Source organism: Grus americana, chromosome 4 (assembly GCF_028858705.1).
Source record: "Grus americana isolate bGruAme1 chromosome 4, bGruAme1.mat, whole genome shotgun sequence".
In the NCBI taxonomy this organism is placed as follows: Eukaryota; Metazoa; Chordata; class Aves; order Gruiformes; family Gruidae; genus Grus; species Grus americana.
The window spans coordinates 24,749,705-25,023,230 of record NC_072855.1 but is presented as its reverse complement, the minus strand read 5'-3'; the positions used below and the strand labels follow the sequence as shown (position 1 = coordinate 25,023,230).

The 273,526-nt window shown below is 39.3% G+C and overlaps 4 protein-coding genes across 13 annotated transcripts; 1 reads left to right on the top strand and 3 right to left on the bottom strand.

Moving 5' to 3' along the window:
• Positions 1 to 9,773: 9,773 nt before the first annotated feature.
• On the bottom strand, positions 9,774 to 29,897 carry PGM2 (phosphoglucomutase 2). The gene is made up of 14 exons (XM_054823426.1): positions 29,740 to 29,897; positions 24,869 to 25,036; positions 23,884 to 23,990; positions 23,454 to 23,538; positions 22,085 to 22,168; positions 20,468 to 20,661; positions 19,113 to 19,302; positions 18,334 to 18,431; positions 15,671 to 15,851; positions 15,465 to 15,558; positions 14,490 to 14,619; positions 11,706 to 11,895; positions 10,926 to 11,059; positions 9,774 to 10,172 (listed from the first exon to the last, which is right to left on the bottom strand). Exons 1-14 carry the CDS (start codon positions 29,809 to 29,811, stop codon positions 10,070 to 10,072), a joined length of 1,830 nt encoding a protein of 609 aa, XP_054679401.1. The 5' UTR covers positions 29,812 to 29,897; the 3' UTR covers positions 9,774 to 10,069.
• Positions 29,898 to 55,546: 25,649 nt separating this feature from the next.
• RELL1 (RELT like 1) lies at positions 55,547 to 79,851 on the top strand. The gene is made up of 7 exons (XM_054825112.1): positions 55,547 to 55,749; positions 66,769 to 67,011; positions 68,867 to 68,938; positions 70,199 to 70,256; positions 72,811 to 73,050; positions 73,696 to 73,883; positions 77,326 to 79,851. The coding sequence occupies exons 1-6, from the start codon at positions 55,662 to 55,664 to the stop codon at positions 73,874 to 73,876; spliced, it is 882 nt and encodes a 293-aa protein (XP_054681087.1). The 5' UTR covers positions 55,547 to 55,661; the 3' UTR covers positions 73,877 to 73,883; positions 77,326 to 79,851.
• A 9,010-nt stretch (positions 79,852 to 88,861) lies between these two features.
• On the bottom strand, positions 88,862 to 134,044 carry C4H4orf19 (chromosome 4 C4orf19 homolog). 6 transcript variants are annotated; one of them, XM_054825477.1, is made up of 7 exons: positions 133,786 to 134,044; positions 113,171 to 113,220; positions 110,854 to 111,121; positions 110,538 to 110,628; positions 107,521 to 107,575; positions 92,166 to 92,213; positions 88,862 to 91,082 (listed from the first exon to the last, which is right to left on the bottom strand). In XM_054825477.1, the coding sequence occupies exons 6-7, from the start codon at positions 92,195 to 92,197 to the stop codon at positions 90,137 to 90,139; spliced, it is 978 nt and encodes a 325-aa protein (XP_054681452.1). In that variant the 5' UTR covers positions 92,198 to 92,213; positions 107,521 to 107,575; positions 110,538 to 110,628; positions 110,854 to 111,121; positions 113,171 to 113,220; positions 133,786 to 134,044; the 3' UTR covers positions 88,862 to 90,136. The 6 variants fall into 6 exon arrangements, 5 of the variants coding, with proteins under 5 accessions (XP_054681452.1, XP_054681453.1, XP_054681451.1 ...); XM_054825478.1 differs by having other exon boundaries at positions 110,854 to 111,104; XM_054825476.1 differs by lacking the exon at positions 110,854 to 111,121.
• Positions 134,045 to 140,438: 6,394 nt separating this feature from the next.
• On the bottom strand, positions 140,439 to 199,080 carry NWD2 (NACHT and WD repeat domain containing 2). 5 transcript variants are annotated; one of them, XM_054825228.1, is made up of 8 exons: positions 197,946 to 199,080; positions 175,578 to 175,666; positions 170,574 to 170,690; positions 150,518 to 150,721; positions 148,603 to 148,747; positions 147,709 to 148,298; positions 142,270 to 146,106; positions 140,439 to 141,138 (listed from the first exon to the last, which is right to left on the bottom strand). In XM_054825228.1, exons 1-8 carry the CDS (start codon positions 198,094 to 198,096, stop codon positions 141,130 to 141,132), a joined length of 5,142 nt encoding a protein of 1,713 aa, XP_054681203.1. In that variant the 5' UTR covers positions 198,097 to 199,080; the 3' UTR covers positions 140,439 to 141,129. The 5 variants fall into 5 exon arrangements, with proteins under 5 accessions (XP_054681203.1, XP_054681202.1, XP_054681204.1 ...); XM_054825227.1 differs by having other exon boundaries at positions 140,439 to 146,106; XM_054825229.1 differs by lacking the exons at positions 175,578 to 175,666; positions 197,946 to 199,080 and adding an exon at positions 152,280 to 152,640 and having other exon boundaries at positions 140,439 to 146,106; positions 170,574 to 170,617.
• Between the last annotated feature and the right edge of the window lie 74,446 nt (positions 199,081 to 273,526).

Here is a 273,526-nt window from a genome sequence, read left to right as displayed (position 1 = left end):
CTTTGCTGCTGCACATGTTACGCTGTGAGCGAAACAAGTCAAGTAAGCTGTCAAATGCAAGCACAATGTTGCCCCAGATTATGAAAAACAAGTCACATTTTAGCATGTAAGCACATCCCCTACTTGCAAAGTGTAAAGTGGTTGTATCTACATGGTTTTTGCTTGCTAGGTGTACTTTTATAGGATCACTGACATGTGAATCAAAATATGAAAGCAGCAGTTCCCTTGGAGTACTTGTTCCCAATCTGTACTCAGTTCATTGCTGCTTCTCTTTCAGACGTGGGAATAGGTATGAGTGCTTCGGGTTTTCAATGACATCCTTTGCATTCTTTGGGAAAAGGAATGCCATCTCTCTGCAAACCATTATTTACTTGTGTCTGTAAACCATCACTGCTAAGGACAACACTTTTACTCCAGTTATCACCTGCCAACCTCAGTATCTGGGGCAAGTGTGTCCTTTTGCTTGTTTTAAGCCTGCTGCTTGAGCATTGCGTGCCTCTAGTAATCATGTTATGGAAGACAGCGAACTGCTATCCCCACCCAGACACCTCCAGCACTTCAGCCAAGGCTCATGCATTCCCAAATTACCAACCAGTGATTTTAGGAGGACTTTTTTTACGGGTTTACTGTTGCCTTTCAGAAGGTGATAATGAAACAGGTAAGGATCCTACAAGACTGTTTCTTGCTGCTTGGAAAATCCCTGAACAACAGAAGTCAATACTAGAGCATCACAAATACAAACCCTTTCTTCCTTTTCCTCTTTGATAGCTGGGAAAGAAATTGGACTGTGCTTGAACTCATTCCTGGGGCCCTCTATTATTTTTCCTGTTATCTCTGGCTCATATGTTTTAATTCTTTGCCTAGCAGAGTTTTTGTCAAATTATGTTCTGATACAATATTTTATAAACAAAGTGAAATGCCTTGGTTAAGAACTACACCTACATTGGTTTAATAGTTCCATTTGCTCTAATTTTGAAAAAAGTCCCCTTTTTTTTTTTTCATTCAAGTAGACATGAAATATTTCCTTACAGTTAATAGGAGACAAACCAAACCTGAAGTGTTTATAACTTGACTTAAACACCTTGAAAAACTATTCAGGAACAGTCACTCATTATCTGTTTAATCCAGCCAATCTTCTATAATGCTTATTGGTAAGATGTAGTAAAAATATAGTATCTGAGTGCCTAAAAAAAAAAAAAAGAAATTTTAGTATAACATTTGCAACATTTTGTGATTATTTTAGAATATTTTGCTTTTTTATTCAAACTAACTAAAAAATCCAAGTAATAAAAATACAAGATCTGTCAATGGTTTTAGAAGGTATTAGTCTGATGTCTGTCACCAGCTCAACAACAGATGAAAATGTCATAGTGAGAACAACATCTTACTAATTAGAGAGAGAGGAGAAATGCATAGGTCACAGTAAGCATCTGGAGCAAACTCCACCATGTTCAGCTGTGTTCATGAAGAGTGACCATTTCAGTGCTGGTAATACATTCTTAACACACTACTATGACAGAAATCACATTTGCAGACAGGGTTTAGAAATGATGCGCAAGAAAGAGTTTAAAGCTGTATCAGATGAAACAAAGAACATTCAGATATGAACACACTTTGGTGTGACTAGTGATAACAAGGTCAAAAACCAACTCTCATGGGAAAAAAGAGTGCTTCTGAATAGCCATGCGGTAAAGCTGCAACTGTTCTTCCTGCGCTGTCCTTGCAGTAGAAGCTCAAGAGCCGGGTCAGGTGATATGGAAATGTAGAAGACAGGATTGTGCATAAAGTCATGTTCTCTTTGTGGTTTTAGCACCTATCAGGTCTGCAAGATGTGGCCCCTCATTCTCATGATTCAACATCCACACTTTCCTGAAGACAGGTATTTAGGTGCTTTATTTGAAGAACAAAAAGGTCACTCTGTCTTTATGCAGGAAGACTAGGTTTTTTGTTTACTCCATCTGATAGTGTTCAGCCTGCCTCCCATCAAAGTTTCCTAATCATCAGCCTCCAGGCTACATTGGACAGCATTCCTTCTCTCTGCTTCCTGATGAAACTGTTGCTTATGTGTGTGTGTGGGGGGAAGTTTCATTTGTGAAAACAAGAAGAAAACCAGAAAGGGGGTCAAATGTTAAGAGTCCCTGAAAAATAAACACTTCCATACGTTCCAGGGACTGGAATCCCCATGTTAGGTGAAAGCCCTGAGTACCAGACTTCCTAATAATATTTGATTTTCTGAAACAGTAAATCTCTGTTCTTTTTTCCTTCACAGGCTAGTTTTTTCTTTATAGTAGCCTATTAAATAAAACATACTACCATCACATTAACTTCTTTAGACCAAGGAGGAAAATCACCCTGGGCTTTCCACATTCTGCAAACATGATCTAGAAAAGAACAGCGGTTTAACCATCTCTTTGTCCAGCCACACTTTAAAAAAAATGCAAAGAAAACCCCACCACTGCCTTTTGTACAGAACCTGAATATACAGGCTTGTTTGAGGCATGCTATGACTACATGTAGGCAATGAAGCCTCTCTTCTGGGCTAAGGAGGAGAAGCATCTACTCACTTGATCCCGGTTGGGGTAGGATTGTAGATCAGAACAAATTTAGGCTGAATGTGCCTGGCCATGGGTGAGGGCGGAACTTGGGGCTGCTGTGACTGTGGATTTACCCTTTGAAGTACCACAAAGCAAACGGGAAGTTTCCACCCAAGATGCTTTCAGAGTTCAAGTTGCTCCACAGTTGGGCAGCAGTTGAGCAGTAACATTTTGGATTATGAATTTGAACGCGGGCACCTACATTGTGCTTCAGTTGCAGTGTAAGCCTCTCTGCTTTTCCCTCTGGATTACCCATAATGATGAATTTCTGTTATTATCTAAAACAGTCTAAGTCTTTATTTGTGATTTGTTTCATGTAAATCGATTTAGTACCTTATTAATGGCATGATACTAACTATTTTTGCAGTCCTTTGACTTAAGTGAACTCTGGATGAAGTACTACATTCTTATCCAATGACATCGTATCTCCAGATGCTATTTATAGATAGTTCCAGACATTCCATAAACAAAATTTGAATGATAACTGTTATAGCACATTTGCTTATTTCATATGCTGTAGGAATGCATGTCAGTGACATTAGTTAGTGATTATCTTCACAGACAAGAAGCTTTCTGTTACCACTGATCATGATTAAAGACTCAAGAAAGAGGTGAGCAACTGTTACAGATCCTGCCTGCTGCCTCTGTGTTTTTGCGCATTTCAGATGTCATGATTAATCCTCCCTCCCCTTCATTCCCATAAATACATTTGAAAATGATTTACCAGTGACTGTGCAAGCATTTTAAGCTTTTTCTCTTGTTTGGAAGCTGCTGTTGCTATGCCATAATTTATATTACATTTTATTTAGGTGGGTGTTAGGATATGATTGGACAGTTTAATAGGCTCATGCCATTATGCACAGTGTTCTGATGGTGCATGACCTCATTTCAGTTACCTGGCAATTGCTATACAAAAGAGAAATGTTGGCTTCCACTTGGAAATTCAGCAGAAGTACTATCCTTGATGAATCTGTGTGCTTACATAGTGCAAAGAAATATAATGAAGGAAAGCAATTCAGCTCAGTTTAATTACCTTTGATTACTTTTGTACTTATGGGCAGAGAATGGTTTTGTTGGTCATTATTTTTATTTACAATTAATTTTTAGATTTTACTTATGTATGGCATCCAGGTGCCTTCAGCCATGGAATCCTAAAAGTCCCCAATCTTGTAAAGACTTATGCCGGTGCTTAGCTAACAAATGTTAATTTAGTATCATTTTAATGTTGCTCTTCACAGTGACTGTTAAACAAGGATATAAGGTTTGCTTATTGTTGGTATGTCAAAATAAACCCCACAACCACTAGAACTTTGAAAAGCAATAGTAAGCAGGAAACTTCATTTGTAGGTGAATTTATAGAAGCTTTGTAGGGGAATTAGTTTCAGATTTAAACAATATGAAAATAATTGATTATATATTAAATATTATTTTATAGTGAATTCCAGTTATCCTTGTATGATTTGTTATCATAGAGCAGAAGTCTCAAATAAATCCTTCTGCAACCCAAGTACAGTACTTGTATTTTTCATAATATGCTGCGGACTAAGTTCACAGCCTGTAGTGAAGATGAAATATGTATATTTCCTTCCAGCCAAACTGTTTCATAAAGTTTACTGAAAAAAAAAATTAAAAAATTCATGGGTGGATTTAAGTTGTGACTAGTAAACAAACTAATAACCTTAAAGTGAGTCCATCAGTCTAGTCTTAAAGCACTACTATGCTTTTATTTTTTGGCAGAGTTTTTAGTACTATGCTAATTTCTCCTCAGTCTAGAGGCATTTCCCTGCTAGCCCCATAGGCATGATCAAGTGTTTACAACTTTCATTGGAATTACAACTATTCATCTGTTATAAAAAACAGGCTCATTTTACATGGATTTGGTAATTTAGGGATGTGTAGCCAGGGATTCCCTTACACTTGGGTTCAGTCTGGGCTACAAGTATTCTTTATGGCAATTGCCATTTCTGGATAAAATATTAGTGCCTGTGCTCCCAGTTCAAGGCTGGTTACTCACAAATTACATTTGTCTGGTTTTTTTGTTCTGGGACTAATCATCTCTAAATTGGCTTCGTTATCTTACACAACACTGATGGAGGAATCAGACTAGCTGTGAAGAAGCTGTAGCTTAGCACCCATTCCAACTTGCAATACTAACTTCTCTCCAGTTTGCAATACTACTACAGTCTTTGTTTCAGTTCTTTATTTCAGTTCTAGATCCTCTTTCTCTGATGCAAGACAAGGTTAGTAAAGACTCTAGCAACAAGTTTCATCTTGTAATTCTGTAGTTTGTCATAATTTTTCAATCAGCTTAATAAACCAGTGTGGATTTTTTTTGTTCCCCCCACCCAAGGTTGTGAATGTCTCTTTGGAACAGAGCAGGGAATGGAACAAGTAAATTCCTTGTCTGTGGGAAGACAGAATGATAGAGATTTGGCCATCATCTTGACCATATCTGTACTGTTTCTGAGGATGCTCTAAAGCCACCCTAAGGATGTCTCAGTATACGTCAGCTCATTGCTTGCCCCGCTGCCAGACTTCTAAGTCACTTGCAGAGTTCCCCAAGTGCATCCACTCAGTGTACAGCACACAATCTCTCGTAGGCCTTTGTGGGATGGCTATAAAGGCCCTTCTGTCTTGCCTTCCACCATATTCACCTGCTCCATAAGACCTTCAGTATAACCTTAAAAAAAAGGGGTTCTCAGCCTGATGACAATAACTCACAGTCTCGCTGTACTGGTAGAGGTAACCAGTTTAGGGGATCAGTTAGGTGGAAGATGGAAGAAGGATGACAGACAGTCTTTAGACCTTCCCCATGAATTCAGTAAAGCATCCTTTACCACAAAAGAAATGCGAGACCTCCCATGCAACAAATGAAAATAAAAAGAATCATGGAATAGTTTGGGCTGGAAGGGACCTTTTAAAAATCATCTAGTCCAACTCCCCTGCCATGGGCTGGGACATCTTTCACTAGACCCGGTTGCCAAAAGTCCCATCCAACCTGACCTTGAACACTTGCAGGTATGGGGCATCCCACAGCTTCTCTGGGCAACTTGTTCCAGTGTCTCTCCATCCTCATCATAAAAAATTTCATCCTTATATCCAATCTAAATCTACTCTCTTTCAGTTTAAAACTGCTACTCCTTGTTCTGTCACTACAGGCCCTGGTAAAAAGTTTATTTCCATCTTTCTTATAAGCTCCCTTTATATACTGAAAGGTTGCAATGAGGTCACCCTTGAGTCTTCTCTTCTCCAGGCTGAACCACCCCAACTCTCTCAGCCTGTCCTCATGGGAGAGGTGCTCCAGCCCTCTGATCAACTTCATGGCGCTCCTTTGGACTTGCTCCAACAGCTCCACGTCCTTCTTGTACTGGGGCCCCCAGAGCTGGATGCAGTACTGCAGGTGGGGTCTCACAGGGTGGAGCAGAGAGAGAGAATTGCCTCCCTCCAGGGCTGCAGGCTTGTACAGATCCACAAAGCCTGGGTATAGCTCATCAGCACCTGAATTGAAGGTACTGCCCCAGCCTGCTTCCTGTAGAACTGTTCCTCTGTCTCTGCACTCTAGCTTGGGACCCCACAAACCTGGCTGGGGATCTCACCAGCCGAGTAACGCAGCTGGCCCAGCCAGCTGCAGTGCATCCATCCACACTGCAGTTTAAGGTCAAGTACAACTGGTGCCACAGGTGGAGGCTGCACAATCCACCCCGTGTGCCGTAGGTTTGTAGCACCACTTGTTCTCTGCCTACGTAAGCTGCTGAGGGAGTGTTTTATATTAATCGTATATGTACTGCAGCTCTTGCTTCAGCATGTTTCTTTCAAGCTTTTGTCTTCAGCATGCTGGAAGATGATGCACACCTCAGCATGGTGTGCCCCCTACTGCTCAATCTTCTGGCAAAGGTGCTGCTGCTGCGTTGCCTGTCTTAATCTTGACCCTCAGTCCACAGTGATCACATGGAGGCTGGATACCACAAACAAGTCAGTCTTGGAATCACTGACCAATGTCATCTAACCAGGCAGTGAGCAGTCTGGGTTGGGAACTTGTGAAAAGCCCTTTGCTTTGAAGCTCAGGCTGCAGTGTGGTGCAGGAAACCACATTTTGCAAGGGTGGCCTGTGGTTAAGTCACAAGCCACGTGTTCAATTCTTCCAAGAGTGAAATTCAGGTATAGGCCCAATGTTCACCCTTCCACTTCTCATGTAGCCAGTACCTTGAAATAAAGCCCCTTACTCTGTTCTAGGGACTATGTGCCTGTGTCTCTCCCTCCTGCCCCCAACCTGACATTGGGCTAGAGACAGGCACGGACATTCAGTAGTGTTTGTGTCAGGCCCATAGTGACAGACTAGTACCAGGTTGCAGTAGATGACTACCCAGAAGCCAAAAAGCCCAATGCCACCAGATAAGAAGTGTTACTCCTTGAAAAACCAATCACATCTGCATGCAGGGTGAAACAAATCACAGCTGAATACGAATGGCACATGCATCCCTCTCACCATGATGATGAGAAATTTCTTGAGCTTTCCAAGAGGTTCCTTCCCCATACCCAGCTGCACTAGTGGTGCAATCTTCAAGTGGTATTGAAAATACCAAGGATAGAGAACTTGACTTCTGGAACGATAATAAAGCTTTAAAGTTTTTTATTTATAAAAAGTATGTAGCTATGGTTATGAATGTATGTAAGTTGTAATTTACATTTACCAAATCAGATTCCATTTGCCACGCAAGCTTCATCTGAAAGCTGTTCTGCCAGAACTGATGGTGCAGCTGAACATAACACCCAACATCAACCCTTAACCCACACACCCAAAAGACAGCACTCCTTCAAAGGAGGATGTACCAGGAATGGCAGAGCAAACAAATTAAGGGTAAGTTAAGTTAGGAGAATCGGGTGTCTCAGTCTTCCATTCTGCTTCTCATCCTCCTGCTCTTTTCTTTCAGTCAATGTGTAAAAGACAGAATAATAGCACATGGGAGCTATTTCGGCTTTGTTTTCCTACTTGAGTACAGCAATACACAATCTCCACATGCTATCTCAATTTAATGTTCCCCCTTACCTTTCCTTCACATCTCCCTATTGCCTTTCATCAATGAAGGAAAGCAGGACCTCCTGTGCTGAAGGGCATGGAAAGAACCTTTGCAATAGCAGGGTTAGGGAGCAGTGAGTAAGGTTCCTGCTTAATTTCTCTTCTCAGCTCTTGCCACATTGAAACTTATCACAGAATCCTCAGAGACCCGAGTGCGTGTTTTTTTCCTGTGATGTGTCAGCTGGTGCTGACATACTCTGGTCTCACAAACTTGTATCACACATCTCTAGGTCTCCAGCAGCTGGGGACCCAGCATCACAGGTATTGAGGATGCAGAAGAAATGAAACAAGGGAACATCTACTATTATGAAATACTTCAGATTTGGACTATGTCAAAAGCTAAAGTTGTTATTGTCATTTTAATTCCTTAATAACAGATCCTTGTTTCCATCCTCCCCTCTTATAGATGGTCTTGAAATCTCTCCCCATCTCAGTTCTAGATGTAAGGCATGAGTTGGACTTGGAACTCAACATACTTCCAGGGACAAAAATAAGATGACAAAACCCAAAATGTTAAAAAACTAGTAATGTTGCCTTCAGATTTCAGGAACAAAGAGTTTCTTTAATCAGAAAAAAACAGATTAATAGACTTTTCTGCCACAAGGTCAGGTGGAAATGGATTGGTGAACAATTCATCTATCAATGAGTGTCAGTGTCTTAAGAAGTTCTACTTTCCTTTTGAGAATCAGTTCAGATTGCCAAATGCACTGTTTTAGCACACTTAACACGCATGGAAAAAGTCTAAAATACTATATATTTATTTTAAACCTTTAATTTGTCCTTAGCTTTTATTTTCAGAAGGAAAGGACAGTGGGAGTTGGTATGTGCAGAAGTTTCATGCAATGTCACAAAGCTGATTGCACTGAAGTCAATATTGAGATTCTCTTTACAGTTATTACTACATTCAGTAGCCCCCAGGGTCCTATTTAGGAGTGTGGACTGCATTATTCAAGGCACCAAATAAACATGTATCAATAAAAACTTGTCTCTTCTTTGGCTTAGTATCAGAGAAATGGAAACAGAAAAGTAGAAGGTGTAAACAAGCACTTTCTGGACAAACTAATAACCTATCTTTTTAGCTTTCTACTCTAAAAGGACTAGGATTTGATTAACAGCATACTGTTTCCTCAGTACCCTTCTTACTACTTTATTTTAAAGTTAATTTTCTGCGCCACACAGGTGGACCTCAGGATGAATGATTCAGATGCTGCCTTTGACTCTGCACAGCCAAGAAAAAACGACATGACAGCCACAGAATGCAGGGACTATTCCTTTCCTTCTGTCCTCTGATGGTAACTCTAAAGTCTGTAAGGTAAAAGCAGGCATCCAGTGCTCTTTGCTTACCATCTTGTCTAACCAGGTAAGCTAGTATTTACTGGGGATGGAATGGCAAGTTTGTTCCTTTATGAATAATTTGGTAAATTTGATCTATGCTTGGTCTGGCAACTAGTCAACTTCCATGGGACACCAGAAGTAATTCTGGGAAAGGGGTGTCTTTACTGAAAAAGTACTGGGGCTGTTAAAGCTACACCGATATCCAAACCAAGCAGTGAAAATGCATAAAACCCTTATATTAAAGTCAACTGGAAACCTCCAAATAACCCTCTCAGGCTCTGCATGTGCAGACAACAGCATGCAATAAAATGGAAACTTCTGCTCTAAATTAGACATGCAGAAGTATGCATCAGGTCATGGTAGCATGCTGTATGACAGACTCTGAGACTGGGGTATGCGTTGAACTAACTATGTGCAGTTCAATGAGGCAACAGAAAGGTGCTGTATGTAGATATATTATCATAATATGTTCATGGTATTAAAAGGCAGTTTAGTACACTTAGTATCTCTAATCTGGAATATGATATATAGTCCCACAGCAAATAGCTCTCTGGCAAATTCACTGTGACTTTCTTGCTTATTTGGGCAAAATGCCCAAGAAAGATCACTATTTCTGAAACATTGGCCCCAAGTTTGTCAAAGTCTCACCACAGGCTTTCAGTGTTTCTTGTTAACGGAAGGACTCGCTTTGCAAATCTAAACCTAGATTAAGTTGCATAGTATTACCAGATTACACACACACAAAAGAAATAAAAGTACCCACAAAACAGGGTATTACTTATAATATTTAATTAAAACAAGGTTTGATTGAAATACATTTGCAGTCAACTTGTAGTTCATAAAGCTTTTAATTCAACTGATTGGAATTTTTGGTCCTCTAAGGGTAAAGATACTTTCCTTCTAAAGTAAGATACTAGATCCAAGAGTACCCAGAATAACTCTTAAATAAAAGCAGAAGTCTTTTTAGTCTGAGTTCTCAGATGTTTGGTCCTAAAAATGCTTACTTGTTAAATAATGCACTTCTAATGCTGCAAAAACCAATTAAGGTAGTAATTTTGCTATTTTACTCAGTCTTTCGTTGAAGATTATTTTTTTCTGGTTGAAAGAAGTATTTTTCAAGAGCGCTGACCAATTCATCTAGTTCCTTCTTCAGTTGTTCAATGTCACTGAGAAACAAAATCCACACAAACACAGAAAACAGCGTCACAGTGGAGAAGCTAAAAAGCACAGTATTTTTAAGTCTGTTGCATTGTTTTAGACAAACATTTTCTATTAAGGCTAAAAGTATATACACTTGATTTCTATGGTAATGCACTGATGTTCACTTCCAACTGATGTGCATGAAGGCACTTATATGGAGAAACATAAGCCCACAATATACTCTAAAATAGAACAGCTAGTTTGAGTTCAGAAGATCTTCTATTACTAAATGTATGTAATTAGAAATGTAACTTTTATACTTGTAATTTCAGATGAAGTTTCATCTGCGAGTACGCATTATTTTTGTTACATAAGTTCATAATTGCTTATCTTTAAGACTATATGATTTCCAAGGCTATTAGTCAAGGATATAATTACTAAACATTAAACTGTTCTAATGTATTTTAAACCCTTTTCATACAGTTATATAAGGTTAAAGCAACTATGTATGTAAAAAGAGAGTGAATATACCCACTATTATTTAAGGCAAAATGTTTTTCTTTATATTGTTTTTACTGAATGTGAAACCAAGTTCAAAGGAACTTCAGTAACAAGAATGCATCAACAAGCTTTGCAGAATTGAAGGTTTATGCAAATTTTGCTAAAATGATGACTGTAGTAATATTATTTGATCATGGAGAGCCCCTTCCCCACCAAAACAATACCAAAAAGCCACACACTCCCTATCACACAGAATTTACTACTGTCGGTGACAATACCTGTTTCCAGGAGGTGCACAGAGTTCAGAATAGTATTTGATCTTTGGTTCCGTCCCGCTGGTTCTCATTGTGGCTACTCCTCCATTAGCAAAAGTGAACGTTATCATTTGGCTACTTTTACTAGTGGGAAGTATCTAGAAATAGTAAGAATAATTTTTTAGAAACTTGGAAAGTGACTATATATAATGAATTCCAGACAAAACCATGACTTGACGTCATACAATATAACTAAAGGATCAGTTAAAATTAAGCTTTTTTCTGTTTTCTTCATCACTGTGGCCTTGAGACCACAACAGACAAATGACAGTCTTACCCTCAACCTAGAACCCAGAAGCAGTACATTGCTGCTAGGTAGCTCATTTCAAGGCTAGTCAACATTTTTAGTGCAAATAGAAATTGCTCTGTGATGGCATTTCCCAGGAGGAAGAGAAACGTGGGTTGCAGAAGACTAAAGAACCCAAAGCCACATTTCAGTAGACAGTTTAACTTACAACAAGATAATGCAAGATTGCTGTAGCAACACAGCAAGATCCTCCTACTTCCCTTTACAGACTGTCATCTTGGAGAGAAAAAACACCACAAAACCAAACAAAAGCCCCAACCCTCCCCGCCTCCCAGCCTTCATTTCCTCCCACCAAGGCAAAACAATCATCTCCAATGCAACTTAGTTTAAAACTCAGGATGTAATATAACGTTTAGAGCATTTCTCTGGAGAATTTTTTTATATATGTGTATATACATACTTAAATGATCTACATATAATTTCAAAAATATACTTACAGCCTTTTGATCTGGCTGGCTGCTGTCATATCCAGTAGTTAGATCCCTTATTCCAGAAACTTTAAATCTACCACAAGATTTTGGGTATGTGTTTTTTCCATCAAAATTTCTAAGGTTGTCAAAAAGCTGTTGAATAACTTTAGGATCATGGCAGATGAAATATGAAGCTTTGGTAATATGGAAGCCATATCTGTGAAGACACAGCATTAATGAATTGAAGAAGCAATGCTCTTCTTAGAGTTGTACACCGTACACATTATACAACCTCCTATAAAGCATGAATCTATACTCATGGTCAGCCAACTGTACCATCAGTTCAACCCCTTAAAATTTTAAAAAGGCCTCAACAGCTTAATTGTCCTATTTTACATACTTCAAAGAAACTTCTGTGCAGACATATTTTCCTTTTAATGATTAAAAATGAGAAAGTTTACTGCTAAACCAGAAGGAAAAAAGATGTCAATATTGCCTTGAAGAGATCTAACCACCATAGGAAGAGAACAGACTACATCTAAATAGCTTCCTTGACTGGGTTCCAGCTGACCTTTTCCAAGTAAAACAAATTCCAGAGTGTTTTTTCCAATCACATTGCAGAAGCTGTTCTCCTATTAAATTGCTTCTACTAAACCAAACTGTTCTGAACAGCGTCTCTTTACCTTATCTGTTCGCTGCCAGGTAATATGATGCAGAATCTGTATCAAAGACGAATGACCTGCTAAGACTGACTTTTTCAAAACAGCATGTTGTTGAAAAGCATACAAGCCCGGACTGGTTGTTTAAGTGAGCTCTTACTACAGATCCATACTTCAAGAGTGTCCTTGATGCCAGGGAAAATCTGAAGGGCAGAACCTTTCATTAGTACTGGGATGTTCATGCTAGAAACCTGAAAGGTTCCTTAAATAGGGTCATGTTTATACCAAAATGGACATCTTGAAGGTCAATAGTTGTTAAATCAGTTTTGAGAATCCAGCAAGGGAATTTACAAAACCTATCCTATATTTGAAAGAAGTGATGAGCCTGCTAGGAGTGTGTCCTTTTCCTGATCTGCACTGACTTCTTTGAGAACAGATTACTGTTCTATACCTCCAAAATGCAGAGTAGAGTTTCTTCTGCTTGAACAGCAACTCACAAGACAAATCTAACGAAGAATAAAGTAGTAAGGAGTAGAAAACTGCAACTCTATACTAGCCACAAGCAAACAAAAACCAAACACACACAGAACAACCCCCCAAAACAGAACAAGAACCCCCTCCAGTTATCAGGCATCCATTTAATAAGGCAGATTTTCTATCCTTCCCTGTATCTGTAGCTTTTCCACAAACAGTGACTATGTGCAGTGACATCTTACTTTGAGGTGCAGCTACAGACTGCTTTTATGCTAAATAAGCTCTGACTTCCAGAATCCTCTTCAGTGGCTACATACACAGTAGCAATGTGGCATAGCTGAGTTCCACTGTTAACAATTCTGTTTCTGAGGGCAACCTGAAGCAGGTGTTTACTGAATGAGTGTTAAAAAAATAAACAGTGCGAGCCAGAGTAGGGTAATTCTTTGAATATACACTTCCAGCTATTAGTAATTAAGGGACTTCTCATGTCAGATGCTATATTTGCAGCTCTGGGCATGAATTCCTCTTCCACGCTTCTTCTTACTGTTTACTTCTGCCCGATACAATGGCTGATAAATTCCACAATTTATTTACGCAGTGTGTTAGCAAGTCTTTGCCACTTGATTCCTTCTTAAACAGTGGATGAAACAAGCATGGCTAGTGCTGAATGCAAATGAGAGATCTGAGAACTGGAAAACAAGAAGCACAAAGGCTGGAGTTTTCCATGAGTCTCTTTGCAGGTTCCACCACTCCTTTGTTAGTGTCTATGAGACATGAAATGTGGAGAGTATCTGCCTGCCTGCACCGTTCCCTTCTTTAAAGCAAATAACCCAACCCTCCCCCCAAAAAAAAACCACTCTCTGGCCCATGAAATCTAACAGCCATCTTTGCTATTCATTTCTGTAGGTCTTTGAACACGTTAAACAAGAACAACAGAAAAATAGTGCCTCACATTGGAAGCTCTCAGAGGGATACCCAGCTGTATATAGCCAATAGTCATGACCAAACAGTCACAGCCCTTCTGCATAATCAGCTCAAATCTCAGTATTCGGGAGTCAAAAGGACAACCAACATACACTATCCATGAAAAAAAGACAGAGTAATATAACAAGCCTAGCTTTAGAGCCAACTAGAATTAATTTAATCACAGGTAGCCCTGCAAGCAGGACAGAAGCAAGCTGGCTTCTATGAGTAGCATAAATACGCCAGAGCTACTCAGACCCATTCTGCCATCAGCGTTTTTGTGTGTCTGGCACATTTAAACAGCAAGAGGCACTACAATCTCTACAACACAGCAATACTGCTGGCCAAAAGACAGGCCAATCTTCTGTACAAGGACTGAAGAGCAGGACTTCACAAAAGGGAGAAACCTTTCAGACAAACAAAAATCTCATTAACTAATAGCAAATTAGTAAGGTAATATTATTATTTTTAAAATACCTTAAAATGACACAAAACAAAGTCATAAGTGTATCACTGCCCTTGAGGCAGGAGCGCTTTCTAGAAGACTGCTATTAACACAGAATTATGTTATATAATGTTATATATGTTATGTTATATATGTTATAGAACCCAATTTTTATTTCTTCATCTACTATACGTTGCTATTGAGTCCCTATTAACCCCGGTATATGGAATGGAGAAAATCTGAAAATTAAACAATTATAATCAAACTCACTCATCATAGACAGCTTTCAGCTGCTGAGACAAAGACAAATTCCTGGTTGCCAAAAAGCTAGCCATCTCTGCAGTTATAACAGCAGCACTGACACCATCTTTGTCCAGAACAGCAGGACAGCACATATACCCTAAACAAAGAAAATTATATACATTTGATATATTTTTATGAGGAAGTAAGATAAAATGGGAGAGTGTGTGTGTTAATCAAACCAACATCTTTTAAAGGAGACATGCACATTACCATAGTACAGACATTTTAGAGTTAAACCAAAAATGGAAAAATTTTATCTTCTAATCAGTGTTAATTTTGATAAACAGGGTATTTAATGGAATTTCAAGACACAGGGAGATTTGTATCGTATCAGTGCCAGATGCTCCCGAGTACTTCTGGAGCTCTCATGAAAGAGAAATGCCACACTGCAGGAACAATGCAAGTATAGCACTTTGTCTCAAATGTGATTACCCTTACATGGTGGCATATGGTAACACTGATAATTATCCGTGAAATTAGTTACATTTTCTCTGGTTTTCAGGTACTGAGATACTTGAGAAATAGCATTATAGCTTTACAATTTCCTTCTTACAAATTTATAGCTTTTAATCATGGCTTTCCAGTTTATACAAGTATAATTTAAGGGGAGTTTTTACTTTATTCACATTTAAACTTAGCTTAAAACTGTCAGCTAAATACTCAACTTGAAGTTTGAAAAACATGTTTGTTTAGTTTTTTTAAATAGTTTGTGCAGAATTTGCAGTCCAAGTCTACATAGCCATGCTACTGAAATCGTCATACTCTGTGCTAAGTGGAGATACAAAGGATTACAACTAGTGATATCAAGCATCCAAATGGATGATATCAGTTACTCACTGGAAATACACCTGTTGTGTTGAGGGCAACTTTACATTGTCATTTTTTGCAATAGTCCTACTTCCACTATTTTACAGGACTAGAACTTAATATTCTGGTTTTTACCTATAGCTTCCTCAAATGCAAAAAGAACAGCTTTTCCCTGGTCCATGAGCTGTTTGGCACGGTTGCCCATCCACTTAAAACCTGTCAGTGTTTCCTACAGCAGTGAGGAGAAAAAAGGCATTAAAAATAAAAGCAATGTTTTACAAAGATATGCCACTGTGTAGGTAAGCAAATAAAAGAACGTGGAATAACATGTAACAGCTTACCTCAAAGTGAAAACCTTCCTTTAGTGCAATCGCTCTCAGGATTTTGGAAGAAACAGTACTGGATAACATGTAGACATCTTTAATGGCACAAGTATCGCTATTATGATTTTTCCAGCAAGTGAAGATCCACCAGCCTAAAAGAGCTCCCAGCTCATTTCCAGAAAACACTTTCCATTCACCACTGGATGGAAAAAGAAAATAAATAGAAAGTATATAAATTCAAAGGATAATACTGGAAAAAGAAATAATCTACTGGTTCTTCCATATGTGAATACTAGCAAATAAAACCACGGCATGTTTGAGTTCCAAGTAACAGTAACAAGCTAATATGTGTTCATTATGAAAAAACAAAAAAATTCCTCCCCCAAAGAATTCTGAAGTGGTTACCTTCTTCCTCCATCATACGTACCAGCTTTTGAGTCTATCCAAAGATGAAACAGTGATATTTCCAGCATATTTTAAGTAAAACAAAAATATTCAGCAGACAAATTATAAAATCAATGATTAAGACAAGCACAAAGACACGAAAGTACAATTCTCAAGTGATCAGTATTTTTAGTTGACTCAGTGACAAGTACCTTTTATTTAATCACAAATACACCAATTAGTCATTGAGGAAGATTGGAAAATATCTCAAACAGGTAAAAAAAGATTAACATTGACGTGTTGCTAGAACAAGAAAAAATTAAGGAAAAAGAGAAAGGTAGATGTCAAAATTGCCCAAAAATTCCCAGTCACAAAAGGGGACAAAGACACTGCCAAACTGACAAAAATCAAGACCTACAGAAACAGTACCTGTTGTGAAAGAGAAGCAGACTCAGTCTCCTGCATTTTTTGATGCCAACAGGCACAAAGCAATGCACAGCGACAACTTAGTGTAAGAGCGCTGAGAGAGTGTGCTCTAGCAGGAGTTTCTGTCAAAGAAGAAGTACAGATACTGTAGAAGCCTATTATTAATATTCGATTAGTGTATGAACAGCTACAGCAGAGGCCTGAGAGGAGGACGCAGGACCAGAAGTTAGGAGACAACTAAGACTGGCTAAACAATTAGCAAAGAGGTAGCAGAATGAGAGCACCATGCTCTCAGTGGAGATAAATACAATAAACTAACACCCCCCTTCAAGTCTCTGATAGCTGTGAGTTTTTAGACAAAAAGCTATGAGTGGTTTTTGTATTCTTGTTTTAACCCATCATAACCAGCACAAACTAACCCTTTTTATGCTTTTCCCTCAACGCTGAATTGCCAACTGAGGCTGGCACAGGCCAAATCCATTAAAGTAAGAATATTCCAGCTAATGCTGCCAAAGATACAGCAGAGAGAGCCAATTAGCCCATTCTTCTAAAGGCAGAGAAGCCTCCTTAGTTCATACTGTGAGGATAACAAGTTAAAAAACCCCAACAAAACAACAAAAACCCACATAAAATACTGCCACCTTTGAAGCTGCTACAAGACCAAAAGAGGTCGTCTGGTAAGCAAAATGGGTATTTGCACTGCCTCCTTTTACTGGGTTTTTGGAATTTGCATAACTGATTCAGGTCCAAACGCTTGCATCATCCACAATCAGTGAGGACATCTAGCAGGTGCCCATCTCATCCCTTGGGTACCAAGGACTGCTGCCGTCATTTTATATCCCTCCTCTGGTTCTCATGCATTGGGAATTGATTTACAGTATTGCTGCTCCTGGCCCAGCAGCAGATTTTTGTTCTGTTCCTCTCTGAGCTGAAAACTTTGAAGTTTACTTTTATTAAAGATTTATGGTTTCTAACTGCTCAGATTAGTTTCTGCTTTATCAAGGTAGATAAAAGAGAAACATGATATGAAACTAAGTGCAGTACTTCAGCTTATTTTCATTCATCAAATATAACCACAATACAGAAATGCAAACAATTGCAGAAGCACAGAATATCAGGGGGCATGAAATAAGGGGATGGCAATATTGAGTCAGAACTATAGGTTACACATTCCATACATATGAAAAATTTATGAGAAGCCCCTGTTTGAGCAAGTTTACGTTTTGTGATCCCATTCTTTGACAGGATATACATAGATAAATAATGCATGTATAGCTGGTCCTTAAAGGAGAGAGTACAAATGACTACACTGAGAAGTACCAAACACTGACAAAGCTTAAGGGTGAAACACAGGTACGTAACATTATGCATAGCAGTGGGGAACTGAGCGAGAGAGGCCCCAATCATCTTACAGTATTTGAGAAAGAAGGAACTCGTATTAAAGAACAGGGATGGTCCCTATTCCTGAGATTATCAGGGAACTATAAAGGTTCTCCTGAATATTCAAATTATTATTTAATAAACATTGTACGAAAGAATGTTTATCAGTATTTTGTGAAAAATTTCTAACTGAAAAGCTACCTTTAAAAAGGTCTAGCACAATCACAATTCACATGTTTCTGTACATGCCTCAAGTACAGCAAGTGTCAAGTAGGCTTATGTACAGTGTCTAATATTAATCATTATTTCATTTACCATCCCCACTGTGGTTTGCTTCATACAGTCCTCTCACAGTTCTATGTGCTTTCAGCCCAAAAATGACTACTATAACTATTCTATCTTCCTCTGCAACACAGGTTGCAAGAACCCCCCAAATGAGCCTAGCCTTTAGGTAAAAAACGTAAATGGTTTGCATTTCTTTATTACCATACCTCTCTTGTTTCTCTGCCACTGCAAGTCGATCAGCATCAGGATCATTTGCTAAAATGATTTTTGCCCCATCTTTTTCAGCCAAAGCAAAAGACAATGTCTGGAAAAGTGGTAAGCAAGACCAGATGAGTGTTAATTCTCCCAAATAATATTTTCACTTTCTTTATAGGTTTCAAATAATTTTCCCAATTTATTTAATCTCAAACACCCAAAATCATGTTTCTCTACAAAAAAAATAAACTTCAAACCTGGCCACAGCAGAGCGCAGGATATTTAACTTCACCTACATCATTCCACTTCTGCAGCCTGAATCAAAACCTACTTAGATTCAACAGGATCCTTCAATAACAAAGCGTAGCAGAAATACTTGCAGCAAAAATTCTGACCATCTGTCAGAACTTCCTCTGCCCCCTCCTGGTGTCGTATCAGAACAATTTAGTCCTATTTCAGATGTAAATTGTAGAAACTTTCCAAAACCAACTGTGAAGATTTTTTCATTATTAATTTGTTAAAAGGAACTGTATCGCTTTGTTCTATGTGCAGATGCTGCCCATTCTGTTAGAGTGCAGAACAGAGTAGTTCAAAGTTATAGCTGATTATTACCTGACTGGTTCAAAAAGAGTTATAAATTTCAATGAAAGGATACAAGCTAACTCTTCACTAAATGCAAGGCTATGAAAACAGAAACAAAATAGACCTTCAACCAATATTTATAGCCATGACTACTGGCAGAAAGGAAACACTGAAAATCACTGCAACTATTTAAAAAATACCTATTTACCAGAACACCTTTGCCTTCTTCAGGATTTGGATATTTCACTGTGGGGAATTCTGGATCAGGATCCTTCTGCTCCGGAACGGCAAAAGGAGGGCTAAGGTCAAATGCCTTGAAGGCCAACTGCACAAATTTATGACCTACGCCATGCACAGAAGTATGAACAAATTTCAGGCTTGTTTCCTTGTTTATATTCCTGAAATAAAACAGATTAACAGTAAACTCGGATATGGAAAAATATTGTGCACAAAACTGACTACATTTGGAAACAGATATGACTCAGTATTCTATATTACTGTTAAAATTATGAATTAAAGAAGGTCAGATTTTAAAGGTAATGGCTTGAAAATTGGCTTAGCCTCATTTTTCAGTAATATTGAGTCACTCTTGATATCTTACGTCCTGGTATGTGCAAATCACTGGAATAAGAAAGCTAGAACACTCTGAACCCCAAAGGAGGCAAGTGGAGAACAAATACCACTGACTAATAATACTCTTCATCCCCAACTCTGTCATTGAAACCAGCTCCAATGACTGTGAACCCAGTGAACCGACAGCACCGTGCCTCATTTGAGCACACTCATTTTTATGAAGTACGTTACTGAAAGTGTAGAACATACCTAAGGGCACGCAAACTCCTAAAGAGACATTTAACTCCTGTTCTGAAAAGGCAGCATAGTATCTCACATAGCCCCAACTTTCTAGTAATTCTGACTTTGTTCTTAGCGAGAGTAAGAACATGGTTACTGGTGGTTAAAATTTTGATGTAAATAAGCAGATCTAACAGGTTGCTGGTCATCTAACCCATAAACCGATTCTACTTGTTAATTGCAAAGAGAAACATCCACTTGATTTTGTTGAGTAAAGTTTTTACAGAGCAAGTGAGAGGAACAGGCTCATGCAAGGCACCCAAGGCCACCAGGAGCACACACAAGGCTAGAATGACAGAGCAAGACCTCCTTCTTCCAGAACTGGCGTAACAGCCTGGTGCACCTTCTCTCTTAGAAGTCTATTTTAATGCTGTTGCACCGTCAGTGTCAGCTCACCCCTCAGCTGCACAAGACAGCCCCAGTCTCACTGTGGCATTTGGTTGATGCGTGGTCATGCAACTACAGGGAGATGATATAATCAGAAACTAATTGCTCACTTTGCTGGGTTAGACTTCTGCCAGACCTGCTTTATGAACTGGCTTCCTACATCACCACACAGCTGCCAGTGCTACCACAAAAGATGACAAGAAGGCACAGACAGAACTGGGTCATGGCAGGATCACAGCTGTCCCGATTTCCATCAATCTAAACTACCCCACTGATGTACTAGATGGAAAATCCCTTATTCTTAACAGAGTTAACACCAGTTACCTGTGAAAGCACTGTTTTTGTATGTCTTTGAAATACTCCTTATTAACCGTGGCATATGGATCATGAAGTAGCAGGCTGCTGTCAATCAGTTTGTCATCCCAAGCCTGAGGCCACGGCTCTTGGTTCTCCTCAATAGCCTGAGAAATTCCTTTGTCATGAGGGGAAATGATCTGAGCACCATTTTCCCAGTAAACCTAAATAATAAATAGGGTAACTGAGTATTTGGTCATTAATATTGTAGGATAGCTTTATTATTTTTTTGTTGGCTAAGGTGCACTACAATCAGTAGAGTATTACAGTAAATTAGGCTTAAGTATACCCAGAATATTCCCCTGTTCATATTCTCAGTGTTTCCTCTCACATCCCATTTTTGTTCTGTAAAAAAACCTGTTTAATTTTATCAGAAGATATCAAAATCCATAATGAAACACAAAACAAGACCCAGCTCATTTATTGAGAAGTATCAGCCTGTCTGCCAGCCTTGGGACTGATAACTTGCCCATGCTATTTCATGTACTTTCTTCTAGATTTTTAGGTATAATCATTATATATAGAAGAGTTCTTAAGAGGAAAAAAGTATGCAAATGTGAAACACATGTACCACAAAAACAAATTAAGGAAAAAGGCACAAAAACTTTGCAGCTGCCTACAGCCGCAGTGTTGTCACAACAGCGATCACAAATTCAATTAAGTTTCAAGGTGTTCGTTACTTGTAGTCTTCTCCTTTTTTGCTGACTGTTTACAACCCAGGAAGAGGTGTACTTATTATGTTTTCCTTTTTGAAAGTTGTTTGCACACTTCCTTCTACTGATGGTTCACAGACCACAAGTTTAAGGAAAAATACCTAAAAGCATCTGGGCCATGCACATATGTAGCCCAAATAACAAAACATTAAGAAAAAATGAAGTTGATTTAGAAAGTAATTGATAAAACATCCAAACAAGCTTATCAAGATCAACACATGAAATATTAAAAAAAAGCAATTTTAAACAGACATGAAGTTCTGGAGGGAGAGTCAGGAAGGAATCATCCCTGCCAGTGCTTTGTTTTTCTATTAAGACAACAAAAAAGATCTCCCAACTTCCATTTTTCTATTATGGAAACAGCCTGTATATGACTGGCAGACAGGCAGCTGAGCCATGTTTTTTTCAGTGGAAAGCAGATTTCTGTCATAGAAAAAAGTCACACTGATAACTCTGTCACTTAGCAAAAGAAAGATATACTGCAAGAAATTAATGGAATTTATTCAAAACATTTTTTACAAGCAACTCATTAGGTTTCACATATTTTTAATTCTCTGAGTTTGTAAAACTACAGAGATCTTTTTAAATCATGAATTGGAGAAATGATTAATGTTTTTGAAAAGAGGTCAGTTAATATTTTAAAGTGTTCCAAAATATGCAATGGTATTACTTATCTTCCTGCTTTTTAGAGCTAAGATTTTAATTACCTTATTAGTATAACATACTACTAGCTTTAAATACATACATCTAGAAGAGCTCAAACTATCAATTAATTTGGTCTATAACATGATAGGAACTATACACAATAGTATTAGGGTCTCTACATGGAAAAAAATGTTTGAAAAAAGCTGGAAAATAAATCGTACAGGAATACCTTGTAACCATTATCTTGTTTTGGATTATGGGAAGCCGTAACCATAATTCCAGCACAAAGCTTCAGATGAGTTACTGTGTATGGCTGTAACAAGAGAAAGTTATCTGAAGTGGAATGTGCAAAATGTTCTATATTATTTATTCTCATGCATATGCAATACTTCCATAATGCTGAACGAAAAGAAAGCCAGGATGTGATTCCTACAGACTGACTCTAAAGCAGAAGCCAAGTAGTACTTGCTCCACTAGACCCCACCACCCTGCACAACTTTAGCCCTTGCTTTTTCTTGTTCATTTTGCCATTTATATGTTCTTAGTGTTGTTTCAGATGCTTTGTGGATCTCTAGAGTAGTGTTTTTATAGAATGAAAACAAATGCACGTGTTGCCTACTGTAGAATGACTTGAGATACCTGGGGTCTTTACGGGTGCAGAGTCTGTTGGGGTCATGACAGAAGTCTGCATCAGGTAGAGAATTACAACTGGAGCAGTCTTGTCCATACTATCTTCTGAGAGCAGCCTGTGGAGCAACTACTCCATCGTGGTTCAGAAGAGAATTGTTTTGGAGGGAGCTCTTATAAATTAGTCCAAAACAGATGGAGTGAATTAAAAATACAGCATTATTTGTGACCACAGGTTCAGTTCGAGTTTACTCCTGGCTCTTTATTTAATAGAGAATGCAATCAACTGCAGTTCTTGCAACACTGCTTTAAGGTCCACGATGAAGAATTTGACCCTAAATCTACAAAAATTTGTATCAGTACAAGAATGCTACATTCAGAGTCTTCATCCCGCTGCATTGTGCTGGGAGCACTCACTGGAGCAACCAGTATGTGGAGAAATTGTTGCTTTTACTGCAAAGGTAGGGAGGGCTTTTCTTCATTGCTCTAGAGCACTGACACCTAGTGATCCGACGGTGAAAACGCGGACATATTCAACAACCCTCCCAGCATAACATTGCCACGCTCCAACAACACACGATTTGAAAAGGCTGCTTTGGATTTAATACCCTAAAAAGAAAACAAAAAAATAAAAAACCCCACCGAACCAACCAACCCAAACTCACAAAACTAGAGGTGTGTGTATGTTTCAGGCTCCACAGCAATCTAGGAACGATGAGACGTCCTCTACAAGAAATCTGGCTGAAAGCAGGAATGAACAGAAACACATCCTGCTGGCACTGATATTCCACTAAGCTTCTTCCTTCTCTTGCTGTGGATGTAGTAAACTAAATGCAGCTAAATGACCATAAGACTAAATGCAGGTAGAGCTTAAAAAGTTATAAGTGGCTTATCTAGTTTTCCTTAATGTAAGAAATGCAAGATATCCAACAGCACTTTTATGAATATAAAAAGATAAAAGAGAAACCTACCACAAAAGGAGTTGGTGTTATATCAGAGAACAGATAAACTGGAACTCCTTGACTGATGAAGGTGTTAGCAGCAAGTCTTGCAAACCTAAACAGGAAGAAAAGATGCCTAGGAAATATATTCATTTTCTCACCAATTGGTTTCCTAGAATTCAGAGCTTCCCACACACACACACTCCAATTTAAAATAAAAAACAAACAAACCCCCACATCAATAAACCCCAAATTACTATATAGACCCAATTTAAATACCACTATTCCCAAGAGACAAAGCACAACTCTAAGAACTGCTTTGGCACTAACAAAATATAAAAATACTATAAATCCCTCACCTTAATTCACTCTACAGAAAAAGAAAATACTGTTGAAGCAGATATAAAACCATAATGGATCACACAAGACATCTACAAAATACTTAAAACCTAAAAAGTACCTTTTGCTACTACCTCCGCTGGAAAGATGGGCACGAGCATCAAAACCAATCACAACTCCTCTCTTTTTCAGGTCACTGAAATTCTTCTCAAGGTATCTGCAAAATCCCTGAGGACAACAACAAACCCATCTCACTAACCCAATCTAAATATTTAATTTATCATTGCATTAGGATGATTGCTAAGATGTTGACATCTTAGAAAAATGAGTGCACATCACATCTCACTGAACTGGACTGGGATCCAGTTTGTCTAGGACCAGTAAACACCAAGAAATATCAGAAACCTTCAAAGCAATACAATGAAGCTGGACAGCATTTGAGTACTTTTCCAAAAATCCAAACCAACTCCAGAAAGAAACAGTTAACACGATTAGTCTGAATCACAGGTTTTGAGAAATGATGTAGCTGTGTTCGGTCTCAGATGAGGAAGACAACAACTGGCCAATATTTCAGGTTTTTAACCAAAATCTCTCCATTTTTTAATTGAATCTCACCCTTAGTAATGACACCTGTTTAGGACATGGTACATCACCACTCCAGGCTGCAGTAATTGAAGGTTTGGGGTTTTTTTAAGCTCTCCCCAAGTAGATCTACTTTAGGACCTATATGCGTATATATAGCTTTAGTGTATTTATGTAAATTTATGTCCAACATACACAGAGCTTTGCCAAATGCTGGCTACATTTGGGGTTTTTTGTAGTTGCATCAGGACTAATTGATCCACTTCAGCTTAACTGTAGCTGTGTAGAAATTCAATTGCAAATTAAATATGGAAAATAACTTATTTTAATGGCTTGATAGCTTCTCTCTGCTTGTTTTCAGAGATCAGCACTCAGCTAATAATTATCATTTAAATGACTTCTGAAAACTGGAGGAATGGTAAAAACCTCATACTTCCATAGAATACTTGTTTGCTTGTCATAAATGAGGCTCTTCCATTCATATACACAGCCAGTTAAGTGAGATAAAGCACGAACCACAGTACCTGGGTTGTCTGGATAATGGTCAAATCATTCATGTGGGAAATCCCTGCTCCCATGGCAGCCCTGAGCCCCGCCGTGCCAAACTCCATCCGCGAGCCAAAGTACTTCTGCAGTTCTCCAGCATTTCCTTCGGCAACCAATTGCTTCACAATTGCAGAAGTTTTTGGATTCTGTAGATTCAAAATTCAGATATTCTAGGAAATAGTTTATTTTTGTTTGGTTTTAATATTCTTAAGCTTCTTATCTGAACTTTCTTTCCCACTCTCTGTACTGAGTTATTTCAGTATCAAAACATCACACACCACTTCAAGAACACCAGAACTCCTGCTACATCTTACTAATTTTAAGTCAGTATAATCTCAAGTATTACTTATTTTAGATGTATCTCCTTAGGTGAACATGCTGCCTTGACAGCAGTGTATGTATCACATTTTGGGAAATGAAAATATTCCCAAGATGTCTATTTTAATATTTTCTTGTTTTAAAAACAAAAACAAACAAAAAAGCACCTTTACAGTTCAGAGAATTTTTGTTATCACAAGAACTACTCTAAACATATAAAGAAAGTTAAGCTGATGATTAAGAAATATTTGTTACTTCTATAACACTATAAATAGACTTGAAAAAAAAATAAAATCATAACCTTTTCCCAAGACTGGCTAACATTGGAGGCAGCAGCAAAACTAAGCAGACTGGTCAGAAGATAAAGATGACAATTTGCAATATATTTGCAGGTAATGCTTGTAAAAATAAGCACAACCCTCAGGATGAAAGCTTAGCAACGACAGCTGCATTCTTAACTGACTGTGCAGAGTGGTGACGGAAAGGCTGCGTCGGACCGCTTGCCAACAGCGAGGGGTTTCTAAGTCTCACTGCTTTTCCTGGTGTATTACTCATATTGACTCTTTATTGTTATTAATTCTGTTTGTTTCCAAACTTCGGAACTAGCAAAGTTCCTGTATGCCCCAACATCTCAATCTTAGTAACACGGGATTTGTGAAGTTTAATATTTGATTTCTTGAAAACCGATGAGCCAAGAGGACAGATGGCACACTCCAGCCACCAGGCAACAGGGTTATGTGGAGAGGCTGCATACTCTGCAGGTTAGTCACCGCATGGTTACACACACTTTACGCTGCAGTACAAAGATTATAATTTCCAAGTGGACATAAGCTTTGATTTCTGGTCAACTGAATGACCTCGTAAAAGTCACAGACGTCACTATTTCTTGGATGACCTGGGTACACTTACAGCTAGGGAAGGCATATCATCCTAGGCAAAAAAACCCCAGGTATTTTCTGCAGCTCCAGAAAATGCCACAGAACATGCACAGTAGTAGGCACATGAGTGAGCCTGCATACAAAGGTGGAAACCAAACTGCAACCAGGGTCTGGATGCTCTAATCATTGATCTGTGCATCTGCTACTGCAGGACAAACACCATTAAATAAACACTCAAAAAGCTAAACCTTTGGTGCTAATGAGCAAACTACATAATGCAGAATAAGCTGGACTCATTAAAGAAAAATACCAGATTTCCTGGGTGCAGTAAGCAATTAGGTACCCCTGAATTAATCATTTCCAGTTTAAGAATTACCAATTTACCAGTTCAAGAATGTTGTAACTGATACCGCCTTGTAGGAGGCTCAACATAATTCTGTATGATTATAGAATAATTATATTCTATAATTACAAGAATAAATATAGTTCTATGTTATTATAGAATAATATAGGCCAGCATAACTATTCTGAGTTTAGGCTGTTTAAAAATTAGGCCTGATACTGCAGCAAAAAGTTCAAGTCATGTCTGGTAGGAAAAGCCTGAATGCCACCTTTTGCATCAGGATTTGTACAGTGCCCAGTCACCTTCCCCCCCCCCCCCCGAGCTTTGCGCACAGGAGTTGTCTCTTACCATCACAATGAGCATCTCTTTAGGTAGGCGCTGCACACGTTTGTACAGATGTTGGACAGACTAGAAACTGTGACGCCAATACAGAAGGGCAGCTTGACGCTAGGATCAGAGCGTAGCTCTCACAACCAAAGAGATTTTTGTTTGGTTTTGTTGTGAGAGGAATTTCCCAGCTTTGGTATCTACCGTGAAACTACAGGGATTCTCCAGCTTTTCGGGTCTGGTTAAAGGATTGTACTTATCCACGTGGCTGCCTGAGTCTCAGAGTTTCAGTCCACGTCATTTGCTAGAGAAAACTTGACTGTGTGAATTTAGTTGTTTGGGTTGTTCCCTCCTGACACACACACACTTTCTCTAAAAAGTAATGTTAAAAGCCAGGCCCTAGTCTGTTCAATACAGCAGAAGGATTTTTGCAGAATTACTGTTGTAACTGTTTATGGCTATATTCTCCTAAGAATCCACCTTTTTTTTTTTTTTTTTTTAATTGTACAGATGACTGTTCCCATTTTGTTTCAATTTTGGGAATGTTATGACAGCTAAGGAATAAACCTTAACTTTTTCTAAGCAGAAGAAAAAGCCAAACCCAAATCCTCACAGCATCTCTACTAAAGATGGACCCGATGGTATCCAAACGATGAAGTGCCATTTTTTTCCTTCCTCATTGATTCTCTCAGGTTATGCTTTTTCTACTCTCAAATAAAAATGGATGTAAATATGAGAATACTGGTTTCTGTGAATACAGCGGCAGAGGTTTTAATACAGATTTAATATCCAGTAGTGCAATTTGCTTAAACATCACCTGGTAACCCTTGAGTTATTTACCTTCATCGACACTACAGGAAGGCCCCCAAGAGGCTTCATCAGTGCAGGAATTCCCACAAGGCTTTAGAGTGGACAGACAGCTACTGGCTAAATAGGTTTTATTTTTAACAAAACCAGGAGCTACCTACCATAATTTTATGATTGAAAATAGAAAGAATGAAAAATATTATACTAGTGTAATTAATATAGCGATGAAAATAGCCTGGTAACGAGCTCAGTAATTGTCATCTAGGTAAAAACTTCCTGTTAAGTCAGCAAGACCGTCTTCAGGCATACAGGCTTGCTCTTGCAAGCTATTATTTTGCAAGAAACATGCAGCTTATCATCATTAAACATTAACCTATCTCTACACATCAAAAAGGACCCTTTTTTTTTTTTAATATCAGAGTAAATGGACAAGGGTTATATCGGATTCTTGTTACTCAATACAAACATGTAAGAGCTCCCTGAGAAATGAAAATACCACATCGTTTTTGAGCAACCAGCAATGGATATTGCACACCAGTCAATTATTGCTGAGTCAAAGATGCAACTGTTAACAAAGAGCTAACCTTTCAAAAATAAAGATAGTATAAGAGATGTTGCCTTGGATTTCCAGAGAGTTTCACAAAATAATTGGAATAACCAGTTGAAAATGAAATGATTACACAGAAGACAGGAACATAACTAACATTAGTCAAGGAAGTGACGGAAATAGGAGGCCCTTTAAAACCAGACTGTTTTCTCAAAATCAATTAAACAGGAAAAAAAAAAAAGATGCAAAAGGTTGTTGTCATTTGATGTGATACACTAGCGTTTCTGAACGAAGGGCTGGTTTGGCACTGCATTATCATTAATAAGAACAGAGCTGGGTAATGCATCAGTTAACCAGTTGAATGATCTTTACTGAAGAATCACAACAAACTTGAGGTACTTCTAATGATATCCTTTAGAACCTAGAAATTATACTAAAAAAACAAAAAAGAATTATTCTGTTTTCTTTGATAATCTTGAAATAAGCAGAGACTCCTTACCAAAAAAATATGTGGACTACACAAAACCTAGAGGACATTGTATGACAGTGAGCCCAGCGCAGTCATTAAAGTGACCGAAGGGGCCAACGGCCAGCGTGTTCCAATGCAGCCAAACGAACAAATTTCATGTATAGGGACACACAAACAATGCAAACCACGTATACCAAACACAGGCCTGCATCAACTGCAGCAGCAACTACACAAGCATTTCCAGAACACCACTGTGGCAAGACATTTCTTTAGACAGGTGGAATACAGAAATACACAGATTTTTTTTTAATGCATGCTAAAGTTTTCCTACGCAATAGCAGAAAAAGGGAGGAAAAACCATGAAACCAGACAATATTGAAGACTGAGGAGTTATTTTATTAATAGTGAGGGGCAAGAAGCACTGGGCGATGCTGTCAGGAAGCAGGACAGATTCTGCATTTCCTAGGTTTTTTGAAGCATGCCCACGTCTTTTGGAAACAATATTTTAGTAAAGAAAAAATATGGAGGTGCCTGGAGGTTTTTAACACTGAGACACAGACAACACAGCAATGGATTCTTGCCTTTGATAATTCAAGTCTATCAACTGCCCCTACAACAGAAGAGGCTAGGAACAATACAGGCCCTTTTAAAACAGAAATTCAATACCGCTGAGAGCCAGCTGCAGTGACGATACGTACAGACCACCTAGATGGGTCTCTAAATTAACGAGGGGGCCGCTACATGGCATGACATGACATCAGTGCCGAGGTGACAGGCCGGGGACAGACAGCGCCGGGAGGGGGGCGGCAGCGGCGCCCGGAACCGCAGCCCCACCCGCGCCAGCGCTGCCGCGCCCGCTCCCCGCGGGATGGGATGGGGAGACGGGGGGAGAGCACCCCCCCGCCAGAGCGTTTTGAGAGCGGCAGGGAAGGACCCAACGAGTGCCTCTACCGCTCCAAGCACCGACACGATTTAAAAGCCAAGACTCGCCCCCCGCCGTCTGGTCATTTCACAAGCCTGCGCTCCCATCGCTTCCCCCCCCAGCACCTGCGTGACCAGGGGGCCCCTTCCGCCCCGGCACCCGCAGCCCCTGAGGGGAAGGGGGAACCGGCGGAGCCCCGGAGGGCTCCCGCTGACCGTCGCCCCCCGCCGTCCCTCACCTTATCCCAGAGCAACCACTGCTCGGCCGCACGGCGGAGCGCCGCATCCCCGGCGGAGCTCCGCGCTGCCATACCGCCACTGCCGCCGTCCCGCTCCTTCCCTCTTCCGTAGCACGTCCGCTCCGCTCCGCCCGCCGGGGCCGCGCCGAGCCGTCCCAACTCCGCCCCGCCCGCCTGCCTGGGCCCGGGCCCAAGCCGGGGTCAGGGCCAGGGCGAGGGCTAGGGCCCTGCCGGGGCCGCCCTACCTCCGCCCCACCCGCCTGTGCCGCGGCCAGGGAGCCGGAGCTGGCCTGGGGGGCTCGGGAAGAGTGGGGGGTTTAATGATTTTCTCCGATGAGCCGCGTCCCTGCATTTCACCGGGGAGCTGAACGTTATCCTTTCCCAAGCCCTGCGCGCCCGGGACGCGGCGAGGGGCTGCCCCGACGCCGACAGGGCCGCCGGGGATCGCCCTGGTGGTGCAGCAGCCTGGCTTCCCCTCGCAGCCCCGCACAGAGGTTACCCTGCGGAATCCCGGATGATTCCTATGTAGTGCTGTGAGAAGTTGGCTAACTCCATTCCTGCTATCGGGGGCTGAAAATACCGTTCACGAAAAGATCTCGTTCAGTATTGTGAATATATTGTTCATGTTAAACAATGGGTTTATTTGCGAATAAATTTGCTATATATTGCACCCTTTCAAGTTGGGGCTGCTCCTTGTTATCAGATGTAACATTTTGTTTCTGCATGTTATTGTGGATACACTAGATCACGTATTAATGGCATGTATGACTGGTTAGAATAATGAGTACTACTTGGGTAAATTTTCATAGAAATAATGAGTTGTACAAGCATTTGGAAACCTTTCAAAGTTCATTCATATGTTACCACAATGTATATGAACAACAGAAATGCTATACATCACTTGCAAAGATGAATATCCTTCTGCACTACTGATCAGCAAAAATAACAGTTAAGGTACTATTTTGGAAAACTCTGATATCAAAGATCAGTGGAACCAAAGAGTGAGGAAAGCAAACAAAAATACATTGTTTGGCCACTTTTGGAATCATCTGTCCTCTCAAGGTAACTGAATTTCACTCAGCAAAATGGATTGTGTTCCCCCTCCCAGAATTAAAGACTAGTTAATACTACATTGATTAAATAATTATTATAGTTTACAGCACAGTGTCTTCAAGAGAAGCCTGAGTTGCCAAGCTGTTGTTCTGTCTAAACGGTTCCTGTAACTCAGTTGAGTTTTGGCTGGAATCCCCTGAAGATGCTACGATAAGCCCCTTCAGCCAGTTTGATTTCTTCCAATTTTTTGTGCAGAAGTGTAGTCCAGAGAACATTGAACTCTCTTTCTTGCATAACAACACACCTGGCATCAGCCTCCCGAAGTACAAAGGGAAAGAGCAATCAGACTGCTCCGGAGTTTCAGGTGCTGGCTGTTCAGGAGCTTTTCCCTATGTTTTGTCAGCCCCTGAATCTGAGCTAGCCCAGGTGCCGCGTAGCTGCAGAGAGCTAGGAGCAATCAAGATTTCCCTGCGTCTGGCTCAACTCTGCGCTACAGGCCAAGGTAGGGGGAAAATCCCTGGGCATGGACGCAGAGTATGTATCGCAGGCGCACTGAGGCTGCTGAGCAACGCAAGGGCACTGCGAAGGTGACGTACAGGAGGAGGAGCCGACACCCTGGAGCCGGGATGGTGACTTGTCAGTGCTGCTAAGTCCTGAACCTGAACTCCTGCAAGGGACAGAGCTGTCTGGGCATTTTCCAACTGTTTCAGTGGGAACAATCTGAGCATCCCCTTTGTCCCATGGTTAAAGAATGAGGCAAATGAGGAAGGGGCCGCCCTTGTGGAAATGTCACTGAATTTCTGCCATGCTTCTCAAAGGCAGGAGAGAAGTAACCACAGAAAACACCCAGCATTTGCCTAAGCGAAGAACAATGTAGCCACGAAGATGGTGACTTTGCAAAGCACTCTAACAAAGTATCACCATTGACTCAACCGAAGGAGCAGTGGCAGGCAGGAACAGGTCTATGGAGCATCTCATTCTCCTCTTTCTCTCAGGTTTGCTATAAATCAAGCAGATGGAGGAAAATGGCCATCAGGATCCATCGCATAGCGTAGGCTTAGCTGTGTCGCTGAAAATCCCTTTGAAAGTCTTCTCCTAATACCTTCAGGGACTGCTCTGAACAGAGCGGCCAGAACCACGCAACTTGCCAAGTGCCACAGTCCTAAAAACTTCATGATCCAACAGGACTAAAAGGGGTTGAAAAAGGAAGAACAGCAGGCAACCGTTGCCTGCAGTTCCTCCTGTGATTAACATCATTTGCATGCAATCAACACAATGTAAGTAATTTCAAAATACCAGATAATCTAACAATTAGATTCTTCTTAGTGGCTCTTCCAGAAAGCAAATTTCCAAGTAAGAATTAGAAAACTGACAGTATTTCATAAGAAGGCTGAGATATTGGGATAATGGAGAAAAGTTACACTTGTTTGACCACACATCAAAACCCAGATAAAACTGATTCATAAAGGATGGTGTCTTTTTCCTTTCTTTTCTCCAGCTGTTACCTACACCAACTCAAGTTAGCAAAATGAAAAAAAAAAACCACCCCAACCAATAAAACAAGTCAATTTGCTGACAATGCTCTTTCTGGGAACTTCAAATACTGTAGCTAATTTTACTTAAATCTTCTTCAAAACATGCAGACCCATACCTAAATTCAAATTAATGCTAGAATTTCAGAATGGAGTACTTTGTGGGGTACTTAAAGGATCCCTCTTCACTTACACTTACTGAAGCCAAAAGCTTCAGATGAATAATGAAAGTTGTAACTCAGTACAGTTGTAGCTGCACAGGCTTTTCACACCACGTATGAAACTAAATGGTATTTGCTTGTTAACTGTGTTATTTCTTTAGCCGTAACACCACAGTGGTAAACTGCTTTATTTAACTTGTAGATAGGAAGAAAAATGAGTAAGATGATCACAATGATGCTCATCAATATTTTATGGCAAGTTTTGAATTTTATGTTATGGGGTTTTTTTTAAGGGCTTTGTCCAACTTTAAGAGAACCAATCTGTGCGTGTGGTGGTTAAAGAAAGTATCATTTCTTCTCAAAGCATGGCAGTCCGTGAACACACCTGCTCTCTGAAATGTTAAAAAAAAACCAAACAAAAAACCACAAAATGACTATAAAGCTCCAAAATCCCTCATGGCTGCAAGTCAGCCACAACATAGGATGTCTCTGGACCATGTCATACTGTTCAAATTGCATTTCATGGAGCAACTGTTGGGTTGGGTACAGTGTTTGCTCCTTTAGCAGGCTGTAGAGATAGTCTTGTCAGTCAGAAGACTAGGAATCGGTTTGCAATCTTTTGGAGGTCTTCTGCTGGTGCAGCAGATGTTACTACTGCAGATTGCTCTCTAAGAGCAATGTAACTACAACAAAAGAGCAATCCTGAAAGGAATTTAAAGAATTTCAACTCAGTCTAAGGTCACAAACAAGATCATTCCCAAGCCAAAACAGCATGTGATTACTGTAATTGTCAATAAACATGGCATTTTAATAAATTATATATTAAACAGGTTTATCTAATATATCTGTTACATACTTTTTTGGTTGTCATTTGGCTCAGCTGCAAGGAAGGCTATTTCTTGCATTTTGTAAGGTACTTCTGTGTCCCGGCTTTCACACTAAAGAATGTCATCACTGGAGGGAAATCCAAGGAAGAAAATATAAGGAAGAAAAGAGAAACAAGCATGGGATACTGTTTTGTCTTTTTCTGGTGGGTGCTTAACAAGGTGTGAGCAAGGCTTTGCACTTGCTGTCACGTGCAGCCAGCCATAGGAATAAGGGTACTGCAAACACAAGAGATGAGATAAGCAGTCAATGGTTCGACATAGATATATTTTCTCCCTTTTTGTCAGCGCCCACATACCAATTTGTCAGATTCAGTGTTTCAGTTAACGCCTGAAATACAGATAGCAACGGCAAGTTAGAAGTGCCAGCAATGTCTTGCATTTTCAATGCATCCCAGGTTTAGCACTACTTGTGAGCACACATAATTAAGTATTACTTGTGGTTCTTCAGTAACAGATGAGGTTGCTGTGTGACAAAATAAAAGGCACATTTATTAATGAAGCTGGTGTTAGCTGATCAGATCTGCCAAAGAGCTAACAAAAATCTGAAGCTGTTTAAGTCATAGGCTACCTGGCCTTAACTATGTTATCTTAGAAATTTCATAGGCATCGTTAGAAGACATTTCCTAGGGAACCTTTCGATATGGCATACTATTTCGCACATGCTGAAACAACATGAGGGATTACCAGTTGACTGTTATCAATAAGGATTTTTAAAAAATCCAGTTATCTACAACTATAGGTTGTACAGGGGGATTTTATCAATGTGTACAAATACCTGAAAGGAGGATGCAAAGGGGATGGAGCCAAGCTTTTTGCAGTGGTGCCCAGTGACAGGACCAGAGGTGATGGACAGAAACTGAAACACGGGAGGTTCCAAGTGAACATCAGGAAATACCTTTTCACTGTGAAGGTGACTAAGCACCAGCGCAGGTTGCTCAGGGAGGTTGTGAAGTCTCCATCCCTGGACATATGCAAAAGCCATCTGGACACGGGCCTGGGCAAGTGGCTCTTGGTAGCCCTGCTTGAGCAGGGGAGTTGGACCAAATGACCTCCAGAGGTCTCCTCTAACCTCAGCCATTCTGTGGTTCTGTGATAGGTGAGATGCCATATGTTCTAGCAAGGAACCTAAATTTTTCATTGCTGACTTCTGCATTCCTGTGATACAGCTGTACAGAAAATTTGTGAAATGCTAACAGAAAGTGAATATCACAATCAGTGCTATTTTCCTGTTATATATACGGATATTACATTTAAACTCTTCTACCCAGTTCCCCCATTTTCAGTAGGCTTTTAGTGCATAAGCATTCTCCATTTACTGCCAACTGGGCCACAGCAATTGATATTTGTGGTACCTACAGAAATAAAGAAAAGGACTAAGGGTTATAGGATATTACTGCTAACAAGTTAAAGTTAGCTGTAGGTTCTCAGAGCTTGAAGTGCATACATGTCTTAGCTCTACTACTTTGTGCAGTTTGAAAATTTCAAGGTATTTTATTAGTTTCCAGTTTCATCACTAGCTTGAAATACCAGCGGGAGGCAGGAGAGAACAAAGCTTTGATTCTATAGCACAGATTGACTGGCAGACTGTGGTGCACGCTGCACATTTCCAAAAGCACATATAGCCCTCAGAAGAGGATGTTGTCTAAAATAAAGCACTGTTCTTGTAACCCGATGAGAGGGGAGGGGGAAGCAGGGGAAGAGAAGGAAGGATGTAGAGGATATTGTATTCCTGGCTTGAATTTTAGTATTTGTTCTCTACTTCTGTCATCTACCAGCTAACCCAAGGATGTGTCAGGTTATTTTACATTTCCTCTCGGAAATTTTTTCTCCATTGTTTATTGTGAGTCTCTGTTCACGACTGAAAGTCTTTTCTAATTTCCACTGTTTGGCGTAAACTCCTGACCTCTGGCAGGCAGGCAGATCTTGGATCCTGTGGCAGCTGAACTACTAAAACGTGCTTTTTCTGTCTTGTTCTAGACAGCACCCAGTTTTCAGGATCAAGGATGAATTAACTTACGTTTGTTCAACGTTAGGACAAAGTTAGAGTTAATGCCAGTTTTTTTCAAGTCTATTTTGGACTGCTGCCATTCTCTTAGATGTAGCTTCACTTTTAAAGCCCAAAAATGCAAGTTTAAGTGAAAGACAAAATTAGTTTGACTAATAAATACATGATCTTGAACTCACCACTTATGCAAATGATTCAAATTATACTGTGATGAAAATGAAGTATTTAATGTTTTGATTTCACAGAATTAAAGAGTAATATGCACAGATTATTTTGGCCCAATTCCATTATGAAAGAAGTGAGCGGGGTACACTATTTTTATATATGTTCTTCAGTTCTGTTGTAACTGTAATTAAACTTTCTTCCCTCGTTAGGTAAATTTCTAGGTAGACTTACTAAGTTTACAACTTGGTTTGAACAACACAGTGCCATCTGTTACAGAAATGGGGTTGAGAATGATTCTGACAGTTCTCTCGCCCTAAGTTACAGAAAGGTTTCCTTAACCAGTATTAGTTATCCAGAGTAAAAGTAAAAAAATCCAAAATGGTCGCAGCATAAATATACTGGATAGATATTTGCCTTAACAACAGTAAATTGTGAGGATTATATACAAGTTTCTCCAAAACATTAAGATTCTTAATCCAACTTTAGATTTCTAAGTAAGCTGTTTCTCAAAAGCGCTGAACCTGCAGCAGTTCCCATTGAATGCTCAGGCTCATAAATGCGTGACTGAGAGGTACGATGGCAATATGAAAGAAGAACGACTGTTGCTTTAACTGGCTCAGTATGCTTTTACAATATACAGCTATGCTCCACAGTTAACACCACCAAAGTTGAAATATTTGTTTTACAGTCAACAAAACTGAGCTCACATGCAAAAGAGTTATCTGATGTCCCACTGATGGAGGAAACACTATCTAAAATATGGAAAGTGAGCAGCTTCACATGTGTGCTAGAAAGCTGCTCTAAGAAGGTGGTAACACTAAATGCCCTACATTGTTTTTCCTAAATAAATATCAGCAATTAAGGAACTGATTCAAAAGAGGTAGACTCTTACTAATGCAGATTATTTACTCTTGGTAGAGGAGGTAAAGCATATCCTACTGAAACCATACAAACACTAAATGAAAGGCTACTGAGAAATTTGCATAGCAGGTCTTAAAATGGCCTCAAACAACTTGGAGATTGAACTACTGGCTGCTTTTTAAACAGCTGCATTTTTAAACTTCAAAAAGCTTTAGTTAAAATGTAACAGAATAGTAAAAAAAAAAAAAAAAGAACCAGGTTCTTCTAAAGCTTGTATTATTTCAGTATTCATGTCATGATTTAATAGGAAAAGGATGCCCTCTCTCGGTCATACCAGAAATAATTACAGAGATAATCTATTGTCAGAACAGTTGGGATAGAACTGCATTCCCAGTGTCCTGCCTTGTAAAAAATCCCCACGTTTCTGCAAGATAGCAATTGTTTGATAATTTAGTGCTAGTCTTCCTGTAATTTGGGGGCAGGAGTTTCCTCTGCTCGTCTTTAGAATTATGCAATAGAAAACAAATTTCAATGAATAAAAAAATATCTGCACTGTTCCTCACGCTGCTACAATATTCCTGTTTCCATGATGTTCCATTATCAAGGAATGAAAAGAAATACTGAGAGCATAAGAGGAGCTCCATGCATTTGGAAAACTACCATCTTTCCCAAATCTCATTTTGCATAAAACTTTAAGTTGAAGTTGTATTCAACTAAATTTTACTTTCTGAAGTCCTATTGTTAATATATAGAAAACTTGAGTAAATTATCATAGTAATATGCTTTAGTGAAGACTCTGAAACTTCACTGTGAGTCTAGGGGTTTTGTTTTGCTTTCTACCTTCCATGACCAAATTGCTGAAAGGAATTAATGTTGCTGCCTCTGAAAACAATTTGCTTCTATAACCATTCTTCTACGAATAGATTTTTCTGGTGTCATGTGCTTGCTTGGTAAATGCAAATATCTCACTAGGTACTTGACTCAATGCCTTCACTGCTTTAGAAATTGTCTGGAGGTTGGCTTTCTGATTAGCATAATTATGCTCATTTTTATTCTTAGTATACTTGCCAAATACTCAGACTCAAAGCTACTTCCTGCTTGTTCCTATTTTGTACGTGATAGGCTAGTCATAGGATGCTTGTTTTTCACGGCAAGATTGCAATCATACATGATCAAAAGAAGTAGTATTATTATGTCTTGCAATTCTACCCCATGTCCTAGAATGGGAATGCACTGAAAAAGTTCGAACATGTTTGATTAAACTAGTTTCTTATATAACAGCAGCTTCACAACATCACAAACAGTAATTAACTCTTTGCAAATATGCTATAAGCAATTCATAATATTTGTCCCCTCCAGCACAATTATCTGATACCAGTAAGAGACATTTCTGCCTTGTCCAGGGATGTATGACCACCATATAATTAGATGTATATTAGGAACTGATAGTTCATAGTGCAGTGCTTCGGATCATATGGTAACCAAACCTTAAGAAAAAGGGAAAAAAAAAAAAAAAGTTTACAAAAGCTTTGCTCTTGAGGAGGAAAAGCACTCTGCATGCAAAAAATGTGTTAGCAGATAGAGATGAGTAACAGGAAAAGAAGAAGCCTGAGTCAAATTCTTGGAAAGCTTGAAGTTTGTTTGAAACTTCTTAGGAAAATACAATGATGTGGTACAAAACCAGCATTACAGAAACCCTTCAGTACAAGCTTTGCAAAGGGGGTGTTATTATCGATTCTGAAGGACTATCTTTCCATTCCTAGTTCTGTTAAAATCAGATTTATCCTTAGATATCTGCCTGGGTCTGAAGCAGCATTAGCTTTCCATTTAGCATATGTATCACTCTGAAAAAAGGGAAAAATTTGATTAAAGTGAGAAGGCTTTTAGTAGGGAAGAGAAAAAATCACAGTATTAAGTAACATATAAAAACAAGTTAAGTAATATATAGTTTACACTTATGGGCACAAATTTAAAGTTTCCATTTGTCCACAAACAAGCCCCAGATAACCCAAGACAGCTCTACTTGAGGAGGCATTTATTGCCATGCCTGTGGTCAGCAAAGATGCCAGGCTGGCTTGGAAGCTCTGCAGCATGTTCGCTCTGTCAGCATGGAAGAGCCCAAATCTGGTGACCATGCGGACAGGCTACAACTGCCATTCAAGCCCTCTTTGGTGAATGAACTATAGGTATTCTGCACCGGTGACAAAGAGAGAGAACAAAGTTTCTGTAGGTGTCAGCCGATGAAAGGACTATACTGAACGATGAAGTTTTAACACTACATTCTGGAACCTGTTCTTTATTACAGCACTGTACCATTACTTTCTTGTATATACTGCTGGTATATTGTAATACAATATTGTTGTAGAGGAAACCGTACAATTTCCTCTGTAGATGTAAATATTTGCTGGAACAAAGTCTTCCTGACAAAAACACCATTAAAGAATTCTCAAGCAATTCAGTGTCAATAGGATGAGATAACAATTTTCTATTTAAAGACTTGCAGCAATAATCTGTCTTAGAAAAGATTAGTAAGTATGAAGCAAACTGGAAAAATAAGCCCCATATATAGCAAATACATACCTACTCCTATCATCAGTGTGGGCAAGAATGCCATGCAGGCACAGACAATCATTCACATCTTTCTTCTTTTCGTGAAGCAGCCTGTGGGCTCAGTCACATACCAGATAAACTGTCAGCAGGAAGACTTCCTGAATACACTATTCTAAATTCTTACTTGAAATGATTAAACACAGCATTCAGCTCATGCTCTAAAAACAAAGCAGAAAAAAAAATCACACACAGAGACACAAGTCACTCAGTTCCCCATGCTATAAATTTTCACTCATGCAGGTGCTGCAGTTTTCTTAGCACGTCCCAAAATGTGTGGCACAAATTTTGGGTGTTTTCTTTTTAAACATATATCCTCTTATATTCTCCTCCTCCCTGTATTGTGTGAGAAACTTCTACTACTGTTAGCATACATTGCAGCACAATTAAACATTGCTAAAAGTTTTATACAAAGCAATCTAACAGTAAAAAGTTTGGGTATTTCAGTATCTTTTAAAACTAGGTTTGCAATCTTTCAAGCAAGAGATGTGTCTGTCTTCAAAGTATTTTCTCAGCTTTCTTGGTAAATATTGCAGTTTTATGAATCATAGGTTTTTTTCTGATTCTGATAAGTATTCAAAAAAAGGAGTCGGCTTTGGTACTGACAGGTAATTTGATAAATTTTTGTGGCAAGAAATTTGGTACTGACAGGAAATTTGATAAATTTTGGAAATTTGATAAATATTTGTGGCAAAAGTGGGAAATAAAAACTGCAAGGAAATAAAATACTTTTCTTTCTGTGCTTCTAGAAGATGGATATTCTCTGTCTGGGTAAGAGGGTGCTCCCAAGCCCAGGGGTGCTCGTGGGTACACCCTGCTCTGCCTGGTGTCTGACCCCCTCTGCAAGCTGCCCAGGAAGCCAGCAGGATGTAGGGCCACCAGATGCAGATCTGAAGGTTTCCACCCATCCTATGAGCTGACCTAGTGGTCTGATGGGCTGAGAAAGCACCAGAAGACCTCATGAGGAAGAAGGCTTTTTATTAAAAAATCCCCAACTTTTAGACGGACTTCACTGCTTGGCAAGCAGGAGAGGAGGAGACCTTGGAAGCGAGGGAGAAGCTTCTTCCTGTCCCTGCTCCTGATGCTGCCATCTCCCACCCTGAGATCTTGTGCACAGAATCCCAGTCCTCCTCCACCATGCTCTTTTCCAGTGCAAGAGCTAGGACGTGTTCAATAAAAGTAGACAATGAAGGTTCTTCATGGGAGATGTAAAGTTGTGGAATTCCCTGCTGAGGATGCTAGAAATCTGTATGGTTCACAGGGCAATTAGAAGCTTAAGGAACAGAAATTCAGCAAGGGCTATTGAATATGTAGGTATCATGTCTAACCATGTGTGCAAGGGTGCAGATTGTTTGAGGCTGTGCAGACAGTCAGCTGGAGCAGCCTTGTCCCATAGTCTGTTCGGTCTGGCTAAACACCTACGGGCCTCAGCTGTGAAAAATCTCATAGAAATATATTTAAGGGAAAACCTTGTTTATTCATATAGAATCAAAGTTTTCCCCCTCAAAAAAGTAACAGTTACATACTGGATAGCAGCAGCTGTTCTAACTACAGCATGGCTAACCCTTTGCTTTTCTTGCCAACCACTTCTTCCTTCCTTAGAGATCTGCATCCTCTAGTTTATTTTGCTGCCTGTTATCTTTTAAAGTCAATACATTTAAAAAATAGTTACTGCATGAAATATAACACTTCAAAGCAGATCCTGATTCTGAGGTAAAGCTCTCCCTCATACAGCTCATATTCATCCAGGAATCTAAATATTAGGAGATCTGATGTACATATTTCTGTTTATTGTGTCTCAGGATGCTTTTCACTGAGATCTTTCTCTGTTCTACTCAGCCAGAAGCAGATGTTGACACTTGCACATTCTTCAGGGCACAGTTTTAGCAAAAACATCTTGTAATTACTAGCATTATTACTTCCTCACTTCTTTCAATTTTTTGATGTTATTTTATTTAAAAAAGCAGACTGCACCCTGCCTCTCCCTTCTCCCAAAAAAACCATTTTGGTATAGTGGTAATATTAAGGCACTATCTTGTTACCAACAATAAAGATAATGCACCATGAGACTGTAGACAACACAGTACTGAAGAGGTAATAAATAATCGTGTAACCTACTGTTGAGTACAAAGGTGTACTGCTTTTTCATAAGGTGCTGTAGAACAGGGCAGACAAGGAGCATAAAGCAGCATAGTAAGTTTGCAGTGCAGCTAACGTTTTGTAATAACCTAGATAGATAAAGTGTCATCACTACATACAAGTTTCATCTACATTACTCCAGGCTGTAATTAGAGTTTTGACTTCCAGGACTTCTGAGCACTTTTAAACTTTAGTATAATATTGCAGGTTATCATATTTCTCATTTCATAAAACGTGTATCCTCATAGCTATTATAAAATTCTTTCATAACCAGTCTTAATATCAGTAACATCACTGAAAAAATATAAATAGGACAAGCAGCAATTTTCTGTGGGAGCAAATATTTAGGGAAAAATTGCAGAAGTTACCAAAGCTTTTTTTTTTAAAAAGGTAAAGCCCCCACCAGGTATTTCAGAAAATACGTTCACCTAATTCTGAGCATTTCGTTATGGGAGTGCTACACTATCATGGAGTGACTTAAGAGAGTTCCTTCAATTACTACCCATTTAATGAAAAAATAGCATTTATTTAATCTTATAGCTGTAGAGAATAGGCTAGCAACCACTGACAATTAAAACAATTTAAAACCAACACAGTTAATGAGATTTACTTTCTATGCCACTGCAAAATAATTGGCACTTTCCATTCTCAAAAGCAAAAAACATCTTATGTAAAAATAATGGAAAAATGTGAAGAATATCAATTGTCCCACTTCTCACATTAACACTTTTCTGTACTGAAAAAAAAAGGACCAGTGTTACATTTTTGGATCACATTTTTCTGACATACTGGTGGAGATTTTTCTTAATTGGTCCCTTTTCTAGGAAAGGCAACAATTTACGTTCAAGACAAAATCCAATCTTAGGTTAGCTGACAGCCACCATACTTCTGAAGATACCTGAAATATCTTCATTTTGTTGTCTACTCACTACAGTAAAGTTTTAATTGGAGCTCTAGACAAGCTAATTTAACATGGCACCCCTGATTCTTTTGGCTTAGAAGCTTATTCTGATGTGAACCTAATGCCAATTTTGAAGATAGCAAAGCATGTGTATTTGAAGTGCTGTGAGAATTACAATGACAATTAACTAAGCTTGTAGGGTGGCAGTGGATAAAAGAGAGACTTTCAAAAATCACTCAGAAGTAACTTGTTAGAGATTAAATTTTGTCTTATGTTGCCTACACTTCCAGGATCTAAAGTTTACCAGCTCAGTTCTAATGGAGTGACTTATGTTTAGCTCACAGAAGCTCTTCAGAGAAACAATGAGCCATGATTTCCATTTCACATTTACTGTAAGACTTATGAGCTCTTTAGGATCCTTCCGGGTTGCTGTTGATGGCTTAGAGGTTCCCGGCAGGTCAGCCAGCACTGAGGCACCAAATACAATGTCCACATCACTGTTAAACACATGGAGAAATTTTAATTGGCAAAGAAAGGAAGATGCATTGACCATAGCACAAACAAGCAAACAAACAAAAAAACCCCCTCTCTGTCATTATTTGGGATATTCAGAGGTATAGCCATTTGACTAGACAAATATAAATCTACAAAAATCAGAAAATAGAAAAAAGGGTTGGAAGAAAGAGAGGACTGAGAGAGACAAAATCCCAGGTGTCAATAGGGCAGTTCTCCACAGAATTATTTACTATGGATCGGTTTTCTCTTAATCGTCCACTGGAAGTATTACAGCCCTTTGAACACAGAAAGAGTCAGCAATATAGCTTTACTTATCAGTACAACAGGAGGGAAAAAACACCATGAATGCACAAAGGAGCAAAAGTAATCCCTTTCCCCACCGTATTCACCACCGTAATTTAACCTGAAAACATTATTATCCCCTACTTGAAAAGGCTTGTAAGCAGCTATCTGCACGACAGGCAAGGATCTCATGCAAATGTTTCCTCAGCTGATTGAACCACAAGCTCTTGGCATGACTATATGGAAGCTGGTAACCTTTTCGGCTGCTAAAATAGATCCGTGTTCCTATTTTAAGGCACAGAGCTCCTTGTTCTGCAATGCTTAGCTGAACGGATCTTGACACCTACCCTTATTTGTGTGCCACCTACCTTAGGAAGCAGATGAGGATTTTGTGACTGGAAAGTGCATCAGTCATATGTCCTCTGCAAGAGTCAGAACTTTGTCAGGCTCTTTCGAAAGTCAGAACCTAAACCGGTTAGTGATTTCATGAAGAGATAAACATGCAGTCAGCATCTCCCCTCCTTTGCTGAAGCAGAACGTCTTGCTTCAGAAAACCCCTGAGTTCACTCAATCGCTCCCAAGTTTTGTTCTCATCCATTCTCATGGGTTCCCTCAAACACAGTAATGCTGTGTTTCCACGTCAGCTTTAGCAGTGATGACCACTGACAGTGTGCCGATTAATCAGCTCTGCCTCTCTTTCCTGTTACTCTAATCACATCTCTTTTTTTTTTTTTCCCCAGCTCCGATACTATCAGTGGCCCCACAAGAAACAGCAAAACTTATCTGTATAATTTGTCTCCTAACAGCAAAATGTAATTCACAGCTATTGCTTACTCTTCTGCTAGATTTCATCTGCTTTTCAACTATAAATTGCATGAAAGGCAGAGTAAAAAGCTGTGTTGCTTTTAACCACAAATGCGAATTTATAGCAAACACCAACTCCACAAGCATCTCTTAGACTCTAGCTGATACTCCAGTTACTCTGAGCTGCCCAAGGGACAGTCTTCCTCCTGCATCTGAGCCCTCCCGCAACCCATGGCAACCAGCTTGGCAAAAAGGCAGGAGGAGCAGCTGAGCGGGAAGTAGCATAAAGCACGAACACTAGGTTTACAGAGTGTTACTGCCTGACAGTAGTTTCTCTTAACAGAACCTAACCCACTATTGGAGTTTGATTTTTCTTTTGAAAAAGGGTATTTCATATTTTAAAGTGAAAAAAACCCCAATCATCTTGTCAGTGGAGAATGAAGTGAAGGATCTCACCTTATACAGCAGCACTGTTTTGATTTGGCTTGCACCGTGTTGTTACTGTGGTGTATGGACAAACACCATTGGACAAAAATGCCCTTGCCTTTTTTCAGTCAAAATATTTTGAACTGAAAGAATGTGAAAATATTCAGCAGGACCTTCTTGCTTTTACCACAGTACCTCAGTAGCTGAGACAAGATTACATTTTATAAACATCAGGTGGAAATCCTGATTATGGCATCTATTTGTAGTCTGCTATCACCAGAAGCAAATATTTGGAGATACAAGGCCTTTTGTTGACTTAACACTCTTGAGGGATTCTATGGAATAATTTGGGTGTTTGCTTTAGGAGGCTGGATAAAGGTCAAATGAATCCTTAGAAAAAAAATCTCTAGTACCATATACTACTTCTATGTTCCCTGTGAAGTGATTTAAGAACCTAGGATTTTTACCTAACATAATTCTAGGTGATAATATTTTTCTATAATATATTATACATTATACATATGATAGACAGATATATATCATACAGATAGTATAGAGAGTTATATTACATCTATCTAGGTACTGATATAATTCTAGACAATGACTTACCTGTGGAAGGCTGGTTAAAGCCAACCATGTCCTGGGCTGCATCAAAAGAGGCGTGACCAGCAGGTCAAGGGAGGTGATCCTGCCCATCTACTCCACTCTTGTGAGACCCCACCTGGAGTACTGCATCCAGCTCTGGGGGCCCCAGTACAGGAGAGACATGGAGCTGTTGGAGCGAGTCCAGAGGAGGGCCACGAAGCTGATCAGAGGGATGGAGCACCTCTCCTATGAGGACAGGCTGAGAGAGTTGGGGTTGTTCAGCCTGGAGAAGAGAAGGCTCCAGGGAGATCTAATTGTGGCCTTCCAGTACCTGAAGGGGCCTACAGGAAAGATGGTGAGGGACTGTTTATGAGGGAGTGTAGTGACAGGACAAGGGGTAATGGGTTTAAGCTGAAGGAGGGTCGATTTAGATTAGATGTTAGAAAGAAATTCTTTACTGTGAGGGTGGTGAGGCACTGGAACAGGTTGCCCAGAGAGGTTGTGGATGCCCCCTCCCTGGAAGTATTGAAGGCCAGGTTGGATGGGGCTTTGGGCAATGTGGTCTAGTGGAGGGTGTCCGTGCCCGCAGCAGGGGGGTTGGAACTAGATGATCTTTGAGGTCCCTTCCAACCCAAACCATTCTATGATTCTATGATTCTATGATTCTAAATATTATTCCCTTAATAATGACAATTAAGGATATGATTATTGCAGATTAGTGTTTGGTGTACATAGTGATTCATACAAAAAATATCCTTTATAAGTCTGTCCTCCTCTTAACGTATTAATATTATTTGCACTATTCTGAGATAATGCTTTGCAAGTCTAGGCTGCTTATAAAGCAAATTTGCTTGTATGTTTTCCCTCCCATCCCCATCTCCATTAGGAAATACTCTGGCAAGAAGAAACTGATTTGCTTTATATCAAAGCTGGGGTTTTCCTGAAAATAAAAACCAAAACCACCTTATCAGAAACATTTGACTTGACATAAAGTTAAATATTTCTTTGAAGCTATTACTCAGGAAGAATGAATGCCAAGCTATGGAGAAGTTTCTTTTCTTCTTTCCCACTAGTCCAGCATTTGCTATATTCTCTCAGAATACTGAAACTACATATTCTGGCAGTGTGTTAAATCATCAAACTATGCAATGTTTTGAGACTTAGACACTGGTTTAAGTATACAAAACTTTTAAAGAATAATTGAGGTTGCTGGAAAGAAAGACAATTACTCTATATCCTTATGATTAGGACACAAGATACTGCTGTCTAGTTTCTGCTGCTCTGAAGATTTGGCTAGTTGTATGAAGCAGAACAGCATCCACAATTAAGAAAAAGAGCAGCCAACCTCAGCTTTCACCACCCTTTCATTAAGGCTCTGATTAGCAAAGCAGGACCTATGGATTTAAGTCATTTCAGATCCAGAAGGAAATCAAACAACTTGTCCACATCCAGAAGGATGGCTTTTTGAATAAATGTCTCCTCCCTCTACAAACATGTGAACCTGAGCCCATCTTTTGTAGTATGTTTTCTCTGTCATCATACTTCAGCAAGTTTGACTGCATTTAATAAACAGTTTGGGAATATCTGAAATCATGTATTTTAAGGAATTTACTATTTACTCCTTCCCTCCTGCCATCACCCTAGCCAAAAGAAACTAACATGCAAAGACTTGATATGTATGGGCATGTCCTAACCAAAACCCCAATTCAACTACAAGATGGTTTTCATATTAATTTAATTATCACACACGTATTAAAATCCTGTAAAAGACATTTATCTCAAATCCTGTGGCAAAGGTAGGTGATACAGCAGAGTAACCAGAACAATTAACAAGACCATGTGCTCCCCACAAAGCACAGAAGACGAGCAGCTCCTTTATCTACTACTGTTTGAGAACACAATCTACTTGTTTCTTTTACAAAAAAAGCACACTGCCTTCTGGTAACAAAATTATTGTTTAAACGGAATTTGTATCAAAGTTAACTACTACAGTTTTTGAAAGTATGACACCAAAGATAGGTCTTAATTTAACCAGGGCAGGCCCAGGTTTGTGACATTCGGTGAAAGGCACCAGAATATTTCTTAATGCCACAAGATCCTCTTCAAAAAACATAGCACCAGAGTCCATTTTGCTTACTGAGCCTTCTCCTTTTTCCCAAGTGACTCTCAGCACTCCTGCTGGCCTTTGGCACTAGTTGTTTTCTGATTACACTTTTTTCTGTCCTCAGTGAAAATTCTAATTAATTTAAAGCAAACAAAATAGAAGATTAGTCTAAAGATAATACCTTTTTTTGGGAAAAAAAATTGACTTCTCAGAACTACATATTTTAGCTTTTTAAAGCTGTCACAAACACTGTTCATGAGCTGTTAAACCAAAAAATATTCTGACTTAATCACGCTTCAGATCTCAGCTTTGTCCTGATATGAAAGAGAAGAAATCTGTCAAAACCTCATAAGTCCTCACAGTCGGGGACAATATTTCCTCACCAGCTTCAGGAAGCTGCTCCTTCCATTGAGAAGTTCTCCCTAGACTCTCAGCCACCTGCCTCTCCTACCCCCATCCATCCCTCGATTCCCTCTCGGTCTGCAAAACTGAGTCAATTCCTGAATCAACTGTGCTTCAGATCCACATGCCCAGGTAGCTGATCCACCAAGGTCTTGTCAGTACAATGAAAACTTTGTGGATCAGAAATCTGCTCGGATTTCACTAGCCCTTCTCATTTCAGTCCTTGACAACAAACTATTCTGCCTCTTCCAGAGAAAAAGAGTTTCTGCAAGATGCTACCTTGGACTGAAGATTATTGCACAGCTGGGCTTAGAGAAGGCAAGATAAGGAGCTGCAGAAATTCCCAATACTCACATTATTTCAGGAAATCTCAAACATTTTCTGCCAGAAAAGAACCAAAATAATACCTAGCATGTTACATTTAATAAGCATCCATACAACCATGTCCACTGTATCTCACTGCATTCCAGCTTTTATATTTTTCTAACTGTATTTGTGTACAACTGCTTTTACGTGTTCTCTGGCTGTAAACGATTGGTGACCTACCAGGGATTATACATATAAATAGAAATACTGTTGTGAATACAGTGGACTGCAATTCAAATCAAATCTCTTCTCTCTCCCTAAAGCTTTTCAGTCTGTGTGTGGCTTCTTATCTCAAGAGTTTTGTACAAAAAGCAGTGGAAATAAACAGGTCTAACAAGATTTGAAGTTTATCTCGACAGATCTGTTCTTGACTGAGCTTTAAACCAAACCCCTCGCATGCAAACTTGGCGAGTCATATTTGCCGAAAGCAGAGTGTGCTTCTGAAATCTTGGAAGAAATAAAGGCTGTCCTCTACATACTAAGACTTTAAATTGTAATTTAGTGATTACTTACTTGGCTCTGGGCTTTTACCCACATGATATATTGATGCTTAAGGAGATTAAATGTGGTAGCTAACACTTCGGTCAACCAACATGAAAAGTCTAACCACATCAGGCTAACAGATCACTTTCCAGATTTTTATCCTATGAAAATGTATGAGGAACTGTTACCACAGTAGCATGACATATTTTTCTTTAATAATTCCAGCCATTTTGAAGGAATGTGCTATTCCACCAGCACAGCCAGCATGGTCAAATTCAAGCAGGGCTTTTGATGAGGAAGTGAGCCTCTAAGCTAATAACTGAAGCACTTAAGTCCTTTGCTAGAGGTCTCTTGCAGGTCTACATCCTGTTTTCTTCCAGAAAATCAAGTTCATAATTCCTAGAATTAGATTCTAAATTTTCTGAAAAATATTACTTATGGGTGACTGAGAACTGAGAAAGCAGCTTCTGAGCTGAGGACTGAGAAATCCTCAAAAGGAGGTAGGCGGCATACAGCTAAGTGTAAATGTTGCTGACAGGCCAGGGCCATAAATCTCAAGATGTGAACGCCAAACAGATATATTTATGCTGTATCTCCTTACTAGTTTACTGGCATTGTATTCCTACAGCCTGGTTTTTGTTATGAATACAATCTTCAGCAGGTTATTTTGTGTGTGTGTTCCACAACAAAGCTGCATGTGGCATAATCTGTAAAAATTACTGCTATTTCACTACTTTTTCTACTGTTATGTCAGACCACTACGGAAAAAAATAATCAAAATGCCTATTAGCTCTTTATACATTTTACAAAAAGAAAAAAAACACTTTCATGAAATCATAAGGGAGCAAATGCATCACGAAGCATATTTGCCTTTAGTAATCACTTCTTATAGGGATGTAACTGTTACCTCTCATTGGAATGGTTCTGGAGACAGAGGACTGCTTTATAATGATTGGTCTATAAAAAAAAAAAAAAAGGGGGAGAGCCAAGCAGTCAATTTCTACTGAAGAACAAATCTCTTTGTTGCATTTGGGCAAAGTCACTCCTGAATTATCTATGTTATGGAAACTTGATTAATATTTATACTTTACAAAATACTTTGTTCCTCTCCTTTTCAAATAAATTTAGTACCATCATATTACAGGACAGGCAGTTTGTTACTGAAGATCAAATCTCAAAAGCTAGGGACACATACTTCAAATCTTATCTCAAGTTTTGAACATTAAAAATCATTTAACTTGAAAGAAATCCAGCTTTCAGTTATTCTGTTTTCCTAATAGGAACAGGTATAGAAAAGATGAGGATAACAAATATCCTTGAACTGGCTGGATAAAATAATAGAATTTGGTTACATAGAAAATCCAGGCTTTTCGATTTGTACTGATCTTCTCACTAGCTCTGGGAATTGGTAAACTTTTGCGATGCAAGACAGACTGCAAGTCTGCCTTAGGCAGAAGATGGGGAGGGACTCTGCTCAGAAGTACTTTCTGCTCCCCTTGACTCAGCCAGCCAAAGTCACTGCAGAAACAAGAGTGGTTCAAGGTTTTCACATGTTGTCTCCATGCATCCTTCCTGCTTCCCTGGTTGCTGAAATGCAAAAGTGACCTTCCTCATTTATTTTGCTACTTTCATTTATGTACGCTGCCAAAATGATTAGAGATGAATTAAAATATTAATAGAATATTTATACTTCTAAATTTCCTTTTGTATGTATGTATAGCTTCAGGCATCCTTTGTGAATGTGCTATTTGTAATAAGGCCATTAATGAAGCCAATTCTTTCATGCTTAGTGACTTCACACAATACTACCGGGCTTTCTTAGTTTTCCACCCACCAGTACTATCATTGAATTCCCCAACAAGTACTTGCCCAGCTGTGACAAATTAAAACTCCATCAGATTAATTCATAATAATGTATGAATTGGGAATGGGAACCAGTGTATTTTGGTTTCATTACTGCAGACATTTGCTTCACTTTTAATTTACATAAGCATTACAATATAAAACCTTAATGTAGTATTTACATGCTGATTTTTACTTACTATTTATTGTGTGAAAAATTCCTTAACAACTGTGCCAGCACGAAACCCAGGAAAAAGCTGCCATCTGTAGGGACTTGGTCTACTTTGTGCTACTTCAGTTTCTGCCTCTACTACACACCAAGCAAGCCACTCTATGTATTGTATATTCATAATATCATTCTCCACAACATCCCAAACCACTAGTCTTCTTTCACAACTCCTTTCAGCATAAGACAGACTTTGTTGTTCTCCTGTAGTCCTGTCAAGCTCAGAAGCTGCTCTGGTACTTGCTCAAGATTGTCTCTTTTCACTACGTTCTAAGAAGCTGATCTAATAACACACAACTCCTTGTATTCCACCAAGGCCCAAAGCTGTTGATTAACTTTGGAGGCACCTGAGCTTTCTAAAAGCCATAGCATAGCCTTTAAAGTTTGCCAGGCATTGAAGGCACATCTCTTTTGATGCTTAGGACCTAGTTAATATTAAATCATGCCTAAACCTGATCAGAATCCAGAACATCAACATTCCTCTCCTTCAGTTCCCTGAAGGAGAGCTCTATCTACCAGGCATTCTCGGGGAACACCTACCGAGTATCAACAGGATCTGGCATCTCAGGAAATGTAATGGCAACCACAACAGTTTTAAGAATTAAAGCTAATTGCACAACTTCCTCTTCATTCCCTACCATGATTGCTATAATATTAAGGGCTGGCATCCTGGAGGGATCTGCTAGGCTCCAATTCTTGTTTTCAATAGTTTTTTTTCAATCCACACGCAGATGATTGTAAAGTATTGGCTCTGTCCTTGGGACAGCATCTATAACCTTACTCTCTTCTCAGGCAAGTAGCCTACTTGGCTCCAGAATCAAGTCTAGTTTCTTTTATTCTCTCTGGTCCAAAGAAACAGATTTTATCCTCATTAGTGGGACCCATAATGAACAAATGGGAGACAGTCCTGACCAAACCAGAAATCTAGTGGCTATTCTATTTCCTTGAAAGGTGACAGCCACAACCCTGACCTTACACAGGTACAAATAAAACTGAAACTGATTTCCTGTTTTCAAAGTCCTGTAACCTAACTGATTAGAGGGACAATATCATGAAAGAGGGAAATAAAGAGAGGGAGAGAGATATTGTATCCAGAAAAACACCACCCTTATAGCTTAGCTTCTTTACTGATATTTTCTTAACCTGACAGGCTGAAATATTGTAAAAATGGGCAATTTTTCAGCTATGAAGTTTAGAATTTTAGAACTGTGTTTTCCATACAGTTCTGTTAGGCTTTAGAGATTTCTTTTTCCATATAAGGCAATACCTTTCAGAAATACATTTACTTTCATCACGAGAAACAGCTGCATATTGGGTAAAGTGGAAAGTAATAAACAGGAGTTCAGCTTTACATAGTTTGCTGGGAGTGTTCCTTACAACTTTTTCTTGACTAAGGGTTTGATGAATGTAGCTGCTTTGAGTTAGAGGTAACGTTTCCAAGTGTCGTGGTTTAACTCCCATAGGCAGCTTAGCACCGCCCAGCGCAGCTTAGCACCACGCAGCCAAAACCAGTACATCAAGGTAGATTATATTGCCTGGGGCCATATATTATTATTTTTTTTAATATATAATTTGCCATAAACAAATACACATGATTTCCTAGTCTTCGACTGTAAATACACATACTAAGAAGTGGTGTTAGTCCTATAGAGATTTGTAATAGCTGTTTTATGAATGAAGAATTTAGCTTATGAATACATTAAAAAAGTCTGTCAGGAAAACAATAATTAAATTTGAATTTTATAAGTACCTAATATCTTCCTCATCAAATTATTTTGATTCTTCCTCACCATCCCAGCTCCTGAAGTTACTATTTTTTAACACTTCTACATTATCATTTTGCTCGTTCTGACCTGTCAAGTAAACCACTGTCAGGTGAGTTACCGCTACCAAAAAGCACTTCTGTGATGTATACCAGTGTTTTAAATACTGCCGGTATTTGGATGCAGCTTTAAAATGTTTCGGAAGCATTCTTGCCTTGAATGTACAGATAATACATACAAAGAATGCTTTTAGAAAGAACCCTTAGAGAACAAAGAAGCCTGTGTCTTACCTGATTCCAATAACAAATAAAACTGAGCAATTAAATGATGTGGGAATATGTACCATTTGAATTCCAAAGGGAATTTCATGTGTTCAAGCTTTACTAGTGCTAGTGTTGGTCAGCTTTACACTGAGGTATTTGTGCATAGAGGGGGTTTTATACATAATTTTATATATATATAAAAATAAAATTAATTGTGGAATTTACCATCCTCAATGATTTTCAAGTTCAGTATAAAGTATCTCGTTAAGTCATATAAAAGGGCTTGATTTGATGATGATGATTTGATGATGATTAGATGATTTCTAGTGTCACTTTCTTTGTTTTGAAGTTTAAGACCATGTCACGTAAGATGTGAAAGCAATGAGTTCTCTGTCTTCTACCTACTGCTGCCAATGTTTTTTCTTTCTGTAATTTTTACAAATGAGGATGACTAGTTGTCTGGCCTGTTCAGAGATTCCTACGAATAAAAATGAAATCCAGAAAAGGTCTTCCAATAAAGAAAGTCAACAATGAAACAACAAAGGAAAAATTAGGTAAACTAATTAATAGGACATCCTCTGAATAAGTTAATGTGTGATTGAAATTAAAATAACACCAAGAGAATCAACAAGCAAAACCTAATTGCCTCTTAGTTATAAAGGTCAAGAAAAGGTGTAAATATTTTCCAGATTTCCAGTAACAGTAGTGAGGCCTTGCAAGGGAAATGCAGAAATATGTAATAATACATATGAAAGGAAGCAAAACCTAAACTCTTCAAAGTGCTTGCACAAACTAAGTACAAAGTAAGATAATTAAATTTGGTTTTGAGATGAAGTGTTAAGAATAATTAGTGGGTAAAGCCAAAGAATTACTTAAAGAAGAAAATTCCTTGACTGGTTTGCATTAGAAAAACTGCTTACAAGTTTCCTAACTCATTGCATTTTCTAGTAATAGGAACAAACTGAAGATACATTTCAGAAATCTCGAGGACACAACTGACTTAGATTGGGTCAATTAAATCTTATTGCAACTTATTTTCAGTCTGTTAGGGAAACTTTATGGTTTATAGTGTTTTGAGTGAGGTTTATTATTCTCCATAGAAGCTGGCACGTGGTTTCTTCTAGTGGCAAAGCTGTTTTAAGAGTTCCCCTGTGCCCAGGGGTGTTTGTTCCAGTGGGTGAAGAAGGGCAGGAAGTTACTGCCTCAGAAACTGTGCCGATTCACTGCTTGTGGGCTGTGTTGTACACCCAGATTAGTTCTCTAATTAGTTACAAAAAAAAAAAATTTACAATCTTTCTGAAGTCAGGAGACTCTGAGATAAAGCCTACCTCTGGAGACCTTGTTTCATGGAGTTAGATTTGGTTCAGACATCCTGCTGGATTTTGCAGTTACCTGTGAATGGGGAACTGCAGTGCTACACTTAACCAAAGAGAAAAGGAGGATTCCCTCTCTCCCTGTGTCTGTCTCCTTTATGACACTGAATGCAGTTGACAGAACCACACCCTGAAAAAAAGAATAAATCAAAATTTAAGAGACAGAGCAGAGGCAATTTGGTTGAGCAGCAGTACTTTCTGTAGGAAACCCAAGAGGAAGAAAGACTTGTTTTTATAAGTGCGAAGAACCCTGTCTCCAGCTGCTGGACTTCCTATTCTGTTCAAAAGGACATTTCTGCTCATTCCTTGTTAGTTTTCTTTGTTAAGAAATACATAAGTCTCCTACCAATTCTTCAAATAAAAAGGTATCTGAGATTTCACGTTCTTATCGACGTGACTGAGAAGAGGTGTTTCCAATTATGTCACATTCATTAAATTTCTGAACTCCTTCAGGCTGAGCATTTGATTTGATATACACATTAAACTTGCCCCCCCGCCCCAAAAATCAGCAATCCCTACTTATTCTGCTTCTATACTCTATTCTATAGCTTTAGGGTTTTTTTAAATTAGACTTTAACATTTTATTTTTATTATTTATGACATAACTGTTTCTGATGGCTTCATCTATTCTCAGGACTGCTGTACTGCATTTTCCATTTGGATGCTGCTGATGAGCAAATAGCAGTCAAACTCAGCAAAAGTGTTTCAGAATTTGCTTCTATAAGGACTCAACCTTGAATTGTGAAAGAAATTGTAAAATCATGGTACTAATAGATGCTAAAAATGGAAATGTAAACAAGTATCTAAACAATCAATAGTGCTCTGTCACTACACTCAGAAAATGCTCATTCTCTGGCAAGGCCTTCCCCCCTCATCCCCAAAAGGATAAAAGACAGCTTTTTTTACTTTTTGCTTGTCAACATGTTGATCTCAGATACTAAATAATCCTGATCTTTTTATATGTGTATCTCTGAAAATCATAATTGTGTAAGAAATAGTGGCTACAGTTTGTACCATGAATAGAGCTGACAGTCAAGCACACAGGCAAAGGGTTAAAACTGTGGTTATTTCCAGAGCTGCAGTTTCCAGAGCACTTTTTCAAGTGCACAAATAGTACTGACGTACTATTTCTGAGGACGTAATTTGCTGTGTATTTTCTTTACCAGAGGAGAAGATTGCAGGGAGCAGGGAGAAAGGGAGGGATGTCACATGGGCCGATTGTCCCAAACAAGAAGGTGGCAGCCTGGCGTGCTGAATCTGGCTGCAGAGAGCTCTGGTCAGTGGCTAATAAGGCGATTTCTGCACGCATCATGCAATTTAGGGTAATTTAGAGTAACGTATTTGGAACTTCAGGGAAGCTCTAATTGCCTCTGCCTTGATACAAGAATATGACTTGCTTTCGTGCCAGGTCAGTAAAGAGTACAGTTGCAGATGCTGAAATACAAAGTGGCCAAAGTTTAAGCACCATAGTTAGTTTACCAGAATGTAAATCTAAGTTGGAGTTTAGCTCTGAAGAATTAAGGAATAAAGCACGAATTTGAGGCCTCATGTATGGGAAGAGGTGATGTGGCAAGCATGAGCCATGTCCCCAAGCACTAAGGGACAGCTAATGCTGTATCATAATTAAGTTTCTGAACCCGTCCCGGTGCGAATGCTGCAATGGTGGCGGCAACTTCCACAAGGCCTTGCGGCCCCTCGGTAGCGGTGTGAGGAGTCAGCTCAGCCTGCCCCGGGTCCTTCGGGACACGATGCCCCATCTCCACCTTGCGTCTCCGCTGCACCCCAGAAAAAACATGTCAGGAAAACACGTCTAGGAGCTGAAATATTAAACAGCTTCTGAGGGTGGGAGCCAACCTCGGAAAAATCCGCACAGGAGTACGCAAGAAACGCCTCGCCCCTTCTTCAAAGCCAGGCCGAGGCACCCTGCGTGCAGCTGTTTCCGCGGCACAGCCCCCGTTTTCCCCCGGGACAGTCCCAACGGCACACACCACCACCCGCCCCGCCGAGGGCGGGACGAGAGGGGCGCAGCACTGCCCCGAGCCGGCGGCTCCGCGCATGCGCCGTGCGGGCAAGGCGCGCCCCGCCGCCGGTGGGCTGGGCCGGGCTGGGCCGGGCCGGGCGTAGGCAGCAAGCGCAGCTGCCAACGCGGAGGCAGCGCGGCTGAGTCGCCTCGGGTATGGCTCCTGCAGCAACGGGCGGGATCCTGCCGACTGCTCCCTCGCTGGGCCTGACGGCTGCCTCGCTCGGCAACCGCTCCGCTCTCGGTGGGTCGCTGCGGCCTCGGCCCTTCGCTGTGGGTGGAAGTTCCGTCGGAGGGGAAGCTTCAAGCCGGAACCCCCTCGCTCCCCGCCGGCGGCCCTTGAGCCTCCCCGCGGGCTCCCGCCGCCGGCTGTGACTTCGGCGGAGGGGGTGTGAGCCGCCGAGCCCCGCTGGCCTCTCTCACCACTCGAGTGCCACGGCTGACTCCGCTGCTTCCCCCCGGGACCCTCCCCACACGCACACCGCCGCGGGGCTGAGGCGGGTACCTCGGGGTTACCTGGTGTTCGAGTCCCTGCGCCGCGGCCCGTAGGAGCGTAACAGGAGAGGGGCACGTCCCCCCTTCGCTTTGTCCCCTGGGCAGCCCGGGGGGAGACAGTAGGGAGGAGGTCGAGGCTCCGCGGTCGCAGCGGCCAAAGTTTTTCCCGGGTGCCAGCCGGGAGGTCCCCAGCGGAGCGCGGCCGGCGGTGCTGAGGGGGCGCTCGGGCGGGAGCGGGGGCTTCTCGGTCCCGGGTCCCGCTCGGGCGGGCCGGGTGAACCGGTGCTGTCCGTGTTCCCCGTACCGGTGCCTTCAGCGATAAAACGGTTCTTAATGTCGCGACAGCCCCCGCCTCGGACTGTTAATTTAGTCGGGTATGGCAGTGAGTTGCGGACAAAAAGAAAGAACAAATTGTAACGAACTATACAAACTCGAGTCTAGCAACTCCTCCGTAGTTGATTTCACTTTAAGCTGGAATCGGATGGCTCCCAGGGTGGAAATACATCTAAGAGTTGCTTCTACTTCACCGTCTGTTGTGAGATTAAACTTGGTTTAGCGTTTAGGTTTTGGAAGTTCAGTTGACTGTAGCCCCTGAGATCTCTGCAGAACACTTGCGCATGTACAAGCACCAGAGGAAGTTAGTTTTAAATGATGTTTGTTTATATCTAAGTCCAAATGTGATGGTACTAATAATCTCAAAGTGAAACCGATTTTGTTGCATGTGTAGTCTGAAGTGCTTTTTTTGTGTGCTTTGTGCTTCTCAAACATTTGTGATTAAGCTGATGCTCATTTTTACCTGGTGTAATTTTCAACTTGATCAGTTTTATTACCTTTGGGTGATATGACATTGATAAGAGCGTACCAACTTGTTTGAGAGTAAACTTAGTGGAAACAGTTAAGAAACAGGTAACCTTTTGATACTTACTTCTGTACATCTGTAATTATTACTTGGTGCGGGCCAGCTTGGTCAGAAAGGATTGAGATATCCTCCATCTGCAAGAGGAATGGAAGGCTTGTCATCCAGTCCATCATTCTCTTCAGGAGAGCGGAAAGAAATAAGTACTGCTGGGCACAACTGGGGCCAGTAAAATGGTGCTAAAGATACTAGCATTATCAAACCTTTTATTTTTTTTTCTTTTCCCTAGCTAGTCAATTTCACTGAAAGAGTTTAAGCATCTTGAGTTTCAAATTTGTGTTGACTGGTAGCTAGTGCTCTCTGAGGCCCTAGTTTTTATTTTTTCCACGTTTCATGTGAAACAGTGAGAGGAGAGGAACTGCGGATTCTTCTTCTCTTCTTAATCAGGACCATCCTTTTTTTCCCCCCCTTTCTTCTCAGTTACTTTTGTGTGAAATATTTTTTAACAGATAAATTAATTTGCTCTTTGGTTGTTACTTTTGCATATTACTGCATATTTCTACATGTTGAGATTACTATACAGTTTACCTACTACTGGCATCTTGAAGAGAGTGTAAACAGATATGTTAGTAAACCAAAGGATGTGTATACATAGGCTTGTACTGACTTTTTACAAATGTTTATACTTGGGATTGCTTTATTGAGCTTGAAGGCAGTTATGCTGGAGGACTGTTAGTATGCTATGTGCATTGGTAGGATTTAATAATGATAGCAGTAATTTAGTCTGGTATATCTAGATGCATAGGTTTGTACATATGAAAGCTAGAAGTTGGCAAGTCTAGCAGGAAATGGGAAAGCTATGAAAGAATTTTCTCCTTCCTCTGAGTTTGCTTACTTTCTGTAAGTTTATGTGCTGTATATTCACACAGGGGATATACTTGGTTAAAATTGATTTTTGATTCACCTAAACTAGTGTGGTGGTTTATTTGCATAAATATGTTGATATGAAGTGGTTGGTAGCATTGATTTAATGGTGCTCACTAGATGCTGCTTGCACTTGTAAATTTACCCGTGTTATGGAATACTTTTAAATATCTGATGTGTCCGGGAAAGTGTTTTTTTAACAGCCAAACTGCTGAGGTGTGCTCTAATTAAATGCATGTGGTAGCTGCATGCAGTGCATATTTTATTTGAAAACTGAAATTTGAGGAAAAAACTTTCCAACAGAAATGCAAAGCATCAGTTCTGTGTATTTTTGCAGCTGGAGTAGTGACCAAAGCAATTACACTGTAAGCACTGCAATTTTAACACTGGTAAACAGTGAAACATGAGCTTTTTGTCTCTATGTTTCCACAGCATTATCAACCGCATATTGTGTCACACACAAGGAATGGACTGAGTTTCTGTTACTGCCCTTCATATAGCGTTTTTTCCCCTTTCTCAACAGGACAAAACTGCTCTGGATACTCTTCATTGTTTTGGTTTTTTTTTTCTTTTTTTTTTTCATTGAATTCATAATAATGTCAGATGTCTTCATGGTGTGATTGTTTGGACTGACTGGGTGACTGACAAGATGATTTATTAGGTTTGGTCTTTTTGGTTCCTAACAAGCTCTATCTGGAAGCGTAGAAATTGCAGTGGTTTAAATTTTTTGAGGGTTCTGTGCATTATACAGTGGTGCTTATAGCTATAGTTTGTTTGCTGTTAATAGGACCTATCCTTACATAGGAGGTATCCCCACCCCACCCTCAGGCTTTCAGGGAAGCCTGCCTAAAACTTTTTGCAGACAACTTACAGGAAGTGTGGAATAGGGCATGCAATTCAGAAATAAATAGGAATTAGGAAAGAATCATCAGGGCGGAGACCCGTTTCTCAGAGTTCAAAGTTCTTTCCATACCTACTAAAAAATTTGCCCACAGTCACAGTTTTTGCAGTGACCAAAGACTCAGTCTCTAATTTAAGGACTCTTAGCAGGCTCCAGCTTGAGGTACTATGAAAAACTTGCAGTTTTATGGTTTTAATACAATGTGGAGTAGTAAAGATGCTGTTGAGTATTACGTTCAGGTAGGCCATCCCCAAGACTTGCTGCATGCATCTTGTTCTCAAAGTAGGTGCAGTTAGAATGAGCTTTAAAGAAACGTGGTTGATCCTTCTGCTCACTTTTTTCAGACACTGCTTTTGACAAATCTAATGAAGGTTTTGAGGTCTGTTCTTAACAGTAAACTTTAAACAACCTTGCTTAACCTCTACGGCAATTGGCAGTACTGTTAGTAGTTGTCAGTATGTTCTTTCATCATGTGGCTTCCTTTTTTCTCATCAGATTTCCTGCTTATTTCACTTCTGGTTGTAGGTTCTGATTACTACAAGGAAGCTAGACGTGAAACGGAATTCACAAACTTGTTGAATGTTCCTCTTCGATGATAGGTGTTTTTCCTTTGTTATTCAGTTTATGCATGTTCCCTAAAGTACAATTTCCGTGAACAATAGCCTAAGCAAATGGTAGGCAATAGGTTTTCTTCACTTAAGAGTTTTTTCCTCTGGAAAATAAACTTTTTTTTTAACCTGTTCTTTGCTACCTTTTCTAGTTTGCCTTGTCTCTTTTGTAGGTACCACCTTAGTAGTAAGGCAGAGAAGTCCAAACGTTTCCTAAATATCTTTCTGTGTGCCTGTTTTGGGCAGTGATGTATTTTGACTTGTGATTGAAATGGCTTGTTATTTCATCTGCTTAGTTATGTGAAGGCAATGTGACGGTAGTGTCCAGAATAGAAAAATACTATTTAAATCAAATAACTCTTACAAAGTATATTTAATTCAAAGTCACAGCAACTGTTCTGGCTAAATTTACTACCATTAAATAAATAAAAACCTGTATTAAGTCAGTACATGATTATCATCAGAGTTCTAAACAGATTCACTGCTAAGCACTTGAATTAAGAATCTAAAAAATGAAATTAGACTTTCATAACAGAAGCCTCTACTGCAGCTATAGTAGAATGCTTTGTTATATCTAAATAAATTGAATGTACTGAATGAAAGTAAATAGCTGATTTACAGCTTCTTTCTTTTAAGAAAATATCCACCACGTCTGAAATGCCAAGGGACATAAGCTGGTCATTTTTGGTATTTAATTAATTTCACTAAAACTCCATTACTTTAGTAAGTTTTTAAAAATAAAGTTAGTTTTCTTAAATTCTTGAGAGTGAAGTATTTAGTGTGTATTTAAGAAATTGAGGTAATAAGTCTCTTTATTTTTATGCCTGAGTTTAAAAGTGTGTAATTTAAAGTAAAAAAAAAAGTTGCACTTTAAATGACACTTAAAATGAATGCTTTAAAGCATACATCTGTCCACCTTAGATGTCCGGCCTGCCAGTAGGAAGTGTTGTTATAGTTTAATGGTACTTCCCCTAGAGCCAGGAGAGCATGAACCACTAGGTCTGATCATCAGGTGCCTTTTTCTTGCAGGGTAAGCTGAGGTCACAGCTGCCTGACCATTCCTCCTCGTGGCATTGCCAGCTTAAGCAGTCCTTTGATTATGCCCTTTAAACAGCGTGTAGGTCCACGTGGTGAATTGAACTAGAAGTGATCCAGGTATGAAAGAAAGAAAAAGAAGAAAAAAACCCCACCTCTTCCCCCCTCGCAACATCCCAAAAAACCACCCAAGCAAAACATATTCTAAGTTATTTTGAACCTTAGGTGATTGCTGTTTTTCCACAGATGGCTGAACTGACACATTAATGGTGAGGAGGAAGAGAAATGCGTAAGCTGATGTTGCTACTGAGACATGTTTTCCAGCTATGCTTAGCTGAGATGTTTGAGCAGATCATATGCCATATCTGAATATTTTGTTTGTCTTGTACTTAAATAGGTGGTACATTGATTGTATTTAATTTCTTGAAATATTAATTAACATTAAGGCCAACAATAGTTTGTATACTGTGAGATTGATAGCTACATTTCATTTTCCTGCCTGAAAGAAGGAAATACGATCATGTAACTTCTTGAACTTTATGGAGAAGAAGATAGTGAATATGTATGTGTGTTTTTAGCAGGTAGATTGCTAGAACAATTAAATTCATAAAATATAAACAAAGTTCTTTAAAAGGCATACCATAAGAAAGAAATGGATTCTTTATCAGTACAGCAGAGAGAAGATTACATCATTGTTTATGGACTACTTTCTGTAAATTAAACAGTACAAAAACAACTGGAATGTGCTTGAAGTAATCAGCTAGATGTAGATTATGCTTATGTTTCATATAGGAGATTTAGAAAAAGAAATGCAATGCATTACTATAATTAGTTTTATATTGCTTATAACAACTAAACAGGTTTGATCTGTTACAAAAAGGATTTATTTTTCAAGAATCTGAGTTGTTCTTTAAGCAATATTAAATATTTCTAGAGACTTCTCATGTGCTTTATGAAAAGTTTGAGAATTGTCTATTTAGATCAGTACTAAAGGCAAATCTTTGAGATAACCGAGGCTCATAGTGAGGAGGTCCTGGTGATCATGCCAAGTGTGAAATCTTCATGTACCTGCAGCTAAAAGCAAGGAAGGAGTAATTCTGTAATTCAGTGCAAGCAGGATCTGATATTGTGATAGTAGATACTAAAGGAGGAATTGTCCTGACCCTCCATTTGCAATGAGTAAGAAAATAGGTGTGGAGGGCAAGCTACTACCTTTGCAGGATCTTCAGCCATGCATGGCAGATAGTTGCAATTCTGCTTTTTGACAGTGGGATGAGCACCTTAGAGAGGTGCTCCCTTCTCTCTTTTATGTGAGTTTATAAAACATTAGGGGAAAAGAAAGTTTGTTACAGGGCAATACCTTTGCTTACATGGTCTGCTCCAGCTTCACAGCCTTCAAGCCATTGTAGTCTTGGGATATTTTTGTGGTCAAACATTATTTTACTAATATGGAGGGAATACAGTGTTTAACTAGAATGTTAATAGATATGTCTAGGCCGTGTAAAAACTGCAATTTAATGAAGGATGAAATGTTTTTTCATTGATGTGCTAACTTTTTTCCCGTTATATATTCTGTTTCCGAAAGATGCTGTAAAATTTTCTTGAGCCATTGCTGAGATGGAAGAACACTATCTTTGTGTCAGAGTAGTAATGATTAGAACCAGTGTAAAAGACTTGTCTGAGGTTGACTGTTCTTATATTTTACTTTTTAGGGCAGACAATATTCAAGTTCAATACCTAACATATATTCATTTTTAATCAAACAAAAGTACATCAGATTTGAATTAGTGGCATGAATGCAATCTGTGATCTACAGCTTAAGCATCGCTTTAAACATGCTGAATATGGCTCCTGATTTTTTTTTATTTAGCTCACATCTTCAAGTAATTTTGATATATAGACTGGTATGCAATGACAGGTATATTAAAATGCCAGGACAGCAAAACACTGAAGCAAATGAATTCCTATATGAATTGACTTGAGTCAAGGAAGATTACTATGGCCTGAACTTGTCATTAAAAACTGTTATGAAGCAACATCATGAGAATGAGGTAGACTATCAACAGTCTGTTAATAAGCATAATATGCCTCTGGGGAAGAGGAATAGGGGACATGAAATATATTAGCTAGGCAAGCCTTGTTTTTGCATTATGTCATAACTGCTGAGGTTTTTGAGGGCAGACATCTTGATATGTGTAGGGTGTTTGATAATGAAAGATGAGTGCTTTGCTTAGAAGGTTACACAGCACTAAGTATTTGATCCAGCTAATTAATTTCTTTTGGAATATTTTTTGTTTGATTTTGGTGAATTTTTACACCTGTGAACATAATATGAATGGCATCAAGTAGTTTATGGACCTTGTGTAAATTATGTATTTGGATGGAAATATTACTTATTTAATGTTTTACTAGTAATAAGCAAAATACCTTGCAAAGTTGTTTGTATCTTGTTGGATTTTAATGGGAGAATTAGATTTTTAGATATCTAAGGACAACTGAAGAAAAATCATATAGGCTTATCCTATATAGGCTGGTATATTGGAGTATCTATGTTTGTTAATGCATTTTAAATGGGGAAAAAAATACTTTAAGTGTATTTTCCTGCCTAGTTCAAAAGCTCTTTAAATCTCAATCCAATTAATGGACTAATCTATGCTACACAGTATTCAGTTGATAAATTACGAGTTTTTCAACCTCTTTCTGTTAGAAAAAAAGTGTGAGTATAGGCACAGTTCTCACATTTATTTATTTATTTTTCTTTTCACTTGTATAGGTTGCATGTCACCTTTGAGAATTTGCCTAGATTGTCATCACCTCTTGCAGAATAGATTGTAGCTGATGAGGTTTTCTCATTTCTCCAGGTGGCAGTCTATGAGCAGAAGTACTAACTAAATTGTAAAACAGATTATGTAGGTAGAAACAGATTATGTAGGTAGAAAAAGAAACAGAAAACAAAGAAACCCAAACCATTGGTTCTTACTATGCAAGCATTTACAGGTGAGATATATTAGGTATGCTGGGATATCAGCCTGAGTAGTTTCTGATGATTTGCTTTTTTGGAGGATGGAGATGGTATTTAGTGATTGCTCAGCAATGATCTGCCCTCCTGAAAATGCGACGTAGCTCTGTGGCTGGAGTTGCTTGTGAACTTAAGATTGGCTCAGGTTTATAAAGAATTTTCTGTTCTTTGCTGTGAACATTTAGTAGTATTTGGGATCTATTTTCCCATTTGCTGTGTATAATTGTTCTCTTCTGTTGATTGTATGCACCTTTGTGAATCAGCTTTGTATTTTATATTGTATGTTTTCGGTGGCTATGTCAAGTTGATGGGGTTTAAAGTCGATGATTTAAAAATAATTAGGTAGGACATTATACTTTTTTTACATGTATTTAATCCTACCACCCTTATTTGTGGAGCCTACTCTGAGACTATGGCTCAATTACTTCAGGAAAGCTTGTTCTGGTTGCATTTATCCTTGCTCACAGTTACTTGTTCCCTCAGTTCAGTTTACTTGGTGTCTTGATAGAGCAGTTTGCCAAACTACAGGTTATACTGATTCAGTAAAATGATTGCTTGAAAGCTGAAGACTTTTAAAGGCATTTTTTCTTAAACCCTGGTCATCTTGATAATCCAGTTTAAAACTGTTGTCAGGGCTATGGTCTGGCAGGAGCACAGGCAGTGGGGTAGCAGAGGACTGAAGGGAAAGGGACTTCTTAAAGCCACTTGGAATTTTGGAGAAACTAATGATGGACAACTTGGAGAGTCTGAAGCGTGGGCCTTTAGCGATGCAGTTTAGGTTTGAAGTGGGAGTTACCTACTATGGTTAGAGAGAAATGTCAAGAAATGTTACTTGTTTGGACAATGCATCCCACTCCTGCTACAAAGAGGTAGAAAACCTAAAAAGTCAAGGTGCAGTCATTTTGTGGTCCTGATTTGTCCTTCCACCCATTAGCTGGATTAGTAAGTGGCTGTTGATGTCTCAAATAGTGTAGAAGGTCTTTCCCATTCATTCTTAAAATGGATAATGTGCTGCAAAATCCAAAGCATCTGCCTATTTTTGTCTTTATTTGAACATGAGGGATGCTTATTTATTAGTACCTTTCTGAGCTTGTGATGTATACTATTTAAGTTGGATTTCTTAGATTCTGAGATGTTATAGTCATCAAAATAATACTTTTCTGGTGTGATGGCTTTTTTCCTGCCTGGGAAGTAAATTAAGCTATTTTGTGTGATTAAGAGGGGGACTTTGTAGCTGTTGCTACCTGCTGGTTTAGCAGAAAACCAAACCCAACCCTTTTATTTTTGTATATTAAAAATGAATTATAATTTCTTAGAAAGCAAATAAACTGTATGTAAGATGAACCTTCTGAGTTATATGATTGTGTCCATTAACCTTTCTCATCTTTTGTTTCCTTGTAGTGTAAAATAATTGCAGTCTTAAAGTATTAAATTGTAGACAGTGTTCAATTGTCCTTCTCAGGCATAACTTAAAGCTTCTAAAGGTTACTTATCTAGTAAATTCTGCGTACAATTAGGATTGCTAGTCTTTCTTAAAAGTGAATACCTTTCTTTTTTGGTTTTGGGAGTAAGCTAAGCCATCTGGCTTTGACCAAAGCAAACATCCTGAGATTTTATTTTAGCATTTAGCCTCATGATCTGTTCAGTAGTTTGTTTGCATTTCTTTCTATTTTTCCTTTTTATTTCTCTGCATGTGTACTATTGTCTAGAAAATTAGTTTAGAGAAATGCTTAACACTTTTTTCTTTTTGCTAATGGGGTTTTTATCGATTGTTATTTCAAAGAAATGCCAGTATTTTTTCACTTTGAGCAAGTCTTGTGTATTACTACTGAACTGACACTTCAGGACTGTCCTGAAAAACTTCAGAAATACTTCAAAAAGGTTTAGTGTTTTCATATAAAGAAAAATAAGGTAAACATCTAACTGCAGTTTTACAAATCTTTTCTTAGCTGTCTGTTGCCTTACTGGTATTTTTCAAATACAACTCAGTTACACAGCCAGTGCAGTAGATGTATTTGTGGAATAACAGTTTTTTGGCAATTTTCTGGAGGCTTATATTAATTTTTTTAAAAGGGAAGGAGTTGATTGTTCTAGACACTTGTTGTGAAAGTGTCACTGTCATGTAAATGGTTTTCTGATGAGTCTTTGTTCCTTCAACCAGTTTGTTTAATGGAAAGATTAGGAATTGCCTTGTCCATTTTAATACAAGTGGGTGGAAAATATCTTGAAAAAGTGTTAGATTTTTTTTTATTGGTGTTTTCTGTTGTCATTCTTTCCTACTCCAAAAATTGTTTTCACCTGAAGTGGAGGAGAAGAATAAATGGTAAAAATGCAGGAATATTCTGGCATGTTGGAAGAGTAATATTTAAATTTTTATTGTGTGGAGTGTGTATAAACTCTAGAGGCTCAGAAGGAATTTTGAGTACGCACACATGTATTTTTGGATTTAGCCAAACAGTTGAACTTGTATAATTTTACTGAGATTTTTATTTATCTGTGTATATTGGCCATTAAAGTAGACAAATATTGGAACAGGTTGCCCAGAAATGTTGTGGAATGTCCATCCTTCAGATGGAGCTTACCTGAGGAACCTGATCTAATCAGAGCTGCTTTTAGCAGCATTTGGACTAACGAACTTCAGAGGTCCATTCTAATGTAAATATTCTATATTTTTGGTGGTTCAAAAGGCCAGTCTATAACATGGAATATACATCAGTTAATTTCAGAGGTTAATTGAAACAAAAATGCTTTATTGTGGGTATAGAGTTAGTGTGTGCCTGTGCTGTGACTTAAATTCTTTGCAAACAAAAAAAAGCCTCTTTCCCAACCTGTTTCAAGTTTAAATACAAAATGATTTACAAATGAGCAGAGGGTAAATGTTCATTCTTCTGTGCTGTGAAATTCCACTATTAAGAAAAAAATCAGGGTGGTTTCTCTCAAACCTGGTACTTTTTCTTTGCTAGGGTCAATCCTAAATCATGTGCGTACTCCCATATTAGGGAAGGATCCATGGTTTTTTTTAGCAATTTTGCATGAACTTAGAATCAGAGGAATTGTATGGCATTTTCCTCACTGATGGGAACAAGGAGCAATGACGGTATTATTCGTCTGTGAAATACTTGAGCCATGTTGTTGAGATTATGAGCCTGTCAGGCTGGAATATGGTTTGTTCTGCACTGCTACATTGAAGGAATATGATGTGAGCTTTTTTGTATGTTAGATGTTTTCTAATCATTTTATGAAGAGGGAATATCTACTGTTACGGGTGTGAGCTCTCAGCCAATAGAGTGTGTGTTGTCCATTCAGGTCATCACAGAGGGTATATCATATTGATGCTATGGGGATTTGGTCATGCTTGTAATTTTCTAAATGCTTTAAAGTGATCTGTAGTGTATAGTAATAACTGTGTTTGTTCGTTTATGTAGGTAATGGAGAGTTTCTCCAGGTTTTGTCAAGCTATGACTTACAGACAACTACTTTGACAACTAAAACTGATGGCAATGATGGCAAGGCTGAACACCTAGAGTATATTGCCTTTGCATTGGTTCCCGTTTTCTTCATCATGGGTCTCTTGGGGATCCTCATCTGTCATGTCCTTAAGAAAAAAGGATATCGTTGTACAACTGAGGCTGAACAAGTAGAAGAAGAAAAAATTGATGAAAAAATAGGTAATCAAAAAGTCTAATAAACAACTTATGTACATTGCAGCTACTATGGAATAATTTATTGTGAAACTTCTGTCATTTCTGTCTATCTTTGACATCAAAACAATGTTAAGAAAAATATTTTTATTACCATTATATATCTATTGGGTTTTGATCTTTGCCAGTCAAAACTAGGGAGTGTTCCAATTTCCCATGCAAGTCTTCTAACATCAATTAAGGGCTTAGAGGGATCAAAGTATCCGGTATATTTGTTTGAAACTATACACTGCAGAGTCACCAGATTGCTTTTCTGCATTTCATATGCTGCTAACAACAAAGTAGTATTATACATAATTCTGAGTGACAAAAAGCTGCCTTTTAAAGCCAAAAAAAAAAAAATCTTAGTTTTATGTTTAGCAATCTTAATTTGTTCCTGTTGTGCTGTCGTTCCCATCTCCCTTCTCATTGTAAAATGGAGCCTTTGGACTGAGTGTCTGTGTTCTATGTAATGTGTGCTGCTTAACTTTTTCTTAAAGATATCTTTGGTTTTGTTCTAATGTTTGTTTGTGTTCCTGTTTTTATGGTTCCTCATTGCCATCTTCTCTTACTTGGGGGAAAAAACCCCAACCCAAACCCAAAAACAAACAACCAACCAACCAAACAAAAAAAAAACCAAGAAAAGAGTGTTATCACTTGGGAAGGGCTAATGGTAACCCAGTATAGCATTTGGCTAAGTTAAACCAAGGGCCAAATCACTTGTAAATACCTTTGGCCTCTTCCTTTCTCCCAATTAATTACTGTCAGTAGGTTCATAATAAGTGCAAATTGCAGTGGCTCTGTGGTAAGGGTAGAGCCAAGCAGTGCAGTAATGATGTGTCAGTAAGTTCTTCAGCAATTACCGCCTGGGGCATGTACGTAGTGAGTGGGACTATCTGATCTGTTAGTTCACCTGAGTGGTAACAGCAAGGTGAGTGGTAATGAAAGGGGGACAAGTTTTAGGTCTTAGTTTGGGGTAGCAGCTGTGTCTTAAGTTGCATTGCAAATTTGCAGGTTTTAGGATGAAGATGAAGGGTTGGTACAGAGATGAGGAAGCCCCTAATTTACTCCTTAGAGACAAATTTAGGGTCTTGCCTATCAAACTTGCCTCAATCCTTTTTTTATTTTTTAAATTTTTCTTTCTTTATAAAGCTAGTCATAACAATTATTAGGGAAGGGCAGAGCTGTGCCTCTTTGTTTTGTATTTATCTCCCTGATCTTTCTCTGCCTTCTAAGGTTATTCTGGGGAAGCTTCCAGTATTGTTAGTGGTACAATCGATTCCCAAAGTATTAAGTATAGTCATGAGGTTTCTTTCTTAAATCCCTTGCTCCTGTAGTCATATGAGAATTTTTTTTTAAATTAAAAAAAAAATCAAATGTTATGTCCTTGTAGTTATGGTGAAAAACTTAAACTGAATCCATCTTATACTAGAAGCCAATAATACCTATTTTAAAAGTGACTTGAGATAGTTTAATGATTTTTGTTTTTCTTCCCTATTGTTAGAACTAGAAATACTGCTCTCTTTGTCTCCTTATGAACTAGAGAAGGAATTCTGATGTATGCTTGTGAAAATACTGAGTTTATTCAAGTCTTGGATGAATATGTTAGAACCAAGGTTTAGATTCCATAAACTTGTGTTTATACTTTTTCCTGCATAAGGACTCAAAACTTTCATCTAAGCTTTCTCTCCAAAGTGATCTTGTCTTTTTTATGTAACCCTTTCTGGTGTGTGTTTGGTTTTTGTTTTGACTTGGGTTTTTTTGTTTTTATTTTGGATTAAAATAAATCAATTCTTGATTTGGAAGGCCAAGATATTGACAACATATTTATTTCCTTGCACAGAAATGAATGAAACTATACATGAGAATAGCGACACTGTGGGACAAATTGTTAACTACATTATGAAAAATGAAGGTATAGTATTGTGATATTGAAGTTATGAGCCTTTGTGATGGTGTTCTGTAACAAATACGTCTTTTTTAGACATTGTGAAGTATGTGTCTTCATTTAATAACCACTTTGTACATGCTTAACTCTTTGAGATTGCCTTCAGAAGGCAGTAAGTTCAAACAAAATAGGAAAATTTATCCCCTTTCCTGAAAATTACTTTGTATAGTAAGTTTGGTTCATGCATTTCTTGATATTGGGTGTTTGATTTTTTTCTTGGTTCATCATTTTGGTGAAGCAAAAGCTAAAGGTTTCTTTCTTAATGGCAATCTTTAAAGCATGTGAAATTTTACATTTTGACCAGATTAAACTTGTTGTCTTGAAACAATTCCTGCAGCTGTTGTCTGATGAAAGGCTTGTGCATAATTGAGACAATAGAGTAGACTAGCACTAACGTTGAATTTTGAACATGTTATCTTCATGTGCTGTGTAGTAAAGGATAAAGAAGATATGACTGAAAAAACAAAATCACGCTGAAGTAGCCCATGGAACGGTTTGTTAGTTCGGAACATATTTGCCCAGTAGAAGAAACATTTAGGAGACTGCATGCTTTTATAGTACAAGAACTTTTAGCCTTTTAATTTTATATTTGTATAAATCAAAGTTCTCCTAAGCATTGAACTTGCTTTGAGTTACTTCTGAATGAAGACTAATCTTCTGGAAAAGCTGTATTTTTGGGTTGGGTTCCTTGTGTTTCCTCCCCTCTCCCCTTAACTGTTAGGACTTTGAGCTTGTGTATTTTTCCTCAAGGTTGGGATTAAGTACCCCATGTGTGCGGTTTTGGATTTTTTAGAATATGTGAGTAATCCATAGCTCTTGGCTGATAATTAATCTGCACTTTATAAGGCTCACTTAAACTGGTGTTTATAATCTTAAGTTGCTTTATATATATGAGGTGATGATACTCCTGTATCAAATGGATTTTTTCAAGTTTGCAGAGCTCTTGTTTGGGAGTGTTGTGCAGATGGCTACATTATATGGCTTGTGTTGGGGCAAAGCTTTGAGTGCAATATGAACTGTAATTTCAGTAGCTCATGTTAAGAAAATCCCATAGAATTTTATTAACATTTTTTTGCATAATTTTCTCTCATTCCTTTTTGGCGATATACTTAATGGAGTCATCTTTCTTTTAGATGAAATTTCTTTGAGGACCTTTAATTTTGCTGTTTGTTTATTCTAAATTTAGAGCTGTACACTTTTGAAGAAATCTATCTATTCTCATTGCAGCAAATGCTGATGTGTTAAAGGCCATGGTGGCAGATAGCAGTGTCTTTGAACCTGAAAGGTAATTACTCATCTTTTTAATGCATGTTTCTTGAGGCAACTAAAAACGTACCCTTTCAAAGGGTTTTATTTCCTGGGTTATCAGCTGAGAGGATAATACTTTGATTTCCTTGTGGTGTCTCTGAGTCACTAAATTTTAATGTATGCCCTGGGTTAGTAACTGGCTCTTCTGGTTACGTGTTCTAGCTGTGTAACAACAGATTTATTGCTTTTTGGGCTAAAGATTTACAGAGGCTGCAAATATTTGTTTACTTTAGGGTGAAGTTACTTACAATTTGGCTTAGTAAGCCAAACTCTGACTTGAAAGAACAGAAGCAGCATTCATTTCATTTGGATGGATGCTAACTTAAAATAGACATATCTTTCTGTCTCTCCTTCTGGTTTACTTTTTTCTTTATAATTGTGGTAATAATTTATATTTTTTTTACTACACACCTGTTTAGAGAATGATGTAGTGAAAGTAGTTTAGCCCTTTAGTTGCAGAAGCATCATTTGTGTAGAAGTACTTGTATCTGTACATGAGTACCTTTATCTCTTTACTACTCTAAATACTCTTCATATGTAATCCTGTGTTCATATTCAAGGCAAAGAAGATGAAGGTTCAAGTAGTACTGTGTCACTAATAAAGAAGTAGGAGTGTATAGTTTCAGCAAAACAGATAGTTGAGTATGCAACCACTTATATCCTGTTTTAAGTGATAGACTTGATTATTGAACTTTTGTAAGTTCAATTTTTTTTCTTAAGTATAGGAATTAGTTTTAAACTTATGGTGCAGCAGAAATATTTGTTTGAATTTTAACTCAATCTTTTTTGTAGGGATGTGTGATGTTATTTTGGGAGTTTCAGGCTATTGTTTCAGTGGTGAATTAAAATACAAAAAAGTAAGGGGGAGGGAAAATGCTTTTTTGTTCTTAGGTCATTTCTGACAGATACTCCTAAAGCTATAGTAACTCAAGTGCAAATCCATTGTATTTCTTCAAATCTGGTGCACTATGAAACACTTCATAACGATAAAAATAGTAATGGCTAAGTAAAATCTGCACTTCTGCCACTTAAAACCATTAGTTCCTGTCTTTGCTTCAGATGTTGAACAGCTTTTATTTCCCTTATAGCATTCTCTTATTTATTTGAAGACCAATAAATGCCTCCTGTCAATATTTTTGTTTTGAAAATAAACATCTAAGTAACTCCAGTCTCTTAACAGCATATTTTATTTCCTTAATTTGTTCTTTCTGTTCTCCTCTGGAGACTCTTCAGTTTGTTAGTATTTTTCTTGAAATAACATGTCTAAAACTAGATGGAACGTTCAGCTGAGGTGTGATTAATGCTAAGTAATGTAATTTTAGGTTCACAGATTATAGTCCTGTTATTTCTGCTGTGAAAGTTGTCCTTTTTAAGCAACATCGTAATGATTCATGTTCAGCTTGTGATCTTCACCTTTTTCTGAAGAATGATCATCTGGCTAGTTGCTCTATAATCTGGGTTTGTAAAGTTTTTCTACTAAAGCACTGAAAATTGTGTTGTCCTTACTGCAATACATCCAGTATTTTTAATAAGATTTATGTATGTGTGAATGTGTCTTTCACACACAGGCTCTTCTCTGATCATCGTAATTTCTTATCTTGTCTTCTACAGTTACTGTGGGTGACTGAAAATTTATGGGTACTTTAGCTATTCTTCTATTCTGTTACCCAAGGAACTGTTTAAAACACTGAGTATCGCCAGGACCAGAATAACCACATTTAGTATGTCTTTCCAGTTTCGTAGTAAGCTACTGATATATAACTTTCTGGTATGTCCCTTTTGGTGTTTTTTTTTTTTTTAACAAGGTGTGCTACTTTACGCTACGGTAACTTCACCTTTACTGCACTGAGCTCTAGCTTGCTTTAGGAGAATGTGTTGCAAGTGTCAAAATTGCTGCAGTCCAAAAAAGTACATCATCTGCTTTCTATCTATGCTATCCTCTTTTCTGTTTTAGAAGCAAATTAGATTGACTAGATATTCTCAGTAAATGCCTGTTGGTGGTTGTACTGCTTTTTCTTTCTAGGTACTTTGATAAAGCGTTTTTCTGACGCTTAGGCTGAATTACCTGTTGATTCCTCTTCTTGTCATGGTATATATTTTAGTTTTGTCACTTTGCAATATTGTGGGACTATGCTATTCTTCCGTGAGTTCTTAAAGATACTGTAACAATTCTGAAATATTTCAGTAGTTTTGCAAGTGTGAATTTAATCAGCTAATTAGATGTCTTGATCAATATAACTCCATGTAACCTGTTCTATTTTAGGCTGATTTTTTGTTTCACTTCCTTGCCTTTTGTCTTAGTTACCTTCACCACATGACTGCAGCTGAATTAATTTATGGAAGTGATTTTAACTGCAAAAATATGGTATCACAGGGAACCTTAAACCAGACATCCTCACAAATAAGTAGCCTCTGAAAAAAAAACAGCTATTCACTAGACATAACTGAAGGTTATATTTTATCCTTTTTTCATTTTTAAGTAACGGGATTTTATAGTAAACATTAAATTTCCTTTCTCCTTTTTCCTACAGCCCTTTATCTCCTACCTCTCCCGGGAGTCCAACAAGTCCAGGATCTCCTTTGTCCCCTGGTGCTGTTCCATTTAAACACAACTGCAAAAGCCATCACTTCCATACTGTTGGAGGAGTGGTAGAAAAGGATGTTTGTACTCGTTGTAGCCACAAACGATGGCACCTTATAAAGCCAGCTCACAAATCTAAAGAGCATAGGAGAAGTCGTCTTGGAGAAGTTACTGTCCTTTCTGTGGGAAGGTAAGACTTAGGTCACTTTATAGTATACTTTTATTAAGGATGCTGCAGTTGCCCTTGTTGAATCAGATATTCATTGACTCTACTCTGTTTATAGTATCAGTGATTGGTTTTTGTAATCTTGTCACTATTAGACTGAAGTTGTTTCTGGAAGAAATAAACTTAATTTTTTTTTTTTTTAGAACTATGTAAAGAGATGGGGATTTACTGTGGGTATAAATCCAAAGCTATTGCTCTATTGATAGTGGCTAAAAAGAAACAAGGATTGCATACTAATAAATTCCTCTGTTTCTGACTTCGATATTTCTCAAGTAAGCGTGAGATATAGAAACCACTTCATTCTGTTTCATTTATTTAATTCCTAGCTTAGGTTGTGGTTGTCTTAGAAAATTACTGTTCTTAGAAGTAGTATGCAACTGTGGGTTCTGCTTTAAATCACAGTTGCCTGAGAAAGTGTGAATATTAAAAGTACGTGTAGATAACGGAAAGGAAGATTACTCTGATGTGAAGCTGGGTCCATGTGGCTGTCTGCTCTGTTACCTAGGTCTTGGGACCTGAAAACCTGTTCCTGTCCATACACTGGGTACTGAGAATGCTCTAACTACTCTCTGGGGAAATATAAGTGAATCTTTCTTTTGCTTACCTCAGATTTAGAGTCACAAAAGTGGAGCACAAATCGAATTCCAAAGAAAGGAAAAGCTTGATGTCTGTTACCGGTGTGGAGAGTGTCAATGGTGATATGCCTGCCACGCCTGTGAAACAGGAAGTGAGTGAAGCGCCTGCCACGCCTGTGAAACAGGAGATGCAAGAGAGGAGAAGCTCAGAGTAAACTGCAGGTATCAAACTTTGGGAACTAATATTGAAAGCGGCATGTCGTGAAATAAATGAACGTAATCAGTGAAGAGAAATGAAGTTGAAAATGTATCAGTTCTGTGTGAAAATTCATCTTTTGATTTCAAAAGTTTCTACAGAAGTCTGCGAAAATTATATTTGATCACTCAGTGAATGATTGATTGGCAAAGGCTAAATTATACATCAAATTCTGACCTATTTGTTTATTAAGACTTTGTAATTAGGGTAGATGCTGAAATAAAAACTACTTTGTGGAGGTGGCATGACTGGTCCAAGAAATAACATCTGCATGGTAATTTTTGTCAATAAATGGTGGTTCATATTTAGTGGTAATGTGCTTATTACCCAAAAGAAACAAATGCTGCTGACAGCTGCATTACTGGAATAACTACAGTGCTTCTTCCTTATGCTTGCTGCCCTGTACTGTGTGCTTTTACAAGGTGACTGCTTACTAGATACTTCTCTGATAGATCAGTGGAGTTTTGGCTAATAAGAAGAGAGGCACATGAAAATGCTCGTATCGCAGGGATCTATGGTAGGTTACTAAGCCAGGAGGTTGGAGTTTTCTTGTGAGTCATTAAACTGCAGTGAATTGCTTGAGGTACCCCATTATGCATGTCAAAAATGTCTGGCATGGTTTTGGAATGCACCCCTGACTACTATTTTTTTTTAACGGTTAAAAATGTCAGGGGAAAAAAAACCCTGTAAGTTAATATGGTTTCCTTCCAACTGATGACAACCCTGATAATCTGAAGGGGAAGGGTGATTTTACACAAATGTGATTCAAAATACAGAGCTTGACCCTTGGGGAAGAAAGGGACTCTGGGGTGACAAAATGAAGGCACTGGATTTGAGGAAAGTGAACTAAATGCACAGTGCCAAACACTCTGTATGCCGAGAGAGAGGATAAAGTCAGGTTGTGTCAGCTCAGTCCAGTTTCAAACTCTTAGTAACCTCAAATATGAGAGGGAAATGCACAAGGCAAAATTAGGTATGTTTAAAAATGTAAGAAGACCCAAAACCCCTTGAGTGTCTTGAGGTTAAATTCTGAAAGGCCAAGGTGCAAGACATGGCCTTTTCTTTTCATCTGTTGCTTATTCATTAAGAAAACATTCTGTAATTGTATCAATTTAGAAAGGAAGACAAAGTAGACAGTTGATTTGCAATGGGATACTTCCTCTCAACCTTTACTGGCAGCACAGGTATGACTGTTGAACTAAGCAGAGTGTGTTTGGACTCCGAGCTTCATCATGAAATGATACCCAGTTTTTTGGAACCATTGCCATAGAGGAAGAAAGACTTGGAGATGTTATATGCTTCCAAATGTTTAAAAAGCTGTGGGTAAGACGGCAAATAGTAGGCTCATTTGCAAGGAGGTGGAGTTCAGGTTTCAAAAATTAAGAAGCTGGAATAAGCTGTGGTATCTCTATTGCTGGACATTTGTAAGACCAAACTAGACAAATGCTTGTCAAAGCCAGTGTAAATACAGCTGGTCCTGCCTTGGAGGTAGATGATAGACCGTAAGGATGGTTGGGTTTTTTTGCTTTCTAGTGGCTGCTGTCTCATTGCTGCTCTGTAATCTGTGAAGGATCCACAGATGTCAGTGAAAGACAAACTTTGCTTTTAATTTCTGATGCAGAATAATGTCCTCGTGCTCAGGGGTTTTTTGTTGATGTGGGTGTGGGGTTTTTTCCTTTCTTCCGTTTAAAAACTATTATTGGTTAAATGCAATAAGAGATAACCTCTTCATTTACTGGCTGCATTGGCATTTTCATGTCCAGCTAATCGTATTTTTTATCCCATGATTATTTTTTTCTTTTCTGTATCTCTAATGGTAGCATGATCAGACTGTTTGTAATATGTCTTTTGACTAAACGCTGACTAGTTATCTTCTCTTTAAACATCAGGAATGGAAAAGGGCATACATGAAAATAAATTAATTCCAGTGCACTTTGATTTAAAAAAAATCTTTTGAAATCATTCTAAAAATGTTTTGTAGTCCAGTTTTCCTTCCAATTTGTTCATTCCTTTCCTAAATAAGAAAACTGTACCTAAAAGTTCTTCTCTAAATTTAAGCCATTACTACTTTAATCTAAAAATAAGTTGTTCTCTAGAGAGATATAATAGTATAGCTATAAAAAATTTAAATGTCCATCTATGGCAGCTTTTTGTTGTAGAACATCCCTTAGGATTAAAGTATTGCCCTTTCTGAAAACAAATATTCTAATAGCAGAGAAGTGGCTCCACAGAATCTCTTGTAAAGGTCTCTCCAGTCCAATAGAACTATTTTGTAAATGATCTGGGAAACTAGCCAGCCCTGTTTGATGTGCGCTACAAAAAATAAACACATCTTGCTTGAAAGACTATGATAGTGCTTCCTAGGATGGTTCTAGATGGGTTTTTGTCCACTGCCCTGAAAAGCTGTTCACATATAAAGAGGTAGTAGTTAGACCTTTACTTCAATTACTTATTTCGAACTTCTAATAAATTATTATAGCTTAATTTACTGAAACTGAACAGATAAGCAGCATTTAAGATGTCTCTGCCTCCAGCCAATAAATATATGATAAAAAGCATATAGTTTTGGAGAATTTGGCTCAGATCTTCAGGTGCAGAGGAAGAAGGCAGACATAAATGTCTGTTTACCTGCTGCCAGAAAAGGTTTGTTCCGGCATTTGGAGGCATTAGATCTGCGCTTTGTAGCCTGACTTTAACTGCTGTTACTGAGAGTTTCTGTATGAGATGGAATTCCTGAGTTGGGTGGTGCCTGAATGACGTAATATTGCTGGTTGCTTGTGTTAGTTGCTGCTCTCAAGTTCAGGGTTTTTTTTCCCCTAAGCTGACATGCTCATAGTATTTTCTTGAAGTGACCTCTACAGTGTTTCAGCTTATCCCAGTGTCTTGCTGGCTGCATCATTTGAAGTCGTAGCATGTCTTCTCCATGTCTCCAAGGCCCTTGTTCTCAGCAGACTCCATTTCATCAGTTACTTTTGTTTAAAATATGCATAGTGGGATGTAAGGTAGTAGATATACAGCTGGTAATTGAAATAGAAATTTGGAATTGAGCTCTTGCACATCCATTGTAAGCTACTGGGTAAATAAAAGCTTACAGTACAGGTACACTGAAGCTACATAATAGTTTCTGTTCCTAGTGTCATTTTCAAAGTTGTGTGCACTTTGCACTGTGATGTCATTTGTCAGTTTGTCCATGTGTTTGGCCATCCTTTTCATGAGTACCAGCTGAATTTTTAGTTCCTCTCCTTTAGGATTTCATATGCTAAACTTGAAATGCACAGCAACCATTTCATGCGATTGTGGCATTTTTTTTCCATTTCAGAGTATCTGCTAACTTTTTAATTGGCATGTTCATTCTAAAACTAATTTTGCTATTGAGGCTTATTTTGGAATTGTTTTCTTCTCTTGCAGGTGGAACTTTTAGAAGAAGCTTGTCTGCTAGCACTTTGGAGAAAACCAAAAACTCCCAAGAGATGCGTACTATTTAAGGAAATGTATTTATGGCATCGTAGCATTTTAGAAGTTCTGTGATGGCATCCGTGCAAGGTTAAACACTTAATGGTTTTTCACCAGTGAAATCAGTAAGATTTAGACACTTAAATACTGTTGAGCTGTGTGGACCTCATACCAAATGTTGGGCTTCATCTTGGAAAGAAAAAATACATAGAAGTTTTTGGACAGGAAAGGTAAAAGCCTTATCAAATAATCTTAATTTTGTTGTACTTAAGTATTTTTAATGAGCTCAATATTACGAGTAATATGATTACCCTGTGGATAAACTGTGTTCACCCCTCTGGTCCATCTGGATTTTTCTCCTCTGTTCTTCCCCTCCAGAGTTGACAAGTGTTTGCTGAAGATAAAAGCCAGCCTTTGGAAGATGAAAATATTCTTTTAATCTAACTGCCAGTAGCCAAGCAAAACATACAAGGAAATAATTATTTCAGCCAAAATCTGCATGTGTGCCTTTAGTACATAAGCCCTCAGACTCTGTGAAGTGACACATCACAGTACAGAGTGGTTCAGCTATGTGCAGATGTTAAATGGTTGTTTTCCCCCCTCCCCCTTACTTCCTCCTTGCTACTTAACATAGGCTGAAGAGCATCTTTTTCTATGCAGTTAGGTGAGCTTTTGGGAAGGTTACTTAAGACCACTTGTTCTCCTGTTTTCTTGTAACTAGTCACTCATATTTGAAGAATGCCTAATAGTTTTGCCTTTCTCTTTTGTTTTTACCCGCAGGCTCCTTATTAAGCTAAGGCAACGTATTTCAACCATTAGATAAGGATATGGAATATTTGACATTAAAAATTTATGGAGTACTAAAGTACTTCAGAGTGTCTTTATTGGACTGAGGGTAGCTCTTTTGGCACCAAAATCTTAAGCCAGTGTCACTCCCTTTATATTTTAAGTGTGATCTACAGCTAAAAATACCAGTGATGGTTTTGTGATGTTAATTCTTTGTGTCTACTTATCGTGATCTCTTCTTTGTCCTGTTACTTGTTTTGGGGAGGGAAATCTTTGCAATACTTCAGCAAACTTTGCTGTGTAATAAACTGAAAAATAACGTTTGTTCTGAGTGCCTAAGAATTTAAGCTCTAATGTAATGCATTTTAGTAGAGATTGCACTATATTCTGAGAACTATAAAGTAACTTAATCTACTTTATGAACTCAATGAAAAATCAATGTTTGTTTTGGAATTTATTTGTTTTAAATTAATACTTCCAATCCTTTTAGTCCAAGTGCTCTAAACTGTGTTTCTCCTTGAGATCTGAGAATCATGTTTCTTCATCAGTTTACACAGTGTTAACAATCAATGTGTACAAACAAAAATTAATCTTCTTTCTTATGTATTAGATACTCCCATGTCTTGTCAGGAAACATCAAGTTTATTTCACTCTTGCTGGAAATATGTGCTGCTGATGGTCTTCCTATTTGTATCCATGAGATACTAACTTGCCTTATCAATAGAGATTTTTTCACTGATGCTACATTTGCAAAAAAAAAAAAATCAAATCCAGCATTCACCAGAGCTCTGAAAAGAATAAATGGTTTATGTTCCTTTTAAAATGGATATTTTTAGAGATAATTGTCCATCCTTGAGAACCCAAAATAACTGTTTGGCCAGGACTGGAACTTGAGTGTTTAGCATCTCTGCTCCCATTAATTCAAACCTGGCATATGAAATCTCTTCAATATATAAGTATACCATAAACACCAAGCTCATCTCACAGGCATACGCTTAATATTCTTGATTTTCTTTCTTCTTCAGGCTTCACTGGATTATTTGTATGAAGAGCTAATGTTTCTAGAAGAATTTAATTAATATTTGTTATAATAGTTATCTTTCATTTTCCAAGAGATTGAAAGCTATGAGTATAAAATGTTCCTGGAAAAAGGGAGTATTGGGCAAAACCAAGCAGTTTCAAATAATTTTCAGAAAGGAGATACACAGTTATAGACTGTCCCAAAAGCTTTTAAAAAAAGTTTATTTTGACAATATTGTGTTTTGATACATGATGAGTTAGTACTGCAAGTAAATTTGCCAAAAGGATGGAAGACATTTTAAACAGAAATATGTATTTTTTTACTTAATTTAAAAGTAGTTTCTATTTTGATTCCATTGGAAATATGTAGAATAAAAGAAATGAAAATGTGTTGGATATGTAAAACATTGTTTACCTGTATAAAATACTTACATAAGGTATTATAAGACCTGATACGTGCAAGACCTTAATTTGTGCATTGCTACTTCAATGAGAGGATTTAGAAACCGTGCCTGTTTCATTGCATTTAACACTACACTCTGCTAGTTTGTAGGGGTATGGATATTGCCATATTAGTCAGCCTTTCTTAAATTTGCATATCAGATGTATTTTTAACAAAATAGTTTATATACAACTTTTGTACTACCAAGCAGTAAATAAAAACTTGATTCTTAAGCTTGCTTGTGCCTTCCTTAAGCCCGCATCTGTTGTGTGACTTTTAACCTTAACATAGTCTTAATATAATGCAAACTCTTTTGCATCTTAAGTTTCTGTTTATGGAGGTGGTGAGAAGGTTATGTGATGTACTTCAGAGCAGTTTTATTTTCTTGAGAAAGGACAATTGCAAATATTACTTTAGTTCCATGTTTTATATGGGAAAGAAGAAAATCTGTACTTTAAGCTGGCATCTGACTAAAGACCTTTTACTTGTAAATTATCAAGACTTTTAAGTTTTTATTATATTTGATATTGAGCTTTTAAAAAAATACACAGCATTATCTTTATTCTTAATTGTTTTCCTAAGGTATTGAACGAAAAATTGCAAATGACAGGAAGCTCTTTGCAGTTGTTTCCTCTCAGCCTGTGTCCCTCTGTGATACTACAATGCTTAATTTGTTACATTACATTCTCACAGATGACTACAATCTGTAAATGGCATTAAAAATGAGTTTTGCTCTATGAATAGCGTGGAGGCTCAAAGCAAGTTGTTGTGGCTAGCTGAGATGTAATTATCAGTGTGCCATCCTGTTTGCAGTTTTTTGTTCTTCATTTCAATGTTCCTGGCTGCATCACACAAGATATGTTTTGAGATCTGTATTTGAATTTTAGAGGTTTAGATACAGCTGTGTTTTATATTCAGAATGAAAAAAAAAAATCCCTGCAGACCTTAATTTTCAAAGAGAATCAAGATAGTGCTGATAATGAAGCTTCTGGAAATTGAACACACTTTCTGATTCTCATTTTCAGGGATTTTTTTGTTCCTTTTTTCTTCTGTGTAGCAGAATAACCTGAGAGTAATGTATTAGACTAGTTCTTGTTCCCTTAGCATGCTTCCCCCCTACCCCCTTCTCCTTGACTTTTTAATGCTTTCAGTAACAGTTTCAGATTATATTGCAATTAAAACTGAATGAAAATGTAACTGTGTCACAAACTTTGATGCCAGAAAATATAAGGATAGAAGATTGTAATTTTGTGTAATACACAGTTTTTATTAGATAACATGCGCAGACTATTGACGTACAAGAGGATTGCTGTATTAAAGTTTGAGAAATTCTGTTGTAACTGGACTGATATAGAGAAGTTCTGAAAAGAAACATGAAGAATGTTTTCCAGACTGAATTTCTTTCTTGTGTGAATAATACTTCTGTTGTTTTTCCCCAATACAGACACTTTATTTTTTTAGTAGAGCATAATGCCAAAGTTCAGGATCCTACCTCCTGCTGTAGCAAAACAGAGGAGGGAGCTCCTTCTATCTTTAATAAAATCTGATTTTACTTGTAAAGAGCACAGAGCACATGTGCAGTGTATTTTTGAAACATGGTAAGGATTAAAGCATTTCCTTTCTTTTATTTCTGAATCTCTTTATGAACAACTGCAGTTGAAAAGCATGCCATAGTGTGCTTGGTAGCTCATTGCCACTTTCTTTCTGAACTGTCACCCTATTTTTCACATTGCAGAAACCTTCACAAAATTAGTACCTTACATGATCCCTGTACTCGCAAAGTGTTTCATGTGTCACTTGTGGAAAGACGCTGTTATTTCAGCCAGCTGGTCTTGTTTAAAAAAAAAAAGCTAAAGTGCAAGTGCTTTCTGTGTTCAAGTCTGTGGATAGATGTTGCATGTGTGCCCTTTCTGCACAGATGAAACCCAGGCCATTCTGGCACTCCAGAACTGTGTGTGCACGTGTGTACAGTGTGGAGCGGGGGGGCTCTCCTGGGGAGATGCCAAACTGAAAGATGCAGAACCGGGGAGATGGGTGCAAAAAAGTGAGAGGAAGATGGGAGAAAAAGGTGTCAGATAAGGTTGGGTTTTTGTTTGTTTTGGTTTTTCCCCACAAATTGAGCTTGTACTTACTGCATACTGGTAAAAAAAGATGTGGGTTAAAAAGTGCCTTTTTCTGAGATTATTCATCTCTTGATGAGAAGAGGACATAATGGTCTATTCTAGTTTGGTAATGCTGAAAGTGCTTACTGGTTTAGACCATGAGACTGTCTCTTCGAAGGAATTAAGTTTCTTGGATATTTAATGGCTGTTGGGTGCTCCCTCCTGGATGCAGTTTGCAGTGGTGATCACTTTGTATCTCTTAATCTAGGGCTTCTGTGTGCTTTAGGCCTGTTCTTTCCTTTTTCCTGCTAAGTGTGTAATAATAGTGCTAACGAATAAACAAGAAAACAGAGCGGTTTAGCCTTGGCTATCTAATATTAATGAACAACATGTAAGACTTGGCCAGATAAAGATGAATTTAGATTTTTTTTCCTCAGTATTTTGTGAAGTCCTGTATTTGGGAATTTTGTTTGAGGGAAGTTTCTGGTTAGGCTCAAAGTACTGGCAGGCGCTGGATGCAATTTCAATCTCTTCTGTATCCTTGTTGATTTTTTTAAATTTTTTTCCTCTTTCCAGTTGTAGAGTGTGTGCAATAAGGTGCTGCTCGTATGTTTTGCTCTTGCAATAATTTGATTGTACCTTTTGGTCTGGATGCACCATTTCTCCTCCTCCTGACACCACCTGCAGCAGGGCTGGCCGGTTTGTGAATGACCTCTCCACAGAGCTGCAAGGCACCCAGACAGCCCCACAGTTGTGTTCATGGCAGGTTGTTAAGATCATCTGGTGAGGTAAAACTAATAAAAGGCTGCAGAGCAAGATGAGGGAAAGGAAGCTGAGCAGTTTGGGACAGTAGGAGTCAGTTCTCTAACTCTCAGAGAAAAGGAGGACAGGTGCCATGCCTGTAGTGCTGGAAGGGTGAAGATGGCGGAAGCCTGTGAGGAGACATACTGGCAAGGTCTGTTAAATTATCTGAGACCTGGGGGGGGGCGATGAGTGGGTTGGTGGTACATTTTGCTAGTAAGTTTAGGTAAGAAGAGATACCAAGTCACCTGTGAGGTGGATGGGCCTTAGTCCAGATCCTGTTATGTGGGTTCTGCTTGGCCATCTGTTTCTGGACCTGTTATTGGGCTTGTTTTGTCTTGATCTGTGTAAAGTCTTTGCAGAGTAGGCCTGTTGTATCTTAACTGAAACACCTCTTCTTAAATTATATCTGTGCAGCCCCTAGTGATGTAGGGATGCAATGGCATCGAGTTCAGCTGCAGTGTAGCTGTCTTGTACAAAGGAAGATACATTGACAAATGTATTTTTCTATAAATGTAACCACTCACTTTTGTATGTGTAAGATCAGAGAAACCCTCTGATTACCCCCCATTGTTAGCTGTCGTTTCCTCACCTATTTTCAGTTAGTCATCCCAGTCTTGTGGGCTGCTGAGCGTGCAGCAGCAGACAGGAGGCACTCCTGCTTGTACTGTGCGGTTGTGTTGATGCTCTTGAAATGGTGGTCATGGGGAACAGAGAGCGTTTACTTCAGTCAACTTCTCATAGCTGGCAGCATGCAGCAAAAACAGGCGCTTTGCAAAACAACAAGCCAAGCGAGCTGATACCTGCTGGCACTGATGGCAGAAGGGGAGGTATGCAAAGGAGGCAGCGATGGGAGTATGAAAGACTTGGGAAGATGAAAAGACAAGTGATAGTAAGGGCAGCAGCAGTTTGAGACAAACTTGTACTGTCCTAAAAAAATTACCCTGTGCTCCATGGGTATTTTGATTTACAGTCCAAATAATTATCCTGTAAAAGCAGAAATCTTAAAGTGTTAAAGTACCCATAGTATTTCCCAAAGCCTATTTTTCAAGGATTCTACATACCTCTGTGTGTATACACGTACACACACATATATGCACAGAGGGCAATGTGATGTTTTCAGTCAGCTGTGAGCTGGTTTTGCACAGAGCAGCTGAAGTACATATTTGCTGGCAGCAGAGGGAGCTATTGAAGCTTTTATTGATCATCCAAAAAACTTTTGCAGTGTGTCAGTGAAGAAAAAAAAATAAAATCCTAATTTAACCGGGGATCTGAGGTGCCTCTCTGTTTCTCGGCCAGAGTGTTTTGCTGCCTGGTGGGGGGGGGGTAGGGATGTGTGAGTGTGCAGGTCTGTTGTGCCCCGGGAAGGGCAGGGGGGCAGTGAAGGCGGAGCAGCCCCCGGCGGCCAGGCTCCTCTTCTGCCCTGCGCCCGGCCGGCGGCCTGGAAGTAGCTGCTGCGCTTGTTAAAAGGAATAACGTAAACTTTTCCCGAAACCAAATTTTTAATCAAAGCAATGAGGAAGAACAGGATCTGTGTGGCGTGTGTCAAAACAATAGCAGTGTGCGTCGGCTGCTAATTAAGGCTCATGTGTGACTCTGGAAAAGTAATTTCCAGTCAGGGTGGAGTATGTGTATTATTTTGTAGGGCTTTTGATAATTTGTCTTGGTTTTGATTAATGTTGGATCTTTAGTACAGTTCTTTTTTGCACATGCTGAGTGAGTTTCATATGCAAGTCTGCATAAACAGGAGATTAATCATTAAAAATTAACAATAACCAAAATCAGACAGCGGCATTGTTCTGGCCAAGTGTGCTGTATGCTTGTTAGATTAACCCCTGTGTTGCTTTTATCTACCAAACTGAAATTTGTGAGGTTGAAAATCTGTAATATTTCCTCAATTCTGGAGAAACTTGTACCACTTTTGGCCACAGCAAAGTCTCTTCATTTAATATGTCTTATATTGTAAATATGGACATTTTCATGGATCTTACTCTTTTTCTGAAGATTGTATGGAAAAACTAATCTGAGAAATATCCCTAAATTCGATACCATTTTGTTCCTGAAGAGCTTCTCAATTGAGAACTAAAGTCATGCTTTCTTTAGATACCAATCTTTAGATGTGAGATGGAAGCAACCTAGGTTATTCATTCTTGGCCACATCCCTACAGTTTTTCCTCAAGTACTTGAACAGTATTTTAATTTCATTCATATGTTCATTTTGCTCTGTAGTCAACTTGTCTTTGTCACCTTCCTTTCCTTTTGTGTAAGCCTAGGTAAGTTACTTGCTCTCACTTGGTACAGTGCCAAGTGTTAAGAGCAGGGGATAGCATGTGTGATCACAGATTATTGAAAATCTGGCCGTGCTTGAGGTTAAGGTGAATAGCTGAGGGTGTCACCGTACTCATTTTTTGCTTCTGCACTCTCATAAAAATCAAGCTAATCTCTGCCTCAGAGTAAATAAAAGGTGGCTCAATGAGCAAACAAATTAAGCTGCGTTCTTCATGTGACATGGTTTTTATTATGGGGCCAGTTCAGTACTTAAGTCATCTGCAACCTGACATATTAGGATACTGTATTTCTTGAAAGACTTGGTTTTTTATGTTTCACTACAGAATAAAATGGGTTTTTTTCAGTTGGTAATGCACAGTAATTGAATTAAGTATAGTAAAAATCTGTTAAATCCTGTTTAATCTAGAATAATTTCAGTCAACATTCAGAGCACGGCATGGTGTACCCTCCATAGTTTTGTTCATGACTGTTGAGAGATGACTGCTTGGGATCTGTACTTCAACAATTGGATTAAAAACAACCAAGACAGCCGTCATCTTTCCCACTTCATTGAGAGAATCCTGTTCTCTGAATTAAGTTGTATAAGGGAATATTGCTTTTCTCTGACTAAATGAGGAAGAGGTGGGGAGTGGGGGAGTAAGTCTGTTTAATAAAGTTCTGTGGTGAAGTTGAATTAAACTATGTTTTGATTTCATGATGGTAAGAAAAATTGTCTTTGACAAGGACAGTTCATGGTGGAAAGACCAATGAGAGAGTCTTAATCTGCTTCTAACAATTACTCTTAAACATTGTATGATATAGATGTTCTAAAACCTAGAAGGACACAATGTCTGAAACAGTTCTGTTGATAAAACTTCCTTTTAAAATAAAGCATGTTAAAGAAGTCCTAATACATTTAATTTTAAAGTGATGCTCTTGTGCAATTTACATGGATTCAAACTTCCATCCTACACACAATGAGAGATATCACAATTCTAGATAAGTAATCTATTAAGCTTCATTGTTTCAATGTAATTAAAATGTACAATGTAGGCATTTGGACAAATATAGGAAATACTATATAGACCTTAATAAATCTTGAGATATTCTATTCTCATTTAGCAAAATGTGATACATCGGCAAGAATTAATCTTTTGGAAAATTAAATCACATTTAGGAAATTGAAACTAAAAATACATCATAAGGTCAAGATTAATTTTAAGTCAGTGTTTCTTGTTTCATGATTTAAATTATGATAAAAATTGTATTTTTAAATTACTTTAAAGCAATCAAATCTGAAGTATGTTTTAGAAAATAAAATAGACTTTCTATTTCTGGATTTTAATTTTTAATAGGAAGTCTCCATAGCAACACTTGCCTAGCTGATTGCTTTTGTTCTTGAAAAGAAAATAATAAAAATCTCCGTGTGGAATTTATCTATTTCCAGGTTCCTGCTTTCTTGTTAGGGTTTTGTTTGCTGAACTGAAGAGTTATGTAGTATCTTATTTTGGATTCTCTTGTTGCTCTGCAAACAAACTTCCCCCATAATGTTTTCTCTAGGAAATAATTAACTTCCTTGAGCTGGGTGGACTGGGCAATCTTCCACTCCTGTTGTCATGTGGAATCTGCAGGGATCTGGAAATTTTTTTTCATAATCTAGTGGTGACCTGCCACTAAAAGTGAAGGTGCTCAATGTCTCTTTGCTTTTATATGGAAAGATTACAATTTTCCTTTAAGCTGTGTTACTGGCTTTGGAGAATGAGTAAAACATGAGCTTGCAAGATGCAAAATCTTTCCTAGAAATACCAGCTCTGATAATAGTTTCCCATCCTGTTGCCTGTTCTTTATTGCTACATATGTCTTCACACTTGCCTATATAGAATTGCATAAAATACAGAAACATTAAAAATAGATATTGGCTAACCAGCTCCTTTATTAATTCCTTTTGTATCAAAGGAAACCTGAAACATTTAAGCTCAACTTCATAAGTGAGCCCTCTGAATACAGGAAACATCATTGATGGGTATCTGAAGTTAGGGTGTTCAGGGTAAAGAGGAAGAGGTGTCTTAAAAGCTGTGTAGTTTTTTGAGAGAAGTCTTAAAATACACAGTTTACTCTTGATTACAGTAACTTTTTTCCTGTGACTTCCTCTGTTTTCTCAAGATACTAAATTTTACTCTCACAATTGTCTGAGCAAAATGCATTGTTCAAGCTAGCAGTGTCTGTGTTTCTTTGCATCAACACCTGAGGGAACTGAATAAGTTTTGGTTCTCACATAATTATTTAAAAGCTGATTTTTATGGAGGAAATAGTGGTATTTAAAAATTATTTTTGATATAATTGATTCTCTTTCACATTTATTGTGAAAAGTGTCCTGCAGTCTGAGAAATGGTTAAGAATCCCTGACACTCAGCTGTGACATAGTAGAGCTGAAGGGAAATAAACACATATATAAATACAAAAACTATATATATATATATTATTTACAAAAAAAACCCAACTGCACAGGACACTTTTAGACAACAGATAAGTCTGAATGTTGGTGATACCTCAGAAATTTATTTTATGGAAGCTTTCCATATCCTGCAGATTTGAGGTATGCATATGCTTGGCTTTTTTTTTTTTTGGTTAAGAGAAGCATTAACCAGTTATTTCCGATGCAGTGAGCGTACTTGCTTTACACTGTTTTTTGCCTTTCTTACATTTTAGACAATGAAAACTGGGGCTACAAGAGATGCTATGTTTGTGGCCCAGCTGATCTCGTGCAGAGGATTTAAGTCCGGTGGTCTACAGTTGTGGGCAGTTGCCCATAGAAGGGATGCCCAGTTTGGCATGTCCAGGGCACTGGTTGGGTTTGACCAAGCCATGGGGACAAGGTGCTCTCCTCTAGTGTATTTTAATTCTCAGGGAGCAAGATGAAAACTTGTTGTGATTTGTACTCGAAGTTCACTTTGGAGTTCAGGTTAGAAAAATCTAATTAAGTGGATGTTGAAAAATCAGGTAAGTTTCCTGGGGTGTTCGCTGCATTTTTCTTTTTTTACTTGACTCATTTTTCATGGTTCGTGTCCTGGTGCCGCAGAGGCTGGCGGCTGTCTGGGGCTGGGACGTGAGAGAGCGGTGGAGCCTTCCCTGGGGACGCAGGGCTGGACCTCGTAGCTGAGGCCTGACCCGCTGTCCCGCCGGGGAGCGGGGCAGGGTGGGGGGCATTGGGTAACCCCAGCTCTGGGCATGGGGCACCTCCCTGGGGCTGGGCTGTCAGCATGTGGGTAGGCCCTGCTCAGTGGGGCCGATGGCCAGGCTGGGCAGGGCTGTGGGGAGCTGGGTCCAAGTCTGATGGCCCTGGGGGGGGTGTGTGTGACATGGGGTCCTGGGCCCTGGACGGGGCAGGGGGAGCCCCTGGGGGTGGGCAGGGACAATCAGGCCTTGTGATGCCCTCAGGGCCCTCACAATACAAAAGCAGACATATGCTATGTCCTGTCATAACCATAACTAGTAATATGCAATGTGCAAGTAGTTTTCACTGTTGTTCAGTATTACAGTGATCTCTGATACACAAATGTACGTGTAAAACTTGTATGCACTTATGAAAATGGTTAGAATGGCCTTTTAAAGTAGGAAAGTGGTACAGAAATCAACAGTACTACAATATCTTAAAAACATATAAAGCTTTTTTATTTTACAGATACAATGTGGTAACTTTCATCTGTAACTGAATATAGTTCTCTTGAAACCGAGACTTTAGGGTTTTTTTAATTGCTCTTAGAGATATCATTAATGTTTTGAGAAATTGAAATTTTGATTTGGGCTTGCAGTATTTGGAAGAAAAGAGGGAAGCTGCATTTAAACAGAAATAATTTAAGTATCTAGACATTACTTAAAACCCACCTCCTAATATTCTGATTCTTATATGTGTTAATGTTTAGATTAGGATTTGACATATACTGTTGGCAAATACATAGTTGGTGCTTTTTATATATCTAATGAAGGATATATCTTATAGCACTTCTTTTATGCAACTATTACATAATCAGAAAATGCATAAAGCACAAAAGCCACCAGATGATTTTTCATATGATTAAAAAAATTTATTAAGAGTTTATAACAGACTCAGAAACCACAAAATTTCAGTATAAAATGTCAAGCACTTTCTATTTCAACCATTAAGATCCCACTTTTGATGAAATGGCAGCACCAGGTTGGTGTCTCTCTCCTTTGCTTCCCATAAGAAAGGAGGGAGGCAAACTAGACGTGCTAGTCTGAAGATGAGAGAAAGGGTAAACTCTCCAGGAATGCAGCTCTGGTATTTTCAGATCTTATGCTTAATTCAACTTGGAAGCTCAATCCCTTTCCTACTGTAAGTTTAAGGACTGCAGCAGAGCCAGGGATGGGTCCACACTGGCTCTTGCTGTTTGTATATGAACAAAACGCATCTTGCTGGGGAAGTTTGAGATACAACCTGTTTGCAAACTGTATTGTTAAGGCAAGTGATGTATGCCTAGAAAATTTAGCAGAGTTGAGAAGTCTCAGGCTGTAGTTTTACAACAGTTTTAATCTATCCAAACTGGTAGTACTGAGTTTTGATCCCTCTCCAGCACCTCTGATAGTGTGTGTGCAATTCTTACGTGAGCTACTTCAGCTTACTAAACCAACAGAAAGCTACCCACTCTTTTGTATTTGGCTAGGATTCTGCTGTTTTAATGAACTCGAGCAGGTCACTTAGGGTATTAAACAAAGTCCAGGGGAGGTGTAAGGGAAGAGGCGAAGTTATCATCCTAATGCAGGCTGCACATGCACAGATTTAGGCTTAAACTGGAATGGAACTGCAACTGCAGTGAAGTGCAAGCCAAGCTGCCTTCTGTATTTAATACTTCATTAGATCATAGAACTTTGGGTCAGTTTTATTTTTTATGCTAACATGATGAAAATCTGTGGTTTCTAGCTCCATGGCTTCTATAGTTCTGTTTTAAATAATGGCAGTTTTCTGAACCTGGAACATGCAGTGTGCACAGACCCTCTTGAGGGTCAAAACCGAAGGAACCATTTGCATGAGTCCAGATGAGGTGGGTATACAGCAGAATATCCTGTGTGGAAGGAATGATGCTTTGCCCTCCTGGTTGGTCCCATAGAGAAGAGTGTTAGTATTACCAATTAGCCAAGGGAGCACTTCTTTACCTTCGGCAGTAGAAATTAAAAGGCTGTATAAAACAGCTGAAGGGATGTAGGTTTAGTCCCAACTCCTTTTACATATGCTGTTCATAACAGCTGTCCACATGTGCTGTACATGTGTTCATATAGATCCAGAAATAAAATCTGGATCTTACCCAGTGTATTAGAAAGAAACCTTCATCTAGTACTCATAGTCATCTTCCAGGTCTTCCCCTGCAGTTGCAGCTTCCAGTGCAGCCAGAGCTGCTGCTACTTCTGCATCTTCGTCCTCAATTTCTCCATTGATGTCTTTGTGGTTGGGGTGTGTGGGTGCCTCTGCTACAGCCATGGTAGTGATACCACCAGGAATGCCATCACTCAAATTTGCAGAGTCAGTTTTAAAAGGTTCAATACTGCTCTCCTGCATAGGCAAAGATGGGGTTACACAAGGGTCCTGGTCCTGTACTGCTGAAGGCACAGTGTTTTGATCTGAATGTGCACAGTTGACTGAAAAACTATCTTTTTCAACATAGTTCCTGGTTTGATTGCCATTTTGGGGATAATCACCATCTGGCAGTTGTATGGCATTGTTTTGTGTTTCCAGTATTGCACTTCCTTTGAGAAAGATGCTGTCATCTGCAGACCGGGAGTTCCCATCTTGAATACTGTTTGGCTCATTGCAGGCTGCCTTCCTCTGACTGCCTGCCTCTAGGTCAAGTTCTTGGCCAGACCTATTTAATTTGGTGTGTAAGTCTCTGTTGCTGGCTGAAGGAGACTCTGCTGACTGGCTGGAGGGTCCCTGTTCACTGGCTTCTTTCACTGGGTTTGTGTTGGGATTGGGCATGGCGTGCGCTCCAGTGCAGGAATTGCCACCATTGACTGCAACATCGAGCTTTGCAACACACTTCACAAGGCCATCCTCTTGAAAATCATTGCCTTCGTGGTTGCAGAGAGGTTTTTTTGTGCTATTTACCTGGGTTTTATTTTCTGTTCTGTTTAGCTCATCCTTCTGGAATTCATTTTTGTGTTCTTGAATTTCACTGTTCTCTTTGAATTTGGCTTTATTGCTGCCTTGCTCATTGCGTTTGTAGCTGTTTACTTCATGAATGCATCCAGGCGATTGTACTTCTTCTGGATCAAAAATATAGCTGGAGTAAGGAAAATTTATAGAGGAAATGTTAATTATGCTGTTAATCAATATAATTAGAAAAAGAATTAAGCTTAATTTTTAAGATGGAGATCTCGAGGAACTGGTGTCTCTAAGCTTCACCTGGGGTCCTGAGAATGGGCTAACCAAATGGAAATGCTGAACCGTGCTATTGTCTCCTGGGACTGACCATAACTAACCCTTGTAGTGAGATTCACCAGGAGCACAAGGAGGATGTCAGAGAACCTCGTGCTGGTTGTTGCATGTTTCCAGCTTTATTTTTTATTTTCACGGGGGGGGGGGGGGGGGTGTGTGTGCTGATTATACAATGAATAGACATCACATATATTGTTAATTAATGTCCTCATGTAGCTGCTAAAATATCTCCCTTTTTTCCCTGGTGTTCTTCCTTTCAAGTCTTTTTGTCCTTTTTTAATTTTTGTCCACTTCTTTTTCCTTATTTTTTTTCTCTTGTTGCTAACTTTTCCTTGACTTATTTATTCCAGAGCCTCTCTCTCTTCATCTCCCCTCTTTCTCTCCTAGCACCAGTTTTCTTTCCCCCTTACCCGTTCTAGAGATGTGCCCAAGGGAAAGAATAACTGTCAAATGGGCTGAAGTGTTGTCTTTCTAAAACTAGCTAGTCTCCTTCTCCTGGGGCACTTCTAGCTACTACAACTAACTACATTTAAAAGTTATGATGGAGGCAAGGATCTGCAGTTAGTTTTCATTGCTTAGGAGAAAGGGAAGATCTGACAAAGTCTGTGCTCCTCGTTCTACAGACTTGATGGAAGGTCATGCTACCTGAATGAGAAAAAGCTTTGCTAAAGATGAGGTTTTCAATGCTATACATTTTTTCTGTGGGATAGGAATTATAGAAATGGACTTCAATTACAGTAAATCAAAAGGACATTCATAGGAAATCAGTATGCCTGTGCTCTGGCATGACTTTAAAGATACTGTAAACTTTGGGGAAAACTCCAACCTTGTAAATAGGCTTAATTTAAGCAACAGGTGTAGGGGAGCACAGACATGTGTTTTAATGCATTTATTTTATTCAGTCTAAGCAACTCTTGTTCTGTTGTACCTTTGTATCATTTTGCAGCACCTGCACCCCATCTGGATTTTCTTTAATCTGAAAAGAGAGAGAGGGAAGGCAAGGGAGAGGGGAAGTGAGTGAAGCATTATGAAATTAATGTATGGGCAATTGCATTGAAAATGATGCTCGTGTTTAGAAGGATTTTATTAAAAAGAAAGATGCCTACACAAGAATGGATGCAGTACAGTTCAAGGTCTTTCTGGGTTGTTATCTTCCATTGACAGTGACCTTTATTTGGGGAAAAGTCTAGGGAAGAATTTAACAGTTCTTAAACAGTGGTGTTCTCCAAGACTATTTTCCTAAGCATTTTTGATTCGGAGATGCCTAAGTCAGAGAGTATTGGTGGGGTTTTTAAATTTTTTTATTTTATTTTTTATTTTTTTGTATTTGGCAACTGTTGATGGACTTCTCTTCCGTTAATTTGTCTAGTTGTCTTCTGAACTCCAGTAAACTGTTAGCATCTACAGCACCCTTTACTCAGGAGTTTCACAGCCCACCATTGCCTGTGTGAAGAGGTACCTGCTTTTGTTTGACTTGAACGTTGTTGTTTCATGCCTATAAATTGTCCTTGTGATGGTTCTCTGGGCCTTTTGCATTTTAACATCCTTCTTAGGTGAGGTGTGGGAACCACAAATGCAGAGTTCTCAAGGTGTGGGGAACCACAGATTTATTCTTTCCTAATAATCCTGTCCCCACTCAGTTGGCTCTGTGACAGCTACTGAGCACTGAGGTGACATTTTTGTGGAACTGTCTCTTAATTAGACACATTGCTGGGATTGGCACTTTATTATATGCAGTGTGTTGCACCTGCTTTTTACTATGGTAAATTCTTCAGTGTTTAACAAGAGCTAGCAGAGTGTTCACGTTTTGCTACATCTCTCTATATTGCAAGCTTTCTGTGTATGTGTGTCATTGCCTGACCCAGTGAGATGCTAAGAGCTATGTTACATGGTTCATGTGCCAAAGTCTTTTATTATGGGAAGAAATAGTTTGCTAATTTGAACCCTTGAGAACTTTTATGTTCTGAACCTAAAGTGAAGACACAGATCTGAACATCCCAAAATCCTAGGAAAAAAAAAAATCATTATTCATGGGTTGGGACTATCTTATTTCAAGTAAATCAAGTCAGGACAGGCTGCTAATGTGTTTTGTCCATCATTACTCAGACTTTCTCTTGAGATATTCTACAACCTTGCATACTTTTACTATTGCCTAAGGACAGCAGCTCACTTCCCATAAAACAGAAATTGATGCTGCAAGGTCAGGGTATTTTCTAGAGTGATTTATTCACAAAACACCAATGGAAAGTAGTATTGATTTATTCTTACCAAGCATGGCCTGAGCTACACACCAGCGATTATGCCAGCAGAAATTATAATCAAAACTATCTGTTGTAAAGGCTTCTTGTCTCACTTTTTTCCTCTAAAATCTGACTTCCTCTGGTGTTAGTGCTGAACAAAAGGCCTGAGGTCAAGCCCCTCATCCCTGGAGCCTCTGAGGGCCTATAACTATTCAGCAGCTGGTTTTATCTAGGGTGTAGCTGCTCCTACCTATGCTTTTTGTCTTTGTCTGCATGTGAACTGTTTTGGAGCAGAAACTTCTATCGGGAGTAGCCAGCTTGTTGTAGCTTGGTGCCTGTTGGGATGGCTTGTAAGCCAGCTGCTTTGCTTCGTTTGTCTTGGTGCTGCTTCTCTTTCTTCCTTAAATGCATTCTCCCTTTCACACTTCTGCTGATCTTGTGCTGTGTGTTGTTGTCCCCCACCCCTCAACAATGTCATAGCCAGAATTCTGATACAGGGTTTTTCATCTGAAGAGAATGCAGTAATTGGTAAGGTGGTTATGTATACAAACCCTCCTTGTGTGCAGTTGCTCTACAGTACAAAGGCGTTTGGACAGGCTTGACGAGATATGGGGCTTATTTGAGCTGGCTGGCATATCCATCTTTTCCAGCCAAAGAGGAATTCTTAATACAATTTGCTTTGATCATGTTAAAAGCTGAATTAGCTATACCTGTTCTTTAGGTTAAGACTGATTTGAAGCTGATTCAGTTGAGCTAAGCCCTATGTTGACTTTTTTTTTGTTTGACATCTTTTAGTTTTAGCTTAAACTTGCTTCTAAACTGAGAGAACAAAAAGTGCATAGAGTTGACCAGCTGTTGATAGACTCAGCCTTCAAGTCTCAGTGGTTGGCAGGTTACCATGTGTTAGATAAGTCTGCGTGTGATCTCTGTTCATGGGAAAGGCAATGTAACTTGGTTTATGTTAAGCCTCTTTCTATACAGACTCTTACCATCTCTCATGCTTGCCATGGGCTAAGAGTATGCAAATATTATTTCAGCTCTGTTAAGTTATGATAACTTCAGTTGCTGTCAGTTGCCATGTGAGCCCACTGAAATGCCCATGCAGCCTTGGCTTGGCTTTAAAGTTGATAGATTTGGCGAAACCAGTCCTGGTTTGTATGCAGACCAGTTCTGAGAACAGATACTCCTTCTAGCTGGGTGTGGCCACTTCAGGTCAGGCTGCTTCTGCTTAAACTTTTATTTGACAAATTTCCTACTCAGTGCTTTTATTTATAAGTTTTTGTGATTTAAAAATCACAAAATTTTGTTCATAGATTTTAAACATTGGGAAGTGCTAATTGCTGTCCTTTATTCTGTTGTAAAGATGCTTGTGATCGTGAATAGAAGGCGATTATAAATGGAAATTATTGTTGTTGTTTTCAAGGAAGCACTTTTCTGGTTGGTTTTTTTAATTACAGTTACTGTTTGAATTATCTCTGCAGCTACTGCATTAAGCTTTTCCACTGATTAGTTACAACTTGATCTGTCCTCTGGCATGAATAAACTGTTACATATGGAAAATATGTTGTATTATCTTATAAATTATTTCACATCCCTGAAAAAGGAATATGGTTTTACAATGTCACTGTCTAAACGCTGTTGTTATGGTTCCTTTCCTCCTTTTCATTCATATTTATGATAATCTTTCAAGTCAGGTTAGCAAATAAGTCTGGGGAACAAATTGCTTTTATAGCATGAAAAGGCATGCTTTAATCCTACTTATCTTGTTTTAGCTACATTGCTCTAAAGACTTGTGTATTGTGTGATGTTCATAGTTCCATCAATGGATAAGTAGTTTTAATAGGCTCCTGTGTGGAGCAGTTTGAATCAAGCATGTTCTACAGACTTGCAACAAAAAAGGGTTAGAGAGCTCAAGCAATGGATAATGGTATGTTATTTGATACTGAGTTTAGAAACATTGCATCCTTTTATGTTAAATTTTTTTTGTCCTTTTAAGACGTTTATTCTGTTAGGTATTCTGTGCTGCTAAATTGATAATTTGAGATGAATATGATGTGATGTGGAATGCTCCATTGCAGAAAACTTTCAGGGCTAGTGCCCCCCAAAAAAGCAGGCTGCCGGTCTAAAGCAGCATAAAATGCTTGGCCTTAACACTTATATCCTCAGAATTCAGATCAAATTACCATTAATCCTAGATATCATTCTTTCTCAATCATGAAATTCCTGAAGGCCTATAAATTTCTGTCACTGGTTATTATGCAGTCATTTAATCCTGAACACTAACACATCATCTGGCATTAAAGCTCTACTAAAATGTACAGATTTTTTTAATTTTTTTTTTATACATGCACTGGAAAACTTGGAGCATTTACAGGAAGGAGATAGAGCTGTTCAGGTGAGAGAAATGAGAGGTGTAGAGTTAATTTTTTTTCTACTCTGTTTAATTTTGAACTTTCACTTTCCAGCTTTGAGTAGCCGCTGAATAGTGTGGCCAGCAGGACTAGGGAAGTGATGGTCCACCTGTACTCACCACTGGTGAGGCCGCACCTTGAGTGCTGTGTTCAGTTTTGGGTCCCTCACTACAACAAAGACATTGAGGCGCTGGAGCGCGTCCAGAGAAGGGCAACGAAGCTGGTGAAGGGTCTGGAGCGCAAGTCTTAATGAGGAGTGGCTGAGGGAACTGGGGTTGTTCAGCCTGGAGAAGAGGAGGCTGAGGGGAGACCTTCTTGCTCTCTACAACTACCGGAAAGGAGGTTGTAGCCAGGTGGGTGTTGGTCTCTTCTCCCAACTAACAAGTGATAAGACAAGAGGAGATGGCCTCAAGTTGTGCCAGGGGAGGTTTAGATTGGATATTAGGAGAAACTTCTTCACTGAAAGGGTTGTCAAGCATTGGAACAGGCTGCCCAGGGAAAGTGGTTGAGTCACCATTTCTGGAGGTATTCAGAAGACACGTAGATGCGGTGCTTAGTGACATGGTTTAGTGGTGGACTTGGCAGCGCTAGGTTAATGGTTGGACTTGATCTTAAAGGCCTTTTCCAACCTAAATGATTCTATGATTCTATTCTATGAATCTTCTAAAGTGTATCTCTGAGGTTGAGCTTGTAGAAGTTTCTACAAAATAATCAGATTCTTGCAGCATGAGAGAGTAGGATAGCCTTGTGGTTTGCATATTCAGTGTCAGTGCTTGCTTCAGTTAAAGTTACGATACTTTGCAGTGAGACAGATGGAAGAGGCCCAACTCTGTGTTTCCCCCAGCCACCCCAGCAGCCATTTAGTGGGCCATGCAAAAGATAGTCTAGATAGAATGTCCTTGCAATGTGTTAAATGAGTGCGCACAGAGAGACCAGGAAGACCTGATGTCATGCAAGAGTGACTTTCTTCCTTTAAAAGAAAATGATACAGAAGAGCAACTATTTTAAAACCAGTTGGAAAAAAAATCCTACTCTGATTATAAAGGAGGTAGTAATTAGACAATTTGAGGAGAGCAGAACACCAATCTCATCAGTAAAGCAAATGCTGAAAAATGCTGAATATTTTTGTGGTGGCACCTGCTAAGAGAATGAAAAGGGACTTTTTTTAAAGTGTGAGACCTTGCTGAGGATAACAAGAATAGCGTGTGACTCCAAAAACATAACCTTGCATTACAAGCCAGAATGTGCTTTAAGCGAAGTCTGCTTTGCTTATCAGATTTAAGAAACACAACGTATCTGATTTTAAATTATGTAATAACATAGCTTGTATTGTCTATTTAAACTGTAGATGTGTTATGAATAAACAAAAGGCAAATGAAAGATAATGCCATGAAAAGGGAAGGGCAAACATTTTTGAGAAATAGAAATGATTTGACGACCTTTCTCTATGTTCTTGGATGGTTACATAGAAACAGAAAAAGGCCAATCTTATTTTTGTTCATGGTACGTTTTTTCTTCTGTCTTGATTTTTTTTTTTTGAACCCCTCCAGGAGCAGAGGCAGAAAGGTGGGGGGAGAGCATATTAAAATAGCTTTTCCAGTAGGTCTCAATCTGATAAACTCTGGCTTGGTGACTTTTGACCTGGACCATTCTTTTTATAAGCCAGTTGGGTTTTTTGTTTGGGTTTTTCCTTCCCCACACCCTGGTGCTTTATGAGTTTTTGCTGTTTCTTTGGCTTTTCTCTCTCCTCCATCCCTTCCCACTCTAGATTACAAAGTAAAAGAGTTTTTTCCTCTGTGTGTATTATCTGGGCTGCTGAGCCTGAATGATGCAACTCCCAGGGGCCTGGGGCACCCCTTTCTGCTCACTTTTTCCAGTAGAGGCACCTTTCAGACTAGAACCTGCCAGTGTCTTCACCATCTTCCCTGCTGTGCTTTGCATTCCTCATAAAGACTGTGGGACAGATGGTAGAGCTAAAAAGAACTGTATTTAGAAACTTAGTAAACTAGTAAACATACTGTAGAAAAAACCACCAGCCTGTGGTAGAGGGAGAGAAGATAATGGGCAAAAGTTTGTAAAGGAAGAAAGAGCAGGGACATAACTTAATTAGCCACACACTGTGCAGGCTGATCACTACTTTTGGGTGAATATAATCTGTAAGAACTGTCTCACTTTGCTTGAAGTACAGAGAACTCTTCAAATCCTGTGGCTTTTTTCTGCTGACCTTACGGAAATTCTGAGGCCAGAATCTCTCTCCAAAGAGAGAGAGGAAAAAAAAAAAAAAGAAACCACCAGTTCTGGGCCCAGAATTCTTTCCTGCTAATGCTCTGTGGAGACTAATGCCACTGATGAAACCTTTGGAGGTGACAGATGAATGTCTTCTGAAAACAAATTACTTTTCCACAAAATTCCAGACCAGCTCTACTCTTGTACCTGAAAGTTACAGCCTGGTTTGGCTGGAACAGCAATATTTAGCATGTAGGGGACAGCCAAAAAAATCTGTGAAAAATAAAACTATGTAGAATGCCTGATCTTTTTCAACAAGTGTCTAGAACCTTTGGCAACTCTCAGCATAGTTGTTATGGAGGCGACAATTTGGTAACTAGTCTGTGCTTAACTCTGCATTAAGACCAATACTTAAAGCTGAACTGAAATCTGTCTACATTCCATTTTTCTGACTGATTCTTACTCTGGAAATTTTATAAGTGCTTCAGGGAACAACTGAATTGTCATATATAATCTAAAATAAATGAACTAACCTGAAGAAATACCATGAGATGCTCCCTTATAGGAAGTGGGTCCTACCCTCATGGGTTCTTTTTGTCTGTTTTTCTGTAGCTGAATTGACTTCACTCTCTTTGTCTACACTTTCAGTGGAGTACTGAAGTGTCATTTGCACACTTCGGCCATTGTGCAGTCCAGCCCTCGTGAGAATACCTGGCTGTGCCATCCCGCTGATGGAGCATGACCTGCGGATCGACTTCGAGTCACCCTGCAGTCCCTGCTGTCTGCATTGCTCTGCAGGAAAAGGGAACCGTGTAAATGTTTTTCTTGGTGTAGCTTGGTTTACCCTCCTCTTTTGAGGGAGGCAGGCAGGCTTTATATTTGGGAATAAGGAGTGTTGGAGTGTCTGCCAGAGAGAGCCTTATGCTATCCTCCCAGCACAAGGTTATTGCCAAGGTTATTGTTGCCTGTCCTTACCCTTGCTACTCCTCCCCCTCAAATGTGCTCTTTTCATTTACTTTACAAACAAAGCTGGGGAGCTGCACAGGATTACAAGCCACTCTTATCCTCCACTGGGGCCTTATTTGCCCACTGAATGGTTTGCATGCATCTCTAGTACAGCTAACTGTGAAGATAAGCTGATGTGGAGGGACCCATCAAAGACTCGTATAAAACTTCTTCAGCTGCAGCGTAATTACAGTGGTGACTTATGGCAGTCAGCTTTAGCTGTTTGACTCCCATTGCCCCTCTCTGCCTGTTCCTTTTCAAGTAGGATCCCCTGTTTTTCATAGATAAATGTCATCATTACATGACTGCAAATAATCCTTAGGCTATCTTCAGCTGTTGAGAAGAGTCTTTCGAAGATGGTTCTTCCCCTTTTTCTCCCTGGCCAGGCTGAACTGAGCCCTTAGATTGTATGTTGTTCGAGGCAATGGCCTGATTCACTATATGCTTCTGTGACTGAAGCGTCAAACTGGATGGTATTACACACTGGCACTGTCTACAGACAATGGCTATTTCAGTGAGGGAAGAATTTGATACTTATCACATGCTATTCAAGGCATGAAGTTTAGGGTTGATTTTGTGTGTAGGGACTTGGGGGTGTAACTTATGCTTCTTCCCAATGAAGCCATGAAACTGATTTATGCTTATTGTAGTTTTTTCAAGGGAGAAAAGTGGCTTTAACCTGGGCAGGTATTCAAAACCTGGAGATTCTCATGTCTCAGAAGCATGTGTTGCTTGTTATCTGGGAATTTATAGGACTTGCTCAGGTATGTCATCATAAACTTTGATGCTTTGTATTCTGCCAGAGTAGTTCTTTTGTTACTGAGGAAGTAGCTCTGATATCACAATGTGTTTTTGCTTCAGCAAGGTAACACATGACAGGATAACAGAATCCTTAAAGGATTAAAGGAATAAAGGTATGCGAGCAGTCATAGCAGGGGGAAAAGCAAACCAGTGACACAAACAGAATTGTTTCTAATTAGCTGAATCCCACACTTTTCAGGAGATTGCAGAGCAAATTGATTTCATATCAAACACCCAAATAACAAACACTATGCTTGCCCAATGAACCATCAATACAGCATCAGCTAATCACCAAACTATGGCCTACTCACCAAATAAGCAGTGCGAGTAACATTATGATTTTAACCTCTATCTGTGTGGCATCATCTGAAAATTTATGCATGTATTAAGTGTTTATCCAGGAAATTTGCAATAATAATAATTGACAAAATTTTGCACTTACTGTGCTCTTTGTCCTGGGATCACAACATTAGCAGTCAATGCTAATTACTATGTACATGAAATAGTACAAACTGTGTATTGTATCTTTGGATTATTCATAACAGCATCCAAGGGAGAGTGCAGTCTCCTAGCTGAGAGGTGTGTCTGCTGTGCAGGAGTCAATTGTGTCCTCTAATTGTGGTTGCATGCTGTGGCATTTCTCAATGCTGGGGAAGAGCATCCTGCCAGCATGATGTCTGGCTACAATCTGATGAGAAGTGACTCTGGCAGGGATGCTCAGAGTAATGCAAATATCTGCTTACATTCATGTTCTCACTCAAAGAGCTGAGAAAAGGTCAGATTTAGCCCAATTCTGCTGCTATTAGACAAATACTTGCTAATTGTCTTATGTATGTCTAGTTGTAATACCAAGAAACTATACCAGTATAGTTGGCAATGGCAATACCTGCCAGTTGTTACATGCCAGTGTAAATACCTTACCTGGAATGGGGAGCATCTGAATTGATGCAAATACAACATCAGAAACTGCTCCCCTTCTTTACAGCTGCTCTCTCCTCATGTCCCCAGGCATCTAGCTATGTTTTTATCAGATCCTGATGGTATTTCTGCTTCCTCCCTGCCCCTTCACCTTCTTGCTTTTTCATGTGGCTGTTTTGCACCAAACCAAGATGCAGTGGTGGGCAGGTCTCAAGGCAGGGAAGCTTGAGTGTTGCCAGTTTAGCTTGAGCACACCTGCAAACAAGTGCAGGTGTGCTCACGGAAGGCAAAGGTAATGAAAGGTAGATGCTATCAGTTTTACAAAAGGTGTTTTGTTTTGAGTTGTAACTGTTGGTTATTGCCTAAGCTGATCTTCCAAAAAATGTAATAATATGCATAACTATGTTAAGTCCTGCTAGGTCCTCCTCAAAATGTCCTTCTTTCCAAACCAGTAAGGTCAGCCAGATCTTCCACTTACCCCTAGTGGCTTCCTGACAGGACTAGTCAGTGTGTGAAGTCCCATGTTTTATTCTCATCATAGATTCCTATTTCCACTCTGCCAATGTTTTTTATTTTAGTCATTCTTGTGCTATTTCATTCACTGACTAATCTCCCTGGTAGCTGTAGGCTTTTTTGTAAATGCTTCTGAGAAAGTAAGGCCAGCTCCGAGGGAAGGTGGTGCTTTTTGTGACACCCTTATTAGTGCAGAAGAGTGCCCTGGAGGACATGTGGGCTACAACTCAGAGGTGATCTGAACGTGTCCTTTTTTCCTGTTATGCTCTTTGCAATTGATTTTAAATATTTATAAGATATTTTAGAGGAAATGCATTCTTTCTGACCAGTTCCTCATCACTCACAGTATCAGGTCACAGAACATTTCTCTACCCCCATTATTTACCATTCAAAATGCTTGTTTGGTTTTGTATGATTAAAAGGAAGAGTGGGGCAAAGGGTAAAACTCTCACAGTCATTACCCAGTTTGCACAAAGAAAAAACAAATATAGCTTGCAGCATAAACACACTAATTTCCTCTTGTGCCAAGCTTATTCCCTTCATCTGGTCTTCCCAAACTTACATCACTGTCTCTTGTTCAAGTTACTGAAGTTTATATTTCCTGTCTTTTAAAATTGTTAATACTATAAAATATAATAGCTTGCACTCTAGTGGGACCTAAAACCCTGAATCACGTTTAGGTCCATATTGTGCAGAGGGAAACATAGAAATGCGCTCCTTCCCAAGGGATGTGTGGTCTAAATGTGTGACAAGGCAAAAAATGGGTATGATAAGCAGATGGTCATGTACGTGTGAAAGAAGCAATCAGCAGAGAAGCTATATTTGATTCAGTAATTGTGTTAGGCTAGGCCCAAGTGGGGATCTGTGTTTGGGAACACAGCTGGAGCCTCAAAATAGCTGTAGCCAATTTTTATGTAACAAGGAGGGACTGTATCTGAAATCTCATCTCTCTTGGGAGGTTAAAGTATCTCTTTGCAACCTTGTGTGACTTTGTGCTTTGGAGAATGGATTTTTGGTTTCTAACCCTTGGTCAGAAAAACCTTGGTTATGTCCAATTTCTTTTTAAAACACTTAAATAGAAAGAGCTCTAGAATCAGAGGCTGAGATAGTGCTGCCATGGGGCTACAATTCACAGGATCCTTTGCTTACATTTTGCCTGGAACAGCTCCTGACCCAGCAGCAGGCTTCAGCAGCCTTCTTCACAGCATGCCATCAAGGATGTGACTTTGACAGCTGTGAGACATGGTTTTGAGGCTGAGTGTCAAACTGAACCAGGGCTCCTGATTTATGAAGGAATTCTCTAACCCTTTGAATACTATATAAAATAATCAGTGCCTCCCCTGTGATTTTGATTGGGAGTTGCTGTGGCTGCTGTGTTTTAGGTTGAATGTTGTGCTCTAAGTCTGTGTGAGATACGGCCTTGATACACCTGCCAGGCTTTGGAGCCTCAGCAACACCATATGGTATCAGGCCACAGGAAATCTGGTGTAGTCACACCCTAGGGCAAGGGGCTCATAAGCTCTCAGCAGACCTGGCTGGGTATCCAGCTGAAGTGCCTTGTCCCTCCTGGCTTAGATGCATGTGGATATTTGATTATAAATCCTTGCACTTAACGTGGACTCCCTGTTCTATCATGTATTAGGCTGGACAGCCTTTCCTCATTCCTAATACAAATATTATGCTTATTTTGCAATTCCCAGACTACCTTGGCAAAAGGTGTTTTGCTGAGACCAGTCAAGGTGGTAGGAGCTCTGGTATGTCCATCAAAACAGCTGTAGTCAGCTAGACACCTGAGTGGAAATGCAGTGCCTGTGGACTTCCAGACAGTGTTATGGATTTCAGTTTTGGGCTTGGGCACTTAAAATTCACTAATGCTAAAAGTATTAGAGTGAACACAACAGTGGTTATGGAATAAGAAATCCATTAAAATGCCCTATTTTCCTGACTCTGCTTCAAAGGCTCTATCCTGACTGGATGATATGTGTCAATGAGATATACAATAGATTGGCCTAGGCTTAGTGAAATGGAAGCTTGAATAGGGGCTGAGGACAGGCTGTCCATATGGATAACTTCTTTTTCTGCTAGCTAGGCATTACACCACAGAGAATCTGGGTCCTACTGGCAGAGCAGTGGTATGGGTAGAAACTGAGCATTGGCAGCTGAATTGTGACTTTCCTCCCTGAGGACAGTGGAGACTTTATGTGCGTCATGTATATGATGCAGTGAATCTTTTCAAGAGAAAAACGTGACTCATTTGCCTCGTGTGTCCAGTCTTGCAGGCCAGCTCAAATTCAGGTAGAGGAAGCGGCTTGTCATTTTTATGTCATAATTTTCATGATAAAGAAATGACATGACAGGTTAGGTTGTAAGGTTGTATTTCTACATACACATACCTCTCCTTAGGTGTCGTACACATATATGTATAGATAAATAAAAAGGTCTTAAACAGGGAATAGGTCCATGGTAGTCTGAGCAGTTTTCTCTTCTTGTTGGTAAAATTGTCTCAATATGTGCTCCCCAACTTTGGAAACACAATTACTGAAGTCCTGGTTATGGATTTCAAAGAGTCATTGCTCTTATGCCTCAGGGAATTCTCAAGGAAATAGTAGGAAGACATCATACAGAAAACTTGTTTGACATGGTTGCGTGAGGTTGCTGAAAGAAAAGTGCATGGAGATTGGCGTATGCCATAAATGTCCAAGTTCCATTTCTTAATGTTTATTTTAGAATATGAGGTAGCTTTGAAAGATATTGCAGTAAAAATAAAAAGCTGTAATTTGGAAATTCTGTTCCATGTTCACATCAATTTAATGTAGCTGTTAAAACCTGTTATTTGCTCCTAATAATTTCTGAAATATTTGAATGCTCCAAAATACCCCTCTGTTCCCTGTCTTCTCATATAGTTCCTATTCTGTACATTCACCAGAGGCTGCTTCCTGGTTCTTGCTAGAAATATATGTACTTTGAGGTGTTACCTAATGCCTGTCCTAGGTATTTCCCCTTGTCATATTAGCTAGAGGATCAAACCTAAGTTTGAACTGCTCTATCCTGCTTCAGTGATATTCTGTAATTTCAACTCTGTTCAGTGGCCTGGTCTGAGCATCTTGAAGACCATGAGCCTTTTACACTGGGTGCATCCATATTCCGTGTGCCTTTTTCAGAAACAATCATACATTGAAATCAATGGAGACATCTCGGTTTACTTAAAAAAAAAAAAAAAAAATTAAAAATCTTGATGAGTCCCTCCATTGACTAATTTCTGAGTAGTTGTCTATTTCACTGGAAATGCTGAGGGTTTTATATGATGATTATTGTTCTTTACACTTTCTTTTTTTTCCTAGTGGTTGAACCATTTCTCCTGGCATAAAAACTACGTACAATTAAAAAATCTGGTGATTTTTTTTTCCCCCTCAGTAGATGTCTCAAACTTGTCTTTAAAATATTAAGGAAATGAGAAGAACTAAAGGTCTTGTGATGGCTTTCTTACAGATGCTTCTGGTTCTGTCTGTAGGGCTAGCTGAAGAAGTGAGATTTCAACCTTTGCATGAAAGATGACGTAACAAAGAAGGACTTAATAACTTTACAGGACTCAATAAATTTAGATCTCAGAGTAGAGAGAGAAGATAGAAGCATGCTGCTTCATTCATCAATATATTAAAGGCTTTGGTAAATTTTGAGGATGAGAAAATTCAGCAGTTGCTGAGAGATCAAAGACATCTGTTAAAGATAACAATAGTTGAAAGATGTTGTGGTCCCTGGTGAAAGATCAGATTGGAATTTTAGCTGAATTTGAGGAAGGGCAGATGTTGAGGGCAGAAAGGTACATTTGAAGAAAACAACATGTCAGGGTCTGCAGTTGCATCCAGCCCTTGACAGATTTACTTTTGGCTATGCCCCTTTTTGGCTGCGTGTGAGATGCTGCTGAGCAAACTGATGAATTAGAGTACCTAATGAGGTATAGCTCGGGGATCTCAATACCTATGTGTGACTTAAACATGAAGTAGCACTAAACTCAGGTGCTGAACTGAAAATCAGGGTGTCACTGGTCACTAGGTCACTGGTTTGAACTGGTGTGGCAGTCCCTGAGATCCTGTAGCAATGCAGGATCCACATGGCAAAGTGAATACAAAGCAGATTCTCTCCTGGCCTTAGTTTCCTGCACCCTCACGGGAGGGGACTGGGAGAATGCAAATAAGGACAGAATCTGCCTTTCAGACTATTTATTACTCTGGGACCGAACAAGTCAGAAACTGCAGAGTTCGATTTTCTTTGCAGCACTGACAGGAAAGCCAACAAATCCTTTGACTTCAAATTTATATGTCAGCACAACTGGCTGAGGAGCTGATTGTTTTCTGTCTCCTGGCTCAGAAGTCACTTTTCCTTATACTTCCATTTGCAGAATCAGCTGAAGACTGTGAGCCTGCTAAATATAGAAGTATTTTCTAGATGTGTATTGTTTCTCAACTGAATATATACTTATATGTATGTAATATGAATATATATAAGGCTATTTTTGTAGCCTCTTGGAATGATTTTTATAGTATTGGTTTTATGGATGCTGATATCAGTGAGAAATTCTACTTGGGACATTAAGAAAATGGAAAATATCAGACAGCGAGCATGAAGGCTATAGCCTACTACCACAGGATTTAGTCTGTGAGAAAAGACTGGTTCCCAGTTATGTTATGTGATTATGCCACGTACACTGTCACATAGCTGCCACTAGTTTGCAGCACAGCAGCACACTGTGCGTTGCTATGAAATCAAGCTCTTCATTGATCCTTCATCTGCTGGAAGCTGTTGCCTCTTGCATTTGCCTGAGTCCTGTGCAGCAGCAAAAATCCAGAAACAATTTATTGGCTTTTGGGGGGCTATAGATACCAGAACCTTAAAAAAAATGCTGTTGAAAGACTTTGAATATTTAGGTGATTTGGGAAACACTTTGTGAACAGCGGAAGATGGGAAAGAAGGTGGACACTTCATATGTTTTAGATGTCATAAAGTTCTTGTAATTTAAAATAAGAAAATAATAAAACCTATGAAAACAACAATTACGTGTAAGTGCACTAAATGTGTGAGTTAACTCCATCATTTTGACATTCTAGCTTATGGAAAACTTTTGTTTGTACCACATTGGTTTTGTGGATAGGCTCAGTGCTGCTTTGTTTCTTTTTTGTTTTCCCCCGTTGAGTTTTTGGAAGTGAGCATGAAGAGACGCTGCTGGAGTTTAGCGGGCCTTTATCCTTTAAGTACACCATACATTTTTACTTAAGGGAGCAATATTCTGAAAGTCAGCTTGGATGTCTATGGAGATTGCTTCAAATAGGTATTGGAGTTTTTTTGAGTATATGCCTTTAGGCAGAATTGAGGCCAGGTAGGATATGTGATCTCAGCTGTGGTATTCAATTGTAGCTTTGTGTCCCCAAAAATCATCTTGCCCTGAATATTTCAAATGCTTCTGATTTGTTTACATCATCTGAAATATTGCTAGTGGCAGGTATTGTGGTGATGGTGTACTGCTCAGAACATCAGCTTCTCTTAATACAAAGAAAATTGGATAAAGCCATGAGCAGTTAGTATGAGTCAATGATTCTTTTCTGTAAAAAAAATAAGCAAACGGATCAAGGAGCTTTAAAATTGTCAGGATATTGCATTTGACCATTTGATGGAACAACCTGCAGCTCTTGGTAAGGGAACTGTTAGAAGTCAGCGTGCTCTCCTGCTCCAGCCAAGTCAATCCTTATGTTTTCAAATTTGTCCTCCTTCCCCAAATCTCCCCCTTTCTTTCCCCCCTTGCCTTAGCTGGTTCTTCCTGTACCATTTGCCTGCATTGCCACGTTTTCTCTTGCTGTTTTTCACCTGCGGTAACTGACAGACTGAGCCAACTTTGTATTCCAGCATCTTTTTCTAAACTTCAGAGTGGAAACTGGCAAGCTTTTATTTGTTACATTGGAAATATTAGGGGCTGGAAAGAAACACAGTTCAGACTCTGTTCTGTCACCAGTGCTTATAGCAGCAAAGCATCATCATTAGAAAATATTGTGGAGTACTGCAGAGAGAAAAATAATCCAGTGATGTTCTCTGTTGTAGAGTGCTGAAGTTACAATAGTGAATAGCCAGTACATTTTAAACCTATGCAAGGAGAATAATAAAAAAAAATCAATCCTACCTTTCAGATTGTACTCCATCGACTGCTTGAAAGGTTCGGTTTAAATGTCTTGATCCTGCAATAGTAAAAACAACACTTTGCAAGTGGTGTCTTCGTGTGCCAACACAAGTATGAAGGATACTCTGAGGTGCAGGCTGTCTACTGCAAATAATGTGTATATATAACAACCTCCTCTTTGTGCCATTGTGAATTTTTGATTTAGACAACGATCAAACAAATCACTTTAGTAGTATGCTCATCCCCTTGAGCTGAACTGGAATGCTAACCTGCTTAAAGTGAGCATGAGCTTGCCTGCTACAGTGGATTACGGCTCATGCGAAGTGTTTATACTTTAACCAACAACAAATAAAATTAGAAAATTTTCAAATATGCAGTATTATGGGATTTCTTTTTTTCTTTGCTGGGAGCCAGGGTATTTATAGTATCAGCTAAAACTTTACCTTTACTGTATGCTTGTCAGAACTTTCTCCTTCAGATTTTCACAAACTTTGAAATGCCTCTGGCATTGCAATATATTCTAGGTATTAGTAAAGCTATTGTTCTTTCAGATATGTGTGCTTCAGGCTAAATGGAAAATTCAGCAAAATATTTTCTATTAAGAATTTACAGACACAGATAAATTAATGAGATAATGATAGAATTAGAATGAAACAGTGCAGATGCTTTTTCTCTTTAAAAAATATTTTCTGTATTTCTTGTAGTGAGTGGAATGTGGGTATATGCCCATGTGGATCTGTGCGTGCACACAAACCTGTAATATTAATCACTAAGTTGAGCTCATTTCTGTGAAGTGTCATTTGCTGGGGACTTCAGAATTTGGGCCGTGTGCTTTGCTTTCATTCCTGGCATTTCTCTGAGTGACAATAACTTCAAACATCTCAGTGCAGCTTACATTACAAGCCACAAATCCAGAGTTGTGCTTGCACCATTCCTGAAACCTGCAAGGCTTTTCTTGTAAGGAAGTGGGGCTTTTACTGGGCTTGAGATCCCTTTCAGCAGAATTGTCTCAGGATCTAAGCCAGGGCAGTTCACTCCTGAATTCAGCATCCATAGGTGATGGGGCTGGGGAGGGACAGCATAAGGCAATTTCATGGTCATTGCTGTTACTGCTGGTTTTGCTATACTGTCTTTGCATACATATTCCTTGCAATTATACCTTTCAGAATTTGTGGGTAAACTCTGAAAAGTTCTCATAAAATTTCACTGCTAGCTTTCAGGTTTGAAGTACGCTTGGTTGTATAGGTAGTTTCATGGTTGCTGTTGGCCTACAAAGTCAAGCGGCAACAATGCATAGTGTCTGACCCGTAGGTGATATTTAGAAGCTTTTCTATTAAAAGCCTTAAATATGACTGAAAACTAAACGCCGTTGAGGTGGTCCAGATATCTGATGTAACTCATTGCTAAGGAGAGCCTGGGAACCCTTGATTCATTGCATTGCTCTGTTGCCCTACAGCAAGTCACTTAACTTGTCTTGTATGCTACCATTTCATATCCTTCTCTGAGCTTAATGTTTGTGCAGCACTTTGGAGATTTATAGCCGTATTCAATCTTACTGTAGTGTTGCAAAGGATTGAGAATGTTTCTGTGCATCTGTTAAAGGTGCTGTCAGTACTTTAGGTGGAGTAAATAATAAAGCTTATGAAGAATGAGTCATTGTGTTCCTATTTTTATGCAATCTTTTACTGGGATCGTCTTGTATCTCTTTTTACCTTAATTCTATTCTTACTTGATATAACTGTCATTATTAATTACCAAGTAGATTCTTCCATCTAATTTTTGTTCCAATCTCTAATTACTCTAATCTTTTTTTTTTTTTTTTTTTAAGAATGGTTTGGGTTGGAAGGGACCTTAAAGATCATTTAGTTCCAGTCCCCCCAGGGACACCCTCCACTAGACCAGTTTGCTCAAAGCCCCATCCAGCCTGGCCTTGAACACTTCCAAAGATGGATCATCCATCTTACTTACAGTGTGATTCTGTCTAGATGTCCTTATTTGGTTTGTGTAAGCCATGGCCTAAATATTTATGCATACAGTGAAAGTAAAATGAAAAATAAAATCCATGTCCTCTTGCCACCTGTTGAAAGGATGCAGATTTTACTAAATAAGTGCAAAAAAATGTAGCCTGCTTAACTAAATCTTACAGTGCATTCTTATCTAATGTGAATTGCTTTTGTCTCTCTAACAAATTTTGAAGTCATAGGTTAGCTATAGGGTTTCCTTTTAATTTATAATTGGGTTTTGTTTGTTTATTTAAAATCTTCTAGGAAATATGTTTCTATCATTCCCTGGAAATTCAGAATGAAAATGCCCAAAAAGGGAGATGATGGGAGTCATAGCTGTTGGTGAGTTGTAAGCTTACCCATTATATTGCATCAAGTGATAACTGATTTCACTGTGAACTTCTGTCTGAGGTGTGTGACTGGCTTTTGACCCAAAAGTAGTGTGGTTTTTTTTCCTTTAAGGAAAATCAATGGATTAGTGAAACCGTTTGCCTATAATGTTGAAATGAGTGCTGAAAACTTGGTTTCAAATGTTGGATATTTAACAGAAGAATACATGCAGAAGCTGGCTTTCAATTGAGCCAATAGTTCATTTTCTCTGTGGCAGACAGGATCAGGCACAAACCATTCTATATTTGTACTTAAACTTGAGGTAAAAATATCCCCTTTTCATTGTATTTGGAACTTTTTCCTATTCTGCTTGGTAATAGTTTGGAACATGGCTTTTAGTCCTGCAAATTACACTCAGACATCTTAATGAGATACTCTTTTTACCATCATCTTTGCTTAGCAACATCCCTTTTGAGATATTCTGGGAAACTTAATACTTGTCTGGTGTGTAAAGCAGTGTTTGTAAGTCAAGGAATGTTGCCACATCCTACTGGCTTATGTCCTTTAATACTTTTTTGTTACTCTTTTTGAGACAGAAACATGAAGCCTTACACACCAAGTAACTCCAACTTAGCGCACAACACAAATGCAGATGACCCGAGACCCGATTTTTGGAATATGGCTTACCATGTTGGTGTAGATCATTGAAGTGAGTGAATAGTATCTACATGGTTGTCATGGATCCAAACAGCAAGTAGTTTTCACATTCCAAAATAACCTGGCATTTAAACAAAATCATTAGGCTCTCAGAAGCTCTTATTTGCATTTTCCATTTCATTTAGTTGCTGAAAAACACGCTATCTCAAAGCCATACAGTCAAAACCTAAATGCAATACCCTAACCCTGCTTTGGCATAGACCGTGGGTACGCTTCAGCCCCTGGGTGTGTGTTGTGCTGAACAAAATTAACCTTTTGGACATTGAGCAATTATTTCCATATTTACCTTCTAGTGCTGCTGTTGAATCCCTTTCTAGGTTTTTGTGTTTTAAAGTTGTATTTGTCCTCTGCTTGAAGTGTGCACGGGCTGCTGCTTTCTTTGCACAGGCTGGACCGTTGTTGCTCTGATCCACCTATTGTGCCGCTCTATTAGGAGCTCCCACATTGAAGTTTTCAAGCACTGTATGCAGTTCCTCTGTTGTATAATATTGTGTGAAGTCGACCAGCACTTTTCATAAGAAAAGAGACTCCCTCGCCCTAAGGATCAAAGAGAACTAACATATGTTTTACTCAAACAATACAGGGTTTAACTCTTTCTTTCCTGAATGCATAACTTTGCCTTCCAAGCTGATCTGAAGATCAGTTGTTTGTAGACATTACTTGTTTTCCTTTGTTGGTCAAAAGTATTAGAACTCCATGCTGTCCCTGACAGTTTCAGAAAATGTTCAGCTATTGACAGTGGTTTTTATTTATGCCCTGAGGTTTGCATTCCCCTTGCAGTTCCTTCCCTTCTCTAATAACCTTGGCCCTGCCCCATGTGTGCTTTTGTGGTATTGTTCAAATACTTTCTCTGCTGCAAACTCTGTTGTCCAATAGCTTTTTGGGGGTCTTTTTGATCAGTTCAACTCTTCATCTCAATTCAAATTTCAGTGGAACAAACCTCTGATTTCCATGCATTCTTTGTGTTTCTACTCATGTGTTTCACTATAATTGTTTACATATGGTTATATTAATGTGCTCTTTGTGCAAGGCAAGCTGAGATATGTTTCGTCTGAGGGGTACTGTATAAAATGTAGGCCCACTGCATGTTCGTGGTAAAACTGGGACTGACCTTGCTAGGAGTGGAACCAAAGCCTTTAAGATTCTGCTGCAAGGTCATGAAAGCGAGAAGTTTTGTGAAATCAAAGCTGAATTTGAAAATCCTAGATTGTTTCTGTGAATGCTTAGAGTGAAGAAATAATCTTTCAACTGTGAAACTGCACACTCCTCCTCTAGGCTCTATAGGGATGAGAAGAAGTAAAAATGTAGGTAACTATAGCTGTCTTCATTTACTGGGAAAATTGAGGAGGAAGAGAAACGAATAGTCAGTTTTCTTTATGAAAAGTACCTAGGAAATATAATCATGTTGAGGTAAGTTGTTCTATCAATCTTTCTTCAATTCAAAAAGTTCTTCAAGACTTTTTAATGTATTTATCAGTATGCTAGTTCTTGAATTCTGTCATTACACTCCTTGTGATATCAAACACGTCACTAACAACATGAAGAACATAAGCAGGTAACTGAGATACCAGCATCAGTTAAAATTCGAATGAATACTCTTTAACAGTTCTTGGAGATCTGACCAATCTCCCTGATTTATGGAGAGCCTAATCAGTAACTGAAAATGCACAGGTTGTTTGCTGAGTGGTAAAAACAAGCTGACAAAAGGAGATATCTTGATGAACAGCTGATAATAGGCAGTAATCGTCTGGAAGAGCTCTGTGATCTCGCCGATTCCTGGGTGCACGGGCTGAACTTCCAGTTGCCATCTGTGTGAGTTGTGCTCATTTTGCAATAAACTGAAAATGTCATACACTGATGGTGTGTTGGACTGTAAGAAGTGGTATATTCAGATATGCACAAGAGATTTCTGGAGAATTACCACCTTTCTGTTAGCTAAGGCAGCTTAGGATAGCACTGTCCATTCAATTGATCTTGCAGTCCATTATCATGTGCCCACTTGTACCTAGATATGGGTTTTTAGCTATAGTCATCTTTTAGTGATGCCCCTTTGGGTCACTGGCAGAAAGATATTTTTATGTTCTGTTTGTTCCACCACTTTTGTAGACCATGCTGGCTACTTTCTATTTTTTCCTGGCAACTAGTGATCATGAGCTGTTTTAGATGGTAGTATCCTTGTTCCTAGCAGGCTTTCTGCTGCCTGGACTATGAATCACAATAAAAAAAAAATTGTCTTATGTTTTATGAAGTGTTGTACAGAATCATAAAATAATCGATTGAAAGGAAGCTCCAGAGTTCATCTGGCCCAACCTTCCACTCCATAGAGATCAATATGGGTCTACAGCATGGTAAGAAACATAGAATGCCCAGGTTTAGCTCATTGACGCATGGGCAGCTTTGATCTTTATTGGCAGTGTCTGCAGCAGCAGCATATGGCTCTGCTGGGCAGGTGATGCAGTGTCAATATACTCTATGTTTGTATAGTTCATTATTAATAAAAATCTCCCATAAGCCTCGGGTGAAAGTTCAGCATCTAAAATTTTCCACTTCTGTAACAGTTTCCTGTTCTTAGCTTGGGTGTTAAATGTGTTCTGATTGCTTACCTCCAGATTTCAGCCCAAAATGCTAGCAATCTGTCTCCTGTTTAAAGAACCTAGAAGAAAAGAACATACTAGTGTATTGGTGTATATTGCTATTTGCATATATCATTATGTGCTATGGCAATAGAGACATTTATATTCCTGCTAGAAGAAGGTATCTGTGGCATTTTCCCTGAGTCTGCTGTTAAAAAGAGAATTTTTTCTTGCAGTAGATTACACTGTATCTCAAGTACCGCTTTCTCATTTTGACGTTTTTGTTGTCAGGACAAGTAAAATAATGACTAGATAAGAAATGTCTTATGAGTGGGACCTTTCACAGCTTCATCCTGCAAGTTGCTTGGGCACAGATGTGTTCAGGTACCCAATTCCTGTAGATGCTATTCAGTCGGCACTGAGAAACCATGACAATCTGACAGACAGTACTCTGCACGAAACAGCTTCCTTTTCTTTCTATGTAGAAATCAAGGACATGCAGCCTTTTGTATGATCCCAATCTGAGAAATTGACCTACCCAGATGCTTAAAAATTAATTAAGGGGAGGGAGTGAGCAAAACCAGCTCCTGGTTCCTGCAGCTGTCAGTGCCCATAAATCAGCTCTGTTTTTCGTTTTGAAGCAGGACAAGAGCATGAATTTAATTAATGGGTTTGACTTGCTCTGGAAACACACAGTAGAGAAATTGCCCTACCCGCACCTTTCACAGATGCTGTAAACATACTAATGTTATTGTGTATTTACTCATGAATGCTTTCCAGCATTATTGTGCTAGATACAGTTGAATGCCTCAGGCAGGTGGCAAGCCAATGACTGCAACAAATCCTTGTTCTTTGGACACCCAGATCAGAGCCACAAAGGAGCAGCAGGTTAGCTCCTGTTTTCTTGGTTCCACCCGAGTTCTGCTCAACAAAGGCATTAATAATGGCTGCTACAGAAAACTCTAAGGGAAAACAAAAAGAGTGGTTTTTGTCTGTTTTCCATGATCAGGAATTTAATTGTAATATGAAAAAAAAAATCAAGTAGATTTATCCTGCCACTCAGTTTAAAAAAAAAAAAAAAAAAAGGCAAAAATTAAAAAAGCTTTTTCTTTTTAAAACTGTCCCTGCAATGGATCACCAAGAATATCTCTGCATTGTTTGATTTTTCTTGTATTTTTAATTCCACCTTACTATGTGTAAAAAGAGACAAAGAAACTGTGAGGCTGGATCAGACCCCAGTTCAGTGCTGCAGTCAGCATTAGATACCTCAGAAGAAGTTGTGCAAACACCCCTGTGGGGGCAGGTATTATGCAATTTTTACATAGCATCTACCATGGCTTCAATATCTGAGTTTGAAGACTTACATTCTCCTAAAACTTTTAACTTTTTAAAACTTATATTTGATTTTCTCACATTCACTGTTGTGATGCTGGATAGTGTTTGTTGTTTTCTGTGGAAACTTCATTACACTTTTTCCCTTGGTAACAAATTTATGGATAGCAATTGCCCAGACTAATTTTGCTGGAGGAAGCATTTTGTTTGCTCCATTCTGAACTAGTCCCTTTTTTGATCTGATTGAATGTTCCTCGGTATTTATATTATATAACAAAATGGTTACACTTTCCCTTTAGTCTACAATGCAGCGTAGGATTTCACTGTCTAGACAGCTAGAGGACTTTGAAAAATGTATCCTGAGAAATACAGCTTTTTTTTAGAATAAAGAGTTATTCAGAGCATTATTTGAGCTCTTCTTATAAGGATGGGTCTTTTTGGTTAGTGTGGATGTCTCCAAGATGTGGAATTAATCTCTAAGTAAATTGGAAAACAGTGGTGCTTTATTCAAATACTGAAAAATAAGCTTGAAAATACTGAAAAAATGGTTGAATTTTGCTTTATATTCCCTGTGTTACATACAGGTACGAGAGTATTCTGGAAACTGTAGGTGCAGAATGGCATCCACTCTCCTATGATTGCTTGAACCCTGTGACATTGTACTAACAGTATCAGTTCTAGCTCTTTTTTGTTGGTGTTTTTTTTGTTTGTTTGTTTGTTTCTTAGAGGTTTTGGGCAGGACCTGTCTGGGGATTCAAGGAGAATCGGGCCTCTAAATTTCAGAACAACATTACCAGACCTGTGATGAGTGCATTTATGAATATTTATCTGGAACTTAAGATTCAGAGTGAGTGTTAAGAGTGCAAGCCACTGCACATTTTAATCAGGCAAAATCCTCAGACCTCTCTTCCTTTCCCTGTCATGCTCATATCCTGACAAGATCCATGATCCTTGGTTTTTAAACACTTATGCCAAAACAAGAACATCCGTAACAAATTTCAGTCAAAAAATGCTTCTTCTTTTCTAAGTTTAAATATTTTAACACACTTACAGCTGTACTGGCCAGACACAGGCATCGGTAATTCTGGGAAATGTTCACAAAAAATGCCAGACACCAGGCGACTGGTGCACTAGGTCTTTTTGTGTTTGTTATAAGAGAACATTTTTTGATTCAACTGTAGAATAAATATTTTAACTTTCTCATCTATATATAACAGCTTTAATCAAAAGACTTTAATAATTTCTCAAATTATTATTAAAGCTATACCTGGCAGCATTTTATCATGTAAAAAATCTTCATCAGCCCGATTTCATCAGCACAGCTTTATGTAAAGGCTGTGTTGCACGCTCTGGGGTCTTAAGTAGGGACGGCTGAAAAAGTAAATCATCATCCCCAGCTGTTGGCCTTGTCTCATTACTGGATAAGGCCATTTTCAGTGTAGGGAAGGTGGGAGAGGCTGCACTTCTTCTACTCCTTTTTACCAGGGTTCACAGCATGTATTAATCTGAACTGAAATTTATTGCAGTTTAGCCTTCATTGCTGCGTGTTCTACCATGTCTTCTCCGTGGCAGTGGGCCTTCCTCCAAGGGGAAGAAACTTGTGTGGTCCTCAAGCTTGGTAAAAGCTGGACTGTGAATCACTTGTACTTGAGTGTTAGACTTAGCTCTGTGTTGTTTTATTGCTTGATTGCTGAAGCATCTGACAAATTACAGGCAGGGCCTTATCTGTAAGTCATGCCCTGCTTTTAGCTGTTCAAACTGTCTCTGCGTTGTGTCAGGAGCTTCATGGGGATGCACTGGGGGAAAGGCTTGTTTTCAGCCTTTTTGTGCTATACTGGAAAACACTGAGACTCAGTGCCTGGCTGTAATGCTGTGGTGTCACCTAACAGTAAGAGGCGACTTACAGCTGTGCAGAGCCAAGGACATGCTGTAAGCCTGATCTGACGCTGTTTCCCTGATGCTCTGCTCACTGCAGCCCCTCTCTGCAGACTTGCCATGGATCTTTTCCTTGCTTGCGCTTACCAGGGAGCTTGTGTTGTCTATATTCTTACCAAAAAATCATGCATTTACTGGTGGAAGGAAAGGGGAGATGTATGTGCTGTGGATGTCTGTCTTCTCTTTCCACTACCTTTTTCATTAAAACTGTCTGATGTGGCATGTGCTACCTGATGCAAATGTATCCATGTCATTAGCCAGTCTTGCCAGCTTTTATCAGGGTTGCCGCTATCTTGCTTAGGACCTGGATCTGTAAGCGGTATTCCCAGACACCCAGCGATTCAGATCCATTTCCAGACTATTTTCAGGCAGTGGTGACAAAGCAACATCTAATTTAGCTACAAAAATCATGAAGGTTTCTGAAGAGTGTAATGCACTGTCATAAGCTCTTCTGTCAGCAAAGAGCCATGGGGAGCCACCTGTAGAAATGGGATTTCCCTCCATTCATATTTTTGAGGATGTGGAAATGGATGACATTAAATCATGGGCTATAACTTAGACAGTGAGAAGATTGCAGGCTGATTCTGTAAGTAGAAAAATCTCTTGAGGAAACACATTGCATCTATAATCTTATCAGTCTGAATATTAGAGATTCAGTCAAAAACTAACTTATATAAATGGCTTAATAGTAAAGATTGTGCTAATAGAGGTAAGAAATGTATTTTGCTGAAGGCTACGAAAATTGAGGAACTTTGAGAAATGGTACTTCTTTTCTTTTTGAGTAGACATAGTAGCAAAATGTTCTGAACTATAATTAGTTGAACATGACTCTTCTATTGCAACATTTGAAAAAAATTGTCATTACGTAGATTGTGGTTGAAAGAATCCCAATGTGCTTAGCATTCACTTATATATTTGGATAACATATGCAACCTTTAAGGCCCCAACTTCAGAGTAAGACTTGTTCATTATAGTTGATAATTGTGTGAGTATTACACTGACACAATTAAAGAATGAATCAATGTGGAATAGAGGTGCTTCAGATAAGTGATGGAAAAAACCTGCTCCCAAGCCTGTGTTTGCTAGCACTGAATAATCAAAATGTTACGTGCATATATATATATATTCCTGCTTGCTGTGATTAATGTGTGGAAAGCCCTACACAATCAAAGGTAGTTTTTAACAGTGTACATTCCTCTAGTAGAAAGATAAGTGAGTCACAGTGGCTGCTGCTTCTTTCTCCTGCTTTTGGTAGGGTACATCATCTTTTTGAAAATGAGTTTTTGTTGAGAGGGTGGAGCCAGGTTTACTCTTGCTTCGGAAGTACAATATGGAGTGAAACAAATGGACGGACCCTTATTTTATAGTTGGCATACCTTATGTAGCTCATATTACATCAGTAATCAATGTAACCAATATATGCTAAAAATGACACATATCATTGTTTTGCAGTTTGTTATGAAATACTTGCACCCACAGTGTGAACACCCTTGCCACATCTAGGGGATGAGGGCTGCAGTCCAGGGGAGTTTGGCTGACAGCTTCCTGGTGTCTGCATCTCTCCTGGAGTGCCAAGACTGGAGCTGGTGTCAGTGAGGTAAAGTGTTAGTATGAGGCTTACTCGAGGCTCACTGCTATTCCTGAAGTTGCTCAACTTGTGTGAGGGTGATGTAAAGCTGTCCCCAAAGGCCAGGAAGCTCCATTGCCAAAGTCAACAGCTCTACCCTTTTCTCCTTCTGCTTTCTGTGCAGGCAGCATGCCGCATAAAACAGACCAAGACCAGACTGCAGTAGGGTAGCTCCTCTAAGTGAGAGACTTCAGTGTTTTTGATAAACCTTGGTGTGCACATAACGGCCTAAAAGGCACATAAAATCCTGCTGAAGCTAGCTTCTCCTGGTCCATTTGAAAGTTCTAGCTTTAATGCTAGCAATATTTTCCTTCTCCAGCCAAAGAAAAGCTCAGGAGGATGTATCCACAGTGAGTCCTCTGAGTGAAGCAGGTAGTAGCAAAGATGAAGATTTTGAAAGTCTTCTCAGCAAAGCAGGCAGTAATGGAGATGATGATTTTGAAAATGAAAACATTTCCCTAATGTGGTTCCTAATGCCCTTTGAAGTGGATAGCAAAGGTGTTTTTCAGACAAGCTACTGCAATTCAATTAGACTGACCTAATTCTTATTTCTTCTCTTTCTGCTGCAGATTTCCACACTGATACAATTTAACTTTAAGATAATGTTATGGCCTGGATTGGACTTGGGTTACAGCACCATTAATTGACAGAGTTTAAATATAGATAGTGTTCCCTAAATGGTTGCCCTGTGTGTATCCTCATCTAAGGTAAGAAGACTGAAAAAGGACTTTTTTTGTATTTGGGCAGATGAAGCTTTTTAGAGGGAAAGTAAATGCTGTCACAGCCCAGAGCAAATGATACTGGATATGACTTATACAATTTATATACTTTTTTAATTAGAAGATGTGGAGGTTATAGGCCCACTCTTCTATATTTATATCATTATCTTTGTGCTGACTGCTCACAGTGACACATTAAATGACACAAAACTCTCACTAAACACCTGTAAACTGTTGTGTGCATCATGTCCCACAGTATAGCAGAACTGGTTATGCATTTAAAGCAGTTTTATCTAGAAATAGAAATTCTTACTGGGCATTTCTTCAGCAGCATCTGTTTTCTTTATTTAACTTAATTAAAAGCTGCTTTAAAATGCATTGATGACATCAACATTTGGATAAGATTATGGAGTGATGGTTCTAGGTTTCAAGCCTTTGAAATAAATAAAAGTTCTTTTTGAAGCATGAAATTACTTTTTCTTGCAACCTATTCCTTAATTTAAAATTGCTAATCCTATGAGACTGACAGTCCAAGCATCTACTTAAGACTGAAGCCTTGTTTGCCCACAGAAATGGCACTGTTGTGAAGCAAGAGTAAACTAATCAAGATAAACCAATTTCAAATCAGTGCATCATTCTTATGTAGAAAATTGCTTCGGTTTAACTATGTCAGTGCAACACCACACATTTTTTAGAGCTATCTGTGTAGTACACATTGGTCTTTCCATGAGCTGTTCTGAGCAATTCCTTTGCAGCTGAAGCAGTGCCACTGCAGCATTTAGTACAGGCTGGATTCTCACTTCTCCTATGCAGAGAGACCCCTGCAGTACCCTGGTGTGAGGCTGGCTTCCTTGGGGTTTGCCAGGTGTTGGTGTTTACTTACCGTCTGCATATGCAGGATTGAAAACAAAGGGATAGTTTTAAATGGTGAGAGACATCTTCACTGTTTGCAGTCTTTGATCACTTCATCTGTAAAGTAGGTCTCAAATTCAGGTATTTATGTTTTCTGTTGTAGGTTTAACTTCACTAACTGGTGTGATTTGTATGTATTCTTGGGATTTTAAGCAGACAACACAAAGGTTGTTGATAATCAGTATTCCTTTTGATTTTACACTAACAAATGCTATGTATCACATCTTGAACGACATTTACTTAAATTTTGGAGTTGCTGAGGATGGTTAAATCTGTAGTGAAGACTTCCTTTTTCTGCCATATAATCAGATATGACTGATACCAGTCCTTCCTTCATGTGATTTGATTCTCACAATGGATGGTTCCCTACCTTTGACAAAACCTAGTTTTTTAATTTTAACTGATTTTAGCATTAAAATCCTGGACCTCCATTATGCATCGCAAAGCCAATATTGACACAGTGCTTTTCCTTTACAAATCACCTTCAGTTGAGGGCTTGAGTGATCTATAGGAACTAAAAATTAGTATTATCCTCAATAATAAGGACTATTTTCCCCTCAGCTGTGTTAAGTTTTTTCTCAGATCTCAGTGACAGGGATGTCTGCATGGACTGGGGACACTGGAGCAGGTAAGGGTCCGTGCTGACCCTTACGCTGCAGTGTTCTAGGTCTTTTGTTGTGGTGATTCACCATACACACTTCCCAACATTTTAACAGCTAGAGACATTCACATTAATTGTATATAGTTTTTCAAATGGCATGTGGTAATAAGGATGAGTGAAGAATGGTAAGTCTAGTTTACAGAAGCCACAAAAATTGTTGCTTTGTTCTGGTTGAGAAAACACACATTATTGTGGTTTCTTTTTAAAATTCTCTGTGAAAAGACCATTTCCCCCTTAACTTTATAGGATGATATTTGTGGTGGTTTTTTCTTATTTCAGAGAGCTTTGAGGTTCTTGTACCCCTGAAAAAACCATCAGGGCTTAGTTTTTGTGTTCCTTGTCAGGCTGCCAGTTTGATATCCAAAGAACTGAGCTTCTTTCTTGGTTTGGATCACAGCACTGGGAAGACGAGATGGTGAAGCGACAGGAAAGTGGTTAGGTTGCTGATGTAGACCCAGATAGCTGCTAGATTCTATCAAATTGTGCCTTGTTCATGTCAAAAAGACACCAGAATTCATTTCAGCTAGGATGGACTGGCAAATCTGCGTAAAAATGTAGTCGGTGCTTTCCTAACCCTTCTGCTATCTGATCAAGTTTCAGTCTACACAGCTCATTGTGATGAGGTGAAGAAGGGGTCTGAAAGAATAAGATATTTTTGTCATTTACAGAAAAGAAGTTTTTTTCACACTGTGCTATCATCTGGCATATTACCTCTTGAAATCCTTTAAATATATCAAGCTTATCTTTTTATTTTCTCTGTAGCAAAACATTCTTCCAGCAAAAGCAACATATGAGTGACTTGTGGTGTAGTTTCCTGTCACAACTAAATTTCCCTGATGCTGAACTGCTTCCAAGAGATGGCCCTTTTCTCACCTATTCCTTGTGCTGTGCTGTATGTATTCAAAAGGAAAAAAAATGAATTCGAAGATTCATAGTGAACAAAAGTCCTGAAAAAAAAAAAAAGTCCAGTCTGCTGTGGCTAGAGCTTAATCTGACCCCATAAAGTGAACCTGTGAACCAGAGATCTTGACACCCACTGAAACCATTGCATTGTCCTAAGACAGTTGGAGCTGAGGGTGTCTCGAAGGTGTCCCCTTTGGCACTGGCTCTGAGCGCAGCATCTGATGGCCCCCAGCAATGGGAGGAGAGATTTTTCCCCAGAGGTGAGAGGACAGAGAGGCAGCTCTCTGCTGATTTCCTCCTTTGTTCCTCTAACAAAGGAGTCTCCTTATTCCGGTGGTATTTAATAGTCAGAAACCAGCAAGGGAGTTTGCAAAACAAGCCTACTGTTTAATTTGCAATGCCTGCGCTATTGTGACACTGTTTTAAAATACCAGCCCTGCTGCGGCCTGCATTGGGAGAGGGGAGTGGAAAATCTTCACTGTTGTTGCCTCTGGAAAGAAATACATTGCACATAATGTTGTACGAAAGAAACAAAGCTTGGCTAGCTTAAGCTATTTTGAAAGATCCCCTGATTTTTTTTTTCATTTATTACTTTTTCAGATAGTAGGAAGTTTTACAGATGTGAAAGAAGTGTGGAAACTTGGGTACTTGGGCTTAGGGAAAGAATGTCTCCATAGGCAAAGCCTGAGAAGAGGAAAACAGGTGGCAACTGTTAATATTAGGGCAATTAGCAGCGTGGTTTGGGTGGAGTAATGATTGGGGAGGACAGCTTTGTGATTAAGAGGCCTGACTAACACACAGCAGTCTGTGGCTTTCCTGCTGGCGCTGCTGGCCTGGGCTCTCCGTTGCCCCAGCGGTGGGTTGGCTGCAGGAGTGGTCTGTGGGACACAGCTCCAGCCCAGCTCCAGCAGTGGTCAAGTACCACATTACAGCAGAACAATTCACGAAGGCCCTGCCTAGCAGTGTGGGATATTAGTGCCTATTATGTATAAGTTTTTGCCCTGCAAAATCTGTGTAGCTGTCTAAAGTCCTGTTACTGGGCTGGACAGCAGAATGCTCGTGGCAGGTATCCTGTCTGAGCAAGGCAGCTTGACAGCCACGTTGTCCAAAGCAACTTAAGATTGACAAACATGGTGTTTCCTTGACCTTGAAGAGTCCCTGCTGCTCTGAGTGAGATCTGAGCCCATCTCATGCGTAGAGCAGACACCAGAACCCACTGTTGACAAAGCCACATGAGGCAGCGGCCACCACATGTTGTATAATAACCTCCTGATGTCACCCATCACTTGGGATTTCAGGTACCTGTGGTTACGTGCTTCCTAAATCCAAAGGGATTAAACCCCAGAATATTTGTTTCTCAGGGATAGTGTATTCCTTATTAGTAAGAAAGGTGGGATTGGGTTATGCTTAGTTATTCTCCCTAAAGTAAGCAGGTGCCAGAAGTCTGGATCTGGTCTGGAATGGTCTGGGTAATCTATAAACATTTAAATAGAATATATCTATCTTATTAGGTGTCTCCATGACAGCCAGAGCAATGAGGATTTTATCGCTTCTGGTGCCTGCAGATGCTGCTGTAACAGAAACAAGAAAACACTGCAAAAAAATGGATGTAACTCAGAGGCAAAGCACCTACAGCCTCTTTATATGGGGAAATCCTGCAGGAAAGGAAGGGGCTAAAGCCCTGTAGTATAATGGGAGCTAGGTAATCGCATGCTGTGAATAGCAAACACATCAGTCTTCCAGGCATCTCACCTTCAAAAAGGCCATTCATGGATAGCTTTGTGGCAATCAATTGCAATCTTTGCTTCTATAAAGGGATCTTCAGGCCTCCTGGAAAGCAAACGCCTGGAGAAAGAATCAATGTGAAGCCCAGGCTCTGTTTCAGCCATATCTTTGTTACCAGGTCTTCCAAAAGAGCTCATTGATGTGAGGCCTGAGTCTTGCATGTGTTGCTTTTTGCTGGGCTAGAAATACAGTGTTTCTTAGTAGGAGAAAAGTGTATTGGCTCAGTGAGGAGATGATTTTCTCAAATCAGGCTTTATGATGATCTAGACTTCATATTCCACATAGGTGTGTTATTTATTTCATGGGAGGAAAGTAGCAAAAGATCTCCCCATGTGGGAAGATGGCATGGGAGGAGGGTGAAGCTAGTTCTGCAAACAGGTTTGTTTCAAATACCACACTAAAGAGACTCTGCAGATTTTTGGAGACTGGGCTCCATGTGGTAGGTGGGAGGGGATTTCTGTGCTATTGATTAATTCCAAATTGTGGGGGATTTTCTTGGCATAAATGAATGGGGTCTTTGCCAATTTAAGCTTAATTTTCCTTCTGTCAAATGAGCTGCAAGAGCTGTGTGATGAGCAAGTTTTGAGGATGAAGGACTCCAGAATCTGCAGGGCTTGATGGAGTTAACTTTTCCATTTGCTTGGGAGAGGAAGCATGGCTTTTCCTGGGCAGTGGTGTATTTACTCATGTAGTTTCTTTTGCAAAGTTTCCAGAGCATTATTCAAGAAACCCTGTATATCTCCTGGAGCCCAAAAGGTGGTTTTTATGATATCTTTGGATATTATGCTCCTTACTAGGGATGCCATGGAGATGAGGAAAACCAACACAACCTGAATAAAGTAGAAATCCTGCAGGGTAACAATAGAGACTTGCACAGATTGCGAAAGAGAATGCCAAACCTAGAAAACAGGTGGCTCTTCATGGACTCAGTCCTTGGGTTAGAGAATTTGTGCTGGTATCTAGGTGAGCTGTTCAACTGTGTTAGCGCTGTACTGCACAGTGAGCTCTTCGAACAGAATAATATTGCAGGCTGTAGGAATGTGAGATAAAGTAGAATGGAACAAGCCAGAAAAAAAAAAGTTTTACTAAACAAATAAATCTCAATCCTTGATTAACTTTGTTTCATGTCAAGAGTAGAACATACAAATCTAGGCTCTTTCTTGGCATGATACTGAACAATACAAGCCCTGTAGCACAGAGAGCATACCACTGCTGGATTATCTGTCCTAAACGTGCTTTAGAGAAATTCGGTTAGGTTTACTTTATCCTAACAAAACCTCATTTAGTGCAGCTGTTGCAGCAGTGCAAACTACAGATTTGCAATAGACCATGCTTCTGGGGCTCATTTCAAATACTGGCCTTAAGAAACAATTTTTTTTTCAGATTTGTCTTTTTGCATCAAGCTGAAATGATACAGAGAATGGAAAATAATTTCATAAGATTAAAAGAATCAATGGTTTACAGACTTCAAACTTGTGTGACAAAGGCAATTTAACATGTGTGGCAGCTTAACAGGTTCAGGCAACTCAACAGGTTTGGGGAGAAAACGTGAAAGTTTAGCTCCTTGAAGGGCAAACAGAACCCACAGGAAAAAGAGTCGATGTTAGTTTCATTGTTTCAAAGGAAATTTAGGTAGATACAGGAAAAACATGGTAATTTGTGTGGCTGGCAGACTGGAAAATATTCTGGGAAGATTGTAAGTTATAACTGGATCTTCAAATTGGAATGTAAACAGAAGGAAAAGATACTGAAACCTGTTTATAAATAGCTTGAGTTTGCAAGAGGTACATCCTTGGTTTGTTACTACTAACCCAAAGTGAATCCTACACAGAGGAGTAGGTATGACCCACAAAACACATGCTATAAATTCATTGTTCAGCCAAAATGTATATTTTCCTGGCAAGACTGAAAGAGAATACCCTGAATTAACAACTCAGCCTCTGCCTAAATTCATGGCTGATAGCAGGTCAGAGAATCAGAAGGCTGTGCATAGAGCACAGTGTTTGGGCTAAGGCATATACAGAAAAATGGAGCAGGAGAAGTAAATGTAAACCCTAGAGAAAAATATACTTGGTGCAGATGAGTCAGTGGGTTTGAAAGAAAGACTTGACTTTGCTCATCTTAGAAAAACCTCAACCAACCAAACCTCAAACTCAAACTTTCCTTACGCAGTTGTTCCATATGGAAGCAGTGGTAAAATAAATTTTTTCAATCACTTACTCCTTATTCTTGTTCCTTTTTAATTGGATCACAACATGAAATCCAGATAAGTAATATAGCTTGTGTTGAGACACCTGAAGAAGATCCTTTCCTCAGCAGAAGAATTCGACATGTTGGGGGAGCAGAGTTCATTTATTTTGTGAACAAAATGGTAATATTGTTAGTTATGTCAGATATTGGTGGTCCACAGTTCGGATGAATGCCTAGCATTGTAGGGGCACCAAATGTTTAGAATCTGGTATTTCGGTGAATGGCAAGACTACAGTGTGCCTGGCTCGAGCAGTTATTTCTGAGATGATCCTGTAGAACTGCTTAGACCCAGTCACCTATGGGGATGTTTGAGAAGGATCAAATACATACACTAAAAATAGGAGTCCTTCTAAAATAGTATAAGCCATATAAATCAGTTTCTTTATCAGATTATATCTGTATCGGCTGTCAGATCAGACATAGCCTGAAAGATAGTAATACACCTGATGCATTTCTTTTTCCTTCACCTTTTGTGTGTGTGTTTTGCCCCATTTCATTGCTCAAGATGCATCCCCCTACATGGTACTGCTACTGCGTAACAAGTGTGGGAGACTGTGTTGGGTTTGTGTGGCAAGGTTTTGGTAGTGGGGGGGGGGCTACAGGGGCAGCTTCTGTGAGAAGCTGCTAGAAGCTTCCCCTGTGTCTGATGGAGCCAATGCCAGCCGGCTCCAAGATGGACCCGCCGCTGGCCAAGGCCAAGACAATCAGCACCTCTGTGATAACATATTTAAGAAGGAAAAAAAAACAGTTAGAGAGAGCTTTTGCAGCTGGAGAGAGGAGTGAGAAGGTGTAAGAAACTCTGCAGACACCAAGGTCAGTGAAGAAGGAGGGGGAGGAGGTGCTCCAGGCACCGGAGCAGAGATCCCCCTGCAGCCTGTGGTGAAGACCATGGTGAAGCAGGCTGTCCCCCTGCAGCCCGTGGAGGAAGGATGAGGGGGTGTAGAGATTCCACCTGCAGCCCGTGGAGGACCCCACGCCGGAGCAGGTGGAGGCACCTGAAGGAGGCTGTGGCCTGGCACGACCTGTGGACCCATGGAGAGAGGAGCCCACGCCAGGGCAGGTTTGCTGGCAGGACTTGTGACCCTGTGGGGGGACCCATGCTGGAGCAGTCTGCTCCTGAAGGTCTGCACCCCGTGGGAGAGACCCATGCTGGAGCAGTTTGTGAAGGACTGTAGCCCATGGGAGAGACTCACGTTGGAGAAGTTTGTGAAGGACTTTCTCCTGTGAGAGGGACTCCATGCTGGAGCAGGGGAATGGTGAGAGGAGTCCTCCCCCTGAGGATGAAGAAGTGGCAGAAACACCATGAGATGAACTGACCATAACCCCCATTCCCCGTCCCCCTGTGCCGCTGAGGGGGGGAAGGTTGAAGCCAGGAGTGAAGTCGAGCCCGGGAAGATGGGAGGGGTGGGGGGAGGTGTTTTAAGAGTTGATTTTATTTCTCATTCCTCTACTCTGTTTTGCTTAGTAATAAATTAGATGAATTCCCTCTCTCAGTTCAGTCTGTTTTGCTCGTGATGATAATTAGTGAGTGATCTCTCCCTGTCCTTATCTCGACCTACAAGCATTTCGTTATACCTTTTCTCCCCTGTCTAGTGAAGGAGGGGAGTGAGAGAGCGGCTCTGGTGGGCACCTGGCCCTCAGCCAGGGTCAACCCACCACAGAGACATACTAGGATGCAATTTTTACTTCATCGTTCCTTAACATTTCACATAAAGAATGGTCAGCAGAGAGTAGAAAAGCAGAGGATTTTTTGGGCCATAGTTGCAAAGTACTGTGAAAACAGATAACAAAACTTTTAAAACAGAAAAATACAGAAAACACTAAAAGACATGCTCAAAAATCTTCAAGAAAAGACTCTGATACGATACCTTAATAAAGACCCTTTTATGTGATGTGACTTTTTCTTACATGAGTTCTTTTTGATTCAAAGGGTTTTTCTTTTCTTTTAAATATAGCACTTAGATTAATGTGTAAAGCATAGAGATAATTTAATCTAGAGCTGTTTAGAGTCTGGGTTTTCCATTTGGTTATTTTAAACCAATTTCCTTCACAGACATTGAGTGATGAGAGGTGGCTAAGGGAATGATTAGACACAATGAGCAAAGAGTTTTTATGTTATAATTACAAAAATTATTTCTCAGAACAAGGCAGATCCAAAGTATTGACCACTGCGTTAAAGAGGTCCAAAAGTGGCTAAGATATGGTAACGGTGAGATAGCAGTGAAATATAGCTGCATTTCTGTTGTATTATTGAATTGCTTATCTTGATCGCATTTGCAACCTTTTTCAGTCTCTCAGTAGAACAATACTTGAAAGCTATAGAAAAGTATTCAGTGCCTTGAAAGACTTAGTGTTGTCTGGCACTGAGCCAGCTTAGCAATCCTTTTTTTTTTTTCCTTTCATTTATTCCTGTGCAAACAAATGGACTGTATTCACCAAAATTATCAATGAAAATTACGCTATTAAGTCTGACTTGCTGGACTGTGTTTCAGCAGTGGAGTTGCTCATAATGCTGTACACTAACAACAGGTTGACATTTCCAGCAGAACTCCTTGTTCCAAAAAGTTTATGCCATGGCTATAAATGGTGTATCTCAGGTAGCTCTATCATAAAGCAAATACCTGCTGCCTGTGCATTAGAACTTTATTAATTGGCCAGTCTCACATATTGCCCCATGACAAGAAAGTTATTGACATTGGGTTGGATTTTTAAAGGGTGTTAAGTCTCTAGAGGCAGATTTGGCTCTTAGAGCATTTGGGAAGCTTGGATTCAAATTCTGCCTCCTGCACAGAGCCATGGGACTGATTTAGCTCCTTGCTTCTCAAACCCGGCCTTCCCCAACATGCAAAATGTGGGTAACAATATGTGCTCTGAGCTAAGTAGGTGCTCTCTCATTCACAGGAGGAGAGTCCAGCCGCATTGAAAAGCTGGGCTGTAAAGCTTTATTGTGGAAGCACGGCAGAGAAATGAAACAAAGCTAAGGCTGTAGTTTGATGAATACTGGGTGCTGGTATTGGCTGTGAAAGCAGCAAGCTGGCCTTCCCCTAGCATCTACCTGCTTGGCTTCTCTGTTTTCTTAGACTGTCTTTGGGGTTTTTTTTGATCATCTGTGCATTAGCAAATCCGTATGCTTGTACTCTATATAAACATAAAGTGAATGGAAACGTTTTTTATAGAAGGTAATTAATTGGATAATTGCACTGAACATTAGTTTTTAATGTATATTGGTAAATATGGACTAGCCTTTTAGAAATCTGTGTCCATTCATCCAAAGCAATGGAAAATATTCCCAAGTGATTTTAATTTAAAAAGAGATGTTAAGGACAGAAATTGTATGTGGCTGTAGCTTCTCAGGCCCCTGGAGGCCTTCAGTTCAGGGTGGATGACTGTAGCTTTTGTTTCATTTACATTGCAAATGAAATCTTATGGTATTTTTGGTCTTTATCCACGTTTGCCTCTGAAACGGTGCCTGGCAGTTGAATCTGTATCTTTGCTGCACAGACATTGCCTATTCATTACTAATGTTCAGTGGAGACACACACGTACTCTGACAACAGAAATGCAGGGCTGATATCAAGCAGTGCAACATCTGCTAAATTCACATGGGGAAAAGGAACAAGAAAACAAATACACAAAGGGCATAGCTACTGAGATGGTAAATATTGTTTTTTCCATGCCACACCCAAACCAAAAATAGAGACAGAGGGGCCCTTAACAAAGCTTTATTCAGGTTCCTGACAGCTGACAGTAACTGCTTGTTTTCCACTGAGCTGTAAGTGAGCAAGACTGCCAGCTTACTTGAAAAGCCTGAATTTGCCTGAGACTTACGCTGCTTTCACTATGAGTAGATCAGAAGTAGATGGGAAGAATAGCTCCGTAGAAATCTGTAGTGTTAAAATCATGCAAATGCAGTTGCTATCAAGAGGAGTAAAAGCTTGATAACACTTTTTTTTTGGGGGGGGGGGGTGGTGGCGGGGAGGGCCGTGGGGAAGAAACTGCCCTTAATGTGGAGTGGTGTGGATTTGCTAGCTGGGCAAGAGGAGGCTGCAGTCCCGGAGCTGGGAGGTGCCCTGACATGGCACATGGCGGGTCTCAGGGAGGGCCCCCATAGCACCCCTGCGGCTGCGCAGCCCAGAAGGGAGAGGAGGAAATTGTTGGGCAGCTCTCAGGGCATAGGTGGTGCTTTCTGCATCCTAGACTGTTGCACAAAGCTCAGGTGCTTATTAAGGTAGACATAAGCGGGGCACTCCCAAATCTACTGCTGATAGCACAGTGTTGCGAAGTGGCTGTGGGATGAAGGGGGAAGTGAGTGTAATAAATACAGCTCGGTCAATAAATACAGTCATTGTAATAAATACAGTGGGGAGGATAGGCAGTCAGAGGAGGAACAGACCCACAGCCTGACGGGTCCTCAGGACTTTGGGAATGTGGCTCCATATGGCTCATTTGAGACACTTCCTGCTTCTCATGCCTGAAAGCTGCCTTCAGAGACTCTGCATCAGAGTGTATCCTAAGAGGACATTAATGCCAGCCTGTCTGGGCTAAGTGCCTTAACATCCAGATGCGCTTGTCCTGAGCACGGGAGATTGGGCAGAAGTGAAATAATCTGTTTTGATATGGTCTGGAGAGCTTTCTGTCCAGCACAGGCAAACCCGTACTGTTGTCATTTCTGCTGGCAGCAATGTGCTGGGTAGTACCAGCACAGCTGGCATCGGGCTATTCCTCTTTCTCCTGGTCTCTGTTGAGAAGGTGAGGATTTGATAGCATTCCCACTGGAACCAGTATGAAAAGTTCCCAGGGCAGACTTCAGGTTGAAAGGGTTTTGAGTCACTGGATGTGAGTTCTTCTTGACATGGGATACTCTTGTCCTTGTTACTCAGCTTTTTCAGAAAAGCAGATTGCCTGGTATAGCAAGGCATTAGACCTTGTTTATATAAAATCAGACAATTAACTGCTCTTTAATAGAAATACACAACTATATTAAATAGTTGGGAAATGATGCAAAGTTGAGTCAGGCCAAGTTGGTAACTCTAAAAAAAGTAAGCACCAAGGAGATGGCTTATTCCTCACTATCCCAAATGGGAGAGTAACTTATGTGAATTAATAATAGAGTATTCAACCAGAAATGTTTTTCTAACCAGAAAGCATCTGTGGCTTTGCAGCAAACATCTGTGGTTGAAGTGAAGAAATGGAAGTTAAACAAACTTGTATAAAAACTGGAGACAGAAAAATGTCACACAAAAAAGAAAACTTGGGCTTTTTTTTCCCTGCTTCCTGCTGTAAGTGATTAAATGTTTAGTTTCCAAACAATGTACTCAGATCTTAATAAAATTTTAAAGTTCCTCTGTATGTCTAAGTGAAAGTGACTCAGAGGAGAGCTCATAGGAAAATTGCTGCCTTTCCCCCCCTTTCCAATAATGCCTTTTGGCCTTTCTACCAAAATTCATTTATTTTGTCCATTTTGATACTGAATTTTCAATAAGTAAAACTACATCGTGTTTTATACATATTCTACTTAGCAATACATCCTGCTTGTCATCTCTCTTCTGTAGCTCAGCAAAAATCACTGATTTCCCTGCATCATTGCTTGGGTGTGAAGTTTTGATGTTACCTCTCTAGCGTGATCAGGTGCTGGTTAAGGAGCAGGGTGGATTTGGCCTCCTGCTCTGCATTAGCTGTGCCCTCCCCTTGACAACTTTGTTGCGTGGAAATTGCAGGCATAGTCTGCTGACAGGTGACCCTATACAATCCACAGATAAACAGGGTCTGAAGGAGGAGTTATAAGTTCCAAATAAATATTAGCTGCCTGGCTACATTTTATCATGTTTCAGTGGGTTGTGTGTGTTGTCGTCCTCCCCCTCCTCCAACTCTTTTGTGAAATGGTATCAGTGGAAGATGTAGACAATGCCGAGACCATGTTTAACTAGATACTGTGCAAACATGGCAAAAGACCATCCCTTCCTGAAAGACGTGAAGAAAGCTTTCTTTGGCTTTCATTCAATAAAGCCTGAGAGCAAATACTACTTTAAGTAACTTTGTTTCCTTGAGATCAGGTACAAACAACAGTGTGGTTAGAGAAGGGCCTCAGCTCGCACAAATGTTTAGCTTGCACAGTGACCACTTTCAACCAGGCTTTCCAAGGAGGCCATAGTTCCCTTCACTTTGGTCTGTCTTCCCACCTACCTAGAGCTGTGCCAAAATCATCAGGTTGATGATTTTCAGTATTAGCCTTAAATCTAGTAGAAGTTTCCTGAGATTTACAAGCCTTTTGGAAAGTCTGGGTTGGCTTTTGACCAATGCTTGTCTTAGCTCTGGTTTTGGGGTAAAGAGAAAACTACTCCAAACTTCTGGTAGTGTTTTGATTTTTATGTTTGCTTGACTTCCCCCAAAATCCAAGTGAAAAAATGTCACTTAGGTTTCCAATAATCTCTGTTTCTGAAAACCTCTCTCTTTCCTTGTTTATGAGCAGGAAGTATTTGATTTGTGTGCCTTCCCCATGAAACAACACTACATTTGACACTATTGACATGACAAAGCAAGAACACGAGTTGGTTTATTTCATCAGAAAAAAAAGTAATAATTAGAGCAGTACAAATTCCTGTAATAAATGTAAAATCATGGGTATAAAAGACATCCGAACTACTAGAGTACTAGACAGCTCTCACTCAATGGCCAGTCTGTCTGGTCACAGAGTAACTTCAGTGTTCATTCTACCTTCCACCCTACAAAGATACTTTGCACAATTAACATGCAATAAATTTAACTACTGAGCTACTAAGTGCTGGTTTACCATGACACACCCAATTTGTACAAACATTTCTTAAATCTCTTAAAAGAAACTGGCTGTGGCAGGCTGTTCCTAGCGTGTCAGGTGCAACGTTCCTCCTCAGTGACAGTGTGTGTAATAGGTTGGCTGTTTCTCTGGGAGCTGGTGCATTCCCCTCACTCCCCTGAGATTTAAATTTAGCTTAGCCAATAAGCCCCTTATCTACAAGAGTTTTTAAATAGATTTTTTTTTTTAATAATTTAAGTCCAAAGGTCAGTTATAGTAAGTTTGGAACAGTTCTTTTAAAGTTTAGTGGCTTCTTGCTACAATCCCACCAGCACAGTTGTGAGCAACTCTACTGGGAGGTCAGGAGTACAATTAGTTTGATAAAAAGATATTTGATGTCTCAAGCTGAACATACTAGGCCATACTAGGGTCTTGGCCCTCCTCAACATTAGACCTACTATGTTTTGAGATGGGCACCCTGAAAGTGAATAACAATATCAGTTTTTTGAAGCACTACTGGTAAACTTGTTTGGGCTCAAATTTTTCTTAAATTTAAGTGCTGGTAATGACAAATCCCTTTTTTTTGCAAAGAAAGTTGAGAGCTTATCTGAAGCAAGTCACTGTAGGTATTATTATTCTCCACTTCTTTTTAGTATCTCCTAGCATTATGTGGGAAGAAGAAAAAGAAGGTTTTATACAATAAACTGAGGAAAAAATACAATCACCACCCAACCATTGTAGGAGTAAACCAATAAACACTACTTGCTGCCTTTGTGCAGTGAGAATCCTCAGGGGGTGGAACTCTTCTGATACACTAGACATCTTTTAGTAAATATAGATTCTGTAGCTCTATAGAATGTCATCTCTAACTAAATTCCTATAAAGGGATTAAAATGCTGAGTATTTAGAACACTGTCTGAAAACAATTACAGTTTAAAGAAAAATTGTGATGAGAAAAAGATCTTTGTGATAAAAATACTAATGCTGTACTCCAGAAAAATCCTTCAACACAAGTTAAAAAAAAATAACTCCAGCAATGTTGCCAATGATTGTCAACGAAACTGTATCACTCCATGTGAAAATGGATATGCTTTAATGTAATTTAAATTCTTGATTAACTAGGTTTTAACTGACTTTCCTCTTACTCTCTATTTTGTAAATTTTTCTCCTTTTATGGAACACTGTAGTACTCCCCATCTGCCTTTCATTTGCTTTTGTAAGATTTTTTTTTTAATGCACCAAATTCTAGGAGAGAAAATCAGAGATCGTGTAAGTTCAGTAACAAAGCCACATCCGTTAAAATACACTTTGAGCAAAGGGACTGAAACAATGTGCAATTCATGGTATAAGTAAAGTCAGAAGAGTTGTAAATCCCTTCATTTTAGACATCAAAGACATATTAACTCCCCCTTCACCCCACATACTCTAACATAACCATTTAAATAACTAAGAAATCTTTAAAAATATTACTTTTAAGATTTGGCTTTAAAAATCTATTTAATCTGTTTTAAATCTATTTAAGATTTGGCTTTAAAAAATGTTTTGTTTGGATTTCTGCTGAGCCAAATGTGTTTCTAACAATACTGACTCTACAACAGGTGGAACAAGTGAGATGATAGATATTTTCAGGATAAAATTATTAGGGTATTTTGAAAGCTAAAAAAGAAAGAGAGTGCAAAATATCCCCTGTAAACAGTTTCTCTTGAAAGCACAATGATACAAGTTTAAAGGAAGCAGAAGTTTTCCTACCTGTAGCTTTCGTGTGGATCGGGAAGTGTAGCTTTTTTCTGATTACAATCTTCCATGGCTTAGCTTGGCTTCTGCATTTGAATGTTAAATATGTAAGAATGCCTTGTTTAGCTTGGGAGTTTGCATGACCTCTTAATGAGACACTGTAGTTAGTGTCATTGGGTATTAAGGCGTCATGTGACTGTAGATGAAAATAAAATCCTTTAAAGTTTGCATTTAATACTTCCTAGAATCTGTAACCCTTTACCTGCAAGCTGTATAAAAACTTGATAGAGCTCACTGTTTTCTGGTCAGGATTAGAAAAAGAAGAGGAAGAACACGTGCCAAATAATTCCTTTTCCTCCGGGACAGTCGCTTACAATGACCACAACAAAGTCTGAGCCCATCAGTGTATTAATGCTGTTGTTTGCATATTCTTAAAATTAAATCTCTCCATATCACAGTGCTGGAGGGATTTGGCAGAAAGTTCCTCTGTTACGTTCTGCCTGGCAATGACATTTAATCCACCCTGTTTTGGGTGATGCTCTATAGAGGAACTCAGCTCCAAGGTATATTTGCAGATGTCGCATCATGTTTACCTCTGAAAGTTGCTGACTTTCCTGGAATCATTTTCGTTTGGGTGTGGTGTTTCCAAAAGTGATATGCAAGATGTTCTCCTGCCACATTCCAGTTAAGATAGTGTTCCCTGTGCAGGAGGAGAGATTTAACATAGGCAATATCTGCAAGCAGCTGGAAAGAACTGGCACTAACATTGCTTCATCTACCTGCATGTGTCACAGCCAGGGGGTCCAAAGCAGCCCTAACAGAGCCTACTCAATAGGACTTTGGAAATATTCTGCTAAATCCTTTGTTTGTTTGTTGTGTTAAGCTTCATGGAAGCAGTTACATGAGGTTCAGCTGCTGTATGAGTAGGTGTGCTGTTCTCACCCTAAATAATGGTTTTAGGATTGCCTCCCTGCCTGGCGGGGGTTGCATCCTTCCCCGTGGAAGGAGCATGCTGGAGTCCTTCCTGCCTTTCTCATGCAAAGTATCCTCCTAAAATCCCACTGCAGCAGCAGGCTGGGTTTGCCCTGTTGTGCTTCCCCTCGTATGCACTGCAGTGAGCTACTGCTGAGACTGTCAAACTCATTTCAGCAGTGGGCTGTGAGCGCTCCTGTCCCTACACTGGGGAACAGAGACTCAACTGCGCCATCTACCCCCAGCCTCCCTCGGCCGAGCCGCCCACTCGAGGCTGAAACATCGGATGCCAGCAAACAAATGAATAAAAGCTGCTTTGCATAGGCTTGTTTTAAGTAGAGAGCTATGTCATTACGTAAAGACCAAATATCATTTACAGTCTGTGAGCTAGCGAACTGCAAAGCTCTGCAACAGCTCTTTGGCAGATTTTGAACTTTTTTTTCTCCTGCAAGCTTTTAGTGTTAGCTGAAAATGGACTTTGAGAGCCAGGAAATGTCTTATTACAAAACCTTCACTATACCCCCCCCCAAAAGCTCTCTGCTCACTAAGTAAAGAATTGTCAGGCTACCATATCCCTGAGTTGTTAGAGGAGGTGAGGAAGGCAGGAGATGCAAACAACTAGGGACTACCTCTGCAGCATGGACCGTGATGCTGTGTGCAGACCCCCGCATAGCGTGTGCTGCGTACCCGGCTTACAGCCCTGCCAAGGTGGGGACAGCCCCCGTGGGCCAGCTCAGCATCCGGTGGTGTTTTGCCATTGCTCTCATGGCAGTTGGGCTAATGAGCTGGGCTAATAGGCTGAGAAATGTCCCAGTTGAAAAGCTGTGCTGTAGACCAGGACACCTCTGGAAGCAGGGCTGCCTCCCCCTTTCTCCTGAGACCTGGCCTCCTTGTCAGATGCTTTTCAGGGCTACTGTATTTTTGGCATTCCACAGACTATTCATTTGTGTGGTTTCTCGAACCAGGACACCCACAGACAGTTTTTCTGCAGTAGTAGAGAAGTTCTGCCCCATCCCCTGTAGCCCCAAGCGTGCTGTGCTCCTGTAGTACTGTTCCTGAAACCTAATGTTTTCTATGAATATGTGCAAACTGCTGCGAACTTTAAGACTGATCGTTTGGTCAGGTTTTCACTGATGGGTCCTGCATGAAATGATCACTTGTCTCACCAATTCATAGTCTTTGTTCAAAAACACGAGTGTGACAACAGTTTTTCAAAGGAAAAGTAGTTGAGACGTGCGGCCTGCAGAAATCCTTTTTCCTCTAATCTCATTCTTGTACCTTGGTCGACTGTTTTGGCTGTGATTTTCTGGAGAAAGTTCCTGCTGAGATAGAAGTCTGCCTTGAAAAATTACAGCCCAAAAGGTTAACTTTGTAACTTCAGATACTATTGTCAATGTGATATTACAGCAGGAAGTGCCGGGCAATTTACTAACAGGCAATGGAATAATGGAGACAAACAGCAGCAAACTATCCTTTTGCTTTTGGGATTTTCTGGTTTCATCTGCAATAGCAATAGCATGTGTGGATTTTTGCTTCATCCCTCACCTTGCAGGTGTGTGTATTTCACTTTAAATATGCTGAATAGATCTATTCTAGTCTAAAAGCTTTCTCACATGCACTGAAATGCATGTGGAATAGAGCTGTGGCATGAAACCGAGGAGATGATTTTATTTATCATCTCTGTTATATTCTACATAAAAGTAAGACCCATGCTGGTGTGGCAGTATTGTGTGGTGAAAGCTGTGACAGTGAGAATATGTGAATGTGCCTTAAATCTGCTTTTGTATATTCCCTGCTGAGGCTGGAGAGGGGACCGGTGTGCTGCCAAAAGGGCAGGTGGAGAGTGTACCATGGCTGGCAACATGTCAGGGGCTTTGCTGGGTTGGGATGAGCATCACCCTCCCTGGTAAACAGGAGCAGCGTGGGCCTGGGATAATGGGGCCACAGAGGCAGGGAGAAGAGCTTGCTAGGGGCAGATTTTAACAGTCACTTTGGAAACCACTTGTGATTTTAAGAACACATTCTGCTGGATATCTCGGGAAAACGTTCCCTCACACTATTCTGGTTATTGGCCTGTGTTTTCAAGTGAATTTAGCACTGTGTAGCTGGTCCTCAGTAGTGAAAATCCCTTTTTCAAAGAAGGATGGTGGTGCAAACTGCCCCTTCTGGAGAAGCACGTGATAAAATGCCTCATCCCGCCCTGGGAAGGATTGTGATGATTATTCATTCAGCTTTTGACTTTCCTGTTGAAACCGAGAGTTGAGACTATGATTTAGACCCACACTGAGAGCATCACTTCACATCATATAAGTCAGGAAACTACCTCCAAAATGTGACGTGTGGTGTTTAGTGACCAGGCTGGAAAGGTAAACCACGGGAAAAAATGTAGCTCATTACACTGCACGTCACCTTCAGTGACGTGTTCTTCCAGGAAGAGATATTGAGTAACGTTCTTAACAGGGTACAGGAGCTTTGAAGTAGGTCACGTTTGTAGCATAATTGCTTGATAAAATTTCTTAATAACAAACCCTTGATAACCAAAACCATCCAAAGGCCCCAGTCCATATTTGGATGATTACATAATCAATTTTATGGTTACATAAAAAATAATGTATAAAAAAAAATGATGTCTTTGGTTTTATAATTAGAAGAAATAAAAATAGATTTCAGAATTCCATCCTCTTGCAGTCTTAATATTTATGTTAAAACAGGTATTTTTTTTAATCCTTAATCAACAAAATAAAACAATGCAGACTGTTGCTAATAGCCTAATGGTAATGACTCAAAGGACCCATTTTATGATGTATCATACAGACACACACAAGAAGTTTTTGACAAAGGGCAAAATCTCAGGATTTTAAGCTGATCTGGGGCTGCTGTAGTCCCCCCTGCATATGAACACCATTATAGCGATGGATTTTTGCTTTAAATTCCCTTTGCTAGATGGCTAAAACTTCTGTTTCCACAGGTTTATGTACAGGGCTTGAGTATGCAGCATGGAGAAATCAGGGCTGGGGAACTACTGAAACCTGAGTGCCTTCTGAATGCCTTTTCCAGGCAACATGTTAACTCACATTTTGATGTTATCTGATAATAATGTGAAAAAAGTCAAATGGCCACAGGCTGTATGAAATGAAGTCACAGGCCATGCATTCCCCAGCTGTGGTGCAAAGGAAATGACTGATAAAAATATTTTTTCTAGCTGACCTCCGGCTTACCTTTGTCTGCCAAAGAATTTCCGGCTAATTCCCCTCTAAAGCTTTCTTGCAGCTACAGCCTATTCCTAGAATCTCCTGTGTCAGAAAATATGGACCTCATCTGAGCCTGTTTATTGATGCACTTTAGATAAAGAATAAATGAAAGCTTTGTTCTAGATATGCAAATAGTGCTCCTTAAAGGAAAGTAAATTGCTGTATTCCTATGTAGGGATAGAACAGTACTTGGCATTTGGTTGCTCATTATTAGAGAAACTACTTTGTCCTGGTACCACTCCACAGATGTACTTGGGGACAGATTTGTGAGGGGCTGTGGAGTGCTCACTCTTGCAGTAGCAAGTATTTGGACACCTACAGCAGCCTATAGCAGTCTAATGCCATTTGGAAACCTGTGTCTGCTGCTTAAGCTTGGTGTGAGGAGTCTGACCCCTGAGAAATAGATTCAGAAAGCTGGAAAGCTGAATGAGATAGTTTATCTATTAAGACATAGATAAACTATGAGGAGGGACAGGACTCCTTCAGTGAGATTAGTAACTCAATACTTGGCTGAAGGGCTTAAGTGGATTAGGAGTCATGTTCATGTTTGTCTTTCTCATTGTTTTACAATTAAGAGAATTAGTAGTGCTGCCCCATTCTTGCTGTCCTTGGTTAGAACATAAGAGACTAAGGTTCAAAGCATGACAAGAACACCCGTGCCTTTTTATATACAGCATCACTGCTTTCATGTGTCAGCCCATTGCTTTCACCAACTGGACCAGATCTAAAATCAATTCCCTCTTTGGCCTGAGATGAAGGGAAGACTGCTTTCACTTATAGGCCGATCCTCTGTTTTGCTGGGGACTATCTCCTGCCTCAAGAAGATGTGCCACTGTGCAGAAGACCACAAAGTTCCTTGAGCCAGAAAACAAGAGGAGCAAGTCTGAGTACTCTATTGATAAGCCACTCAGCTGAGCTGGGACCACCTGGGTTCTGGTAGTGCTTCCCAAAAAGGACGAACATTTCTGTTTCTGTGTTTTGCTTTGTTTCTATGTTATACTCCTTTACTACCCGAAGTTATCCACTCTCCTGGCAGACAGGAGATGTCTTTTTACTCTTCCAAGGTAATGAAGGAAGTAGCTTTCCAACATTATGCAGGTTATGCACAAGGAGTTTTGGCTGAAATGTGTGTCATGCCCAGTGTTTGAAAGAAGGTGGAAGTTGCTTACCTTCAGGACAGGATCCTGGGAGGGGTGGATCCCACAACCCCTTCCCATAGCTCCACGGGTCAGAAGGGGAGTGGGATTTCAGGTGCTCCTCTCTCTTCTGTGCTTTCTACTGGGTAGGTTACACAAGCCTTTGTGTCTGTTGACTTGCACACTAGCAGTATGCAACCTAGTCACCCTCAGTAAATTTGCAGACTACACCAAGTTGGGTGGGAGTGTTGGTCTGCTTGAGGGTAGGAAGGCTCTACAGGCAGATCTGGACAGGCTGGATCGATGGACCAGGACCAATTGTATGAGATTTAACAAGGCTCAATGTCGAGTCCTGCACTTGGGTCATGACAACCCCATGCAACGCTACAGGCTTGGAGAAGAGTGGCTGGGAAGCTGCCTGGCAGAAAAGGACCTGGGGGTGTTGGTCAACAGCTGACTGACTATGAGCTGGCAGTGTGTCCAGGTGGCCAAGAAGGCCAACAGCATCCTGGCTTCTACCAGGAATAGTGTGGCCAGCAGAAGTAGGGGAGTGATGGTCCTCCTGTACTCGGCACTGGTGAGGCCACACCTTGAGTGCTGTGTTCAGTTTTGGGCCCCTCACTACAACAAAGACATTTTGGTGCTGGAGCGTGTCCAGAGAAGGGCAGCAAAGCTGGTGAAGGGTCTGGAGCACAAGTCTTATGAGGAGCAGCTGAGGGAACTGGGGTTGTTCAGCCTGGAGAAGAGGTGGCTGAGGGGAGACCTTCTTGCTCTCTACTGCTGCCTGAAAGGAGGTTGTAGCCAGGTGGGGGTTGGTCTCTTCTCCCAACTAACAAGTGATACAAGAGGAGATGGCCTCAAGTTGTGCCAGGGGAGGTTTAGATTGGATATTAGGAAAAATTTCTTCACAGAAAGGGTTATCAAACACTGGAACAGGCTGCCCAGGGAAAGTGGTTGAGTCACCATCCCTGGAGGTATTCAGAAGACAAGTAGATGTGGTGCTTAGGGACATGGTTTAGTGGTGGACTTTGCAGTGTTATGTTAAGGTTGGACTTGATGATCTTAAAGGTCTTTTCCAACCAAAACAATTCTATGATTCTGTGATTCTAAGCATGCATTTTTTGTGAATCTCATTGTTTTTTGAATGCTTGATTTAGTTAACTGAAGTGGGAAAAATATTGGAATTTTTCCTTACAAGTACAGCCCTTAAAAGTTATTTAAATACAGACTAATGGGAGCTGCAAATGCCTTGTGTCCATCTGCCAGAGTGAAATTTCCCTGAAATTAAGGGACACACACAAGTCTGTTTCCATAGTTTATTAGTACAAACAACGCATACACAAGACTGTATATTGTTTGAAGACTGCAATAGATTTCTAATTTAACAACTCTGTAACAAAATTTAACTAAATTCGACATTTATGAAAATATAAATCTCTGATTGGGTAGGTTTTCCCAACAATACAAAGTTTACATAAAAACATTCAATATGATCTATTAGTTGCAAACAAGTTAGGAAAAATCATTCAAGTCACTTAATATACTATATTGGCTTGTACATTGAACATTCACACACTACATTAAGTTCTAGCTTAGCATTCATTTCTTGGAAATTTGTGGCATGGAGTTCTGATTTTAAAAATAAAAAAATTTTTTTTAAAATAATTTGAAAATATTTCCATAGGTGTGCCATCTTTAGGATATGTAACAAGGGAAGAATCTTATCCTTTCAGATGTTGTCCAGTTTTGGGTTTTTTTTTTTTTTTACTTGGGCAAAATGTGATTTTTTAAAAGTGTTGGTCATTATTTCACAATTTCTGCCTTGAAACTGGGAAAACTGTACAAAAGGCTCAGAACAGTTCTAAAGCAGAAAGTGAAGTTTGTAAGTATGTGGAAGTAAGAAAAAAACATTATAAATTGGATCAGTAAAGGACCTTTGGACAGCCTTTACATTTAGTGGAGTATTTCAGCGCATATACAAGCAGTCCCAGAGTGTTTGGTCATCTGATCTGTATTTATCATGGGAAAGAACAGAAAAGATAGTAAGGCAGATGTTATCAAGATTAGTACATGGCACGTCTGAAAACTTTCTATTAAGATTACTTTGGGGACATAGGAGATACATTAGACTTTCTTACAACAAAATGGATAGCAACCTTTTAATGTAAAGAAATTAATGTGTTTAACTGTTCATCTGTAACGCCCTTTCTCTTTGAAAAAGTTTTCATTACGACCTGTACTAATACACACTGTGAAGACAAAAAAAGTTCCCCAAACCAAAAATAAAATCCCAAACCCTATATTCCTTTTATGACCTAGTTTTTTATCATTTTTATCACAATACAGAAACCTGAAATCCCTGCATGCAATTAAAAAAAAAAATCTTTCAGTCCATTCATTGAGGTGAACAAAAACTTATCACCTCACATGTTGACATGTTTGCAGCTGACTGGCACCTACCCCTTTCAACCCAAAGATTAATCCCAATTAAAAAAAAAAAAAAAAAGTAGGTATATTTTAAATGATGATGGAATGTATCAAGTGTTCCAGGTTGGCAGGTGACATCTTGTCATTGCACCATCAAGCAGAAAAACACATTTTTGCAAGTGGGTATAAAGTTGGCTGTTAGCTATAGACCCATCTAGGCGTCTTGGTATAGAAAATAGTGGTCTGACTCTTCTCACCAATCATGTGGAGCTTTCGTTCTAGTTAAAACAGTTTGTCAATCCCAGATAAGATCAACTAACTTCTGTAATAGCATAACAATTTTGATAGTATTGCTAGAAATTTTTAATCAAGGCCCTGGTGAAATCCTGGACTGAACCTTGTATTCCGAAATTTAAAAAACCCTGCAGCCCATTTGCTTTATATTTATTTTTATGTTTACATAAATGTAAGAATATTTGTCGAGGAAAAAACAGCTGGTCTGCCCTCTGCTGTTTCTGTCTGTCTTCCAAGAAATGCACTCATTTTTACGTGAATTCAGAAGTCAAATCTATGCATGTATACTATTATTCGGATAAGCTGGTCCAGATGGTTACTCAGTTGTCAGAAGCAAAACTGTGTCCTCTGCAATCTATGGCTGAGCACACTTTCTCATAGCAATAGTTGTGTTTTTTGGTTGGTGTTGCTTCACTCACCTCAGGCTCTGTAACTGTAATGGGGCTATCCCTGGCAAATACTTCCGTTGATTCCCTCCAAATGCAGTCTGCAGTCACTTTGAAGCTATAATTGTGACATTTTGGCCTAATTACTTGTGTTGTGTTGTTGAAAATCTGACGGCTGTTTGAAGTAGCAATTTTGATTTTCAGTGCAGCATCGACTCGATCCACTACAGTGTAAGTACCTATACTTCCATCATCAAATCCAATAATAATATTTAAATGTCTCTGTGAGAGTGCAAGAAAAGTGGGAGTTTTATAAAGAGAACAGGCACCGATGTTTTTGCCATCCGCTAGCCTCATTACAATTAAGCTAGAGACTGCACCATTATCATCATCTTCCTCACTGCGAAAACAGATGTACACAAGATAGCGGCCATCACGAGACAGCCTCTGCCGCCAGATGACACCTGGAGCGTGAACCACACGAAGTTTTCCACTGTATAAATCAAGCACATTGATGTTTTCATCACCACGGGTTATAATTCCCAGCTTCCCATTTGGGGATATTTCGAAGTCTTCCAAATTTTTTAAGAAATTGGTAGGTAATTGTACGCGCCTACAGATGACTTCCTCTGTTAGGCTCCAGATGTTCACAGTTTCAGTAGAAGTTATAAATACTATAATATCTGGGCAGTCTGGTATCAGCTTAATATCCACAATGCTTGCACCATCATCACAGCAGAACTTCTTGGTTATACTTCCTGTCCAGAGACTTACTGCCAACACTTTATTCTTTGCCATTCCGACTACGAAGGTATTTGCAGTTGTTATAAATGCATTCTGTAAGGCAACTAAAATATTGCAAACCCTATGTCCTGTAGCCAGTCGCCAAACTCTGGATGCATTTTGCTCGCAGAGAGAGACTACAAATTGATCGTTATGAGTAATCATTAGCTCCGAGATTTTTTGTCCATTAATGCGAAAGATATTTTCACCACTGACCGTGTGCCATACATACTGGCTGCATTTATCATCCGATGTAACCATTATCTCTCCAGAAGAGGTCAGCACACAGTTTTCAACAATACCTTCATGCTTGAACACGGCTTCAATAAATCCAGTGCTGAAGTTCCACTTATGGACAGAATCTGATCCATCCAATGTGTATATTAATTCACCTCTGGCTGGCAACACCAGTCTTTGGATAGGCTTGCCAGATTTGTCAATATTGGACATAGCAGTTATGATGTCTATATCCCAAATAGAAAGGACACCACTGGTGGATAAGGATAGCAGCATGTTATGATGATTTGATTTAATTAGCCTGACTATAGTTCCTGAGATTTCCTGTAAGCTTGCCATACACTGTCCCGTATCTCTTCTCCAAACAAAAATGGCTGAGGTATTTTCCATTGAAGCAATTATACAGTTGCCATTTTTGGACAACACGGCAGATATAAAGCGCTCATTATGTTTAGCTCTAAACTTTTCAGCCACCTTCCACACACGAGTGTCAAGAAGTTCAATGCTGAGAGCCTTACAAATTAAAATTGCACTTTGGTCTTCAGAAAGCTCTATGCTGACAACTTCACTGTCTTCTCTCCTGCAGTCAAAGTCATCCGTAAGCTGGGGATTTGCGATTTCCTCTGTATTCCAAACAGAGAGGCTACCCTCGTTGTCCACCATCACCATTTCTTGGGCTGTGTCCAGAATGAGAAGGAATTTCACAAATCCACCAGAAAATTCAGAGGTCACGGTGGCCAGCTTCTCTCCACTGCCCAAGTGAAAGATGGTTGCGGTGTTCAAATACTGTCCGCAGAACGCATAAACTCCGTCTGGAGAACACTGCACACAGGTCACTTCGTACCAGCAGTGGAAGTGATAGAGAGGCCAACCGTAAAGCAGATCTATTACAGTAACATCTTTGCTGGCCTCCAGCCAAGCAAGCGCATGGTTGACTGATAACGTAAATCCGTTTATAAAACTGGACCCCCCCCCAATTCCACAATGTTTTGACCCCTTAATTTCCACCTCAGACAGAAGACAGGAATTTATGTTATCATATATCAAAAGAGTGTTTTTTGTGGTAGCCACTACGAGATACTTTTCATCACTAGTAAGCTTCATCCCTAAGATAACAGATGGAGCTGTTGTAATCTGCCTTAGTAACTGGCGGGTCTCTACATCCCAGGTGCTGATGGAGCCATTTTCTAAAGCAGCAATAATTGTGCTGGGATTCAAAGTAGGCAAAATCTCAGTGACATGCATGCAGCTGGATGACAGCGGCAGGCGCTCGGGGCTGTAAGTCACATCCATGGAGGAATGCAAAGGGACAATAGAGCAGTACTTGGGTCCATCCTTGTCACATTCTAAAAGGAGATGTCTGAGTTTGGGCAATGAACTTACTACTGGGAGAAGCCTCTGCTGCAATTCAGCAGAGAGCGAACCTGGGTATTTTACTACTTTGAATTTTATACTGCGGAGGGTACTGGCCAGAAATTTCAGCTCCTTTTCTTGAGAGTAGGTGTAAGCCAGTTCTATGTCAGAAAGTGCTTTATCAAACTGCCCTATTCTAATCATGGTGTACAGCCAGCTGAAGTTCATAATGACTCCATACAGAAGATCATCTGTTCTTCCACATCTTGTCAAGTGATGAATGAGCTCTGTCATTTTTCTGTGATTGATAAAAAAGATATCAGGCTCTAATGGATTACACTGAAAGACCCATGGCTGATCAGGTGCCTGCCTGTCAAAAGCAGCCTGATCCATGCAGTGCTTTTCATCCTCATTCAGGCCTCTACTGTCACGATCAGGACACCCATTTAGATATTGGTCATTGCTGTAAAAAGGTTTTCTTCGTCCACCTGACCAAACACCAAGGAAATACTCTGCCATGACTGTGTGCATTTCACGCAAATCTTCTTCACTGTGCAGGTACAATTTCTGGGCAATTAGTTGCAAGTGCCTATTCGCCCAAAGAAGCAGTGTTACATTTTTCACCTGTCGCTCTATTAAGTAGCCCTGTAAGCCCTCCTTAAGCCTTGCAATGTATATATATGGAATTCTTAGTGGGTTACTTTCTCTGATGCTCTCACTCAGTTCGTACATAACACTGTTGTCAAGGGCTAAAATATCTTCCAGTTCCATTTCACTCAGGCCAGATTTGGACATAGTGATGTAGCCAAGTGCTCTTGACAATAGTCTTGATCCGCACTTGTTTTCCAGTGACCAAAACAACTGCTCTATGCTTTCATGGACAGTGACACAGAGGGAGGACTCATCCACATCTTTGTGAGATCTCCAGTTCCTGACCTCTCTGAAGGTTAAGTTCACAAACATAGGGAGTGTGCACTTGGAGAATGCTTCGTTGACGTAGATTTGTTGCCCTGATGTTACTTTTCTTTTAACTCTCAGCAGCTGATGTTTCAGTACTTGGCTACACATCTTCCTGTCCCTTGCAGTCAATTCAATGTAGTTGTTTTCTTCATGAATAAGGCACCTCAGTTTTTGCAGGATCCCATGCTTGTTTGGCAGTGTTGACAAAATTATCCGTACTGAACGGGGAAGGTGAATGGGAAGCCACCAGAGCTTCCTACCATCATCACTATCTGTTAGCTGTTCTAGGGCATCGAATATTATCACCAGTGGCCTGTGGAATGAAGACTCATTTAAGAGATTTATGAACAAGTCCCGAAGGTCATGAATCTTTTTTGGGTAGCTTTGTACAAGGCAACGATAGTTGACTGCTAATTGTTCACAAATGCTTTGAAGTATGTTCTTCAGATCTGTACTTGTTTCGGTGGATCCCAAAAATCTTATAACTACCACAGGGTCAGAATCTGGTCCCATCTCTTCTTGCAACCAGGAATAGGCCTAGAATATAAAGGATAATTTAGTTAATATCTAAATGAAGCACAGCGATAGAGTTTATAAATAGTGATTGCTTATATATAAACAAACATTTTTAAATGTTACTGGTTGAATGGAAATGCTTTCACTGTCAGAGTTCAAGGTGGGTTTGATTTATGTGCACTGAATGAAATACATATCACGTATCATCTTTGTTTAGCACAGGTAATATCTCAAGACACTAAGACCCAGATCCACAAAAAGGCTTACGTCTAAGGGGACATGAGTAGAATGTAGTCCATAAATCCCAGGGTACTCTGCCAAGTCTGCTTCTCACTTCTGAAAGTCAGTAGGTAGATTCTCTTCTAAATAAACTTCCTTAGACACTGAGCAATGCCATCCTTGGCCAGGCAGACCAGCTTCTGACCTAAACTTGTTTAACATTGATTCCCAGCTGAGTATAAATGCAGGCCCTCATGGTTTTGGAGAACAGGGTACAGATTGTCCTTTACCAGCTGGTTACCTTAATTCCTGGACCACAGAAGTACGCTCTTTCTTGGTGAGTCTGTGACTTTTGCTCTTACACACTGCTGCAAGGGGTAAAAGGTATCTTTTGCTGGTTTTTTGGTTAGCATACTCTAAGCAAGTGAGGAATGTGGCTTTAAATCCTCTCGGTTTACGCAAACTAACACACTCAGTTCTCTTACTTGCTAAGTCTTTTCACCTCACTTTAGGTTATTACAGAATATTTTAAAAGAAAAACATAACCAGAGTCTCTAGGTTAACTTATGTACTCAGATCTGAAATGAGATCTTGAGTTGCAAATCTCAGTTTCATATACGCGACTAATGTGAATCTACAGGAAGTCACATTTGGGAAAGATATGGGATTTTAAACATTATTGTTCTCTTCTCCATTTCCTTCGGGCTGATATGGCTGTTTCCAAGCCCACTGTGCTAAATTCTCTGAGCACCCTGCAGGGAACTCAAAGTTGTGACTCCCAGCTGGAGAATTAGGCTTAGAGATGCCAGCTTGGTCTTTTTCTGCATCTGGTCCTGCCTTGCACAAAGTGTTTCACTCATCTCCTTGTAGTACTCAGCTCAATGACTTAAACAGCATATGTCAGATAAATAAGTACAGGTATTTTTGCAGGTTATTACAGATAGATTTGTAGCAAGTGTATCAGACTAATTCCTGAATAATTTCTGATGAAAATATAAGATGACATGACTTGGAAAGACATATTTTATTTGTGATTAAGACTAAAACCAGCATATGATGTTTAGATGGTTCCAGATTCATAGGACCTCAGTGGAACAAAAGGGAAAGAGATCCTTCTAAAATACCTGTTGTTAATTCAAAAATATATTAATTCCTGCTAGGTTTTTAAGAGCTCTGACAAAGTATTTTTGTTTTGGCTAAGCACTTTATACAGACACATTATTATTGAAAGGTAAGTCTTTTTCTGAATATCTGTACAATAATATGCAGGATATTCTTATTATTTTTATTTTATATATTGAGGGCTAATATCAGATCTGTTGACAAAAGGAAGAATGAAAACTATGTTGGCCTTTACACACTACTACCCCTAACACCACCATATTATGTAAGGTAGTAATTTACCTTCTTCGCCACTTCGGCTAATAAAAGAGTCTTCCCTGTGCATGGTCCTCCATATATGATAAGAGGGTTAATGTGTCCTATTTTGCTAGGTAGAATGTACTTGTGAACTATGTTTAATGCCTCACATCTATATTCATAAAAAGTGGAGTACGTTTTACATAGCGATGAGTGTTGAAGAACTTCATCGTACAGCAAGTCTGTCTCGGTGTCAAAATTCTGCTGCACTGTTGCTTGGATTATATCTATCATGTCTTCATAGAACTGTTTACCAAGTCCTTCGATGTAATGGTTCTCTACTTCTTGGGAGTAACCCAGTTTCATGTCACAGTGAGTGACGGACGTGTATACTCTCAGATTGGACGATGCGACGATGGTAGGAATAAATTCATCCCTGAGCTTGATCAGTTTCTCATGGGCTTCGGGATCTCGTAGAAACTTCCCGGCTGTATGTACCACATCCATGTATTTTCCCATCTCTGGGATTTTAACGAAACGCTCAATGTTGGCAATTTTCCGAATGTAGCAAACACACTTCTTTAGGAAAGCTGGTGTTTGTTTACCCAAGGCAAAATCAAGTTCATCTTCAATAGCTGAGGATGGAAAGACAACACAGAGTCTCTGTTAACTTTTCTTTATAAACAGTTCAAGAACATCCCCCACCCCCAACATGCAAACTCTTAAATGATTTCATCTGTTTTCTGTAAAAAACAGAAAAAGTGCAGAAAAATCACTGGGTGCTTTCATATGACTTTTGGTCTCAAGCGAGCACAATGAACATTTTTTTCCCCTTCAATTATATAAGAAATGCTGACAGAAATATATTTTCATGTTTGTGGAAAGGTCAATAGAAAAGATAATAAATGAATATATAGAAATAGTTACTCTGAACTTTACCAGAGGACAGATATCTCTTTGCTTGGCTGTGTTTCATTTTTCCTTTCTCATACAGCAATTTCACAGCAGTCTTAAAAATCTTCTTAATCTCTTCTGATATATCTTGCCATTTGCTCTCATTCATAGAGTTCGAAGAAGATTCCATCTTTTAAAAATATAGTTAAACAGTAGCTGTAATACACACATCTACAGCTTCAGAAAGTAACGGTCTAATATTCAAGGTTGTAAATAACATAGTGACAGGGAAACACATACACTAAAAATCAACTTTTTGTACTGCAGATAATCATAATGTATTGCATTTTAGAATTATAAAAGTTAGCTACTTCGAGTATTTTCCAAATTCCTACTGTAGGCAGCTAATGCAGTATTTTTCAAGAATACGACCAATAACACCTTTATAGAAAGCGGGTTTTAAGAACCAAACCTGAAATAATGATAAAAAAGCAGCAGTAATACTGCTAAAATTATTGCCTCTTTAATGAGGAGTAATAATAATGATTTAAACTTGGATCTCAAAACTGAAAATGAGGTTCCTGGTACCTGTAATTAAGCGCCTCATATTAGCTACCATATTTGAAAAATACGGGATTATGTGTGACATAACTTTCTTTCATTCATTGCTATAGTAGCAGTAATCTTACTGTCATCAGCGAGGGACTCTCATATCAATTCAGTAATCCTCTCAGATGGTACCTCGCAGATGCCACGATGGAGGTTTCTCTAAGGCAGCTGGTACTCGCTGCTGCATTACTTACTGCAGGTGAAGTGTTTAAGGGGTCTCCAGTTTTCCTGGAGGGTGTAATAAGAAAAAGAGCAGCCTCCAGGATAAGCTCCCTAGCAACTCTTTCTTGACACGTTCAGAGCTGTGTATCTTTTATTACTTTATGTAAGTTTATGAGATGTAACTATGTGTTAGCTTTAAGTTATGAACATCTTTTTACTTACTCCTGTGTATCAGTAGCTTGACGAAAGGTACAAAGTTTTAATAACAAAAAAGCCAAGCTTTTTTCAAAGAAGGGATATTGTGGGCATTAGAAACCAATGCAAAGTTACAAAACTCGCTTTCTCCCTTGTGATGAATACTTCAGAATTAGCCACATTATACTTTCTCCAACTCATTAAAACTCTTTCGGTATCTATGTTTTTCATGTTTTCAGTGTTTTTTCAATGTTTTTTCATTCACCATAAATGAATGCAGTATAATGGTTTAATTTCATTTTCTTGTATCACACAGTATGCACTCAAAATGAAGTGAATACTCTGTTAAGGACTTCATTTTTTGTACACTGAAATCTGTCCTTGGGTATATTGGATGTGTAGGAGACCTGGGTAATATACAATTTTTATTGTCATCAATTAAAGACAAATGCCTGTTTTAAAAATTATAATTAACAGTGTTCAAAAATCTTCTGTTGGAATACAGTTAGTAAATTAAAAGTATGAGATCTGACTCGCGACAGCAACTAAGCACTTGTTCGACTGTTAAAGAGCTTTCTCGTATGAGGATAGAAGGGAAAATGTGTATTTCCCTGCAAATCCTGTTCACTGAAATCTAGCAAAAGCACAATGCCAGGGCAGGAGCCTGAGCTCTCCCTATTCCAACATCAGGGAAGGGAAGAGAAATCTGTACGATTGTCCCACTAGCTGCAACAGGTCATGAATGACTACAGTCCACTTGCTGTAGCTGTTATCAGAGAGCACATCCACGCAGGAGTCATGATCCCTCCTGTTCCCTGGTGTTTTGCAGCTGCTCCCTCCACCACGTATGGGAAAGGAGCATCACAAAACCAGTTGCTCAGGTGTGGGCAGGGCTGTAGAAGCTAATTCAGAGACAGCAGATGCCTGGCCCTGGGGACTACCTGCCACTGTAACTGATAGAGAACAATTTTGTAAGGAGGTGACTATGACTTACCGTATTCTGGTAGTTCTTCAGCATTTCAGATTTTGGTCTGAGGTAATAGGATGGTGGCACTGCATTCTCATCCCTGCAGTACCACTCTTCTAAAATCCTTGTCTCTAGCTTGGCCTCTACAGCAGCATCCAGGATCATTTCAAATTCTGCTGACTCAACTTCCCCTGGTATTCGGATGTTCCCGTACTTTTCTCCCAATAGGCCCTGTGTATTTGCAGGAAAGTAGGGATTAAATTTTTCTTTTTAGTTATGCAAAAACCCTCCTCAGGATCTGAATTTCATAAAAATCAATGTGGTAGTAGTTTAATAACTTTGAAATTACTGGGAAGGGAAACAGATGCAGTGTAAGATGAATTACTGTTAAGGGTAAGGTACTGAGCTGTATCCTACTATGATGGCTTGGTAAAATTGCAGGTAGATGCATTGTCTTTCATAATATTAACTAGTAATAAAAATACAAAGGCATACAAAGTAAGTAATTAAAAAACTATCCAACGTACTTAGTGCAGTATTGACTCCTGTGTTATTGAGTCCCATTTGTCACAGGTTGGGATTAATCTCACATGGAAAAGCAAATGCGGAAATCCTTTTCTCTGGAGTCAGGATAAGGATTCTTTACCTCTTGGCTTTATTCTTAGTTTCCACAGTAATGGAATAGAAGATTTTATGTTCTGTTTGATGCAAATTCACATGATTTTACATACAGCTCATATTGGTATTATTAAAGATGTGGCTTATACCAGCAATACCAAGGATCAATGTTGCAAAACCACAAGCTGCTTTGCTGTCTTACATTCACTTCTTGCAAAAAATGCTCAGTGTCTTTGCCCCAATAGCTGCTCACTGAATAAACAGTGGGGCAAGTGAAAACAGTTTTGACCAAATACTGAATAAAAATGGATCAAACCCCATTTTAGTACTTAAATGCGTCTTTTTCATATAAAGATAAAGGTTTGTGGAAGTCAGTTCTTAAACTGTGGCACAGGAGATATTTCACTTTCAAAAATGAGGATTAAGATATTGGTTGTGATGTTCTCAATACACTTTTTTGAATTTATTTCTGTAGTTTGCTGTCCATAAATATTTTATAAAAATACAATTGTAATGTCCTACTACTTTAGAGAAGATAGAGTTGTAGGAAATTACTGCATTCTTTTGACAATTTTTTTCAAATTTGTGACCATCAGATTAATTCTCCATTGAAATCTTGGTCCACAGAAGTCAGCAAGAATTCTCACTTAATTTAAAACAGTATCTTTTAATTTCTTTCCTCATTTAAATATATTCAGTAAAGATTTTGAGTTAATGAGAAGGAGTACTTAATGTGGAGAGGAACCAACAGTATTAGCATCTTGATTTGAATCAGAAAGATCTCTTAGTAAAGTACTGCTAATGCAAATACAGTAGTACCCTAAAAATGTAGATGACCTTGTTTGTAAATAATAAAAATCTAAATATTCATTATTTTTAAACCACTCATCATAATGAGAAGCTGTTTTAAACTCTTCCAGCTGTAACTAAACCCTGAAAATCAATAGCTGATGATGATGAAGCCTGCTTCACTGATTATAAAAGCGTGAAGCTGCAGACCACTTTTCTAAATCCACTTGTGTTGGCAGAAGGTACTCAAGCAGCTCATCATGCTAGATGCTGTAGCCTCAGAGCAGAGATGTCAGAGCAATGCATACAAACACCTCCTAACCTCTTTCAGGCAAAACCACATCCGTTAGCTCAGACCACAGTTCACACTGTGTAAACTAACCTGGCTGATTTTTGCCTGGAGCACATTAGGAAGAGCTCACATGAGCTACAGTGCTGGCTCTGATGGCGAGCAGTTGGCATCCTCCAACAGAGGGGTAGTGGCAAAGAGCTGGTGGACAGGAACAAGTCATTGTCTGTCCACTGCTTAGGAGAAATGAAGGAATGTAGGAATTGTGATAGTTCATACAGTCCAGGTTCCAGTCTCTTACAAGTCCCAGCACCCAAGTCCTTCAAGAAGCTGCTCCAATAGAGAGGCATTAGGGGAAAGATGGGTTTGCCTGACTGCCCCTTGAGATCCCACAGTAGCATCATTCAGGGTGCACATCAAGGAGTCAGGAGAAAGGAACAAATGTGTTCAGTAACTAGAATTAAATAATAATAATTTTAATGAAATGATCCAGTATTTTTATTACGCTAATTTATTTTTCCTATGTGATCATTCTAACAGCTCCCCTCATAGAGCTATGTTGCTTCACATAATAACTGGGGGGAAATGTCTAAGTTTTTACTGTTCTGATCTATTCAGAGCCCTATAATTTTGGAATTCTGAAGCCACAGAGGTTAAACAAAATATAATATTATTTTCCTTCTTTATTCAAGTGAGGTTAATAACTCATATCATGCAGAATTGCAAGCCTTTGCACATTCAGATTGATGTCGAAATCTCATAAATTTCTCTCAGAGGAGCTTTGCTATGCAAATTTTGCAATTACCTTGTATAGCAGTTATTACTTGAAATTCATTAGGCTACACTTTTTCTGAGTTTAAGTCCAGTGGATTTAATAGACAGTTGCCCAAGCAAAGATCAATAGCTGGGCCCTTCATTAACAATCCTAAAATGTCAACATTAAAATGTCTGGGTTTAATGTACTGCATTTAATCAACTAAATTTGTTTTGGAATTATTCTGTGTACTTTTTCTGCTTCTCTGGTACAGTTTGTCCTGTTCTCTCTCCACTGTACTATAGGTAAATAACAAACGGCAGTAATTTAAAATGAAAAGACGAATGTTTTTTTCTTGTATCTTATCTGTCATTGCAACAGACATTATGTAAATAATATTGTATTAGGTATCACCCTCCTGGATACTTGAGCAAAACACAGTGAGAAGGAACTTTGACATGATCAAAATACTAGAATCACTGTGGATGACTGTATCATGAACTTTTAAATAAAGTGGAGGCCTATGCAAATATTATTTGAAAGCCTTCACTTTTTTAAAAATCAGATGTTAAACAGTAGAGGACATACATTTATCATGGTGTATCTTTGTGCTATAGATGGCATTGGTAATATTTGGCTGGAAGTCCATCATTAGCTGAGGGAAGAACAGACATACATAGAAAAGGAATCACACAAACAGAATAGTGTCCTCCTTTTGGGATGATGGCAGTGAGCATCCATAAAGCTTAATAAACAACAAAATAAGCCTTGTATCATTTTGTTTTGAGGTATTTCTCCTCTTCTTGTTTGGTTGTGGTTTATGGAAAAGTTTTAAGGTTAATCTTAAAAGATGACACATGCATAGTGCTAGGAAGAAAAGGAATGAGGAAGTGTGGAGGAAAGAGAAGTGTGAGCGAATATACATTGCACTGCAAAGTGAAAACCGAGTCTAGCTTGCACCAGAAATCTATTGTAGGGGTTGTGGTAGAAGGCCTTCATACAAGCTCCATGAGTTGGCCAGGCTCTGAGCACATCTCTGAAATTTGCCAGTGTTTAACTCAGGAATACTGCTTCACGTGGCTGGTGTGAGCAAGGGCTCCATGTTTAGCCAAAACTTAGGTATTTCTGCAATTAAAGCAAAGTTAAGGAGCAGCTGAACAGAGATTCTGAGGATACCTGTGGCAGCTACTTGGTGAATACGTGCATTTAGAAAGGCAATTAAATGAGTTAGCGTTTCTGATGTTCTAATACAGTAGAATTGACAAGTAAACCAAGAGAAATAGAAATAGGAACAGGATATGGAATAAAAAGAACAGCGCCGGAATGAAGAAGGGAATTGATTACACAAGTAGAAGCAAGCAAATCATAAATACTGTACTGAGCAGGTCTATTGTTTAGGGCAGGGCAATCCCAGGCACTGCACTGCAGCTGTGTTCCTCCTAGTGCCCCAACAGAAGTTAGCTGAGGTTTTGGTATTCATACCTGACTCTGTGTAGCCATTTGAAAAAATATTCTGGTAAAATTTTGTATGTGGTAGAAACTCTTGAAGGAGTCATTCCCATGCTTTCTGATAACTCCAGACTAGCCTCAATCTACAGCCCAGTTTCACTGACTATTTAACTGAGGTATTGAAACACAACTCCTTTTCATTTTTCTGGAGAGGACAGAGGTAACTGACACTGTTTTTCTAAAGGACTGTGATATCACAACCCAAGGCTGGAAGCAGGAGGCATGCTGAGTGAGTGCACCTGATTTCTCCTGAGACACTGATGCTCGAATGCTGGGTTACCTCACACAAACACACCAGGTTCCTGGGGAGCAGTTCTTCACCTAAACACACCACTAACAGTGGTTGCTAGTAAAAAAAAAAAATAAATAAATGTGTTGCTGGAATCTTAATAAACTATTTGTTTGTAAGGCTACATGACAGCTTTAGCAGGGATGCATTTGCATGCATGGGCTGTGAAAACTACACCTTCCCATGTGAGGCTTGCAAATACCTCGTTTTAGCTGGTACCAGGGAATAGCCACCTCTCCTCCACTCTTTTGGTGTCATTATGGTTAAATTTATAGCTGGCTGTATAAGTGTAATCTACCCGGGTACCACAAAAACACTCAAACCTTCAGAGGCCTAAATAAGAAGCTCTGAATTGCACTTTCCTCCAGGGGCTTCACTGTCTGAACTGTATCCATGCCAGAGGCTTGCAGCGGCCTCTGGAAATACCTGCCCTGTCTCCATACTCCCTATGCATTCAAGTAAATGCAGATTTCTTCATAGAAAAATGAAGAAAAAAAAAAGAAAAAGCAACAGAATTGAAAGAAAATATAATTTCTCACAATTTTCATGTTGTTTCATACTAAGTCTGCAAATAACATTTAACGTTGTTTCAGGCCTTTATGAAAAATATCACAGTACTCTACAGGAATAAACTAAAACTTCAATTTGTGGTAACAACATTACAGCATTTTGATGATTATTATAGGGAATTATTTTTAAAGGGAACAGTAATGTTTACACTATGTTCAGTACCAAGAGACAGTTTTATATGCAGACTCGTGAATCAAAATCTCCCACCTGATGAGTCATTTTCCTTTAATAGTAAAACAACAAATTAAAGATTCATTATATTGAAGGTGATTGAACTGTTTAAGGCTACCAGGCTGACAAACATGTATAAAAGCCTCAGTAACCATTTGTATCTAACAAAATTTTATAGAATTAACACAGAGCAACCTCAGCAATAGCCTTGTTAGCCTTGTTGAGCCTGAGGCTGGTGTTACTATTAAATGAAGATTAAAAAATTAGTTTAGATAAGATGGGAAATATTCTTCCTTCTAATATTTTTGGTGTGGAAAGATATTAAAATTATAGGCACAGTCACGATAATGACCAAGAGGAGAAAACTAACAAGATTTGGATTTGATCTTGAGATATGATGGATTCATAGTGCATGTCATGTAATTAGTTCAGAAATCATCACTAAAATGTTCATGAACCCTAATACCATACTTTATATTAATACAGAACAAGTTGAAATTTTAGATATTTCATTCCAACTAAGATATTTAGTAGTAATTTTAATAAAAGCCCAATCTGTCTAATAACAGCAAGTTATAATACTGATCGGTTTCATTCATCTGTTTTTTTAAAAAGATAAATTATATATTAACATCTGTAAACGAAGTAATTTGAGTAGTCAGATTTGTAATGTTTTGTGAAGTGATTTCAGATACTTGTCAATTTAACAGCAACAGAAAGCTGCAGATTCATTGAAAACACACCTTTGTAGCTGGTGAATGATCTGGCTCAATGATCTTTTGCTGGGCTTCATGGAATCAGTCCTACCACTTTTACTTCTTGGTGTTTGTGAAGTTCCATGTGTGACACTGAAGTGCATATGTATGTCCTCTCTGCCTCTTCTCAGAGCAGTCCTAGATTGCCAGCTTTTTGAAGAATAAGCATTCAAGAAATAACCTTAGAAGGGATTAAATCTAACCACAGTTAATTTTTTAACCTAAGATACTTCTGTGTGTCCAGATCTAAGCACCCCTTAAACAATTTGGTTTTGCAAGATCCATGAGGGATTAGGAAGTATTATGGTCCCCATTTGACACAGGAATTAGGCGCAGGGAATTAAGCCTGGGCAGGGATTCAGAGCTATGAGAGGTATGTAGTGGTTGGTTAGTTATAACTGGGTAGTGGAAGCTGTTCCTAATTCTCAGCCCTGTCCTTCTTACAGAAACTGCTCACTACTGAAGGAGGAAAGCCTTGCCCACATGTGAATGAGGTCCTGAGTGACTCGCATTTCAGCCTGCTAAATTAATGTAAGCTTAAACTGAGATCACTTATTCAAAGTAGAACAGCTCTGTTAGGAGAAAGAGTATCTCACATTACTGCAGATGAATGCTTCACGCTCTGGGCTGAAAATTGCCTGCAGCCACCCAACATCAGCATTCAGGTGCCACTGAGATGCACCAAGTGGTTCTTCAGCAGCTGCTTGACTTGTAGGGACCTAAGTGCTTTTAAAGTGCCTTGGGATATTATGTTGTTCATCTGTTGCCAGGGGTTTGGAAATGCTGCTCTCACTCATGTCCCAGAGCTGTCCTTCTACCATCCCCAAGGGAACTGTGGATTGCAGTCTGGCATGATGCCATGCCTCACCAGGAGGCCTTGCACAAAAAACTGGTGAGGAGCAGGCTGTAGCTAGCGGGTCATAATCTAGAGCAAGGTAGGTAATGAGGGAGCTCACCTATGAAGCAAGAGGCCCGTTTCAAAATCTCTCCTGAACTGGAAGAAGGACAAGTCTGTGGTCACCAGGTATATACCCTACTCATCAGGCTTCTGGGCATCAATGATGGGGTAATAGTAGCATGTCAAAACTCCTGCTAGTGCAGCTCCTTTCTGTGCGAGAAATTGCACAGCGTTGTATAAGTAACTGAATATTAATTGGAGCAGGGACATGAACCTTATCTTTCCACAGTCTGCATGAGTGCCCTAACGAAGGGCTAGAAAGTCAGTCCTCTGGATCCCCGTCTCTCCTGTGATCACTTGCTCTTCACTGCCTTCTGTGAATCCTGGGGTTAAAGACCTAACTCCCTGCTTCCTCAGCCTACGCTTCTAGGCTTCCTTCCTCTTGCAGTTAAATCTTTCTTATGAAATAAAAACTTATTCCTCTTTAAAGCTATACATTTGAGTCAAATAGCCATTTTGTTCAGATAAAGGTGTTTTTTGCTCTGCTGCTTATGGTGATGTTAATACATCTATTAGCTGATAAAAAGTATGTCACTCAGTAGCAGAACAGACTTCTATAGACAAAAAAAACACATAAAGAAAAATACAAGTAAAAGATTGACATTTCTATTTAACACCAGGTTTAAAGGACCTCAAATCTCTTCTAAATATTTTGTCTAAAAAGCATACGTATTATAATCAGATGGTAATACCCATCAATTTCTTTCAATTGATATATATGTATGTAGGAATTGAAGACAGAATCACTTCAGCGTAACTACAAGAAATGCTCCATTGTTTTCAAACCTTACCTTTATATGTATACTGGCTACATTCTATCTCCTGTCTTTCATATTGAATTTGGAGGTGGTAACACAGTGCATTTGCATGTACAAACCTGTCTAGGTGGCGCATTCAAGTCAGGGAAGGCACAAAGAATTTGTAACATGTAGGCATGTTTACCCTCCTTGTCTGCAGAAATGTGGGCTTAACTGATATAACCAAATATGCAGGTAAATGGTGTCTTGAAAATCTGGAAAAATGGTCAGGATACCAATTTTTAAGGGCCTTTTAGTTAACACCCCATTCAAAGAAAGTTAGTACAATTTAGTCTTTTTAGTTTGTTGCCAATATATTGTAACCTTATAGAAATTACTTACTCAATATAAGATGTTCAGGCGCAGCCAGAGATATTTTTGGGAATTTACTACCAGGAACAAACAGAAAAGAATGTCCTATATATTTTTTTATTTATTCCTTAAGGGAACAACAGCCAATTCATCTGAAACTCAAAGCAAAAATGCTAATGGATAAAAAACAGTGAGTCATCTGAAATGAAACCAGAGAAGTATATTTACTTAAATTTATTTTCAATGCACTAATGATTTCAGTAAGAAGAAAAACAAATAATTTCAATTAATTGAAAATCTGAATGGAGTATATATGTTAACTGATTGTTAGTGCAAACTCCAAGCCATTAAACTGAACTGAACTGAACAACTGAAACCAAGATGGAGAAAGCTGTAATAACACACTTAATCTAAACCAAGTTTTAGGATGCTGGTGTTACAGAGTAGCTGGTGCCCAAGAGATGTCCTGAAACTAGCTGCCTCCACTCCTTGTTTTTCCTTCTAGTTGCAATGTGGTGCAGTGTGAGGACTTCCTGATACAAGCAGAGAGAGAGTATTCTTTGATTAAATACATCTAACTGCTTTTCTTGCCTATCAATGGTAGTGATCAAAGGACAAAAGTTATGTTGCATTGGAATTAAGTCTCCCCAAAATACTTCCCTTAGAAATCAAAAATATGAAAAAAAGGCCAAAAACATTGTAATCTGCGATTTCTAGGATGTACAGGTCTAAGCGCCTTCAGAACAGCATTTTCCTTCTACTGCCAACAATTCTAAGGCAGTGCAACTTAGCAGGCAGGACATCAGAGCTGCTGCAGGTCTCTTAAATCTTCTTTCCACTTTTGCTTCATCTCAGTATGGAAACTGCTAACTTCCTGGTGCTGTTGCCACTGCCTCAAGATTGCCTATCTATAAAATGAGGCTAAGGATAGCTTGCAAAGTAAGCATTTCTATTTTGAGTGTACATATGCAAAGGATCTTGCGTATTTATGTATCAGCAGGGATGGGACTGTTGCCTTACATTGTTTGTCCTGTTTAGTTTTTAAGGGAAAAATTATACCATACAGCAGTATCAAACATTTTCATTTGATTTTTCTCCATACCTAGGTGATAATAACAGTGTCCATACCTCGATCCTTTGGTTGAAGCTTACAGGTAAATAGATTTAGTTTTAGAACTTCAGCTGACTGTATAAAACATAAAATAAGAAATACATTTTTTAATTGAAATTACTGAAGTGAATAGAAAACTGAAGGCATAATAAAGACATTTCTGCACTCAAAGACAGATTATTTTTTTCCACCTGCCTGAATATGCATTTATGTTCCTTGGCTTAAGAAATATTGCTGTGCGTTGTTTCACAGACCCATGCCCTAATTTCTCTTTTTTCCCTGGAGTCACTGCAGAAGTACCCTGGGAGGGCTATATGTATTTCAGAAACTTGAGACAGGTATTGGTTTCAGTTCCATGAAAAACACAAAAGGGATGTTGAACTACCTTGTAGGAAAACTGACTGGAATTGGAACTGGAAGGATGAGGTGCAAGTGCTGAAGTCTTTTGCTGTGAGTCTTTCCTGACAAGATGTAAGAAGAAAATGATGGTGGAGTTACTTGATGCTTAACCTGCCTTTCAGAAAACTAAAGAGAGCAGCTGAATCCAGCTGTAAATGAACCAATTCCCTCAACTCTGAACTTTACCCACAGTGCAGTATTTTTAAATCTCAAAGCTTTTCCCTAGTGGTAGGGAGATATGAAATAATGGTGAGTAATTTCTCAGGACATTGTGGGTAGGAGCTAACAGTCTACCATGCAGAGTGAATGTGCATCCTCAGAAGAAATTCATGACCTACTTCCCTGATACACTTTGCTTCATCAGAAGTCTCCTTTCTCCTGGCTGTGAAAGTATCAATGGTCGTCTTCCTCCACACTCCTTCTCCTCTACATGGTCATGAAGCACCAGTTCAGTTCATTTTGTTGCCTTTTCCTTCACCATTTGCCATTGCGGGGTCTTTGATCTCCCTGAGCATGGGTGCTGGTGAGAACATCAGTCAAAAAGAATAAAATTAGGAAAGAGGTCTGTGAATAAAGATAGGGTAGAGAAAGGCCTGGAGAAGATTTTACCTACCTCTGGCTACAGATTTGAGCTGCTCACTCATTCTGATTCTCCTCCAAACAAATGTATCATTTTCACTTTGCTCTTTTTTTGAAATTGGGTGGGTGATTTCTTGACAGGCATAAACATTTTTCCTCTCGTATAAAGCTCAGGACGTTGCAGGTAACTCCTAATGCAGCCCAGATTCCTGTCATCTCTCTGACAGGTCCCATAACACTTATGGGACTCTGACAGGTCCCATACCAGTGGAGCTGGGTAGAAAAACAAACTACAAGGGCTAGGTTTAATAAAAGACTTTAGTACACAGCCCAGACTGCAGTCAATAACCTTGTCTGTGAAAATCACTACCCTTGCTACAGGGAGTGGGAAACGTACCTTTCCTGGAAACAGCAAGGAGATCAATCTTGTCTTTTAGAGGAGGGCATGGTGGTGTAACCTCCCCTGCTTTGTAGAATACTCACAACACTCACCCAAGCAGGAAGGAATTGTGAAGGGGTTTGAAATCCTGTCTTGCATCTCATAGGTGAAGCCTGGCTAATGGAGCAAAGCTTCTACTGTTGCTGGTTAATGTGCCTTACTGAGCATCCAGATATGCAGCATGATGGAGCCAGAAAAGAAAAAGATACTCTGAGCCTATCAGTGTAGTCAGCTGGGAGGACAGGGCGCTGGCTTCTGGACACCAAACCCTGGAGTTAAAAACGAGGGCAGTACAAGGACTCTTCTGCATTCTTACTGCCCTCTTTGGTATGCTTCATATGTAAGAAAGGGTGCTGCCTCCTGCTGCACCCATGCACCCTCTAAAAAGAAGAGGCCATATCTTTATTTTCTGGGAAATATGATCTTACTAGTGTTTATCAGAAGGGCTGCTTAGTCTCTAAATTCCCATTTTGGAATGGTGTTTAAGTAATAAATGAGGAGCCAAAGAGCTTAGACTGAGCTAAAGCTGAACATGGCAAAAAGATGAATTAGGCACTTACGGGACTGACAGAGAGGCATCTAGTCTGTAGTAACTGCCAAAGTTGCAGCAACCGAGGAGGGGTTTTTAGGACTGCAAAACCTATCCAAATCCTTCTGTAAGCATACACACACACAGTCTTTACTGGAAATAGACCTATATATTTATGGTTTTCTGTGACACAATTAAGCTGTTTCTCAGTAACATACATAGCCACTGTGAAGGCATTAGAAAGTGTTAATTAATGAGCTTTACCAGAGGCAGACATCATTGATGGATAACGGAATTTTTAACACCCCTCCTGACTTTAGGAATACTGAAGCTAGTTGTAACATGATATGACATTTCACTGCAAATTTCTTTTTGCTAGTTTTTTTTCCCCTTCTTATTAGAGTTAAGCAGATTGGTATTCATTGAGTCTACAAACGAAAACTTAATTTTGTAAATAAATGTCAGGAAAATGATTTCACAGCTTGCATAGAATAATATAGTTACTGTGAGTCTGATATGACCCGTGACTGGTAGTGTGTAGTGAAGCACCTAAAACACTGTTAATAAATGTGTTTTACAGGGATATAAAATAAATGAAGGCCCAAAGGCAATTTTTTAGTATAAGGGACATTAGTTCTAGCAGATTATAATGCTACCTCTCTACAGCACCCAGAATTTATAGTTTATCACAGTATGCAAAACAAGTAGCATAATGCAATATCAAATCTGCTTTGCAAGTACATGTGGAATGGCCTATATTATTTGACTAGTTCCTGGCTTTTGATGACTTTTATTTATGATTTTTGTATCCTTATGTGCCAATTGTAACAAAACGTTATTTTTTCTAAGGCAGCTGGCATTGGTTTTAGGGCTTGTTATTTAGGACAGTTGGTGGCTGGTAGTCTCTGAACAGATACTTTATCAATCTAGTCCTTCAAAGATGAAAAGAAATTAGTAGATAATTCCTTGCACCAGAAGAGTATAATTTTCCTTCCCCAACAATGCTAGCAGTATGATGGCCCAGTAAACTTAAGACTGATGTAGAATTATCTGTCCCTTCTGTATGTTCTTAAATGATTTGTATGCGTTCCCTACTTTTCACATGCTTGGAGGGGAAGAACCATTTTTCTTTGTGTTAAATTACTATACATTTGGAGGAGGCTAGAAAGGACAGTAGTATACCTGCGGGATGAAAGGAACTAATTCCTATGAAAAGAAACTAATAATCTAAACTGTAATAACAGTTAAGGAGAGAAAGCAAAATGTGGAAGGGGTCTTCAAAGGAGCTGAACTAAAGGAAAAAGACTAAGGCAAGCACTGTGATAATAGATAGAGATTAAAACTTTCCTTGACTTCATAAACCACCCCCTTTATGCACTTGACAAAGGTTATGGCTTATGAAGAACAGCATTACTTAAAGTATTTAGAGTGTCAACAATCTTTACAGCCAATTCACATCACAACATATTACAATGAGAAAGCTAACCCTAATAATTTAATTTATATTAAATATAAATCCAACTTTTCATAAAGCCACCTTCACAACTGCCACATTTCAAAAACTATTTTCTTCAAAACTACTCAATATTAGTTTTCCATTTATAATATAGATGAAAAAATCACCTTTATAAATCCTCTTAGCTTTCACTTGCCATATTTCTTCAAGAATTGAAGAGATCAAAATAAAATCTTAAATATAGTAGCTTTCTATTGGGATATCTCCATACCTTTTCTAACACTACTTTTTAAGTAATAGGTAATCAGACTTAAAATTAATGGTAAGTGTACAAACAATAAATACTAAATACTGCCTGCAGGTAAGAGGTCAAGTCATTAGCCAACTGTTTAAACATTCTGTAGTAAATCCCCATGGAAATGAATGAAATATAGCACAGAACATCCGGTCATGACACTTATCTCAATGAAAACACCATCTTGCCTATGCCATGCAATGGCATGACTGAGAGGCAGAGTATATACTCTGCAAAAGTATGTGTCCAGACGATGAGCTGCTTCTCCAGCCCTGAGTAGCTGTACTATTCTAAAATCTTTTTAAACAGGTTTAAGCAGTAATTTCTATACTATGCAAAAGATTTAACAAGAAAAGAACATGTAGTTTACTCATAATAACTGCAGTCTCCCTAGCATTCTAAGCAAGTGTTCTTTGCTTCATTTTTTCAAGGTGGAATGGAATAAAAATTACTGTGTGAGTTATGAAAGAAAGAAGCATACGATAATTACTTGCTACATTGCATGCTAACAGAGTAGTAACTCCAAAAAAAGCACCCTGCACTGAAAGCAAGTATTTTAAGAGAGGCAATACCTTATGAATGCATACCAGTATCACTATGAAGAACACCGATACTGTCTCTTATTTTATTTTTGTAAATTAGCTTCTTTCATTGAAGAAAAAAGTATCCTGTGAAATGATACACTTTGATTATCTTAAAAAAAAAAAAAAAAGACCCAGCTACTGCCAGCTGGATTTAGCAATATCAGATTGAAAAGTGAACTAGTTACTTTGTGGGCAGGTGTTGGTTTCTGGGTCTGTTATTGGAGAACCAAAGGATCCCTGGAGTGAATCTCTGTATTTGAGAAAAGGGAAGGCATATAGCTAGGTAAAAGCAACAGCATTAAGATCTCTCTTTGAACTTATCAAGTGCCTGCTAAATATTGTAAAGTATGCTGTTTCTTTACACAGAAGGAGCATTGCAAGGTTTAGGATTTCTCCTCCCGCCCCTCACTTCTGCAGAATAGCTGATGTTGGCTTTCTGATCTACAGTTTCATCTGTAGAGCAGACCATTACATCTAGCTGATTACAATACTACCTCAGAAGATGGTTTGGTAAAGCTCTTGACGGTCAAGAGAAAAGAAATCTCGTAAATCTCATGCAGCCTATTTCTTCGTCTACACATTACGTAGAATGATGGAAATTTGAGTTCATGCTAATCTTGTTCTCATTAATATGGTCATTTGTATTAAATATAATTCTTAACCTTTCTGGAAGGCAGCACCAGAAATTATATTTATATCAAGAAAAAGAAATACAGTGACTTAGCAGAAAGTATGTACAGTCTTCTGACTGTAAGCTGAAAATGCAAGCTATTTTAGGCTATATCAAAAACCATGCAGTTTCTGTGTTCTATGTAAAAGCTGCCTGATGAATCTTTCAGCTATTTTCAGCGGGATATGTTTAAAAAATGGGTAAGCATTTTTAGACCCTAGATTTTAGATTTAGAGAATCAGAGATGATTCACAGGAAAATAGATTCCCAGCCCTAAAGCAGATCAAGGAACTCACTTACAATAGCTTAATCATATAATATCACCCCGTGCTTGATTCCACTCTGTGTGTATATCTGTTGTTCAGAGACAAACAACACAGAAAGGGATATATATCCTTTGCCTGTTAGTTTGGAGGCTGTGAAAGAAGACCAAGGCTTGCTGAGGGGAAAGTTGCATACTATGTCTTTAAAATTTCATCGCTTTATCTGTTTTGAAGGGTTTCAAAAAATATACAAAGCTCTACTTTGACATTCACAGAAAAATCTTTCCTGTTGGCCAAGTCTGTCTAAAACAGGATTAGTGTCCACAGACGTATACTTTACTTCAGATTAATGCCAACAAGTCCTATGGAGCCATGCCTGATATGTTGTATGACCCCAAACCCATTTATGTTAGAGGGAGTTCTTATTTGGATGGGTTTTGAATCAGATGCAGAGTAAGAAGAAAATTCATAATTTGATATTTGTTTCTTGGAATATACTTTACTGGGAGAGGTGGGCTGTTGTGTCATGTCTGGTTCCAGCTATTTCTCCTCATTCACTTAAAAACTATATATAGAGCTGCTTCCTTGAGGAAAATTAGATTCTGAAATGTACCAAGTATGTGTAACTTCTGCTGAATTCCCAAAGAGCACTGGGTGCTTAGCATTCCCCCTAAACTGGCTGTTTTAGTATAGATACGTTTGACTGACTTTAGCCTCCCTAACTTAAAATTTGTGGCAATTTTCCCAGGACAGCAAAAGCAAAACGTATCTCAGGTGTTCCAGAACCTGTATATATTCAGTTTTCACATTAGGAATAAATTCTAAAGTAACACCAGAACTGAAATGGGAGTTGAGGAGATTCAGCAGAGCTGGAGTAATATAATTAGGAATTTTCTCTGAGCTGCAATGTGCTTAGAATTAATTATAAACCGTTTGTACTAAGCAAAGAGAACCAAGTAGCAGTGTCTTCATGGAATGATTAAAGCATGCATTGTACTGTAGGAACAAAAAGATCCAGAGATGTAAAAAACATTTCACTCCTCAATTTACCATATTTCGTCTTCAATTTCAGGGTGATTTAAGGACATGCCAAATATTGTAAATTGCTAATATTCTTTTAAAATCCTACTGGCATCCCAATTTTATAATGCTAGGTATTTTTAATGGTTTATGAATGCTGAAATAATTTGAGAGGGATAATTACAATGGCCATTCAGAATAGGTAGAAAATGTTTTTACTCTTCTTTGGATCAGATGATTTCAATGATGTGTGGAAAGAATCTCTTAGGTTTGTACAAACCCAAACATGTTTGATTGAGCAAATTGTTACAGGTGACAAACTATTTCATTTCCATTTCTCCCTTTTGTTTTACAATTTTTCAGGACGTAGTCATGCAAGAACAGCAGTTCAGGCAGAGACTGTGTGGTGCCGCACAGATGGAAGAGCGCACCCACGTGTTATAACTTGCAGGGTGTGTTTGAAGAGAAGTGCAGAGAAGTCTGCCAGTTCTCTCATCTGTACTGAGGCGAAATCAACAGCAGGTTAGTACTGGAGTATTAGTTAGGGAGTCCCAATAAAAGGGCAGTAAACTTATTCTGCAAATAATCATGATAGACTGATGACACCCTAAATAGCTCAAGACCTTAATTGATATCAAGCACTGTACTTGGGATCCTAAATTAGCAGTCTAACTCCCTAGTGTCTCCTTGCTGTTAATGGAGAAACAGTCATCCAGAAGATGACTCAGATATTAGTGGAGGTACCTATATCTTTGTACTAGTTGTTAAAGCTGTCAAGACTAGATCTGTAATACATAAATCCTATTCATGATCAGTACTAGTTGTGGGATGAGAACATAACCTTTATTGTTACTCTACTATCCTGTCTGTATTGCCATCTCTTATGAATTTACTAGGAAGTATAACCCAACAAAATGTAATGGTCCCAGTGATGCACTGAATGCATTTTGTCTTTGGTATCATTATGCAATGTAGAGTTTAAGCAGTTCACAATCTAATAAACATACTGCATTTCAGTCTCCCCATAGAGATTCCAGAGACCAACAGTAGGATTTCTACATAAAATTTGCACGGAAAGTACTTTTCCCACAGAAATAGTACTTTTCCCCTCATAAATAAATTTTGATAAATTATTCTGTAGGTCAAAAATTGCATGATTTGTATTTACCTACAGTAAAGGCTATGAGTTTTTAAATGATCATGCTTTAACTCAGCAAAAAACCAACCAAAAAAACCCAAACAACTCCCCTCTCCCTTAATTGGATCAAGTGTTGATAGAGCTCAGGCAGTCGGTAAGAGAAGGACTGTACGTTCCCAAATAGTGTCACAGGAAATTAATTACCCATTTTTTTTTCAGAACTGCTTCCTCCTTTGTATTTATGAATATATGTTCATTTGGATTCTGTTGTTTTGTATCTGAAGAAAAGCTTAGGACTTCCAACTTATGCACTGCACTAATTTAAGAACTGAATTTCATTTTCCCTCTATCTGATATCACAATGCAGGCACAAAGTACCATAACGAAACACTTTCTAAAATCAATCCATATCTGCTAGTTATTTCCAAACAGGCTGATTTAATTCCAGATCTGTGTCTGAATTAAAAAAGTGGTAATCGAAAAGTTAAAAAAAAAAAAAATACCCAGATGAATGGAAGTGGCACATTTTATAGAACTTTCTCAAGAAATGGGAAGTTGCCCAAAGTCTGCAGTGCCAAAGTCAGTTTTTAATTATGTTACTATAAATTAAAACTAATTACACTTGTTGGAGTAGAATCATCTTCAATTTGTGTTGTAAATGAAATAAACCCCATCCCACTAAGGTACAACAAATCAAAAACCAAATGTGCACAGATTTCTGTGGTTTTGCCAGTCAAGTCATTGGGAGAGCTATTACTCTGGCCCATACTTGGAAAACCTGGAATAAATATTGAAGTCGCTGGCTCACTGCAACCTCTTTGCTAACTGTTTTGTTTTGTTTAAAATTTCTGATTTGGCTTGATTTCTTTCCTTAGTAACAATATCAGGCAGGGAGTTCGTAACAGCTTCAAAATTCTGAGCTGCTAAAATGTGCAGCAATGGTACATGACAAGGTTTCCTTCGCCGTCACAAATTTTAGAACATCCATGTCTAACGACACTGGGTGTCGCTACAGGAAAAATGCCATGCCTTTCTGCTCCAACTCAGTTTCTTCATCAAAGAGAAGATAAAAAGTAGAAAAATAAACCCAGAAAACTAAATTAAGTCATGTAAGATGGAAGCTACCCAAAGTTTCTAGAGATCTGGGCCAGTATGTCCTTGTGAAAAACAGTGTCATTACACCATCAAACCCAGCACAGACTCAGTACTCCAAGTGCCGGGCTCTTTACAGTCAAGCGCTGAGGACAGCCTTTGTTCCCCAGGGCTCTGAAGTGAAATGACAGAGCGGTGAGGCAAGTAGGTGAATGAAACAGAGCCAGCGAGATGGTTGTAAGGGTGTGATAAAAGTACAGAACAACACATGCTACGGCTTGCTCTTTGTCTGATCTTTGGCATGGAAAGAAGTGATCTCCAGCCTTTCACAGCAGGCAGTATTTTGTATCCCTTCCGTCCCCATGGGATTCTGTGGTTTCAGTTTGCTGAATCTTTAACATTCTTCCATTAAAAAAAAAAAAATCAAGGACTTGCAATTTTCTCAGAACTCTGCCTCATTATGACAGCTCTAAGAATTGAGTTCACTTAGCTACGTTTAGGTATAGAGGAGAAATCTACCTTTTCTAATATTTTCTTAGCAAATATATTATAGAAAATTTGGAATAGCAAAGGCATGGTCTTAAAATTGTTTTCCATTGAAGTCTAACATCAAAGCACAGGTTAATAAGTTGGAATTAAAACTGTCAAAGGAGAGTTGCAGGTGTCCTTTGATGTCTGAGTGACAAGCACTTCCACTACCTTTCCAGTTGCAATAAGCAAGTGACTATGGAGAGGACAATCAGTAGTACACCAGTAGTAAACAGAAGCAATGCTTTTTTTACTTTCAGACCGATCTTTGAAAATTTGCAATAAAGACATGTAATAGCAAAATGCCTGTAATTTAGTAAAACTTATACTAACAATTAGTATAATAATTGACAAAATTAGTTAAGTAGGATTAGGCATGTTTACTTGAAAACAGCCAGCCTGACGGATAGATACTGAACGAGTCTATCTTTTGCCCTGTATGCTTGGGTACTACAGCACTAGAATGAAACTGGAACTGAATTCATCTAATGTGGGCAGGACATCTATTTTTTTTCTCTGCAGGCAGTTTGTCTTAAAACAATGTTGGTTGTCTTGTTAAACAGAATGGAGTTTTATAGAGGTTAATTTAACTTGAGACTTCTCCTAATATCTCTGCAGTCCTACAACTATGCATAGAAAAATAATTGTCATACATCCCACATTTACTTCTCACAAAGATGGAGCTTCAAGACAACTGATAAAGAATTAAATATGTTTTGGAATAATAGAAATATTTATCTTTAGAGAAGTATCCTTGATCATAGCAAATCCTACTCATTGTAGCCATTTTTGTACTTTCACTGAAGTCTCCCTTGTCTATAGTACTTTTCATCTAGAACATAAATTCACGTTCTTCCCAAATCATCTTTTCTTTTGTTTTGAAGCTTTAATAGATGCTGTTAAGTATGCAGTATATACCACTGAATAGCCAGTTTCACTAGAGAGAGCCTCTATCTAGATCTACCCAGAAAGTTAAACAACAGCCTTACTCTTCACAGCTAAAGAGGATATGCTACTCTCTAAGCAGCTGGGAGAAAGCATTTATCAAAAGTCATGTATTTTTTGCCTATGCACTGAAAACTAATACAGTCAGCATACCATGCACTAAACTGGTCTTTAAATATTTTTCAAGTTAACTACATTCATCTTAAAACATGGTACAAATCTCTCTATTCATAGAAGAAAGAGTAAAAAATGCACTATTCTGAATTGTATATTTAATAGAAAATCAGTGACAGCAAAATCTATTGTATATGATTCATTGGAAGAGGGAAAAGCATACCTGGCAGGACTTTATATATACAGCCTACTCCCATCCCAGTACCTTTCAGCTATTAGAACCCTACACAATGTTTGGCGTGACTTCATAAATTCATACTGCTTCAGCTGTAAAAGCTGTGATGAATAGCTGAAGACTGTTGAGCTTGATGTAAAACAACAGGTTCATCTACAGAAGAAAGACCTTTCTGACATTAAAAGAAATATGTAAAGCTTTATAAAACACTCCTGTAAAAGTGTTTCAGTGTCTCCTTTAGGCCTAATAGGAAAAGGCAGTGAAGATGTATGGTTTTTTGTGAGCTTTACTGATTCCTGAAGAATCCTAAAAGCAATGCTCGTTCAGGCAACAGTAAAGAGAGGGCAGAGAGTAGGAAAAACACGAAGACTCAGAGCCTTCTCAGGTTGTCAGTGACCTCCAGTCTTTTCATACTCTCCTATCTGGCATCCAAACTTGTCCTGGCTTTGCGACACAAACCAGCAAAACGCAGATCAAAGAAGACAGTTCTTGGCTGCTGCTGTGCTTTTGGTACTAAGTCCTTCTAGGCCAGCCAATAATGCATGTATGAGAAGTGCCAAGAATTAAGTAATGAGGGCCTCCTTAAACAAGTAGTCCATACTTATGTTGTGATAGTAGTAAAATCACACCTTGTGGTTTCTAAATCCATCTTGCTGTAGGCATTGATCATGAAAGATCTTTCTTTCCTCACCACTAATACTGAATAATCTACAGTGCTGGGTAGGGAAACATTTGGATGCAGTATAGCAAATGTAGAGGGAGGAATATAAAATATTTTAGAAAGAAGAAAAGAGTAATTTGTTACTGAATCATGCACATTAGGATAGCTAACATTATATTTTTGTTGTAAAGTAAAACATTATTTTTATACCCACAACAAAACATGGACCTGCAGAACTTTTCAAGCAATCTTCTAACAGCTTCATACGAGTCTTTTGCAGCTCAGGACTGTCCCATTCATCTGCTTCAACTCCCCAGTATAAGTCTATGACCTGGAAAATAGTATGCAACATTGTTACTTTATCACATGCCCTTTCTACTTATCAAATTAAAAATCAGTTTTGTGAACATTTCATGTACTGGTAAGCATTTCTCTGCAGTGCAGTAAAAGGCAATGAGGTCTAGACTGGGTGGGTTTCCTTAGGTAAATGGCAATTCAAGCCTCTTATTTTCTCTCCCAGATAGTCCCTCCTGGGACAGTCTCTCATTTCATATTCATATTTTTGTGCAGAGATTAGCATGACAAGATCTTGATTTGATGTAGTCTTTATTTGCTACTGGATTGCATATAATGGATAGGTAAGAATAATGACAAAAGCATTGATAAAATCCTTACTCCATGGAAATTAATGGGAGTTTTGCTGTGGATCACAGTCGAGACCACGACTTGACACCCTCTGTCACTTGTATCCACAGGATATCAACTCATCCTGTGCACATGGCTCAAAAGAAACAATATGTGCGGTTCTGTAATACTGTACTTCCTTTGTTAGCTGGTCTTTGTTACTTTGCAAGCAGAGATTGTATAGATATGCAGTGGCGGACAGCTTGCTGTTCAGCCTTTCATCTATAGCTACAGACTCAGTTTTGTGATGGTAATTAGTTGCAAACAAACTCCTGGAAGAAACTGGAATATGGATGTTAAACTTACTTGAAGAAATTAAGTGATGAAGTGTGATTTCACTAAATATTTTAACTAAAAGGCTGATTTCTTACTGTGGGAAATTGAATTTAAAAGAATAGGGATCATATGTATGCATTTCTTTTGGAATAAAACATATGGTACATGCTACTACTGTCTCATTTAAGCTACTATTGTTAACATCATGTATGTACCTTGAACAAAAAAAAGTCCAAATAGATAGTTAAAAAAATAACCAAAATTGTATTAAGACATGAATATATTACAATATTGTTTATTATAATATTATTTGTACTGTGGAAGCACTCTGCTGTTTCCATAGGAAACGGAACCACAAAACTAGCTGTTGTCTAAACAGATCATAAAATCAGTCTGAAGATCTAATATAAGAACTAATAACGGTTTGATGTAAAAGTAAAATTCACCAATTTACAGCTGGTTAATCTCCTTGTGACATTTCTCGTAACAATAAATGCCAAGGCTTAAGACCTAATCCTAGAAGCATTTATGCCCATGTTTAATTTTACTACCAACAGTCTTGTTGGTTATTTCTGCCAGAAAAGTTTGGGACATGTGTCAGTGTTTGCTGGAGGAGGCAAACTGTTGCCAAACATGAGAAGTAATGTACCATCTGACTGATGATGAGTGAAATAGCCCAATGTATAAAATGCATTATAGCTTACACTGCCAAGAAAATACACTTAGTATCTTTATTTTTTAGAGAAACTCTGTTCCCACATTTTGCTGGAACAAGCAGCTTCTGCTTTACAAAATTGCATCTCAAACAGCCTTCCTATCTCCCTAATTTGCACTGATTTCTTCTCTGTCCTCTTCTCTTTTAGTCTGATTAGGAAAAAAGTGTTCCCTTCTCCCTCTCTCTCTTCTGTTATTTATCTATATGACTTCGTTACTGAACTTCACATTGTATTTAGCTGTCTGATTATTTGAATGATGTATGATAGACCTTAAGTATTCTAGTCATAAAATTAGAGCATCCCAGCATACAGTCAAAAATATTTGAATGACTGGTTGAATGAATTTATTGTGCTGCTCAAGCTCATCTGAAACATAAAAGCAATTTCTATTTTAATTAACTGTTCAGAAATCATGCTAACTCTGTAAATGTGAAGAGGAAATTCTCTGGAATAGCAGATATTGTAGGGGCTCAGTGGCTGCCTTCTATGTGTTATAATGATATAGATTATTTTTATTGGGTAACACAATTTTGGCACATAGTATCTTAACTTGTTATAATTTTGTCATGCAAGAAGAAATATTTCAGCCATCAAACCTCTAAAGGCACCAAGAATTTAAAAATGAGAGGCTTATCAGTTATTCTTTATGCTAGCTAAAATAAATAGGATTTACAAAATTAAAGAAATGGAACAAGAAGACAACTGTGTCTGATGTTGAAGTACATTTTTACTTATACTTGGAAAAACTGCGTGAGAAACACCCACCCTAGCTTTCAGTAAGGCTGCCAAGGTGAGATGACAACCAGTGCTTTGCGAGAGCTACTTACACACAATGGACTGACACTGGTCTAGTTCAGTTCCACACTAGTCATCTAACGGAGACTTTTCATTCATAATTCAGTGTTTCCTCTTCCTTATTTTAGCTTTTGTCCTACCAATATTACAGTTTCACAGATCTTTCTAGTAAATTAGATAATTTTATCTTTACTGCTTCCAACTGCTTAAAAAAAACCACTAAAAAATTTCATTCATGCAAAATTCCACTTTCCTTCTAGCATATACCACATGGTGAAAATGATTTGAAACAGTTCATTGTTCCCAAGAAGAGTATGCTGCTAATTAACTATGGTTAGTTGTTCTCCAAAAATTTTCTATTACAACTACTTTCTTTAACCTCTCTTTCCTCCCCTAAAAAAATACTGTAGTTCAGTTACAAAACACTATGCACTCTGGAAGTAATTTTTCTCAGCTTACTTGTTTTCTGTCTTCACCAATACCTATTTTTTCAGAAATATTTTCCGATTCCATGGAAAATGAAGTCCATCGAGCAAACAAATTCATAGAGTGATTGAATATATTCAGTTCTGCTTCCACACGCATGGTGGTTATGTTCCCTAACAGCTCCCACCAGCTTGAGGACGCCTGACAGATCTCATGCTTTGCAACAACTGAAACACTTATCAGTGCAGCCCCAGATGACTCAGAGGAAGGTGGAGCAATGAATGTACTCAAATGCATTTCATTTGGGTCATGATTTATCAGGAAGAGGGTGTCTTCAGGACACCCTACATTGTCACCCTAGATTGTCGCATTTGTGGTAGTCACACGTGAGGTAGTTTGGTTTGGACAGTAGAAGATTACATATCAGGATGAAAAGTTACGTGTTCTGCTCTGTACAGGGAAATAGAAATTTATCCCTGTATCTGAAAAGTACATAATACTTTCTTGACACCACTGCACTAAAATCTGTAGTCTTGATTTTGCATGCTAACCTAAGAAACTCAGTGTATCAGGAATGAAAAAGGCAAAAAAAATGTTTTGATAAAGTCTACTTCAGAGCCTCCTCCAAAATGCTTTACTACTTTCACTTGGTAATTTTTTGTTGAAATTTTCCTACTTTGCTTCCACAATAATGTGATAGCTTTCTAACTGTTTTCAGAATGTGTCAGTGGAGCTGTCTCTCAGACCACAGACCACATAAGGATGCTGCTGGTGTTGAAGCCATATAATAACATAATTTGCTTCCATGAATATCAACTGGAGTAAACGTAATTATTCCTTCTGTAGAGACTACATTACAATCCATTTGAAGACAGACATGTTTCCACTCACAAAGAATTCAGTGGATTATGATCTACTTGGAGGAGACACTTCCTTCCTGTCACTGAGATGTCTCCTCAAAGATGACTGAGAAATAAAAAAGTTCATATTTTCCATTAATATCACATGGTAGTAACAGGCAAAAAATACTTTATTATTTAAATATCTTTTGCTATTCCTTGCATGTACCACTGCAGCTGGGACCTCCCAATCAGCTGATGAGCTAGGACCTTCAGATGAAATTCTTTTAAAGCCATAATAAAAAATCACTCTGGAATTTACCACCATGCAGATTCAGCAGCTCCACTGTGACTCAAGGAATTAAAAGCAAATATCCTAATTTAAGAACTTGTTATTTTGATTAAAGACCAGCTGCATGTGCATCAAGAATAATACACTGAGAGGAACAGGATGTGGTCTAATAGGCATTAGCTGTTTCCAAGTAAGCTGCACTCTGAAAAGCTGAATTTTGGGGGTCACTAAGATGGGAGGTTAATACCAGTATCTGAGGAAGGCTAGAGGATGTAGAACCTGAATTTTTGAAAAATTGAACAACCATTTTACGACATCACAGGCTTTATTTGTTTCTCTTAGCAGAGAGCCAGTTCTAGGCCTGCTGATATATATGGGACTTTACTGGATGACTTTACTGGACCATGAATTAGGATATATCTGACTTAAAAGGACCAGTGACTTTAACTGTGATGCTAAACTCATGTGTTTGAAGTCAAATGCAACTGTATTTATTACCAATTGTCTCTTACCAAAGATGTGGATGCGTCTATGCCTTCTATAACACAAAGGAAAACATGAACTGACTGAAGCAATGGGAATTTTACAATTGACATTAAAGGAAGCAAATTCCATAGTATATAATCTCAATAGAAATGTTCAACATTTAATTCATTTTGTTAATCAGTTTCAATATTCACTTGCTTAAATTATTTTCCACATTACAGTGGAAGACAAACCTGCAGTTAGAGTAGATATAACAATTATGTGAATATATAGATGGTGCTACTTCAATGATGATTACATGAAATTAAAAATAGGTTGCATTAACTTAAGTATGGTTTCTAGAACATGGTAAGTCAGATCTAACATTATTTCTTCTTAAACACTTTGACTATCTAAAATAGAGGTGGCTTCATCAAGTTTTTAACGTGATAGTTGCAGTTTGTTGCCATATTGCTTTTACAACCAGTGCAATGTTGCATTGTGAAATCTGTGGTTTTTTCACCTATTCAGAATTTACCTCGAATCTGCCTGTAAAATTATTTAAGTACATCAACTCAGTACAATTAACACATGAAATAAATTTTTTGCAATTTTCTATTGTACCAATGATACGACAACAATTACAATATTTTAAAATGTTATCTGCTCTAAACAGAGTGAATTTCAAGAAAAAGTAAAGCAAGATCCAACACACCAAAACCTACCTGAAATTCCAGCCCATAGTTTTCCCTGCAGAATTCTCTCAGCTTAGGATACACTTGTTCTCTTAGGGCGCTCCTTTCTGCTATTGTATCTGTGTAGGGGAAAAAGATGTTACTAATAATATTTGTATGAACTTTGTTCTTTTAGTCAGACATACAGATTTATCATATAAAAGAGCCCTTAAAACACACCCCTCCCCCCCCAATCAAAATCAAGTGCTGGCATTTAATCTCCAAACAGTATATTGCACTTTGTGATGTTTCACATAAATGTGTTTGTATGTAATTTTGTAATTCGGCAGTCAGAATTTCTTTATCTTTTTCTGTTTAGTTTTCAAGAAGCTGAATTTTACTAATTTTAGTAATTAGAAACACCATGGAACAAAGAGATATACCAAAGATGAAATATATATCTCTATACTTAGAAATAAATCAATACCATGAATTAATGATATTGTGTCAAACACTATCACTTTCTTCATCATCTTTAATCTGATAGTATTTTAAAAGGAAGAAAGTTGTTAATAGCATTGTTTATGGTATCTTTTAGTCTAGGTGATTCCTGCTATCATACCAAATGTACAGTTCTGACATCATGTTATTCTCACCATGCAAAATGACATGTGTTTTGATAACAAAGCACAATATGGCAATGACACCAAAATTATTATTAAGTTCTGTGTGTCCAAGTTAATCTGAGTGCATTTAGATAAAACATATCACTCAAGAAACATACTGTCAAATTTGAAGTAAATTTGGTTAGGAATGAAATCTTGTATAGATAATAAATTTTATTATCTCTCCCAATAAAACTAAGATATGTGATGGATTTTGCTAGGTCTAGACTGTGACCAGTGTCGACTGAGTTAAGACACAGAGCGATGACACCACTGCTAAGTTATTTTCAAAAATAAACCAGTTGTAAACCAGTAGATCTGAGCACCACATGATGAAAAATAAACAGTGTTAACTTACGAATGATGGAGAACATCTACTGCAGTTAAAACAATATTTGCATAACTGCACTGAAACAAAACAATAGGTTAAAACTGATTTAACAGTCCCCATATTGTAAACCAGAGATATGTATGCAAATGTAAGAATGTTTTGTTTATCAGAGCCACAGCTGATACATTTAAGTCAGAGGTCTGTTCATAGATTCATGGTCATAGATTTATAACATTTTTTATTTGGACAGTTTTAGGAGACTGTGAAATCTGTAATTTAATTAATGACATCAAATTCTTAATATTCTTCTTAATATTTAAATATACCTTTGAAATATTACACAAACGTGTGGTATAATTACCATTTCTCTTTATAAACAGAAAGCAATCCAGAACACCTCCAGAGAATTATTTCTTGTGAAATCTGCATCAAGGCTATACCGCAAAGCTCGGAAGTATAGCCATGAGCTTAATCCAATTTACCTGAATAACCACAGTTCTTCCTTCACAAACTTTTGATGGGGAAAAAAGTCAAAGGCATAGTAGTTTTCATAAAACATCCTCAGTGCAACACTATTATGTATTTATGATTTCATGTTTTGAAATATACTATGCTAACGTGTTCTGAAGACAACAGTCCAGAAGCATTAGTCAAGTCCTTGCTCCATTGCAAGCTTTCTATTTGACTGTGGGCACGCCACTGAAGGTGAGATCCTAAATCTGCAGCACACAGCTTTTATATATCCAATTTGAACACTGCAAATTAGACAGACCTGGCTTTGGGTTACATTCGGAGGAGTGTGGCCTCACTCCCTCTCCCCTCTCTTTCCCCTTTGGGGAAGTTATCACCCTCCTAAGAGGGTGCACCAGAAGTGCTGTGTCCAGCTCTGAGCACCTAAAATCGAGGAGGATTGTGAGGAAACTGGAGAGGCTACTGAGATGGTCAGAGGCCAAGAGCACATGGCCTAGAAGGGGAGACTGAGAGATCTGCGCTTGTTTAGTCTGGCAAAGACTGTAAGGGGGACCTAACTGCAGTCTACAACCACTTCTATGGCAGTTACAAAGAGGATGGAGCCAAGCTCTTTGTGGCAGTGTCAGACAGTACAACAAAGGCAATGACAAAATATAACAGCTTGGACAATTCAGGTTGGACATTAGGAGAAGCTCCTCTGTCCATGGAGCTCTTCAAGACTCAACTAGACATTTTTATGGTTGACCAAGTTACTGTTGGCAGCACTTCAAGAGAGAGGTGAGCCCAGATGACTTCCCAAGTCTCCCTTGCAACCAGCAGTGATCCTGTATCTCAGATAAACCTGCAGGTTTGGCTTAGTCATCCAGGCCCCTCATACAGGGCCTGGGGAGGCTTTTGCTACTGCATGGGCCTGTAGGAGCAAAACTGTAGAGTAAAATAGCTGGTGCCAAGCACACAATGTCCATGTCGTGTATTTCAGGGGATTTCACTCTGGACTTGGCTTAACCCCCACAAACACTTGGAGTGCATTAGATGAGATCCTGGAGTTATCTTCCCGTTTCTCATCCAAAAGGAACCCAGTTTAGGCACACCAAGACCCCTCTATGATGTGAGTTGAAGTATATTAGATGGTGATGATCAAGAGATTCACCTCAGAAATGTACTCCAGATCTGGATGAATACAGATGCATCCTACAAATATTTAGGAATGGAGTGCAAACCCCAACGTTCTCAGCCCAGAGCTACCTGAGTAAGTACATAAGAATAAAGGGACAGATGAGTTGCTCCCTCCTTAGGAGCCACAGTCATTAATTTTCCTCATACTTCAGTGCCTACGTCAACCTTTCCTTGCAGAATGTACTACACAGCTAACAAGGCTAATTAGCCTGAGGGTTGCACTGTGGTGATGCAGCAGTATTATTTTGGCTCCAGAGCAACTTCTCTCAGTGCTGGCTTGGAGTCACCATACTACATGGTGTTGCTGTACCTTGTGATAAAAGCTACCTGTGTACACAAGACTGTATATTCTATATTCTTTGCCTTAAACAGGTTAAATTTGGCATACGAATATACCAAAACACAGAGCATCTCATCTTCATAACTGAGAAGAACAAACTCTGTTGAAAACCAACTTATTACTGAGCTACTGAGCTAAAAAAAAATAAATGATTCTTGCGTCTCTAAACTGAAATGAATCATGACTACAGCTTTGTTATTAAGGAAGCAACAATTCACAGGTACTGTCTGCAGTTACTTAGCTGATCTGTATGACAGCAGACAGAACAGTCTTACTAGGGAACTAAAATAGGCTAAGTTGCAGGAACAAAAAAAAAAATTCAATTATTGGAAAAGGATAGAAATTAAGACTAAACATGATTAAATGATAAATGGGAAACACATTGTCTGAGGTGTACAACAGATAAGACCATATTCCGCTGCTTTCCATTTGTGCCCGTAGGACTCACCCCACCGGCTCTAGAACATGGTGCTGTTCCCTGCAGCGTAACTTGTGTCTTGTTCAGAAAATGAAACAACACACTGCAAGAGTAGTGCGACATTTCTAATACCTTATAAATGAAATAGAAAGACATAAAACATTCCTTCAACTAGAACTATGTTCTGAATAAGACACTCGGCATATCCATCCTGTATGTTTATTCCTACCTCCAAGTGTAATGGAATGTGCTTATGCAATTGGAATTTGAGTCTGGTGCTTATAATAATGAATTTTAAGAATTCCTGTATTTGTAATAAGTTGTGAAACTTTAAGAAAACAGAATTGCATATAGTTAAGATGAACTACAGCAATTAGTATGGATAGCAGATGAGCTGGTTTAATTAAATAAACTCTAACCTGATTTACAGTGACAGCATATCTGTGAAGCTGGCAGTTTCTAACAACAAAAATGTCACACAGGCAAATTCCACCTTCCAGGCTGCTGCTGCAGATGAGCAGATTAACTAAATGACATTCTTCTAGCAGGCAAAATGAGACAGTAGCTGCGAGATGAGCTTTATACACCTCCTAATGTTAATTCTCATACTCTGAAATCCAAATGATAGTCCACAATAAACTGTGGGAATTAAACTACATCTGCAAAAAGTGTTAAGACAAGACTTAAAAAAGCCTCAACCCTAAATTCATCTCCAATATTTAAATTAAACCAAAACCCAACCCTGTCTCGAGCGAGACGGTGACTTGCTGAATGCACATCTTCCCTACAAGTGCTAACTCTTGCAGACGGTTGCCTCCTAAGCCAGTCCATAACCCCACCATCCTGCCCACCCCTACACTTCGAACCAACTGAGAAAACCATCACAGCCCTGCCTCTCTCTGTGCATCCCCAGTGTAATGCTGAGGACTGAACTGAATTAGCCATGTATGCATTTATGGCCTTTCTGCCAAATAACAGGCAATCGCTGTTTAAACATGACTGTGTGAGGTGTGATTTCTGAAGGCTTGTAGCTCAGTCAAATCACTGCCAGTTTTTATTAGAGTACTCCAAGGTGCTGCTTCTCAGCGTGAACTATTTCCATGCCAAAGTCTGACCTTCAAACACAAGCTGTTCTGCTATTAAAGTTGCTTATTTTATTTTTAATAGGGAAAGTACATTTTACATTCTTGTGTTAGTAAACAGATGATGTGTATTTACAAACAGCTGCCAAACATGAATCTCTGGAATAAAGTAAGTCAATAGCTTCGTGGAAGAAAATTTCAAAACATACATGCAAGTGAACAGAAAGAGTTAACATGGAAGCCTGATGGAAATTACCTGTTTTCAGGCACTGGTTATTCTGTCCTAAGACCACAGACCCCCTCCAGTTTCTCTTCTTGGTGGCAGTGATACTGGTCTGAGTTCAGCCACAGTGATGGGAGCGGCTGTTTCATGTGCACGGCCTGCAGTCACACAGTGAATCTTTTTCAACTGAGGCTTGATGCAGCTGAATAAGAGGTTGCTCAGCTGCATCCTACTATTGTGTGTTGCACAGGGGGTGCCACTATAGGGACAGTGAGCCCCACTGGACCACCCTCAAAGGAGCAGCGCATTCAAGCTGACAGTCTGTTCACAGAAACGTAGCCTGTGAACAGCCTTACCCAAGTATGATGCAAGCTAAGGCCCTCAAGCAGAGGAAAGTCCTAAGCAGGGAGGGTGTTTGTGCTGCCACAGTTTGACTGACAGAGGAACACGGTGCTACCCAGCTTGTGGGAGCCGGCAGGAAAATTGTTGGCTGACATAACAGGTTGAGGCAGGCAGCTGAACCTGGAAGAAGGAAGGCAGAAAAAGAAGAAAAAAGCTGCCCTTGCAGCTGTTCAAGGCACCACAGAAATGAACGTCATACGGGGTCCCAGAGCTGCCTGCAGGTTTCATCTCCAGCCTGTCACCCAGGAAAGAGCAGCTCCTTGTATCCACAGAAGAAAATTTCTGCATCACCCCCCTGTGTTTGGTGTTCCTGTGCTTTGCACTGGGTCAGGACAGAAGTTTGCTGGGGGTCTCGACCTCACCTCTTTCACAGCCTACTTCTCTGCTAGCTTAGTCTCCTGCACAAATGCACACAGATATGTTTATTATCACATCATGTTGGAATCTTCTGTGCAACGGCAGAGGTCTGAGGCCCTGGATGAGCAGAGAACATCTTCTAATCTAGTCCTGAATGCGTATCGATTAAGATACCTAGCTATTTGTTTCCTCTAAGTATTCTAAATACTTAGATTTGCTGGATGCGTAGGACAGATTCTTGCCATAGGAATTTGTTTTAACGCCTTGCAATATTTAAAAATGTGGGTATTTTATAACCATTGTCTAGTAACTGCACTGAGAAATTCTGTACTTGAATTATCTCAGGATATGATGTAAATAAGGTTAAAAATTACTTTGCAGCAACACCAAGTAAGGAAGTGGCTGCCAAAACTCTTAATGCAAGTATGTTCTTGTCACATAGGCTATTCAACTGAATTATTTCTTTTAAACTGCCTTTTTTACTAATAATGCACAATAGCATTGTATATTACCCCTTATACTAAAAGCTTTGAATACCAGTTGGTAACAAATGTCCCTAAATATTATGGAAAACTTGTCTCTGAAAATAATACCATAATAATAAGTCATGTGCATTTCTATAGTGCCTTTCATCTGAGAATCTCAGAGCACTTTGCAAGCAGTGAGTTTGACTCATGTAGCTGGTAAGAGAGGGAAAAAGTACTTGAGCTCCCTAGTACCCTTGCCTCCCTAGAAAATTAACCCCATAGACTCTGCTGTCATTTCCTTCCCTTGGGGTTTCTGTGAGTAGACAGCATTAGAATGAGCATCCAAAGCTCCCCAAGACTCTTTTTAGGGAATGGGAACAGACTGGTCTGGGTCACTTCTTCCAGTGTGCCCTCCCCAAACAACACTGCCAATCTTCACGTCTCTACTGGCTCTCTAAGAAGGCAAATGAGAAACTGGACAGACTGAAGGCCATTCATTAATTAAGCTAAACCTCACAACTGACTGTAACCCTCCAAATAACTTCTGACTAGCAAAATACTGTAACGTTACTGTGATGTACCCAGCCTGATGGTGGGATGTGCAGAAAGTGTACGCGACTCTGCTGGACTTAGGAAGGAGTCCTTCAGCTCAGATGTCAGCGCTCTACCCACCAGGATATTGCACAACATCAGTGGCATCTCCCTCTCCTCAACCTTTTCAGTTCTTAAAAAGAATAAATACAAAAGCAGGCTGAGCATTTGAGCCCAAAGGAATGGCTGCTTGGCATGAAAATCTGAAGAAATAACATAAAATAACATTAAAATAGTAAGTAATCCTGAAATATGTCTCTCAATTGTGAAGAAATGACAGGATGTGACTACAAATTTGTGGTCTACACCAGAACATTTAAACAAACACATTTTCAAAACAAAAGACCTAACTGTCTGAGGCAGGACTCAAAATGTAGGGCATAATTATAATCCTAAAACTTCTAGTTGCAGCAATTAGCTCTTCTTTTTTAGCCCAAAATTAAACAATAGTCGATGTAAAATGAGGTGCAGTTTTAAAACCTATTTCTCTGAAATTTTCCTTACCATCAGTTCAGTAAGATGACAAATTTAAAACACCACATATAGAATATGTATTTATTTTTTTTTTAATTACAATGCTTAATAGCTGGCCCCATTTCACAGTGACATCTTACTTCTAAAATACCCTGCATCTTGGCTGTTAATATGATTACCTAGTGCCACCTATTGGCTTAACAATAGCACCCAGCTGTCAATTTATATACATTAAAAAATGAGGCAACTAGTAAAATCAAAGGGGTCAAGACCCATGTTAAAATACAGAGTTTTGGGGAAATATCAGTATGGAACTGGCATGACAGAAGGGAAAAGCAGTTCCTGCATCGAAATATCAAAAACCTTTTGATTATTCACACGATTGTGTTCCCAATTTAAAACAAATGTTGGTTTCTAAGAGTTCTGAGTTTTATTATGCGTACAATATGCTTACATGAAACAAATTTGCATTCTGATCCAAAAGTCGGTGAAGTTAACGGAAAGATCTGTTAATCTCAGCAGATCTTAAATGAAGTTCTACATTTGTGGCATGTATTGAAATCCAGTACCTTTTGATGCCTTACTGACTTCCACAGAGTTTGGATGAAATCCTTCAATCCATAAATAAATTAATAAATAAAACCCCACTACATACTCATTAAATCTAGTGGGTATGGTATGAGTGAGGACTCTGAAGCAGAATTTTATCTATCTCATAATATATCCTAATAACTAACCTCACATTACCCCTTGGGAACACAGCACCCTTACATGTAGATATTCTTAAAGAAAAAAGAAGAGTTACGTTGACCTGGAATCCCTTCCCAATCCTGCAAATGGTGCCTAGATTGCAGGTTGGGTGCCTAGGTGTCCTTGTGTCCCTCGGCTATCATTTGTGGCAAATACTGCAAATGCAAATGCCAATGCAGTGGGAGCTTTAGCGGCACCATGGGTTGAAGGCAGAATCTCTGGAGGGGGAGAATTTTGCATTCTGCAAACTGCACAAGTGGAAGAATTCAACAAAATCTAATTCCTTCATTTAACAGAGCAAACTAGGAAAAGCTCTTGAAAACATGACAATTTACAAACAATTATTGTCATACAATTAAATGATGTGACAGGAGAAACTGAAGACACAGCACATTTAGAGACACCAAAATTAAGTCTGAAAATTATCTCTGCAGAACACCAAAGCTTATTACAACAAAGCACTAGAAAACAGCAAAGCCTGCAAGGACAATAATTTGCAACTATAATCAAAATTAATGTGAAAGAGAAACTTCTGGTGAAATCTAAAGAGGACTTCTGAGCGAGCTGTGCAAAAATGCATAACAGAAGACATAAAAAGGACCAGTGCGATAACAAAGCTATGTGCAAAAATCCTACTACTTCATCAACTTGCACTTCAAAAAAATATGGAATTTCTTAGAAAGCAGAAAAAAAAGCTGTACAACAATGGTAAATGTTTTTTTAACAATTAAGTTGTGTATACTGCAGTAGCCTTACCATTTTTTTTTCTGACATCACTAGACCAAACAGAAAACAATCAGGGTACGTTACTAAAGCACTTGTGGTAATGAAGCAGTGCAATCAATAAAGCAACGGGATGTCACAGACATTTTGTCTCCTAACTGAACTGCAGATTCAAGTATTGGAAGCAAATGAAGTAGTATGTTGTAGGCTTTGAGAAGGCACAAAGCAGAGGCAAGCCATGAAAAATCAAGCCAAATCAAGGCTCATAAAAGCACACACAAATTTCACAATACAGGCCGGCACAGGCCCATTAAATACATCTTGTTGTGAAGAAATTCCAATAAACACTCCTATGTGACTTTACATCTGGCAGCACTGCAAAGCTATGGAAGAGCTCTGCAAGCACTGTTGGCTCTCCGGTAAAGTTGCCCTTCTCTTCTCTGACCTTTCTATTTAAGTTCTTTAGTCACAAAGTTCTAATCCAGGTTGTATTTTTCCTTAAGTTTGGTGGAACATGGCCACGGTTTGGGTCACTACAAAACTGCGGAAGTCAGTTGGGCCAGCTGGAAAAGCATGACTGATAAAGGTAGCCTGCTGTATGGGCTTCAAGTGAAAGGTGTTTTCGTGGTTTAACCCCAACCAACAACAGAGCACCACACAGCTGCTTGCTCATTCCCTGCCTCCCCTGGGTGGGATGGGGAAGAGAATCGTAAAAGTGAGAAAACTCATGGGTTGAGATAAGAACAGTTTAATAATTGAACTATAATAATAACACCAATAACAGTAACAATAATATAAATAAAGCATAATATATTATATAGTATAATACATATATAAAAGAATATAAGAGGAAAATAAAAAAAGAGAGAAATACAACCCCAAAATGACAAGTGATGCAAATGAAAAGACAATTGCTCACCACCAACTGACCGACTGACCGATGTCCAGCCTGTCCCCGAGCAGTGCCTCCCCCCACCAGCTTTTCCCCTAGTTTATATACTGAGCATGACATGGTATAGAATACCCCTTTGGCCAGTTGGGGTCAGCTGTCCTGGCTTTGCCCCCTCCCAGCTTCTTGTGCACCCCCAGCCTCCTCGCTGGCAGGGCAGTATGAGAAGTGAAAAGTCCTTCGCTTAGTGTAAACACTGCTTAGCAACAACTAAACCATCAGTGTGTTACCAACATTATTCTCATCCTAAATCCAAAACACAGCACTACACCAGCTACTAGGAAGAAAATTAACTCTATCCCAACCGAAACCAGGACAGATGTGAAGACTTTTACACCAGAAGATGAAAAAGTCTTAAGCCTGACACTTGTGGGTATGCAGAGACACCCACAGAAGTGAGAGGTGGTGCTTGCTATCAGTGCAGTAAATCTGTATCAACAAAGTAAGAGTCATCTTTGCAACAGTCTTTTTTTCCCTTGATATTAGATGGAGAGGACTATTAAATAACATCACTGCACAGTCAGAATAGTTCTTGGCTGCTGCAGAAACAGATATCAAAGATGAAGAAACTAAATTACAATCCCAGCAAAGGAGAGCAGCTGCAAGAGGGCATTAAGCCCAGAACAGGGAGGGATGCCAAAAACTCAACCACGCCTTGCCTAAGTAAGAGAATCTCAGTTGGTTTCTTACAGGACTATTTCACATCCCGACAGACAACTTCTACCACCTGCTTACAGGCAGTGCCGTACAACAGTTTCTAAAACTGAGAATTCCAGGTGGGGTCTGCGCTAAAGGTCATTGAGCATGACCAAGTAATTCACAGAACAGGCTCGTTTTTATGGATTATGTAACATCTGAGAGGAAAACAGTGATTGACATGTAAAGGAAGAGTGATTTATCTCACCTCCATTCTCCCTTACCCTTTCCAATTCTAATGATTCATCTAAGCATTGTTTTTAGTGAAGATTATATAATCCAGTTAAAAAGGCCATTTTTTATAAATTTTCTAATGTAACTGTTTTTATGAGTAAAATATTTTTGTGATGACTTGATTTTACTATAATTTTTTCTTGTTCCAGATTTTATTAATTTCTTCTGCTTGCTAACCACATTTAGTTGATGATATATATTAAGGTAATAGTAAATTTGCAGTTTAACAATCTTGAGGAGTTGGTAATTGAAAAAAAGACAATACATGTTCTAGTCACTCCGTCTGAGAAGCAGATGTTGTTGAAACAACTAAGTTCAATTTCCCACTAATACCTTTCACAAATGTGAAATAATAATAATTGAAGAACTTCCAGAACTGGCATATCAATTTAATCAGTCAGTGACTGAACTACAGACTGTCTTCCAAATTAGTAGTTTCAAATGACTTTAGGCATCTTCCCCAACTCTTTGGTCTTATTTTCACAATAATGATACCCAATGAGATACAGTTACGTCTAAAGGAGGACAAAGATCTTCTATGACGCTATACTCTCAACAGCAGTGTAGACTATGGCTGAAAGGGTGGACTTGACTTCATTTCCATTTCTAGCACTGCTAGACCCTATCAGTCTTTCTCAGTGTCTGTGAAGGTATTTGTCCCTTGGCCACAGAAAAGATAAAAACATGTGCAAGTCCTCTTTTACCTTCCACACCTACATATGGCGAAACACAACCGATCATCTGGGGATCTCATTTCTTTTATTTGAAATTATTTTGAATTTACATAATGACTATGAGGAGCTGACTGTGATATTAACACTGGAACAATACACCAGCAATGGAATTGCTCGATAGAATTATATAGTATTATACATGGTTGATTATAGAAAGTATAAAATAGAAAATTCATAATTAAAACAGGTGGAGTGTAAGATCATTTGTATTTTTAGCTCCTAAAGAAAGGAGGAATATAAGATAATCTGCAGGTCTTCTACATGTCTTCTGTTTCTTTTGAAAAATATTTTTAACTCTTTGACTGACATTAAACATCTGATGGAATGATATTAATCTCAAATATAATGAATATCCTACATGAGAATAAATCACCAGGTAAATAAGAGAAATCCTGTAAATGACTCTCCTCCTCCCATTCATAAATAAACCACCAGAGGAAAAGCTGCAACATGAGCTGTTAGACACTTCATTAATGCCTCATCTGCAGGAAAGCTTCACCTGAAACAAGCAGGCCACTGCAGGACATACATCCATGGGAAAATAATCTCTATGGGAGTTTATTGCTTTATATTATCTATCTTTTGCATGGATGCATAGATCAGCTTCCTGATCTGGTAAAAGGATGAAGAAGCAGAAACTGGTTTTGAGAAATTTCTGAATAATGACATTCGCTAGTGAAGGTTACTGAAACTCATTCTAAGCAAGGTTTTCAAGGAATTTTTTACCTTTGGTAGTTCTTATTGACTAATTAGCTTATTTTGTGTCTGTATATGCTGCTGTAAGCACTACCAGTAATGCTATGGAAGACATAGAGCAGCAGTGTACTGCACAGTCTGTTTTCCCATGTATTTTCTTAACTGGTTTGGAATCAGTGGAGCTCTCATGAAGAGCTAGACAATCTTCTGTCAGGAATGGCACAGGTATGTTTGATCCTGCTTCAGGCAGGAGGAGAGATCCAAAGGCCTCAAGAGGTCCCTTCCAGCCTCTTGGTCTGTGATTTGCACAACAAATAACTAAGGTTCCTCAGACCTCTGTTATGGCCACGTATACCCGGTGTAAATGGCATGTCATTAAACTCAATGGCACTCATTTTGCTCAACACAAGTTGCTTAATTCTTTGTAATCCCATGTTGTAAATGACTTGCATTTCAAAGTAAATCATCATACAAACTTTGCTAGTGTCTTGATATACCAAATTAGGGGCCATGTAAACAGGAACACTTCTTGCTTCAACAGCATTGCATAAATCTGCATCACATTTAAATGTAATCTAATAAATATATAAGTAAATCAAGACCATTATCAAATGATAATATAATGTTATAATTTTCATAACATTTACCAGTAACCACTCCTAAAAAGAGGATCAACAGTTACTGCTCACTAGTCTCAGTATCTGAGCTATCAAAAATATTATAGGGTGGAAAATGAAGGAGAAAAATAAGCATTTTCTTCAGAACAAATAACTTTGTCTTGCCGGAATAGTACAGACTATGCATCTAGCCACCAGCATTATTATCAAGTAAGAAAATATTTTTCCTCTGATCTCCTTTTCTAGAATTTGTGGGGCCTTTATTAAACAACAGTAGGTATAAAAAATAAAGAAATTAAGCCTTTAATTTTAAGAAAAGCACTTATAAAGCAGCCACACATTTTTTTATGTTTGATTATGAAAGTACAGCAAGATCCTCTAGATGTGTCATGCTGGCATAGGTAGGTGTGGAAAACTCTCAGTAATAAAATAATCCTTAGATTACAGTGCTACATGACACACTGGCCTCCTTTAGATTAGTGTCCATACTTCAGGCTCCTGAGATTATTGAACACTGTAATGCCCTTACTTGCTTCTTAGTATGGCTCCATTTTAATAACCCCATGGAAATAAGGATATTCAGATAACTAGGCCTTCACAATTAAGCTCTCTTTCCATATACAGATAGACAAAAACGGATCATCACAAAGATGGTTTCGGATAGAATGACTCTTTTAAGTAACTGTCCTCCACAGGTATTTCCACTTTTGTTTTTTGAGATCTCTTCTTTGGCTGAATATGCATGGTCTTGTTCATACAAAATCCCCACAGAAGTTAGCAGGATTAGGCATTTCACTGGGCAATAATCTATCTCAAGACTCTGAAAGGTTGTTACAAGTACCAAGACTATTGACTAATTAGTAAGGCAACTAGACAAATTCATGGAAGCAAACGACCTCATGGATTATTAAACACAAGGATATAATCTTTATCATTTTGCCCTTATTGCTTATTCTTGCGTCATGCATCTGAAACTGCCAGAGTCAGAGGAGGACTCAGTATGTCCAATCCTTCTGTATTTGCTTCTCATTTATCTTACATATAATAGCTGACGTGCATAACAAATACAGATAACCCCTCTCATCTAAGAGTATTAAACCCACATGGTTATTTGATGTTTAAAAGTAATCTTAACCTAACAAAATCCAGTCAGTGAGACCACTTGTGAATAAACATTGAGTGTAAACTCAAGCAGCGTCAAGGCTTCTGTTAAGTATATTCTAAAGTGCCAACCATTTCTTCCTACGTTGCCTGGTCGGACATCAATCTTGTACAACACAAATAAACAATACTAACTAACAGATAGTATATACTGAAACCACTATGCTAAAAGGGGGTTTTGGAGGGTTTGCACAGGCCATTTACTTTGCCAATGATTTTTAAATTTGAACTTCTATATGCTTCTGAATGTCCATTTTATACTTTTGTGAAGTGCTGTAGCTTGTAAGAAATGCAAATGCTCTTTAATAATACGGACACATCAAAGGGTCTAGGCTTCAGAAATGCCTGCTAATAGCAAACACTACAGCTGGGGAGCTCTCTGAAACTAAGGCTGTCCAGATAGAGCTCTTAGTCATTAATTCTCATTTCTTCTTAATGTTTTGTAAAATGTTACTGATTAGAGACTCTAAAAAATAATTTTACAAATAACATTGCTATGTATCATACACACACTATAGTAACTACATGTTTCAATACTTGATGCAGAAAGGGTAACAGAGAGCTAGAGGACAAAGCTGGAGATTTATAACGCATAGGTGAGACTGCAAAGGTACTCAATTGCTAGTAGGGTGAAATGGACTCTATTAATAAACATTTTCAAGTGTTTAATCACACCACAGAGGCATGTCACTATACTGAAGACTGCAGCTGTGGCACCCAAAGCAAACACTAGGAGCAGGTTGTACAAGAGTATTTTTTAGGCTCTGACAATCCGAAATCTGATCTGTTTAACTATTTGATTAGTCCCATTGACTGATACTTAGCAACAGCATGACTCTGGATTAAGTCCAGTGTGGTCCTGCTATTTGCTAGTCTTTCCAGCTTTGGGCACCAAGTGTATTTTGAACAGCCTGATAAATCTAGTCTGTAAAGAAGACTTTTTTCTCTAGATCCAGATTCTGTACAAGAATGACTGCAGTTGGTCAGGCGTAAGGTCTGTCCAGCACAGCATCTTGTCTCTAACAATGGGCATTAGCAAATTCTTATAGAGGGAGTTTAAGATCAGGTCAAAGATAGATGCAGGTATGTAATTATGATGGTGATGGGGTGGCTTACAAGAGCTGCATGTGGTACATCTCCTCCTTGCCCAAAACAGCAGCAGGCACATGGTACTCTGGACTGACTCAGGGCTCCTTCCTCTTTACCTTGCTACCCTCCTTGCTTTCAGCTACCAGCAATTTAGCCCTACTCCCCTTTTGACTAAAGATTTTGGAAGTAAAAGCCTCTCTCTGATTAATAAGAGTAGCATCAGGCCAGTAGAGTTACTTTTGGGTTGGACTGGCACAACCATGATTAAATTGAGTTCTCTAATTCTATCTATTATTATCCTCCTTTAATTAAAATTCCAGTAAGGGGATAAAGCAGTTGTCTTGAACAGCACTGCCTATATTAAAAACTGCCAGATTTCTCTGTATTCCATACACATGACTATCTATTACTACATTATATTTATATCTACCACCTTCAATATATTAAAACCTTAAATTACTGGTAGTGAAATATTACTAATGTATTATTACCACAGTCTGAAATGATATCTTATCACAAAATACTCTTTCAGCAGATGAAAATGCAAAGACATTTCATTTGTTTCAGATGCAAAAAATTGCTGCTCAGGCACAGCCCTCACATCTTGAATTACAAGTTCAGTAACTGCTTGATCTAAAGTTTTCTTTCAGTAATAAAAATTTAAAAATTCTCCAAACAAAACTTAAAGTCTAATGTAGGATTTTCTCTTGTGTGTTTACACATCTGGGGATACATGCATATGCCCACATAGTCACGTATGTAAGTTTCTTAACAGGAGTTATTTTGCTGCATAAGCTTAGAGATAGGATGCCAAGTTATGTACCCTTTGTACCACGCTGTTCTTATGTGGTTCACAGAAATCCCACCACAGAATACACACGGTCTCCTTGAAACGCAGCCTTGGAAATCCTCGTTACTTTGCTGCACAGCAGGCTGTTGCTCAGCTGAGAGGTCATCCCTCTGCCCTCGATCAGGCAGGAAAGAAAGTCCCGTGTTGATGGAGGAAGGCACCGTAAGGCTGCCTGCATAGTGCTGCCTCTCCTTTCAAGCTGGTCTCATACCTTGCTGAGGGAACGATTCACAATAAGGACTCGATTCAATACTGCTGCTGTCCATCATCTAACATATTATCTGAGAAACTAATATCACATGGAATTTGCACAATAGCAACTGTGAAGTGTACAGGGGCCGCAAGCTCCTCTTTGTCTGTCGTTGAAAGGATGACCATTTTGCACAAGAATGAGGCATGCTCCAGTGTCCTACGCACATCTTGACTTCTCTGTATTTCTAGTTTAATAAAAAGACGCATGCATATATATGTATGTATATATACATAAACTACAATATATTGAACCAGTCTAGCATGCAAATACATCTGAAGAAATAAAGCAATATTTGCAAAGCTGGAAAGGAAGAAAAGAAATTGTAGGTTCTGCTCTGTTTTAATATTATTTCCTCAATGCTAAGAAAAACAGTCATAGAACCTAAGCTGCAAGTGCGCACAACCTCGAATGTTTACAATTTACTTGTGGATAAAATCTAAACCCCTCTGTAAAGCTTTCACTTTTACAATAGCATTTAACAAAACCTATGCTGTTCTTCAGTAATGCTAGAATTACAACTCTGAGTGATGCCCTTTGAACATAAATACCCAACTCCCACACGGGGTCCTAACGGCAAATTTGAAAATTGTCTATGATAGTGTGGCTTGAGTTTTATACATCCATTTATACAATTTTATACAGTTTATACTATTTTATATAATTTGTGTAGATGTGTGCATGTGTGTATACACACTATAGACACATATACAAAAGTTGTAGAAAAATACAATTTTAATAATTTTTTTAAATTAAAAAAGGAATGGTCATGTGGTTAAAAATTTTAAGTGCTGGTTTTTAAGTAGATAGGGTAAATACCTAATCCAAACTTTTGGAGCTGATAATTCCAGATGCTGCTTAGCACAAAGTGACTGGGTTTCAGGTAATTTTGTTTATTTCTAAATATCAAGGAGAAAGAACAAAACCAACAACCTAAATAGCTTGCTGTTTTACTAAAAAAAACCCCCAAACCCACACCTCTTGATCTTAGTCTTGTTCCCCAAATGTACATCCTACCTTTTGAGTACATGAATAAAAAATTTTGTTGAAAATTAAACAAAAGTTCTCAATGTTTCCACTTGCATATTTGGTACATTTAAAGCAAATCCTTAGTCCAGTCCCCAGGCTGCATAAGCAAAGAACCCACAAAAAGAACAGGGGGACATGAACAACAGTTCTTTTTTTCATACAGTTTATCAACAGTTTGTCAAATTTATCAGAATAAACTTCAATCCAATTCAGTCTCCATCCTAGCCCAAAACAATAATTTCCTCTAACAAGAACAAAGGCTTGAGGATATGCTCAGCAAAAAATCATCTTGTACTGGTTCTGCTTGAGATCTACCAGCCCTGCCTTGCAAAAAAAGTTAACGCCTACCATGAGATTTGGTCATACAGTCTCACAGAGGGTCAGATCTTGCTTTCTGCAAGTTGTTCTGTGGCCCAGGAGGGAAGAGAGAAAACTTCACATAGAGGCAGAAATACTGCAAATGGCATGGCAGGCTTCTTGCCAACCTAATGAACTGTAGGTATCGCTGACCTTTGGGCCTCCTGAAATAAGACGTATTTCACATCAAGGCCCATACCAAACCCAGGTTCTTGAACCATGTTGCTCTCCCAAACTCTGAGACATTCAACTTTAAAACTATTGAACTTTTTTTTTTTTCCCAAGTGTAGCTTGGCTTGTAGCTCTTAAACACTACAGTGATGTGCGTCACGTAAAACCATAAATAGGTACAAAGTTAGGTAACCAGAACTAACACTTAGCATAAAATAAGTCCTGGAGTTATTTGTCTCCACATCTCCGCAACACCTCCCTTGCAATTTCATACACTTGAACATCTGTGTTTTCCTTTAGCTAAGGAATAAATTCCACCCGGATTATATAAAATTGTCTTTATAAAAAGATCTTCATGCAATGTATCCAAGTAGGGACACTATATTGCATTTTGGGGCTGGCCAAAATGGCCCATTGTTAACTATGCATTATTCTGGCTTTTGAGTATTTTTCCACATTAACATTTCCTCAATTATATTTTTCTTAAGGGAAACAACATTTCAGATAAAAATAATATAATACACCTGGAACATGCTAAACCACAAAGTTATACCTTTCTGTTATCACATATGGCAATAACTTTGTAATTAAAGCAATCATAATTCTTCATCTGAGTGATCCACCTCTCATGTTCAGTAGCACTAAACTACAAATGCACATAGCATTTTTTTTTCTTTCACATGTACATGAACACGCATTAAAATACATGTAATTCCTGCAAAGCAGCCTGCAACAATAGATCCAAACAAAAACATTGGTAAGACCCATTTCTGCAATCATTTTTTATAGGAATAATCCTTTTCTAGTCAGCAAAACTAAGCAGGTGAGAATGTTGCTGTATGTATCATGATAAAATATGTGAAATGGGCATCAAACATTTGTAGTTAGTAGAACTGAGTGTTTTTCAAGTTAATAGAACATTCTGGATGATGCATGGCAATGGAAATAAACTAACTTGGAAAACTGTATAATAACTCAAGCAAACTCAAACTCATTCAATAATGTAAGACAAGGAAATCTCACTCAGGCAACCGATGGGGAAGTTCTAATGGTACAGGTTAGTTTTATACTGTGCTGGTACAATGGACGCATTAAAGTGGTGGCAATATCAGTAGTATCTTCTATTAGAATAAGATCTTCATTTTACATTCCTACATGTATACATAGGATTTCATACTTAAGATTGTTAATCATGCCAAAACTAGTATTAGGTTTTTTATACATAGTTGGTTTTATAGTTTTAAAAAATAGGTACTGGAGGCACAAAACCCATGTGGAACATAGCCTTTCTGCATTAAAAAGGACTGCTAAAACAAAGCTTGTTCATGATCTCATCACAACTGTTTCTGTTTGTAAAACAGATGTGTTTTCAATGGCTAAAAAATGGCTAAAAAGTATTAACTGTCAAGATCCAGTAAAAGCAATCCTGTGTTGGAACTTAGGAAGTATGCGGAGGTGCTGCACAGGGGAGAGTATGCAGCTGAAATAATGGATGGAAAAGGGAGCATCCTCACCATGTGAAGTGCTAAATGCAACCCTGTTTACACTTTGAGAGAAGACTGGCTAACACCACCTATGTCAGGACACGCTCAGATGCTAAATAAAGGTATTATCCTCCTGTCTTCAATGGATCCACCTGTGTGTAGGATTTGGCTTTATACATTTCCCTCTTCAGTGCATTCATTTGTCTCTGCTACATTACAGACGTGAAAGGCACCTTCGCAACCAAAACTTGAAAGAGCTTAGAGTAAAAAATTACTGATGTTTTAACAAATCGAAGCAAAAACTAGACTTTAAGTCAAACTAGCAAAGGGAAACTTCCCCACTTTCAGAAGAGCCAAGAGAATTTAAAATTATCAGAGCTTTGACTGTACATTCCCATTCACAAGATTTCATTTTCAAGACATATTTCTAACTCCAGTTAAAGCATCTGTTTCCACCAGGGCTTGTAATATTGCCTTATACCACCATGTAATTTCTTACTCAAATAATTTTTGGTTTGAAGTAGTTATGAGAATCATTGGAATGTTCTGAACCTATGTAGGGCTGATGTCACAGCTCCATGTAACTGGACTGTATGGAAGTTTATACCTGTTGTATTCAGTATGACCTGCACGTTAATGGAATGAGTCTGTACAGGCACTACTGAGTAGCAGAGAAACTGTCATTAACTGATGGCTGTTACAGTCCACGGATTTCTACATCAAACAGTAAAAGCATTTATTACAATCAGGTGAATATAACTTAGTTTCCTTATCACTTTGAAGGAATAAAAATATCTTGAGAAAAACAATAAATTATTTAAAGCAAAATCTTCAGTCTCTCTTAGCCAAATACATATTTAAAATATGTCTGATTGCTTATATCTACTGAAATGAGAAGAGAGACTTATTTATATTCAAATAATAAAGCAACTTTAATGTTTCTAAAGATCCAATCATCTTCAGTGATATGAAGATTGATTAATTGATATCAACAATTTGACCAAGACAATATTGTTAACTACTAGGGGAAAATACAGTTTCACTTACCTACAAAATTTCCTCTAGAAAACAAGAGACTGTAAAATAAAGCAATTTTGTTCCTATTACCCATGCTCACTGTCGCCACTTACTGTTCTTTTTAGGGATTTCTGTTTAAGAAATTCTACACATAATCGTTTTTCTAGTTGCATAATAAAAACATAACATATTTCAGTCATACTAAAGTATGCTTGTAAAGAACAGACCAATGCTAGAGTTCTCCAATATACACTTATTAAACTGCTACAATTCAAGAAAACCACTTTTAAGTTTGTACACTTTAAGTTGTAGATAAAATTTTCTTGTGACTGCTAGCAGGATTAATCCCTAAGCTTCTCTGGCACCACAGTTCTGAGATGTACAGAGCACAGCCATGGGGTATTCGCTTCTGCCTCTGGGAGTCTGGGGACCCACAGCCCCTTTCAGTCATGCTCAGCACCAAGAAGAATGGGTATAAACTGTACTGATATGCTGAAAATTAACAAGAAAGGCCTTAGCCATGAAATATATGTTGTGGTTTGAGGCTTAAATATGCTAAATAGTTTACCAAGTTGGAAGAGTTTAACCTTTTTTCCAGAACTCTTGCATTGTGAACTCTTGTAGGTATTTTGCAAACAGCATTTTTAATTCCAAGTACTTTACTAGATGATACCTAAATCCCATTACAGGCTAGTTTTTCTTGTTTATCTATATATTCTTTTTATAAGGTCACATGCAGTTAGTAATACTTCTGTGTCAGTGATAGCACTGATAAATAGTCATGGTTGTTTCTCATCATTTAGAGTCCCTAAACGTTCATAATCAAAATCTGTAAGCACTCTGAAATTTCTGCCCAAGACTATCATTTCTGAAAGCAGGAGCAATGTTGCAGATAAAATTTTGGACATGAGAAGTGTTAATCATTGTGACCATGTGATCTGACAAAGAAGCTAATGTAAATAATCCTAAACCAACTGAATTATTTTCGGGTTTTTTTTAAGCTGACATTGTCAAATAACAATGCAAGGGTAAAATCCTGCAAATGGATATATATATAGCTTCAAACCCTAACTTTCAGAATGAGCTTAGTGTTTGTTTTAATTTTAGCAAATATCTAGCTAACATACCAAGATATCCTAAATGCCATTCACATCAAATACGGAGGCATCAGTAGCTCCCCAGTTAAGGCAATGCTGGCAGAAATCCATTTCCAATGAATAACATATATTCTAAAAATCCACACCAACTTTCTTTCAGAGCCAAATAAATATTTTTTTAATTATCGCTATTTCTATATCTTTTCTTAGATTGCAACAATGAACTGCAAGCATTTTCATGCCCTCCTTAAAGAACGGCATCTTTTTAAACAAACAGGGATGTCGGATGTGAAAGCTCAGAGTTTCCTTGTGTCGAGAGCAACTCAGAAGACCTGGAGGTGTGGGAATTCTTCAAGGCAGCACTGTGCCCACTTTTTAGCTTGTGAGCGCTATTTCTCATACTCACGTAAGTATTGGTGCCAAGATAATTTTCACTTCAACATTCAAAGTATTTTGTCATTTCAGGCATGATTTTCAGCTCCCTGATGTTTGCATAAAAGGTGACAGTATTGTTGAATTAGAAGTGTTGGGGGGGAGGTGGTGGGTGGTGGTGTGAAAGAGAATTGTGACTACAGTGGGCTCCTTTTTACAGACAAGAAATGTTATAGGTGTGAACGCTTAATTTATTATTTCCGTGCTTCAAGTGGGAATGCTTCAGCAACTTAAATCTTATGAGTGGGAATGACACCTCCTGAATGCATGCAAATTCCTCGTATCAAAGGGTAATTTTAAAAATAGGCTTTAGGTAGCAGGATGCCTAATTAGTTCAGATACCGAGTATGCGATCCCGACTTTTTAAAGCTAAAACTGCAGGTTTCAGTGCACCCTTCCTTAGAAGCAGAGTATGACCGGGATCAAAGGACCACATTTGCCGTAGCCGCAGCCGGCGGAGACCTGCTTTCGCTGTGCTATGAAATCAATCGGAAACTCTATTAACCAGCCTCCCCAGCAGAGCTCCACAAAACATCCCCCCTGGAAAAGCTTCCCCTTCGCTGGCAGGCAGCCCGTTTCCATGTCCCGAGCCCACCGGCCCACCGTGCGCCCTGCTGCTCCGACACCGCAAAACAAACAGACCCCCCGGTGCCTCTCAGACGTGTCACTTATAGGCATAAAACTTCAGGAGCGGAGTATATCGGCGCCTCCAAACGCGAGCTCGTACACCAACACCCGGCAAAGCGAGCCGCCCAGAGCGCTGCCACACGCCCCGCCACCCCCCCACGGCCGCCTCGCCCCGCGCCCCACACCGCCCGCCCCGCCGCCCCACACGGCGCCCGGCGGGGCGGAGCGGTGCCGCTCCCCGGTGCGCGCTGCTCCGGAGGCCCTCGGGGCCGGCTGCGGGCGGAGGAGCGAGGAGCCGCTCTCGGCCACGCCGCGGACCCCTGAGCGAGAGCGCCCGGCGCCGCCCGGGATCAGCGGGAAGCGCCACGGCGGCGGCCGGGTCCGGGGAACGGCGCGGGCGCTGCGGGCGGCAGGGGGAGCTGCGGGGCGGGCGGCGGGGCCCGGCGGGCCGCGGGTTACCTTCGGGGTTGGCGCTGATGAAGACGCGGACGCTCCTGCCGCTCGGCACCAGGTGGGACGGCAGCGCCGAGAGGTTGCCAGAGAAAGCCGCCCGCCGCAGCGCCGCGTCCCGCGGGCAGGGCAGCCTGCCGCCCGCCCCGGCCGGCCACATCCCGCCGCGCTGCAGGGCGATCCTCGCAGGCGGGCGCCGGGCCCCGGCTCAGGGCAGCCCCCGGACCGCCGCGGCGGCAGCGGCGCTCGCCACCGGCTTGCTGGCAGCAGCCATGCGGACCCTCCGGCTGCCCGGGGCCGCCGCCTGCCTCCTCGGTGGCGGCGCGGCTGGGGCTGGAGCCGCCGCCCGGCTCCTGAGCGCGGTGGCAGCGACGAGACGAGGCGTCGGCCGCCCCCCGCGCCGCTCCCCAGCGGCGGCGAGCGGCAGGGAGGGCGCGGGAAGAAAGTTTGCGGTGGAGCGGTGCCGGGCGCGGCGGAGGGACGACGGCCCCGCAGAGGCAGCCTGCACCCCCTCCCCGCCCGCGGTCCTCGGCCGCAGCGGAGAGCAGCGGGAGGCCGGGCGCCGGGAGAGCCGCTGCGCCGTCGGTCGGGCGGGTCTCTCGGGTTCCCCCTCCGCCCACGAGGGTTTGCGGTGTCCAAAGCAGGAACGTCTCCGGCAAGGCTGACGGCGCCTTCCCCTCCTCCGAGTTTGTCACAGCCCCGAGATCGGATTTTTATAGGAGAACTGCTGCCGGCTCATCCTTTGGGCTCTGAAGAGTTCAGAGCCCTTGTTGTGTTTTGTTCTGTGATCGCCTGCACCGGAGTCCCACCTGCTCAAATACAAAAGAGATGCTCTTGCTGCTCTTTTCTTTCTTTCTTTTTTTTTTTTAATCAGTTATTTATTTATCGGAATAAATGAAAAGCCCCGGTTTGAAGAATGAAAGAGGAAGGAAGCAGCGAGACCAGCAGCCGGCGGGATGCTGTCCCTTTGCAGCAGTCAGTGGCGGGGCATCCCGTCGGGCAGCGCCGATGAAATATTCAGGAGGGCGGCGGGGTCGGGCCGCGGCTCCGCCGTGCTCGGGGCCGGTGGGGCCGGTCCCTGTTGGAGGGTGGCGGCGCGGCGGCCCCAGCCCCAGCGGGCGGCGGGCCTTGGGTGAGCCGCAGAGTTTAGAAAGCTCCCGGGGAGGGGCGGGCAGGCAGGGACCTGGCAGCAAAGCGGAGGGGAGGGGCTGGGGGGGGGCAGGGAAGGGGTGGGCACGGGCCCTTAATTAGCCTGATGGTCTGTTAGCCGTGGGAATACCTTCTTGGGAGGAAGAGGCAGACTTCGGCAGAGGGGTTTGCAGGTGTTTCGGCAGGCTTAAAAGGCTGGAGAGAAAAGTCTTTAACGCGGGTAGTATCTACATAGGCTGTTGCATGTGCTGTATCTGATACAAAGCCAGTTTGTGTATTGACACGTATTAAATATATAACACGCTATGTATAATGTATATAAACCAACCTTACTGTGTATTTATACGCAGTATTTAAGAGCTGAGGTCATCCTCCCCGCCCCGTCCTTTCGGTACTTGCTTCCCCCCCCCGCGGTCCCTGCCAGACGAGTTGCCCGCTGTGGCAGGCAGTGTCAGCAATAGGGGAGGCCGAGCTGCCTTTCAAGGAGGTAACACTACTAAAGTAGGCAAAAGCAAACTGCTCAGCTCTGTTTCAGAAACGAAGGTGACAGCCAGATGGGTTCCTTAAGTGTTGCTGAGCAGAATTATTTTTTTTAATCCTGATTTCTTAAAGAAATATGCTAATTTGCATCCCATGTGTCTTTGCATATGAGTAATTTTGTTGCTGTTTGCTTGCTGTTGCTTTATTAGTTCTGCAGTTCTATAATTTTGGGCTGATTTCAACCAAATGAAACAGAGGGGCAAATTTTAAGATATTAATTCTCAAAGGGATAACATTCCTGTAAGTTCTGTGAACATAGCTGGGCAGGGGAGAGCGCGCTCCTCTGCAAAGAGGAAAAAGGATATATGAAATGCAGCATGCGTTTCAACCATTAATACTGAAATGTCAACGTTGGACAGAGAGGTTGTGCCACTGTGTTGGGAGCTGAATGCTGAGGAATTGGAAAATCCATCTTTCAGTCAAAATGTATATTCCTGTAGGATTCAGTGATGTCCAATACAGAGCAAATCTCACTTGAAGCCTTTCATGGTAGACATGCATATTTCTCTTCTCTGTGGATTCTCTGATGCTCTGTTTAAGACAATCCTGAAGCTTTGGTATAATTCGGTTTAAAAATCTGACAGTCATGAGATGCAATTCCCTAGGAAATGAGGCTTCATATATGTCACTGCTTACAAAACTATTGGTCTTATCTGCACTTCACTTACCCTTTGTGTAGCCAATGTGCTTAGATGTGCCTTTTTCTGGCTTGTGTCATGAACAGGTAATTTCTTTGATACAGAGCTGAAAAGCAGCTCCTTGAGGCTGCAGACAGTTAATGAATGCACGAAGGAAATGATTTATAGTGCAGGCTGAATTACGTCTTATGTACTTTGCTGGGACTAACTCTCGGCTGGGCTATCTCCTTTGCTTCTCCAGCATAAACTACTAGGCACTTCTTAAATATGAATTTGCTTGTGGAAGCAGCTCCTGGTAAGGATGCAGAGACTCTCACTTCATATTGCTGCTGCCTTAGTGTTATCATCAATAAATTTCTCAGACAGCTTCTTTGGAAGATGAGGCTCATTGATCTACCCCTTTACCATGCCAGCCATAATGCAGTGTTTTTTTAAGACTCTTTTTGGCAGTCATCTTTACTAAGTTGAAAACTTGAGTAATTTGAATTCTTTTGGAATTTTGTCTTTGACAGCGTTGACAACAGCATCAGCTTTTAACTGAATATATTGTCTCATGAATCCAGGCTGGATGAAATGGGACCAGGGCTATCATTTCCAACTGTTCACCCTCTCTGTTTGTTACCCAGGTGTTACCGCTCTTGCGGCACGCATAGTTGCCTTGCATATGAAGCAGCTAGTCCGTGCAGCTTGCAGGCTCCCGCTATGCAGTTCAGACCCTGTGCTGATCTTTATTACTATTTTGATCTGTAAACTGGATTACCTTTATGCATGACTCAGCTTCCTGTCATGGTAGCTGCCACCTCTGCGAAAGCTGAACTGGACAGATGCCTCAGAGTGGTAATCTCTTCAGCTGTCCAGCTTCAGTCTGCTGGCATTTGGGGCTCGACATCCTCAGATTCAGCACCTGTGAATATAAAATGCTGGGACTGAAGTACAATGAGGCTGAACTGGAGAGGATAAAGAAATGATTACAGAGAAATTAATTTTTTGCTTTACCTCAGAGTTTATCAGTATGAAAGCACTCTGGGTTAACTCAGTTTGGAGATTAGTTGATAGGTTTTCTTAAATTAAAAAAAATATCATTAATTCCACAAAAAGAATATCAAAGAATGTTATGTAAACCCGAACACAAATCATAAAGAGGATACTGCTGTGTTCATTATAAAAGACACATCAAAATTATCATGTTTCATATTGAATAACAGATTTTTGTAAGTTTTTCATTTAGGAAAATGTACTACTTTAGAAGTGATATTTTAGAATCAGTCTGTATTTGAGTCCCAAACTAGTTATGTGGAAGCTGCCTGAGCAGAGATTCTCATCGTGTAGAAAAGATTGCAGAGCATTGATTGAAGGCATGATCCCCAGACTTTCACACTGACTTTGCTATACTTGGAGAAAATCTTTAGTGGCTGTCATTAAAGTTAATGCAGGAAGTATCCTTGTGCTGAACAGGAATAAAAACAGATCCGTAACTTCATATAAACATGGCTAGTAGCTTGATCCTGAAAAACCATAGATCAGTAAAGTAGCAGGGAATCTTTACTCATATGCATTCAGTATACTTTTTTTCCCTTTTGTCTGAACGTTTCTTGGTTATCACCCTGGCCTCATTTGCTCCAGGTTCAGATATATTTAAATGAAGCTACAGAATGCATCCCTTGGTAAAACACATGACTAAACCTAAGTTATTCCTGATGGCCTGATCCTGCTGTAATTCAGGCAGAGTAGTGCTTTACTTCTTGAGCAGTCCCACAGGAAATGGTAAGACACTGGAGGTACGAAGTACACGTAGCTCAGTAGTCCTGATCCAAATCCATGGAGACCAATAAAAAATGTACCAAGTTGTTTGGCTTAAACCCAGCATGAATAAGGGCTTGCAGTTTACACACAGCTTTCTGAGATGTCATTCTGAGTTCAGTTTTGTATAAAAATGAGCATTATAGATCAGCTCTAATAGTCTGAAGCGCTTGGGAAGTAAACTGAGTGATACGCTATAGGCAGTGTTGGGATACAAACTTAACTATGAGAAACAAATTTATTCTGTCTGCAAGCTAATTTTATGTTCTTGTTCATACGTGCTTTAATACTGTAAGACATTTGGAGGGGTGTGCAAAAGTGCTTGGTAGTGGTCTTAATTTCAATCTCACTGCAATCGGTGGAGACAAGCTCAGTAATTTTGTTGAAGTGAAGGTATACCTGTAGTTAGCACTTTTGGAAATCCTATACCAAGTATGTGACGAGGTCATAATAGCTGAGGGTTTTTTTTAATATCTTTCAAGTAAAGTGTTTTGCCTTGCACTAAAATACAGCCACTGAGGTATGACCCAGGTACTTAAAATACCCATCAGTTTTCCTCAGATGTTCAGAGCATGGTTCTGCCAGGGGCTGCACGTTCAGCCTTCCTATTGTCTTCTTTCCAAAATGGTAGCTATTTGCAGGAGTTGGGAAGGCAAAGTTTTAATATCAGGTCAAAAATCAAAGTTTAGGGGTCAGAAAATTGACCAGCATCTTCCCTTTCACGTAGAAGCTAAAAGACTCCTGTGTGGAGTTACATCTTCTGATTGAATACTAACTTAAAGCTGAGTGGTTTTTGTAGCTCCCTAGCAATCTGGCCCAGTTTTAGGAGCAGGCGAAGCAGGCAGTTGCCTAGAGCGACAGACGAAAGGAGGCAATAAAATCACATTTTAAGCAAGAAAAAGACCCTGTGACTCTGTGCCCATTTCAGCCTGCGTAATGAGGACTCGATGTGTCCCTCAGGAGTCATTCTCCTCAAGCTGCTGAGGTGCTGAGACTGAGCAAGCTCCTTACCACAGGAACCATGGCCACGGTCCTGTTGTTTGAACACCCCATCTATTTGTTCTTGTCTCTACTTCAGCTTGGTGCAGCTGAAGCTGAGGGGAGAAACTTTCTGTGTTCCTTCTCTGCTCCTTTTTCTTGACAGTGCTGTATTACTTTTGCTGGGGTGGTTGGATTGGCAGGAGAGCAGGGGCAGATGTGCTGAGACTAGAGAGCTCACAGAATTCATGCTTCACTAAAAAAACTCTGTTATTATTATCCTTGCAAATTAGGAATGACAGGCTGCCTAGACTTAGTGAGTTTATATTTATGTCAAGAAACTGATTGCAAGAAATAAGAGATGTCTTAGCAAATCTTACACGGGTACTGGGTTCCTATAAGGACCTTTTACAGCCATTTCAGGGCTCAGTTAACTCTGCTTGATGCAGACTTCCATTTTCCATCCAGTTTCGATTGCTAAAAATGTTTGTTTCCTTCCTTCCTCCCACAGCTGCTTGTACTCTGACACTTCTAGGCTTTTGGGATCAATCTCTTCCATGCTGTGAACAGGCTGCTGTGTCAAGCTTTGCCAATACATAGATGTGACAGTAGCGTTCAGTCTCACTGACAGCATGGTTACAAGTGGTAACAGAGAACCTGTCCAGAATGAGAGTCATTTTGCTCTACTGTTCTTTAGAGGAGCTCCTTGGAGCAGCAGACCTTTGTGAGCTGACTGTAAGGTCTGAGAGGTGATGCTGTATTGGTTCAAATTAGGTTCAGTTAGGCTTATCATGTCATCTAAAGGCATACACTGAAAGCATCGGTAGGTGAGCCTTCACCACACATCAAGATCCTTTATAGCAAGGTAGGAAACGTATATGGATTACAAAAAAAGACAATCCAGTCTCGTGATAATTAATAACAATTTGGAAAGCGTATTACACTTCATTAGACTTTGCAACTTTGGTCAATCACTGCACCACATCAAGAGGAGATTTATGTGAGGCAGACTATCCCACATTGGCCCACCAGAATGTTCTTACACCTTCTCTGAAACACCTACATTACTACATCCAAAAGAGGATGCTAAACTTTGGTCTCTTAAAACAAGGACAAGTTTGAGTTTCTGTGTTTTTTAGTCCAGGAATACATTTTTCCTGTGGGTGAGCCTGTAAATAAATTCTGATAACTTCTCCATGTTCTCTTCACAATTTAATAACAAAAAAAGTTTTCTTTTTCCATTTTGCTATTTTGCTTTTGAATGCACAGTAATGGAATAAGGTTAATGGTTGGACTTGATGATCTTAGAGGTCTTTTGCAACCTAAACAATTCTATGATTCTATGAATATGTGTTAAGCCTTCAAACCACATCACTTTCCCAAGGAGGGAACTCCAGCCTGGAATAAGATTTCCAAATACGGAGGCATAAGAGCAATCCTGGTTTTCAGGAGCTGCCAAACAATGTAATTATGCATCTGTACAATATACAGATTAATTTATACTTCAAGGAAAATAGGGAAGATAATACCTCCAAGCTGGTTAGGTTTGTACCTTTGTAAGCACAGCAGTACTTCATTCTCACCTCCAAGTCCCAATCTTACTTACCAGCTGGCATTGGCACAAGGAATTCTATTCTATCCTAAAAACAGTGCACCACCAGGAATCTGCCTTAACCCCTGGAATGGCAATGGTCTAGAAATGGAGGAGGTCTGCATGGGTTTTTTCTTTTTTTTTTTTTCTTCTTTTTTTTTTCTTCTTTTTGAGCTTCTTTAGAAATTTTCTGTTTTCTTTGAAACTTAGCAAGGCAAACATAGCCTTTTCTCTCAAAATGTGGCTATACCACATCTTTATTTTTATCTCATGTCACACTTGATTGAAAGGTTCTTTGCAGCTAAAATAACATGATGAAGGCATGGAAATTATTTTTGTCTTAGTTTCTACTGGAAGCTTAAAAGAAGTCTGTTTCTTCATACAGAATTAGTGTTCTCTTGCACAAATACATAGATGTACGCTCCCCAAGGATAGGTGTGTGCACACATGTACACACATGCACTCAAAAGACACACAAGGACATATGGATTGCTAAATTCACACAGGGAGTACACAATAGTAAGATTTTCAAGTTAGTAATTCAAATTTGCCCATAGATCTTTAAATTTTACCCTGTTGCACATATACATTATAGCAATCTTTAATTAACTGACCCAGTACTCTATTTTACTATCCCTTGACATAACTCAGTGCAGAAAAGAGGGGTATTCACTTAATGAACAGTATTCAGCTGCTGGTCAGTGTGCACTCGGTGGCATATTTGGCGGTTCACCATTCAGACCCTGTTGGAAAATACAAGCAGGCTTTTTCTCCTGAGCTCTCTCATATAATTTCCCAAGCTAGTAAGTATATAAGCACTTCCAAACTCTGAGTAACACCCAAGCCAGAGAAAGTTTCATTATTGAAGCAGGCTTGTTCCACTGAAGCACAGGAAAGTTAACACCTAAAATATCTGTTAATTTTGGATGCCCTCTCTGAGATATCAGGGACTGCGTTTTGTCAAAGTAACTGGTATAAGATACTAAGTACAAGACACAATTTTAGCAGCTTCAGTTGTAGCTGACAGTGTTCGATGTTTTTGTGTTTTAACCTTCAGAGTTCCAAGTCAGATGCCCAGAAAATGAAGAACCTACAATTAATGCCCCCCCGAATTTTTTAAATAACTTAATTGGCATTCTAGGGAATCTGTGGTGGAAGCCAGGGTAGATGGTAATTCCCTCCCTCTCTGGAGCAACATTCACTTTCCTATCCGTGAAACGGTCTTTTCTTTTCCTGCAGTTCCCTGCCTCATTCCTGCACCTCTGAACGTCAGCTAAAAATAAATCAGCAATATCTGCTTTGTTTTATGGTCCTGCATCATCCTTAAAGGTTGTCCATAGTTACAACAAACCAGGCAAAATATGCTCCCATGTGTTTTTTAACTTAGTAAACTGTAATTTCCCTCCTCAGCCCACCACCACAGTCTTCCCACATGCTTAGTCCGTTTCCCCAGGGACTTTATCCTACTCCGCTCTCCGCTTCTTTATCCCATTCAGGTTGTCTCACCCAGTTCTTTTATCCTTTTCCCAGATTCTTGTCCAATGTGTCTGTTTCTTTCCATTGCTGACCACCTATTTTTTTCCTCTCCTAGCTACTGGTCCTAGTTTCCCATTACATTCTTTTTGTGCAACCCACTGTATTCTTTTTGTGCAATCCCAGTCTCTCTCATTTTTTTCCCACATTTTCCTCATCTCTTTGGCCAGCCACTCACTCTTAGCTCTTCTGTCCCTGTGCTTTCTAGGGATCATGACTTTGCATAGCTGTTTTGAGCTCCCCTTCTTCCCAGTTCCCCATCCTTGCCTTCCCCATCCCCTTGCCTTCCCTTCCTCCTGCTCTTCCGTCCCATCGCTGGGGGCAGTGGGATCGCCCCTGCCCATGCTGCTCCCTGACTGACGCTTCTCCTAGGACACTAAAAAGGAGCTTTAGTCTTTAAAAATATATATATACTGGTAGTGGTGACAAGCATGGTCAAGTTCCATATGGTTGAGAACATTTGAGATGGACCTAAAGGCTTCTGGGTCTAGAAGTTGCTTACAGCAGCAAAGATACACACTGCACTCCCTCTGAGGAAATGCAATCCAAATACAAACCAGAAAGTAAAGGAGGAGGAGGGACAGAAGGCTGAGATGTTTCTCTGTGAGTCTGTCCAAGTTTCTGTGCTGCTGCTTTTGCATAGATTGTTATGGCAAGTGATCTTGGAATCGTATTTGAAACAGCAATTAGGGAGAGGCTGAGCCTAGTGAGTACGTACATGTCTGCAGCAGACTTAAGAGAGGGCCATCTGCTGTGCAGGATTTTATGTTTTCTTCCCAGTGAACTACACCTGCTGCACGTGTGGCAAGTGAATTTTAAATAGACAAGTCAAAATATTCATGCTGCAAGGTTGCTGATGAATAAAGCTTAACAATGTGATTATATGTGTGTGTGTGTATTTATTTATTTGTGCACATTACATGGAAATAAAATCGCTACTCTCGGATGTGTTTGTGCTAATAGAAAATGAAGCCATTTACACTCCATAGTTAATGTGATTTTATGGGATTTATTGACATGGCAAGTTTATTTTAGACATACGAATCATAGAATCATAGAATCATAGAATGGTTTGGGTTGGAAGGGACCTCAAAGATCACCTAGTTCCAACCCCCCTGCTGTGGGCAGGGACGCCCTCCACTAGACCATGTTGCCCAAAGCCTCATCCAAGATCCAAGGGAGTGCGATTATAATAGCAACATTAATTTGTCTTCTTAGTGCTGAGAAAGAAAAAACCCCCAAACTTGCGAAGCTTTGTTTTAACTGCAGGGGTTCTGAAAAAGCAGCTGTCACTTTTTTTAGTCTTATTTAGTATATGCCATCATTTTTCATCTGGCTCTTGAACTGATACTGCAGCTATGCTGGGGGAAAAGGAAGCTCTCCACCTGCTCCAAGTCCAGAACAAAGTGCTTAATCTTGGAGACAAGCACTGAGAGCAAAAGGGAGTTTCTCTGCATGAATCTGGTTGTTCTGCCGCAGAAATGGTGGCAGTGGATTTCTGTCTCTAGTCTACTGTTGCTAATACTGATTTCCTTAAGTTGATGGAGCATGGCGTACCTTGTTACCAAATGCCATCACAGGCATGTTTTGCAACCGTTGCTGTGCCACAGTTGTGCAGTGCTGTGCTCTGAAGTGTTATGAAGGCCCTGAGGCAGTCTGAATGTAAAAAACATTCGCTGAAGAATCATGAAGACAAGTATCATCATCCAAGGGTGAATTTTAATTCAAAATAATCTTTATCCTCAAATAAAATCTGTCATTTGGGTCATTGCTTCTGTAAAATTATTTTTTCTTCTACTTGGCAGTTAATCATATTTGGTAAGCCATTTAAATAATTCAGTAAGTCTGTTTTATGAGTTATGCATTGCTTATTGTAAAGAATGGCGTCAGAGTCTGGCCTTTCATCAATGTTGGTAAATGTATAAACCACCAGATCCAAAAATGTTTCAGAACTCCCAGCTATATGGTCATATTGAAGGTGGCTGTCAGGGTGAGATCACGTACCAGTCCCTCTTGTGTTTTTCTCCTGAAGAAAATCTGCATGTTTGGGCTAGATGGGAGCAGCAGCAGGCACCAGACGCAGAGACAAGTGCCCCGATGCTCACCGGCCGCTTACTGCAGGCACCAGCCTCTGTCTCTGTGCCAAGTGTTCTGCAAGCAGGTAAGTGTGCTGAATGTGTGATTTAATATTTCCTGTTGGCTGAGCTGCCTGATGGGTGCAGTCACTCCTTTTTTAGTTTTTCCTGCGTAAGAGAGTTGGCGGCTGGTCTTCCAAGAGACATGGTTTTCTTTTGTTTGTCTGGATGCCAACTGAAACCAGTTGGATGGCTTTAAATCTTTTATAAAAATGACTGAAAGCTTTGCTTTAAGGTGTCCAACTACCCACAAAAATGCTAAAAATAATAAATTCCCTCTTGTTCAGAAATAGAGCTGTTCTCCCACTAGGAGTGTGTGAACATGCTTTATTGGCTTTTTTGTGGCCCTCTTCTATTGACAGAAGTGAGGCCTGGAGATGCTAAGTGACAGTTCAGGCATGTTTGGGGAACAGAACCCCAAATTCTTGAGTCTGAATTGAAGTGACTGAAACTCAGTTTCGGTTCTTACTCTATTTCTGTTAAAACAACAACAAAAAGGGAACTGAGAGCATTTTATCACTCCTCTCAAAATTCATTTGTTCATGAAAGCACATAAAAAGCATGCAGGCTGAGGAAAAGTGCCTGCCTCCGAGGATGTGAGTGCTCCTGCTGATTTCAGTAGGAGACAGAGGACAGCTCGAGTTGGGATGAAGCCCTCTGCTTCCCATCTTGCCGTATCTTGCTTGTGCACACCAAGTTAAACAAATTGCTAAATCTGAGTCCGGAAGATGATTCCCTGCAGGCCAGGTGGGCTAGGACTGTTGGTTATTTTTGGTACCCACTGTTATGGGTGGCCTGGTCTGCCTCAAGCAGTTATTGAGCATATTCACCTCACAAATTCTCATGCCACAGTAATTTTGTGGCTTTGTAGTGTTATACAAAGTATGCACGCTTCAGTTTGTTACTGGGTGTTGAAAAATGTGTTCCGGTGTGTAAATAATACGTAAGTAAGTAAAATGTATTTCCTTTTAGGTTTTCTTTGGCCCAAATACATGTTATGTTTTCTCTTCAACTCACTGAGAGAATTATCTGCTGAATGAGGCATGGTCAGGGTTTCAGGAGACTTGGACTTAATTCCCAGGCCTGTGAAAGTTTCCTGTGCAATGACTAAGCAAGTCAGTTAGGACTAGATCTGAGAAATTTAAGGGTATAAGTCCAGGTGATCATGATCCTTCTTTGGCTGCTGATGAATCCTTAGTTCCATAACTGCTAATTTAGGTCACTCAGCCTTATGGCTTCTGAGAGCCTCTTTCCTCAGAAAATAATTCTTCCCATGGATGTTCAGGAGCCAGGGAGTCAAAGCTGGGGCTGAGGACTAAATAGCTGTAGCAGTAAGTTTATATACCTCTTTTCCTCATTTTTAAGTTGTGAGGGAGCTAAGATACAAGCTGTACTATCTCCTCACCTCACAGGAATTCTGGAAGCATTAGCAATCATGAGGAAAACATAAGCATGAGTCCCTCAAGGTAGTACTGGATGTTCTTACAGATTTCAGTGGTTGTGATTCTTAAAAAGGAAAAACTTAATTTAAGAAATTGAAATAATCTAATTTACCAAGTCAGAGTTTGGCCAGGACAGTGGACTTAAATCTACTACTCTTGAGAGGATTGCTTTTGGTACTCTCGTAATGCAAGTGCATACAATGTCATTTAGCTTTTCACCTGGAAAATAGCATTTTGATCCACATCCTGTGCTAAATTCATCCCATGGTATTGAATCAGTGAGACCAGATAGGCGTTACAAGTTACCATGGCACCTCCTCAGTGATTTCCACTTCATGGCTCCCTTGAGGAGCAGTGTCTTTTATGTGAGTACTGAATTTTTCACGACACTGCTTCCTGGAGCAGTGTGTTTGTATTAAGTGTTCCTTTTTCTGTTTTTGTTTTCAGCTATAACACAGAAACCGAGCTTTTCAGGTTGAAGATTTTTCTTTGAAGACACAAACTTCATGTGTGAAACGTTACGAGCTCAAACCAGGTGCTGAGGATATTTGCATTGCTGGGCTGCTTGGCAAGTAACATGGTCACAATTTGGCAGTATTCCGGGAAGCCAGCAGAACAGAGGATCGTTGACATAGGGGTGGCCTGTATTTAGGAATGAATTAAAGTTTCATTCTTCATATTAAGAGTGTCACAGAGGTTGCTTGCTGCTCTCCAGAGGAGACGAGCAGCTGAGCTGTTCAGAAGATAAAAGCTCACTGCCAGATAATCTGTTGAGCAAATAACTGGCTGTGCCTTCAGAGTGCAATGATAGCATGACTGTTCAGAGCAAACAGCACCGAAAATGTCTGACAACGGTAAAGTCTCACAAACTTTAATCTCACAAGCTTATTACTCACAAACTTAATTAGATACCACAGTGAAATGCATAAAGCCGTTTACTTCTGTGACATTTCGCAACAATATAGAAATAGGTGGCACCTTACAGCTATTACATTTCAGAGTCTTGCTGTTTTTTCAGGTGGCACTGAGATGGTCAATGGAGATACATTTTCTCTTAGTTGTAAAACTTCAATTTTATATGTATTCCAGGTAAACAGGATTAGGTTTAATTAACTGTAGTTTTCTTAAGTGTGAATTAATTTGCTATCATACCTATGCTATAATTTAAATAATGTCTTAATGGCTACTTATATTAATATTTTTTGGTCCCTTCTGCCCTGCTTTCCCTTGCAAATAAACATCCATGTTGTAGTTAACAAATTAGTGGATGCTGAAGAACAGAATTGCCTTGTCTTCTGTGGTGCAGATTGATTTTGAAACCCAGAAGTGAGAGCAGTGGAAGGGCAGTCACCACTCAGTTACAGGGAAGCACATCCATATTCAGTTTGGGTTGAAGTGCACTTTTGAGATGTCTCTCCCAGTTGTCCCCGCTTACCGGGTTTTGGCTGTCATCATACAGTAGTCTTGGAGTGCATGAACTGGATTCTTTTCAGGTGATACTAAATGGAAAGACAAGCTGTGGCATTCAGCCCATGGGGCCAGAGTGGAGGTAATCTGAAGTAAAATATCAAAACCTAAAATGCGTGTGGTGTTGGTGTCAAAACCTCTGCATCAACAGTTTTACTTTACAGGGTGGTCCACACTACTTGCTAATGTAGACCTAGCTAAAAGGTAGCATCTTCTTCTGTTGATAATTTCCAGAAAATAGAGAACAGAAAATGTCCCTCATCTATAGAAAGGCAGACCTCAGGATTTGTATTTTTTCATTAGTCAGAAAAGAAATAGCATTCTTGTGCATTATTGCTGATTATTTAAATCACACTGAATTCCTGTGCAACTGAAAGATCAGAAATAAGGATGCCAGGAAATATTTTTATCTGCTCCTCCAGTTTCTCTCTACTGCTAGATAATCAGTTTTTGATGGAAAATGTGACCAATGTATTGTCTCCTTTATAGTCAGCACCTTTGACTTCTTTAATTTTAGCTTCCCCTGTTCCACCGTTCTTAAAATATAAAATCACTTGTAATGAAACTTAAGTGAAGATGCTTTGAATCATCCCAACCACGTACATTTTGTGCTTACAGCTGTGATAAACATACTAGGTGAGGAGGACTACATGATACACCAGCACACATACACACTTGTATACACACACAGGGCCGATCCAAACCGATTAGCATCCCAGTTGTTGTTAATACATTTAAAGCCATGAGTGCCTAACATTTATCAGGCCATTTCTTACAAGATAGTAATATAAATATTATGGCAAATATTTAATAACATTTAATAATGTGTAATAAAATACATATACTATGCAACAACAACAACAATAATAAAACATTACAAATATATGAATATATTTTGGTGAGTAAAGTCAATGTTTAGCCTTATAAATGGCAAGTATTTTTCCCTGGAAAATTTTTCACAAAACTTTCAGTTCTTACATTCTGTAATGTAGTGTCCATAATAGAATAAAATGCAGAGAAAGCATATAAATACACAGCATAGTCTGTATATTTAATTCCTAATGAGGCAAAGGAGAGCATGTTCCTTAGGTCCAAAGCAACCGACTTTTCATCGACTTCAAAGTGTTTTGGCCATATAGATTCAGCTCTTTTGAGTCCTCACATCCGCCTCACTTCCATCAGCTGAGTCTGATTTCTGTCTCTGGCAGGATGTATTGCAACTGGAGGAGGATTTTCATTATGCTCACTCAAATGGCCATTTCTTCACAGGACAAGTTCTTTTCTCTGAAATCCTCTTTTCTTGGACCCTGCAGGAAAGCATCAGAGTGAGACATACCATGAATTATTTATTAGAGTGACTGGGTCAGGCATGTGGCGATAGTTTATTCTAAGTGCAAAACAGTGTGCAGTGAATAGAAACAGTTTGATGTGATTTTCTGCTTATAGTGGCTTTTCAGTCTCTAAGAACCAAAAATGGGAGTATATACTGAAGTGGAAGCTGGAGTGTTTTCCTGTTTTCTGAGTTGGCATGAGCTTTATGTGCCTTGGCTTGGGAAACGCTCGTGTTCTGCGGTGTCTGTCTTGGTACAGCCAAGCATCAGGTGTGCCTGTAGTTTCCAGAGGAGGAGCACACAACTGAGGAAGACGAAGACCTTGTAGGAAAACAAGTTGTGGGAAGTCCAAGTGTTCAGGGAAAGAGGCTCTGGACTGGGAACCTCATGTGGACTTCTCTGAGAAAGGAAGAACTTGCAGAAGATCCTGGCTGTGGTCTACAAGAGATCTGTCTGGGCAAGGACAGCAGAGGAGGCCTAAAAGTACGTACTGCTGGGGGAGTTTCTGGGAGATAGTGAAACAGGTCAGGTTGATCACTGGAACAGATCGCTTCCCATTGATTTAATAGGCTAAGCCTCCAGTACTACATGGAGAACATAATCCTGTTCCCCTGATACTTGTCTGGAGGTGGTGGCAGAGGAGGGCTCGCAAGCTTTAGGAGAGGCTACCAATCCTTGATATGACAGGAAAGAGGGAGCCCTGGAATATGGACTTACTGGGAACAGCCAATTTGCTCTGCTTGTCTAGAATATTAATTATTTCTTGGAAAAAAGGGAAAACATATTTGAAGACACTGTAAATCCAGGTAGCACATAGCTGTCATTTATTCGTCAGGGAAAAAAAAGAAAGATCTATTTTTGTTCTTGAGCAATCTTTTCACTTTCCTTCTTTTAAAGCACAATGACAGTAATGATTAATAGACACAGTCCGCAGTACTGCCAGCAGGAAGCCAGCCTAAGTGTGGGGGAAGTCTAAATAATTGAAGGGAAAAGGTGACAGAGGCAGCCATTAGTTCTTCTGGATAAGAAAGTCTTCATTGTCTGGCTATTTTCCAAAATAAAAGGGAAAATTTACCATTTGAGTCATGCAATCTGTAGTCTTCATGATGCACTTCCCTTGGGGGCAAAAGAAATGACAGGGCTCAGTGTTTCTGAATTGGTAGAAATTGATGCAAGCCCCCTTCATTTTTAATTGCATTACAACACATCAGCAGGCTTGCAACATAACCAGCTTGTCAGAAATAACTGGGCAGCATTCCAGAAAAAAAACCTGAACACCCTATCGCAGAATGAATGATGATCACCTTCACAGAGTGACTCCCCTCCATGGACATCCTGGCAGTCATGGAAGACCCTGTATACTTGCAAAGAAGGTCAGTAATTTTTAGGGCTGAGCAAATCAGAATGGCAAATGCTGAGCAGAAAACTAGCCACAGTCTTCCCAAACTGGGTGATGAAAAACAGAGGTGTCCAAAATAAACACTTTTCAAAGAGCAAGCTTTAGTTTGCTGAACTGTCCATTCTGGAGCTCTGAGGCATGGACATAAATGGAGAATATTATTTCAGATTCTTATCGGGAGAATAAGAGGATCTTTTCCAGCATTTTTTGAACAAACTGTGTATTACTGTATCATCTGACACTTTGGATAATTTAGTTTCCTTTAATTTCTAGTCATCATTTAACAAGTCCCATATCACAGGCTGTCCTATCTTCTACAGAAAAAGTTTTCTAGAGCCTAATTAGTCCTTTTTGCACAAGCAATAACAATAAGGCAGTTGTTAGATGTGTTCTGGTGATGTAAAATGAGAGGGTGGAAGCAGTAGCTACATCAAGCCCTTGACAGCATCACATCCTGGACAAAGCTATCCGGACCTTTGAGGTGATTACAGTAGTAGCTGTACCCTGTGCAATGAAAGAGAGGTACATTGATGTCTCTCCCTGCGGTGTGACAGCTCAGCTGTCTGTCAGCTGTGGCATTCTGGGGAAAAGCCGTGGTAGTATGTATAAGGAGAATCATTCAGCAAAGTAAATTTGAGATCCTTGACCGTGGCAGGATTTCTTGAAGAATTTGTGTCTACTACTATCCTGCCCTCTTGATAAGCTCTTGGTGCTAGTTCTAGGATGGCGCTTGCATTAACTGTCTCACTTCTGTATAACTTTTCTGAGAAGAGGATGGTATTGCTCAGTCTTCTTTTGGCTTACTGCTTTTGAAGGAGTGCATAGAGTCTATCTAAATGAGATAGACCCAATGCAGTTGTGCTAGCCAGGTAGGTGACTGCCTAACACCCTAGTCATGGGGATGGCTCTGTTTAACACTGCAACAATTTCAGAAGTTTGTTGCACACATATACTTTACCATAATTCAAGGGACCCCCCCATAAAAAAATCTTTTTCCTCTAACATTTTTCATTGAGTGTGTCACTTGCAGGTGGCAATGAGCTAACACTTTTGCATGTTGAGATTCTCACTCTTGAACCATTTAATTAGGATCCTGATGCACGTGCTGTGTGGAGAATAAGAACTGGAATTAATTTTTAACACTTTTTCATCCAGTAACTCCTGAAAGGTTTTTTTGTTTTGTTTGTTTTTGTTTGTTTTTTTTTTTTTTAATCTATAAAAATACCAGGAGATCTGCCAAACATAAGCTTGTACTTAATATCCCGGTGAAGAGGATATTGTTTTTGCACAAAGTGGTTGTCCAGAAACAAAGTTGTGTGTCTGCTTAAGTATTCCAGAAAGGTACTGAAACAACGTAAAGGAGGGTAGTAGAGGTTAATGCCCTTTTCAAGGAGTTTTTAAGTGAAGAGGAACCACAAATGTATTTGGGATTCTTTTCCCCAAGGAGTCACACTCAATGATAGTAATACTAGGAACAAAGAGAGACTGGAGTTAAGGGATTTTATTTGAGAGCAGAAAATATTAGTGATTCCTTGGATGTCAGTGAGAAGGAAAGATGCCAAAAGAGGGAAAAGGTAGAAGTAAAGTAGCAAGCAAAGCCAAGCAAGAGAAGGTTATGGAGGAGGAAAGAGGCTGTGGCTGTGGCAGGAGAAAGCTGGTTGAATGCACAGGAGTAGGAAGAGCTCCATGATCGAGTCAGAAATGTTTAGCTAAGTTACAGACTTATGTGTGAATGAAAGTCAATGATGTATTCTGTTGCTTATTTAAACGTGAAACATCTATAATAGTATTTCCTGGAGGCATTTTGCCTTCAGACTCAGGCTGTAGCAGCTACCTTCCCACAGTGACAGTCAGTGTAGAAAACTGGAGAGAGGCCGTGTCCTGATCCCACCACTATTTCCCGTCTGGTAAAGCTGAGATGATTTTCCCTTCCCTCCTTAACAACTTTGCAGCAAAAGGCTGCTGCAGTCAGGTACCAGAGCGGTGCCTAACAGAAAGGTCTCAGAGAGGGGTTACAGGAGGATGTGAGCAGCTTGGAGGATGAAGGAGGGATGGGAGCCTGAGGGCTTAATCTGACACCAGCTGGGTATTAAAGAGGGGGCACATCTAGTCCTGACGGATGGTGAGCTGGAGACTTTTGTTGCATTGGGTTTTCTGAAGCAAAACTCATGTGTTTACTCTGATCTTTTAGAGGAAGTGGAATATAATTATTTCTTTTGAGCAACAATTTTTATGTGGACAGTGTATATTTAAGCTGTTGACAGCAGTTCTAATACTGTTCCTAATAGAGCTAAATTACAGAATAGAGGCTTCATTTTTATTCATCAAATAACACATTGTTAAGTCTTCAGTGATTCTGAGTGAGACTGGGGAAAAAATCAAAAATGTGTGTGACCTGTTTCGATTGCTGTGTCTGTCATATTTCTCCTCTAATCCTGATTTTTCTTTCCACTATTTTAATATCTTTGAGTTTGATAAATTATTTCTAAACATAGAAATGATGAAAACTACAAGAACCGGCTGTAAGACTGCTTAGATGTTGCACTTTGTGAGGATAATTTTCATTAAAACCCCACCATATTTACAAAATACTCAGAAGCTGATTTATTACATCTCCCGGACACTCTGCACTTCTCAGTGGATATTTTCCTGAGCTCCTGTGACTTCTGGAAGTCTGCTCTCGTTTTGGCACATGAAAAATTGATGTACCAACCAGCTTGCTTAAGCTGATGAGAAAGTCTGTGTTAGAGGTAGATACTACCAGATTTCAAATCCCAGACTAATATTTTAAACCCATATGTTAAACAGGTCAGTGCTCGGCTGGATCATCAGAGTAATTTCAATTTGACTTCCTTACATGAAGCTGACTAAAGTAATATTTTCAGTGCATTGATATCCTTAACTCATTCTATTCTCTTGTGCTTTTTAGAGGTAGGAAAGGTGCTGCAGGTGCCTTCTACTTTCATTTTTCAGTTGGCTTGCAAAGGAGTTTAGTCAGCTTTTATTCACTGAAGAGTGTCTCCATCTAAAGAGTTCACTTACTGACAGAAAGGTCAATGAAATCATAAGGGAACCATCAATGTTTCCATTCCACATCTGTGCTGTAAAGTGTAAGGGCACTCATTCTATCTGCTAGCAAGAACATCCTCAACATTCCTCAAAAGAAAAGGACAGAGTTTTTTTTTTGTTTGGTGGAAGCAGCTATCTTTCAGCTTTCATCTCTAGATTCGGACAGGTAGGCATAACTGTGGGCTTTTCTGAAGATCAGCTGCTCATGGACAGGTGTGCAGATGTGGATTAGCTGTTACTAAGCAAGGTCACTGATGAAGGCTGGGTTATTCATCAGAAGATCCACCCTGAAAGAGTGGACCTTGAAAGAGCTGTGCTCCTGGCTTTGGGAAGGTCCTGGGGACAGACACACCTGGACCATTGAGCGCTCTTGATTCTGCTAGGTTCCATGCCTTACAGCACTTGGTCAGCATTTGGCAAAAGCTTGTCAAGCCTGAGATATTTTTAATAAAACAGTCTGTGTTCCACACATTGACATTTTCTGACAAGCCTTCATCAGAACATTTCCAGCGAGTTTCATTCCCGAGTAACAGGAGCCATAAGATTTCACCAAGCAATCCTACAACAATAGGATATATTTGGGTCAGACTACAGCATGGATCTTCAGTGCTAAATTAATATCCTCTCTGCTATTGTTAGTCCAGGCAGCTCATAGCTAGTCAAAGCACAAGAGAAGCTGATATTAAAAATTACTGAACAGTGGCTAACACGGCCAGATAAGTGATAGTATGTCATGTAATTATCTTGATAGTTGAGGAGGCACTGTTGCTACCTATTCAAGTGATATATTTTAGATATATATAGAAAGCCACTGCACGATGACTTTGGACTGATTTAGATGCCTTTGTCTAGTTCAGAATTAAACACAAATTTTATGAGAAAAGTAACCTTGAAATGCCCAACAAAAAATATTCAGAATGTTCAAGTATTCAGAATAGAGCTTATGAACAAGGATGATTCTCTACTGAATTAATTATAAATGATGTGGGCAATAACTCAAACATATTTCCTTGAGGAACCTAAAATCAGATTTTTTTAAATGCTTTTATAGTAGATAGCTGTGGGTTTTCTAAGGAATTAAGCCTAAGTTCCATATTGTGTTATCACTGCCATATGGATTATCTTTGCCTCACCCACCTAGACACCACAAATTGTTGGTGACAACATCTATAGCTCCTGCTCTGATTCTGTGCTAGATTATTTTAAAATAGAGATAGCGACGTTTCAGAATTACCGTCTGTAGATGTGATTCTGCTGTGGGAGCACAGCCTGACATAATAGCATAGCTAGTTTACTACGTTGCTAGAAGGATAAAATTTTAAACACCTGTTCAGATATGAGTGATACATTTACTTCTCATTTCTCTACGCTGAAACCTCATTTTGCTCTGAAGATAAAAGTAGTTCCTCCTGCCAAATCCCCGAACACCCTCATTTCCACCCAGGAACCTGCTGACCCCTCTGAAGCAATCCGTTCCTCCCAAACTCAAATCAGCTGCTTCCAGATGGAACAGGTCCATGCATCGGAGCAAGTTTTTGAAGAAGGTGATTGGACTAAAACTACATACATGCCCTGGTTGCCACTCTTTCAGATTGCCCTTAATGTATGTATCAATCTGTTTAGAACAGATACTTACAGAGTAGTTGTAGTTCACCTGTGGAAGAAAAAAGTATTCAGGCTTTTTACGAGAAGTATGTCAGCCCTATTAAGAGGTTAAAGAACAGGGTGGAAAAGGTTTATTTAGCACCCAGAGAGCAAGTCACAAATATGATGGAGGCCAAATGTTAGGTGAAAAACAATCTGGCTTGATCTCAACTTAGTTTTTATACTAAGCATAATACTTTTCATTGTGTGCTTGGATGACTGCAAGTCTAGTACCTGGTAACACTGTGTGCTCTGGTAGGTGCATATGAATATGGAGTTGTGATATAGATAATGCTCAGAGGCCAGTTATGGGGAAGAGCATATAACGCCTAGACTAATGAAAGTGTGTTTCTTGAACTTACACTGGAGTAAACTCTGCATGTAGCAGGCCAGACCAAGTCATCTATAAATAATATGAAAATGCCTGCTAGGGAGATATTCAGTCTGCAGAAGTAATTCATACTCAAAAGTCCAGAAAACAGAATTTAAGAGGCTACAAGATTGTTTCAAGAATGTCTTTGCTGTTATAAAATCAAACTCTTCATGTTGAAACTCAAGTTTCTTTTGTGGTTCTGTACTCTAAATTCAATTTTGAGTGAGGATTTTGTTTAGAAGTCAGAAAGCTTTGCAGAAGATAGGAAAAAAATTCATTGGCAAGTTAGATATTGTTAAGCTAAATCATACTGTGCAGACCTTCTGTGAAAAATTAGCTTCAGAACTTACTGTGCTGCTTAAATGAGGCCTTTAGTAAAAAGCAAAATTATCTGCACTATGAACAGATTAATTAATTTCCTATTCTGTGGGACATGCCTATAGTGGGAGTAATTCTTCAGTGTCAGTTTAGCAACAATATTTATATCTGTCTGTACACCTCTTTTGAGATAGAGCTGGTAATCCCTCCCGTTAAAGGCTTAAATACTTCTTTGATAGGAAAACATTTCTCTTTATTCCATAAATATCTGGTGCCACTTATTCTAAACTGAAGAGAAGTGGGATATACTGCCTAATGTGACATAGTGAGCTGTGAACTCGGAGCTAATGAACAACGTCAAAGCGTGCCTTTTTCAAAGCAATTATTTGGATAAAACTTTCTTTAACACATTCTGTAGGCCTACAAAAAGGCCTGTTAACATTGCAGATGCCTGGCGTAAGTTTTTCATTGCTACAGCTGGCTTCAACAGATATAATGGGTAATTTTAAAAATTTTGTTTCAGAAACTTTTAGCAGTGCTGATCCCAGCAGAACAATGAATGTAGCGCTGTGTAGTACAAGCACTTCTCTGAGCATTTATCCACCCGCCATTTCCATCTTGACCCAACTCCCCAGCTGCACTGACCTCTGCAGAGACTGGGCCTTTAGGGTTACCTGAAGGGGAATTAAAGACAAACCGGGAACTGAGTGTCCACGTAACCATGGCTTTTCTGAAGAGAACCTGTGGGACCTTCTTTTGAGAGGATGTTGGTTCAAAGTCTTAAAGTGCCTCATCTCTTTCTCATCCCCAAACTGGACCAAGCCTTGTTCCTCCCCCTGCCCCTGCACCCCAAAACCAGGGTAAGTAGTGCAGATGGGCAAACTGGCCTCCTTGATGTTTCTTGGGATGGGCTTTGTCCATTCAGGTGAAGGTACTGATGTCTCAGGCTTCTTAAAATATGGAGCGTCAGTAAAAGTGGCATCATTGTGGTAATTGTATTTACATGCTAATAAATGCATTGTGCACTTGCTTCACACTAAAATAGAAATTTCATTTTAATTTGGTCCTCTCATTTTAATTTGATCTTCTCAGTATCGGTCAGGGGAATAACTGTGTCGGTTCTTCATCAGGCAGAAATGCAACAGAAACAAAGTTAAATGGCATTTGAATGAACTGAATTTGTGTTTACCTCAAGGATTTTACCTGAAGAAAAAAATGCGTGGATTATATCACTGTCAGATTGCTGTCCTATGTAAGGTATGAGAACAAGCTGGTTCAAGGTAATATATGTATAATACAAGACCAATGTTATTTCAAATGCATGCTGATATTTATTGAGACCTTGCAGAGTCATCATTAGTTTTGATTCAATATAAAGGTCTTTGATAGAAACAGCAACAGCAACAACTCTTGCAGTGCTGCTATTGCTGCTTTGGGGATTTTGTCAATATTACAAAACCTTATGAAAGCTCCAGAATTATTGCCTAGGAAGAGAAAAAGCTGGAGCAGTCAAATTGTGGCATTGAACCAGAAGAAAATAAATAGAAATTGGCAACTTTTTACAAAGAAATCTTACATTTCAGTTGGGGGGGAAAGAAAGTGTTAACATGTATCGGTATGCGCTAAGCATGCTATACAAAAGTCATTTTAACTTGTCATCTATTAAAGATCAGCAGTAGAGCAAAATGAAGGGAAATTTACCAATGACCTCACATTAGACATTGGTTAAGTCTGAAATACTCCCTTTATCTCATCTATTTGACACATTATGTATACAAAATTTATGGGGGATGTTTTAATGTTATTCACTGTGTATCATCTGTTCAGAATATAAGACATCACCTCATCTGATGTTACTGTTTGACAGTCTAGGTATATTTCTGAATGGAAACTCATGAAGCTTATTTCTTTTGGAAATGCTGTAATCTTGGCCTTTGTGGAAGACTGCATAATTTTAGGTACTTTTTTTTTATGATGCTGACATACATTAAAACATACACTGGTATGACATAAAGGATCTGTTACTGACTGCATACTTTCAAATGAATGAATGTGAACTCAATACATATGGCGTGCCATTTTCCAGCAGATAAACCCATTTTTATGCTATTGAATTCACCAAGAGGTGGCAGCCTTCACTCAATTCCCTCCAGACTTGTCCTCTGAGGCAGGTTGACCAGATGTATATCTGGCATTGACATGCATGTACAATGGTTGGTGGATATCTAGAGTTGTATCCTCAGGCTGTCTCAACATTGCTGGTATTCTGCATTATTGATCTGATAATAAAATAACTGGACAAAGATAAAATGAGTAGGAAATTCAGTTAGTTTTGAAGAAGACTGGGCACTACTTCACCTTTGCTGCCATTCCCAGTCCCTGCTGAAATTAGGATTGGAAGGTTTGTCCTATTCTCCCTTGGTTTCGGGGAGAAATGTTCATCTGCTTCTCACTGGAAATTCTGGACAGTGATAGGTACTTGATGCATTTGTAAGAACATGCATAGAAAACATTATAAAACCCTGATTTATAGACTCTTGTGTTGTTACATATTCTTTATTTTTAATGCAATTAAAGTTATCAGAAAACACACCATATTATGATTTCCCCTCTCTGGAGGAGGAATTGAGATGGCTGCTCTGTGCAGTTGTGATGGATGTGTCTGGATGGCTTCTGCATGCCAGACAGCTATCAAAACTGTCCAAATAGGCCCTTCTTTGATGACACACTGACAATATATTGGTGATAATGATCATTTGTTTGTTAATTATTTCTTCTCTCTGGGTAACTAGTATGGAAAAATCTAACATAAAGAGTTTAGGTAGGATATTTGTAGGTTAGTTTTCTAAGAGCCAGATATCTAACTTAAAGCAATCATGTGGGCTGTCATCATTCACGATGAGACAAAATATCTCCACAGGCTCTACATTGCATCCTGAGAGGCTTTAAGATGCATGAGTTGAATAGCTGGTTAAACATGCCAATCTCTGTCTGCAGACTGCAGAGGAAACCTAGGTAGGTAGTTTAGATTAGACCTTAATTTGAAGAATTAAAGTGAGATGTCCTGAATCTTTGTGTCTTTAAATTCTATTTGAACGTAGGCATTAATTTTCATAATTCTTCTAAGGTCTTGTGGACATGTGTGTGAATGAAAAAACACTCAAACAAAATATTCCTGCTGATCTTTGTTGCCTCCTATTTATATTAGAAAGAGATGGTGGGAAAAAGCACATCCCAGTTGTTTTGGACATTTTGCACCTTTGAGAAGATGATGTTTAGTTATTTCATGAAGATTCCGTAAAATTTGCAGCCAACTGAAGTTTCTAAAACGTGATTAAGGCCAAAGAGTATCTGAGGTAGGACTATATCTTGTGAGATTTTGATTCTTTATATTTTGCCTAGTGAAGTGTGTAACAGCTTTGATTTTAGATTTTCTGACCTATGAGGAAGAATACTGATAGAAACCAGATTGAGATATGATGTTGTGTTTGTGATTTAATCTCCTGTATGTCTTTTGAAAGCAGACCAGTAATTTCCATCATTTGCATTAATAAAATTCTGGAAAAAACATGTTAGAGAGTGATTTCCCTCTTGGTCGTAACAGTTCCTGACATTTGAAGAATTCCTTGAGTAACTGTAGCAGAAACATCACAGATGAAACAATGGAAGGGCGGAGGAGTCGGCACAGATAAACCAGATGCAGTGGCTGCAAGAATAATGCAGCTGTGTGAGCATGCTGCCAGTGTCTCATTAGATCACAACACTCATCCCCTGTTTCTGTGACCTAGACTGGCACCGTGCTTACGCACATTACTAGCTTTCATGTCATTGTGGAGGTCCTTAAAAAGGTGATTTAAAATACAGGGTGCAGTCTCTAGTTTTTAAACTATTCCACCATTCCCTGGTTTTAACACTAGCAGTTTTGAGGAAAATAAGATGTATTTTATCTGTGATGGGGATGCTCCTCGTAATTTTCTTATTTCTAGGAATAAGATCTGCAGTATATGATTGTACTAAGAAACTCTGAAGGGTGTTTATAATGCTCTTAGTCTTATTTGTGCACTTCAGAGGCTTCTCTTTCTGACTGGAGACAACATATGCATGTCTTAGGCTATTTAAATAAATGAATGTCTGGGCTGGAATAATCTGTGCAGGGATGAAAAAGAGAGGAAGGTTAAAAGCTAAATGAGATCATTCAGAAGATTTACAATCAGCTGTGAAAGATGTTTCCCTGCACTAAAGCTAATCAAGACAATGAATTTTCATGTTTGTCTTGTACTACAGAGGAAATTGAATCAGACGTCTCCTGGGGATTCCTTTATTATTTGGTATTCACACACTGGCACCTACACTTTTTCAGCTGCTGGCAATAAGATAACTTCGATGCACATATGGTAACTAGGCTTCTTGCAAGAAAGTGAAGAAGCAACATTTCCCAACAATCCCAAACGTATGTTATCTAATGAAAAGAGATCCGGCACTTAGATAAGGAGTACGTTCATTTCGTAGCTGTAGGGCGGTCCGATTTTGTCAGCTGCATGGGCCAGATTTGGGTTTTAGGATCCCTCGTGGGCTGTGTTTTGTTCTCACTGCTGGGAGTGGGGGAACGGCTGTTGCTCGACACAAAGAGCTGGTTTGCGCTGCTGGGTTGTGGATGGGGCGATGCTTGTGACTAGTGGCGAGAGGCGCAGGCTTCCCACCCGCAGCAGCAGCCGCAGCAGGCCCTGTGGCAAACCACGGCTGGTGCAAAACAGAGGGAGGCAGAGAGAGGCACTGTTTAGGCTGAGTTCACTGAACAAGCTGCTTCTCCTTTGGCTAAGAGGCAGCAAGGCAGGGCTGCCAGTTAGACCAGGCTGCATAAGGACTGTGTATTTGTAAATCAAAGAGAACTAAAAAAAGGCACACAACAGCATTATACCTTTTTTTTTTTGACATAAGCCTGTTACTCTCTTGCTGTTTCAGCTTTTTTTTTTTTTTTGAGAGGGGCACAAGATGAACAGTGACCCTTTAAGTGCCTTGCTTTGGGTAAAGAGAGACTACAGTGTAATAATTCAGCTGAAACTATAATGTACAGGTCCAACTAGAGTTAAATCTGGCTCAGGTCATCTGTTTTAGAAGATTAGTCTTGGTTGGGATTAACTTGCCCTAGTGCTAGCACATCATGTTTTGATAGTTAAGTCTTATTCAGTCAATTCCTTTCTGGTATCTCAAGATTCATATACTATAAGCCAATCTTTGACTTTTCAGGATCTGCAAAAGGTCTAAATCAGTAAAAGAAGACTATTCAGCAATTCCTGGCACATGGAAATGTCACAGAATAACTGTCCTGGTTTTATTACATCCAGAAGAGATAATTAGGACCTTTTTTTTTTCCTGCAAAAAGAATGTGAGATACTATTTGATTAAAGAAAATGTGTTCCAGATTGCACAGAACTACAGTTTTCATAGATCATTTAAGAACAGCTAAAAAAACCCTCAAGCTGCTACTTCATAAAAGATAGTTATTCAGTACAAGCATTTTTTAAAAAGCAATGCCATCAGCTTTCTCTAAGTGAAATACCTACAGAAATCTACCAGGGTTTCATTAGAATTAGTGAAGTTACTGACATTCCAGCTCTTTCTAAGCTATGAAAACCAATTGAAGCTGCTATGGACTCATTGCATATAAAGAGAAATAGAGTCAGCTCTCTATGGTGCAGGGGTTTTCCATCTGGCTCTGATGAGGTGGGCAGGCCAGGTGGTACCTGCACCTAGAAATGAGGAGAAAGTGATGCCAGTGTTTGTAATGGCTTCCCGGGGATTGCTTTGTGCTCTTTGACTCTCCTGCAGTGACAAAGGTAACTGGAGTGATTGGTTTGCTAGTTCTGGTTTTTGGGGTTTTTTTTGAAGGGAAATGTAGTGGGACATAAGTTTCTGTCTGCTTGTTATCTGGATGTTGAAGGAGGAAAGGGTAAGTGGGAGATCCCTTTCCCAGGAGGTAGGGAAGAAAAAGAGGCAGACTAAAGTTCCTAGGAAGGGGCTGTGGGTTTCTTATTGAGAAAAGCTCTAGGAGGTGGGGTTAGAAAAAGTAATTAAAAGGATAGGGGGATCCTGAAGGTGTGGGCATATTTGTGTTGTTGTAGTATACTTCAGTACATTCTGATTTTTAGTCCTGGACGTAAGAGAGGTTCCCTGTGAGTGTTCCTGCCCCTTTACATAAATTGTGAAGGAACACATGACTCCATTAAGAGAAGTTGGTGAGAAATGTAATGAAGTGTGCAGCTACATGAGGAAAGAAGCTGTAGCTTATCTGTGATAAAGTAGGTGTGATTTACTGGCTTGTGAGAAGGAGTTTTTCATGGAAATAAAAGAGGAAGGAGGACAGAGGAGAGGCTTATAAAGGGGTTCCTGGGTAAAGCTTTCATGATTTCCCACTTGAGATGAACTCACTCTATAATGCCTGTCTTCTACAGGAATATTGCAAGGCTGTCCTAAAAAGAACATGCAGATACTGAGGAAGTGTTTTTCTGTGTTTTAGGTTTTGTAAAGCAGTTATTATTAGTAAAAAGGGTCACACAACTGTGTTATCAGATACCTTTGTCAAGTGGCAGTGCTAGAGGTATTGCTCTGATTCAGAAAGAGGAGCCTATGCAAAAGGGTGCAATTCAGTCTGAGAAATATCTGTTTTGTGGTTTGTGTGGGTTTTTTTTTTCTTACAACATCTGGAGCCCTAATACTGTAGTCATATTTGAACAGGCTCTCCTGTGGAGATGCTTTTTGCTAATGCACATAATACTCTCCTTTAATGATTGGGAATATCTGGAAATTGTGGGGTATTGAACAATCTCCTCCTCTGTGTGCACACCCCATGCACAGTGGTTTGCTGCTAGCATGATGAGATAACCTTGTATGTCACTACTCCTTCCTGCAAGAAGGGTTTGTGTGTAAGTGGATTTGGCTCTGCGTGTGGCAGGAAAGAAAAGATATCCTTTGGCAGGAGGAGAAAGGGGGGGAGAGGAAGACTTGCTTGGGTTTTAAGCCAGTCAATGACCACTGAGTTGTGCTGACTGGCTAATTATCCCCACCTGACTGTAGAAATGAAGATGTTGTGTACTTCTTTCTGGCAGTTCTCTGAATTCACCGTGTCTTATTTTGTACTGAAGTGTAGCTTTCCTCTGAAGCAGGTATGGTAATCCCCTGTCTAGCATGAGTGCTGTGCTTGTCCTGTTTGCTCAGCCGTACATCTGACTGAAGCTTATACCTGGGTTTTGGATGAGTGAGCAGAGCTAGTGATAAAAGTTTTGCAACAGGGACTTGCAGCAACTTCTTGAAGAATGGCCTTTGGTTTTTGTAGAATATACTTTGTGAGGTAACTGTGAGCTTGGATGAAACAGTTGCTCAAAAACTATGCAGAGAAATCTCTTCAAACTGCTCCTCAATGGAAGGAGAACTGGGGGCTTAGCAAAGTCAAAGTTGTCTGTGCAAGTATAATGGAAACACTAGCATGCATGGTAGCAATTATGAATTTCAGGAGTTGCAAGCAGAACTTCCAGCTCCAGCAAACCAACCCCTAGTTGCTTCTGTTTTCTATGAATGCCTGTTCCTTTCCCATGCCTCTTCTATATCTGCAGAATAGCTTCATGTGGCCTACAGGTGTTGAGGAGCATCTAGCTTTCTTGCTGTAATAGCTTTCAGGTGTCTGACATATGCTCTTGCTGTAACAGGATATTTAATGTTATGAAGTGCCAGGTGCTGATGCAAAGAGGTACTGTCCCCACATCCTCTGGATGTACTTGAGTGGAAGATGGAACAAACAATTTCCCAGTGAGAAGTGGAGAGATGTCATTGTTTAGATATCACCCTGTCTATAATGGTTAGATTATGCTAAAGCTGCCTTGCATTAAATTGCATTTTGCTAAGTTACCAATGAAACAAATATTTGTCTCAACCTTTGTGCATCTCTCTCCCAGAAGTTGCAAAGCACTCAAATGCCACTGATGAAAGCTCCTTATGGTGTAAATAGTATGAACATCCCTTTTAAAATTAACGGTAAAGAACTTCATCTGTGAATTTTCAAGGAAACTGTACACTTTTGAAAGGTAATTAATATAAAAACAATAGTATATCATGATGTCTCTGTCTCCCCCTCCCTCTCTTCCTTCCCCCCAAGATATTTTCAATAAAATCTTACTTGTATGATTTTTAAACTTCAGAACAAAGTAGAAAATGTTAGGCCTGTCTGGAAATACCTGCCACAGAAGTATTTTTGTTGGATCTTTTTGTTGGGGTAGACAAATGTATGTAGTTCTTATTTAGATTTACTTGTTAAGGTAGGTGAAGTCAAAGGTCTCTAACTTGTATCTTGCTGTAGCTACTCCTGTGACTTATTGTACTTCCAAGATATGTAACTGGATAGGAATACTGCCTGGTCTAGATCCCTTCCTAAATAGGATTTGTGCTAAGGGAAAATGTTAGACCTGACTTTTGTTTAATCTGTTTCTTTGTGCGTGCTGGCTGTGTCTTTCCACCTCTTCCTGTCTTTACTGCAAAGTATTTCAAGGGAATCAATGACTTTGGAGTGCTTTTAATGCAGTGTGGATTAATTGAAATAAAAATAGTTTGAAGACTCAACTTTTTAATCAGGCAGGGTCCCAAGATCTAAATTGAACTCCACAGTTACCACATGAAAGAGAAATGAGCTTCCTACAGTCAGTTTGTGTAGTTCTTCCTAAACTGACACAAATTTGAGTAAACCCAAAAAAGTCTTCTGTACTTACATATCTCATTATTCTTAGGAAATGCCTTATTAAGTACCTGTAGTTGATAATTATGGATTTTATCTGCAATGCCAGCTGATGCAGTAGTCATACTAGACTTGAACAGACAGGATATGTCATCTTTGCAGGATGCTTGTGGAAGCCTCCTGGGGAAAAAGTCACAAATAAGTATCATCTTGATTTCTCTCATGTGAGTGCTCTAATGACCATTGACTGGAATGCACTAGGAGTACAAAAATCATTGGCTTACCCCAAAACAAAAAAATCAGGTTACTTGATTGCTATGTGAAAAAGATGTACATTTTATTTGGGGGAATATTCATTAAACTGTGAGCATATCGATAGTGGTTTTTTTGAACACTTGGACTGAAAGGGTTTCTAAATTTTCATGCAAAGATGTATGATGCAGAGAAGCCTCTTTAATCACAGGAACTGACATGCTGTGGAGACTGCATTGGACTGGTCATGCAATGATATATTTTTATCGGTTTTGAGGTTTTCCCCAAATGCTTAGAGCAATAATATTTCAAAGCATTCCTGAGGCCTACTAATGAAGAAAATTGAAATGGGTCACACTGACATTGACCTTTGAAGAAAACTCAAACTTGATTTGAAAAGGAACCTTAAGGCTTTTTTCCAGCCCGTCAAACTTGACCTTTCATCATAGTCTGTCTTGTTTTGAACGTGGATTTTCACATATCTACATATTCATGTCAAACAAATGCTTGTGATGTCAGGTACTCAGAACAGAATAGCAAACACTTTTTGGTAGCTAGCAAGCATTTTGCACAAGACGCAATCACCTGATACAGAGTAAAATCTCATTTTATCAGGACGCCTGTTGGGTATCATGTAAATGATAAGTGATGTGCATGTTGGGATAAGTAGTTTTAAAAATAGCTTCAGGAGTAGAATAAGCAGTTTTAATTTTTATTCTTGCTATGGGCCTAAGCTATGAAAGTTTGCTTTGTTTCTGTCTCTGTAAGGCTGTTTTTACAGGGCCAGATGGTAGCCTATGAAATGTGGCATAGCTAGGGAGAAAACAGGCGCTTGTTACAAGCAGCTAGTCATGAAAAGTTAAGGGCTGTATTAGTCTTGATATAAACGTGCGAATAAATCTAGAGTAACCGTAGTGCTGATGGGTATAACTGTGCTGGCTCCGGTATACTACTTTGTTTGCTAAACAGTGAATTAGCTAAGGGTGGAGCTACTCCTTGTCTTCAAAAAGATGAGTTTGTGCTACCTGGAGTAAAGTAGGTGTGCTTGCACTTTTAGCAATTACAATCTTTGTGCAGCTGGTGTTGTGCCAAGTCCAGGATTGGAAATTTACTTATTTTTGAACAGTTTTGCACATATTCTTAGAATTTTAGCTGGTAAGACAGCACTTGTGGGTGGATAAATGAACATTTATTGCAAATGTGAGAGCTTTGAGATTTAAGAGTAAGATTAACATGTTACAGTGGACTCAAACAGCAATAACCTGTACTTTATATTCAAGTTCTACCTAGATTTTTATGGTAAACTGTTGAAAGAAGTTTGCAAGAAGGTAACATGCACTTCAGGTGGTCCTCACCCTTATGTGGTTTTTTTTTGTGCTTCCATGTAAATTGGACTCTCTTGCCTGACGTTTTGCTAATGCATTCAAATGTAAATACTTTGCACAGTAAGTCACAACAAGGGCAAATGTCCTGTGCTGGAAGTCCAGAGTCTGTATTAGAAGACATGTGTTTTCTGTTGTTGGTAAGGGAAAATGGAGTTGTGAATTCTTTATAGATATATTGGGCTGTGCTCTCTTCTTTTGCTTCTAGATGAATTGCCTTCCACCATAATTAAAGGTTCTTTCTTTGCTCTTGTAAAGAGGTAGTCTATGAAGTCCTCCAAACAGTGGAGCTACTGAAGACTGAAGTTCTCTGCCAGTCTCGTATCTGGTGGGTGGGGGGACCCTCACCACAGTTCCCCGAGTTCTCTGCATTTTAGTCCTGCATATAGTTCCTTCTACTGGCTTCTAGTGCAGCTAAAAGATCCTTTAATCCAACAGTTAAATCTGCAATTCCACAAGCCCTATGCTTTCCATACTCTCATTTTCTTGGTGCATTTCTAGTGGTCTCCATGCTTTCTGTGCTCATCACAATAATCTCTTGTGCATCCCATTTGATCTGTTGTCTAGCTAACAGACAATGTGTTCAACAACTGTTTCAAAGCTTGTGCTTGTTGATTGTCTATGAGGACCCCTAAAAAAGGACTTCCTTTGATTGAAGTGGGGGGGACGGAAGAAGGGTGAGCAGAGTGTTAGATTTTTATCTTTCTGCTGACTTTCCTGAAACCTCAAGGGATTTAACTGTTCTGAGACAGCTCTTCTTCGTCAAACTGAAATTGGTTGAGTCCCTAAAGCTTACTTTTTTTTATCTTCTAAGCACTTGCAACAGATGTTGAGAGTAAAATTTTCTTAAGCATGCCATTTAGTTTTTCTTCCTCTTGGGAGATATGCTGGTTTTAGTCAAGGATGTATTATGAATGAAATAACCAGCTTCATGCTATACATGATAGTCCATTAACTATAGGGGGAGTGGATCCTGAGTCTTAAAGCCATGCACCTAAAGCTGCCTGTGCCAGGGAGTCAGAATCTCAGCAGGTGATGTCTGACAGGTTCATACGCAGGTTATTTTCTTTAATGTCCTGAAGCCTCCAGAAGATTAATAGAGGATAGTCCTGTCTGTAGGGAAACCTGTGAGCTTAAATGAGACAGCTTTTGAGCTGAAGGGTTACTGTATTTGATTTGCTTTTCAGATTAAGACTGAAGACAGGTGAGTACCAAAGCATGTATGGTTTGTCAGTTGTAAACTGACTTCTCTGTGTGAGAAATGAATTGGAAACAAGAACAGACTTGACAAAACAAGTTTCATATACACAATCCTACCAGGGCCTCCAAATAAATCAAGGGACATTCCTGTAGGTGGGATTTGGAAAGTGTTAGAGCCATATAAGTTTGTTTTGTTAATCTAAACTGGAGCTGAAGTAGTAGACCTCTCTGAGCTTGCATGGATTAGTGTGTAAGTACCTGGACTCATGGTCCTGGGTGGCTGGAACCGCAATGGGGATGCATCATCATTCAGCACATCGGAGGTGGGAGACAAATAACAGCCCAGTTCTGTCACACCACAACTTTGGCAAGCTAACCTGTACTACCTGAACAGGCCTTGGAAGCCATGCTGAGCTCTGTCTTGCTAATAGCTGGTTCAAAGCTATCTACCACGCTGACTGTAGGTTATCAATCGAGAGTGTACCTGTATTGTTTTGTCTGCATCTGTCTGAAAAGCGATGCGTGTCTTGCATGTGGCTTATGTGCATATCAAATGCAAGATTAATATATTGTGACCTACAGAGTGGAGCAGGAGGAATGAAATAAATAAAATGAGAAACTGGTGCTTTATGTATTTTGGAGAACACCACCACTTTTGGACAGGGATATCCTACTTTGAACAGGATATCAATCAAGAGGTTATTCATGTGGAATTATTTCTGGGTAAGCCTGTCCAGGAGTGAGGTGTAAGGAAGCAAGCTATGGATGTAGTCGTGCAAAGAACTTCATGGCTGTGGAAATAAATGCAGATTCTGTGAACGTGCTTGACATCAAAAAGGTCAGGTGCTTATTTAACTGATATGTAGGCCAATAAATGGGACAAGAAAGCGTACCAGACCGGTAACCTTAACTCAGGAGATCAGTAGGAATAAAAGTATTTACGCTCTATTGCATGAATCATTATTTCACTGACTTATTTAAGAGTTAAGAAGCTAGAATTATTGATAAGCACACCACCACACGGGCTTTCCAAGAAGAAACAAGCTATGTATAAAGACAATATAGCATCAAATTTAAATGCAACTGCACAAAAGGAGAGCTATATTAATCCTTTTTTTTGTTGGCAGTAAACACTTATATAAACTGAAACACTTGTTAAAAAGTGCTAATTAGCATTTCAGTTCCTCTTCATGAAAAGCAATCAGTCAGCACCTCCAGTACATTATAATTAAACTGGTGAGAAGTACTTATACTCTTATTTACAGTGAAATGCATATTTTCACTTGTATTTGTCCAACTGGCAGTTGCTGTATCACTATGGTCCAGCATAGCCAGAAAGTTATTTTTTTTTAAAATAACAGTAAATCCCAATGGATCATGTGAAGAGATGTAGCTTAAGAGCAAATAATAAAAAAGTCATATGAGACCTAATTAATATCACAACTAAATTTGCAATATTATGCTTATAAGTAGATGAAGAATCAGTTGGCAGACTAGTCTCTTGTTCCTGCCAAAGTTACAGTAAAACTTCCATATTGGTCTTTCATCTTGCAATAAAAAAAAACTTTGTAGACATTAAACAGGTGGTGTGGAAAAATGCAGTATTTCTTCTACTGGTGCTTTTTTATTATAGCAGCATTTGAATAACATGCAAGTTTAATTTTCAGGTTGTATGAGGCAACATTTGAATTATGTATTTAAAATGGCTTTCAAGTCACTTAATCTCTTCCTGATATTTTATGTGGTTGTTGAAAGGATATAGGAATTAACAATTTAAAATAGTGATGCCCTTATTCTAGGGAATGAAGCCATTTCTGGACTAACTTCAGTGGCTACTGAATCAGTCCCCAGGAAAGGCATTAAAAGAGTTTTGGGATTGTTTTCCCTGTTCTTCTATAAAACAAATCCTCCTTCTCATAGGCCTGTGAAGAACTATATTCACACTATACATATTTATGCTCATTTAATCTCTTAAACTGGATCAAGAAATTAATTTCTTACAGGATTTCTTGACTTTATTTCACAGATCATGTTATCTGCAAGGCATTAGTTCTCTTTGCCTGTACTGTACTCGTGGCATTGTGCAATATTTTCCCAAGAACTTATTTCTGACTCGGCTGTGATGAGCTCATGACCTAATTCTAAATATGGTTAGCTCTTGTAACTTTGTATGATTAGTATAACTGCAGCTGCTATTGTTATTTGTGTAAATGACTGTTTTTGAAGAAGCTTCTTTGCTGCTGGATACACTGCATTCTTGGGAGGTCGTGGCCTTCACAAGAGCTGGAAGATCATACAAGTATGTGTCTTGTGTATGGAAAAGCAACAGAATTCTCAAAGGTCCTTCCAGATGGCCTAACTGTGTTTTCTTTAGGTAAATTAAGTAGTAAAAAAATCCAGGTAATTCAATGATGGCAGACTTAGAGGCATTTTTTACAATGGTTGGAATATTCAGGAGGTAAACAGGAGCGTGCCATGAAAGCCCTGGAGCAAATGACAGTGGAAGAAGGATCAATAGCACAAAAAGTATAGTCAGGGAAATGATCAAATATTGGTCATTGTATGTCCTATTTGTGGTATTCCTGAGATCTCAAAGGGAATATTTTTTTTATATAAGTGTAACTGGTGCCTATAAGCAAGCTGAGTTTGCAGAAAATGTAAGTAGCAAAGTTCCCATTAGAATGCAGGCTTTCATGCACCTGTGATTAATAACAAGTGGTGATGTGATGGAAACTCCCCATTAGTATCAGGCAACAAGAACAACACCCCGCTTTTCAGAAATGTGTGAGAAAAATCCCAGTGTTAAAGTTTAACCTAATGATATCATGGCTGGGTTGTCTCAAACATAGTCGTAAATGTGGCTTGATGTGGAGGGTGATGAAGATACTTGACCTTCACACAGTGAAGGTTTGTAAGAGGCAAATGGATGAACAGATTTTTAGAAGCAATAAGAATTGAATTACCCGAAAGGAGTAGGCTTGCCTCTTCCTATTAGTTTTTTTTCTGTAGAAAATGTGTCACTGCTCTGCTTGAGTCAGGAGTGTGAATTGCTTATAGGTTCAACTTTTAGTCTAGTGAAGAGGTATTATTGTAAGCGACAGTTTAAGCAGGAAGAAGCTTGCCTGTTTTCAGTTGTCTTTTGGCTATACTGCTTTAAGTCCTCATAAATGCATGAGTAAAAGGTGTGTGTGTGATACAATCTGCCCTTTCTCCTGACTTGCTGTCCCCTGCATCTGCAGAAACTTTGGGCTTTTCACATTGCTAATTTTTGTTGAAAAACTCCCCACAAACCAACAGCAACAAAACCCCACACTACCTCAAAAGAAAAAAAAAAAACCCCAAAACCCAGCAAAACAAAAACTACAGAAACTTTTGTACGCAAAGTGCTTTTACCTTCTGCTAGTAGTTCCCTTCCTGGAATAGCTGGAGCTGGGGACAGAGGTGGAAGCGGTGTGCCATGGCAAAGAATTCTTAGTTTGTGTCCTATAACTTTTTTTTCAGTGTTAAGAGTTGCCCTTTTTTAAAGGTGTAAAAATTCCTGAAATTTCATGGAAGTTATTTCACCTTGCCTTCTAGCAAAAAAAAAAAAAAAAAAAAAGCAAGGTAGGTGTGAGAGGCCACATGTGATGCTGCAGCTACTGGCCAGTTGTGTCTCCTATTGGTGTGAGGGTGCTGAGGTGGTGTGTGCAAAGGACGTGGTAACTGTAGTCCCTGCTGTCTTCTTTCGATCTGCCTCCCTTTCCTGTAGGGTCGGTAAAATTAGAGGACCTCCAAAGGGGTTGGGATTATTGCTATAAGAATGGGAGCAAAGATGGCAAGTCCATTTGCTCATGCTGAACTGGAGGAGGGGAAGCCGAAGGTTGACTCTCTGGACTTGTGGCTATCTTCTGTTGCTTCTGAATTTCTTTCTTGTTATGTATATTCATAAGCTTTTTTTCATCTGTATTAAATGAATTTTGCAGGGAACTTAATGCTTTAATGATGTCACTTCTTGATTTAGTATGTTGAAAGAGGATAAAAATATTGAAATAAATTGGAATAAGGTCTAAATGTTTAGGACTTTAGGAATAAAACTTCCTTGACAGACTGTTGGAAACTGTGCAGGCTGTGGGTCCCCTTAAAGTCCTTACAACTGTTCTATCCTGAAGGCTAAAAGACGTTATTTTGAAATGTTAGAGATGTGGCATCAACTTAACTGAAATAGCAAAGAAAGCATCAATGGAGCATTTTAAAATACTTGAATTGCAACCTGTCATTGGCTGTATTGCAACAGATTTGCTGTGAGGTGACAAAGACACAGATAATTGTTGTGAAGTTGATATCAAAATAAATATTGCAGACTCATCATGAAGCACAGATGGAAAATCAGTTTTCACTAATGGGAAGCACCTGTATCTGAGAATCTAATTGATATCTGAGCTGTTAGTGTGATGATTACAACTCTGGACTGCCTGCTGAATCTCAAAAGCTGATAATCTTGTTGCTCTTTCAAGTTGGTTTTGTCTGGGTATGTGTCACAAAGGATCACACTTTTAACACAAACTCATCATGCACTAGAACTATAATATACTAATAATTGACACATCTGGTATTTTCAGAAATCACAGAATTTGTAGCTGTTCAATTTCATATACATATATATGTGTTGAGGTTTAACCCCAGCTGGTAACTAAGTACCACACAGCCAATTGCTCTTCAGGCCCCCGAGCAGGATGGGGCAGAGAGTCAGAAGAGTAAAAGTGGGAAAACTCATGGGCTAAGATAAAGACAGTTCAATAGCTAAAGCTATTCCCATGGGCAGGCAGGTGTTCAGCCATCTCCAGGAAAGCAGGGCTCCATCATGCGTAACGGTGACTGGGGAAGACAAACACCATCACTCCGAATGTGCGCCCCTGCCTCCTTCTTCCCCCACCCAGCTTTATATGCTGAGCATGACGTCATATGGTATGGAATATCCCTTTGGTCAGTTGGGGTCAGCTGTCCTGGCTGTGTCCCCTCCCAACTCCTTGTGCACCGCCAGCCTCCTCGCTGGTGGGGTGAGAAGCAGAAAAGGCCTTGGCTCTGTGTAAGCACTGCTCAGCATCCCTGTGTTATCAATGCCGTTTCCAGCACAAATCCAAAACATCGGCCCATATTAACTACTACAAAGAGAATTAATTCTATCCCAGCCAAAGCCAGCATGATGTGGGTATATCTAGTAGCGTTTTTACAACCTGAATTCTCTTTATTTTGTACTTATTTCTGACCTCTCCTTGGCCTTTTTCTAATGTTACTACTGCCTTTAAATACAGTATTCATTCTTAATACTGTTTTTCAAGGAGGTCAGAATCAGGGTTTGAGAACTACATTTTTCTGCACTGGTAACTTTTTCAAAGGGGTTATGCAAATATGCAAACTTATTAAAATACATCAGTTTAGAAATTTAACTGGCAGTTTATTATTGTCTTGATACTGGGAAAGTGACATGCATGTCCTTTCACAAATCCTTTTCCAGCTAGGGAAGGAACTGTAAAATAGGTCACAAAGTTTTATCGGAGAAGCTGCTTTATGGCTGTGGGATGAAATTTAATGTTTTCACCTCAAGAGATACTCTGTAGTCCTGAAACGTATTTTATGGGTACTCAGATTCTTATTAATATTGAAGTAGAAAATTGTCTCAGAAGAAATATGGTGAGCAATTTGTATTAAAGAACTGAGATTTAACTGAGAAATAACTTAATCCACAGTTTCAAGTTCACTTAAACCAACAGCCTGTTTGATTTGCATGTTTCCTGCTCTCTACAGAATTTTATCCTGATAGTCAGTTGGGGGGGAAAAAAACCCAACAAAACACAAAAACCACAACATGTATAGGAGTAACCTTTTTCTTATGTTAATTAACTTTCTTAACTTGCCACTGCCCTCAAAGAGTTGGTTTACTCAAAGTAATTTTTTTGAAACCAAATACAGAACAAAATGCTAGTAGTGGTTTCATTGCAAAGCAAGGAGACAGCAAAGTTGATGGCCTCTTAAAGAGGGAAAGAGACAGTGTTCACCACAAGGGAAAAGGTGACTTTTTATTGCACGAATGTATTCTAGGGTTCCTGATAACACTTGCTACTTTCTTGCCTGTCTCAATTTAAAATCAGAAAATGAGTAATGATGCTATATTTATCAACCCTATTAAGACTGCTAAACAACAAATCACCTGAAGTTGAGGGAAATCCTTCAATTTGTTAAAAACCAGTACAATTCCAGCTCAAATGAAAACATATATAGGTCTTAACAGTGAGAGTGTCTAGGTTGATATTAAAGGTTACAGCTAAGCTTCAAATTTCTTTCCATTTGCAGTGATGGCAAGAACTTTATCTGTACTTGCCAAACAAGTAGCTGTTATTTTCTTGAGATCTGGGTTGTATCATTGCCTTTCACTGTTAGCTGATATTTCTGTGGGGTCTTGAATCTATAAAACTCTGAATGCTCCAGGACTTGCTTCTGTGATAATCTTGCAATTCTTAATGAAGAAAGAGACCCTTGGTCAAAGACAGGATAACAGTTGAGGTATTTGTGCAACTAACCTTGAATGCTGGAGTTCATTCCAGCCTGGAGTAAATTTGCATTCTTTGAATGCTGACATGCTAATTACTCTCGCCAAGATGGCAAGCTGGGACTGGAAGGCTTGCCTAGTATTCTTCATGTCACCTAAGGTATCTAAACTGATGGAAACTAGAAGACCTAAAGGAAAAAGTTAAACTAAAAATGTCACTCTGGCCTCTCTGAGCATATTGCAGACTTGTATACTTTTGACTTCACATCAGCAGGCTTTCTTATAAGAGGAAATAGGTACACAAGCGATAATGCAGTATCTCTCCTGTTCCCTGAGTCTTTCACCTTTATGTCACTCTTCTTCATACTGTTAGTAAGGTTTGAGGGCCTGAAAATATTAACTTTGCCACAGGCAGCAAGGATAATCCAGCCTTAAGAACACTTGTCAAGAGAGGCTTTCAAGTTTCTGGCAATCCTAATTGCATCCTTTCCCCACTTATTTCTTCTAGAGCTCTGGCATTCTGGCTGTGCATGTTGGCATGTAAGGTGCTCCCTGTCTTGGAGATACTCTGTGGCAGTACAAGCTGACTTGAGAAAGAAAAGGGGGAGTAGATTTCTTCTGTGTAATGAACCCAGAATTGTTGACTTATGGTTCATTTATGACTCCATGAATGATGGCATCAATCCAAAGACTTCTGGATTGAATGAATCCTGATTTCAGAAGGATCAAGTCTTAAATGTAGGCAAGGTAAAGCCTAATTTAGAGATTTAAGAATGTTAAATAATTTGAGAGTTGCTGGTACTTCACTGCAATCATTGAGCTTCAGGATTTCTTTGCATTCAGAAGCTGAGTGCGTGTATATTTCAGAATCCATTTCTGGGTTTAAAATGTTTTCTACAGCATACTGCACTAATTGTGGAGGTTAGAGCAATCAAAGCTGAGGTTTGAAAGGAATTCATGACCTCTGTTTCAGAGGCTAAAGAGTTCTTGAAGATGATTTGTTGGAAAGCTACTTTCAAGCTCTTTGCAGCTCAAAGTGGCATTTGAAAATTAGCTGCCCATACAAAAGTGCTAGGCAGGCTTCTTCCAGGCAAAATAGCACACACTTGACTGATTTCCCCTAAGAGATGTACATTATGTCCAGTGCACTTGAAACTACTGAGACTCGCATCATAAATAGTGTAGCGAACAATGTCTTGAAGCTTGATGATTACTGCTAGGAGAAAACAGTTGGTTGCAATAGTCAAAGATAATCTTAATGGTTTGTGTGCTCTCAGGAAGCTCAGAAACTAATGGGTCAGGGGACAGGGCCAGGAATCTTGTACCTATGACTTTTACCAAGCCAGAAATTAAAAGCTAGAGTATATCTTGTTGGAATGTTTCATGTATATTAATGATAAAGTTTCTGTGTCAAATTCTTGTCTCTTGTGAATTTGTGGAATCATGGAAGATTTGTAGATTTGATTCTACTTTTAGCATACCAAATACTGTATTTTAATGCATCTCTTGTTCTCTTGCTACCTAAGGAATGCTCTATATGGTATCTTAAACCTCCTGGAATTTAGCCGCTATTCTACTTTTGAATGGCTCATCTCTGAGGACCTTATGGTGTTTCTACTATTTCACGGCTAGGAAAAATCATTAGTTGTTATCATATAAATTTGTTTTAGTATTATGCATGATATAGCAGACTTGCTAATTACTGTGGCTATTGCTAAGAACAGACACTACAGACATGCTTAGTCCTTGGAATTTTCCTAAAAAGAAGCAAGTTCCAGCCTAAACCCAGTGCAAGACACTTCTGTTGGCTTAACAGAAGAAACACAGTGGATGAAGCTGCTGTCTTTTTACAAATACCTGTAATGTGTTATCTTTTTTCCCAGATGCTAACAGTTGGGCTATATCTACATAACATGATGCACTGCCCCTCTAGAGCTTTGAATGAGGGTGCTTAGATTATCACACAGTTACAGATGCATCACAGCAGCATAACATTTGGGATAAATAGCCCTGTTGAGAAGCAGAAGATATTATTCGGAGAAGTGCTGGGCCAATTTTGGTTTCTTGTTCTGCAGATGTGCCCTAAACTCTTATTTCTTCTGAATAATATTTAAAATATATATATTTTCCTTATCAACCATCAAGCTACACATTTTTCTAGCAATTTATCTGGATCTTTCAGTGAAAATCTGATCCAACAAAAGTATGCTTAAGTATGAGTGCAGCTTAGCCCAGGAGATCACCAACTTTAAGAGCAGCTTTTGTCTCACTTTTTAAAAAAAGAGAAAATGTGGCAAATGTCTATTTTTTACTGCTCTGAATCAAGGCCCTCTTGTGCCTTTTCAGACCAGAATGCTGCTCTGTTCTTTCTGAGAAAGGTGGTGTGAGCGTATGGGCCAGGGTGGTTCTCTCTATTGATGAGCAAATCCTCGTTTGGCCTTACTTTGCACAAGTGATAAATTATCTGGTGTTATGAGATGCAATAGTAAATTATAAACTTTTGCTTGTATTTGCACTAAATACAGTAAATGGATCTGTTATGTGCAAATGGAGCTTAGAGGTCACTTCTCTCCCCCATCCCCAGTTCTATATACATTTAAAATACTTTTTTACAATTTCACTAGGATTTGGTTGATTAAAAATAAGTTTATTACCTTCAAGATATTATGTTATTGTTAGTAGTGTTCTGGAGACTGTGTTGATAGCAATATGGGAACAAAAACTAGACATTTCTGATAGCTGCAAATAAATTCTTGTAATAAGATTTAATTTTTAACATGTAAATGGATTCCTATAACCAAAGCTCTGCTGGCTTTACTTGAGTTAGATTATATTAACATAGATGTTCTATATTCATGCAAAATACCTTCTTAATGCAGTGTTAAGACTGAAAATGAACTTTGGATAATCTAGTGTTAAGGTGAAATACACATCTACTCCTCATAGTATGCTTATTCATGGCTTTAGAAATTTACAAACAATAACATGTTCTTACAACTATAAACAAATTGATGTCTCTTTCAAACTTGATTTGATTTCAGGTTTAATAGAAATCACACAATGAATATTTATCTCTTTGAAGGAAGAGAGCCTTCAACTTGAGTCTTGTGTAGGAAAACATCAACCCTAAAACCAATTTCTGTTGTTCTACTTCTGTGTAGTACTGAAGTAAACTCTGTGCATCATGCGTGCATGGATATTTTGATATTTTTTGGTTTTAACCAAAGAACAAAATTAGTTAAGCTTTGCTTTACTTGCAAAACTTTTTGGGTGTGTTCATTCAAGGCTTGTCTTTACTGTGTGAGTCTTGGACTTTGATACTTTGACACACTTTTACCATCCTGAATGTTTCTGTCTGGAGTCCAGCAGGTGTGGTTGAACCTATGTGAGTCTGAGACTACTGGGACAGGCCTTGTCCAACACGAAGCTGGAGAAGTGTAATATTCTGTGGGTGGCTGTACAGATGTCTTTTTGACTTTACAATCCAAATCTATGTGTCTTGTCTAGACAGTTTAATATTTATTAGCTAGAAATCAAAATGCAAGTAAATATTTTGTGTGGGTAAATGACAATGTGTTTAGTGTAAGACCACTGTAACCTGAAAAATTCACTGATGTGCTATATTGATTTAGGGCATTTGATTCTGGTCCATGTCTTTAACATAAATAGCTGTAAGAAAACCCAGTTCCATGTTTGTTTGTAACACTTTCCTCTGTAAAAAAGACATACATAGATGATTTGATGATTTAAAAAAATTGCTGAAACCAGACAAAGACTGTCCTTAGATGCAGGCTGCTTTAGAACTTTATCTTGCAGAAGTAGTAGAAAGTAAGGGAATAGTTTCAAAATCTGAGCCTTAATATAGACTGAGATTAGTGATTCTTTTTTATGGTCTAAAGATTTGAAGGTACTCATATTTGGAGATGCTCAAAATAACCCCCTTAACATTAGGCTCTGTATCATCAGAATTATACTTACAAAATTATTATTTCATAAGCAAAACCCATTAACTTCAAAATGAGTTAACATATTATCAAAGCTTCCTGAAGGGCATGCCTGAGTCAGTTACAGTAAATTCATTTTATGTCTGAACATTTAATCCATCTAAATATTTTCTGTTAACATTCCAGAAATTAGTAAGTAATAAAAAATAGATTTTTTTGGCTTTGTGTTAATTTGCAGTGATGTTAGAAAGGGAAGAAATGTATGTTTGTGTAATTTTTGTGATTACCACCATTACTGTAATGATTTTGGTCACCTATGAAAATGATCTGCTTCTGTGTATTAGAACCAAATATGCATCAGAAGACTTCAGTTATGTGGAATAAAGAGCATTTCCCAAAAGACCTTTTGCCTTCTGGTGGCCTTAACAGTGGCTGGAGAGTGGCTGAAGACTGTCAAAATATTGTGTGCTTGGAGCTACAAAATATAAAAGGCAAAACCCAGAGTACAGATAGGGCTATGAGCACGTCACAACCGGGATGCAACAGGAGGACAGGGAGGTCTTCTGCCTCATGCTGCTTTCTGAAGCTTACTGGGGCTGACAGGAAGTGATGGCTGTCAAACTTCCCTTCTCCCACTTAATCTTCACGTGGTAAGCTCTCTCCTTGTTCAGTTGCTTCAGGGAGACTATAGGAAGGACAGGTTCCAACTTGTTTCTAGCCTAATGACGTGGATTTACCATCATCATTCAAGTTTACTGAGTTATAGTAATTCTGTGGGATCTAGCTCATTCAAGGTCAGATTTTGGAGAACTGGAAGTTAGACCACCCTCTCTAAAGTCAGAGGATGAGCAGTTAACTTCTCTTAGATTTTTTCCTAGGAGTGACAAAAAGGACAATTCATATTAATTCACCTCATTGTCCATGGGGAATGGGCTGTGTGTAAATCTACTAACGTACGTAGTGGGGACCTGAATTTTGGTATATATTCAGCCTGTGTGTGTTCTGGCCCAAAGTTACACCATATATTTCTGACAAACTGTGAAACTGTTTAAAAAAAAAAAAAAAAAAAAAGGAAGGAAAAACAGAACCCTAAACCAACCAAAATACTCACAAGAAAAAGGAACCTGTAGTGGTCCAGGAGGAAAGACAAGACTGTCTATAGCAGTTGCTCTTTGAGCATAAGACTTGAGGAGAAGTAGCTGTGTACATAACTGTTTATTGCCTTAAAAATTTTTAATCCATCATCTCTGTAATGATTTTTTTTTTTCTTCTAAGAAACATTGCTTTAGGAAGTTTGTTTAGATACTGAGGGTCACTTTGCTTTAGGAAGTTTTAGTGACTGGATGCAGTTGTCAGCTCTCCCAGAGGGGACAGAAGGGAGATAAATCTGGAAGAGAAGCGTGGTCTGTTCCTGGGCTGTGGCTCTGTTTGGTCAGTTGTGCAGGAGAGCAGGACCATCATGCTCAGAAAAAAAGCAAGACGACTGAGATGTGAGGTGAACAGATGCAAATGCTGCACTCAACTTGTTCTCTTAGCTTGAGTTCACTGTTAACCCGAGTTACACCAAGCTTGTGTTGTCTGCACGTCGACCTTTGCTCTAGTTTTAACTTAGAGCCAGCTGGCTGCCTTAGCAAGTTCGTGCAGCAAAAGCAAGTGGTGGTGGTGGACTGGCATGCTCTCAAGCTGCATTCCTATGGCAATGTGAAACAAACTGACCCAAAATGTTGGCTACACACAGGTATTGTTGCCGGTCAGAAAAAAAGATTAGAAGGGACGTGGAAGTAAAAGTCTGTGTGTGGAGTAATTCAGTAACAGCATTTTGTTTCTCCTAGTCTCTTAAATTTATGCAACTTCCAAAATAATTCCTCACAGAACTTTGAGAAAATGTTTTGGTAACCTTTCTTTTTTTCCTAATGTGCTAGTTTTTAGGAGATTATCATCCAATATTGGAAAATGGTGAAACCTTTTGTTTAAAAGAAGGAAAAAAAAAAACCCCCACCAAAAAACCCCAAATCCTGTTAAATATTCCTCAGTTTTAGATTAACTGAAACAAACCCAGGTAACTTCTTTGAGTTACCTGTTGCTAACAGCAATCATAATTTTGTGTTATTCTCTGCCAATTGAATTTTCACTCTCAGCATGAGCAGAAGGTAATGATAAAATGTTCTTCCTCTTTTCTTGCTTTCAGAGATTAGAAAATGTGGATTAAATCTCTTCATGCTTTGGAAGTCCTCATGGCCTTATAATTGTGTCCCTGTTCTACTAAAGTATACAATCACAGCCTTGAGGAAAAAGTAATAAATATGTTGCTGAGAAAGGCACAGAAAAGCTACAGGGTGCCAAGTCTGAATGCTCCAATGCTAATTAAGACACTCATGCAGACCTGGAAACAGCTAAAGATAAGATTGTGCCTTTCCATCACTGCCACTAAATAGTGGCAATTTTTGTGCATTGTAATCAGGAAATCAAGTCTATGTATCTAGAAGAGGACTGAAATTTTTGCTCTAAAAGAACAAATTCTTAAGAATTGTGGTTCTTTGAAGATGCACTTCTCTACTGCCAGGAGGATCTTTCCAGGTTTTAGAGAACACTGATTCCAAGCACCCACATAATTCTTCTCCTTTAACTTTGGTATTATCCTAGAAAAGTGAAAACAAAATCAGAAGCGGAAAACCTAGTTATCCTAAACATGGCTGCTTGTTTTTCCCTTTTGTCTGCCTCTTTCTGGAGAATGTCTCAGAGGTGTACCTTAGGGAGGCATCTGTGCAGAGAACTAAACTGGCAAGATTTCTAGTGACTTCTATGTGGATAGAATATCAGTTAAGGACCAGTATAGCACAGATGGCTTGATTCGTTGTATAAGGGAGCAAAGTGAGCATTCTTAAAATATTTGCTTGTTTTAACATGATTTAGTTATGACAGCTGCTAAAAGGCTCCTTTGAAAAAGGCAGGTCAATGAATCACCCTGAAATTCCAAATTTAAATTTGCTATTTCTTTTTGTTATGATTGGCTCATGCTGCTTTTCTGGGCATACATGGGCTATTCTCTTCAGTGTGAGAAGTGATTAGTATTTTAAACTACAACAGCAACATCTCATTAAAATCATTAGATATCTTTGAATCTACTGGCAATGCTTTAACAAGTTCAGTCTTGCCAATTGCGACTCAATCCTTGTTATACTACAGGAAGTTTTGGGCTGGGCAGTTTTGGTTCAACTCAAGTGAATGGAGATATTTTGAGATTGTATGCAAAGTGCTGTAAGAAGCCTGAGACTGAGCCAATGAGATGATATTTTCAACATCTGCATTTCCATCAGCTGTTGTCTGCTGTGCAGCTGCAGGTTGGGGGGGATGGAGTACCAGCTGTTGGATTTCTGGAATGCAGGTGCACCAGCCATGTGCTCGAGGACCTGTTTCTAGTTGCACCTCTTCTGGGGATCATACTTAGGCAGTTTTGTTCAACTATGGAGAAAATTCTAGTATAACTGATCTTTTTCTCTTTTTATTTTTTTTCCCTCTGGCTGCCAAAATGTTTTGTTGTATAAACAGCCTCACCATTTGCGTGATAACCTCGCCATTTGGTATCAGGAAATGAGTATGTAGGTGTTATGTACTGAGGATCTTATATCTTTAAAGGGGATCATTATTGCAAACTGCTGAAGAAATACCAGCATCTATCTTGTGGAGAGCAAACATGAGTTAAAATAACCAACGCCATCTGCAAAGCACTCTTAACTTCTGTTATTTGAAAACTGTAGAGAACTTCATTATATTCTTACTGATGTTGATATATTTAAAGATTAAATGAAAGCTAATTTATAAAGAAAGCAAGCCCTATGGTCTGATTTCAGAGTGTTATAATGTCTCATCTACTGCTCTTTGAAGGATTACGAAAAAGGTGCTGTATATTTTCAGTAGTGTCCAACTTAAGAAGAAGAATTTGACAAGCTGTAGCCTGTTCTTTATTTAGATTGCAGACTTTTGGTTTCTTATGGGCCACAGTGGTCATTTGACTTAGCTGTCGGTTACAGAAACGTAGAATAACTTAGCTTGGAAAGGAGCTGTGGATGTTGCTTTGAACCTCGTTCAAACAGGAGGTTGGAGATGCTCAAAACTCACCTGGAAAATCTGGGGTTTGTCCAGATGAATTCTGGGTGTTTCCAGGATCAGAGTTTCCACAGTCTCTCTGGGCAACCTGTCCCAATACTTGCCCACTGCCATGGCAAAGTTTCTGTACTGAAACAGAATTTCCCTTGTTGTAACTTGCCTGGTGCTGTGCGCTTTGCAGAAGAGTCTGGATACATCTTCTCTATACCTTCCCATTAGGTAACTGTCATCTAATTGTCAATTTGAAATTAACTAAATCAATTGACTCTTGTAAAGCAGCATATCAGGAAAAAAACCCTCACCGACAAATATTCAAAGCAGAACATGCACACTTAATACAAGATAGAGCTAAGACAAACAGCATTTTAGGTTTTGGATAGCCGTACTTGAGCATGACCAAACTGATTTTGCAACTAAAGGTACGTGTTTGTTCTACTACTATGTTTATCTGTGTGTGTGTGTAAGCCTGGTATCCACTAACTTTACCTGGACACAACTAAATAAACACTTATATTTACAGAAGATAGAGTCTCTAAGTCCTATGTATTGAAAAATGTACAAGTATTTCTTAACGTTTGGTAAGGGCCCCAACAAACTTAATTTTAGAATGTACTTAACCTTTTTTCACCAGCAGTGAGGTTCATCTGCTGTATGCTGTAGTACTGTGGTGTTACACTGGAAGCAGAGCTCAAAGCAGGGATCATGCTTATTATCAACTCTAAATGCTTGGAAAATTGACGGTAACTTTTTAAACAGGGAAATATAGGCTTTTAGCTTTCTTTGAAAATACAAGGTTCCATTGCTTCTCAGGCTCTGAAAGACATATAAATAAGAGTATGAGGTTTGAACAATTATGAAGCCATAAGTGTAATGGATGTGTACTGTATTTCAGCACTGTGAACTATATTCTAATACTCCTCCAGTTTGCACTTTGAAGAACCTCATCTCAGAGAACGGATACTGTACATCAAGCCAAATTTTACTATAACTTAGAGCCCTCAGGACTTCTGTGACTTCAGTTCCTGTAATCCTTCTTCCTGTTCTATTTTCTTTACTTGAATTCTTGATTCATGTTATGATCACTCCTGTATTTGTTATAGTTTGAATAGTTTGATCAGGTTATGTTCTTAATGTACAGTATTACGCAATTTGCTTAAGCCAAGCTCACTTTGAGATTAATTGTGTTTACAACTGGATGCTTTTTATTTCATATTTCTTGGTTTTAGTCTCATTTATTAAAATATGTTTATTGTTTTATACCAAATATAAAGAACAGGGGTTTTTTTTGTTGTATAAAACATTTTACATTGACTTTTCTGACAGATTCCTCTGGCTGCTCTCTGAATTGAGACTTTTTTCACAATTACTGTGTAAACTGCGAACAAAAATCTTGCTGAGAGTCAAGACATCCTTAGGAGTTATCTGGATAGCCAGTTTTGCCTTGCATGCATTTCCCTTTGATTTTGGACAATGACACTAAAAGTTTTTGCTATAATAGACTGCGTCTTTAAGCATTACTTAAAAGTAAATAAGCATCTGAAATACAGGAACGTATTCTAGGTAAAACATTTTGAACGAGTCTGCTGTTAGCATCAGCAACAGGAACTCGCAACACTAAACTATGAACCACTTGGGCTAGGAGCACTTGAACCTTACTGTGCCTTAGCATATGACTGGGGTCTTCCCACCCCTGTCCCCATGTACTTGAGACTTCATGCTGACATTGGTATGAAACAACTGAGACATAATATGAGGATTCTATAAAGGTTTTTGTGTCTGAAAAACCAAGAACTATACACCTTGTAGACAGGGCATAAAAATAAGGTGAGGAATGGGAGGGGAAGTACTGCAAATGAAATAAGAACAATAGTTTCTTCTGAACCTAGCATTTTCTGATGGAGCTACCACAGACTGAAAAGGAAAAAGAAAGAGTAGTTCACAGGAATGGAACAGTAAAACATAAAAATTAATTCTTGGAACATTCATAGCTATGACCATGAATAAATGGCAATTAATAAGGATACTGTAGAGCATCTGACATAAAGGTCAGGCTGACATATGCGATAATCAGTATATCGGTAATTGTATTGCTTTTTCCAATTTCTGTAGTGAGATGACTGGATTGTGAAAATAAGGGCTATTTTAAGATCATTGGAATATGCTAATATTGTTGAAAGTGAAAAATGCTATGCAAAAGAGTAAGAAACCAAGTACTCAATACAGAATATGGGGAGGAGACAGGGAGAGAGACACAGATGTGCTCCTCGAGGTTGCAAACTTCATAAAGACATGTATAGAAATGTTAGTTTAGCAGATCAGTGCAATCTAGCCACCAAAATATACCTGCAGGCTAGAGACACTGTTTCCCATGCGGTCAGTGCATATTCTGCCATGTGTACGCTTCTGCAGTTCATAATTTCTCTCTTGCATAGGATATGAACCTCCCATGGATTTACATCAGCTAAGGAGCAAGTCTTGCGTATCATCTTTACCAAACTCATGCAACATAAAGTGAATTGCTAGCGTGGGGATAGCTGTGAAATTGGAGCTGAGAACAGAAGTTCCCTGGTATGAAAAACTATCATTAGTGCTCTGCAGACCTTTTCAAAGTGAGGCACAAGGTAATAGAGAAGCTGTATTGCTAGTGTTGATGCCAGGTGCTCTTGCTGCAATGGGTAAGAGACCAATAAAAAGGTTTATGAAGTCCTGGTTATAACTCATTTACACATAACGAAGCTGACAGGAAGACACTTTTTCCTTTTGAATTGAGCCCAATACATTGCTCTAACAGATCAAAGCTATCTGAGATTCCACTGATAAGGATAATCCTTCTGATACAAGAGATCTACTGCAACATCAGGCAGCGTTTGTGTGATGTGAGCCGTGGCAGTATTTGTCTAGCAAATTCTTTTTTCTTTTTTTTCCCTTCTAATATTCCAGTGGTTACAGGATGTGACTGTAGGCATGTTATATAGATTTTTCCTGTTTCTGTTGCCAAAAGCAATGTTATACAATGCCTTTGTATGAACATGCAATCTGTAACATCAGCAATGTGACCATACTGTGTCACTGCTCCTGAGTGCTGTCCACCACTGTGTGCATAGCTAATGGCCTAAAGCACTGTAGAGAAGAATAAACAAAATATGATTAATTTTATTATAAATTTGAATATTTCAAATGTCAGCTCCCATGGAAGCCTGGTCCATTTTTATTAATGAACTCACCTCAAGATCAAATTACCTTGGCTAGAGAGGTGTCCACTAGCAATTCATGGGTATGATCTTAGCTCCCCACATCAGAGCTAAGGGCAATCAAATCATCCCACATGGCTCAGGCGGCATACAGTAATTTCTTAGCCCATGGTAAAAGGTCACAAATCCTAGCTACCTCCCCACCCCCTGCAAAGACACTGATGATCAGTGTTCTACATATTAATGCTGTTTTCTGTGCCCAAACCTGCCACCCTGCATATAACCCTAAGCTCCAAGGAATAACGGTGGAAAAGGGGCTGTAGCTCTACCTTCCTCGCTGTCTTTCCCAACAGCACTGAATGCAAAATACCTGAGGAGCTGAGGAGTCTCTCTCTCATTTGGGTTTAAGTGGTCTGGCTTTGATCACAGTAACAGATTTGTTGTTCTAATGCTGTAGGTTCAAGATTGCATGTTTGTTTGTTTGTTTGTTTTTTCATTTAATGTTACTGCATGCTGGTAGACGCTTGCATTTTGATGCCAAAAGACTAGCCTGGAAAATGCGCTTTGCATGTCTCCATGAGAAATGGTATTTCTTACTCAAAAGCTTGGATGTACCTAAATGGATTATATAGCTATGAAATGAAGGCTACCCCATCTTGTATCAGTTTTGTTTTAGAATAGCTGTGTTACTTCTGAGTTTCTCTGTGAAAATGAGATGTGTGTATTGAATCCATGTGTTCTTCATGAAGATCTCTTAAAAGTGGCCCAATGGTTGCAGAAAATGGAAATGCTTTCCTTTGTATTGACTCTGCCCACAGGTAGTACCAATTTAATAGCTGCTATGAGAGACTGGTGATTTCTGAGTATCAACAAATTCTTTGTGTGCATTGTGAGAACCTGTTCCAATGACAGTTTTAAAAATGAAGGAAAATATTCAGAAGTTACTTCTGTAAGGAAAGGCGATGTACAATGCTGTTTATTTTTCAGTCCTGTTGTTACATTTGTTCTCACTGCAAAATTTTTGTGATACATGAGAACAATTCCTGCTGAGATTTTAAATAAGGTCTCAGCAGATCTTCTGAGCTAAAAGCCAGAAGTACTGAACTAATATCATTTATTTTTATTCAGGATCAAATAGAAATAAAGACAAAATAACTTTAAGTCAGCATGTGATTAGAAAAAAATGTGAAATCCTTTTTTCTGAGCCCGCTGTTTGGTCTGCATCTCTTTGGTCAGTATTAAATTCTCATGGGCTGTCCATACAGGAAGGAGAAGTGTTCTCATGGGGCAGCCCCTTCTGTACCTTTCTAGAGAGCTTGTGAGAGGACTGACGTAATTCTGATGAAACTGATTATTCTTGCTGAGGTTAAACAGAAAAGTAGTTTCTAATTAGTTTTAATTAAGAAATTCATAGTGAAGTCAGAGAGAGATCTTCCAGAAACAATGGGCTTAACTGCTGGATTTTAACTGTGATATAGAATAAGAATTCCTATTTTAAAATGGGCTTTAAGTTGTTGCTTGAGTAACGCTTCAGACTTGCTTCTCTGAAGTGCTGTAGTGACAGCAGGCGCTGAATTTGCTGCAGCAAGGAAATCTGTTCAGAATTGCTATATCAGGTTTGCTTTTGGTATTGGCTGTGGGAGTAGGCTGTGTGCATTTACAATGCAAATGAGAAAGGACTTTTTTCTTTTCTCTTAGACGTAAGTAACTTTCACACTGGAAGACTGAAAAAACATAATAGTCTATACGTTGTAGTCCAGTGGTGCATCTTACTTTTCATTGATCAGCTCATTGTTTACTAAAGTATTTTATTCCTTTATAAAACTAGACATATAGTTACTAAATCTAAACCCACTGTCTACCCTTTATTGAAGAAATATTTGCTTGTTTCTGTTAATCTTTCTGTAACGTTCATGGATCTGATTTTTAACAAGCATCTACCTCTGCAGCTGGGAATATCATTTGATTTGTCTCTTTCATTATTTCTTATTAATTATGTAATAGGTGTTTGGCTCTTAAAAAAAAAAAGTTGAATAACCATACAGTGCAAAAATGGAGGGGAAAATCTAGATATGACTGACTTGAAATGCACGTTGTATCTCCTGGATCCCAGCAGAAGTGGAGAATTGTCTCTGATGTTGAGAACTTTCAGTACCAATGGTGGGAGTGAGCTCTGTAACAATTTAACTAATTCACAGATTAGTTTTGAGACAGAATAACCAGCATGACAGAAGTATGTCTTTTAGAGAGATTTATGTATTGGCAAAGTAGTGACTGCACAGAAGAGGTGAGAATTGCATCATTTGCAGAGGGCATGAGGATGGAGCAGTGACTTTTATGAGAAGCTGATTACAGGGAGAAACTTTGGTAGAATGGAAAAAGGAGCATATTTGTTAAATTTGCCCTTTAGATCTTCAACACCCTCTTGGCTAAATATTGGGGTTGAAGAAATGTGACTTTTAATTAAGATTCACCAAAAATAGGTCTCAGTAGGGATTTGAATGAGAGTGTGTGTGTGAGGGGGATGGCGTATTGGAGTGAGAAGGCTTTTTTTTTTTTTTTTTTTTTTTTTTTTTTCAGAGTGGGCAGCATGGAGGAAGTGTGAAAAAGTCTCAGGAGAAGGAGACAAATAGACATTTCTGACTAAGTTGTTGTGACAGAAGGCAAGGTCCAAGAAATAATTCAGGATGGTAAGCCTTTAAGGCCAGACTTGATCTGATACGGTAATGTGGAGGAGAGTACCGTAGAAGTTTGAAGGAAGGATATGATGTGAACAGCGAGTGATAGAACAGACGTTTATTAGAGTTTCCAGAAAGCAATGTTATGAGTACTGAGATGAAGTTATAATGTTAAGAGTATGGATGAGTGCTAAAAACCATTGGACAAAGAAAAGTGTTAGATATACATTATGCTGGTGAAAGCGAATGAGATATGAGCAACAATGAAAGACTTTGTGCTGCAAGAGTAAATAATGGGGAAAACAGGGTTTGCCAAAAGGAATGAAAAAATGCAGAAGGGGCTGATGTGAGAGGAACAAGAGGTCTATTTTGTCTATGCTAATCTTTAGCTTGTCATCACTCATTCAAGATATGTGCTAGCTGGCAGAGGAGAGAGCAGATGAACTAATAGGTGTGTCCTGGTTTCAGCAGGGATAGAGTTAATTTTCCTCCTAGCAGCTGGTATAGTGCTGTTTTGGGTTTAGGATGAGAATAGCGTTGACAACACACTGATATTTTAGTTGTTGCCAAGCAGTCAAGGACTTTTCAGCTTCTCATACTGCCCTGCCAACGAGAAGGTTGGGGTGCCCAAGAAGCTGGGAGGGGACACAGCCAGGACAGCTGACCCAAACTGGCCAAAGGGATATTTCATACCATATGACGTCATGCTCAGTATATAACTGGGGGTTTGGCCAAGAGGTGAGGCAGCTTGGGAACTACCTGAGCTTCAATTTTGGGTGGTGAACAATTGTGCTGTTCATCACTTCTTTTATATATTCTATTATTGTGATTCTTCTTCTGCCCTACTAAACTGTCTTTATCTGAACCCAACAATCTTATGTGTGTTTTTTTTTTTTTTTTTCCCTTTTCAATTCTCTCCCCTATCCCACTGGGGCAGAGTGAGCGAATGGCTGTGTGGTTGTTTTAGCTGCCGGCTGGGTTAAACCACGACAAGGTGTGAGAGCATAAAAAAATCTGAGTAGTAAAACAGATGGGAGACTGTCACATGAGAACACAATAGGTGAGAAACAGCAGACTTGCAAGTTCTTAGGACAGAGATGTAGCAAAAGCTGAATTTCAAATATTTTGCTGCCCAGCAGCCATTGTCACCTATCTCATTCTTTTAATATCTCAGTTCAGGCTGTTCTTTCCTCGCCTTGTGTTATATGTGGTATTGTGAATCCCTCATTCTCACATACAGGAGAGATGAATCTATCTTGTGTTATATTAAGATAAATACTGTGCTTTAAATGCAGTTTAATTAGAATCATTCAAAGCTAGGCTCCTCTATCTGTTGAAACACCGAAGATCTGAAAAATGTACTTCAGTGTATTATGAAATCTGTAGGTAACTTCAGGCCTGGAGACCTAACAGACTCATATTTCTCTATAATAATGGAAAACTCTCCTCTGACTCCATTTTTCCAAGGTTAGTACTTTCTTTCCATGGAGAGTTGTTGGATCTTTGATCCACTGAAGTTGCACAGAGGTCCTATTTAGAGGTCTAGTTCTTCCTACAGCATCTGTACTAGGACTAAGCTTTCTTGGCTTCTCGTGGTGCTTGTGACCAGGCACATGAGGATATGCACAGGCTGTCATGGGCCCTTCTTCGGAATTGCTGGTATTTAACTGTGGATTCTTCTTTTGAAGGGGATCAGCTCAAGATAGGGGCAAGAAAATAAGTACTATTGATATCTGGACCTTCCCTTTCTGCACCTGAAGGATGTTATCTATCAGAAGAGGGCTTTGCATCAGAAATATCAGTGATTTGCCTCAGTCTCAAACTTTCAAGCAGCTCAGAAGTACATCTAAAGCCCTGAATAGAGGATGATATAAATGTGTTATTTAGTACAGCCCTGTATGATATCAGTGGTTACACAGTACTTGCTTAAAGCAACTCTGTCTCTGACTTGCCCAGATGATCTAGATTCGATATCAATAAAAACTGAAGGAAGAAAAATCATAAGTGAAGAGGGAAGAACCTGAACACACTACAACTGAAGCAATTATTAATTCAGATAACTCTGTTATTGTTTCCTTTTTTGTTATACCTAATTATCTGTTTTTCACAATTTAGGTTTTACGTACTCTTTTCCCTTTCTGTTTTATTTTAAAAGATTTTCAGTGTGAAGAGCAGCCTATCTTTCTGTTTTCTTGAGTCAGGCATTTCTGCTATTTAATTTGAATACAAAAAGCTGTATGTTTATCTCATTCCATTTCTTGACATAAAGCTGATGCAATTTTAAATATGGTTTAAATGGAAAGGGACTGAAGGCAGTCAGACTTGGAAAACATATCTATCTCTGTTTTCTGGGAACACAACAAGCGTACTGAAGGCTTTTAGCAAACCTTAAGAGATGCCTGTTATAAGATTATGTACCGTAATATTCTATTAAAGAAACATTTTAAAATAATGTTAGGAAACCATTAAATCTTATTAGGTGATTTCATTCGTACTTTTGCGCATATGTGTTTTTAGAGTGAACTTAAAGATTGACAAGAAGTTTGCAAGGCAGTGCAAAGATTTGGTGCTACCCTGATAGTTCTGTACCACAGGGACACTTGAAATCGAACGAGGGCTGGGAAAGGTCGGCTACTGTGTACCGCGTGAACGTATGAATGATGGCTGTAGCATCCCCGTGGCTGTTGAATTCTTGGACACTGCATGGGTAACAGTGATGAATCTGTGCCTTGCATGTTATGTTCCTCTGAAACCAATGAAAATTGGACATCTTCAGTAACAGCTTTGTACACATACTTCACTCATGTATACCATTTCTTATTTGTAAGAGTTACTGATGGAAAAGAGAAATCTGAAGTATCATTCTGCCTGAGTCTGGCAACAAGATGCTTTGTCAAATGGCATCTGAGAGTGCTGTGATACAGACACATCAGCTTTGAATTCAATGGAGATCACTGGCATGCTTCAGAAAAGCGACTCAACAGATGGTAAATTAAAACAACTTTTTTCCCCTAACAAGGTGGGATGGCTTTAAATGACTGACCTGAAGGTTACAAATATGTCAGTTATCCAGTCTGAATTAGTATTTCATAATAACACAGTTAGCATTGCTGGGCAGAACCTGTATTAGCTCTGAGGTGACCAACACACAAAACAGCTTCTGAGGTTTGCCTGGGCTGTGAACAGAATAGACTAATTAGTTGCAATGTTTCTTGTGCATCTTAATTTTTTTGATAATTTCTTTTTGTGCTTATTCCCATGGTTTTGGTGTGCTTCTTAGAAGACAGTTAAACAGGTTGGGTGGTGTGTTTGTGGGGTTTTTTGTTTTTGTTTTGTGTGTTGTAGTTTTTTGTGTGGGGTTTTTTTTTACAGACAATAGAAACAGATAAATCTTCATAGAGATTTGAAGTACCTGTTATAAATGTCTAACATCAGACAGGAGGGAGACTATCCTCTTTTTTTTATCTGCTGGATGGAAGGCCTTCTTCTTATGCCTGATTTGAATTTGGTTTTTGCGTGATTACTGCTTACCATAATCAACAGATTATTTATATAATCACCACTGTGGATTATAGAGGGCTAACGTTTTTCACGGTGTTTAAGTGCTTGTGTTTCTAAAATATTGAGTCATGAATGTCCAGGCAGAAAATCAAGCACCTGGCAGTGGTAGATGCTTAATTTATCTACTTTTCTTAAAGATGGTATTCTGGAATGAAGGAAAAACTTGTAAAGGCAGAAGTTTTTCCTCTCTGGAACACTAGTTCTCTCAGGCGTGGCAGAACAGCTGTTGTGAGACACTGCTGGAGGTGCTGAGTGGGCTGTGGTGCCATACAATGACCTATAAGAAGAAAAAAACATGTTGTGAATAAAAATAAACATAAATGTCAGTGCTGATGAATAGAATTAAGCTTTATTTGCAAACCACATGGGAACGTTTATTTTATATATTTACATATATAAAAATACACTTGCACATGGAGAGGCATTCAATGCAGAAGGGAATGTGAAGACTTGTGTGAAGAAGCATTAAGAACTGTAAAAAGAACTTGGTGATTAAGTTGTTAAAAAGGAGACGTAACTAAGTAGTATAAAGTGTTCAGATTATTCAGTTAATGGAAGAAGTCATTGAGTCATAGGATGGTCTGGTTGGAAGGGACCTTCAGAGATCATCTAGTGCAACTCCCCTGCCATGGATAGGACATCTTTCACTAGATCAACTTGCTGACAGCCCCATCCACCCTGACCTTGAACACTTCCAGGGAGGGGGGGAATCTACAACGTCTCTGGGCAACCTGTTCCAGTGCCTCACCACCCTCATCATGAAGAATTTTTTCCTTATGTCTAATCTAAATCTACCCTCTTTTAGTTTAAAACCATTACCTCTTGTCCTCTCACTACAAGTCCTGGTAAAATGTCTTGCTCCATCCTTCTTATAAGCCTCTTTAAGTATTGAAGGGCTGCAATAAGGTTTTGCCAGAACCTTTCCTTCTCCAGGCTGAAAATTCTCTCACAGGAGAGGTTCTCCAGCCCTCTGATCATCTTCATGGCCCTCCTCTGGACCTGGTCCAACAGGCCATGCCTTTTTTGTACTGGGAATCCCAGAGCTGGACGCAGTACTCCTGGTGGGGTGTCACAAGTGCAAAGTAGAGTGGGAAAATCACCTTCCTTGACCTGCTGGTCATGATTCTTTTTATGCAGCCCTGGATATGGTTGGCTTTCTGGGCTGCAAGCACATGTTGCCAGCTCATGTCCAATTTTTCATCTTCTAATATCCTCAAGCTCTACTCTACAGGGCTACTCTCAATTCATCACTGAGTCTGAACTGACACTGGGGATTGCCCTGACCCAAGTGCAGGACCTTGCACCTGACCTTGTTGAACCTTATGAGGTTCATGTTAGCTCACTTCTCCAGCCTGTCAAGGATCCTCTGGATAGCATCCCTTCTCTCAAGCATGCTAATGTATGCATGTGGTGTAATCCACAAACTTGCTGAGGATGCGTTCAATCTCCCTATGTCATTGATGAAGATAGTAAGTAGTATTGGTCCCAGTACAGACACTTGAGGGATGCCACTTGTTACTGATCTCCATTTGGACATTGACGTGTTGACCCCAACTCTTTGGATGCAGCCATCTAGCCAATTCCTTATCTATAAAACCCATATCTCTCCAATTTAGAGATAAGGTTGTTGTCTGGGGTAGTGTCAAAGGCTTCACAGAAGTCAAGGTAGATGAGATATGGCATCAGTTGCTCTTCTTTTTTCCACCAATGCAGTCACTCCAGCTACCGGAGTGAAGTTCTTTGTTACTAACCAGCAACTTATTAGCTGGAAATAATAACCTGATGTAGTGGTCAGGACTGTAGGCATTAATATAATACAAATAAACCCAAAAGTAATTCTAAACATTAGCAGACCATCTTTGATGTAGATAATGCTAAAAGAAAGAGGTTTGTAAATTGCTATTTCAGCTGAAAATTATGCTCCACAAAGATTTTTTTAGTGGTTACTCTTTGTTACTCAAGAACTAGCAAAAGCTATCTGCTGTGAAGATTATTCCCTATCTTGTAAGCACAGACTTTAACAGAGTAATTTCAAGTCCCAAATATCGATCATATTTTCAACTGCTGGAAACTGGCATGGCTCTGCTTTCAGTGAAGTGATACTCGTTTAAAACAGCAAAGAATTTTAGCTGTTAGTCTGCAATAACCTTTGGCACATCTGCTTCATTGTGCTTTTGGGACAAAGCCCTTTATGTACAGGTACAGGCTACAACCAAGAGAACGACTAGAATAATGGAGTACTCTGTGTGTACTTAGTTATTTTTCCTAGTCCTTTTCCATGAAATCGCTCATCTATGGAGATGTAGAAAGCAGTACAATGGACTGAGAATTGTTTTTTACTTTAGAATGAAATAAGTGAAACATGCAATGCTTTGGCAACAGGTTAAATCAGTTTTCAGAGGAGGTGAGGAATGATTGCTTGAGTATGTTGCTGTGTGTACTACAATTTATTTTAAGCTTCAGTGAATAATAAAAACAAATATAGTACGTGATTGAAACTTTCCAATTCATAGTGGTTTTTTTGCTAAAATGCTTTTTGACATAGATAGGAAAGACTGGTTGTGCAACCCAGTAAAAGTGACTTGATGTTATAGCCAAGTCTGTCTGGGCTTACATCTTTAAGCCTTAATAATTTCTAACCTCTCATCTCATCATGTATTTTCATTTGAATTATTGGAAGAGAGAAGGTTTTCATAATATAAACCCTTTTCTCTAAAAATATTAGTTATTTCTTGCTGAAATGATACCTTATTCCATCTCTTTAAACTCTGTTTTAAAAAAGCATTTTGTTTAAAGACGCTAACGGGTGCTCTTAAAGTATGGTTATATTTCTTCCTAAGTTCTCTATGATGTTTGCTTTGTTTATAGCTGGAATGAGGAATTACTGAAAATAAAATGGAAAATAACCTGAGGTGGTAAATATATACTCATTATTCTGCATACATATTCTTCTGTGATACATGATCTAAAACCTGATCTCTGCTGGAGAGGCTCTACTACAAGGGAAAAGATAGCTGATGAAAAAAGAGGCCATACAAAAATGGGAGAGGCTATTCTAAAAAGTAAACAGATGTCTGGATCATTTTATCATGGTTTCTAGGATGTCCTGTTGATATTCATCTGAATAAATGGACTTTTTAAAATTAAAATATCCATTCTGTAGCCTGATGTGTAGATGTCTTAATGTAGCTATGCAAGTATAGTAATCATTCATTACATACGTTTGATCTGGATAAAACCAATGTTATAGAGGAGGAAAAATTGCATGTGGAAATGTGCCAGGTATTCTGACAGTGTGCATTTCGGTAGCAGAACTTCTTTAAACTTACTGATATTTACAGTTCAAATACTTCTTATTACTTATATTTTTGGATGGAAAGAAGTATTACAATAAAACTCATAATATATTAATTTCTTACTTAGCACCTGCTGATTCTTATTTCCCTGTGTAGCTGCAAATTGCACTTCAGACTTGTGGCCATAGAAACTCTCGTAGCTTATTTTTGCAAAACCAATCAATTTACAAAGCTCAATCAATCTGAGAATGGCACATCAGGAATTTGGTCCCTACTAAAGAAATATCTTCTTTTGCTGCAACATGAAAACAACAGCGCTACTAACACCTGAATTTTGACTTTTGCAAATATTTTTTTTACCCTTTTATTGCAGAACACCTGAAACTTATTAGGTGTGGAATTAGAAAATATAGAATGGTACCTACATATAACCCTACATCACTGCAGAAAAAACTGAAAATAGATGTAACTGCACAATGAATGCTTTAAAGAAGGTGTCAAGAGGAAAAAAAAGTCTTAAATCAGTTTACAAAAAAACAGGTGGTAATATTTCTTTATTATTTTCTTCAGAAAGATTAATTTATGCTGGGAAACACCGAGCCTTATGAGGTCACCAGAGCATGTCACTTTTACATTAGACAAGAAAGAAAAGTGGCTGTCACACAAAGGTACAATAGGAAATGAAAAGAACAAATAGTAAATGAAGTCAATAGGGATTAGATCTCAGTAATTTCTTCCACTCTTATCACCAGCTGCAGTCATCTGGAGAATTTTTAGTCACATAGGCATACTAATTCCTCATCTATAAAAATGTACTGTTCTTAAAAGTGCTCAGTTCCTTTCCAATATAATGTAAGACCAGTTTTTATATGTGTGTGTGTATATATATGTAAAAAAATCAGATCCATAGAGCAGCTTTTGTATGAGTCTGAAAACGAATTACTGGGGTGGCTTTTATTTGGGTGAGGGAGTCAATCCACCCCCGAAAGAGACTTGAAACTTTGCTAAAGTTCTTTTTCTGTCTTAATACTGGCATGATGCTATGAAAATAATTCATAACAAGAGATAACACTTGAAAACTTGGTAAAACCTGAAACAGAGCTCCTTATAGGTACATATGGATGTGTGTATATGAATCTATTTACTATTAATTGTGTTAGACTTTTCATGCATTGATGTACCATTACAGTAGTTAGGATTCTGCTGGCTATCTCCAAGCTCAGAGGGACAGGTATATAACAGTCTGGTTTCAGTGTGAAAAGAGGTGCATGGAAGAAAATTACAGAGGTCTTTGAAAAACAGAAAATTGTCCATTACATTGCAATGTATAACAACTAAATAGTCTTGTCGGTATTATTTTAATAATAATCTATATTGTTTGTGTTTTGTACAGTAATGTTTTCTTAAATTTCTTGAACATGCATGCCAAATTTTGTGCTAAAAACACCACCAGCTTAGTCAGAGCTGCTACTGACTCCGTGCTTGGATATGGTGGAGTGGGTTGTCCATGACTAAGCCTCTAGTTAGCGTTGAGAGAGTAAGCCCAGAGCTACCTGTGCCGTTGAGACTGGAAGGGAACTGCTGAAGCAAATTGATGGCTGCAGAAAGAATCCATCCTTGAGGAATTTTTTGTGTTGGGAAGAGCTGGGTTTCCTTGTCCAGCTTAACTGTAAGAAAGGAAGCGTGGAGTAGCAGTTGTAGGGGAGCTGGAAAGGGGTTTCATAACTGAACTGAGTGCTGGTGCTGGGATTCTCTGGGTGCGATCAGTGGGGACCCAGGATTATTGCTCAGGCAAGGGTTGGTGTTGGGAAGGGAAAAACAAGTAAGATTTGAAGCTGGGCTGGAAAATGGCTTCTCATGAGTTGGGCAGAGTAAACCTATAGTAGATCTAGAGGCTGGGGTTTATTGAAGAGCAAACGCGACGAGAGCTTTTACCCCATTTGACTAGTTGTCACATGAGCTCGCTTGCACACAGTATTATGTTCCCTGGTCTCGCCTTCCCTTCCCGGCAAAGAGATGGCTGCTGGTGTGGGGACGTTGGGCAGAAATTTGTTGTGGCTCCTGCTGTGCAGCTGCTCACAGTTATGCAGTTACAGTCTCTGGCATTACTGACCAAGGTCTCTGGGCACCCCTGGCATTTGTCTCCATGCATCTTTCATCTCAAGGGTTTTCCGCAGCATGGGTTGTTTTCTTTGCCTCTCCTAGTTCTTCTCTTGTTTTCTAGACAACTTTTTTTGAGAACCCTTCCTTTTTGCATCAGCTCTTCTTTACAGAACCTCAGGTCCCTGGTTTTCCTTATCTAAACAGTCTATATGCAGAAGCACAATGCATGATCAGTTTTATAATCTGTGGATATGTCCCATCTCTTTTTTTATGAATTGGAGAATTCAGGATGTACTACTTTTGTTTAGGTGTTATCAAAATATGCAATCAGTCTGTACTGGCTCCAACTAGCAGGCTTCTGCTTGAGAGTTTAGAAGCTGGTTTGAATGTTCACCCCTACCTTACACACCCCACCCCCTGATTATCTGCCCCTGTGTTTACATTCACAGCTTAAGCTATGTGTTGCCGATGGTAGGGCTGCCCAAGGCTGCAGCTAGACTTCTCACCTGGAGAAAATTGAGTCTCTGGATGGACTGCAAGTTCAAAACTGCCTGCTCAGTTTTGACTTGAGACCAGGGCTGAAAGTACAGTACTATAGCTGAAATGGAGAATGTATAAGATTCCCTTACGGTATGCAAATATCTACTGCTCTTTAGTCAAGGGAACAAGACTTGTGACAGGCCATTACTCATTCACCTTCTAATTATCTTTCTAAACTGTAAGTACAGGACCTTGTTTTAGTGCTGGTTTCAATGCTATGAGGAAGTTTACTCCGGTTTCTTGAGTGCACAAAAAAGTTTCCCAGCTTAAGCTATTCTTGCATCTCCTTGAAGGTAAAGATATTTTTTTAGATAAATATGCAATAAATGGCAAGTCAGGTGAGTTTATTAATTTTTACCAGACTGTTTCTTCCTGTGAGGCATCAGCTGTATTGCAGGTGAATGTAAAAGTCTGGCTGGAGTTAAAGTGAGTTCAAGCAGAGCTAGTGATGTTTTGGCTTTGAAGCCAGATTTACTGGTAGAACGTACCATATATATATATATTTTTTTTCTCCTTAAAATGTCAGGTTTTGCTTTTAAACAGCTTGAGGTTGATATTCAACAGCTCTGAATTTCCAGGTAATTAGCATAACTCTCTCAGCGGGAAGGTTGTCCTTCCTGACAAAGATGTCACTGTCAGTAATATTTTTCTCTTTGACTCACATCTGGTGCAACTGCTGTGTTTTTATTCTGACAAGTCAAACAGGTGGATATCAAACAAAAGCTCTGCCTCCCCAGGTGGTATCAGATGTGATTCTAGAAGCAAGTAAAATTGCTAGCATTTCCTTGCTTGTTTAATTTCTCTTTCTGAGTATTGTGTGCAGAGCCCAGAGTGCCACATTGTCCAGGCATAGTGTCTTCCTGAAAACTGCTGTGCTGAGGGTTTCAGAAGTATGCTTTCATAGCATGTACAATTTAGTTGGTACCCATGAAAGATGTTAAGGAAATAAATATTCCTTTACTTTGCAAATGAACTGAGTATGATCTGAAATATTGACCTCTTGTACAGAAAGCACAGAGCTTCCTGCTGTCCTGTTATGGATTCAGATTGACAATCCTAAAGACTAAAATTTACTTGAATTCTGAGCAGGCACAGCCTATGTAACAGTATTGATTTTCCAATATGAATTGGTATGGGAAGATGATAAAAGTTCCATGATCTCCTTGCAGAGATCTCCAATTAGAAACAACTAACATGAGAGTAGGTTTGATGAGCACCTGAAGAAATGCACTTGGTCCATCAGACTGTTAGAAGATGATGATAATTAAAACCAGTTAAGAAAGGATCTAAATGTGAAAAGTCCTACATTGTCCAGAAGTTATTTCTGCCTCCAGGTCTTTGGGAAATGAGGCATTAAAAAATGCTGTGAAATTATCGTTAGTACTCTGGGTGCAGGTGGAAGAGAGCAACAGGAGTTTCCATGGACCTCACAATCTTGGGAGGTAAAATTAGGATACTAAATTGGTAGAAAGCATCAGTAGACTGTATTAGGGAAGTTTAAAAAATTCTACGTTACTGAAATAATTTCCATTTCACTTCCATTACAGTTGGCAAAGTCTATTTCAGTAATGGATTTTTTATTTTTCTGTTTCATTTTAAAAATAACCTAAATCTCTAAGTAAAGCTTTCAATTGCAATTGTGACCACTTGAGTAATTAGACAATTAGAAAGAGAAGGAAAGCTTTGTGATCAAACCAAGAAATTCAAAGTGCTTCTTGAACATAAAGTAGCTTCTTAGGTACCTATGTAATTAGGGAGATGATACTTTTTTTTAAATGCTTAAGAAAAAATACTATTTGTGCAAATGACAGTAGTTATTTTGAACATTCTAATCAGTTCTGCAGTTATTTTTCAGGGATGCAATCTACATATACTAACAATCTCCCTCCCCCCCCCCCCTCCCCCCCCCCCCAAAAAAAACCCCACCAAAACCCAAGGCCCAGAGACAAAACCTACTGTATATACTCTGAAGGCAAAATGTAAACCAAATCATTAAATCATTTGGGATATTTTTCTCCTAAAAATAAGACTGTTATTTCCTCAAACATACAGCAGTTAAAAGTGCAGCTATTCAGCATGCTTCATTCTTTCTAATGCCAGTATCTCACTGCCTAATTCAGGTACGTGAATGAGAAATGAGTATTGAATTTAATGTGCTAATCTTATTGTATTGGGTCATTAGTCCCTCTGGGTCTTGGTGTCTAAACTGTACCCTGGATTACTTTTGTTCTTTTTGAGTAGATTTCTTTGGAAACAGGCTTTACTGTCATCATTTCTCTTTGGACGATACTGCCTGGTGTAGCACCTCGTGGCTGCACATGTGTGGCAATCCTCCCTTTCCCAGCTGTGATAAGTCTGTTGACTGGTTGGGCCTTTCACTGTTTCCCATTGTGGATATGACCAAAATCAGGTTTTTTGAAGCGAAATGTGTTAGCCTTTCTTACCCTGTGAGAGTGTTACAGAGTCACAGTCATGGAATGGTTGAGGTTGGAAGGGACCTCTGGAGGTTATCTTGTCCAATGCGTCTGCTCAAGCAGGGCCACCTAGATAGAGCCTGTTGCCCAGGACCATGTCCAGATGGCTTTTGAATATCTCCAAGGGTGGAGACTCCACAACCTCCCTGGGCAACCTGTGCCAGTGCTCAGTTACCCTCAGAGTGAGAAAGTGTTTCCCAATGTTCATCTGGAGCCTCCTGTGTTTCAGCTGATGCCCATTGCCTCTTGTCCTGTCACTGGGCACCACTGAAAAGAGCCTGGCTTTGTCCTCTGCATACCCTCCCTTCAGGTATACATTAACAAGATGCACCCTGAGCCTTCTCTAAGCTAAACAGTGCAGCGCTCTCAGGCTTTCCTCATATGAGAGGTGTTCCAGTCCCTTCATCATTTTCATGGCCCTTCACAAGAATCTCTCCAGTATGTCCATGTGTCTCATGTACTGGGGAACCAGAACTGGACACAGAACTTCAGGTGAGGCCACACCTGTGCTGAGTTAGAGTGGCAGGATCACCTTCCTTGACTGGCTGGCAACACTCCTCCTGATGCATCCCAGGGTACTGTTAGCCTTTCCTGACACAAGGGCACATTGCTGGCTCATTTTCAACTTGGTTAGTCTTCCTTTACATGCATGATATGTTTTGTGTTGCTCAGCTTTCTCTGTCTCTTGGTTGGGAAAGTAGGCTACTGGCAGTAGTTATTTCAGTCTTGCTGGCATGGCAGTTCTCACTGGCAGGTCCTGGACAGCTGTGTCCTTGTTTTCCTTCAGAAGGCTATCAGCAGAGGTGCCAAATCTCTCTTAATTCAGTTGTTCTAGGCTTGAGAGAACTGACCTATTGCTTTGGTTCAACCAAAGGAGGGGTAGTCCCTTGTGAATAAGTGAGATTTGTGTAAGGCAAAGCAGTATTTTTGTCTTTACTGTTGTGGCTTCTATAAAAACACTTTTGGTTTTGCATTTTGGGTTTTTTTTGGGGTGGGGGGGGAAGTGGGGGAAGTTTGGTTTGCTTTGTGTGGGTTGGTGTTTGTGGGTTTTTTTTCCCTCTAGACGTTCAGGCTGGAGGATATCATGTCTGATCTGACAGCTATTGCTGTCAGACATATGATATAAGCAAAGCTCTTTGTATGTCACTGTTCTCTTTTGCATCATCTATGGTTTGCCAGTTGAGAAAATGCAACTCAAGGGAGAATCCAGATCCTTCTAGTTTCTTTTCCTGGTTTTGTGTATAATTGTATTAATTAACTCAGATTACTGGAAAAAATACTGTTCAAACCTTTATTTAATATTCTGTAAAGAGAACTGTTAAAGAGCCCATGGCTATTTCCAGGTTGTCATTATTAGGAGTAGAGGTTATTTATTGTCATTAACGCTAACTGTAGGTTGACGAACTGCATGAAGTCTGCAATTTTACACACCTCTCCTTAGGAGGTTTGCAGAAATATTGAAAATCAATATAGCTTCCTTTTTTACCGTATTTTAAAAATCTGCTTTTTTTCCATCTTCCTTCGGGGTAATTCATCCTTGTTTTCCAGCTCAGAGAAAATGTTTGTGTAGTGGAGATGTCTCATACAAGTGGGCACTTTAACTACCTCATCCACTGTATCTTTATTGGATACCTAATATAAACTCTTGTGTGTGCGCTTCAAAATTGCCGTGAGTTTAACTCCTCTAGCGTAAAGAAGTTTTTAAATGGTTACAGACTCACAGTCTAAATTTTACTTGCATCTCCAACTCGGGGAGAATGAATGAAACATGCCAGACAAAGGAAATGGTGCAGCTGTTGGCAAAATATCTGGCTAGCCATAAATGGGAACTTCTGGGATCTCTCACTTGTTGCAATGGACAGTACAAACAGCCAGTGCTATATTTAAATCTTAGAGATTTTGCTCATTCTTTTCACTTTCACTGCACTGTGCTAAAGATGTTAGAATTCATTCAGTTCACTGTTTTGCCCAAGTCTGGATTTTCAGATGACTGATCACATTATTAATCTGCTCATTCATGCCCTTAGGGAAGAGCTGAATGGGAAGAACTGAGGATTCCACGCTTTTGACTTTTGAACAGTGGTTCTGATTTACATTTAATTAAACTTTCCAGTTACTTGCAGGTGTTTGGACAGATATTTGCCAATGTCTAAATTTCCTAGTAAGTGTAAGTATGAAGTCTAAAAAAAAAAAAAACCAAAAGTTAATAGAAATGTGCTCTTCCAATCAAGATGACAGAAAACAACACTGCACTTCCAAAATTATTGCTGTATGACTTAACTCGAAGATAAGAAACTTTGAATCATATGTAACACCTATACATTAATGAGATGCCCCCTGAGCCTTCTCTTCTCTAGGCTAAACAGTGCAGCGCTCTCAGACTTTCCTCATGCTCCAGTCTCTTCATCGTTTTCATAGCTCTTCACAAGAATCATCCCATTAAGTCCATGTCTGTCTTATGGTGGGGAACCCAGAACTGGACCCAGCACGCCCAGTTTGGGCTTTCTAGTGATGGCAATGCTCCTAACACAGCCCACGATACAATTAGCCGCCTTTGCAGCAAGGGCACGCTGCTGGCTCATGTTCAACTTTGTGTCCACCAAGGTTCTTTTCTGCTGAGCTGTTTTCTAGCTGGTCAGCCCTCAGTGAGTACTGGGGGACTGGGATTATTCCTACCCAGGTTCAGGATTTGGCATTTCCCTTTTTTTGAACTTCATGAGGTTTCCATCAGTCCATTTTTTCCAGACTGTTGAGGTCTCTCTGAATGGCAGCACAACCCTCTGGTGTATTATCAACTCCCCCCAGTTCTGTCATCAGTAAACTTGCTGAAGGTAACCTCTACCCCATCATCCAGATTCTTAATGAAGATGTTGAAGAGAATTGGACCTAGTATTGACCCCTGGAGTATATTGCTAGTTACTGGCATCCCACTAGACTTCATTGCCATCCTCTGAGACCAGTTATTTAGCCAGTTTTCAGTCCACTTCACTGTTTGTTCATCCAGCCCAGCTTCTCTGAGGACCTCATGGGAGACAGTGTCAAAAACCTTACTGAAGTCAAGGTAGACAATGTCCGGTGTTCTTTGGTGGTGGATAGGAGAGAGCACCCTCCTCTACCAGGCCAGTCATTTAATTATAGAAGGCTATCAAGTTGGTCAAGCATTGCTTTCCCTTTGTGAATCCATACTGACTATTTCTAATCATCTTCTTGCCCTTTGTGCACCTGGAAAATGGTTCCTGGGATTAGTTGCTCTATCACATTCCTGGGTATTGAGGCGAGGGTGACTGGCCTGCAGTTCTTTGATTCCTCCTTCTTGAAGACAGGAGTGACATTTGCTTACCTCCAGTCCTGAGGCACCTCTCCCAATTGCCATGATTATTCAAGGATTATTGAAAGTGGTCTCACAATGACATCAGCTAGCTCCCTTAACACTCATGGGTGTGTCCCATCAGGGCCTGTAGAATTATGAATGTCCAATTTGCATAAGTATTCTCTAATCTGATCCTCTTCCACCAAGGGTAGGTGTTCCTTGCTCCAGACTCTCCCTGTGGTCTCTAGGGCCTGGGATTTCTGAAGGCCAGTCATGCCTTCTGAGGCTGAGGAGAAGGCAGCATCCAGTACCTCAGCATTCCCCCTGTCCTGGGTCACCAGGGCTCCTGCTGTACTTACACACTTATAGAAGCCCTTCTTATTGCTTCTGACGTCCCTTGCCAGAGTCAACTTCAGGCAGGCTTTCATTTCATGCAGAGTATATGAACTTCTGACCCTCTTAAACGAGGGACCTGTCCTGCTTATATCACTTGTAGGAAAACATCTCTAATAAAACATGTATATTACTTCCTTGTACCAATATTAAAGCTAACACTTGCTTTATTGCTCCCTGTAGACGTAAGAGCTGTGATTATGAAGGAAAAATGTATTATGAAGAGCTTTTAGTCAAATGAACCTGTTTGACAGATATTAATTTAACATAATGCATTTATAAATTCTGTATGCTATTAAGAGGATGTCTGTCTTCAAAGATGGGAGAGAAAACAAAACCAAAAAAAGACAAAAACCTGTAGCTGAAAAAAATCATAATGATTTGCTGGTCAGCAGTGTTAAATAGTATAAGTCAATAATAATGTAAGTCACCAATAATGTAAGTCACCAAATAAGCAGCTGTGGTTGACAGCAATTTCTGTTACTGTTCTCATAATCTGGTTCCCAAAATTTGGAAATAAATGTACTCTTCAGTAATTCAAAGCATGTGCTGCTGTTCCCTGAAAAAGATGTATTTATCGGTAGAAGCTCTAAAACACATCAGGAACTGTCTACAATAATGAAAGCTTGTTTTAGTGTTCGTTATATTCACACTCTGAAAAGCCTGTTATTGCATATAGGAAGCATGTTGCATGTTCTTGCTTATCTTTCTGTCCAGGAAAAACACATGAGGATATCTTCAAGCAGCAGGTTGGAAGACTTATCCGATCACTTCTCCCAGTGAATCAAGAAAGGGTTTGGGGAATAAAATGTTGTAGCTGCACATAACTTTAGATAAAACTGATGATCTCTTAATGCACACACAAGAGAAGCAGAACCCAATGCTCTGAACCCCATTTGCTCTAAAACACCGTTTACAATGCATTCCAGTCTACTTGTCAGACAGAAAAGCATAATGTTTTGTTTAAGAAATTGTCGTGGTTTAGGCCCAGCCGGTAGCTGGGTGCCACGCGGCCGCTCACTCACCCCTCCCCCAGCGGGATGGAAGAGGAGAAGTCTAACAAAAGGCTTGGGTCGAGATAAGGACAGGGGGAGATCACTCGCTAATTACCGTCAGGAGCAAAACAGACTGAATGTAGAGAGGAGATTCATCTAATTTATTACTAGGCAAAACAGAGTAGAGCAATGAGAAAATACAATCAAGTCTTAAAACACCTCCCCCCACCCCTCCCATCTTCTCGGGCTCAACTTCACTCCCGGCTTCAACCTCCTCCCCCCTCAGCGGCACAAGGAGGCAGGGAATGGGGGTTGCGGTCAGTTCAGCACACATTGTCTCTGCCACTTCTTTGTCCTCAGGGGGAGGACTCCTCTCAACATTCCCCTGCTCCAACATGGAGTCTCTCCCACGGGCTACAGTCCTTCACAAACCGCTCCAGCGTAGTCTCTCCCACAGGGTGCAGACCTTCAGGAGCAGACTGCTCCAGCGTGGGGTCTCTCCCACAGGGTGCAGACCTTCAGGAGCAAACTGCTCCAGCGTTGGGTCCCTCCCACAGGGTCACACGTCCTGCCAGCAAACCTGCCCTGGCGTGGGCTCCCCTCTTCACGGGTCTACCGGTCCGGCCCGGACTTGCTCCAGCGTGGGCTTCCCACGGGCCACAGCCTCCTTCAGGTGCCTCCACCTGCTCCGGCATGGGGTCCTCCATGGGCTGCAGGTAGAATCTCTACACCCCCTCATCCTTCCTCCATGGGCTGCAGGGGACAGCCTGCCTCACCATGGTTTTCACCACGGGCTGCAGGGGGATCTTTGCTCTGGTGTCTGGAGCACCTCCTCCCCCTCCTTCCTCACTGACCTTAGTGTCTGCAGAGTTTCTTACATCTTCTCACTCCTCTCTCTGGTTGCAAAAACTTCCTTTAACTCCTTTGTTTTCCTTCTTAAATATGTTATCACAGAGGCGCTGATTGGCTTGGCCTTGGCCAGGGGCGGGTCCATCTTGGAGCCAGCTGGCATTGGCTCCATCAGACACAGGGGAAGCTTCTAGCAGCTTCTCACAGAAGCCACCCCTGTAGCCCCTCCCGCTGCCAAAACCTTGCCACACAAAACCCAACACAGAAATCATTGTCCCTAAAATGAACATGCCACCTCTACCTCTTGAGATTAAACTTTTGGGAGGTTGCTGATCAGGTGGTGGTAGTGATAAAGAGGGAAAAAAGCTATCTCCTCTGTTTGCTATATTATGACACTTGTTGCAGATTTCCCTTTTGGTATTGAAGTATGTTGGTTACTGTGATGAAGTTCAGAACATGGTATTTGGATTTTTAGTGAGTCTTAACTTTTATTCCATCTGCAAAAGAAAAAAATGTAGGGAAAACAATGGTATTCTAGAAAAAAACCCCCAACATAATGTTCAAGAGACTCAGTACATAATAAATGAAATATTTAATGGTGCTGAATTTTCCCTCCCTCCCACAGTTTTACAAACTACTCAGTCGGATATTTGGAACTTTCCTATTTTAATTTCTTTAATGGGCCTTTGTACAAGAAATGTACTTTTCTGTATTGAAAAAATTGCTTGCAAAATCTGTAATGTCAGTGTTGTCTCTGTGTAAAATTCTGTTCCTCAGATTTTTTACACTAGCTGAGGTGCTAGGATTAATCGATTTATGCTCAGTCAGGGATCCATCCCTATGACAATGTGTAAAATGGGTACGTGTTCATTTAGAGCTGTGACATAAAGGCTTGAAGAGAAAAGACGGGTATCAATTAGAAAAAGGTTAAATTCAAGAGCGATCAAAATGCTATAATTGAGAAAATCTCCACTGTGTTCACTTTGTGCATATACTCAGTGTCATGTATGTGTATGTCTCTGTCTATGAAATTGAACCATTCACTCCAGCAGATGCTTGCTGCATCATAAACTTTGTAATATACAGCAGAGTCATTTGGGGTGATTTAGTGCCTTTCTGAAGAGGGAGAAAAGTGGAAAAGAAGTGAGGAAAAACCTTAGGAAATAACCATCATAAATCCTAGAAGCTGATCTTTGAGTTTATAAGGAAAACTGGTCTTTTCCCTATTGAAAGTGAAACCAGAACAAACCTGGTTATTAGCACTGTTAGTGTGACTATGCCTATAGTAGTAAGAACAGCAGAAAACATACAATAAAGATAGATACAAATTCAGAAATGGCAGAGAGAATGTCAGGCCAAGCTCCGCTGTATGTAACTCCTTGTGTTTTCCAGAGTTAAACTGCTTCACTGTCCTTTTTCAGATACTAAGCTGTTTGCATCTACAGATCAGTAAACTACAGATTTTATGTAAATGAAAACAATGAGCTGACTTACGACAGTGAATCATTAGACTTCCTTTGTGGTGGAAGAGTTATTTTTTATCCGAAATAAATATGAGAAAGATATGTTCTGCTATCAATGAAAGTTCACAAACCCATCAGAATACAGTGAAGGAATTTAATTCCTCCGCTTATATTTGTGAAGACAGAGATTTTTCTCTGTAAGATGAGACCTTTCAAAAATATCTAATGCTGATATCAAACGAACTAACTTTGAGCTGAAGAAATTACTGGCACTAATCTTGGAGTAAGTCACTACTGATTATGAAAGCATCTAGATTAAAAATGGGGAAATCACTGAGAGGTACTTATATGTCAAAGTACTTTAATAAGTACTCTCAGTGTATAAGAACTATTCACAGTATTTCATAGAGATATTCCTGTATGTGTTTTGGAAATGGGAGAATAAAAAAAGTTGAGTACTTACAATTATAGTAGTATTAGAAAAAGAACGCAATTTTCTGGATTCTTTTTTCTGAATTCCTTTTTTTGGTGATTGTTAACCCTCTGGCAATATTCTAATTATTGTTTGGATTGACACCAGGAATGTTTTGCCATTGAATATTTAAAAATGTCCACTTTAACTTGGCCAAATGGATGGTTTCCAATGTCTTTGGGTAACGATGCATACAGTTTAAGCTGATACTTGCTGAAGCAGCACTACCACTTCCAGCAGTGCTTATTCTGCCCATGCCCTGAACTGTCTAGAAACAAATCCCTTTCAGTCTGGAAGCCAAAGGGAAGTCTGCTATAACAGTGATCCTCAGTTAAAAAGCGTTCTTTTTCATGATCAATGCTTTGGTAATAGAGACAGCTCCAGTATGCAAAATGTATCCAGTCCGTTGACAGCGGGGGGGGGGGGGGAGGATGGCCATGAGACCCCACACAGGTACGCACCTTCCTGTTGTCGTATCAGGATTGCCCTCCTGTGGTGAGTGTTCAAACACTGCTAGTGCATTATAACTGCATTGTGGCCATAAACCACCCCCCCCGCCCTTCCTAATAGCTTGTAGATGATGCTCGTTGGGTCATTGTGCAAGTCAGATGTTATAAAGCAGATGAACATTTTCAAGCCACGAGTAGATGCAATGAACTAGAAGAATAGACCCGTTGTCTCAGGGCTGAGGAAATGTGGATGCTTTTCTGTTGTGTACACTTACAATGTCTTACATGTTTGTGCAATATGTGTCTATATATTTTAAACCCAGATTTTATTTCCAGATTGAGTCAAAGTAGATTTCCCAAAGAATCAAAGTGCAGTTCTGACTGTTAAGGTTAAAGTTCTAATTACCTCACAACATGAGATCATTTATGTAAGAGTTTATTTGTATGACAAAGTTGTGCGTCAATGGTATAATTCCCTGGAAACCTTAATTAGCTTATTTCAGAGATTTGGTTTTGAAAGCTAGAGGAACAAGTGCTGAGCCCACTAGCTTAATGCAACTTTTCGTGTTGGTATAGTAGAATCTATTGTTCTGCATGTGACTTATGATACAATGGCTTCTTCTTTCATAATCTCTTTCCTGCTGTCATTCCCCCCACCTCTTTCTCCCAACATAAATATATATTGATAGTAAGAATTGTAATCTGTTGTGTTGAAAGGACTTCAAATTAAAAAAAAAAAAAAGAATGAGAGCTAAAGGAAAATAACCTACTAAGCCACAAAACAATGGTCATAGTACTATTGCCACCTATATCACCACAAAAATAATGATATTGGCATACCACCTGATTTGGCATTGAGGAATTAACTAGCCTCTAGCTAAATTGAACAGAGTGAATAGGTGGATAACTTTTAGTCTTTTGTACATATATTAAAAAAGAATTTTAAAAACAAAATATTTTTTTATTAAAGCATTGTGATATTGGCCTTGAGATCAATAAGGTAGACTCTTGCTTATGATTCTAGTTGTACTGCTTCAAGTTAATGGTCAACTGTCTTATTGTGTATATGTGTACTTGTGTGCCCCCAAACTGCTCCCTCAAATTGTTTTGAAAGTACTGACAGTGAGATATGCACTTAAAATAACAGGTGGTAAGACTTTCAAGGTGTGAAAGTCAGAATTTAATGTCATAATTGCTTATACATTGTAATGTCTTATCCTGTTTTAGAGGATCGCTAGACCAAATGATGTTTTTTGTCAATCTTCACAGCATATAATAATTCCTATTGAATAACTATTTCAGCTGCAGACAAGTCCAGTGCAGTGTATAATTGCTTGATGGGCAGCTCAGTATTTGGCTTTTTTGTTGGTAATATGAAATGTGGAAAGTAAATGCTCAGGGTGCTGTAGGACCAACATGGGTATGGTAAGCTGATAGTCAGTCTGTAGAAAGCAGATGCTGGAACAGTTGGGAACTTGATCTTGTCCTGGGTTGAATGAACAATCTGAATTCTTAAAATCCAGGTAGTCGTGAATTTTTCTATATCAGCAATGTATCTTATCTTTAAGCTCCAGCATTAGTCTTCTAAATAGAGTTTTAACCTTATATTTCTATTTCATTTTTCATCTTCCAATTCAGTTTCCTACAATTCCATTTAAAACTATTATTGAATTCTACAAAACTGCACAAGGAAATAAAATTTGACTGTTTTTAAGGCCACAAGTGATCAGCTACTAATAAATACTGCCTTCACAATCATGTTTAACTGCAAGTAATTTTGAACTCTGAAAACATTCACACTCAATCATCCTACGAAAGACGGTCTTTCTTATATCATCACAACCTCATCTGAGTCACACAGACATAATAGGGAAGACTAAGGAAGGTTGTGTATCTTCCTGTATTCACTGTTTGTCCTGATCTTCTCACGGTTTTCTTGCTTTCCTTGGCAAATTTCTCTTCAGCGGAGCTGAGTAGTAGGGATGTTGCAGAGATCCAGACATAGTTATTTTCCGTCAAGGTTGCACGTCTTCCTTGAGCTTGGCTAACTGGAAATTTTCCTGAAGTTTGTCTAGCTACCACTTCTATATATGGTGGACAGAGTGTCCAGGGTGAGAGAATGTATACATACATTTAAGAACACCAGATAATAGGAGAACTGTGGAGTTTGTAAGATGCTAGAAAATTTCACTAAGAAATTTGAAGTGAAGAACTACTGAGAAAATATACTTGCCTTAAAAATAACACAAATGCAAGCCCCCAAATTCCGAGTTCTC

What these genes read in the sequence shown, in the direction of transcription:
- NWD2 (XM_054825227.1), bottom strand. Translation starts at nt 198,096, where the DNA reads ATGTGGCCGGCCGGGGCGGGCGGCAGGCTGCCCTGCCCGCGGGACGCG. An exon ending in CTGCAGGTCCATGTTTTGTT is followed by an intron (nt 150,722 to 170,573) that starts GTGGGTATAAAA and finishes GCAAATACACAG; the next exon opens with GGCCTATTGGGAGAAAAGTA. An exon ending in TAGCCGAAGTGGCGAAGAAG is followed by an intron (nt 146,107 to 147,708) that starts GTAAATTACTAC and finishes TTTATATTCTAG; the next exon opens with GCCTATTCCTGGTTGCAAGA.
- C4H4orf19 (XM_054825477.1), bottom strand. Translation starts at nt 92,197, where the DNA reads ATGGGGTGCAGGTGCTGCAAAATGATACAAAG. An exon ending in TGCTGCAAAATGATACAAAG is followed by an intron (nt 91,083 to 92,165) that starts GTACAACAGAAC and finishes TCCTTACTCCAG; the next exon opens with CTATATTTTTGATCCAGAAG.
- PGM2 (XM_054823426.1), bottom strand. Translation starts at nt 29,811, where the DNA reads ATGGCAGCGCGGAGCTCCGCCGGGGATGCGGCGCTCCGCCGTGCGGCC. An exon ending in CTGAAAGCTGTCTATGATGA is followed by an intron (nt 11,896 to 14,489) that starts GTGAGTTTGATT and finishes GTGTCTTCACAG; the next exon opens with ATATGGCTTCCATATTACCA. An exon ending in GCCAGCCAGATCAAAAGGCT is followed by an intron (nt 11,060 to 11,705) that starts GTAAGTATATTT and finishes TACTATTTCTAG; the next exon opens with ATACTTCCCACTAGTAAAAG.
- RELL1 (XM_054825112.1), top strand. Translation starts at nt 55,662, where the DNA reads ATGGCTCCTGCAGCAACGGGCGGGATCCTGCCGACTGCTCCCTCGCTG. An exon ending in CGGCAACCGCTCCGCTCTCG is followed by an intron (nt 55,750 to 66,768) that starts GTGGGTCGCTGC and finishes TCGTTTATGTAG; the next exon opens with GTAATGGAGAGTTTCTCCAG. An exon ending in ACTGTCCTTTCTGTGGGAAG is followed by an intron (nt 73,051 to 73,695) that starts GTAAGACTTAGG and finishes TGCTTACCTCAG; the next exon opens with ATTTAGAGTCACAAAAGTGG.